This window comes from Trachypithecus francoisi, unplaced genomic scaffold (assembly GCF_009764315.1).
Source record: "Trachypithecus francoisi isolate TF-2019V2 unplaced genomic scaffold, Tfra_2.0 Lachesis_group16, whole genome shotgun sequence".
Lineage (NCBI taxonomy): Eukaryota > Metazoa > Chordata > Mammalia > Primates > Cercopithecidae > Trachypithecus > Trachypithecus francoisi.
The window spans coordinates 89800214-90005893 of NW_022681461.1; the positions used below are offsets into that span (position 1 = coordinate 89800214).

At 43.4% G+C, this 205680-nt stretch overlaps 4 protein-coding genes across 13 annotated transcripts; 2 read left to right on the forward strand and 2 right to left on the reverse strand.

Moving 5' to 3' along the window:
* The first annotated feature begins 370 nt into the window (after positions 1-370).
* On the forward strand, positions 371-21453 carry EXOSC3 (exosome component 3). Of its 3 annotated transcripts, none has more exons than XM_033238059.1 (5): positions 389-694; positions 752-1172; positions 1855-2004; positions 3798-3949; positions 5368-5814. In XM_033238059.1, exons 2-5 carry the CDS (start codon positions 849-851, stop codon positions 5567-5569), a joined length of 828 nt encoding a protein of 275 aa, XP_033093950.1. In that variant the 5' UTR covers positions 389-694; positions 752-848; the 3' UTR covers positions 5570-5814. The 3 variants fall into 3 exon arrangements, with proteins under 3 accessions (XP_033093953.1, XP_033093950.1, XP_033093952.1); XM_033238061.1 differs by lacking the exon at positions 389-694 and adding an exon at positions 21282-21453 and having other exon boundaries at positions 842-1172; positions 5368-5590; XM_033238062.1 differs by lacking the exon at positions 3798-3949 and having other exon boundaries at positions 371-1172.
* Positions 1688-30964, reverse strand: TRMT10B (tRNA methyltransferase 10B). 8 transcript variants are annotated; one of them, XR_004443662.1, is made up of 11 exons: positions 30869-30962; positions 23087-23301; positions 22501-22609; positions 21448-21572; positions 18517-18669; positions 16741-16819; positions 16010-16077; positions 10002-10125; positions 8616-8739; positions 3526-3719; positions 1688-1978 (listed from the first exon to the last, which is right to left on the reverse strand). XR_004443662.1 is itself a non-coding variant. In XM_033238047.1 (10 exons), the coding sequence occupies exons 1-9, from the start codon at positions 30942-30944 to the stop codon at positions 8633-8635; spliced, it is 1056 nt and encodes a 351-aa protein (XP_033093938.1). In that variant the 5' UTR covers positions 30945-30962; the 3' UTR covers positions 1688-1978; positions 8616-8632. The 8 variants fall into 8 exon arrangements, 7 of the variants coding, with proteins under 7 accessions (XP_033093938.1, XP_033093939.1, XP_033093940.1 ...); XM_033238047.1 differs by lacking the exon at positions 3526-3719; XM_033238048.1 differs by lacking the exons at positions 1688-1978; positions 3526-3719 and adding an exon at positions 28888-29004 and having other exon boundaries at positions 7374-8739; positions 30869-30930.
* A 5372-nt stretch (positions 30965-36336) lies between these two features.
* Positions 36337-180905, reverse strand: FRMPD1 (FERM and PDZ domain containing 1). The gene is made up of 16 exons (XM_033238063.1): positions 180438-180905; positions 88207-88311; positions 72766-72923; positions 71841-71943; positions 68925-68970; positions 60829-60936; positions 56549-56644; positions 52460-52585; positions 51212-51331; positions 49881-50017; positions 48724-48850; positions 48488-48583; positions 46576-46758; positions 45083-45230; positions 42363-43169; positions 36337-38852 (listed from the first exon to the last, which is right to left on the reverse strand). Exons 2-16 carry the CDS (start codon positions 88305-88307, stop codon positions 36472-36474), a joined length of 4737 nt encoding a protein of 1578 aa, XP_033093954.1. The 5' UTR covers positions 88308-88311; positions 180438-180905; the 3' UTR covers positions 36337-36471.
* An 11549-nt stretch (positions 180906-192454) lies between these two features.
* On the forward strand, positions 192455-196667 carry TOMM5 (translocase of outer mitochondrial membrane 5). Its single transcript, XM_033238064.1, has 2 exons — positions 192455-192680; positions 196154-196667. The coding sequence occupies exons 1-2, from the start codon at positions 192560-192562 to the stop codon at positions 196186-196188; spliced, it is 156 nt and encodes a 51-aa protein (XP_033093955.1). The 5' UTR covers positions 192455-192559; the 3' UTR covers positions 196189-196667.
* Positions 196668-205680: the final 9013 nt, after the last annotated feature.

Here is a 205680-nt window from a genome sequence, read left to right on the forward strand (position 1 = left end):
TTATTTTATTTTTGTCTGTTTTCTAAATGTGACTAGATCTCTAACAACTAAGAAGGTTTTATTTATTTTTTAAAAAGTACTTTCCCTGTTAAAAGGTGAGCCACTCTTCTGAGGGCAGAGTCGGAAAGAAGGGTGCATAAGCCCACCTAGCATCCGATTTCCTTTTTTCTTTCTTTTTTGTTTGTTTAACAGGGTCTCACTCTGTCCTCCATACTGGAGTGCAGTGGCGCCACCTTGGCTCACCGCAACCTCCGCCTCCTAGGTTCAAGTGATTCTCCTGCCTCAGCCTCCCGAGTAGCTGGGATTACAGGTGCATGCCATCACGCCCGGCTAATTTTTGTATTTTTAGTAGAGACAGGGTTTCACCATGGTGGCCAGGCTGGTCTTGAACTCCTGACCTCAAATGATCCACCCGCCTCGGCCTCCCAAACTGCTGGGATTACAGGCGTGAGCCACCGCGCCCGGCCCCAGCATCCAGTTTTCAAAGGCCCTCTGCTCAGCTTCCAGAGATCCCAGGAAACTCTAAGTGGGAGCATCTCGTATCCCCACGATGCGACCGGTCACAAAACACGCGACCCGAGACACTGAAAGTGGAGGCTTCTTGATGGATCAAGTTGCGCAGTTCTCATACCGACCGGCGGCCAGGCTGTAAGATAGGTGGTCGGCTACAGACACAATCACAGCCACCTTGGACAAGGACCCGTGAGCTGACGGCCATTAAGCTTCATAAACTGGTCCAAATCCAATGGATCGCTACTGCCGGAAACGGAAAGTCCTCAAGGGCGGGTGTTGGAAGCAGAGCGGAAGCGGAAGGAGGGTACCGGAAACGGTGTTTGGTGGCGCCCGCGATGGCCGAACTTGTGTCTGTTGCAGCTGACTATCTCGCGGGCAGCAGGGCGCGCGCTGCACGCACTGTACTAGGTCAGGTGGTGCTCCCGGGTGAGGAGCTGCTCCTGCCGGAGCAGGAGGACGCGGAAGGCCCTGGCGGTGTGGGAGAGCGACCGTTGAGCCTGAATGCTGGAGCGCGCTCGCGGGTGCGCGTTGTATGCGGCCCGGGCTTGCGGCGCTGTGGGGACCGCCTGCTGGTCACCAAGTGCGGCCGCCTCCGTCACAAGGAGCCCGGCAGTGGCAGCGGCGGCGGTGTTTACTGGGTGGACTCTCAGCAGAAGCGGGTGAGCTAGGACTCCGGAGGGGTGGTGCGGCCGTGAGAGTGATAGCCCTGGTTTGAGAAGACCTCCCAAAAGAAGAAGGGATGGGATCCTGAGGCCCTCTGTTGTTCAGGCAAACCTAGAGCCACCGTAGTCTTGTGCCCACTTCTGCATGTCCGTTAGAGGGACCGTGAACAATAGGAACATAGCCTGAGAAGGGCGACCAGGAGAGAAAAACGTTTGGAGACCGTGAGTCATGATTATAGTCTTCAAAACCCCAAACGTCAGGGAGCAGCAGGCTTGCCCATTGAAGTCTCAGAGGGCAGGACCAGGCTCAATGAGTGGATGTCATAGGGAGTTAATTTCTCCTAGAACAGGTAAGAACTTTCGTATAGAAAAAATTGTCTAACTATGGAATGGGCTTCCTTGGTTGTAAGGATTCCTTTGCCACTGAACTTATGCCACAAAGCTAGGGACTTACTGGTTGGGGTGCCGAAGAGATAATGGGGTTTGGACTCAATTAACAGACTACCAGAAGCTGCACACCTGACACTTTATGATGTGATTTTCTTTTACCGAAAGTGGCATATGATCAGATTTCTTTCTCTTTAATGACAATAAAGTAACCACGAAGGACTTGCTGAAGGTATCTTCCAATGATATCTTGTCATTTATGGCTGTTTTCTCATTCTATTTCCTTTTGTAGTATGTTCCAGTGAAAGGAGACCATGTGATTGGCATAGTGACAGCTAAATCTGGAGATATATTCAAAGTTGATGTTGGAGGGAGTGAGCCAGCTTCTTTGTCTTACTTGTCATTTGAAGGTGCAACTAAAAGAAACAGACCAAATGTGCAGGTAATTATGGGAGCCTTTGGTTTCAAAGTAAGAAACATCCATTCCCTAGAACACTCAGATATCCAGAAGGCTACCTGAATTGTCTCCAAAGCATGACCTAGATCTTTGAGCATGTATATAATTGCCCCAGGCTCCAAGAGTTTCTTCAGATGGTGCAGGATCAGAGCCACAATTTTTTTTTTTTTTTTAACATTTACAATTTATTTTACATTGGCTACATTTGTTCTTGGGATGTTTCATTTCTACTGAGTTGAAAGGTTGTATCTGTCATCACCATAATTCGTTATGTCCATATCCTTGGGACAAGGATGTCAGCTGTAGGCTTAGAGGAGGGACAGGTGGTGCAAATTGACATTATCAGCTATCCATCCCTCCTGGCTGTAGGTCCTAGGAGCTGATAGAGGAGTAATACTGTTACCTTAGGTTTTCAGGTTGGGCTTTTCAGGTAGCATAGCCACATACTTCTTGTCTATCCAGCCCGAAATTTAGTGATTTCTTTGCCTCTTCTCATTTACTTCTCATGCAAATTTATTTGCTTAATCCTATTTTATCCTATTTGATTCTGTCTCTGATTTTTGGCATGTCCATCCCTTTATCTCCACTTTGCAAGTTCAGGCTTTAGCTCCCTCTTGACTGGACTCAGTCACTTCTTCATTAATCCTTGCCTCCATGCTTTTACCTCACCATCCAGGGTTTTGAGAGCTGACATCCTAACACGGTTACTTTCTCGAAAAGGAAAAACAAGATTCTCCAAAATCCACAGAATTCCTTGGCATTACACTCCAGGTGTCTTTCCTCATCCCTAATTATATCCTTCATACAGCCACACTCGAATCACACCAAACGCCATTAGACTCAATTCCCTGCCCTTATTCCTTTGCACATGCTGTTCCCTCTGTCTTGATTGCACTATCCCTTCACAGCCTGTGGAACACATTCTCATCCTTTGAGACCTAGGCTAAACACGACCACCTCTGTAAAGCCATCCCCAGTTGTGACTTTTCTCATATTTTTGCTCTAGCACTTACTGGATTTAGCCTCGACTGAGGTTTGTTTATATGTACCTCCCCACTGCCCTCCAAGACCAAATGCTTCTGAAAAGCAGAGAATGTTTTGTTCCTCTCTAGTTTACATAGTCACCAACAAACAGTGGGTACTTAATATGTTTTGTTGAGTGAACAGAATTGAGTTCACTCTCCATTGCCTCAGTTTCATCCCTTTGAAGTTTAGCTCTGAGGTTTTTAAGTAAATCTTGCAGGGAGAAGTGTTAGTGAATTATTGTTTTGCTTTGCTTTGAATAATTTGCATGCCGGAGTTCCTCTCTCTGTAAATCTATAATTCTCTAGGGTAGTGCCACCTAACATAACTTTCTACAGTGATGCTGTTTTGTATCTGCACTGATTAGTATGGTAGCCACTAGCTGTTGAGCACTTGAAATGTGGCTAACGCAACTCAGGAAATTAATTTTAAATATCTAATTTTAATTAATTTAAATGTAAGTTTAAACAATTGGCTACCTACCATATTGGACAGTGCAATCCTAGAGGTGTTCTCTGGCCTTGAGATGGCTCCTCGTCTGTGATTTCCTGGTTGGTGAAAGGGAATGATACATGTGTTCCTTTTTTTCCCCAAGACTCAACTTCAAAGTGACTGTGGGAATCCTGTAGTACAGTCAGTCCCTTAGCCACAGAACTGTAGGTGGCTGGCATTGATGCCTGTGAGAAAGAACCAATAGCAGCACCTGTAGAGTAGTTTGCTGAGAGGAAATGAACTGGTTTTTAATATCATTGTAGGTTGGAGATCTCATCTATGGCCAATTTGTGGTTGCTAATAAAGACATGGAACCAGAGATGGTCTGTATTGACAGCTGTGGACGAGCCAATGGAATGGGTGTCATTGGACAGGATGGTCTGCTTTTTAAAGTGACTCTGGGCTTAATTAGAAAGTAAGTCCTGATGTCTGCTGCCTTGCCTGCCTTCTTTTATAATTATACATTCTTGGAAAGTTGGTTAATCTCCAGGATTCAGATTATTTGTAACATTTAAATTTCTCCTCAAAGTTAAAAATCAATATCCATTGTAACACATTTGGAAACTCATTAATTTAATCCTATCTTCTTGGAAACATCAGATTCAGATGTGTTTGGCTGTGTAGCTTCTGGTGGGCTAATACTTCATGCTTTAAGCTCTTACTCTGTATTCATGTCTTCCCTCCCAGGCCTGTTCCTTAGTTGACTCAGCCCAAATGTGAAAACTGGCCTTTCCCCTGTTCTGAGTCACTTGAATATAGATGCAGTCTGCAGTTGTACAGAATTATCAAATTTTTCTAATTATGGGGGTCACACGCAGCTTAGATGGTGATGTTCAAGGTTATGTAGCCATTCACAGAAGGCTTCTGACACTTGGTCCTGGTAAGTTTAATAGTTCCCACTGAGGCAGATTCTCTTTTTGGTGTTTAGAAATTTACCCACCCAAAGCTGTGCCATATTCAGGGGCTTTACTCCTAGAGCCTGTGAAGTTCAGAGCTATCTTGTATGCCTCTCCTTGCTACATATCCTAAAGATCTGGAGAATTAAGTTTGGACATCAGAGAAGCATGCTATTAACCAAGAAACATGTTATTAACTAAGCACCACCCTTATGGTTTGAAAGAGCCAATGTTCCTCTCCAAGTACTGAATTTAATGCAAGAGAATAATATGGTCAGGAAAGTAAGTTTAAAGGCCGGGCGCGGTGGCTCAAGCCTAATCCCAGCACTTTGGGAGGCCGAGACGGGCGGATCACGAGGTCAGGAGATCGAGACCATCCTGGCTAACACGGTGAAACCCCGTCTCTACTAAAAATACAAAAAGCTAGCCGGGCGAGGTGGCGGGCGCCTGTAGTCCCAGCTACTCGGGAGGCTGAGGCAGGAGAATGGCGTAAACCCGGGAGGCGGAGCTTGCAGTGAGCTGAGATCCGGCCACTGCACTCCAGCCTGGGAGACAGAGCCAGACTCCATCTCAAAAAAAAAAAAAAAAAAGAAAGTAAGTTTAAAGTGTCTTTTAGCACTGTAGGTAACAAAAAAGTTATGATTCTCAGTCTAGAATTAAAGTGCTCTAACAATCTAGTGGAATGACTTTCACATTTTTTGCAAAGTTGGTAACCTAGAGAGTTTGACTTCTTCGTAAGGGATAGCCCACCTCTGTGATCTCTGATATACCTTTGAACATTGTAAAGTTTCTTGGAAGGAGGCAGCAAATGTCATCATGTGCCTTGTTCTTGTTGAACAACTATGGAGAACTCAGAAAAGGAATCACATTCTAAAGGAGACCCCGGACACACTTTCGCCGCTTTATTAAATTTCATTTCCTTTTCTCTTCCCACTAGGCTATTAGCTCCAGACTGTGAAATCATACAGGAAGTGGGAAAACTCTATCCACTGGAGATAGTATTTGGAATGAATGGAAGAATATGGGTTAAGGCAAAAACCATCCAGCAGACTTTAATTTTGGCAAACATTTTAGAAGCTTGTGAACACATGACGTCAGATCAAAGAAAACAGATCTTCTCCAGATTGGCAGAAAGTTGATATAGGTGGACTTTTTTACAGGTCAGTTGATGCAAAAAACTATGGGTTTCCTGGGGAATACTTTTTTCAGGTGAACCTCTCCCCATTTAAATACTCAGAAGATAAGGTGTGAATGTATGTATTATCAGAGTCCTAAAGTATTTTTATAAAAGTAAGTTACTGGTTTTCACCCACGCTTTAAAGAGAAAATCATTGCAAAATCATATTTTTTGTTTCTGTACAATAAAGTTTACTAAAAAACAGTATTATGGTTTAGTTGGAGTTAACTCCCTTAGTATTGCTACAGCTTCCATAATTAACTGGAAGTCAGCAGTAAAATAATTTTCTGATTATAATAGTAAGCCAGGTTCACCAAAGGAAATGCAGACTACATGAAAAGTATAAAGCAGCAAAATGTCACCTGTAGTCCCATTATTCAGGGGGTGAGTATATAACAATGAAATACTGTGTGTTTTCCATTTACCAAGTATTGTGTTTTGCATGGATTAACTCCTTTATTCTTACTAACTGCAGAAGACACTTATCCTCATAATTGAAACGGAGGCACAGAATTTAACTTGGCCTACATTCTCTGTATGTTCATCAAATTGAAATTATATTATAGCTTATATACTACTTTGTAATATACTTTTGTCTACTTCAAACAGCGTGATACATTTCACAACTTCCATTAAAAATTCATTAGTCACATATTTCATGTTATAGGATATTTTTGATGTAGTATATTTGATGTATTTTGATACAGTTTATTATTATATAAATAATGAGGATTTCTGAATCTGGCCAAGTCCTATTTTGCTAAAATCATTTCCTAGGAGCTAAGCATAGAAAACTCTTCTATGCTATTTAGTATATTAACCAAAACCTTTAAAGGTAAAAAGATTGCCGGGCGATCCACATCAGTGATTCTTGGTTTCTAGACCTCTTTGAGAATATGTGAGATACAGATCCCCTGAAGCCTATCCATAGAAAGTCCTTTTTGGATGAAAGAGATTATAGAACTCATTGTTTATATGTTGATGAAGACCAAGGAGCTTTATGTGTTCCTAATGATGTTTTCTGAGGACTAGGCAGTTTTTTTTACTTCAATAGCTTTTAGGGCTACAAGTGGTTTTGGGTTACGTGGATGAATTGTATAGTGGTGAAGTCTGAGGGGTACCAATCACCTGAGTACTATATATTGTACCCAATATGTCGTTTTTTTTATCCTTCCCCTTCCCCCTTCTGGGTCTCTCTGTGTGCTGACCTGTAGCTTAGCTCCCACTTACAAGTGAGAACATTTGGTATTTGGTTTTCCATTCCTGAGTTACTTCACTAAGAACAGCTTCTAATACTATCCACAAGTTGCTGCAAAAGACACTGGTTCTTTTTTATAGCTGAGTAATATTCCATAGGAGATATATATATATATATATATATACCACATTTTATCCATTCATTGGTTGATAGGTACTTAGGTTGGTCGCATATCTTTTATGATGAACTGTCTGGCCAGTTTTTAAATAAAGATACTGGTGTAATTTATTAGGTGATCACAGTTCCTTAGGAATTAAATTGTGAAGGGGAGGGGACAGAGCAGAGAAGTAATCTTTTGGTTCTTTTGAGTTATTGAATGCATTTCCTGAATTTGCTAGCTGCTTAACTAGCAAGTTAACTAACCCAAACTGTCAGAGTAACTGAAGCAAATATGTCCAACTGGGACATAAGGAACATGAGATTTGTGTAATAAGCAGGTTATCTAACATGCTCATGTGTCAAAATGTAACACTTTCTAGCCATTTTCAAGACAGACTTTTATCAATACTGTGTTTGCTTTACAATTTAATCTGTTACAAATAGATATGAAGAATCTAGTTGGTACCAGGCTCAGAGAGGATAGAAAGATAGGTACACAGATCTGTCCTGTTAGGATCCTGCCATTAGGAAGAGAAGTCCTCCATGTACATACTCCACAGGGTAAGAGCCACAGGAGGGAACAAAATGCTATGGGGACTCAGTAGGGATAGGTCAGAACAGGCTGGATCCTGCAAAGCTTATTACAGAGCTGGGAGATGATGAGCATGATCAGACAAGGCTGGAGAAAGTCATCCAATTTTATGATGCCAGTTTACTGAATATTAAACTCTTGATATAACCATTTAAACAATTTCAAGAGGTCTCTCACAAATAGATACACAACAGTTCAATTAGCACATCCAAAGCCATGTGGTTTTGAGGCTAATTCCTTGTTACATAAAATTTTTTTTTCTTCTTGAGACAGAGTCTTGCTCTGTCGCCCAGGCTGGAGTGCAGTGGCACGATCTCGGCTCACTGCAACCTCTGCCTCGCAGGTTCAAGTGATTCTCCTGCCTCAGCCTCCCGAGTAGCTAAGACTACAGGCACGTGCCACCGTGCCCAGCTAATTTTTACATTTTTAGTAGAGACGGTAGTTTCACCACATTGGCCAGGCTGGTCTGGAACTCCTGACCTTGTGATCTGCCCGCCTTAGCCTCCCAAAGTGCTGGGATTACAGGCCTGAGCCACTGCGCTCACCACATTAACTTGTTATTACTTATCTGGACACTTGTTGTGAGCCAGGCACTATGGGAAATTAAAAAGCATTAAATGTGGTCCTGGACATTAGCTTACTGTGAAGCTCTGAGAAGATGTCATGCAAAGGCAATTATGTGCCACTGCCACCCTCTGCCCCGCTCTTTGGTCAAAGTAACTCCAGCACCTCACTCCTGCAGCTGCAATTTTTTTTTTTTTTTTGAAATGGAGTCTTGCTCTGTCACTCTTGTCACCCAGGCTGGAATGTAGTGGTGAAATCTTGGCTCACTGCAACCTCCACCTCCCGAGTTCAAGTGATTCTCCCACCTCAGCCTCCCAAGTAGCTGGGACTACAGGTGCATGCCATCACACCTGACTACTTTTTGTATTTCCAGTAGAGACAGGTTTCACCATGTTAGCCATGCTGGTCTTGAACTCCTGACCTCAGGTGATCTGCCCACCTCGGTCTACCAAAGTGTTGGCATTAAGGCGTGAGCCACCACGCCTGGCCACGCACCTGCAATCTTAGGCCCATCATTCCACTGAATTCCGAAGAACATAGCCTTTTCCTGAAGTAACTCCTTTCTTCAATGCTTCAGGCCAGTTGCGAGTCTCTAAGTAAGTCGACAGGATATCAAACACTGTTAGAGAGTAAACAGAAAACACAGTGACCACACAGAGGAAAAAAAGGATGAGTAAATGAAATGAAAAGGATGTTCTGTAATATTTCATTGAACCTATTCTGCACCATAGGTGGTACTAAGGTCCTGCGGAGAGAGAGGCAAGGACACAAGCTCTGCTTACTCTCAAGGACCTCAACCTACTCAGAAAGATACAGGCCTGTAGGGAGTAACAGAAAGGAACACAGTAAAATGGGAACACAGAAGGGCCCTGCCATGGCCTGGAATGGGGAAGGAAGCCAAGATGTTCCTGAACTGAACCCTGAAGATCAAACAGGAATTCAATGGTCAGTGAGAGGTTAAAAGCAGGTCATTCTAGGTCAAGGGGACAATTTCTTTCTTTTCTTCGTCTCCTCCTCCTCGTCCTCCTTCTTCTTCTTACTCTCTGTCTCTCTCTCCCTCCCACCCCTTCCCTTTCTCTCTCCTTTTTTGAGGCGGAGTTGTGCTCTTTTTGCTCAGGCTGGAGTGCAATGGCACGATCTCAGCTCACCACAACCTCCGCCTCCCAGGTTCAAGCACTTCTCCTGCCTCAGCCTCCCAAGTAGCTGGGATTACAGGCATGTGCCATTACACCTGGCTAATTTTGTATTTTTAGTAGAGACGGGGTTTCTCCACATTGGTCAGGCTGGTCTCGACCTCCCAACCTCAGGTGAACCGCCTGCCTCAGCCTCCCAAAGTGCTGGGATCACAGGCATCAGCCACCACACCCAGCTTTTTTTGTTTTTGTTTTTGAGACAGTATCACTCTGTCACCCAGGCTGGAGTGCAGTGGCGTTATCTTGGCTCACTGCAACCTCCACCTCCCAGGTTCAAGCGGTTCTTATGCCTCAGCCTCCAGAGTAGCTGGGATTACAGGCGCGTGCCACCATGCCTGACTAATTTTTGTATTTTAGTAGAGATGGGATTTCACCATGCTGGCCAGGCTGGTTTCAAACTCCTAACCTCAGGTGATCCGCCCACCTCAGCCTCCCGAAGTGCTAGGATTAAAGGCCTGAGCCACTGCGCCTGGCCAAGGGGACAATTTCAACTATCTTTAACATAGTTGGTGACAAGGAAGAAAACAAAGAATGCCTCTTGGTGGCCAGAATATGTGTCATGAAGTGCATGGAATAAAGTCCAAGCACATCAGTCACAGAGGAGACTGACACAAAGGCCACTTAAACACAGTGCAAAGCAGCAGCACCAGAACTCACACATGCTGGATGGGGGCCGTGTAAGAAGTACCTTGATTGATGGCCAGGATCTCTGAATGATAGTTTTTCCCATTCTGGTTTCTGACCATGTATTCCTGGATTGGCAAGCGTGCGGTCTTGACAGAGTACTCCCAGGCCTTTTGAAATGTCACCTTCTGTAAATACAGTTAAATCTTTTTCTTATAAAAATTATCCATGAGTATATTCTCAATGTAATACAGCTTTAAAAATAAGTACGCTATTGTGGAATGGAAGAAACTGCAGATAATGAGTTAACTGTCTCAAGAGCTTATGTGACAATATCTTACTTTTGGGGGGTCACTTATCCACAGTCCTCCACTCACTACCACTTAGAACCAAGAGGGAAATAAGCAAAAGAGGCACATCTGCAGCTACAGCAGACATCAAAAGGCCCAAGAAGTCAAATCAATCAGAGCCCATTCTGAGCCCTAACTCAGTAAGACCCAATTCTGGATGTCTGGAACTTCCAGCTCATTGCCAAAAGGCAGCATCAAGAGAAAAGGTAGACAAGATTCAAGACAGGTGCACCACTGCAACAAGTGGCATTAAGGTGTGAGAACAGACAGCCCAATTAAAAGAAAGGGGCCAGGTGCAGTGGCTCACACAACACTTTGAGGCCAAGGCCAGAGGACTGCTTGAGCCCAGGAGTTCAAGACCAGCCAGGGCAACATAGGGAGACCCTGTCTCTACAAAAAAAAAACATTAACAGTGTGCTGGTGTGTGCCTGTAGTCCCAGCTACTCTGGAGGCTGAAGTTGGACAATCACTTGAGCCTGGGACATGTCAAGGCTGCAATGAGCTGTGATTACACCACTGCACTCCAGCCTGGGTGACAGAGGAGACCCTGTCTCAAAAGGAAGGGCTCTGAAAACTGCAAAAAGGAGTCACAAAAAGTCCATCAACTTGAGGCCATTTAGTGGCAAAATACAGAAACTGATGTCCCTTTATAACATGTTCCTCAGTCATGAAGTCCCTCAGACTGAGTCTTGACTCAGTCAAATTACATTGCTGCCTTGTAAGAAGCACAGGAAAGATTTTCCACCTAAGATTTCAGGATTAAAGAGAAAGGTTCAGATTACTGGGATAATTAACATGCCAAGGCTTGGAAGCGGTCTCAATAGTGAACTATCTTACTTTAACCACCCATCCAATGTCTGTCTATTCTCTATGACTTCTCCTCCAAGAGGCCATGTGGCCACTCAATGAACAGCTCTTGTGACAGGGAGTTCATGAATCCTGGGACAACCCACTCAACTTTGATAGTACCAGCTGATAAGAAATTCTTATTGATCTTGAGCCAAATTCTCTGTTTTCTCTGAGACTTCCACTCATTCATCCTAGGTCTATTCCCCCAAGGCCAGACTATGCAAGTAAGATGGCCATTCACAAACCTGAAGGCAGTAATCATGCCCCTAGGAATCCTCTGGTCTCCAGATTGTAGCCTCAGTTCTGTCAACTCTTCTTTGACTATGACTTAGTTTCAAGTCCCTTCATCATTCAGGGCAAGTTCTTCTGAACTTGTTCTAAGCTAGTCAATATCATTTTGTTTACAGTCCCATAACTGACTGGCCATTATGAGTGTGGTCTAACCAGGTGGAATACAGTGAAGTGGACCTAATACCTTTTTGGTGCTGACACCTGCCTCTCACTCACATGAAACAAAATTTTAAGAGAGAACTTCCAAAAATGTTTTAAGAGATGCAACTCTGATAAGACAAGGACTTAACTGAAAGGATAAAACTCCTTTGCATATATGAGCTATGATACGTTTTATAAAAAGTCATTCCTTTTTTTTTTTTTTTTTTTTTGAGACAGAGTCTCGCTCTGTCGCCCAGGCTGGAGTGCAGTGGCCGGATCTCAGCTCACTACAAGCTCAGCCTCCCGAGTAGCTGGGACTACAGGCGCCCGCCACCTCGCCTGGCTAGTTTTTTGTAATTTTTAGTAGAGACGGGGTTTCACCATGTTAGCCAGGATGGTCTCGATCTCCTGACCTCGTGATCCGCCCGTCTCGGCCTCCCAAAGTGCTGGGATTACAGGCTTGAGCCACCGCACCCGGCCAGAAAGTCATTCCTTTATCATCACTTTGAACTAGAGTACAGAATTCAAAATTAGTAGGATATTTGGGTGTTGCCCTAGAAGAGCTTACAATTTAGTTTATGTTCTTTGCACAATGATTCATAATAAAATGAATCTCCTTGAAGAAATGTTGTTCTTAGCTTATTTCTGTGAAGAAGCCAAACTCCAATAACAACCAAAAAGTTCTAAACATCTCACGAATCTTCCAGTTATTTTTCAGTTTACAGGTGGACAGATAACACAACATGTTAAAACTGCACATCTATAAGTCATGCACTTCTCACTGACCCTCTGAACTTAACTGCCTCAAAAAAGGGACTGTTGGCCAGGCACCGTGGCTCGTGCCTGCAATCTCAGCACTTTGGGAGGTTGAGGCAGGTGGGTAACTTGAGTCCAGGAGTTTGACACCAGCATGGGCCATATGGTGAAACCCCAACTCAACAAAAAATTAGCTGGGCTTGGTAGCACCCACCTGTGGTCCCTGCTACTTGGGAAGCTGAGGTAGGGGGATCAATTGAGCCTGGGAGGTTGAGGCTGGAGTGAGCTGTGATTGTGCCACTGCACTCCAGCCTAGGCAGCAGAGCAAGGCCCTGTCTCAAAAAAAGAAGGGGGGGCTGTCACCCTGCTGCAGGTAAGGCTAATAAACTTTTAATTAACTATTATTATTATTTTTTAGAGACAGGGTCTCACTGTGTTGCATCACCCAGGCTGGAGTGCAGTAGTGTGATCACAGTTCTCTGCAGCCTCTAACTCCTGGGTTCAAGTAGTCCTCCAGCCCTCCAAGACTTTTTTTTTTTTTTTTTTTGAGACAGAGTCTTGTTTTGTCATCGGGCTGGAGTGCAGTGATGCAATTTCAGCTCACTGCAACCTCCGCCTCCCCGGTTCAAGAGATTCTCCTGCCTCAGCCTCCCGAGTAGCTGGGATTACAGGCACACACCACCATGCCTGGCTCATTTTTATATTTTTAGTAGAGAGAGGGTTTCACCATGTTGGCCAGTATGGTCTCGATCTCTTGACCTTGTGATCTGCCCGACTTGGCCTCCCAAAGGGCTGAGATTATAGCGTGAGCCACCATGCCCGGCCCAAACTTTTTACTTTGAAATATTTCAAACCTAAGAAAAGTTCAAAACAATAATACAATCAATATTCATTCCTGTAATCTGGACTCACCAGTTGTTAATATTTTGCATTTTTTCTCTCTGTATATAAATACGTATTTTGGGCTGGACAAGGTGGTTCATGCCTGCAATCCCAGTGTTTTGGGAGGCTGAGGCAGAAGGATTGCTTGCAGCCTGGAGTTCAAGACCAGCCTGAGCAACATCAAGAGACTTCGTCTCTAACAAAAATACAAAAAAAAAAAAAAAAAACATAGCTGGCCATGGTAGCATGCGCCTATAGTCCTAGGTACTCAGGAGGCTGAGACGGGAGGATTGCTTGAGACCAGAAGTTCGAGGTTGCAGTGAGCTATGATCGCACCACCTCACTCAGCCTGGATGACAGAGCAAGACCTTGTCTCAATAAAAAATAATTTGCCGAACCATTTGAAAGTAAGCTGCAGACATCACAATGCTTCTTCACTAAATACTTAAGCATGCATCTAAGAACAATGACATTCTCCTACCTTACCACAATACCATTTTCACTTCAAAGAAACTTTTTAATAAATCTCTAATTTCACTTAATACACAATCTATATTAAAATCTGCTCAACTCTCCCCAAACTGTCTTTTATAAAGCTTTCCTCTCAATACAGAATTCAGACAGGCTCACATGCTGCATTTGGCCATTACGGTTTTTTAACCATTTTTTCTTTTCCTAATTGTTTTGTAGAGATAGGTTCTCACTATGTTGCCCAGGCTGGTCCCAAACTCCTGGCCTCAAGTGATGCTCCTGCCTTGGCCTCCCTAACTGCTGGCATTACAGACATGAGCCACTGCCTGGACGAACCTCTTTTAATCTAGAACAGCCTCCTGCCTCAGTTAAGTCCAGTCCAATTGTTTTGCAGAATGTCCCACATTCTGATTTGTCTGTTTCCTCATGATTAAATTCAGCTTAACCATTTTCTGGGCCAGGTGAGAGGGTTCACACCTATAATCCCAGCACTCTGGGAGGCTGAGATGGGAGATTGCTTAAGTCCAAGAGTTTGAGGCTGGACACAGTGAGACGCTGTCTCTACAAAAAAATTTAAAAATGAGGTTGGGCACAGTGATTCACACCTGTATCCCAGCAATTTGGGAGGCTGAGGCAGGAGGATTCCTTGAGTCCAGGAGTTTGAGACCAGTATTGGCAATGAAGTGAGACCCTGTCTCTACAAAAAAATTCAAAAACTAGGCCAGGCACAGTGACTCATGCCTGTAATCCCAGCACTTTGGGAGGCTGAGTAGATTGCTTGAGTCCAGGAGTTCAAGACCAGCCTGGGAAACATGGCGAGACCCTGTCTCCACAAAAAATATAAAAATTAGCTGGGCATGGTGGCACATACCTGTAGTCTCAGCTACCCAGGAGGCTGAGGCAGGTGGTTCGAATGAGCCCATGAGATTGAGGCTGCAGTGAGCCATGATCACACCACTCCAGCCTGGGCAACAGAGTGAGACCATGTCTCAAAAAAATAAATTAAAAACTAGCTAGGTGTGGTGGCATGGGCCTGTAGTCCTAGCTACTCAGGAGGCTGAGGTGGTGGGAGGATTGCTTGAACCCAGGAGTTCGAGGTTGCAGTGAGCCATGATCACTCCACTGCACTCTAGCCTGGGCAACAGAGCAAGGCCCTGTTTCAAAAGGAAAAAAGAAAAAACATTTTCTGGCAAGAATACTTCACCTCAGGAGGCAGAGATTGTACCTCTATGGGTGATACTAAGTTTGGTCAAGTTTGGATAAGATAGTGACCACCAGAATGCTTTATTGTAATGGTAAATCTTTGCCTTTGTTATCTGTAGGGTGATACTTTGAGACCATGTAAATAGCCAGTTCCTCCACAACCTTTCTTTCAACTGTCTGAGTCAATGGTTATATTAGGAGTGACAAAATGATGATTTTCTAATTCTATTATGCATTTCTTATTAGCTGGCATTCTTCTGTAAGCAGCCCCTGCTCGTTTTTTAGATGATCACTATGGAGTCATGGAACACTAATGTTTTTAAAATAAATTTAATTAAATTAACCTATCATCTGTGCTAAATATATGTACATCTCATACATACAGGAACAAATAGATAGCACACATCTACATATATATAAAATATACCCACACGTATTTTGTGATCATATAATGTCTCAAGAAGGATACACAAGAAAACTTGACATTGGTTGCCTCAGAGGAATGGAATTGGAAGACACAGGTAGGAAAAAGACTTATTTTTCATTCTACTCTTTTATATTTATATATTAATCTTTATTATTTAACTTATCTATGTAATATGTTAATTAGTAAATATAAACAAACATCTTGACAAATAGCTATATAAAAGAAACATATTTCAAAATTCCAGTGACACCCCAATTATTCCTCTAAAACTCCAACAGAAAAAAATGTGGATAATTCTAGGAGTTTGAAGTTTTGGGATAAGACTATTTCAGCAGAGAGGTCAACGTGAGAAGGAGCAAACTACTCTCTCAAAGAACAAACTGCCAGTAAGAATGTTGAGTCGATGCTTACTTGTCAAGATCAGAGTTATCCTTGCAGAACTGTAGAGAGAAGCTCAACAATGGCTATTTATGTAATTACCAAACAGTGCCCAGTCCAGTTCCCAAGTCTTGATTTTGCTGACATTGCTCATGAGGAGAGAGGGAACTTCACCAGCTAGAGGGCCAACCTCCTGGGGATGGCTTTCTTCCTATTCCCTCTGAGTTCTTAGATCCTCTAGATGAGATTATGACAGAGCACATGCCTCTAAAAGTAAGCACTGCTTTTTAAAACACAGATGTTGGGGCTGAAATGTATACTTACCTTCTGAATGCTTTCATCCACAAGCCCACCGAGGATGTAAACTTTGTTTAGATCAACATCTTCAAGAGCTAATGAAAAAATGAAGCCAATGAGATCAAATCTGTTTTATAATTTCTAAATCCAAAGAAAGCAAAATGAAAGAATTATTAACAATAAAAGTAGAAATTCAATAGAAAACAAAAAGAAACTTGCTCAATAAAACCAAAAGCTAATTTTCTAAAATGGCCAATAAAACAGACAAACTGTTGGCATAGCTAATCACGAAAAAGGGTAGCAGACCCAAATAAACATTAGATTCAGAAAGGAAACAAAATTAAAACTACAGAAGAATGTGAAATAATTATATGAGAATACTGTGATCAACTGAATACCAATATATTTAAAAATTACGTGAAATGAATGATGTTCTAGGAAAAAGTAGATCTAACGTTGATCCAAGAAGGGCTAGTGGGACAGCTGACCAAGGATACTGGGAAAGACTGGCAGGCAGTACACAAGGCCCGGATGAGGATGGAAACCCTAAGTCTGTGTAGCTGTGAGCCACAGTAAGACATATCAAAGCATCCAGCAAGGCACCTGCCCACAAGAGGAGCGCAGCTCATGTGCATTACTTTTTTTGGGGGGGAAGAGGTGTCCTTCTTGAGGGGCTTTAATAAATTCTGCCACAGGGAATAATAAAACACAGTGTTAGGAACAATGGGCTATACGAATCCATGCATTCAACTACATACCATGTTCTGAGTCAGGAGTCAGGTACACAAGGGTTTCCAGAGGAAATAAACTAAAGCAGTCTTCTTCTTTTATATCTAGCTGAAAACGCAAACAGTCCAATGTTAAAACAGCTCACGGCCGGGTGGGGTGGCTCACACCTATAATCCCAACACTTTGGGAGGCTGAGGCAGGAGGATCACTTGAGCTCACAAGTTCAAGACCAGCCTGGGCAACATGGTGAAACCCAGTCTCTACTAAAAATACAAGACAATTAGCCAGGCATGGTGGCATGTGCCTGTACTCCCAGTTATAATACATAGGAGTCTGAGATGCAAGGATGGCTTGAGCCCAGGAGGCGAAGGTTGCAGAGAGCCAAGATCATGCCACTGCACTCTAGCCTGTCTAAAAAAAAAATGCTCAAAGTTCAACAACTAGTTACTGGGCTTCAAGTTTCTATCAGGCACAGCTCTAGGTTTATCAAGGAACTGCATGTGTGACAGATTGACAGCTGCTTCTCAGAAAGTACTTAGTTAGGAGGGAAAGTAGACACAGACATTCAAACCTATTTGAAATGAGATAGCGATGTGGGGTTCTGACAGAGGTACGGGGAGCATGCTCCAGGACTACCGATGAGGGAGTAACAACATCAGGATGACCTTCTGGGGAAGGAAATGCTGGAACTGGGTTTCTGAAAGGAGATTTTTTTTTTTTTTTTTTTTTTTTAAAAAAAAACAGGGTCTGGCTCTGTCACCCAGGCTGGAGTGCCATGGCACATCTAGGCTCACTGCCACCTCTGCCTCTCAGGTTCAAGTGATCCTCCAGCCTCAGCCTCCTGAGTAGCTGGGACTACAGGCACGCACCACTGCACCCAGCTAATGTTTGTATTTTTAGTAGAGGTGGGGTTTTGCCATATCGAACTCCTGAGCTCAATCCACCTACCTCGGCCTCCCAAAGTGCTAGGATTACAGGCGTAAGCCACCGTGCCCGGCCTCAAAAGAGATAATACTAACATACACAAAAGGAGAACTCAAAACTGAGGGAATCACCTAAGAAAGGCAAGAAGACAGGAAAGTAAGGGAACTATGTGGACCTGTAAAAGGAACTGTTTGGCTTCTGTAAAATAATCATTTAAAAAAGTATATAGAAGAAAACTGGAACTAGCTGCACTGCAAGAGAGACTGTGAAGACAGTAACAGCAAAACAGCTGGCTGTGCAGCCCTGCGCAACGCACCCTTCACATTCATCTTCCATGGACCTTCCTGGGGAAGGCCACAACTGCTCAGTCTCAGCTACACAATGCAAACACACTGGGCATTTTCAGTGACATTTCTGAGAAACTCATCTGGATTCTTGCATGTATATGTATCACTAAATATATGAGATCCTAAAGAGAGGTGAAAAGTACCCTAGTACTCCCTAAAACTTACCTTAAATTTGCATTACTTCTAAAAGGATTCCTTCTCTTCCCCCAAAACTCATGTTTCCCAATTCACCATTAATGAGAACAAGAAAGGAGTCATGGCATTTCCCAAAAATATTCCTGGAGTATACAGTCTAGCATAAAATATACAGGATACAAAATATAGTCCTAGACTCTGGTAATAGTACTTTGCCAATGCAGTATAGGAAGATGAGAAAAAATTTTAAATGTAAGACCTAATGAGAGGTTCTGAACTTTTTAGACTTCAATACTGAAAATATAATATCATATATATGAAAAAGTAAAAAAAAAAAATACTATTACCCACAGAAACTTTTCAGACAACAATTGAAATAATATGCAAAAAGAGACTTACCAGGTAACTAGAAAATCCATCATTCATCCTCACACACTCTTCATAAAGGGGACTGTCTATTGTGAATCCAGTGAGGCAGATCCAAAATGGCCTGTCAGCTTGTTTGTTTGAACCATACAACCTTCGAATCTGTCCAGCCAGTCTACTCAATTCCTTCAAAGAAGTAAGAACAACTCAGGGCGAAAACATGGCAACTCACTCTAAATTAGCTATCAAGAAATGGCTACAGTAAGTTCACTGAACGCTACTCCAGAAAACCCCATGAACTAGGAGTACATGTGTGCGTATGTTATACCTTATGGTATCACATCTTACAAACAAAAGATAATGATACGAGTCCGGAAACAGTGAGGTAGTGGAAAACTAAGAATTCGCCCTCCTGCTGGCCCTGCTGTTTAATATATGAAAATCTTATTTTAGCTTTTATCTAAAATCTTATCTAATACTATTTAAGTTATTAAAGAGGTTTGATTAATATATAGAAATGTTTATAGAACATCAGATAAATTTGGTACCTTCTTCCTAACTTCAGGAGATGCAATAGGATTGGAAGTTTTAACTTTTACCCTGAATCACAGACAATGCTCTTACATAAAAGCAGTTTCACAATTTAGCTTGATTTGTTGGATAGGAGAAAAAGACTCTGGGTTTGATTTAATCCACTATCTTAACTAAACAGTATGGAATTTTTTTTTTTTTTTTTTTTTTGAGACAGGGTCTGGCTCTGTTACCCAGGCTGGAGTGCAGTGGTACAATCATAGCTCACTGCAGCCTCAAATTCCTGGGCTCAAGTGATCCTCCTACCTCAGCCTCCTGAGTAACTGGGACTACAGGTACAGACCACCATACCTGGCTAATTTTTAATTTTTTAGAGACAGGTTCTTGCTATATTGCCTAGGCTAATCTCAAACTCCTGGCCTCAAGTGATCCTCTTGCCTCAGCCTCCCAAGATGCTGCGATTATAGGCAGGAGCCACTGTGCCCAGCCTAATAGTAGGGAATTCTTGGTTAACATTTTTAGAGGGCTAGAGTTAGAAGTTTCAGGTAAGAACCTCAGATCTGCAGTTTTCCTAACTTATTTGAAAAATATGCAAACACTAGCACATACAATAGATGTCTGAAAAGAGAGTTTAAAATTTACATACTGTGATATAAGGCCTAAATTTAAGGCCCAATATTATGTGCTGCCTTGACATCTGTCAAAACTGGGAATACTTCAAATAGCCTAATAGTAAGCTCCCCTCCCAACTCTGCTCCCGTAGATAAGGTCTCCTAGCTTTAAAAAAAAAAATCCTGGCCGGGCGCGGTGGCTCAAGCCTGTAATCCCAGCACTTTGGGAGGCCGAGACGGGCGGATCACGAGGTCAGGAGATCGAGACCATCCTGGCTAACATGATGAAACCCCGTCTCTACTAAAAAATACAAAAAACTAGCCGGCGACGTGGCGGGCGCCTGTAGTCCCAGCTGCTTGGGAGGCTGAGGCAGGAGAATGGCGTAAACCCAGGAGGCGGAGCTTGCAGTGAGCTGAGATCCGGCCACTGCACTCCAGCCTGGGCGGCAGAGCGAGACTCCGTCTCAAAAAAAAAAAAATCCTTTTTCTCAAGGGTCCAAGGCATAGTCTCTGTTTATCCCTGAGGAGTGAGTTTTAGTTCCCTGCCAGCCCACGGAATTCTCCAAACAAGCCAATCACATCCTATAGTAACCAGGGGGCACCTCACCCCCTAGATACTACAAAGCCCACCTCGCACAGCCCCTTGTTGTTCATTCTGTTCTTGATTACAATCCCCACTTGGCCCTGTATGGTATACAGTATCTTCCTCCCCTGGGTTGTAAGTATATGAGACTCATGAACTGCTGTGAATCGCATCTGTCCAGTGTCAGGTGTCATGCATTCTGCCATTCCCAGAACTCTAGCGTGGGAATCCTTCCCTCATCAATGTGGTGAATGAGCATCAATTAAAACACATACATTGAGGCTGGGCACGGTGGCTCACGCCTGTAATCCCAGCACTTTGGGAGGCAGAAGCGGGCAGATCACCTGAGGTCAGGAGTTTGAGACCACCCTGGTCAACATGGCAAAACCCCATCTCTACTAAAAATACAAAAAAGTTAGCTAGGCATGCCAGGCACGGTGGCTCACAAGGTCAGGAGATTGAGACCATCCTGGCTAACATGGTGAAACCCCATCTCTACCAAAAATACAAAAAATTAGCCGGGCATGGTGGCAGGCGCCTGTAGTCCCAGCTACTCGGGAGACTAAGGCACGAGAATGGCGTGAACCCAGGAGGCAGAGCTTGCAGTGAGCCAACATCGCATCACTGCACTCCAGTCCAGGCCACAGAGTGAGACTCCGTCTCAATAAAAAAGAAAAAAAAATTAGTCGGGTACGGTGGTGGGTGCCTATAATCCCAGCTGCTCAGAAGGCTGAGGCAGAAGAATCGCTTAAACCCGGGAGGCAGAGGTTACAGTAAGCTGAGATTGTGCCATTGCACTCCAGCCTGGGTGACGAGAGCAAGACTCCATCTCAAAAAAACAAAAACAAAAAAAACACACAGTTGCAAAAAGTTCTTCCACCAGCTAATCTTCCCACAACGTGCTACCAAGCAAATACTCCTCTTCCCAAAGATTCAGTGTCTGGAAAACTGAACCTGAAAGGTTCCATCCAGACCGAGGACATCATGAACAAAGAGGCAAAGATGTTGGGCCTGAAACAAAAGACAAGGTAAAAATTTGCAGACTAAACCAAACTACAAATATTCTCTTCCAGATTCTTTACAACAGCCACCTTGGAACTTAGTAATCCAGTATAGGAAATCAAACACTTTCCTAGTTTACTAAGGAATCCCAGAAGCTGGAGTTGGCCATATTCTTCGTGAAAGCTGCACCCTTCTGGGCCTCCCTCATGCGAGCAGGAATTCCAGTGGATGTTCTACCTTCTTTGACATGTGGTGGGTCATACTCAAATCGATACACAGTCTTGGTCCTGAGTGTTTGGCTTCCAAAAGTTTCTCTTTGGTTAGAGCTCTCAGGAAACGTTTGCTGTGCTGGGGACAGATGCCTAAAGCAGAAATATCAGAAAGAAATAAAAGGGGAAAACCAGAGGAATAATACTATATAAGAAACAAATCTCCCTAGCCAGGTGAGTTTTGTTTTTGTTTTTGTTTTTTTTTGCATATAAAGAGAAACTTGATAGTCGTATAAGGTATTCGTTCATTAGGAGATTTACACATAGCAGAGCAGGGAGGAGTATGGGCTCTGGAGCACACAGCAGGGTTTAAATCCAAATTCAGTTTGTTCACTGATTAGCTAAATTATCTTGGGCATAATTATGTTACTTAATTTCTCAAAGACTCAGTCTCTTCACCTACAAAATGGCTCCTCTCCACTGAGGTAATCCATGTAAAATTCTTAGAACTGAACCTAGCACAGAGTACTGAATAAATGATACTGTTGCTGGTATCATTCCATCTATTCTGAGCTTATAAACACATACGCTAATTAGACAGCCTATATTTGAAAAGCAACCTTAAATTTTGCTTTTTTTTTTTTTTTTTGAGATGAGAGTCTCACTCTGTCACCCAGGCTGGAGTGCAGTGGCTCAATCTCGGCTCACTGCAACCTCCACCTCCCGGGTTCGAGATTCTCTTGCCTCAGCCTCCTGAGTAGCTGGGACTACAGGCAACTGCCACCACACCTGGCTAATTTTTTGTGTTTTTAGGAGAGATGGGGTTTCACCATGTTAGCCAGGACGGTCGTGATCCACCCACCTTGGCCTCCCAAAGTGCTGGGATTACAGACGTGAGCCACCCCGCCCGGCTGCAAATTTTGCTTTCTTTGATGTTTTGATTTCCAAGAAAATAGGACAGTGGGTCCCACATCCCAGATGCTTCTTTTTACTCAAACAAAATTCCTACTCTCCTTGGAACATGCAGACACGTTTGCTAAAAAATAAATATGATTATACCAGCAGTCTCATTTATTGTCACCTGGATTTTCTGCACGATTGGCTTTTCTTCGTTCTTTTTCTTGCTTTCTTTTGCTCTTCTTTGCTGCAACTATCTTTTCCCAGTGTCTCTGTTTTCTCTGGACATTTTTCTTATATTATCCAGAAAACAAAATTGTTTGAGAACTTCATAAGCACCAAAAAAGGAAAATGAACATTAGAAACATTTACTTATTTTTTCTCATTTATATATAAAGTTTGGCGAGAAAAAGGAAATTACTCACAAAAACAAACCTAGACTGGATCGTGTTTAGAGAAAACAGAGCCCCAGAAAAAGAGATGTGATCTGGTCAAGGTCACAGAACATTCATTAGTGACAGGGCCTAGAGTTTAGATTTCCTGATCCTTCAGAGGTGTATCAAAAATTCCTTTTGAACTTTATTTGCTTTTCCTATGACTCAAATGAAACTAAAACTTTAAACCAGTTAGCAGAACATTAATTCATCACTTAGAATACACAAAACTCATTCCCAGTCTCTCTTTTCACTACCAGTATCCATCCTTAAAACAGGGGTGTCTGAGACAGTCCATCGTTCAAGGTCTATGGCCAGGCAATTCACTACACTCACCGAGCACCATGCTGTACTGCCTGTGGCCAGGGTCTCTCCCTCCTGGCACTCGCCTTCCGCATCAATCTGCAGAAGCTGGAAGCCTTCAGGAAGTCCATCTTCACCTGTCTCCTCTAGGACGCCTTCTTCCCCCTGCAGCACAGGTGACTCCACTCTCTGAGTACTCCCTTCCAATAGCCAGTCCATGTGCTTAGTCCTCTGTTCTTTCAACCAGACTGGAAAAAGGCACAATTATGTGAGCTATTACATTATTTCACTAACATAGGTATCTCCCTGCATCCAAATAACAAAGTGTTATTGTGTTACCAAAAGATCAGAACTGTGTAAAATACTGAACCAGATTTACTGGACTGAGAAAAACTTGTGTCTTCCAGAGAAATGATTCAGCAAAGAAACAGTTCAGTAGTAAGGAAGCCAAATACACTTTTTTTTTTTTTTGAGACAGAGTTTCGATCTTGTTACTCAGGCTGGAGTGCAATGGCGTGATCTCTGCTCACTGCAAACTCTGCCACCCGAGGGCAAGTGATTCTCCTGCCTCAGCCTCCTGAGTAGCTGGGATTACAGGCATCTGCCACCAAGCCCGGCTAATTTTTGTATTTTTAGTAGAGATGGGGTTTCACCATGTTGGCCAGGCTGGTCTCAGACTCCTGACTTCAAGTGATCCACCCACTTCAGCCTCCCAAAGTGTAGGGACTACAGGCATGAGCCACTGTGCCCAGCCCCAGATACACTTCTTAGAGGACATGCACAACACCTGACATCTCCAAGCAGTCAATGATTATCTACTGCTGCAATGATACAGATAACCAAGTTATTTATTGTGTACTTTAAAATGCATTATATGATTTGAGGGTAGGACAGAGATTGCAAAAGCCACTTCACCTCCCCCATTATGTTTCAACCAGTTTATTTTCAAAATCCTTCCTTTAGCAAATATTTACTGAACACCTACTATAAGTAAGGTACTATACTAGAGACATTCTGGGAGGATGAACCAAAATATACGGTAGAGTGACATGAAACCAAGAATTCTTTTAGGTAGTTGGTATGTATCAGACTTAGTTTTTTAAAACTATGTATTCCCTCCAACTCAGCTAAGTACCACTGCAGTAGAAAGCCACAGTCACCAATGAAAATGTTTAATATCCCTCAGAAGTGCTGAGATTGAAAACTATGGACAAGCACTGTTACAGAACACTTAACAAATGATGTCATAATTTCAAAGTGGAGTTCAAAATCTAAGAACGGTATGAGTCAGAAATGCTTTAGTCAGCCGGGTGCGGTGGCTCACGCCTGTAATCCCAGCACTTTGGAAGGCCGAGGCGGGTGGATCACCTGAGGTCAGGAGTTCGAGACCAACCTGACCAACATGGAGAAACCCTGTCTTTACTAAAAATACAAAATTGGCCAGGCATGGTGGCACATGCCTATAATCCCAGCTACTAGGGAGGCTGAGGCACGAGAATTCCTTGAACCTGGGAGGCGGAGGTTGCGGTGAGCCGAGATCGTGCCATTGCACTCCAGCCTGGGCAACAAGAGTGAAACTCCGTCTCAAAAAAAAAGAAATGCTTTAGTAAATGGTCAAGTGTCATAGACCAAGAATGATGTGACCATTACCTATGGCTGGTCCTCTGAGTGTAGTCACACAACCACTATTTTATGAAAAATACATCTTAAAAAGTGTAAGTCTATGCAGTATGATTCATGTACATGGTAAAAAGACCTATTTATAATGAAAAGTAATAATCCACACTCCTATCCCCTCCACCTCTAGTGGCAACCCTTGTTAACCAGTTGTTTTTCGTTCTTTTGTTAATTAACTCCTTAACCTGAACTCATATGCTTACATCATTATTTCATGATTCATCAGCTTTGAATGTATTGACTCGCTATGAAACCTAAGAATTCAAATCGCTTAAATCAGTCCCTACTATTATTATTACTATTTTTGAGACAGGGTCTCACTGTTACCCAAGCTTGAGTACAGTGGTACAATCATGGTTCACTACAGCCTCAACCTGCTGGGCTCAAGCAATCCTCCCATCTCAGCCTCCCATGTAGCTAGGACTACAGGCATGCATCACAATGCTTGGCTAATTTTTAAATTTTCTGCAGAGATGGGGAAAATGTTGCCCAGGCTGGTCTCCAACTCCTGAGCTCCCACCTCGGCCTCCCAAAGTGTTGGAATTACAGGTGTGAGCCACGGCACCCAATCAACCCCTATTATTTTTATTTGAGACGGATTCTCACTCTGTTGCCCAGACTGGAGTGCAGTGTTGCGATCTCAGCTCACTGCAACCTCCGCCTCCCAGGTTCAAGCAATTCTCCTGCTTCAGCCTCCCCAGTAGCTGGGATTACCAGGCCCGCCTAATTTTTGTATTTTTAGTAGAGATGGGGTTTCACCATGTTGGTCAGGCTGGTCTCAAATTCCTGACCTCAGGTGATCCACCACCTTGGCCTCCCAAAGTGCTGGGATTACAGGCGTGAGCCACTGCGCCTGGCCTCACCTCAGAAAGTTTAACTTTCTTCTCCACTTTCCAAATCAGTCTTCATCCCATTCCTACAACTTGCCAAAGGCAACCACTGTTCTGTTTGCTATAACCATGAATTATCTGTATCTATTATGCAACTTCATATAAATAGACGCAAACATTATGTACTCTTTAGCACTTGACTTTTTTCCCCTTAAAATATTTGAGACTTACACATGTATGTATCAGTAGTTGCTTTTTTATTGCTGAATAGCATTCCACTGTATGACTGTATCACAATTCATTTATTCTGTTGATGGGTATGTGAGATTTTTTCCAGCTTGGGGAATAAATCTGCTATGAACATTTTCATAGATGTGTTTTTGTGGACATATGTTTTCACATCCATTGACTAAGTTTTAAGAGTAGAATTGCTAGGTCATAGGATAGGTGTGTATTTAACTCATAAGAAACTACCATCCATTTCCCAAAGTATTATACCATTTTACACTGCCTGTCAGCAATGTATGAGCATTCCAAATGTTCCACAGCATCAACATCTGGGGACCCCTATGCAGATTTCTGGAGTTCCTTTGCTACACAGCTCCCTCCTTGCCAGTACCCTGCTGTATGCAGCCATCTCAGCAGCCCTAAATTCAACTGTTTCCTCCATCCAATGACACCGATGCACTCTGTATGGGCTCCGTGTCACTACGCACCCTCAGGTAGAAAGCCAGGGTGACTGTGGGGCTTCACTTGTGTGTTTCTTCTTCCTCAAGGATTACAGTCTTGTCCTGACTACTGCCCAATACCTGAAAACAATTTCTTCATATCCTTTGTCCAGTTTTATAGTTTATTGTAGGAAGGGAAATCCAATACCCATTCCTTCTGTCATAACAATTACCAGAAGTCTTTAACACTTTTAAGAATATTTTTAAACTTCTATTTCTTGTTCAAGACATAGTATTTCTGACTCCCCAATATCTTTAGGCTATGAACATAAACACCCTTATATTTCTATCTCTGTTCCTCCTTTAATTTTCCAACTGAGCCTTTAATTTTATATGGTCAAGGTAGGTTTTACATTTTGCCCTGACAAAACAATTAAGTGCTTTGTCTATCCCTGTGGTATTTTCTAAAATTTGTAAACCAAATTTGTAAACTATTTTTTGAGATAGGGTCTCACTCTGTTGCCCAGGCTGGGGTGCAGTAGTGCAATCACGGCTCACTGCAGCCTTGACCTCCCATGCTCAGGTGATCCTCCCACCTCAGCCTCATGAGTAGCTGGGACAACAGGTATGCACCACCATACCCAGCTAATTTTTGTATTTTTAGTGGAGACAGGGTTTCACCATGTTATCCAAGCTGGTCTGGAATTCCTGGGCTCAAGAAATCCACCTGCGTCAGCCTCCCAAAATGCTGGGATTACAGGTGTGAGCCACTGCACCCGGCTGTAAGCTGCATTTATATTATTATAACTCCATAAATATCATTCACTGTAGAGATGGCTAGTGTCCTAGAATTATATTTTCTTTTCCATTTTGACTCCTGTGTTTGGAAAACATTTCTAGTGTTGAGTTCATATTGCCTTTTTTCTTGTACTCCATCAAATGCTCAAAAGTGGGCCAAATGTAGTTGTTTTCAGTTCAGACACACTTAAATAGGTTTAGGTGGAAAAATAGCATTCTTAGAATTCAGACACACTTCCTAGCTTGCCACTTGTGAGTGATGAGACAATATCTAGAAGATTTAAGTCTCTGCCATAGAGTCTCTCCACGAAATGGGATAAAACCACCTCACAGGATTGTTGCAAGAATTAGATACCTTTCACTTACTGATATAAAACAAGCACTCATGAAATACTTGCTGTTGTTAACTACTATTCACAACCCCTTCAGTGTTGTTCTTACAGTTGTTCTTAACAGGTAAATCTTCTGAGTAGTTTTGGTTATTTGTGACATATCATGTGAACATGTGACCACCAGATACATTCCTGAAGATGACCAAGTAAATTACCTTCCAGATTTTCAAAATTATAGATTTGAAATTTGTGTCCATTTGTCTGCCTAGGCTAAAGTTTATTTCTGCTTAGAAATCCTTTAAAACCCAGTACAAATTAATTTTTAAACGTATTTACAACAGACTCTATCACAAAGAATTAGTGGCATGTATAAAATTTCATAATGTATGTAGTATTTCCAGAGAAATGAGGAAAATACCAAGCTGGCTGGGCGCAGAAGCTCATGCCTGTAATCGCAGCACTTTGGAAGGCTAAGGAGGGAGGATCAATTGAGCCTAGGGGTTCAAGACCAGCCTGGGGAACAAAGTGAGACCCCATCTCCATACAAAATAATTAGATGGGCATGGTGATGCACACCTGTAGTCCCAGCTATTGGGAGGCTGAAGCCAGAAGATCGCTTCAGCCCAGGAGATCGAGGCTGCAGCGGGCTACAATGAAGTGCCACTGCACTTCAACCTAGGTAACAGAGCAAACCATGTTTCAAAAACAAAACAAAAAATCCAAGCTATTAAACATTTCAGAAGCACTCCACATGAATGAACAGTGAAGTTGATTATATATATATATTTATATATATATTTTTTTAAAGATATAGGTCTTGCTATGTTGCCCAGGCCAGTATTGAACTCCTAGCCTCAGGTCATCCTCACACCTCAGCTTCCCAGTCACTGGGTAGAGGTGTGAGCCACTGTGCTGGCATATATATACACACACACACACACACACACATATACATTTTTTTTTTGAGATAGTCTTGCTCTGTCACCCAGGCTGGAGTGCAGTGACATGATCTCGACTCATTGCAACCTCCACCACTCAGGTTCAAGCGACTCTCATGTCTCAGCCTCCCTAGTACCTGGGACTACAGGAATGCACCACCACACCAGGCTAATTTTTTGGTATTTTTAGTAAAGACCAAGTTTTGCCAAGTTGGCCAGGCTGGTCTCGAACTCCTGACCTCAAGTGATCTGCCCACCTCAGCCTCCCAAAGTGCTGGGATTACAGGAGTGAGCCACTGCACCCAGCCCATAAATATGTATGTTTAACAAAAGATATCTAGACCCCTGTTATGACAGTTTTTTAGATGACTGAACAGACTTTGTTATGCCAACCATCAGTCACCTGCATTTTTCTGCATATAGGCATTCAGAAAAGAATAAATGAAAAGATAAAGATAAACTAATCCTTAACTGACAACTTCATTTTATTAGGGTAAGAAAACCAACACCAATTTGTTAAATAAATGCTAATTTGTTAATAGCCATGTGATCTCTTCCTCCTTTAAACTTCAAAGCATTTTGTATTTTTACCTGTGTTGACCATTCATTAGTTCATAAACATTCCACTGAGCTCCTCCTGTATGCCGGGGCCTGTTGGGGAATGACTGCGAGGCAACGGATCTAGAGCTCTCTCTGCAGGTAGTCTCGCTGAGGAGGAGAAAAGAGATCAAGGATGGGAGATCCTAGGAGCTACAGACTTCCACTGTTGTTTTTAAACACTGGAAAGTCTGTGCTGGTATTTTCTCTCCTATCAAACTGAATTCCTTTGTAGGAGGGCTTATATCTACATTTACCTAAACACTGAAGAGTTCACATTATAGTTCCTTGAAAACAGCAATGTTTATTTTTTGTTGAATTGAACTGAAATTTACCGCCACCACTCCCACTCCCTTCCTTTCTTTTCCCCTCGTTTTACCTCATGCTTCTCCAAATCTCTGTAGTCCCTGAGAATGTTTCTTAGACCAGGAACTTGGGATGCAATAATCTTGAAAATCAAATAAAAACAACTCCAACCACCACCAGAAGAGTAATAAAACAAGCTAACACTCCTGAAGGCAGAGCCCAACTCTTTTGTATCTTTGTATCTCTGTTAACTGGCATAAGGCCTGGAACAGAATGGAAGCTCAGTAAATACTAATTAGGTGATTGCCACCTAGGGATCCTCAGAGCAAAGTTGAAGTTGGATATCACAGAAGCAGAGATCTGCTCAATCTGTGTGGGACATTATCTACGCCCAGATTTAGCTTTTTTTTTTTGACATAGGAATTACCATTTTAACCATTTGTAAATGTGCAGCTAAAAACACACTAAGAGCTTCCACATTGTTTGCCACCATCACCACCGTCCATCTCCAGAGCTTGTTCATCTTCCTAAAGTGAAACTCTGTGACCTTTATGTAACTCTCCATTACCCAATCCTGGCAGCACCTTTACATTTCCTATCTGTATGAATCTGACTGCTGCTCTGGTTTGAATGTTTGTCCCCCTCTCACATTCAGGTTGAAATTTAATTGCCATTGTAACAGTATTAAGAAGTGAGATTTCATTTATTTCCCGTTTCTTCATTCAAAATCTTTTCTGAGCCTCCATTATGGGTCCAGTGCTGAATACTGGGACTATTCCTTACTTTCATTCAACAAAGTTACTAAGCACCTGACAGAACAGTACATCCTGGGGACTTGGGGATGACATTCGTTCAGCTTTCATGGGGCTCCAATTATCTGACCCAGCCTTGCATGACAGCTGCCTGTTTCCCCACTAGATTATAAACCCAGGAAGAATTCACCTGTACACACTTAGTGCTGAGCCTGTTAGCATCCTAAATATTTGATAATCAGCTCTTCTGCTTCGAATCCTGCAGTACTCTCCATTTCACTTAAGGTAAATAGCCCAAATCCATACAATGACCTATGCAGATCATTAAGGTCTACCTCCCAGTTTCCCCTGCACTCTCTGGTTTGCTGTTCCTCAAACATACCCTTCAGGGCCTTTGCATTCGCCGTTCTCTTTACCCTCAATGCTCTTCCCTCAAACACTTATAGACTACCTTCCTCCCCTCATTCAGATTTGTACTATACAACATAACTTATTTTATTTATTTTTTGTCGGAACCTCCTCCATCCCTACAATGTAGGCAAGTGCTGTTTGCTTATAGACGCTCAATAAATACTTGCTGAGTTCATAAATACTCCACTCCGCACCCCCACCCTAGGTTGGCAGAGGCCTCAGACCTTTGCTAGCCCAAGTCCCACCTGATGGGCATCTACGCTGCCGCTAAATGATGGCACATCGACTCCAGCCCGAGAGCACCCCGCCTGCGGGTGCCTCCCGGCCCACAAGCTGCGGCGCGTGCGAGTAGAGGCAGGAAGAGAAAGCCCAGGAAGATAGTGTACCACAGGCCACATGACTGCTAAACGCTGCTTTCCCAGCGTCCGACCCCCGCGAGGGAGGCGGCTGTCCCAGGCTGAACCCCGCAGCCCCCAGTCAGCCCCCTAAACCAGCAGACAGCGTACCTGAGCAGCGGCGGCGGTGCCTTCGGATTTCGCCTCCGGCCTCGCTTCCGCTTCCTAACCCCGCTCCGAATGGCATCCTGGGAATTGTAGTTTTTCATCTGCCGGCCGCTCGTGGGGCCGGGCCGGAGCGGAGGGTGTGGCTTCTGCTCCCAGCCCCGGCTCTGGGGAGCTGCGTCCAGCTGTGGGGCCGGGCCGGAGCGGAGGCTAAGGCTTCTACTCCCAGCCTTGACGCTGGGGAGCTGCGTCCCGCCGTGGGGGTTGCCCACCTTCTCTGAGCCCCGGTTTCCCCGTCTGTTAGACGGCGATCACAACCCCAACCCCTTGCCAACTTCACAGGGCTCCTGCAGGTGACCAGGTGCTATGTTGGTTGTCAAGGGCTGGACATTATGGATATTGCGAAACTGGGGTGTGTGAAACAAAAAGAAAAACAAAATTCTAAGCCCCGCAGCCGACTGAATGGAACTCCCTCTCAGCCAAGGGGATTTCAAAGAAACATTAAAAACTAGTTAAGGCCATGTTGGGAAGCGGGAGCGGAGCGGGGCGGTTGGGCATGTCTGATATTATATCCCGTCCCTTTCGGAGTTTAGACCCAACTGGGACTGGCAGAACAGAATCTTTGTAGCAATAAGATACCAAATTCCAACCTGACATCACATGACAGAAAAAGAAACCAAAAACTTTTACCCCAAAATATGTTTCATTGCCATAATTTGAAATGGCCCTGCAAAGCTGTTTTGTGTTGGGGGTGCGGGAGGGATTTGCACCTGTAAAAAATCTCTATTACCATAACTAGATCTTTCCCTTCCCAGGCCCTCCCAATTCTGAAGAGATTAGCTGAGTCTAGCACCTTTTTTCCCTTCGTTAACAGGTGAAACCAAATTTGGATCGCCCATCATTCCACAGCCTTGCCCTTCCCCAGGTTTTGCCACAGTCAGCAGAGCCCTCGAGCTGACACAGCCCTTTCCTGAGCTCACAACCTCCCTCTCCACTGCCCCAGCGCACAACAGAGATGTCAGGACTTTGATCAGGATGATTCCAGCCCCTGGGCACTCTTCCTCCATGAAAGACACGAAGCGGCTTGCCCAAGACTTGGCCTCCTTATCAGCCACTCTTCCTTCATTCCTGCAGTCCTAGGGGTCTCACCCATTCAGAGACACTCCAAACGGAATGAGCCCGAACTCCCGTTCAAGAAACTACAGCCTGGTTGGATTCCTCCTTGGCCCAACTTTCCCTCTCTGGACTTTTCTTTCCACTGCTCCTCCAGCACCTATCACCCATCCCCAATCCATGCTCCAATCAATCCTTTATCAGCTTCCAGGGCGATTTCTTTCTTTTCTTTTCTTCTTTTTTTTTTACAAATTTTTCTTTTTTTAATTCTTATTTTTATTTTTATTTTTTTAATAGAGATGGGGTTTCACCATGTTGCCCAGGCTGGTCTTGAATTCCTGGGCTCAAGCGATCTGCTTGCCTCGGCCTCTCAAATTGCTGCGATTACAGGTGTGAGCCACTGTGCCTGGCTGTGATTTTTAAATACTAACACTAAACATTCATTCCCGACCCCCTCCCCCGCCCCCATAAGGCTTTTTCTAAAGCCCAGCTTTAACATCTCTGCTCTGCTCAGAGACGGCCCTGGCTTCCCACTGTCTGCTGAAATGCCCCAGTGGGACTTGCACAGTGGCTTAAATGATCTTCAATGACGCCTTCAGGTTTTAGCTCACACCACACCTACCAGTCCCTGCACCTCACACTGAGCCATGCTGAACACTTTCCCCCACTCCCTGCCACCACTCTTGTGTCCTTTGCCTCTGAATAAGCTCACGGCCACTTTCCAGTGGGAGGAAAAGACCTTCTAGCTGGTCTCATTGCTTTCCCCAAACCCCACTCCATCCCTTTGCCATATGATTATGTGTCTCTCCTGATGTAAAATCTAACCCCCTTTCCGAGGTCTTGTATTATACAACCCAGCTCCTGCATGCACCTCCCAGCTTCATCTCCTATCACTCCTCTCCAGCTTGCTATGTTCCAGTTGTACTGATCCTGAAATGCTTCAAATGCCCTGTGAGCCTTTGCAAATACTGTTCCCTTTCCTCTCACTTTTCCATGGCTGGCTTCTTATACTTTAGGCCCCAGCTTCAGCATTCCCTCTTCAGAAAGGCCTTTCCTGAGGACCACTCTGGCAAGATTGGTTCATTGTATCCCTGTCTTGGCATCTTTTTTCTTTGTTACCTCTCAGTCGGTAATGGATTTTTTTTCTGTGTCTTTCCTACAATTATAAGTTCCTTGAGGAGACTATGTCTGCCATGTTCATGGTTGTATTCCCAGTGCCACTACATAGTAAATATTTGTTGACAGAGTAAATGAATGATTTTTCTCTACGTTCTTGACATATCCAAATTCTATCTGTCAAATCCAGGACCTGACACACAGTAGACACTCAATAAATACTTCTTGACATGCTGGTTTTAATGCTGCCTTCTGCAGGAACGCTGCCTTCCCTGATTACTACTCTGCCCCTTACCCAAAATGACTTCTCTCTCGTTAGACCCCTCACAGCACCTTATCTGTTCTCTTTGGAGGCCTTGAGTGAACCGTGCCTTATGTTGTAAGCCTCTATCTCCACGTATCACCCAATCTCTATCAGGAACTTTTCAAAATATAATGATTCTTCCCCAATTAGTTACATTCATAATGCTGCATCAGGCATCACCTGGCATGGGCATCCCACGAATGTTTGTTGAAAGAAATGAATCAGCCAATGTGACGGTGGGTGGGAAAAGGAAGGAAAGGTGTAAATGTCCCATCGTTTCTTAGTCACTAAACAACTGACTCTTGCATTTCAGAGTAGCAAGTCCCCGTTCTGCCTATCTCATGTTGGAGGCTGCGTGACTCCAAAGAAAGTGCTAAACGGTACAATTTCCCCTGCTTCTTTAGCTTTTCAACAAACAGTGAAGGGTTTCCCAGCAATTGTGGAACTTAGTTCTCCTCATGGGAACTGTGGAGAAAAATAGCAGCTCCATACAGTAGCAACTCAAGACAGTTAATGAATTCGAGGGGAGGAGAAGCAAAGAAAAAGGAAACAAACACTTATTGAGTGCTGAGCTGGAAGCTTCAGTCTTCTTCCTGCCTTCCATGATTATGTATTCTTCACAATAATGCTGAATATATGTTATTCAATAATCTCTAGGGTGTTGGCCATATTAGAAAAATGCATTCAAGGTATCTAAATAAGGCATCTGCCACATCGTAGGCCCTCATTAAATGAAAAGTATTATTTCCTTTATCCAGATGGGGAAACTGAGGCCCAGAGAAACGCCTAATAACACAGGCCAAAGCCAGGATTCAAATCCTCATTGAGGCCAGGTGCAGTGGCTCACCCCTGTAATCCTAGCACTTTGAGAGGCCAAGGTGGGCAGATCACCTGGGTGCAGGGGTTCAAAACCAGCCTGGGTAACATGGTGAAACCCCTCTCTACTAAAAAAATACAAAAATTAGCTGGACATGGCAGCAGATGCCTGTAATCCCAGCTACTCAGGAGGCTGAGGCAGGAGAATCGCTTGAACCTGGGAGGCAGAGGTTGCAGTGAGCCAAGATCACACCATTGCACTCCATCCTGGGCAACAAGAGTGAAACTCCATCTAAAAAAAAAAAAAATTCTTGTTGAGTGAAGTCCCGAGCTCCTCCCCTAAACTTGTGAACACATAGGTTGTGTTCACATAAATGAGTGATTTACCTCTTCATAGCTTTCTGCTGGCAAAAGTTTCAAGTCCTGTTTAACATTAGGCAATTTTTATTATTTTGGTGTCCTGTAGTTCCTATTTTTCATTGCCATGAAACTGCTTCCAATCTGTGTTCAAGAGCCTCATTTAAATTGTATTCAAAGTATTCTAAGAAACAGGCCTCAAGAAAATATGTCTTTTCCTGGCACAAGTACTGGTTAACTGGTTTCTAGTTATTAATAACAAGTCATCGGTAACAGGAGATGGGAAGGATGCCTTTTCACATCTTCTCTCAGGTATTGTTTTCCTTCTGACTGGAGAGAGTTGAGGTGTGTGACTTGACACTCTCCTCTCTGTTCCTGCTTTTGCTGGATGGAGAAGAGGAGCCCTAGGGAGAAGCCACGGGAGCAGCACTGAGCCCACAACTGGCCAGGAGCACCAGACGGACAAGGGACTCCTTTAATGAACTCTAATAGCCTAAGGTGAGTGACTAAACCACCTTTGGCCTGGACAGAGAAGCCAGGCAAAGAGGCATCCCAAGGGAGGCTTAAAATCAGTTTCCCTGGGGTCTAAAAACAAAATGCAGGGTATGGTTTCGGACTAGAATAGACATCCATAAGAGCCGACAGTCATAACTAGCATTTTTCATTTACTAGATTGAGTACTTGCTGGATTTCTATCCCATAAAATGGGCACTATTAGTATCCCAATTTGCAGAAAAGAAAGCCAAAGCACTGAGAGGTGAAGTGGCTTGTCTAAGGTCCACGGGGATGAACTGGGATTAACTGGCTCAACTGGGGTAAGAAAGGTATCCAATATATTTCTTTTGCTTTAATATTCTTAAAAAGGCAAATCTAATTCAAGGCTTTAATGTTCAACTTTTTATTTTTATTTATTATTATTATTAATTTTTTTTTAGATGGACTCTCGCTCTGTCACCCAGGCTGGAGTGCAGTGGCACAATCTCGGCTCACTGCAAGCTCCGCTTCCCGGCTTCAAGCGATTCTCCTGCCTCAGCCTCCTGAGTAGCTGGGATTACAGGTGCCCGCCACCATGCCCGGCTAGTTTTTTGTATTTTTAGTAGAGACAGGGTTTCACCATGTTAGCCAGGATGGTCTCCATCTCCTGACCTCGTGATCCGCCCGCCTCGGCCTCCCAAAGTACTGGGATTACAGGTGTGAGCCACCGCTCCTGGTCAATGTTCGACTTTTTATATATTTAAAACAGGAATAAGGTGCAAGATTCAGGGATGCAATAAATTTCAGATAAAGCACATGTGTGGCCTTGCAAGTAAAGAACTTCCTGCCACCTAGCGGCAATCTATGCTTGCTGCAGCGGGGCAGCCAAGAATCCCAGGCCTCCTGGTGCAGGCGCTGCAAAAAACTTGTGAAGGTCGAATCTATCAAATATCACCAGTATTCACTCCTATTTGCAAAGGTTATTGCCAAATAAGTGTGATATGAGAAGTCAAGACTGTTTTTCAATGACCCCCACCTTTCTCCCTCACCCCTGCCTTCTTGAGTATTCCTTTTGCTTCTACACTCCTTGGGTATGCTCCTTTTATGATAAATGCTTTGCTAATAGTGAGCTAAATAATCTGTGCCCTTGAGAGTCTATAAGCATCCTGACCAGGGGTAGAGACTTGTCTTACTCATCTGTAAATCCCAAGGCCTGGCACAAAGGCAGTACCCAGTGAATGTTTGTTGAACGAATATAAGTGAATGCTTTTGACTCAAACTCTATGACTCAGGCCAAGATTAAGCAGCAGTTTATTTGAATACTCTATATAGTAAACATTTGAAGAGGGTGGGTGGGAAAGTGGAAGGGGCTTCTCAGGGAAGTGTCCAAGGCAAGAAAGGGCAGGAGGCCCTTGGGCCATTGACCTGCTTACAGGGCCGTGGATGCCCGGAACTTCTGGGTCAAACAGAACACGGCGGCTGTGAGGGCCGTGCACTGACGGGCCAGGAGTTTCACACTCAGGTCATGGTAGCCCCTCTCGCAGGTCGATTTAGCGGCCTCTACAAACTGATGGTAGGTGTACACCACATCCCTCAGGTTCCCCGCCGCCTCCCTGTGCCGGGTGGAGCAGCGGCTACAGTCCGTGAACTGAAAGCACAGGCCAGCCAGTTGGACCAGGTGCTGGAAGGTGTCACGCACGGCCCCCTGCATCTCTTCGGGGGACTGGTCCATTCTGATCACATGCTGACAGCTCGACAGGAGCTTCTGGGAGCCCATGCAGAGGCGGCTCCGGCTTTCGGTAAAGTGCCAGGTGCACTTCTCTGGGGGATGTTTGTTTCCAGTCCCCCAGGAAGTTTCTAAAATGTCTTGTAGCTCCAGCAAGCTCTCCATAAGCTGGAGGAAGCCCTCAGGGGTGCTGGCGGGGGTGGCTTTCAGCTGTCTCAGTGCCCTGGAGCAGTACTCTGGCCAGATGTGGCTTTTCCTCCACAGGGATGCAGTGCTGCAGCTGTGGGTTCGGGCAGGCCTCCAGGGCAGAACCACGGGGCTTCCCGCAGAGGGCGGTGAAGTGAGGGGGGCCGCGGGGTGTGCTTCCAAGTCCCTGTCTTCTTCCTCTGTCTCAGGCTGTGGGCCACGGAAGCATGTGGCATAGGAGAACTGACAGCTGCACTGCTCCATCCCTATCCTGGGAGCCACCATCTCATTCATGCCTGCAAAACCCAAAGATGTAGCCATCCTGAGACTGGCAGAGACTTCAGGACGGCTTTCTGGGGCAAAGCACAGAAAAGACTTCTCAGCAGGAAGGCAGATGCTAGAGCTGTCACTTTTGCCTTCTGAGAGAAAGCAATGGTTTGAAGTTTCTAAGTGAGGATCCTCTTGTGGACGTGGTAGTGGCTCTGGCAAGGAAGGCCCAGGATTAAAACAGACCCACTCAGGGCTGTCCCTACGGGCTTTATCTTCCCCTGTCACATGGTTAGGTGTCTCTGCCTTGATCCCCTCTGGAGGGAGGGCTGATGAAATTGTCTGCTTCCCAAGAAAGAAATCAGGGTCTAAATCCAACTCTATGAAGAGTTTTTGTTCTTGAGCCTGGCAGGCTTGCCCTGGGGGTTCTCTGCTCTGTCCTTGAGGGTCTCTAGGGCCATGTGGTGGGATCTGCTCAGTCCCTGTTACAGGAGCATCTAAAGAAAGGGAGGGTACTATTTTACCAGCTGGAGAACGACTATCAAGAGTCTGTGAAACATTATTTGACACATCACCCAGGGAGTCACCTGAATCCTTCCTAGATTCCTCCTGAAATATCTTGGTGCCATTTTTGTTTGTAACTTCTCTGTCTCTTTCCAAAGATAGTTGTCCTTGTTGCTCTTCCTTTGTAGGGATAGAAGCCATCTTCTCTACTGGATTTATTCCACATTCATCACTTCTAGGCTCATCTCCAGGAGACAACAAAGGCTCTGTGTATTTGGGGGCAGTTTCTTGCATATGATTTGTACAAAAAGATTCCAATCCCATTTCCAACTGGACATGGGGCTCCAACTGGAGCTCTAGTGTATCTCCTTGAGAGACATTATGTAGCCCTGGGTTGCTGGCCAGGCAGACTCTGTCTGGGTTAGGGTCGCCACTGGAGAGGGAGAAGGAGCTGTCCCCATGCTCTATGGCAGGTTCTTTGGGGGCAGTGCCATCCAGGTCTTGAGATAGAGGTAAGATTTGGGAAGGCCTTGCCTGAGCACTATCTGGGCCAGATGAACCTGGGTTAGAACAGTGAGGAGTGCTTGCTGAGGAGCTGGCAACAGGGACAACACCAGAATTCTCTTTATTGTTGGGGTCAATCCGGAAGCGAATGGCAGAAATAGAAGACACTCGAGAGTCGATGACTGATTTGGTTTCCATGGTCTCGGGCTCCATCTCCATGACCCTGGAGGCTGGGTTTGTGCTCTTGGTCTCCCTCAGGGGAGCTAGCAGCCCCAGGGCCTTTGTCTCCAGAAGGCCAGGCTCACCCTGCATGTCCTGCAGAGAGGACACAGTTGGGGAGGGTGCACCAAGGGCCAGGTAGGGCTCCCTGTCATAGTAGTACACGTCGTCTACACTCTCCAGGGAGGCTGATGGCACCAGGGGAAATGAGACCTGAGAGGTGTAGTCGGTCTGTAGGAAAGACCTTCTTTTCCTCAGGGTCTTGGCATACTTCTTGACTCCTCCCCTCCTGCTTGGCTCTCTTCCATCTGGCCCACAAGGCAGGCTGTTCTCAGGGCTACAAGTGCTGGCCTTATTCTGCAAGCTTGTGGCACTGGGTTCTGCAGCAGAAACATCTCTGGGCCCTGTGAGTCCGGAAACAAAAAATATATTAAAAAGTAGAAAACCAAAGAGGTTTATAGAGCTCGGGACTCGGGCCTTGGGCTTGCCTGGGTTCAAATTCTGGCCAGGCTGTGTAACCCTGAGCAAGTTCAATCCTGATCTCCTCAACTTCCTCATCTGAAAGATGGGTATAATAATAATGACAGACTTTTTTTATTTTTTTGAGACAGAGACTCGTTCTGTTACCCAGGCTGGAGTGCAATGGCACGATCTCAGCTCACTGCAACCTCTGCCTCCCAGGTTCAAACAATTCTCCCGCCGCATCCCCCTGAGTAGCTGAGAGTACAGGCATCTGCCATCATGCCAGGCTAATTTTTGTATTTTTAGTAGAGATGGGGTTTCACTACGTTGGTCGGGGTGGTCTCAAACTCCTGACCTCAAAGGATCCACCTGCTTAGGCCTGGGATTACAGGTGTGAGCCACCGTGCCTGGCTGACACTTTTTTTTTTTTTTTTTGAGACAGGGTCTCACTCTGTCCCCTAGGCTGTAGTGCAGTGGTGCGATCACGGCTCACGGCAGCCTTGAACTCCTGAGTTCAAGCAATCCTCCCACCTCGGCCTCCCAAAGTGCTTGGATTATAGGATTGAGCCACTGCACCCCCAGCTGTGATAGACATTTTTAAATTTTTGGCTGCCTAAAATCCATTTAATTTTCTTTTGGTCACAGCACCTCAACTTCGATTTCGGGAATGACATCACCCCAGTGGTTAGAACCTGCTGGAAGTGTTCATGAAGACGCTCTGTCCACGCCAGCCAAGTAACTCAGCCAATCAGCTACAAATTCCCCACAAGTCCAAACTCAAAGACATTGATTAAAAAAAAAAAAAAAAAAAGCAGAGCCATTCTTTCCAGCCACAATATCTTGATAATACAAGTAGGGAATCCTGTTACTAGACTCTTAGCCTGGTTGCTGTCTATTTCTGATTCCACAGTTCTTTAGGTTTGCCAGCAATTCTATAAACAATCTTACTTCCTAACACTTTTTCTTTGTGCTGATGTTAACCCAAGTCTTTTAGTGCCAATCAGTGCTGCCGTGCAGGTTAAATTAATCAGCGCATTTTTATAAAGCACCCAGCACAAGGCCTCTACTTCATTAGGTATTCACTAAAAGGAAGCTATTCTTGTTATTGCCATTTCATGTCTGAATGCAAAGGGGCCACGACTCTGTCACAGACATCGAGTTTTGTGTGTCCCAGGATGGATCTTTCTGGGAGGAGAGGCAGTATTGTGAAGAACCCTTGGGAATCAGCCAGAAGGAATTAGGATCAGAGCCTAGCACTTGAGAATCAGCTTGTGTAGTCAGACCAGTCATTTCTAACCTGGCTGCAGGCTATTAGAAACCCTATCAAGTCCTATGCTGCTCCTCAGAATCTCTGAGGAGTCAGAATCTCTGAGGCTAGGGCCTAGGAATCTACAAGGTCTAGGTTGTTGTTGTTGTTGTTGTTTTTATTTATTTATTTTTTTTTCAGACAGAGTCTTGCTCTGTTGGCCAGGCTAGAGTTCAGTGGCGTGATCTCGGCTCATCGCAACCTCCACCTCCTGGGTTCAAGCAACTTTCCGACCTCAGCCTCCCAAGTAGCTGGGATTACAGGCATGCACCGCCACACCCAGCTAATTTTTGTATTTTTTGTAGAGACAGGGTTTCATCATGTTGGCCAAGCTAGTTTCAAACTCCCGACCTCAGGTGATCCACCTGCCTCGGCCTCCCAAAGTGCTGGGATTACAGGCGTGAGCCACTGCGCGGCCGAATCGATGATTTTCAAACAAGGTTCCTCAGGTGATTCTGATGCCCAGCCACGTTTGACTGCCCTAGGCTACTGACAGCCACTGACCAAGGAGTTTCTAAGTCCCAAAGACAGAGAGGCTCCAATAGTGAGTCAGGGACCAGATCAGAACCCAGGCTGAGGAATCCTAGTTCTGGCTCTCTTCTCAGCAACACACTGGCTCCCTAAAAACAACAACAACAACAACAATGTCCAGTATGAACCGCGTATGTCCCTGACTAGACTCCCATAAAAGGGCCCTGACTGATGGTTTCTGCCACACTTCCATCCTGCCCCCAGCACAACGGCTGGCCCTGCAGGGCAAGGCTGGGGGCACGGAAAGTGGTTGTCTGGGTTCTTTGGGGAGCAGTAAGCAGTCTGGCCATGGTTTCTCCTTTCCTTACAGGCACAGTCAGTTGAACTCAGTGTAGATGGTGGAGACTACATTCATTCATTTAGCAACAATTGCTAGACACTGTGTGCTGGGGACATAGTGAGAAACACACAGTTCTAACACTCAAAGGAGTTCTCGGTCTAGTGATGGACAGAAACATCAACACAGAATCATACAAGTAAATATGTAATTTACAGGCTATGCTAGGTGCCAGGCAGGGAGAGCCTCAGGTGCTGCAAGAACATGTGACAGGGATGGGGAGACCTGCCTTGGGCTGGGAAGCCTGGGAAGCCTGGGAAATGTTCTCTGAGGAAGTGAATTCCAACTGGAATCTGATAGATGGATGGCACCAGCAGCCACGATCAGGGGAGGGGTGTTTCAGGCAGAAAGAGCAGCATGTGCAAAGGCTGGAGGAGGGAAAAAACAGGCACTTGTAGAAAGTGGCAAGGAGGGCTGTATGGCAGGAATGCAGGAGAAGGGAGAGACACAGGCAGAGGCCATGTCACAGAGGGCCTCAAAGGGCCTGACAGGGCTCCCAGAGGAGCTGGCCTTTCTCTCCAGAACAGTAGGAGAGCACAGGAGGGCAGGGAATAGAGGATCAGAGAGCAGCAGGAAAGCGCCGAGACAGGAACAAGGGCTGCAGATCTCCTAGCTCCTGGCAGGTCACCTTCGACATCCACGTGCTCGTTTCCAGTATGTTTCCTTCAGAATGCAGTGTGTGTGTGTGTGTGTGTGTGTGTGTGTGTGTGTGTCCTGCCCGGATCTCAGTTCTGCTTGGGAAGTCATCCTACACGGAAAGACCCTCCACACTCGTGCTGGAGGAATGCATGAGGAACCTGATTGAAGCACAGCCACCAGATCCCCCACCTTCTGATGTCAGAGTCCCTTGGACCCCAGACGGCCTGTCCATCTGGTTCTTCTTGCTTCACGGCCTCCTTTAATGCAGCCTCACGATCAGTGATGACATAGCCACTTCACGCTGCTGGGCACTCCTGTCAAGCCCTTTTCTTTTGTGTAAATTCTGTCCCTCCCACAAGGCCTAGCCCATTTGCCCCCTCTTCTGGGAGGCCTTCCCTGATTCCCACTGTTGGACGAATCCCTTCCATCTCTGCTTGCCACCGTTCTCTGAACCTCCCTTGCAGCCCTGCCATGATGCCTAAAATTTCATCCACGGAATCTGTATCTACCTCCTCAGAAGTGGACAGGGACCCTGTTTCACTCATGTGTCTTCCTCTCAAGCTTGGCCCCGGGCCTTCGCCCCCAGGAGGCACTCGGGAGCTGCCTGCTGTGTCTGCAGGCCTGCAAGGGAGGGCTCACCTGAGGGGGGGCCTGGGGGAGTGAGCTTATCAGCCGCGTCATAGTATTCCTCATCTGAGCTGCCATCCTCAAAGGCCAATGGTGGGTGCAGGGCCAGGGATTCCAGCATGGAACTGGGCTGGGCCTCAGTCCAGCCCTGCTGACCCCAGGCTGGCGGGGCTCCCCCTTGCCGGGAAGCTGTGCTGTCGGAACTGTCACTCAGGTAGCTGGCCGGGGAGACACTGGAGCACAGGCTGTAGTAGTCGGCGCGGCTGCCTTCATACAGCCTGGGGTCCAACCTGACTGTGCTCAGTTCTGGTGCCCAGCCAAATGTCTCCAAAGCGGCACTCTCAGAAAACTCGGTCTTCTGGCACTGGGGGTTGGCTCTCTGGGCCAGGTCCAGGAGACAGAGGAAGCCACTGGTTTCAACACCGCTTCTGTCCTCCTGGCTGTCAGAGTCAATGCTCTCTGGGAGGCTTGACGAACCGAAGTGGAAGAAAGCGGACCTGATGGAGGAGCAGGTATCTAAGTCATCCTCTTCCAGAGCGTCCATGGATTCGCTCGAGCCGCTGGTCCTGTAGCCGCGGCTCTCAGTGTTGGCTGAGTCGGACGCCTCAGACTCGGCACTGTCTGTCGTGCTGCTGGCCCCGCAGGTGCTGGGGCCCCTCCTAGCCACCTCAGGTGTGGGGCTGTTCCCAGGAGGCTGCTCCTCCTTTATGAGTGATCTGCAGGGTGCCAGCTTTACCAGGCGCCTGTCAGAGAGAGGTTCGAGTACGCAGTCCACTTCAGAGGACTCCTCGGAGTCACTGCAGGCCCTGGACTCATAGCCTGCAACACAGGGTACACCCACAGTTACACAACAGAACTCTCCTGCCTGTGTGTCCTTCTAGCCGCCCCGACCCCCACACAAATCGGCCAGATGAGAAAACTGAGGGCCAGAAGGTGGCTGGCCTAAGACCGTGCTATACTGACCAACATGGGATCTGAGGGACTCCAACTTCCATGTTCTCCCCACAGTATCAGACCGCCTGTCCCACATCTCTCTGAGCTAAAGGAGGCTGGATTAACTCCATCCCCACCTCCAAGAAGAACTGTCTGTTCATAGAAATGTGGTATTTACTTTGATTCCTCTTTGCAGGGGCAGCACTGCCCAGGTTTGCTAAGCCCCTCCCCAGACCTCAGTTCTGTCCTGTCTGGGCATCAAAGTCAGATGGGGAATCATATTTTAAAAATACAACAGATCCTTGGCCCTACCCCTGAAGTACTGAGTCAAATCTCTAGAAGTGGGGCCTGAGAATCTACATTTTTAGCAATTTTATGGGGAGTATGAGGCTGCTAGGCTGGCACCATTCTAAAGCCTGGCCTTCTGGATCCATGGGTGCTACGGGCTTTGTAGGACAGTGAAAACTCATCCAGCTGCAGGTTCTCAGGAAGGATTAATGGTAGGAGGGTGGGGAGCACTGAGCCAGGTTGCAATCTTTTTATTCCTGTAAGCCTCCAGAATGATCTTTCTCAAACTTCTCTCTGACCTCATCACACCCTGCTTACACCTTCTGATGGCTGCCCTGCCTATGGGGAAGAGCCTGACCACCCCCACAACAGTTACAGACTCTCACAATATGGCCTTGTTACCCTTCTCACAGGATGGCCATGGCGCCTCATGCACAGTCTAGTCCTCCCTTCCCTCAAAGGATGGCCCTAAGGCCTCCTCTGCAGGCTCTTCCCCCTCTCCCAGGATGGCCTTGAACCCTCCTCCATAGTCTAGTCCCCCCGCTCTGTCTCGCTCTGTCGCCCAGGCTGGAGTGCAGTGGCCGGATCTCAGCTCACTGCAAGCTCCGCCTCCCGGGTTCACGCCATTCTCCTGCCTCAGCCTCCCGAGTAGCTGGGACTACAGGCGCCCGCCACCTCGCCCAGCTAATTTTTTTTGTATTTTTTAGTAGAGACGGGGTTTCACCGTGTAGACCAGGATGGTCTCGATCTCCTGACCTCGTGATCCACCCGTCTCGGCCTCCCAGATGTTCTTTTATACTTCAAGAGATTGCAAAAGAGTGCGTAGGTATGGAAGAGAAGCCAGGTCATATACTTCCTGAACAAATAAGTGACATCGCTTTTTGATGAGAAATAATGATAATCTTTCTTTTCTTTTTTTTTTTTTTTTTTTTTGAGATGGAGTTTCACTCTTGTTGCCCAGGCTGCAGTGCAATGTCACAATCTCGGCTCACTGCAACCGCCACCTCCCGGGTTCAAGTGATTCTCTTGCCTCAGCCTCCCAAGTAGCTGGGATTATAGGTGTGTGCCACCATGCCCGGCTAATTTTGTGTTTTTAGTAGAGATGGGGTTTCACCATGTTGGCCAGACTGGTCTCAAACTCCTGGCCTCAGGTGATCCACCCGCCTCAGCTTCACAAAGTGCTGGGATTACAGGTGTGAGCCACCATGCCTGGCTGAGAAATAATGATAAAATGCAGTGGATCTGAGACGATCGTAGGAAATACTGCAGGGAACTAGAGCTCTTCCACAGCATTCTTTGGTTTCAGGAAAATTTCAGATACAAAGAAAGCTTCTTTGTTTAGTATTTATGAAAGATCAATTGTTTACTAGGAAATAAACAGAGAAATAGCTCTCATCCACTTGAGCTGAAGCCTCGGCTCAATTCAATTCACCACCTCCCTTTAGGCTGCCCTTACCTACAAGGCCAGTGAAAGGGGCCTGTCCTTACTGGGGCAAGACTCAGCGCCTCACCTTCCTCTGTGGATACACGGTGCGCTTGTTGTTTGTTTCCAGGCCAGAGGAAAATGGAGGTAACTGGGTCAACCAACAGCCTGTAGTACCCAGCAATCAGGCAGGCTAGGTCTTTTGCACTGTTGGATTCCAGCAGCAAAGTCAGAACCTTGGAAAGCAAATAGAAATCTCATGTTTATCAAGGACCAAGGGACAGTCTGAAGACTGACAACAAAGCCATGTGGGACCAACAAGAGATTCCAAGTAAATCCAGCCATGGTCCACAGATAGATCTCCTGGTGCCCCATATCCTCACCTGCAAGGCTTTAAATGAGGATCTGCATGTACTCATACACGGACACCATCGCACATGCATGCACGTGTACACACACACGCGCGCGCACACACACACACACACACAGTGGGCTCTTCCCACCCAATCTGTACAGTGTCTTCTGGCTCCTCATCCTCTACCCCAGCGCCATATCCAAACTGCCCCATCCCACCCTGTTCATTCCTGCAAGAGGGACCTTGCAAGACTAAACATAGAAAAGAAAAAGGAGCAAGAACATGTGGAGAACGAGGGAGAGGGTGATAAGAAGAATAAAGCACCACTGTGGAGTATGTTGGGATTAAATCAAAGGAGGGCAGAATAAAAGTAAGACCTTCGAGAGAGGCTCAGGAGGTACCCTGCACTAGTGACCTTTTTTTTTTAAGACAGAGTTTCGCTCTTGTTGCCCAGGTTGGAGTGCAGTGGTGCAATCTTTTGCTCACTGCAACCTCTGCCTCCTGGATTTAAGTGATTCTCCTGCCTCAGACTCCCAAGAAGCTGGGATTACAAGTGTGAGCCACCACACCTGGCCCACTATTTACCCATTTTAATGCTCACCACTCAAAGCTTTTGGGCAGCAATCTGGTCCCATGCATGTCATAAAATCCTCTAGTGGGCTGGGCGTGGTGGCTCATGCCTGTAATCCCAGCACTTTGGGAGGCTGAGGCAGGTGGATCACGAGGTCAGGAGATCAAGACCATCCTGGCTAACACGGTGAAACCCCGTCTCTACTAAAAAATGCAAAAAATTAGCCAGGTGTGGTGGCGGACGCCTATAGTCCCAGCTACTTGGGAGGCTGAGGCAGGAGAATGACATGAACCCAGGAGGCGGAGCTTGCAGTGAGCCGAGATGGCGCCACCGCACTCCAGTCTGAGCGACAGAGGGAGATTCTGTCTCAAAAAAAAAAAAAAAAATCCTCTGGTGTTCTCCATCTACGTTTCTAAACCTGACAGGAAAGCACATGGTCCATCTCAGTTTGTACAAAAACACCTTTTAGGACCTCTTCAGGAAAATGTACCATTTACCACTTTCCCTTTGACAGAACAGGATGGACAATTCATCCTCTTAAGCAGATATTGGACATTAGACTTTATTATTATTTAAAATTCATATAAACTAGCCTGGCCCCCATTTGGCCCCAGATTCCAGCAGTTGAATTCAGAATCTCTCCCCATTGTGTTACCTTGACGTCCTGAAGATACACTTTGACCACGCTCACTTTCTCAGATTCTTCTGTTAGCTCTACACGGCTAATGTTTGCAAACTCTGCCAACGTGGACATGATGTTGAGTTTGCTATTGATAATTTGGCTAATCCCATACTTGGCTCCAACTAGAAGGGCAATGTAGGATTCTCTATCCTGTAACTGCAGAGGGTGGAAGGGGAATTAGTTTCCATTCGCAAGCTAGTGAAAATACATTTCACATGTAAGCAAAAATACCTCTTGCTGCAAACTCCTTGATTCCTGCTTTAGGTCCTAACCACCAATCCTCCAGACGATTGCCTAATTGAGCCCCATCAAGAGCTAAATCAAAGTGTAAATTTATCTCCCCAAACTCTTCCCAACACAGCCCTGAGCCACAGCCATAAACACATCTGTATTTTCACATCTATGTACCTATCTTCCTGCTCTATGAATCCCTTCCCTGCCATCATTTCCCATTTAAATCCTGATCCTTCTTTAAAAGCTTACATCAAAACCTACTGCCTATGGAAAGCATCTGCCTGATCTCAGCCTCCTTAAGCCAGAAATGTCCCTTTCCTCTCTGTTGTTCCTGTGCCACTTCCTCTTACTTCTCTACTAGCACTGAACACTTATGACTTCTTATTTTAATTATTTGTATTAAGTCTCATTTTCCTTGTTAAGTTTCTCAATAACAGAGTCTGTATTTATCTCTATTTGTAACCCGCAGTGCCTGGCAAGCACCCTGAACCGGTTCCATGTAGCTGGTTGCTTCTCCCACTACCAGTTCTTTCCTTAGACAAGAAAGGTAAAGCGAGATTGGGGACTGGAACTGGACAGCTGGGAGAGGGCAGAATTAGCCCTTGGAAAAATTGGGAAGTTTTTCTTGTACCTTCAAAACTGTCCTTTCTGTGATCTAGTCTCTTTTCCACCTTTTGGGTCTTCTACTTAAACAAAGAATCCATCTGTGTCTCCCCTTCCCCTAACTATCTGACACTCTTCCTTTCTTTCAAAACACTGATTCTCTTCTTCCATCTACATTGTTAGGTTAGCAATCTGATTACATTGGCCCATCACTGTAAATGACTGAGGTGCACACCAAATCTTTTGAAAGGACTTTGGTTAATATTTTTTTTTAAATGCCACTCTACTTGGTAAATTGGTTTTGTGCTGCAGGGTCCTGGGGCCAACAGTGCTGGAGGAACGCTCTCTGAAACCACACTCCCGAGACACTGACTGCCGAAAAGCACATGCTCTAGGCCTAGGCTGAGAAAAGCAGCAGGCGGGAGAATGGGAAGAGAGCCCAGGGTTTTCCTGCTTCTATTCTTCCTTCTCAGGCCCACCCCTCATTCCTCCCTCCTTCTGAACAATCAGAGACTCAGCTTGGCAGTCAAACACTCTTATTTTTCTTTCATGATTTCCAGTTTTTCTCTTCACCTTCATATACCCAAAGCTCCAGAGTGAAATGCTTACCATCCCCTTCTGACCCAGAAGGCCTTTTCCTCTCTACTGAAGTCTGGCCAAATTCAGCCTTCCTCTTGTCTCTTTCCTGAACCCCTTCTCCTTCCTATACTATACTGAAGCAAGTAGTGCTACCTTCTGTCTCCAAACTCCACAGCAATAGGCCGGAACCTGTCTCATGGCTTTGCTTCTTTTTGTTGGGTAGCTTGTTTCATCCTTCAAGGATGGAAATCACGTCTTATTCAGCCCTGCTTCCCCTAGCATCTATCACAAGGGTAGCACCAAGCAAGGGCGTGATAAATATTTTCCAGTGGTATACTATTTAGTTTCCCAAACAAATTTTAGTACATGACAGAGTCCTCAGGAATTTTAGGCTAAAAGATATATTGATTTTCAGAGGATCTCTAAGGTTCCTTACGTGAGTAGGATTTCATAGTTCTCTAATACATACCATTAAAGTAGCATTAAAGATTCTTCCACTATATGTCTTGAGTTCTCCGAGGATCTGTAGATAATTTAAACGTAGCTGGGCAGCAGAAATAAGTTGCTTAAATAGAAAAAAAAAAAAAAAAAAAAACCTTGAAGTCAGTGTTATTCATTGGTCTAAAATCCAGGCGATATTGAAAATGTTTTCCCTAAAGTTTCACAGCAGACTGCTGGGTGGGTCGGCAGAGGCACCTTCATTACCTTCTGTCGGGGTTCCAGCAAATTCTGGTTCCTCTTCATGTGGAAGCTAATGGCTTTCTTGATGTCTTTGCCTTTCATGTTTCGGAGTAAAGTTGGAGATATAAAGTTCTCTATTCCCCAGTCTTTCCTGCCATGAGACATTGGAGACAAGGAGGCCCTTTTCTACAGGGTACTTGGCTCTAATGAAGAGCATAATTACATTTGATTCAGTACTTAGTATTCCCGTAATACAGCAATTACGAGCCACTTTCTCCTCCTCTCTTTTTCTTTCTCACACACACATACACACACTCTCCACAAAAATCCCCACAGGCATTCAGGAACTACACCCCACTGATCATTCTGGGAGCTCATCACTCTTGGCGTGGTGTGACATTCTATCAGTCAGAGCAGGAACTCTGAATCTTTTTCACTACAAAATATGTGGCAAATAATGACAGCATATGTACAAGACACTCTCATGGGGCAACGCAGAGCTCCTGTGAATCCCTCAGGCCAAGCTTCAGCGTGATGCCAGCCTAGCAGCCTCAGAATCCCCCAGAAACTTGCTAAAACTACCGATGCTCAGGCCCTGCTGCTAGAGATTGGACTCAGTACATCAGGGATAGGGCCAAGGATCTGCTGTATTTTTAAAAATATGATTCCCCAAATGATTCCGATGCTCAGGCAGGACAGAGCTGAGATCTGGGGAGGGGCTTAGCAAACCTGAGTGATGCTGTCCAGAACAATTCTAAGCTAGGAATCAGAAGGTGCTGAAATTGTAGGACTTGAAACTGCCCTAGTGGAGACATAATGCAATAGGAACTGGTTCATATCCACGGGAAAAATTAATTTCCAAGGCATTCCCACCCCTAGAGAAGCTTAACACTGATGCTGGCAACTGATTTCCCAAAACATCTTCCCAGGAACTGGGAATTTACAAGGGGATCCTGTGTCGTTCCATCTGGAGTTGGCTTCTGTCCCAGAGAAAGCAGCCAGGTTCAGACATCTGGGGGAGCCAGGTCGGATTAGAAAAGATACAGAGGGAAATGGATGGAAAGACAACAGACAGATACATGGGTAGGTGGGTGACTATCAGCTTTCTGTGGTATCTGGCCCTCCTGGCCAGGGGCCAACAAGTTATAAATGCAATGCAGCTGCCATCCCCTGCCACTCACTCTATATACTTTAAAGAGATCTTCTGTGGCTGGGCACAGGCGTAGATCCGCTCCTGGATATGCAGAGCCGCGAGTCGGAGTGCAGAGCTACATTTCATTTCTACAGCAAAGCGCTCCTGGAGCACATCGCTGCAGCTCTAGAAGAGATTAAATAGAGCAGATGGGAAACAAAAGCAGACGTATTGTGTACCCTCGTTTTCTCAGGTGAAAGGCAGCAGGACCAGGAGCTCCGCTTTGAGAGCTGGCTCTCACAGTTCTTTGCTGTGTGACCTTGGTTAAGTTACCAAGACTCTCTGAGCATTTGGTATCTAGTAAATGAGGATAGTAAAATCTACCTTAAGTGGTTTCTGTGAGACGTAAATTAGATAACGTATGTGAAAGCAGGTACAAGGCACACAGTGTTATACAAATACAAAATATTGATGCATTGTTATTGCTATTATTATTATTTTCTGCCATTGTTTCTGTAAGACTTGGGGCAGTCCAATCCACCTAGTCTGAGTTATCTCATCTGTAAAATACTGATATCTGCTAAATGATTCTTTTTCTTTTTTCTTTTTTGGAGACAGAATCTTGCTCTGTCACTCAGGCTGGAGCGCAGTGGCATGATCTCGGCTCACTGCAACCACCACCTCCCAGGTTCAAGTGATTCTCCCACCGCAGCCTCTCAAGCACCTGGAACTATAGGTGTGCACCACCATGCCTGGCTAATTTTTTGTATTATCAGTAGAGACGGGGTTTCACTGTGTTGGTGAGGCTGTTCTCAAACTCCTGACCTCAAGTGGTCCATCTGCCTTGGCCTCCTGAAGTGCTGACATTACAGGCATGAGCCACTGCACCTGGCTCCAAATGATTATTTTTCATCAGAATAAAAATGACATAATTACTCTCATCTAAGGAGGTAGAATAGGAGGAGCACCAGGCCACAGATCAAGAACTAGATTTTGGCTCTGCCACTAAGTGGGTGACCCAGACAAATCACATGACCTTCCCAAGACTCAGTGTCATCATTCTAAAATGAAGTTTTGAAGCACTAAGGCCCCTTTTAGCAATAAAAACTGTAATTCTAAAGATCCTAAAATGGTATTACAAAATGTATCATCTACATTGAGGACTGAGCCTGAATTTCATTCTGATATTGCACATCTGCTAAAACAGCAACTTAGTGACAGAAAAGGCAATTCTGAGTGATGATCAGGCCCATTCTCCTTCAGATAAAGACAATCCCTACCAGGGAGTTGTTTAATGGCCTCAAGCTCACATTCAAAATCACCCAGTGCACCATCTTTGAGAACAACCACTGTTATTTTAGGAAGCACAGACCCAGTCACCTGCAGATAGAGGTATTCAAAGGCCACAGGGTCTTCTTTCAGGAGGTCCAGGGGGTCCTTGGGAACAAAACAGACCCTGAAGAGGCAGCGGTAGTCATGTGACTCCTCCCTTTCTACCACCTGCGATGGGTAAGGGAGAGATTATTAATCTCCTAACTGCCTTTGTCCTTGCAGTCATTCCACAAAACTACTCTATAAAACACAGACAGTGAAAGACAGTCCCCAGAGATTTCAATTCTAGTGCTTCCCAAGACAGCCATAGACTTTTGCTCCTAATTTGACTTTCTTTTTCATGGGTACAAAATGTAAAAGGTTCAAAAGGGCAGCATTTCCCACTCACCCATCTTCCAGTTTCCCTTTCCAGAGGAAACTCCTGTTTTCAGTTTCTTGTGTGCCCCTTCCAGAGACAGTTTATGTATATTCGTACTTCAGTATAAGTTTATTCTTTTATCTTCCACAAATAATAATATAGTATATATACCATTCTACAACTTACCTTATTTCACTTAAACTATCTTAGCAATTTAATTTGATTTTCTTTCCCAATGCAAATGGAATAAAAGTAATTAAAAAGTCTACAAGCAGTAAACCTTCTAATCGGTGAGTGCATTGGGTAAGAATTCATCTGCAAAGAGGAATGTTCAGGGTGGCTTTTATGAGGTTATGTCTTACTCATTTCCAACTGTTAAAATCCTCCTCATCTTTGTAACAGACTCACAAAGATTTGTTGAACTAACCTGTGTTTAGCTTTAAAAAGTTGGTACAACATATTATTGAATGGTTGGGAGATTGAGTGGTATAGACTGTTTGGCTATGTTTACCCTATTTTGCCATCAGGAACCATATCAGGGGGTAAGTCCCACAAGAAGGGCTTAGACACAGCCACAAATGCTTCCCTAATGGCTCAAAGGCAGCAGGTGCAAGGGAAGATCATCAGAACTAGAAGCAAAAGATCAGGGTTCTATCAGCTATGTTACCTTGAGAAAATCACCTTACCTCTCTAAGCCTTTGTCTCCACATCTGCAAAATGGGGAGGACCTTAAATCTGTGTCCTGCCTACCTCATACTAGCAGATGAAAATCAGGCTTGTCCCATAACCCCCAGGCTGAGTGAGCTCTGTGCCTTCTGGGGCAAGAGAAAGTGCATCAAACCTGCAGATGTGCTGAGCCCTGTCTCCAGAGGTTCTGGTTGAGGCATGCAGCCAGCCCAGCCCATGCCTCCCAGGAACAGGCAGTCAGTCCTCCCTACCTGCTGGATGAGTTCCTCTTCGTGTAGCAGGTGCAGCCGGGAGATGCTGTACTGCTCTTCCAGGGCCAGTGCAAAGTACTCAATACTTCGGATGGACAGCTTCTCCTTCACAGTGAGGATGATGTCCTAGCAGGCACAGAGGTGGAGGGGTTACTCAAGGAACAGGGAGGACTTCCCTGGCTTTCCTGCCATTCCTTAGTGGAGCTAGGGAGAGAAAAGCCTGCAATGACAGGCCCAATGCTGACTTAGGCAGGGGTCTGGTCCCACTCATCAGGCCCCTTACAGCCCTGCAGCCACAGCTCCCCTCTCCTCAAGCTCCATCACCATCCATACAGCCACCCTGTCTTGCTTTACTTGGAAAGCTGAGGCCATCCAGTGGAGGCTTCTGCCTCTCTCCTATGTCTCTAGACTTATTCTCCCTCTGGAGTTCCCAATCTCTCTCTTTTTTTTTTTTTTTTTTGAGAGAGTCTTCCAGGCTGTCACCCAAGCTGGAGTGCAGCTCGCCACAACCCTTGCCTCCTGGGTTCAAGCAATTCTCCTACTTCAGCCTCTTGAGTAGCTGGGATTACAGGCACATGCCACCATGCCTGGCTCATTTTTGTATTTGTATTTTTAGTAGAGACAGGGTTTTGGCATGTTGGCCAGGCTGGTCTTGAACTCCTGACCTCAAGTGATCTGCCTGCCTCAGCCTCCAAAAGAGCTGGAATTACAGGTGTACACCACCACACCCAACTAATTTTTTTGTATTTTTAGTAGAGACAGGGTTTTGCCACATTGGCCAGGCTCCCAGTCTGTATCTTTGACTGCTTACTAGATAAAATCCCACCACACACTCACTATGTTACTGAGGGAAACTTCTTTTTTTTGGAGACGGAATCTCACTCTGTTGCCCAGGCTGGCGTGCAATGGCGCAATCTCAGCTCACTGCAACTGCCGCCTCCTGGGTTCAAGCGATTCTCGTGCCTCAGCCACCCAAGTAGCTGGGATTACAGGCGTGTGCCACCATGCCCAGCTAATTTTTTGTATTTTTTGTAGAGATGCAGTTTCACCATGTTGACCAGACTGGTCTCAAACTCCCGACCTCAGGTGATCTGCCAGTCTCAGCCTCCCAAAGTGCTGGGATTACAGGCATGAGCCACCACATTCGGCCACAACTGAGGGACACTTCTGAACCTCGGTTCCTTCCTCTCCAAATAGAGGACAATAATGCCTACTTCCGACTTCCGAGAGTGGCTGACAGGACAGAGTGGTCGTGAGTGCTGCGCTGAGGCATTGTGGTTGCCACGCCACTCTTCTTGCTCACTAGAGAAGCCCTCTGTGACCACAAGGTCTTTGCTGCCTCGAAGCATTCACACACGCTGTTCCCTCTGCCCAGTATACTTTCCCCATTACTCTTTCCAGGTCTGTTTCTTTCTCTCCCTTCGAGTTTCAGCTCAAATGTCACCTCTTAGGGAGGCCTTCTCTGGCCAGCGTACATAAATGTAATCATCCCTATTATTCTCTGTCCCAGTGTCCTGTTTATTTCCCTCACCATTATTTAATATTCTTTTCTTCAATTAACAGCCATTGTAAAGTTAAGTGAATGGGTTCTAGACCTCCACTCCCAATTCCTAGCTGTAATTGCTTCTTCTCTCTATGCCTCAGTGTTTTCACCTGTAGAATGGGAATAATATTAACACCTATCTCATAGGGTTGTTGTGTACATTGAATTGATTTCCCCTTAGAAGGCACTTAGAACAACACCTGGCAGATGGTATGTATTCAACGCATGCCAACTGCTAATCTCTGTTTTCTTGCTTGTCTTCCACCTCACTAGATGGTAAACTCTCTGAGGATGTGGGCCTTGCCTGTGCTGTGCTCCAATATGCAGTATATCCCATGCTTGGCACACAGTAGAGACGGGGTTTCATCATGTTGGTCAGGCTGGTCTCAAACTCCTGACCTCAGGTGATCCACCCACCTTGGCTTCCCAAATTGCTGGGATTACGGGCATGAGCCACTGCACCTGGCCCCTGGGTAATTTGTTGTTGGTGATACAGAAATGCCTGGCACATAAAAAGTGTCAATAAATTTTTACTGGGTCAAATGACATATTCTTTTTCTTGATTTAGAGAAAAAGGGTTTTCTAATACAAGAACTTTTCTTCCCTTAGTAAGGGAAAGGGGAAGATAAGTCACTGATGAGCTGACAGTAATTTTTCCTTTTTTCACTCAAGATTTATTTTTATCCACCTCTCTCTGTGTGGATAAAGGCTTTGCTTTAAAAAATTTGGCTACTACAGATAAATAAGATTAACCAGTATTATACTGGCTAAGTCCTTGTTCATTTCCCCAACTCTCTCTATCATCTTAAGTTTAATTCCCCTGTAATGTGGGCCTTTATTGTAAATTACCTCAAAGTCCTTTTGGCCACCAAAGGGGGACTTGCTTTAAAAAAATCAACCCTTCTATGTCAATCCACTTTGATCAAAGATGATGAAAGTAGAACTCTTGTCTAATCCATTTGCAGAGCTTCCCTTTTCTGCAGAATGGCAGAGTGACAAGATCCAGCACAAGGTTCAAAAACAGAACAAGTTTGAAGCCAGTTATGAGCTAGCTGACCTTGACAACTTTTGGACCTCTTGGGCCTGTTTTCTCACCTGCAAAGTGGGGATAACACTAGTTACTTCACAAGGTTGCTAGGGCATTAAATGAGATCGTACACAAGAAAGTGGCCAGGAAGAGTGCCTGGCATGTAGTAAACACTTAACATCTATTTCTCCCTTGCCTTCCTCCTCTGGACTTGGAGTTCCCCAGGTTCAGAAAGCCCTTCTCCAGCTTCTTCTAAGTCACATTTAGGAAGAAATAGAATAGAGCATTTGGAGCAGCTGTAAGAACTGCCAAATGAAGGTGCCAGAGAGAAACACTAGATGTGTGCGTGCAGGTGTATGTACATTGTACATATGTGTGCATGCATACGCATGTGTGTGAATGTGCTGTGCAGATGTATGTGTGTGCATGTGTCTTGGCTACTGTTTGTCACCTACAGATGCATGGGCCCTCCTGAACCTGCTCTCCTCCTTGTACCAGAAGAGCTGGGCTCAATGTTTCCTCTTACATGGTTTTTAATGTTTGAACAACTTTGCTTATTCACTGCAGCCTCACTCTAACACTATTTACTCCCTTGTTTAAGAACTGTTAGCACCATACATCATTGCCTGCGGATAAAACTCAAGCTCTGTTGTTGCCTGGCATTTGAGGCCCTCCACAGCCACTCCTTCCACAAGAAAACAGCCTGTACCCCAGTCCTGCTGAATGGTTTGCTATCTTCTGGGTAATTCCCATTTTTCTGGCTGTGTTAGTTCACGTGACTCTTTGATTGATATGTACCCTACCCTCAACTGCCCTGTCCCTACCAGCCCTTGTTGAAATCTCAGTTGTCCTCCAAAGCTCAGCACAGGTCCAGCTTCTTTTCCAAGCCTTGTCTGATGTCCAGGCAGGCTGGAACAGATGGTACTCTTCCCCTTGCACATGGCCTTCATTTCATCCTGCCTTGGACAACTGAGCATTCCCTGAATGTCCGCCCTCCCTCAACTAGACTGCAAGCTCCTGAAGACAGAGACCACCCTTGACTAAGCTCAGTAACCCCTCTTAGACCATCTCATATGGGGAAACTTGTGAAGTATAAGTGCAATTGACTTTAACAAAGAACAGAATAGGTAGCGCCTGGGCCTTTGGCTCATCTCACCTGGGTTTTTGGCTGCTCTAGTGTTTGGGGTAGCAGGTAGAGTCACAGACAAATGGCAGGGAAGTCTGGGAGTTATGGGTGAAGGCTTAGGAGTTCTAATCTGACCTTTGGGCAAGTCACTTCATCTCTGTAAGTCCTGATTCCCACCTCCTAACCCCCACTCGGTTAAGATGGTGGTAAAATTCCATCTTTCTGGGTGGTTGTGCAACTAAATGAGATAACATTGGTACTTGGCTTATTATTACAGGGTCTCAGACCATGGTGTTTGTGAGATCACCAAGGCAGATGCAGGACAAGATGCCTGGGGGTCCTAGCAGCCAGAACATTCTCTTGGGAAAAGAAGTTCAAGTATATTCTTAATACCTTCACGGTTGTGTTTGCCTCAAACTTGAAAGCTTTGGTCTGTCCATTCTCCAAATATAGCTTGAGCACGTTGGGCATGCACAGCAGAGAATTACCCTGGAAAACACAAGAGTATTGTTGTATCCCCGTCTTTTTTTATTCCTTGTGGAGACAGGGTCTGATCTGTCACCCAGGCTGGAGTGCAGTGGTGCGATCTCGGCTCACTGCAACTTCCGCCTCCCAGGTTCAAGCAAATCTCCTGTCTCAGCCTCCCGAGTAGCTGAGACTACAGGCACACACCACCATGCCCAGCTAATTTTTGGTTTTTTTGTTTTTTTTTTTTTTTTAGTAGAGATGGGGTTTCACCATGTTGGCCAGGCTGGTCTTGAACTCCTGACCTCAGGTGATCCACCTGCCTCAGCCTCCCAAAGTGCTGGGATTACAGGCCTAAGCCACTGTGCCAGCCTAATTTTTATATTTTTAGTAGAGACAGGGTTTCTCCATGTTGGTCAGCTGGGCTTGAACTCCTGGCCTCAAGTGATCTGCCTGACTTGGCCTCCCAAAACACTGGGATTACAGGCTTGAGCCACCGTGCCTGGCGTGTTGTATCCCAGTCACAGCTTTCCTGCCCCTGGGTATGACAAATCCTTGGCTGTCTGGACCTGCCTGGTTTCGAGAGTAGGATCTTCCCTAACCTCCTCACCATGTCAGAGGTTCCTTCTTGGCACTTGGGAATTTCTCCAATGCACAGGCATGCTTTGTCAAGGGATATCCATGAGGACTGTTAGATATGACAAATGGTGGAGAAGAGTGAGCCCTTCCACGAGCGTACTGATAGCACTGTGCGAGCCTGTGCAATGTCTCATGACCATCAGCTCGCATTTTACTGCTGGCTCTACCCTTATGGGATCCAATTTGGCAAGCCAGATGACCAACATGCACACTGTTCAACATGGGCCTTTCAGAGATTCTTAGACTCTACCTTATAGGATTGGGGTGGGATGGGGAGGGTAGGAAAGCCTCTCCTACCCTCATTTTATTGCTGCATTCCCTGTAATGAAATATCACCAAAGGCGGAGGGATGCTCTCCACTACATTCACCCCAATTATCACCCTTGATGCATGAGGTCCCCTAAGGGACTCTGCCACTCTCGTAGGGCTATTTGGGGAAAAGGCACAGGACTGGTCTGTGTATGGTGGCCCCATGCCAGCTAGAACTCCTGGGATAGAGCAGGAGAGGGTTTTGGAGAATCTCCCAGTTCTCCTAAGAAGTGAATTCTGAGTGTTTGGTTGCAAATACAAAGGGCCCGTGGGGCTGGTGTCCTCCAGAAGCACAGAGAGATTTTAGAGTTCCCAAGATCTGAGCTAGAATTGCCCCCCTGCACTCATCTCTATAAAGAGTTTGGGTATAAAGCCCACATATGGTGAAACCTCATCTCTACTAAAAATACAAAAATTAGCTGGGCGTGGTGGCATGCGCCCGTAGTCCCAGCTACTCTGGAGGCTGAGGCAGAAGAATTGCTTGAACCCGGAAGGCGGAGGTTGCAGTGAGCCAAGATCACACCACTGCACTCCAGCCTGGGCGACAAGAGCAAAACTCCATCTTAAACAAACAAACAAACTGCCAGTTTTTTCAGATGAGAATATTGAATCTTCTAAATATAAAGGTGCTTATATCTTCTAAGCAAGATTCACAGTCATCACTTTTTTTTTTTTTTTTTGACAGAGTCTCACCCTGTTGCCCAGGCTGGAGTGCAGTGGCGCCATCTCGGTTCACTGCAGCCTCTGTCTCCCGGGTCTATAACTTTTTTTAAAAAAAACCACAGTATTTTTATGGAAGAAAAAGGAAGATGTTCATATTCCAGTGCCATTTCACACTACATCAGGATGAGGGATTTCAGACCGCTTACTCTGCTGCCATCTTACTTCTCTGGCTTGGAGTCTTGAGAAATCTGAATTTTGGGGTGTCCCAAGTGGGAAATTTTTTCCTTAGTACTTTCTTTGTGATTTAAAAGGTTCACAAAGAGTGTATTCATAGCAACATTACATAACTACCACCACTTACTTTTCCCTAAGGCTTCTTCCAATTTTTATCTATATCTGTGAATAGTTTTTAGAGAGCTGCAATAATTTAATATGCATGATTCTACATTCATTTTCTACCCAATATGCATTTCATATACAATTTTTAGGTGGGTTTAATGTTCATAATTTTAATGCTTTTATAATATTCTATTGAGTTGAAATACCAGAACTGATTTCACAATTCCTCTGCCCTAGACAACTGAGCATGTTTTTCCATTTTGGGAGCTATTTAAAATGTTGATACTACAGATATCTTTAAATATATGGATTTTCACATTTAAATTATTGTATAGACTAATAGGAATGCAATCTCTGGGTCACTTTTTATGGCAGTCATTAAATTTTGTTTTTCCACTCAAAAACGTTTGAGCCAATTTATAAAGCCATCAGTAGTGCATGACTATAGTTGCTTTCTCAGCACTGGGGCTTACAGTTTTTCTCTATTTGTGCTTGTTTGCTAAGTATAAAGTTTTACTTTTTTTTTTTTTTTTTGAGACGGAGTCTTGCTCTGCCGCCCAGGCTGGAGTGCAGTGGCCGGATCTCAGCTCACTGCAAGCTCCGCCTCCTGGGTTCACGCCATTCTCCTGCCTCAGCCTCCTGAGTAGCTGGGACTACAGGCGCCCGCCACGTCGCCCGGCTAGTTTTTTGTATTTTTAGTAGAGACAGGGTTTCACCATGTTAGCCAGGATGGTCTCGATCTCTTGACCTCGTGATCCGCCCACCTCGGCCTCCCAAAGTGCTGGGATTACAGGCGTGAGCCACCAAGCCTGGCAGAATCTAAACTTAATTTTCTAAAGAGACGCAATCCAATTTCACAAACATGACTCAAATATTGCCAACTGACAGGTGTTTTCTGAGTCATGCATTAGGCCTCCCACTGGCCCCTTCCTGAACAAGTCCACCTTTCTCACTCAAGTCTATCTGAAGGTATGCTCTATTAAGTAGCAGGGCAGGTAGAAAATAAGTGCTCTGTAGATGTGCACCAGGTCACCTGGATCCTTTGTTAAAATGGCCATAGCCTCCACCCCCTCTGACTCCCCCGGCCTTTGCTGGTCTCTATGGTGAGAAGACAAGATAAGGACAAGTTTTGACTTTAAAGTTTCAAAGTCTAATATTAAGAAATTCAGAATGGTGGCTGGGCGCGGTGGCTCAAGCCTGTAATCCCAGCACTTTGGGAGGCCGAGACGGGCGCATCACGAGATCAGGAGATTGAGACCATCTTGGCTAACACGGGGAAACTCCATCTCTACTAAAAAATACAAAAAACTAGCCGGGCGAGGTGGCGGGGGGGGCCTGTGGTCCCAGCTACTCAGGAAGCTGAGGTGGGAGAATGGCGAGAACCCGGGAGGTGGAGCTTGCAGTGAGCTGAGATCCGGCCACCGCACTCCAGCATGGGTGACAGAGCAAGACTCCGTCTCAAAAAAAAAAAAAAAAGAAATTCAGAATGGTAATAGTTATAGACTACTAGGGGAAAATGTATAAATTATGAATAAATGCGCCTTTTATCCAGCACTCTACATTAAAATCAAACTCTAGCCAACATTTTCCCTTTACAAATGTGTCTTCTGAACCCCCAATCCTGGGTCTCTCCATATCAAAAAGGACTAGACAGCACGTCACAGTGAAAAACCAAAGAATCAAAGTCACATGGACCTGGGCTCCTGCATTTTCTCGCCATGTGATCTTAGAGTTAAGTCTCTTAACCTCTCTAGGCCTCTGCTTCCTCTTTTGTTAAAACATCTCCCTTGCAGGGTATTGTGATGACTAAGGACTGTGTACATATAAAGTTTAGGTCACATAATAGAGGTTCAACAAATGATGGGCTCTTAAAAATAAAAAGCAATCCCATCACCACCCGCACGATTATCAATAGATCACCTTCAGAGGGGATAACACATTTGAAGATGCACAATGAGAAATTAACTTTTGGAATCTGTTGAAATTTCATTGGCAGAGGAATGGAGTCACAGAACAACAGAGGGCCAGACCCAGTGCTCTTCTTCCCAGTCCCACCCATGGCCCAGAGCTCCCACCAGCTCTCTCAGTCCAGGGGCTGCAGGCGTCTGGGAAAGTGCACAAAGGCTCTTGCAAACGCACTGCACTTCCTCTGCATCCTCTCTGTGCTGTGGAATTCCAGAGGTTCAGGGAGTTATGTGCCAGAAGGCAGCTCGCCAGCTTCATAAGGAGTAATTTCAATCACTTGACTAGTGACACACCTGGCTGTGTCCACTGATGAGCACTTCTTCAGCAAAGTGCACCTTCACAGGGTTGGTCTTCAGCCTGGCTCTCTTCTCCTCGGTCAGGAAGGATGATTTAGGGACTCCCTGGAAAACATGAATGTGATACATTTTGGAACAGTGCTTTCATAAAAGCCAGGTATATCTATCTTCTCATTTCTTAAAAGCAGAAACTTTGATAGCTGTTGCAGATTCAATTTAAACCCACAGGAAAGGAGGATATCCCATTATAGGTATTTTCATAAAATCTAGGGATCCCAAACCAGATAACGTTCTCATGTACCTGAGAATAGTTGGACATTCAGCATGGTAGCAAAATAGCTGTGATATGATGAAGACAAAGAGTTCTGGCCTGTGAACGGGATGATCTGAATTCCAACTCATGTTTTACTGCTCAATAGTTGTGAGAACTATCTCAAACTCAAATTCTTATGAAAGAAAACCAGGTAGGTGTGTAAAGCACAACAAAATAACTCTGTGTGACTTTGGTCCAGTTCTTGCCCCTCTCTGGCCTTCAGAGTCTTCCCATCTGTACAATATAGGAGTTAGTTGGGGTTCCCTGAAACTCTGACCCTTATGACTTACCCTTGGCCCCACTTTGCTCTTATCTTTTGGGAGGTACCCTCTTTTCCCAAAGAAGTGAAGAGAGTCATCACAGGTTGGTATGAGTATATGGTGAAATGTTTGGACTAGAATGTATCAGGCCAAATTGTGACACTCGCTGAATAGCATCTTACATGATCTTCTAGACCAACAGGCTGTGACCTTCCTGGATGAAATCATGATATACTATTTTCCAGCCTAACATCCTATGTTCCCTTGGTGTGGACAGTCCTTTAGGCCAGCCTCTAGAATGTTTCCATGTGTAAGAGTACCAAGATGAAACTCTGGGCCACATTCTGTGAAGATGGGAGAAGAGATACATAACAACAATCAGGGAAACTCTTAGAAACAATGTTCGTAGACTCAAATACCAACAGACCAAAGCCATGAAGTACATGAAGTGAACAAGTAGCCCTGAAATTTTAATGCAAAAAGGTAAATGTGATTCTCATGGATAACTGGAACCTTGGCAGGACAGGATTCATGACTATGACTCAACATCTCAAATATATAATTTGCTTTAAAACAAAAAACATTAGTAGAAAAGCAAGGAAATAGTAATGTTTGCAGAGAAGAAGTACACCTGTAGAAATTAGAGAAGGGATAGAAGGAATAAGAGAAAGAAAAGCTACAACCCAAAATTAGTGATAAGACTATCAGATTGCTTCGAATGAACTCAAGACTCCCATACCACTTGAATCTAACGGGCTTGTGGACCTATAACATGTAACAGCTCATATCATCCATGGAACAGAGAATGGAAGAAATGTTAGGAGACTAAAGATGGTCAAATATCAAGTTTTCCAGAAAATGAATATGGAGGATTTAGGAAAACACATATTGGTAAGTTTGTCGTTAATTCTTGGCAAAATCAGGCCTGGTGCGGTGGCTCCTGCCTGTAATCCCAACACTTTGGGAGGCTGAGGCAGGCAGATTACCTGAGGCCAGGAGTTTGAGACTAGCCTGGCCAACATGGCGAAACCCTGTCTCTACTAAAAATACAAAAATTAGCTGAGCATGGTGGCACATGCCTTTAGTTCTAGCTACTCGGGGGGCTAAGGCAGGAGAATTGCTTGAATCCAGGAGGTGGAGGTTGCAGTGAGCCAAGATTGCACCACTGCACTCCAGCCTGGATGACAGAGCAAGACTATATCTCAAAATATATATATATATATATATATATATATATATTTTTTTTTTTTTTTTTCTTGGCAAAATCCAAGATAAGAGACAGAGAGCTTTTAGACAGTGATCACTAATAGCCAATATGGAGTTACCAAGAACAAGTCAGAGCCAACCAAGTTCATTTTTCCTTTGAAGATAGAAGTCCATATTGGTAGACCAGGGTTCTGTAGATATAGTAGTATTCCTTCATTCTTGCAAAGCATTTGATAAGGTCTCCTATAATCCCCCTGTGGAAAAGGCCAGATGCAGTGCCATTAGGTGGATTCATAAACTAGTTGACATATACTCAAAATAGTTCTGATTTCTAACTAAGTAACTTAGTCTAAATCCTCAACAGTGATGTTTAGCAATGCCTTGGTTGAAGCCAGAGAGAGTGAACTTGCCAAACCTGTGAAGGACAGAGCTGCAAGGTGTCATCAGATATCAGGCAGCAAGAATTTTGGGGGCAAGGTCAAGGAACTGGGAATCTATAAGAGGGTGCATGGGAAACTTAAGGACCAGAGATAGCTATGGGTCAAAGGCCAGGAAATCACTAAAAACAAATATAAGAGGGTATAAGGAGCTGGACTGTCAAGAGCTGCAAGGAATAAGATAAAGTGAGTGGTCAACCGGTATAACCACCATCATCCCAAAGACTCAAAGGAATAAGAAATCAGGGGCAGAACAGAGGAGAGATGCAGAGAGAAAAGGAATCTGCAGGAACACTGTTGTCTCTCACCTTTGGGAGATAAATCCTGGAAGAATTGGGCCCAGAACTGGATCATGCTTAAGAAAATCAGTTGGCAGGAAACTGAAGGAACTGGCGTAGACTTAGGCAGAGGAGGTTCCCTGACAGGAAGTCATTGAAGAATGACTACAGCTCTCAACTGTACAGATAAACCTTTCAGCCCCACAATTCCCTGACTGTAAAATCTCAGCATGCCAGAACACTGGGCAAAAGCAACATGACAGGGATTAATGTGAAGTGTGGCACTGAGCATCCAAAAAATCAATTGCACAGAATTCAATTCAATTGCACAAGCATGGAATTGAAGGGACGTGGCTTGGAAGCTATTCCTTTGAAAATCAGCTCAGGATTTAGTTGGTCACCAGTTTCACCCAAGCCGACAGTGTGATTGAGCCTGCGAAAATGTTAACCCAATTTTGGGCTTTACTAGCATTCCTGGTGCATGTCCATTCCCCATGGTACTCAGCATTGGTGGAACTGTGTTCCTTTCTGGGTGCCACTATTTAGGAGGGTCATCATGAAATTGGACTCTGTCCAGAAAGCTCTCAGAGAAGTGAGAATTCAGAGAAACCCATCTATGAGGAATGGTCAATGGAACAGCTGTTTAGCCTGGAGGTCACTCTTCCAAAACTTTGCCATTTCATACAAAGTGGACTTGCTCGGGACTAGTTGGTGGGAGTCACAGGGAAGAAGGGCCATTCTTACATTTGGAACCACCCAACCATGAAACTGGCTGCTTTGAGAAAAAAACATGCTGACATGAAAATGCCCAACACACAGGCCCCACAGTGGCTCCTGTACTTTTATACCTGAATATCTTGGCATCTAGAACATATTATAAATCACCTACTTATATCCACTTCAGCCATCTAATATTTTAAAGAGACAATTCAAAGAATATGAGTTACTCATTATTCTAGAACTTCTAAGCTCTCCCAAGATTCTAAATTAATTCATCAGAAAGCAGCAGACCTCAGCTGATAAAATCTTTTTGTGCATGTTTTTGTGCTGAACTAAGAGTTAATGTTTAAAAGGGCACTGAAAGGGACATGTTGGAAAACGTTCCTATATCTTTTGGCAGTACCCTCTGTCCTGGGCTACACGCTGTCACTCATGAAGGCAGCAGGGATTACAAAGGTACAATAGCATAATACTAAGGAATGTGGGTTCTGGAGTCTACCTGGAAAACAACACAGCTTCACTGATTTCTGCATGTGAGACCATGGGCGTGTGAGGCCCATGGCATCCTCATCTGTAAAAGGGGGATAATGAGTGTATCTTCCTCGTAGCATTTCCTTTTGGTGCAAATTAAATAAGACATTAAATACTGGCATTAATATTATTACAAATAATTAATGTATTATAGACAATGAATATAGACAATACAGATATACAAATTTAAATCAGAACCTTTCTCATAAAATTCTGTGTTCTAGAGAAGCAGTCATTAATGTTGCAACTGTGGATTTTAACATTCCTAATCAGTTTCAAGTAATTTGAGGACTCCAAGAATCGACCACAACAACGAGGCTCCTTGCTAAAGCAAGATATATATGGTCATTTGGCAATGTTTGTAAAATTCTTCGGGGCCAGGCGCAGTGGCTCACACCTGTAATCCCAGCACTTTGGGAGGCTGAGGCAGACGGACCCCTTGAGGTCAGGTGTTCGAGACCAGCCTGGCCAATATGGTGAAACCCCGCCTCTACCAAAAAATATAAAAATTAGCTGGGCATGGTGGTGCATGCCTGTAATGCCAGCTACTCAAGGCTGAGGTGGGAGAATCACTTGAACCCAGGAGGCGGAGGTTGCAGTGAGCCAAGATCATGCCACTGCACTCCAGCCTGGGTGACAGAGCAAGACTTCATCTCAAAAAATAGATAAGATAAGATAAGATAAGATGAAATTATTCGGAGCAGTTCTGGTGAGAGGCCCAGGAGCAGGCTAGCCAATATTTAGGGCATTTCTCAGAGGTACTGATGGCCACAGACTGGACTAATGGCAATTCTCCCTGAGAGACCTCCAGAGCACAATATTTACGTTCTTCTCTTCCTGGAAATCTTGTAGGAGTCTCAGGAGTGGTACTGGACACATACCAATTTTCACCTTCCCATACTTTTTATTATTTAAAGGATTCACCTCTGTGCTGTTTCCCTCGCTCCCTGCATTAAGTATTTTCTTTTGCTCATTTCTTGGAAACAGATCAGGAAAAAACCTGCCTGATTAAGATTAAAATACTGGGCTGGGCGCGGTGGCTCAAGCCTGTAATCCCAGCACTTTGGGAGGCCGAGACGGGCGAATCACGAGGTCAGGAGTTTGAGACCATCCTGGCTAACACGGTGAAACCCCGTCTCTACTAAAAAATACAAAAAGCTAGCTGGGCGAGGTGGCTGGCGCCTGTAGTCCCAGCTATTTGGGAGGCTGAGGCAGGAGAATGGCGTAAACCCGGGAGGCGGAGCTTGCAGTGAGCTGAGATCAGGCCACTGCACTCCAGGCCGGGCGACAGAGCGAGACTCCGTCTCAAAAAAAAAAAAAAAAAAAAAAGATTAAAATACTGTCCAATGAGAGATAACCAGCTAAATAAAAAGGACATCCTAACACCTGCACTATCATTTAAACTGATTAGATTTCCCTTTTTCCATATTGGTTTCATATTATTTAACAGACAAATTCTGTTAAGAATAGAAGAACTTCCATTTATCAATACATAAAATACTTGGTCTGACATATTTATGGCAAACATCTTCTTTCTAATTAGGTGGGTTTTTTCCTACTCTATTTCCAAGAAATAAAAACAAAAGATAACACTTGTCAAATACAGAGAGGAGACAACAATTTCTCTGCTTTCTAGTGTTATGAAGTGTTTGGACCACAGAAGGTTTACATTTTCATGTAATCAAATCACCTTTGTTCCACTGTGCTTCCTTCCATGCCCTACATGCGTAGGCAACCTTTCTACAGCCTGTGGTCAGACTGACATCCATCCATATTGTTTGCATTTTTAGAGTTGAGATCCGATTTTTTCCAAATACTTAAACAAATGTCCAAGTCTGATTTCTTGAATAATTGCCTTTTCTCCCACACATTTGGAATGCTATGTTTTTCACAAACTATACACACACACACACACACACACACATATAGTTTTATATATATATATATATGGTCTCTCTATAGATGTGGTCTTTCTCTCTCTATATATATATATAATATGTGGTCTCTCTCTCTCTCTCTATATATATATATGGTCTCTCTCTCTCTATATATATATATGTGGTCTCTCTCTCTCTATATATATATATATGGTCTCTCTCTCTCTCTCTCTATATATATATATACAGTCGCAGTCACCCAGGCTGGAGTGCAGGGGTGCGATCTCAGCTCACTGCAACCTCGACTTCCTGGGCTCAAGTAATTCTCTCACCTAAGCCCCTGCCAGTTATAATCATTTTGTTTTTGTTTTTGTGTTTGTAGAGACGGAATTTTGCCATGTTGCCCAGGCTGGTCTTGAACTCCTCAGCTCAAGCTATCCACCATCCTCTGCCTCCCAAAATACTGGGATGACAGGCACGAGCCACCGCACCTGGCCTCACATACTATGTTCTTATACTAGCATCTACTCTTGAACTTTTTATCTGATTACATTGATATGTTCAACATTTCACCAATATAATACTGTTTAAATAATTGTAGCTTTGTTCGTTTTTAAATCTGCCTATCAAGGCCATCCTCGTTATCCTTTTTAAAAAAGGTTTTCTTGATAAGTCTCACTTTGATAAACTTTGTTAAATCCAAATGAAAGTCCCGTAAGAGTTTGCTTGAATTTGTGTTAAGTATATATATTAATATAACTGATATATTAATAATACTTAGTCTTCCCATCAAGGAACATAGTATGTATCTCCTTTTACGTTAATTTTTTTGTATATGTCAGTAATATTCTAGTTTCCTCCACATGAGGCTCACCTATCTCTTTCCCTTAAGGTTTCTGCATTTCATATAACCTTTGCCTTAAAGAAATAGCTCTTGGACTTAACAACATTACAATCTTTCTGTTTTCCGGAGGATCATTTATATTTTAATTTTTATTACTTTATTCTGTTTTATGTTTGTTTTATTAATCTTTTCTTCTAGCTTCTTGCACTGAATATTTAATTGATTTACTTCTGTATTAAATGATAAAACCACTTAAGGCTATGAATTTTACTCTGAGTATAGCTTCAACTGCACAAAATTAGTTTTAAGAAGTACAGTTCTGGCCGGGCATGGTGGCTCACGCCTGTAATCCCAGCACTTTGAGAAGCTGAGGCAAGTGGATCACCTGAGGTCAGGAGTTCAAGACCAGCCTGGCCAACATGGAGAAACCTGTCTCTACCAAAAATACAAAAATTAGCCTGGCATGGTGGCGGGTGCTTGTAATCCCAGCTACTTGGGAGGCTGAGGCAGGAGAATCACTTGAACCCAGGAGGTGGCGGTTGCAGTGAGCTGATATCACGACATTGTACTCCAGCCTGAGTGACAGGAGCGAGAGTCCATCTCAAGAAAAAATAAAAGAAGTACAGTTTTAATTTTCAATTATTTTCTAAATAGTCTATAATGACAATTTTGCTTTTTCTATTTGACTCCATCTTTACTTAGGAAATTACATTTTTATTTCCGAATGGCTGAATGGTTTTTAATTAAATTTTTAATAGTTATTAGCTTCTATTTTATTATATTCAGAAAAAGGGACCGGCACAGTTTTTCATTTGGGGAATTTATTGAGTTTTCTTGGTAGCTTGGTATGTGGTCAATTAAATTAGGTTATTACATGCATTATTAAAATTCCCTATGCTCCTCTTTTTTTAATTTGGTCTATTTGTGGCCAAGGCTAAGAAGTACATATTAAAGTTTCTCACAATGAAAATTTTCTATCAACTTTTGAAAAACTATCTCCTTAGTAGCTTTTCCTTTGAAAATTTGATTATATACGTTCCCTAAATAATACATGAGGAGCTTCTCAGCCTGTGGTGGTTTAGGATTGCCGCTTCCTTCCTGTGCATCATCGATGCCACACCTTGCTGTGTGGTGAAACTTGGAGCAGATAAAATACTTTCATATCCAACATCTCATCTGGTCCTCCTAACAACCCATTAGACAGACAAGGCAGTTACCGTCATGACTCCTAACAACCCATTAGACAGACAAGGCAGTTACTGTCATGACCACTATTTTACAAAAGTGAAACTGAGACTAAATGATTTTCCCAAAGTCATGCCACTCAAACCTGTCTTAAAAGTCCAGTTTGGTGCCCTTACCATCATCCTACTGTATATAGTCATAGGTCTATCTCCTCAGCTGGGCCAGACATTCTGGAGGCCTGCACCATATCTGTTTCCTCCACAGTACTTGCATGGAGGAGGTCTTCAGATAACACGGACTGACTGGACACCCACTGCCGGGCAGCTGTCACCCTCCACCGTCTGTCTTCCCTGCTTACTTTATGAGGGATATCCTCTGGGGGAACAGGGTCTTAGGGCCAAGAATGGTGAAACTAACACACAGGACATAGAAAGAGATTTACCGACGTGCAGCGAACAACTGTGATTGAAAGAGACTCTTCCGCTTCCCTGAAAAAAGAAAGAATAAAGAAAAAAATTTAGTCATTCTGTGTGATGGATGCACATGCATGTACACACGTGTGAGCGTGTGTGTTAGGGTCAAAAAGACTGGCAGAATGAGTATAAAGCAGCCTCCTTTGCCTTAGTTTTTTTGGTTCAGCAAAACTGAGAAAGATATTGGGAAATGCAGTAACCTACAAAGGAACTTAAGCTGACCCAGAAAGCTCCTCCCACCTGGAGGGAATCTTCATATGGCCACCTCCACCATCTAGTCTATATCTACAGCCACAACATTAATTAAGACACTTAGCCTTAATTTAGTCCCATACAATGAAGAACTCATCCAGTGACTACTAGTTAGATTTATGTCCCCCAATTTTTTTTTTCTTTTTTTTTTTTTGGAGACAGAGTATTGCCCTATTGCCCAGGCTGGAATGCAATGGCACAATCTTGGCTCACTTCAACCCCTGCCTTCCCAGTTCAAACAATTCTCCTGCCTCAGCCTCCTGAGTAGCTGAGACTACAGGTGCCCACCACCATACCCAGCTAATTTTTGTATTTTTAGTAGAGATGGGATTTCATCATGTTGGTCAGGCTGGTCTCAGACTCCTGACCTCGTGATCTGCCTGCCTCAGCCTCCCAAAGTGCTGTGATTACAGGTGTGAGCCACTGCTCCTGACCCTAAACGATTTTAAAGAGAAAATATGGCAATAACACAGATAAGTTAGGTTGCTATTTCAGAAAACTCATGCTAAACATTTCACTAAATGGAATGAATGTCTGTGGATAACATTTATCAGATAAAAGCCAAAGGGTTTATGGTGTTTGGGCACACAAAGTGTAATGAGCCCAATCATATAATCAAGATAGTGGACATCTCTGTCTTGCATTATCTCTTAGATTTCAAAAGTGATCAAATCAAGCAGATAACTGCCGAACCTCTACTTCATATTAGCGGGCAGAACAGAGAAAATCGATTCATATTTTCCTTTCTCTTTGCCACTGCTATCATGGAGAAGCAGTTTGCAAAATAATTTCATTTGACTTCTTGCAATATGAACATTTAGGCCAATTGCTGCTGGTATGTTATTTCCTCAAATGGATAAACTCAACCCAAGATGTCTAAGTATCTGGGGACTTCCTCTTTTCCATTTTAAAAGAGAACAGGCCTTTTCTGAGATAAATCACAATAAACCAAAGTGCAAAGGCTCTAAAAGGACATATCGGCCTCGGAGCTATTTGGAGGAATTTGAGATGTTTTCTTGGCATTGTTGTATCATTTTGTTTTGCTTTGTGTTTTACCTTTACATGTGACACTGAATAATACATGCTGTTTTTAGACACTGGGAGCTAAGCTAAAAAAAATTAAGGCGTCCTGGGATTCTCACAAGCAAAACACAGCAGAGGTCACAAATGCACAGCACACCTCAAGTCACGCACCCCTGCTCAGAAGCCTTCAACTGCTCGCCCTTCCAGGAGGAGAATCACACTGAAACGTGCTGTGCTGGCATTCAAGACCCTCTGTCACCTGGACTTCACTCCCTAGAATGTTTCTTCAGGCAAACTGAACTGCTCAGCAGCCCCTACTTCCCACCCTGTTGCTTCTGCTTACCCCTTTGCCTGAATCACCCTTCACCTCTATCTTTTGGACCAAATTTTACCCAGCATTAAAGACACAACTGAAATATTCCTGCGCCCTTCTCTGTTTTGTCAACTTACAACTTCTGCCCAAGTTGGAGGACTCTCCAGCATTTACAGTGTATTTCCTCGGTTTTTCTTTTTCTTTTTTTTTTTTGAGATGGAGTCTTGCTCTGTCGCCCAGGCTGGAGTGCAGTGGTACAATCGTGGCTCATTGCAACCTCTGCCTCCCGGGTTCAAGTGATTCTCCTACCTCAGCCACCCGAGTAGCTGGGATGGGGAGACCACTTGAGCCCAAGAGTTCGAGACCAGCCTGGGCAACATAGCAAGACCCCATCTCAAAAAAAGGGGAAAAAAAAAAAAACAAATTAATACCACCCCAAAGCCAGATCAGCCATTCATAAAAAAGCACAAACTGAATTGTATATATATCTTCAAGTTAGCTTTCACCTACCTCTGCTTCTCATCTCTCTTTATATTATCTCTCTATATATAATGTTGAATTTCATTCAACATTAGAACAATGCTGAATTAAAAACTTAAAATCCAAAGCTTGCATGTGTCCTTAAAATGTCTGCTTGTCCTCTTCACTCCTATTAATGGCACTCCTCCACCTTAAAGTCTAGGTTGCCAATTCCCAGCGCTAACCATATTCACTCATTTAACTGAGCACCCACTGAGTCCTGGTCTCAGGAAACCATTGTCTAGGTAGAAAGTGAGGCATTTCCATGTCACAATGACACCAGGCAGAAAGTTTGGAGGTGCTACATCAATGAAACTACATATATGCCAACCAAGATGCACCTGCAATTATATTTAAGAAGAGATATCAAGAGGGATAAAGAAGAACAGATTTGGTATCAATTTAGTTCAATCTTTGGCATATGTCACAATGTGTCTATAAATCCTGAGAGGGTAGGGCCTATGGGTTATTTATGATCATTGCATTCCCTGCAGTGCTTAGCACGGTGTCTTGGGCATGGCAGGGCTTTGACAAATACAGCACTCTGTGCCTCCCAAGCTCTTTTGTAGGCAAGTGAGAGAGACTGGACTACAACAGCCACTAACAAGAAGCCGTTTTAATAGATAAAAACAGCCGTTCTAAAACAAGGCTGTTTTTGCTGCTTTAAAGGATACTTAGCCTTATTAAAATCAGGGGATCAGTTATGCCATTCCTGTTGCCCATCTTTGTTCTTTGATAATCTGTGCAATTCTGTATATGATGGAAGACCATTTAGTACCTGAGAATATCGACTGCTCGTTCCCAGGAAAGGTCTTCGGCAGGCTCATTGTTCATTTGGAGGATCTGATCACCAGGGAAAAGCTTGCCATGTGCAGAGCCTCCTGTTGGACAGAAAATAAGTAATTGGTGCTCACACCGGGAGGACCCAGGCTCCATGTGTAATAGCAGCACAGCTAAATGGCAGCCTGATCCAGTCCCCAGGGGCACTGGCTCACTACCCCACCTTCAGTCAGGCTTGGGCTCATGTGGGTCTTAATTTTCCTGTTTATAAACCATGGATAAGATACCATCTATCACCAACTTCCGGGGATGTTAGACGACTGTCCTGAGAAAGAAAACTAGCAGGAACCTTCTAAATCAACAGAGTTGGCCGGTAAATCTACTCCATTCATCTCTTAAAAACTCTGGTGTGTGTGTGTGTGTAAATAGAAATTAATACATTTTAACGAATCCCAGATTAACACACCTCAAGGATGAAGACAAGCACTGGACTTTCCCCACCTGCTCCTCTCCACCCTGGTACAGCCTATATTTCACAAGGTTCAAGTGAAAACAAATCAATAGTTTCTATTACTGTCTGACCAGAAAGTATCCCCAGCTAGGAGCAGGTGGGGTTCAAAGAGGAGGGCTAGCTTAGCCAAATACTTTCACTGCCCCTGAGACCAGCCAAGGAGCCACGGGTGGGCAAAGCCCTAGCCAAGGCCAGTGGAAGCCTGGGGTTTGGAGCGGCAAGTGCGCTTGAGGCTGCTCCCTCCCAGCATCAAAGTAAGGTGCAAAGCCCAAGACAGAATTAGGTGTGCCTTTTCTAACTTCCCAGGGTAGGATTTTCTGCATTTTGTTGTAGGATAGAGAGATCAGGGAGATTTGGGGCTATTTCCCCTTAAGAAACCAAACTTCTTTCTCATTTCCCAGTCATCTCCTACCTGCTGTGACAGCCACCACTGTAAGGGGAAGACTCTCAGAAATGTGAAATCCGTAGTCCTGGAGGAGGGTGTCTTTGTCTATCTTTACTGTGTGCCGCACAGGGATGAGGGTCTGAGTTGGGTTCCTGGCGGGCTCATCAGCTGCAGCAACTTTAGCCCTGGAAGAGAACGAGTATGTAAAAAACAGAAAGAGAAGACTCTAGTTGTTGGTCATGAACTGGGTCAGCCCTAAGCATCATGGAGAAAGATGCAAGCTGAGCAGACACCATCTCTCCTCTTGAGATAAATAAGACACAAATGCCACTAGCAGAACTTAGGACTGTCCTCTAAAAGAGAAGTCATATAGACAGGCATTCTTTTTTTTTTTTTTTTTTTTTTTTTTTTTTTTTTTTTTTTTTTTTTTTTTTTTTGAGGCAGAGTCTCGCTCTGTTGCCCGGACTGGAGTGCAGTGGCCGGATCTCAGCTCACTGCAAGCTCCGCCTCCCGGGTTTACGCCATTCTCCTGCCTCAGCCTCCCGAGTAGCTGGGACTACAGGCGCCCGCCACCTCGCCCGGCTAGTTTTTGTATTTTTAGTAGAGACGGGGTTTCACTGTGTTAGCCAGGATGGTCTCGATCTCTTGACCTCGTGATCCGCCCGTCTCGGCCTCCCAAAGTGCTGGGATTACAGGCTTGAGCCACCGCGCCCGGCCTAGACAGGCATTCTTAATGAGCTAATGTTAAATATCTAGAAAGCGCCCATGAAGTGCTATGGACACACAGAGAATGGGGAGAGCAGTTTCAACTTTGTAGGGCAGGGAATACGGAATCAGGGACACATCTGGTACTTGGAAGAGGTGGCATTTGAGCTGCACTCTGAGACATGTCTAGGGTATGCCTATATAGCCCAGATCCTGGCACACAGAAGATATTCAGTAACTGCTGCTGAGTGAATCGATGGATGGATGGATGGATGGATGGATGGATGGATGGACTGACAGAAGGACAGGCAGACAGGCATCCCAGGCAGGACGTACTGCTGGAGTCAGAGGTATAGCAGAGGAAAAACATGGACGGTGAACAGAAACAAGGAGTTGTCAGGTTCAGATGTTTGATGATGGATAATTTTATAGCAAGATTTTGTCTTTGGTGATTTTTTCTTTGTTTCTTTATGATGAATTTTGCTTCCCTTTAAGCTTTGTAACTGCAAGGATTCCAATATAAAATCTCGGATAGCAAGGACTCCCTCATATCAATCTTTAAAACATGTATGTTCTTTAAAAGCAGGAAAGTTATATTTTCTCTCTCTCAAATAATTTTAGGGAGTGACACTTTTAGGGAGTGACAAAGCGAGTCACAAGTTATTCTTCATTTGTCTGTGGCAAATGATTTTTCCCTCTAACAGTCAGTGGTTCTTTCTGAGGAAGATCAAGGTGATAGAATGAGGTGTTTATTGTCATTATAAACAACAGAAATGTGAAGGAGTAACAGCTGTCTTGGGGCTCTGCAGTTAAGGTCTATCATTTATTCTCATCCATTTACCAAACACTGTCAGGAACCCTGCCTAATGCAATAGGCCCTCCCTTATCTGAAAATCATCTCTCTCTTTTATAACGATCTCCAGTTTCAGCAAGGATCCGGAAATATGAAAAAGTGTCTCACAGAGCCAAAATGTAAGTGACAAGCACAAGTCCAAAGTCTTGTGTACATGATCCAGCAAGGATCCCCCCAGGCCATGAGTTAGAGCAAAGTTAGGCTATGTATGAATAGATGACCCAGCCCACACAACCTAGAAGCAGAGAGTCTTTCTTCCAGGCCAGCATGCAGGTAATACCGAGCTGGAGCACCAGAGAGACCTAACGAGAGGGAAGAAACAGAAAACTGAACATTCACACTGAATAAAGCCCATAGCTCTTCTTGACTTTTTTTCATTCTTTCTTTTTCTTTTTTTTCTTTTTTATTTTTTTGAGACAGGGTTTTACTCTGTCACTCAGGCTAGAGTGCAGTGGCATGATCTCAGCCCACTGAAGCCCCCAACTCCTGGGTTCAAGTGGTTCTCATGCCTCAGTCTCCCAAGTAGCTGGGACTACAGGCTCGTGCTACCACACTCGGTTAATTTTTTGTATTTTTAGTAGAGATGGGGTTTCACCATGTCATCCAGGATGGTCTCAATCTTCTGAGCTCAAGTGATCTGCCCTTCGTCCTCCCAAAGTGCCGGAATTACAGGCATGAGCCACCACACCCAGCCTATACCTGATTTTTTAAAAACTTTTAAAGCTATAAAAAGGTTTTTCTAAATGCAATAAACAATACTCTACACTAAAAGTCACAAATCAACATTTGACATTACAGGTGCAGTGCCTCATGCCTGTAATCCCAGCATTTTGGGAGGCTGAGGCTAATCACTTGAGTCCGGGAGTTCAAGACCAGCCTGGGCAACATGGCAAAACCCTGTCTCTACTAAAAATACAAAAAAATAGCTGGACGTGGTGGTGTACACCTGTGGTCCCAGCTACTCAGGAGGCTGAGGTTGCAGTGAGCTGAGATCACGCCACTGCTCTCCGGCCTGGGTGACAGAGTGAGACTATCTCAAAAACAAACAAACAAACAAACAATTTGGTGTTAAATTTTTTTAACAACAGGATAAGGATACCCTAGACTTACTTCTATTTAATGTAGTAGGTTAAATGCTAACAACAGTTATCAGGGAAGGAAAAATGAAAAGAGGAATAATGAGCATAGGAATGGAAAAGTACCACCTTATTTTTTGTTTTGTAGCAGATGACATTCACACAGAAAATGATGAACAAAGAAAATTTCTAGTGCCAAAAGATAAGTTTAGTGGAGATGCAGGATAGAAACACAAAACACAGCCACAAAAAGCATTAAACAATTCATTAAAAGCAGATTAGCTGAATGTACATTCGTTGTTAGGCATTCTTAATGAGTGAATGCTAAATATCTAGAAAATGCCAAGAAAGGATTCAAGTAACAAAACTAGTGAGGTGTACTAATGTAATGCAGGGGAAGAAGGATTTATTTAAAGTAAATAATATAACTTTCCTTAAAGCAATAAAGGAAGACACAATAATTGGGTTAAAGTTATGCTGGGTTCCTGGATGGAAACACTAAGTATCAAAAAAAAAAAAAAGTTCTAAATTAAACAGAGATTTAATGTAATATCAATAAAAAACCCTTCCAGATTAAAAAACAACTTGACAAATTGATGGTAATCACAGCAATAACAACAATAATAATAACATTTATGAATACTAACTACATTTTAGGGAGTGATTTAACATATATATATATATCAGTCAACCCTCAAAATAGACTTGTGAGGTGGGTACAATTATTATTCCTGTTTTATAGGTAAAAAGACTAAATCTTGCTCTGAGAGATTTTAACTTGCTTAAAGACACACAGCTGGGAAGCAGGTGTCAAATTGGGGCTACTTTCTTCAATAGGCACACTAGCGCAACTTCTAGAGCAGTGCGGTCCAAATGAAATACACACACTGCACACGTAAATTTAAGTCTTCTAATAGCTACATAAAAACAGGAAAAAAAATAAGTGAAATAAATTTTAATAACATGTATTTTATTTAACTCAATATATCCAAAATAGTATCATCATTTCAACTTGTAATACACAAAATTATTGATGATTTTGCATTCTTTCATATTAAGTCTTTGAAATCCAGCATCTATTTCACACTTACAGCACATATCAATTTGAACTCTAAATTTCTATCAGAAATACTTAGATTTCAGAAAAGTTACAGTTGAAAAGCAAGCACTCCTTTCAGACAAAGGCAATAATCGAAACTGCATGGTGTGGCTTTCACCAATGAAATTGAATAGAAATTCTAGAAAGTCCTTTAAGTGTCTGGAAGTTTCCTAAAAGACTAAACATGGTGTACAACATGATCCAGCAATTCCACTCCTGGGTATGTACTGGAGAGAAATGAAAATACATGTCCACACAAAAACTTGCACATGAATATTTATAGCAGCATTTTCTATAAATATCCAAAAGTGAAAACAACTCAAATGTCCATCAACTAATGACATGGATAAATAAAATACAGTATTCCACAACAGAATATTTGGCAATGAAAAGGAATGAAACATGGATGAATCTGGCTAAGTGGAAGCCAGTCACAAATGGCCACATATTGTATGATTCCATTAATGTGAAATATCTAGAATAGACTAATCTATAGAGACAGAAAGTAGATTAGTAGTTGTCCAAGGCTTCAGGGAGGGAGGTTTGGGAAGTTTGGGAGTCACTGCTAATAGGTATGGGTTTCTTTTGTGGGGGATGAAAACCTTCCAAAATGGACTCGTGACAGTTGCAGATCTCTTGTGAATACACTAAGAACCATTGAACTGTACACTTCAAATGGGTGAATTGTATGGTATCTAAATTATCTATCAATAAAGCAGTTGAAAATAAGTAAATAAAAAAATCCTGAAGTGGGGAAAGCCTATAATACAAATATATGAAGAATGGGCTTAAATACATATAGCAGATACCCACATCTCACATGCTCAAAGCAAGTGAATTGACAACTCTCACATGAAGAAAGCAAGCTGGAAATTAACACAGAAAATGTACAACCTTATTAAAGAAGTACACCTGAAAGGGCTATGGAGTACTATTATGTGTCATACCAAATATGAATAAAAATAATAAGGCCCAACACGTACTAGTCCTGAGATTAAAGCATGACAATACAAACTGGCAATTCAATCTCTCTAGGAAATCACTGGTGAAACTGTAACATTAATTTAAACTTTAAATTTGATCTTCTGTTTCCATGTTGATTGGTATTCCTTGAAGTGATGATCACAAAGGAAAAAATACCATATTGTTTATCCTGGACCATGAGTTCCTAGAAGACAAGGGTGGCACCCATTCATCTCCGTGTCTCCCATGCCTAGTAAAGTTCTAGAACAGAGTATGAGCTCAATAAACCCTGGCTCTTGAGTATTGAAAAATATCAATTTCAGCTTTATTTAGAATAGTGGGAAAACTCAAAACAACCTGACAGGGAATAGATAAACCAAACACAACAAAGAATGACCTCGAAGACCCTACATCAAAAAGTATTATGGGCCTACAAGCTTCAGACATACAAAGAAACACAACCTAGAAAATACCCTTCCATAGCACTGTGTAAGCTATTGTTTACCTTTCCTAAGTGAGAGCTGGAATTATTCTCCTCCTAATAATTCCCAACCACCCACAGAACGAAAGCCAAACTCCTCAACCTTGCCCTCATGGACTTGTGTCCTGAGGCTTCAGTCCCTAGCCAGCATCCACCCACCACTCCCCTTCCCAGGCCTTCACTCCAGACTGATCTTATCTACTACACCAGTTTTACCCCTGGGACTCAGCTCACACAACTATCTCTGCAGAAAGTGTGAGGCCAAGTCAAGGTCCAGCTCAAAGGTCACATCTTTCTTATCTGATTTCCTAGCCAGATGTAAATTTTCTCATCTTGGAGCTCTGACCCTCTCTTATGGCCCCGAGTACCCAAACCTTTATTTAGTTATCTAACTCCATATATTGTTACCATTAACAGATTGTTTATTCCTTGGAAACAGGAATCACATTTTATCCACCTCTGCATTTCTCACATTGTCAAGTGAAGATCTTTGCTCACAGGAAGCAACAGTGCTTATTGGGCAAATAAACGAGCAAAATACTGTACACATCTAATATGGTACTGCTAATATAGTTGTACCTCTAATATAATTAGCAAAAGGTGAAAATGCATATACAACAAGTAATAAACAGCAATTTGAATATAAGTAACAGAGATGAAAGTTTGTCATTTTCCTTTTGTTTGCTCAACCCTATGACCATTGCCCTAATCAGAACTTATCTTCTCCAGGTCTCAGAGCTCAGTAAATGGTATCATAGGGATAATGACAATTGCTCAAGCCAGAATCCCAGAGTCATCCTTGACTTTCCCTGACTCTCATCCTTCAAATCACTCACAACACGAGAAGATCTCAAAAAGGGTCACTTTCTTTCCGTCTCCACAGCCACCATTCTGTTTCAGGCTCCCCATCACCAGCCCCTATTGACAGGTTTCTACTAGGCTACTAACTGGTCTCCCCACTTTCCATTCTCGTCTCTCCTGAATGATTCTCCATCTAGCCGCCAGACTGATTTTATAAACACAATTCTGTTCCTGTGTCTCCCTTGACTGAACGGCCTAATCCAAAATCCTGAATATGGCTTAATACAGCTCCTGCCCATCACTCCAGGCTCCAGGACCAAACCATTCATTCTCTTTGATATTTTTGTTCCAGCCAAACTAGTCTCCTCTAAGTTCCTCAAACACATTGGCCTTTGGACAAGCTCTTCCCTCTGTCTAGAATAACTCACCTGCCTCCAAAACACACACAGACACACACACACACACACACACACACACACACACACACACAACTTCCCCAACATATCCAATCATGCTCTCTACCTGCCCAACTCCTATTCAGTCTTCGGATTTTGGTGGAAATATCTCCTTCTACTAAATGCACCTACAGACCAGTGCAAAGTCTCTTGTTCTCTCTGGACTAGTTTGTGTAGCAAGAACCACATATTTCTTGTCTCATGTGCTAAACTCAGTACCAGTCATAGAGTAGGGCTTAATAATTGTTTGGAGAACAAAAGAAAGAACAAACCTTACTACAGGGTTTCAACAGAATCCATTTTGATGCTTTTCAAATGGGCAGGCTCCGTTATCTTCCATTTAGAAGAGTGCGGTCCTCCATAATGGTGGACAAATGACATTGCACTGTATTGACTAATCCCTGGACAGTGTCAGTGGCTTTGGCCCAAAGTCTGGATTTGACATTTTCCCCAAAGGCCATGTTCTAGCTTTTGTTTGGAAAGGGATTAACCTAAGTACATGACCAAACCGTGGCCTCTCCTCATAGAGAACATTTAATATTGACAGTAAGCTAAAGGAAATGATCTCTGTAACAAAATTTCCTCCTCTGAAGCATCTTATAAATATCAAACTAAGCACTGATCTCAAAACATATTTCTGCTGCCTTTGTAATCGTTTCAAACCATAAATGTGAGGTCATTTCTGTGATCTTACACTGGAAGAACAGAAGCCCTATAGTTACACTAATGAAATTCCTGCCAGATAACTGGATCTCCCCTAAGGTAGAACCAGAACAAACATGTCACATTTATCATGAAAACAGTCTCATGTAGATGAACTCTACTTTTCATAGCTCATAAGTTTATATTGAGCTGGTTAATAACACTGAAAAGGAAAACTACCAGATGAATACTGATGGCACTTCAAATATTCTCTGGCTTTCTCTCTGTTCTCTGATATGTTGGAAAACATACTCTACCTCTATCCTGTAACAACAAAGAATTCACCTCTGAGTTCCAGCAGGATGTGGAGAAACAATTTTGAATCTATGTTTAAACACTTTATTATGTTCAGCTTGAGTGATTTTAAAAGCTAAATCTGGTATAAACTGGATTTCATCATGTAAAGACTATTCAGAGAAAGCAGAAATAGAGGCAGCAGTCTGTACCAGAAGGAAATGTAGCATATAATCACAATCATAGGAATGTGCTTGTGGTTGTAACAATTTCTAGGGGGCCATTCACGGTGGAGATTGTGAGGGCAGTGCTCCTACAGCGGAAAGGAGAAATTCTTCCACTATTACTTTAAAAACAGGATTGAGGAAATAATAGCAACTCCGCAGATGTAGTCCAGGAGCCTTCCAGACTATCCTCAAATCTTTCTACTTTTGCCTAAGGGTCAAGACATAATAAAAAAAATTGATGGCTGAAAGGGTCTTTCTACACCATTAATAATATTAGAAAGGTCAATAATATTAGAAAGGTTTTAACCAAACCATTTTTTTTTTTTTTTTGAGACGGAGTCTCGCTCTGCCACCCAGGCTGGAGTGAGTGGCCGGATCTCAGCTCACTGCAAGCTCCGCCTCCTGGGTTTACGCCATTCTCCTGCCTCAGCCTCCCAAGCAGCTGGGACTACAGGCGCCCGCCACGTCGCCCGGCTAGTTTTTTGTATTTTTTAGTAGAGACGGGGTTTCATCATGTTAGCCAGGATGGTCTCGATCTCCTGACCTCGTGATCCGCCCGTCTCAGCCTCCCAAAGTGCTGGGATTACAGGCTTGAGCCACCGCGCCCGGCCAAACCAAACCATTTTTAAAATTAGTACATAGGCTACTTATAGTTGTAATAACCAAGTAAGTTTGGAAAGTGTGTAAAACCAGCAGCAAGGGCTTCTGAAACTAACATGCCAAAATGTGTGTATATGTGTGTGTGTGTACATATGTGTGCATTGTGTGCCTATGTGCACACATGCGTGGGTGTGTACACATGTATGCATGTATGTGCCTTGTGTCATTGTGTGTGTAGACATGCATGTATGTTCATTAGTATTAACATTCAAGATAAATTCAAAGAAATCATCTTTTCAAGATACAACCAAGCAGTGAAGAAAGCACAAAGTCGCATAAAGTTCTTTATGCTTCTTTAGATCTTGCTCTATAAAGCCAACATTTCTAGATTAAGCATAAGAGAATTTAGTAAATCTTGGTGGGATGCGGTGGCTCATGCCTGTAATCCTAGCACTTTGGGAGTGTGAGGTGGGCAGATCACTTCAGATCAGGAGTTCAAGACCAGCCTGGGCAACATGGTGAAACCCCATCTCTTCCAAAAATACAAAAATTAGCTGGGTGTGGTGGCGCACGCCTGTAATCCCAGCTACTCAGGAGGCTGAGGCACGAGAATCACTTGAACCCGGGAGGTGCCAGTTGCAGTGAGCCAAGATCGCAACACTGTACTCCAGCCTGGGCAACAGAGCAAGACCCTATCTCAAAAAAAAAAGAAAAAGAAAAAAAGAGACAGAGTGAATTCAGTAAATCTCATGCTTATTTGTTTTAATAGCATAATAAAATGATTCTAAAGTTCATATGACAGAATAGATGGGTAAGAATAAAAGCATTGAAAATGAAGAGTAATAAAAGCTTAGTTTAATAGGTAATGAGGCTGGTCACGGTGGCTCATGCCTGTAATCTCAGCATTTTGGGAGGCTGAGGCCAATGGATCACTTGAAGTCAGGAGTTCGAGACCAGCCTGGCCAACATGATGAAACACTGCCTCTACTAAAAACACAAAAATTAGGCTGGGCAGGTGGCTCACGCCTATAATCCTAGCACTTTGGAAGGTCAAGGCTGGCGGATCACCTGAGGTCAGGAGTTTGAGACCAGTCTGACCAACATGGAGAAACCCCGTCTCTACTAAAAATACAAAAATTAGCCGGGTGTGGTGGCACATGCCTGTAACTCCAGCTACTCGGGAGGCTGAGGCAGGAGAATCACTTGAACCCACGAGGCGGAGGTAGTGGTGAGCCGAGGTCACGCTGTTGCACCCTAGCCCTGGCAACAAGAGTGAAACCCATCTCAAAAATAAATAAATAAATAAATACAAAAATTAGCCGGGTGTGGTGGTGCATGCCTGTAATCCCAGCTACGTGGGTGGCTGAAGCAGGAGAATCGCTTGAACCCAGGAGGTGCAGGTTGCAGTGAGCCAAGATCACACCACTGCACTCCAGACTGGGCTACAGAGGGAAACTGTATCTCAAAAAATAAAAAAAAAAAAAAAGGGATAATGAGATGCATAATACCATTATAATGTAAGTAATTTTAATACAGCTGTGTAAAAGTAGGCAGTTAGATCAATGAAACAGAATAGCCAGCCCACAAACAGGTCCAATCTCCCACTCACAGACGCCAGAACTTCACATACAATAAAGGAGGGGTCAGTAAAGAATGAATCAAGAAGGCAAAGATCACTCACAGTTAATGGTGATATGAATGACTACTTACTATTTTGGGAAAAAAAACCAGTTAGATCATCATCTCCTAGCATATACTAAAATAAACTCCAACTTAAATAATTAAACATAAACATTTTAAGCTGTTAAATTGAATTGAAAATTAAACTTTTATTGGATGAAGATTTTTGTAAGCTTAGAAGCAATGAAAGAAATTGTGAAGGAAAAGAATCCCATTTAACTATGTAAAAATGGAAACTTCTGGAAAGAAAAAATTGGTATTATTAGTAGTAGTAGTAGTAGTTTTGAGACGGAGTCTCACTTTGTTGCCCAGGCTGGAGTGCAGTGGCTCACACAACCTCCGCCTCCTGGGTTCAAGAGATTTTCCTGCCTCAGCCTTCTGAGTAGCTGGGACTAGAGATGCGCGCCACCATGCCTGGCTAATTTTTGTATTTTTAGTAGAGATGGGGTTTCACTATGTTGGCCAGGCTGGTCTCGAACTCCTGACCTTGCCCACCTCGGCCCCCCAAAGTGCTGGGATTACAGGCTTGAGCCACCACGCCCAGCCGAAAAATTGGTATTATTAAGTGGAAAAATATATTATCTTCAAGTCTTTGTCATTTTATCACTTCTGTAGTCACACAAAGCTATAAAGAAGACAACAATTTGATTGAAAGCAAATGGTTAAAAATTAGTTTATGATGTAATGTCACTGTGTTGCAGCTTTTGTTAAGCAGTTGGCATTGCATTATTTACATAGAAATTCAAAACATGTCACAGAGACCATTTGGGAGGTTAGCTATTTCTAAAAGAACACCGATACTGTAAATGTTATTTTCCTGTTGGAAAACGAAATCGAGTGGTAACAGAGGACTCATCCTTATCATATCTGCACAGTTTCCCATTCCTATAATTATAGGTCTCACCAGTTCACTCCTACCCAACCATGGACACTCATTTAAACTAAGGGCTACCAACTGAATTTGACTAATGAATGTAACAATAACCACCTACTGAAAATTAATTTAAAATGTAAGAAATCACAGGGACTTTGAAAGTTGATACCACTCCTCAGTAAAATACCTGTTTAAGAGTCTCTATAAAGCTCTAACATTACCCTGTGTGTATAAAAGTTATCAATTTGTTTAGTAATGCCTGGAAATGGAAATGGTTATTGTTGACTAATTTACTCCTAGACAACTCACTTAGAGCCACAGATAAAGTTTAAATTTTATGGGGAAAAAATGCCAATGACAAGTAAAGCAAGTATAACTGGCTGAAATGACTGAGTTTTTAAAAGTCAGAAAAAAACAGAATCGCTAAAATATGCATGTAAAATTTTGTGACTACAGATGCATATCTGTGTTTCTTCTTTCTGCACTATAGAAGTCATTTCAATACACTTCCTTGATTTCTTGCCCCAGCTACCAGGAAATTCAGGGCTAATGTTAGTATTCAAATGCTAAATCCTTAAGTCTGATTGGTTTGCAATCTATTTCTAACATTTCTTATTTTAATTTTCCCATGTTTTAAAAATGTAATCATTAAAAATTCCTTTTGGAAGAAGGAGGGATGGGCATTTAAAAAATATTTCAATGAATAATACAGTCCCCTACTGTGAAAGCCCTTAATCAGTAAAAATTTATTGAATGTCTGTTACATACTATGGACTCTGTTAGGGCTGAGGATACCTTGTGAAATAAAACAGTCAGGGTCCCTTGTCTCATACATGACAGGAAGGTTGGGGGAGATAAGCCATATGATGGCAGAGGTGATAATGAACAGGTAAATAAATATATACATAATTATAAAGTGTGATGAGCAGGTAAGTATCCTGGAGGAAACAATCAAGAGAATGGACTCCCTGTGCCTTGGGTGGTCAGGAAAGGCCTCTTAAAGAAGGTGATGTTTAAATTTAACCTGATGAAGAAGGACCTGCCATAAAAAGAGGAAGTAAAAGAACTTTCCAGGCCAACTGAACAGCAAGTGCAAAATCCCTGAGACAGGAAAGACCTCGATGAGTTCTAGATACTTTTTAAAAAGCAAAACAATGGAGAATGGTGAGCAAGGAAGGAAGAGGAACAAGGTTAGGCTGGACAGTTGGGCTGGGGACAGACTGTGAAGAGACTTGTAGGTTATGGCAAAATGGTAGGTGGGCCACTGAATGGTTCGGGGTGGGGTAGGGTGGGGTAGAGCTGGGAGCTAGCATGGGACAGGAACATTTTACATTTTGAAAAATCCACTAGGCTGGGCGCGGTGGCTCAAGCCTGTAATCCCAGCACTTTGGGAGGCCGAGACGGGTGGATCACAAGGTCAGGAGATCGAGACCATCCTGGCTAACCCGGTGAAACCCCACCTCTACTAAAAAATACAAAAAACTAGCCAGGCGAGGTAGCAGGCGCCTGTAGTCCCAGCTACTCAGGAGGCTGAGGCAGCAGAATGGCGTAAACCCGGGAGGTGGAGCTTGCAGTGAGCTGAGATCCGGCCACTGCACTTCAGCCTGGGTGACAGAGCAAGACTCCGTCTCAAAAAAAAAAAAAAAAGTCCACTATAGCTGCAGACTAGAGAATCAGCTAGAACAGGGAAAAAGCAAGTGAGTGATCCTTGCAGGGCTCCCAGGGACAGAGAGGTGGACAGTTCTGAAGGCAAACTGACAGGAGCTGCTGATGGGGTGGGTGCAGGGGATTCAAGGAGTCAGGATGATGCTCAGGTTTCTTGACTAGGCAACAAGGTGGTACCATTTAGTCTATCCCTAGGAAATGAAATTATTTACCCCACACTCAGCTTTTTCAGTTATTGATCATTTTCTAGTAATCTAAGGACACCAAGGATTAAGAGATGAGAAGAAATTCACGCAAGGCTACAAATGATTTATCCTAGAAACATGGAAATTATGTCTTCCATGGGCACTGACAGGAAACTTTCTCTCTTTGTTTTTCTCTTTCTCAAGCACTTGGAAAGCAAAACTCCCTAGACACAAGGGAAGATGTTTAATATCATTAACCACCAGGGAAATGCAGACAAAAACCACAGTGGGACACCACTCCACACCCACTAGAATGGCTACAATAAAAGAGATAACAGCAAGTGTTGGCAAAGATGTAGAGGCACTGGAACTCTCATATACTGCTGGTGGAAATGTAGAATTGTATGGCCACTCTGGGAAACAGTCTGGCAGTTTCTCAAAAGACTAAACACAGATTTGTTATGTGGCCCAACTATTCCACTCCTAAGTATATACTCAGGAGAAATGAAAATATATGTTCAAACAAAAACTTTTACACAAATGTTCATAGCAGCATTATTCATAATGGTCCAAAAGTGGACAATGACTCAAATGTTCATATCACATACATGCTCTATCTATCTATCTATTCTTATTTGACTTTATATATCAACCCAAATTCTTATGTTAAATCAACTGATGAATGAACAAAGAAAATATTCCATAATGGAATATTATTTGACAATAAAACAGAATAAAATACCAATCTACACTATGACATGTCATACTGATCCATGTCAGTATGATAAGCAAAAGAAGAACACATTATGCTAAGTAAAATAATATATTATGCTAAGCGAAAGAAGCCAGTCACAAAAGAACACATACTGTATAATTCCATTTATGTGAAATATCCAAGACAGGAAATCTATAGAGATAGAAAGTAGCATGGTGGCACGCGCCTGCAGTCCCAGCTACATGGGAGGCTGAGACACGAGAATTGCTTGAACCTGGGAGGCGGAGGCTGCAGTAGCTGAGATCGCACCACTGCACTCCACCCTGGGCAACAGAGTGAGACTCTGTCTCAAAAAAGAATAAAAGAAAGTAAATTAGTGGTTACCTGGGACTGACAGAGGGGAGAATAGGAAGTGACCACTAAGGGGCACAGGGTTTCTTTTTATAGTATTGAAAATGTTCTAAAATTAGATAGGGGTGATGGTTGTCACCTTTCATTTATGGTCTGTGAGAAGGCAAGATGTTAAGAGGGTTCCAAGGTTAAATATCTAGGCAACGTCAAGTTAAACAGGTCTCTTTTTCTGCGGGACTTCTCAGAGCCTTTAATCTGTATTATGTGCATAATGTGTATAATAAATCACCAAGTCGGGGGAGGCAGAAGTAGGAAATAAGATGCATCATTTCTCAAACATGTATGGTCACAGAATCTCTTTTAATGGAGCAGCATCACACAGGACTAGGTTTTGCAGACCCCACTGTGGGAAACAATGTGCTTAGCAGTTTTTCCATTCATTCATCAAGCACTACCTAACCACCTACAACACTCATGCAAGACAATCACTTTTGGGCTATAGAGATGAGGCCAGTCCTTCCCTGACCTCACAGAAGGCAGGTCTAGAAAGGAAATGAATGGGCTCCAATAAGTTGAAGGCACCAGGGGGAGCACAATGCCAGTGCTACAAATAAAATACTATGGGGTCCCATGGAGAAATTCATCCTGACTCTAGACTGAGGAACACTTCATGGAAGACCCAGCACTTCAGCCAGGCCTTCAGCTATGGGGGGTTCTGGCCACATGGAGATGGGAGGAAGGGATCTGGCCCAGGAGCCCAGGTCCGAGGGGTGAAAGAGAAGACAGGGTGCTTGTAGTAGAACAATAAATGTTCCCTTTAGCTGGAGCACACTGTGAAGGAAGCAGAAGACAAATAGCTGGAAAGGATTGCAGCTTCAAATGTCAGACCAAAAGTGTTTAAGCTTCCTCCTATAATAAATGGGGACCCATCCAAGCTTTCTGAGCATGCGGTAAGAGTGGTCCTAAACAAGTCACTCTTTGAGCCTGAGGTGTTTCATCTGTAAAATGGAGCTAATTCTACCAGCCCCATTTTATCTGACTTGGGTGAGTGAGGATCACAGAACTTGGCCACAAGGCAGTGGAGCCCTGAGCAAAGTTTATGACTCAGCAGCAGAACAGCTGTTTCCAGTTCCTTTGGAAGAATGTGTGTCTCAGAAACACCTGACACGTGGTATTTCATCTCTGTGGCAGGGCCAGATGGGAAATCCAAGCAAAAACGAACGCTTTGAAACAGATCATATCTGAAAGTTCTCCTGTAGCAGACAAATCAGATCGGTATTTGATTTCATTTTATTTTCTTTAGAATGACATAGGGACTGCAAGGAAGGAACAGCCGCTGGAAATGAAGACATGGAAAGAATATAAACAGCAGATTGCCTGACTTTCATGTCAAGTACTAAGACAAGAGGTGTGTGTGTGTGTGTGTGTGTGTGTGTGTGACAGAGAGATCAAAAGAGTGTATGTGTGTGCTCCAGAGAGTGTATATGCATGTGTGTACGAGTATGTATGAGTGTATTTCTGTGTGTATGTCTGTGTATGAGTGTGTTTGTAAATGTTGTAAATGTGTATGAGAGTTGGGGTAAGTGTGTCTCTGTGTGTGTAGGTGCATGTTCGGGGTAGGGTACAGGGAAAAGCACTCCAGCAAAATTGCTGACTTGTTTACACTGCTCCCACCATATGGTGTAAGAACAAAGCAAGCCGGAGACAGCGATCCCAAGGTGCGGCCAGGACCGGCACAAGCTCCTCCCCCTGAGACTCCAAACCTTTATAGATAGAAATCTCTGCAAACCCAGGAGCCTTACCGGGCCGAGCTGTCCCGGGAGCGCCGAAGCCATCTTGCCACCATTTGTTCTATTCTATGTGCTTTCCGTGTCTGGAATAAACTGGTCTCCAGCTCTTCCATTTACCTAAAAGGAAGAAGAGTGTTCTTAAGATGCTAACCAAAATATTATAAAGAGGATTTTGATGAATCAGGATGATGCTTCTTTTATTTGCCCATTGTAAGACATGCTGATCACATAACTAGTGTTCTTCTTTTGTCTAAAATCAACATAAACAGGTGCTCAGTGTCCACAGAGTGAACAACTTGAGTAACCCTCAATCTTGCAGCAAACAGACTGGGTTTGTGTCTTAAACAGTTAAACATAAGGGTAAGAGAGTAAAATAGATAACATTTCTCAAACTCTGTGACTGTGACCCATAGGAAGAGATATACCTTACCATGTGACACTGTCCTTCCCTCTCCCAACTATGTGTGCAACCCTGGACAATGCGGTTCAGTTTTGCCTGCATCAGAACCCCATGGACATGGAAGCATTCTTCATCACGTTGTGCAGATTCCTCTGAGCGCTGCTGCTTTTGTTCAATCTTTTATATTTAATTTTTGAATAAGTATTTCACTTACATAATTCAACTCTAGCTTATAAAAAAGATATACAGTTACTGTATTGTGTGCTTAAAAATGTAAGAGGGTAGATCTCAAGTTAAGTGTTCTTATCACAATAAAAAATATGTAGACAGTGAAAAGTCTGTCTTATACCCTTCCTTGCTCCCACCCACCCAGTTCCCATGCCCATACGTAATCACTGCTCTTGTTCTCCATTCGTCCTTCCAGAGTTTCTTTTCTTTCTTTCTTTCTTTTTCTTTCTTTTTTTTTTTTTTTTGAGATGGAGTCTCGCTCTGTCACCCAGGCTGGAGTACAGTGGCACAATCTTGGCTCACAGCAACCTCCACCTCCTGGGTTCAAGTTATTCTCCTGCCTCAGCCTCCCAAGTAGCTGGGACCACAGGCACATGCCTTTGCATCTGCCTAATTTTTATATTTTTAGTAGAGATGGGGTTTCACCATGTTGGCCAGGCTGGTCTTGAACTCCTGACCTCAAGTGATCTGCCCTCCTCGGTCTCCCAAAGTGCTGGGATTACAGGCATGAGCCACCGCACCCAGCCTGTCTTATTCTTTTAAAAAAATTATCTTGGAACACTGTTAGATGTATAAAAAGGTTGAAAGATAATACAGGGTTCCCATATCCCTTCATTCAGCTTTCCCTAATATTAACATCTTACAAAATTATTGTACCTTTGTAAAAATTAAGAAATTAACATTGGGACAATATTATTAACTGAACTACAGACTACGTTCAAATTTTACCAGTTTTTCACTAATGTGCTTTTTCTGTACCATGATCCAATCTAGGATACCATGTTGCATTTAGCCAGCTTTGTTAATTTTCCCCCAATGCCATTTCATCTGCTCTAGAGCAGCAGTCTCCAACTTTTTGGCACCAGGAATCAGTTTTGCAGAAGACAATTTTTCCCCAGACGGTGGGGGGGGGGTGGGATGAAACTGGCATCATCCCAGATTATCAGGCATCAGATTCTTATAAGGAGCATGCAACCTAGATCCTTCCCATGTGCATTTCACAATAGGGTTCAGGCTCCTATTAGAATCGAATGAGCTGCTGATCTGACAGAAGGCAGAGCTCAGGCAGTAATGCTCACTCCTGCTGTGGGTCCTGGTTCCTAATAGGCTGCGGACCAGTACTGGTCCACGGCCCGGGGGTTGGAGAACCCTGCTCTAGAGCATGAAAAAGGTAAGATTCCTACATCTTTTTAAGGTGCCAGTATAACACTGATACAAATTCTGATAAAAACAATATAATAGGATAAAAAGACAATCTCCCTTATGAAAATAAAAGTAAATATACCACATAAAATATTAGCACAGAGAACCCAACAACAATCAACAGAGGAATCATGGGATCTATACCAGGGATACAACGAAAGAGAACTAACCAGGTTATAAGAATGAAAACACCCTAACTGATCACTTTGAAAACCTGGAGACACACTTTTCAGGCAAATGGAAGCCAAATACAAATTAGTGGGTAAAAAGGCTAACATGAACATAGGCTGTAACCAAAAACAAATTCGATTTAGATCAATGATAGTCAGTCTAGCTTTACTCTACAATGGGGACATGAGACCTGAACACTGTCTTCAGTTCTAGGCATCTCACTTTTTAAAAAATATAAAAAGAATAACAGAAAGTAGATTTCTGATTAAACACTGTGAATTGAGACAAGGTCTTAATTTCTTCTTCCTAAATCCTATAAATCACAGTAAAGAAACAAAAAACATATAAACCGATAGGATAATGAATACAGAAGAGAGGACAACAATAGATGACAGATGTCAATGATGTTTGGAAGAAAGTGTTTCGAAGAGAGCCATCTGAAATAGAAGGAGTAAGTAAAACTCTTCTGTTTTCAAAACAAAGAAAACAGAAAGCTATGTGCCTTCAGAGGGGGATTCTGATGAAAAATGAGCTGGTAGCTGTGCGTGGTAGCTCAGGCCTATAATCCCAGCACTTTGGGAGGCTGAGGGGGAAGATTGCTTGAGTCCAGAAGTTCAAGACCAGCCTGGGTGACATGACGAAACCCCATCTCTACCAAAAATACAAAAATTAGCCAGGCATGGTGGCGCACACCTGTAGTCCTAGCTACTTGGGAGACTGAGGTGGAACGATTGTTTGAGTCTGGGAGGTGGAGGTTGCAGTAAGCTGAGATCATATCACTGCACTCCAGCCTGGGCAGCAGAGTGAGACCCTATCTCAAGAAAGAGAAAAAGGAAGGGAAGGGAAGGGAAGGAAAGGGGAGGGGAGGGGAGGGGAGGGGAGGGGAGGAGAAGGGAGGGGAGGGAGGGAAAGAAGTGCTGACTTGCCCAGTGGCTCAGGAATTAGGGGCAGTAAGTACAGGAGAAAGAAGGATGAGCATAAGGCTGAAAATATGGAAATACCCACCTAGACAACTATCTCTTTCCCATCCTGCTGAAGACAAGAGGCTTATTTTTTGGAGAAAACGAACAAGAGAAGCTTGGGGAGACTAGGCACAATAGACGGTATAGGAATGAAAATAGAAGAAGTAAGTAAAACTATTCTAACTGAATGACAAGACCTCTAGCCCCTTCCTGTGCCCAGTTCTTTGAATACTGTCAGCGAGTACTTTATATCCTGCTATGGTTTGAATGTGTCCCTGAAGTTTATGTGTTGAAAACTTAATTTCCATTGCAACAGGGTTGAGAGGTGGCACTTGTAAGAGGTGATTAGGTCATGAAGGCTGTGTCCTCATGAATGGATTAATGCCATTACTGTGGGAGTCAGTTCCTGATAAAAGGATAACTTTGGCCTCTTTCCACGCTCTCTTGTGTGCTCTTTTGCCCTTCCACCTTCTTCCATGGAATGATACAGTAAGAAGGCCCTTACCCGATGCCAGCACCTCAATATTAGACTTTCCAGCCTCCAGAACTGTCAGAAATAAATTTCTTTTCTTTATAAATTACCCAGTCTGTAGTATTATATAGCAACACAAAACAGACTAAGACATGTCCCAAGCAAAAGATTAAAGAATCCTTCTCTGGAGGACTGAATAGCACCAGAGAAAAGACCTTCAGATACTGACATTTTCAGGATCCCTGCAGGGAAAAGGTAACTTGCTGCCAGATCATCTTGCATTGAAATGTATTAATCACTGAGCCAGACCCATCATACAAAGTTTCCAATTATTTGTTTTACTGCTTTATTCTTACTTATGAATAAATATTTAAGGAAAGTATGCATTATAAAAAACAGACCAAAACAAACAGAAAAATTCAGAAGAAACAGAGACAATGTAGAAAACAGATGAAAAAAATTTCAATCTATAACTTAAATCTTCAAAAAGATAAAGTATTACATTCATGAAACAAGAAGAGGATTTTTAAAAAATAAACCATCAGAGAATAAGAATGAACACTTGGAAATTAAAAATAAGACAGCTAGAGTAAAACATTCAATTATTAATAAAAACAGAAAAAATATAGTCAATGAAAGACTGTAGGAAGAGTAACCAAAGCCAAAGACAGAGAAAACATAAAAGACAATAAATGTATAGTATCTGTCCAGGAAGTGTAATATTCATCTAATAAAGTTCCAGAAGTAGAAAATAAAGGAAATGGAGATAAGGAAACTGCCAAATAATTCGATAAAAATTTCCCAAAGAACTTAAATTTTCAGATTAAGAATATATACTAATTGCCCACCTTAGTGAATGAAAAAAGACCCACATCAAGTAACAACATTGTAAAATTTCAGAAACTAGAAACAGAAAATATCTTCTAAACTTCCAGAGAGAGAAAAAAAAAAGATCACATACAAAAAATTGAAATTAAAAACGGCACTAAACTTCTCAGTAATAACAATGGAAGCTGGGAGCCATTGGAGTTCTCACATTTTTGAGGGAAAAGTATTCTCAATCTAGAATTCAATACCCTGTCAAACTACCAATCAAGTACAAAAGACATTTTTAGATTTTAGATATTCAGGTCTCTAAATTTTACCTTTCATACATCCTTTCTCAGGACGCTGACAGAGGATGTGCTCCTGCAAAACAAGGAAGTAAGGAAAAAAGAAATGAGATCCAGGATATTAGGGATGGAACATAGATAAGAGGCAAAAGAAGCATCCCGGATGACTTTGAAGGGATGCATTAAGGTAACACCTGTATAAAAGACCCAGAGAGTAACTATTGAGATGCATGAAGACAGAGGTCTTAGGGAAAAGAAATAGAAATGAATAAGTTGTCTGATGTGTTTGTGTAGAAAATTTCACTGAGAGGCTGTTGGAGGGTATGGGAGAATTAGCAATAAGTACATGAAAAACTAAGCAGATCAAAAGCAGAGGGAATTATGAAATCCATGGAAAATAAAAAGTTGTATAAGAAAATAAAATTATTGGCCGGGCGCGGTGGCTCAAGCCTGTAATCCCAGCACTTTGGGAGGCCGAGATGGGTGGATCACGAGGTCAGGAGATCGAGACCATCCTGGCTAACACGGTGAAACCCCGTCTCTACTAAAATACAAAAACTAGCTGGGCGAGGTGGCGGGCGCCTGTAGTCCCAGCTACTCGGAGGCTGAGGCAGGAGAATGGCGTAAACCCGGGAGGCGGAGCTTGCAGTGAGCTGAGATCCGGCCACTGCACTCCAGTCGGGAGACAGAGCGAGACTCCGCCTCAAAAAAAAAAAAAAAAAAAAAAAAAAAAAAAGAAAATAAAATTATAGTTCACTGCTTGGCTCAGCAATTAACAATATTTACATTGTCATGATAATGCAAACACTGAAAAATGGTTTCTCAAGAACAGTGAGGTAATGATATTGGAATGACATGGTGAAGGGAAGCAAGGGTAGTAGCCTAAGAGCTAAATCCTCATTTATCATAATAATTAGATAATGTCCAAAATTAATAAATTAGAAAATAAGAATGCAAGCATATTTCTTAGAAATACGCAGGAAAATACCAGAAGAAATGACTAGAAGAGTTGAAAGAGCTTCTAAGAAGAGAAATTAAAGGGTGAGGAGGAGTGGGGCAGGAAATGCTGATTTCTATTATAAATCCTTAATACTATTTTATTAAATGATTTTTAATAATTTTTAACTTAGTTTTAAAAACTGAAGTAATATATGCTTCTAGTAATATACACAGAAAAATATAATGAAAATAAAATCACTTACAATTAGCTACAATCACTACCTCCCAATTAGTAAGTTAATTTTTCGTTTTTCATGCTTACACATGTATATATGTTTCTTAATTAAAATGATATATTATACCTTCCCACTTATGATTTCATAAACATCATTCCATGTTAATATTTAAGCATTTACACCATCGTTTAAAATGGTTATATGGTATTATTTTCTCTGACCATATCATAATTTATTTAATAAATCTATCATTGGACATTTATGTTGTTTCCAATTTTTCACTATTATGAAAGCTTTACAATAAAAATCCTTATTCGTGGCAAATGGCTACTTCCCAGATATTTTGGGGGGGATAAATTCCTAGAAGTGAAATTACTGGACATGAACATATGTTCACTTTTAAGAATTTGGATGTATATTGTTGAATTGCCTCCAAGAAGTTACCAATTTGCACTCCTGCCAGGACAGACTTTTTGAATACTATCACTTAAAAAAATTTTGCCAGTAGGATGGAAATTATTTACTTAAATATTTATATTTTGAAAAACACAGAAGACAAAAGTAAATTATCCTCTATATTATAAAAACTAGACATTGTCATTTTTTAAAATATTTGCTAATGGGATTGAAAGTAGCATTCAATTATTGGTTTAAATATATATTTATATATAATTAAATATATATTTATATATAGGAAATGTATATACTTATATATGTTTCCCATATAAAAATATATTTCTTGTATATATAGGAACATATTTTAAAAATTAAATATCACACATAAATCCATCACATTGAAAATTATACAAAATAAGCATCCTACTTCAAGTATCCAACCCATTCCCCTGGAGGTTAACACAGTTAACAATTTGGTATGTATTCATACTATCTTTGTCCTGAATTAACAGAGACCTATATTATGTATATTAACACATCTGTTCTACAAAAATAGTGTTATACTCAGTAGTCTGTACTTTGTATTTTTTAACCTGCAATTATATCCTGTATATCTTTCCGGATCAGAACTATGGACAGCTGTGTTTGGAGGTTATTTGATTACTAGCGCAGCTCAACATTTTTCATGTGCTCCTGGCCATTTGTGTTTATTTCTTATTACTTTACTGTTTCTGATTTTTCCTTATTTTTCTGCTGGAATGTTTGCCTTCTTGTCGCCAATTTGTAAAAGCTCTTTTATATAATAAGGATTATTTAATGTTCCTTTGCCAAGGATACAAAATAACATCATATTTCTTTGAGACTTACCATGGAGGATCAAGAATGTAGGTTATAGTGTCCTGACAAAACAGAGACTAAACACAGAAGACAGAAGAATAACTGTCTAGCAAAACCCATGGGATATTGTTTTCAAATATCAACTGCCCCAGTCAGGGCCCCTCTAGGATCAAGTCCATTGGAAATTCTGCGATATTGATATTAACTTGGTCTGTCTTACGTCTGAGCATCACGCTTTCCTATGGGGTCTAGGAAAGGAGATTTAAAAGCAAGTCATATGAAAACACATTGAAAAATCAAAGAATGTTTATTAAATAAAAACTTGGGGGTGGCCCACATGATCATGGTTCACAAAGAGCCCAAGAGCCACCATGTGGAAGACACATATTCCCCATGATTCTAGAATTTAGAGACAGGATTAATGGGGAAATGCCACAGTGCATGGGACTCCAGCTCAGACTAAGGCAAGAAATTCGTGTTCCTGGTAGATCCAAGCATGGAATGAGTTTCCTCAAGAATTGTTAAGATCTTCGACACTGAAGGTATTCCAGGGAAGGCTGCATACACTGCATGAATATAGCAGAAGGGACACAAGGATGGTGTAGAGGGACACATCCATGGAATACAGGGAGCAGATGACGCCTACAGTTCCCTCCATTCATGCAATCTGAGGTCTCCACTAGATCTAAGAGCCAGGCAAGATGGTATCTGTTGCAGTCTGTCTCAAAAGCCAAAGCCCCACATTACCCAGAGTAGTCGGAAATCCTGAAGTAAGCACAGCACTGGAAGAAGCACGATGTCTGACCTCTACATTCTTATAGTTTCCACATGATTGCAGAGTTGTCAGGGATCTCAAACATATCCATCAGACTGAAGGCCATCGAGCCTTTCCATTCCTTTTGAAGGTCTTCACACTACAGTGGTTACTTTTTAAGTAACTGCTGCCAAATACAATTTAGCTAATCGGTTTCTATAAACATACATGGTTCTAATTAAGAGAATTAATTTGCGTTATATATCTGGACTGTGGGTAGGCAGGTACCTTCATCCAGGGATCCCCAAAGACTAAACAAATGCCTACAACAACCAAGCCATTAAAAGTGCTCTTGACTCAGCAAGGTCTGAGCAGGAGAGTTTAAAGTCAAGAGAATGACCTGCTAATGGTTTTAATGTTAGCTTCTGGATTGCTGGGCTAATGGAAGGAAGTAAATGTCCATATCATCTAAAACGTTTGAATCTTCTCTACAGTCCCACTGCCAAGAAGTTATCTGGCCTCTTACGTTCTGTCATTCCCTGTTGGACCCATCTTACTGTTAGAAAGTTTCTTTACATAAAGCTGAATTCCATTCGTCTGCAGTTTCAGTCCTCCACACCAGTGCTGCCCTCTGGCCACTCCTACCACCACTGCCCCGAATAAATCAGCTCCCTTTCTGGATTTGAACATAGAAATCTTTCAGCCTTTCAGTCTCCTTTGTCCCAAATTAAACATCCTCAGCTCCTTCAACAGTTCCTTGTAATACAAGTTCTTTTTAGAGCACACATCAACTTGTAAAAAATACCTTAAAAGGCATGAACCCTCAAACTGAACACAATTCTGGTTGCCTGGAACAATGTGAATATAAAAAGGCAAACTCTCTCAAAATATTTTGTAAATGGGGAAGAAGACTAAATATGTCAAAGTGATAGCTATTTTAAATGCAAACAGACAATTAAAAGGGATACAAAAAGGTGATAATAAAAGACTTCAGGAAACTAGCACAAGATATTGAGAAATGAAAACATCAGTGGAGGCAGCAAAAGATAAAAGAGAAACTGAAGTGCCCAAAATCACTTGCACTAAATTGAAATTGTAACTAAAACTAGATAGCACTTCAAGAAAAACTGTCAGGCATAGAATCAGATTGAGGATCTCAACTTACAAATAATAGGGCCAGCAGAGAACATGGAAAAGGAACACACAAAATTGTAATCAAAGAAATAATGAAATGCAAATTTATTAAGCTGAAAAATATGTTTCAAAAATAAAGAACACAAAATACAACTCTCAGATATGCCTCAAGGAAGACTCTTCACGTATCAACTCAAATTTTTAAACTGCAAAGATTAAAGAATCATGCTTAAAACCTGTTTTTAAAAAGGAAAAGAGAATGATCATTTGAAAAAGAAAGACTATGTTCATATATTGTGCAGCCTATTATTCAGGTATTGACTCAAGTTCATTATCTTTCTCTCTGGGAGATGTGAAAGTTTTATAAGTGCTACTTGAGACACTGTTCTTGAAAGACATTTTGGCTGGGCACGGTGGCTCATGCCTGTAATCCAAGCATTTTGGGAGGCTGAGCAGGGAGGATTGCTTCAGCCCAGGAGTTTGAGACCAGCCTGGGAAACATAGTGAAATCCTGTCTGTACTGAAAATAAAAAGTTAGCTGAACGTGGTGGTGCACACCTGTAATCCCAGCTAATTGGGAGCCTGACGTAGGAGGATCGCCTGAGCCCAGGAGGTTGAGGCTGCAGTGAGCCATGGTCGTGCCACTGCACTCCAGCCTGGGTGACAGAGTAAGACCCTGTTTCTAAATAAATAAATAAATAAATATTGGGGAATCATGCTTGACTCTTTTCCTGTTTTGTGTCCCACATTGATTCAGTCACCAAATTCTGTTGATCTTGGTCCCAATTGTCTTAATCTGTCACCTCCTCTCCTTTCTCAGTGCTACTGCCTGAGTTCAAACTTTCATTCTATCTGAAGTACTACAATAACCCCCAGCCAGTCTCCTTACTCTTCATCAATCTGTCCTCCATGTGACTGCCAGATTAATATAAAATGTAAGTCTAATCACATCACTTTTATTTTCAAAATCCTCCAGTGGTTCCCCTTCATCTTTAGGATAAAGTCTGAGCTCAAGAATTATAGTAATATCAATAGCACAACTATGCCAACAACATTACCACTTACTATGTGCCAGGCACTAGGCTAAGCAATGTACACAGGTTATCTTATTTAATGCTTTTAATAATTCGCATTTACAAAAAAAAAAGAAACTGAGGCATGAAGAAGTTAAGTAACGTGGCTAAGAGCACACAGCAAAGAAGTGGCAGAACTGGAATTAAAAATCAGATTAGCTTGCTTGTCTCTGAAGCTGGACTCAGCCACTCCATCCCACTGCCTCCCCTCTGGCCTTGGGATGGCAGCCAAAGCCCTTTGTGATCTGGCCCTGCCTACCTGACAACTTCATCTCCCTCACACAACACTCTGCAGAACTGTATTACCTGTTGTTCCCCCGAAAGGCCTTGGTTTCTCATGCCCTCATGTCTCTGCAGATACTGTTTCTTTGCCTCGTCCATATCCTCTGCCTGCACACCCATCAAATTCCTACTCACACTTCAGTGAACAGGCACAGTAGTGGACTGGATTAGCACAGAACACTCCCCTCTCCAGCTTGTTTTCTCATCTGTAAAAACAATGATAATGATCCCTGCCCAGTTATCCATCAGGGTTGGTGTAAGGCTTACATTCCGTTATGCTGTGACAATGCTTTGAAACTATAAAGTTCTATGGAAACGTGCCCAAGAAACATCTCTTTTTCTGAGGTAGTGTAAGCTCAGTTGTGTGACCAAATTTGTGTGTGGCAAAAGTTTGAAGTAGAAGAAGTCGATTTCTGCCACAAAAAGGAATTAGGTCCTGATGCATGGTACAGCATGGATGAACCTTGAAAGCATTATGCTAAGTGAAAGAAGCCAGACACAAAAGGCTACATAATTTCATATAAATGTCAGACTCCATTTATATGAAATGTCCAGAACAGGCAAATGTATAGAGATAGATAGAAAATTGATTAGTGGTTGTGAAGGCAGTGAAGAAGGGAAATGGGAACTGACTGCCAATGGGTAAGAGATGTCTTTTTAAGGTGATAAAAATGTCCTAGAATTAGACAGTGGTGATAGCTGCACAATTTTGTGAATACTCTAAAAACCAATAATTGTATAATTTAAAGGGTCAATTTGATGGTATGTGAATTGTATCTTAATTTTAAAAATAGGCCGGGCGCGGTGGCTCAAGCCTGTAATCCCAGCACTTTGGGAGGCCGAGACGGGCGGATCACGAGGTCAGGAGATCGAGACCATCCTGGCTAATACGCTGAAACCCCGTCTCTACTAAAAATACAAAAACTAGCCGGGCGAGGTGGCTGGCGCCTGTAGTCCCAGCTACTCGGGAGGCTGAGGCAGGAGAATGGCGTAAACCCAGGAGGCAGAGCTTGCAGTGAGCTGAGATCTGGCCACTGCACTCCAGTCCGGGCGACAGAGCGAGACTCCGTCTCAAAAAAAATAAAATAAAATAAAATAAAATAAAATAAAATAAAAGAAAAAATGCTTATTTCTGGTGCCCAGCTTCACCCTTCTATCCTCCTTTCCTTGCCAGTAAGTAATAACCCCAACTCTGTAAGGAATCTGGTTTTTCTCACCTTTCCCCCATTTCTTCTTAGTAAAACCCTACAAGCATTAGAAGCACCAGGAAGACTGGTTAAAGCATAGATGTCTGAGCCACAGAGTTTCTGGTTCAGGAGGGCTAGGGTAGGGCCCAAGAATTTGCATTTCTAACGTCCCTCCAGATAAAACCTAGGGAATGCTGAAAAGAGCACTGAACTAGACATCAGGACACCTGGTTTCCTTCCTGGCTTTGCCATTAATTAAGCCTAGAATTGCACAAGTTGCCAAGCCTCTGGTTATCCCTTTATCTCAACATTGCATTTCTCTAAGTATGTGCCGATTGTAAAATTGTATTATGTTGTCACTGAAGTCTTCCAGGAATCCCCATCCCTAAAATCCAACATCTTCCTAGATGTCCAACTCCGTCTCCCACCACTGCCCCCAAAAGACTGCTCTCTTGGCCAATTTGGGGAAGGAAGGAAACTAACATTTTCACCTGTAGATGTCACTCCTCATGACAACCCCACATAGTAGGAATCCATAACTCCATTTGGAAGACAAGACATTGAGGCTTGGAGAGGTTAAAAAACTTCCTCAAAGTGGCCTAGGGGAACCCAAGGCCCATCCTTCTCCCGTCATGTAATTCTCTGTTTCGAAGCTTCTCTGTCTCTCAAAAAAAGCCCCTAGGTAGCCCCTCTTGTGTCTTTGTTCTGATCTCTTCCACTTTCCAGGACTTATTCAAATCCTGTGTAACTGTCAACAGTTAGCTCAAAGCCACCACATTTAGGACGGGTTCCTGGCCACCCACCCACCATGTTTCACCAGGTGACCCAATCACAGAGCTGCTGTGTGTAGTCTTGCTCTTCCAACAGCCTGTGACCATCTCCTTTATGCTCTTGTCTTGTGTTTTCTAACTTCATATGGATTCAGATCTTGTTTTCTGTCCCTCAGACTATAAACTCCTTGAGGGTAGGGGAGAAAAGTACCCTGCTTCTTTACAATCCCTGCAGAGCCTAGCAGGATGCCTTCAGCTCAATCAAGATTTGTTGAATTAATAACGGCAGGTTACAGATGTCTGAAATGCTATGCTAAGACGAGAACCCCAGAACAGTAAGCAGCTATAACTACTGAATCTTCTAAGTCCAAAGAAAAGCTATTGGCAGATATTTTTGGGAAGTTCACATTACATTTCTAATGTCAATCATTTGATGTTGCCTTGGTTCATTACCATGATCACAGCTTAGTGAGAGATAATGGGCTCACACATCTCCACAAATTTCTTAAAAAGAACTCAGATTACGATGATGCTTCATCAGAAAAACGACATTCTTAGAAAGGAAGGAAGGGGGACTTATCTATTAGACCACATGATTATTCCTCGAAGTGCAGTTACAACCAGGACCCCAGGAAGGAGTTTCAAACCCCTTTTCCCTACTCAGGGATCTCAGCCAAGTCTTTCACAGTATCACAGGCACTGATAGTTTAACCTCATAAGTCATTTCACCTGTGGCCATAAGAAACTGAGGTAAAGTCAATTGTTTCTTTTCTTTTCTTTTCTTTTTTTCTTTTTTGAGACAAAGTCTGGCTTTGTCTCCCAGGCTGGAATGCAGTGGCCCCATCTTGGCTCACTGAAGCCTCTGCCTCCTGGGTTCAAGTGATTCTCTCACCTCAGCCTCCAGAGTAGCTGGGATTACAGGCACGTGCCACCACACTCGGCTAGTTTTCTTGTATTTTTAGTAGAGACAGGGGTCTTGTTATATTGCCCCAGCTGGTCTCAAATTCCTGGCCTCCAGTGATCCACCTGCCTTGGCTTCCCAAAGTGCTGGGATTACAGGCATGAGCCACCGTGCCCAGCCCAAATTGTTTATTTTCATTTCTTATTTTGGTATGGCACTACATATCATTCTTGTTCCTCCTCCATCTTCCCTTCCCTCCTTTAAGCCTCTCTCTTCCACAGGAACCCCTCCCCTCTTTTTATTATAGAAAAGGGCATTGAATACCTGTAAGGGGGTTTATTATGGACCAGAGAAAAAACAATGCTCACAGCTGGTTCTCTAGGTTTCCTGAGCCCTTCATTCATGTCAACAAGTTCTGGCTGCCTGCATCCTCTGCCATCTCACCTTGCCTTGCACACCAGATGAAAAGGAGACGCAGGAGGTGGGAAAGCACCCTGGACCCCTTTCACCCCAGGGCGGCATTCCCCAAATGACAATTGACCTCAAACTGCCCTCCTGGCTTTTGCCATGTTAGCAAACTGCCAGAACACCACACCTGCAAAACACGGTCTGCGTAAAACAGATTCTATAATACAGTGCCTCCCGTTTTAGCTTCATCCTAGACAATAGTACTTATTCAACCACAGGTTTGATCATGCTGGATATGTTTTTTTCTTGGTGCACATTAAAATAAATATATAGCGATTTAACAAAAAGCACTCATTCACATATCCACTAAAATAGTCTTGAGTGTCGTGTGGTACAAAGACAAGCCTTTGGGAACACTAGTTCAGGGCATCGTCATGCCCCTCAGATTTCCCATCTGCCTAACAGGATTAGACGTCTCTTAGAAAGGGCTTAGCCTCTTATCTAGCTCAGTACAGATGGCCTCTGCATGGCCCTTTGAGAGCTACAGGGTGGCAACAGGAACAGACAGCTCTAATGGGGATCCAGGCTGTGCCTTTCTCTTGCTAGGGATCTGAGAGTATGGGGACCCAGACCACTCCTAGTAGAAGACTGGAAGTTGGTCACACAAGTCATCCACTTTGCCAGATGAACAGTATCCCTAGAAAGGATGTGGGAAAGGGGTGAAATGAACACCAATGCCAACATTGGTGTTGTTGATGTGACCTGCAAGGCCTCACCTCACCATGTTTGTCTTACTGCTTACCCTCAAGCAGCCTCAATGATGGATTGCAAATAACATTGCTGAGTCAGCTGCAGCTGCTGAACCCCTTGTCTCCACCCTGGTGCAGGGAAAGAGCACTGTGCAGGGAGACAAGAGACCAGCAATCAGGTTCCTGCTCTACTCCCAGCTCGACACGTGACTCAAGTCACATCCCTTCCCTCTGTGTCTGTTTTCCTACCTGTAAAGGTAAGAGTTACACACGGATAAAATTTGAAAATACTGTGCTTCATGAACGGAGCCAGTCACAAAAGATCACATATTCTATGATCCCATTCATATGAAAGTCCAGTAGGGAACTCTGTAGAGACAGAAGAGAGATTAGCAGTTGCTTAGGGTTGGGGAAACAGGGCATGGAGGAGTGATAGTGAAACAGTAAAAGGTTTCTTTTAGAGGTGATGAAAATGTCCTTAAGTTGACCATGCTGATGGTAGTACATATCTGTGAAGATACCAAAACCTCTGAATTGTATGCTTTGAATGAGTAAATTTCATGGTATATGAATTAGATCTCAATAAAGGTGTTTTACAAAAACAAATGCCATAAAAGGAGAAAAAGAAAAGTGATGGGGTTAGAAACATGACCTCAAAGCCCTTTCAAATCAGAAGTTTCTGACTCTCTTTAAACAAACTACAGTTCCCCAAATGCTTCTGGCCACCAGACTTCTCATCAGTTTTGGACAGACTGCTGCTCTCTCAAAAGATGTTTGTCACCCAACAAATATCTGGCCCTATGCCAATGTCTGTGGGGAGCAGGAAGATGCATCGGCTGCAGTGTCTGCCCACCAGGAGCTCTAACACACGGTAGATGGCAAGACCATGAGAGAGGGTTGCATGGAGGGGAGGGGCTCAGAAGGGGATCACCTCTAGGTCAGGGGAGCACCAAGATTGGAGGCTTCTCCATGCCAGAAGCACCTGTGCTGGGCCCTAAAAGGCTGATGAGGACCATGGGGCCTGAGTAGCCTACTTGGAAAAGCTAAGGACCCAGGCTGAGTGCAGTCTATCTGGGGCTATTCTGGGCCCTGCCCTGACTTGGGAGGCTCACACAGAACATTAGGTTCCTGGAAAGTGCTTTGATGGCAGAGGTGCAGCTGACTCTGCAGTGACTCCAGGTCTTGCGATACCTTCACTTCCTTCATTTATTCCATGGATATTTATTCGGTATCCTCTACGTGCCTGGCACTGTTCTAGGTCTTGGGAGTCATTAGGAACAAAAAAGATGAGAGTCACTACCCTCGTTGAGCTTACATTCTAATACAGGTTCTCATTAGACAAGAAACAATGAACAAAAAAGGAAATTAATTAAGACTGTCAGAAAGTGGTAAGTACGCCGGGTGTGGTGGCTTGTGCCTGTAATCACAGCACTTTGGGAGGCCGAGGTGGGTGGATCACTTGAGGTCGGGAGTTCGAGACCAGCTTGGCCAACATGGTGAAACCGCATCTCTACTAAAAATACAAAAATTAGCCAGATGTGATGGCATACGCCTGTAATCCCAGCTACTTGGGAGGCTGAGGAAGAGAATCACTTGAACTTGGAGGTGGAGGTTGCAGTGAGCCAAGAATGCACCACTGCACTCCAGCCTGGGCAACAGATTGAGACTCCATCTAAAAAAAAAAGAAAGTGGTAAGTACTAGAGGGGAAAAGAGATAGAATTAGCATCAATGCCTTGAAGCTGGAGGTCAGGGGTAGGCGGAATTTTATTCACTCTGAGATCTCCCACACATATCTCCAGAGAGCTCTAGGGTTCTGCCCTTTTTTTCCAATTCTCTGAGTTAAATCTCTAGCCAAGGGCTTAGCCATGACACATCTGGACAAATGTCACCATGGGTCCTGTTTCCATTTCTTCCTCTCTGAATCAATGCTAATATCCACAGATTCAAGAAACATTCAATGATCATCAACAATGTGCCAAGTACAGGGGCTGTGGGGGACACTGAGATAAGCAGGCACAATTCTCACCCTCGAGGAGTCTGCAGTTCACCAGGGAAGTCAGACACACACCTAACCAGAATTCAAAGCAAAAGAAAGGAAGTGATCTGCTAGCAACATGAGCAAAGGCTACAAGGTTTTTGAACCACGGTCTATAGTTTACAAAGCACTCTCACGGGCAGATGATCTTGTTTGGTGGTCACATCATGGTATTCCTCCTTCAAAGCTTTCACAGCACACTACTGGACTCACAGTTCTTCCCCAGTGACCTTTCATGTCAACAGTACAGGCCTTGTCATGCCCTGGTTCCAACCCTGACTCTCACTAACCTTGTGCTAACCTTGCATCCTTGGACAAGTTACCTTAGCCTCCCTGAACCTGCACTGTCATCTGTGAAATGGGGCTGACTTCACCTGCCCCACAGTAAATTAGATAATATATGTGAAGTTCTACCAGAATGCATGGCACAAAGGAAGTCCTCAATGACAGCAGCTATGATGTTATTCTTCACTTCAGAAGGCTATCCTCTTGAAGCTTAACTGTTTCATCTGTCTTTTTTGTCTTCCTAACTCAATTCCTAAACTGCATTTCTCTCCAATTGCCCTCAGTCCTAACCACTGGGTAATGAGTTACTGAATGAATGAATCAACCAACCAACCAACTGGAAATTGGAAAGAGGGAGAGAGAAAAGGCATGGACAACTCTCAGGTTTCTGGTTTGGATGACTGGGGATGGCGGTCCCTTTCACCAGGAAAGAAAACACTAGGAGAAGGGTGGGTTTGAGGAGTAAGATGAAGAGTTTGGTTGGGAAATGCTGAATTTGCAGTACTGAAGGACAGTCATCATGTCCAGTAGATAGTTTGAGCTAAAAATAATAATCTGACAGTCATCAGGTTGTAACTATGAGAATGAATAATTATCCTAAGAGATGTTGCATATCAAAACTGGGGCCCTTTACATAAGACTAATGCCCAGGTTCCACCCACCCACCCCCAGATGCTGATTCAACTCAACTGGGGTGGGGCCTGGGCAGGGTTTGTTACAGGAGCCCTCGGTAATTGTAATGTACAGCTAGTGTTGAGAACCATTAGGGTAGGATGAGCAGAGCTGAGGAAGGAATGACGGTGACACCATTATTTTAGGGGCTGCAGAACCAAGGAAGCCATGAAAGGCAACTGAGAATGAATGATTAGAGAGACCTAATAAAAATCAAAGAAGCCTGGGGAGAAAAAAGGTTCAGAAGACTATGTAGGCAGTTTGGTGGCACCTCAATAACTTACACGTAGAATAACCTTGACCTAGCAATTCCACTTCTTGGTATCTACCCAAAAGAACTGAAAACAGACGCTCAAACAAAAACTTGTACACTAATGTTCACAGCAGCACTATTCACAATAGCCAAAAGGTGGAAACAAACCAAACATCCATCAACAGATGAATGGATAAACTCCTTGTGATATATCCATACAATTGAATGTTATTGTATTGTATGGAATTTATGCAGCCATAAAGTGCTGCATATGGAATTTATGCAGCCATAAAGTGCAAGGAAATACTGATACATGCTACAACATGGACGAACCTCGAAAACATCTATGTTGAGTGACAGAAGCCAGACACAGAAGGTCACATGTTATATGATTCCATTTAGATGAAATATCAAGAATACACAAGTTTATATAAAGACAGAAAGCAGATTCGTGGTTGCCAGGGATTGGAGGAGAAGGAAATGGAGAATGACTGATGAATGGATTTGGGACTACTTTTTGGGGTGATGAAAAATTTCAGAACCAGGTAGTGGTAATAGTTGTATAATATTGTGAATGTACTTTATGCTGCTGATCTGTACCCTTTCACATGGTTTTAAAATGGTAAATCTAATGTTATATGTATTTTACCACAAAAAAGTACATAACCAACCATGTCAAATACAGCCAAGACAGCCAAAAGATCCATCGGAAAAGGGTCCACAGACTTGGCAATTAGGACCTTCAGATAACACATTCTCCTTGGTGCCTCCTGTTACTGTACAGCCACACAAAGTAGCTGGGAGCAGGGCTAGAAGCCTGCTAGGGCCTTTCCAGCTAAGAGGTTATAAAATTTGGTGGTCTTTAGTGTTCCTTTGCCATTCAATGTGAAGTTCTTTACCTCTCCATAGGCTTTTTCATTATTACAAATGCCCTGAATCTGTTAAAATTCTCTCGACAACCATCTGGGCATAATTCAACAAAATTGTGGAATGTGAATTCAAAGTCTAGATTTGTTTTTTTTACTATCAAATGATTCATCAATTGTCATTACACACCAACTAATTTTTAACAGCCTCTGGGCATGTTTGATACCACACACACCAAAAACAAAACCCACAGCAACTACAGTACTTGGGAAATTCAGACTAAGGACTCCCAGAGTCCTAGCCCATATGAAGCTGCTTGCCACGCTGGTGGGCTGAGATTTGACTCCACATTTCTGTGTCTGGGGAAGGAAGGCAGGATTACAAACCTATCACACTAGTAAACAGTAACCACCAGCACCACAGCACAAGCAACCAAGAATGGCTTGCAGGGCTGGGCCCAAGACATGCCTCACAGAGCTCTTGCCCATTACTACGACATCAAGACTGTCTTGACTTTGAGGTTCTTTCCCTGAAAGTCCTCACCCTTTTCATAGACCTACTGCTGGCTATGGGTTTGCAGGCATTTTTCAATTCCAGTCCCTGGACTCTAGACTCCACTTTACAGGTCTGCAGCCATCTCAAATCAAGGGATTTGGTCCAAAAGTAAATGCAATTCGTTCCATTAGATCCTCTTTCCACTGGGATCTGGGCTGGGTGTGGTAGAGGAGATCGAGGTTAAGCAGACACAGCCCTTGCCCTTGGGGTGTTCATCGTGTTATAGAGAAGACAAGCCACATAGAAAACTCCTAACCAATATAAGGCAGAGAGTGAGCCCCCTAAGAACGGGCTGTCTAAAATGCTGTAGGGAGTCTAGGAAGAGCTCCTGCCAACAGCAGGGCAGTGTGTGTCTTGCTCATCTCTGCACGGGGCTTAGGAACGGCTGATTGCTGTCAGGCGGCCAAGAACGCCAGGTGCCGCCTGCCAATCAGGACCCTATGCAAGGGTTCAGGCCAACGGGCCACTCTGGCTGTCTTAATTAAGCCTTAATTAAGCATTCTACCCGGAAACCTCTTCTCCCTCCTGTAGAGCTGCCCAGTTTACAGCAAACAATTCAGGGAGCCCGGTCAGCTGTTAGGAGGTGGCAGCCAGTAGGAGCGGCACCAACAGCTGTGAATGAATGCCGACTCGATTCAGAGATCGCCGAAAACCGCAGGACCCAGGAACTCAGAAATTCAGCCCTAATTAAGCATTCTGCCCTCTGTCCCTAACCTCAGTAGAGAAAAGTGTCCAGTTTGGGTCACCCCACTTTAAAAGTACACAGAGATGATCAGGGCTGGGAGTTCTGCCTAAGGAAAACAGGAAAACAGGAAAACACTATGCAGTAAGATACTCCCCAAGACACAAGCTCTAGGAATGAAAAGCAGAACAACTGGCCACAGAAGCATGTTTAGGTACGTTACAGCATGTCTTCTTTCTTGAATTTCCAAAAAAGGAGAACCAGAAACCATGTAACGTTCCAGAAAAAGCCTTTGATTTAATGTAGAGTATAAACCATAGGCCATAAAGCCGTATTTATGCTCTGGGTACAACTGTAAAAGTGATACGGGGCACAGACAGGCAAAAACACAAAACAAGCTTGATCTGATGGATGCTGGGTTTAGGCTGCCAATTCTTTTTGTTTCTATTTTAATTCCCATTGTTACTGTTTGTGCAGCAATGATACCTCGTTTAAGGATCAGAGAGATGATCTCTCAGAAGAGAATCAAAGCTTTACAGGTTGAAGCAAAGGTTCCCCAGGGAGTGGCAACAGGACAGACCAACACACACCAGTTCGAGCAGCAGCAGGTGCACGCCTCGTTTTGCCCTGGCACTGCACCCTGTGTGGTTCTCAGCAAGTCTCTTCTTCTAATACCTCCATTTCCACCTCTAGATCTAGAAGTATTCTAAGGCCCCTGCCACCTCCAAATTCATGATTCTGACTGGTGGAGAGGTCAGATCAGAGATCTATTCTCTCATGTGCAGGCACTGACCAGCCCATGCTGGGTCACACCTGTGGCACCTACACCATGAGCACCATTAAACACCCTACTCTCCCCACTTCCCAAGCCCAGAACCCAGGCACCCACCTGAGAGTCTGTGTACCCTCCCCCGATGTCCAACCACTTTCCACCTCCTGTAAATGTGACCTCCTTAACCTCTCTCAAGTTTCCACTTCTTTCCATCTCCACCACCATCACACACACATTCAGGCCGGCATGCTTTTTTTTTTTTTTAGACAATCTCACTCTGTCACTCAGGCTGGAGTGCAGTGGCATGATCTCGCCTCTCTGCAACCTCCATCTCCCGGTTTCAACTGATTCTTGTGCCTCAGCCACCCGAGTAGCTGGATTACAGGTGTGCGCCACTCCCCCGATTCATTTTTATATTTTTAGTGGAGATGGAGTTTCACTATGTTGGCCAAGCTGGTCTCAAACTCCTGACCTAGAGTGATCCACTAGCCTCAGCATCCCAAAGTGCTCAGATTATAGGCGTGAGCCACCATGCCTCACCATGATCTCTTTCTTATGTGGATCATTGTAGCACCTGGTCTCCCTGCCTTGCTCCTCTTCCAGTCTATTCCACACACCACAGAGTAATCTTTCTCAAAGAGGAAAGTCTGACCTTGTCACTTTCCTGTATATAACTCTATAATGTCACCCCATAACTTTTAGGATCATTTTTTAGGGCCCATGGTGTGAATTCTAAAGCCAGATCTCTTGGGCTCTGATATGGTTTGGTTTGGCTGGGTCCTCATTTAAATCTCAACTTGAATTGTATCTCCCAGAATTCCCACATGTTCTGGGAGGGACCCAGGGAGAGGTAATTGAATCATGGGGGCCAGTCTTTCCTGTGCTATTCTCATGATAGTGAATATGTCTCACAAGATCTGATGGGTTTATCAGGGGTTTCCACTTTTGCTTCTTCCTCATTTGCTCTTGCCGCCATGATGTAAGAAGTGCCTTTCACCTCCCACCGTGATTCTGAGGCCTCACTAGCCATGTGGAACTGTAAGTCCAATTAAACCTCTTTTTCTTCCCAGTCTCAGGTATGTCTTTATCAGCAGCATGAAAACAGACTAATACAGTAAATTGGTACCAGTAGAGTGGGGTGTTGCTGAAAAGATACCCCAAAATGTGGAAGCGACTTTAGAACTGGGTAACAGGCAGAGGTTGAAACAGTTTGGAGGCGCAGGAAAATGTGGGAAAGTCTGGAATCTCCCAGAGACTTGTTGAATGGCTTTAACAAAAATGTTGATAGCAATATAAACAATAAGGTACAGGCTGAGGTGTTCTCAGATGGAGATGAGGAACTTATTGGGAACTGGAACAAAGGTGACTCTTGTTATGTTTTAGCAAAGAGACTGGCAGCATTTTGCCCCTGCCCTAGAGATCTGTGGAACTCTGAACTTGAGAGGGATGATTTAGGGTATCTGGCAGAAGAAATTTTTAAGCAGCAAAGCATTCAAAATGTGACTTGGGTACTGTTAAAGGCATTCCATTTTAAAAGGGAAACAGAGCATAAAAGTTCAGAAAATTTGCAGCCTGATGATGCAATAGAAAAGAAAAACCCATTTTCTGGAAGAAATTCAAGCCAACTTCAGAAATCTGCATAAGTAGCAAGCAGCCTAATGTTAGTCCCCAAGACAACGGGAAAAATGTCTCCAGGCCATGTCAGAGACCTTCATGGCAGCACCTTCCATCACAGGCACAGAGGCTCAGAAGAAAAATTGGTTTCATGGGTCGGGCACAGGGTCCATGTGCTGTGTACAGCCTAGGGACTTGGTGTCCTGTGTCCCAGATGCTCCAGGCATGGCTGAAAGGGTCCAATGTACAGCTTGGGCTGTAGCTTCAGAGGGTGGAAACCCCAAACCTTGCCAGCTTCCACGTGGTGTTGAGACTGCAGGTGCACAGAAGTCAAGAATTGAGGTTTGGGAACCTTTGCCTAGATTTCAGAAGATGTATGGAAATGCCTGGATGCCCAGGCAAAAGTTTGCTGCAGGGGTGGGGCCCTCATGGTGAACTTCTGCCAGGGCAGTGTGGAAGGAAAATGTGGGGTGGGAGCCTCCACACAGAGTCCCTACTGGGGCACTGCCTACTGGAGCTATGAGAAGAGGGCCACCATCCTCCAGACCCCAGAATGGTAGATCCACCAACAGCTTGCACCAGGAGCCTGGAAAAGCCACAGACACACAACGCCAGCCCATGAAAGCAGCCAGGAGGGAGGCTACAAGCCACAGGGGCGGAGCTGCCCAAGACCATGGGAACCCACCTCTTGTATCAGTTTGACCTGCATGTGAGACCTGGAGTCAAAGGAGATCATTTTGGAGCTTTATAATTTGACTGCTCCACTAGATTTCAGACTTACATGGGACCTGTAACCCCTTCGTTTTGGCAAATTTCTCCCATTTGGAATGGCTGTATTTACCCAATACGTGTACCCCCATTGTATCTAGGAAGTAACTAGCTTGCTTTTGATTTTACAGGCTCATAGGCAGAAGGGACTTGCCTTGTCTCAGATGAAACTTTGGACTGTGGACCTTTGGGTTAACGTTGAAATGAATTAAGACTTTGGGGAACTGTTGGGAAGGCATGATGGTTTTGAAATGTGAGGATATGAGATCTGGAGGGGCCAAGGGCAGAATGATATGGTTTGGTTGCGTCCCCATTCAAATCTCAACTTGAATTTTATCTCCCAGAATTCCCACATGTTCTGGGAGGGACCTAGGGGGAGGTAATTGAATCATGGGGGCTAGGCTCGTGATAGTGAGTAAGTCTCATGAGATCTGATGGGTTTACTGGAGGCTTCCGCTTCTGCTTCCTCCTTATTTTCTCTTGCCTCTTGCCTCCTGCCATGATTCTGAGGCCTCCCCAGCCTGTGGAACTATAAGTCCAATTAAACTTCTTTTTCTTCCCAGTCTCAGGTATGTCTTTATCAGCAGAGTGAAAACAAGACTCATACAGGCTCATATCTCAGCCATGCCACTTGCTAGATCTGTGACTATGGGCAGGTTACTTCACAATTTTGTGCTTTGGTTTTCCCACTTATAAGATGCAATAACAATAGTACCTGCCTCAAAAGGTGGTTGTGAGAATTAATGAGGTAATGCATGTAAACAGCTTAGAACAGTACCGGGCATTTGATAAGCCCTTCGTAAGTGGTAGCTGCTGTTATAATTTACAGGACTTCAAGGACCTACCTGTGCAGGCCCCAGGAGAGAGGGGACTCTCTAGCCTCTTCACTTTCCTCTGTCTTACTGCTCTCCACTTCCCAAGCGGTTCCAGACCTAGTGAATCTCTTCCTTTTTTGTTCATGGCACGGAGCCTTTGCATGCGCTGTTTCATTGCCAGGTACACCCTTCCTGCTGCTGGCTTCCCTAGTTGACTTTTTAAACAGGTTTATTGAGATATGATTCACATAGCATACAATTCAATTTAAAATACACAATTCAATTTAAAGTACACAAGTCAATGGTTTTTAGTATATTTATGGAGCTGTGCAACCATCACCACAATCCATTCTGAAGCATTTTCATCACTCCAAAAAGAAACCTCATACTCATTAGCAGTCCATTTTCCCCCAGTTGTCTCCCCACAAGCCTAGGCTAACTAACCTACCCCAATTGTTTTGTTTTTTTGTTTTGGTTTGGTTTTTGTTGTTGTTGTTTTGCGACGGAGTCTTGCTCTGTCACCCAGGCTGGAGTGCAGTGGCACGATCTTGGATCACTACAACCTCTGCCTCCCAGGTTCAAGCGATTCTCCTGCCTCAGCCTCCCAAGTAGCTGGGATTACAGGTGCCTGCCACCACGCCCGGCTAACTTTTGTATTTTTAGTAGAGATGGGGTTTCATCATGTTGGCCAGGATGGTCTCAAACTCCTGACCTCAGGTGATCCACCCACCTCAGCCTTCCAAATTGCTGGAATTACAGGAGTGAGCCACCATGCCAGCCCCCAGTTAGTTTTCAGGTCTCAGTTTATACCAAACTTGTGAAGTTTTCTCTGACCTCTACTCTGGGTCGATGCTTTCACAGTACCTAGTATCTTCCCTCTCTCAGACTATATTTGACTATTTCCTTGTATATATCCCCTGCTAGAATATAAGTTCCACATTGAGCAGGGTTGTGGTTGTCTGATTCACCATGATTTTTCAGTGCCTAATAGATGTTCACTAAATACTGGTTGAATGACTAAAATCAATGGGGCGAATAAGCCAAAGCCAAGGCCCTATAAAGACAGCCCTACTGAAAAAATCAACAGTAACAGAGCCTTCTCTATACTACAAATACTAGAAGTCACAACATATTTAAAAATTCATGACATTCAAGTTTCCTACAACTATTCCCATTACAGCCACCGCTGAAATAAATAAGGCAGATCCTTGCAAAATGAGTTTGATTTAGGCACTTGAACAAAGTAAGTTCTTGAGTGAGAGGGAAAACAGCTCTGGAGGCTGAGTAGGAAAAGGCAAGAAAGAGCCTTTAGGTGTTCAATAGCCTTTAAGTGTTCAATACTGGTAGATTTTATGTGATCTAGCATTACCAGATCATTACTGGATAAAATGAATACGAATACATTTTGTTTAAAAGAAAATGTTCATAAGAAAAGAAGGAAGGAAGAAGTTAGTTCTGGAAGTTTCCTATAAAGCCATTCTGTTAAGCGATTCTTATTTTCCTACAGATTCCCCATTTTAACGTTACAGCTGCATTCCCCAGACAATAAACTATGCCCTGGATGCTTATTTCAAAATCCAGTGATCACAAGAAGAAAGGCAATTACCTCCCAATTAATCATTAAGACAACTTTTCAATCTATCAACAAATTGCTGCAAAACAGTTACAAAATAAAAACAACGAAAGTCTCCCTCTCACGTACTTTAATCTACTTCATAGGCTGATGGCAGATAAACTTTACTGAAAGCACAGCTTGGTCATATCTCCCCCTTATTCAAAATCCTTCAATGGCTCCCCATTGCCTTCAGGATAAAGAACAAACTCCTAAGTGAGTATTTGAAGATCCTTCTCCTGACACTGACCTACTTACATGGCCTCATTTCTTTCTAATCATTTTCACATAACCCCCATCCTAACAAATTGCACTGAGCCTCCCGCCATGCTTTGATCTTTTTGCACCTTTGCCTAGAATGTTATTTACCCACATCCAAACTCTCAGTGTCAAATTCCACCTCCTTTTAAGCTTCGTCTAAATGCTGCTGTCTTCATGAAGTCCTCCCTGATGTCCCCCTCCCTCACACATGCTCTCTACCATCTCTAGGCTTCCGTAGCCCTTTTACTAAAGATGATTCTCCTGTATTTATCACTGGCTAGCTTGGATTATAGTTACTTTTGAACATGCTGTCTACCTCCTGAAAAATTCGAATACATCTCCCCCAGCACTTAACATGTGCCATGCAAATACAAGGTACAAAAAATCTGCAGAATGAATGAATAAAATAACAAATAAATGATAGAAAACTCAGTATAATTACAGTTAGACACAGTCTAATTTATCAGTGTACTTAGAGAAGTAGCAAGTTTTAAACACAGAAAACATACCTCAGTGGTTGAGACATTTTTTTCTATCTGTAAACCTGTTTTTGTTGAAATTCCCTATTTACTTTCTTTTTTTTTTTTTTACGATGATGTTTTGCTCTTGTTGCCCAGGGTGGAGTGCAATGGCGTGATCTCGGCTCACCGCAACATCTGCCTTCGGCGTTCAAGCGATTCTCCTGCCTCAGCCTCCCAAGTAGCTGGGATTACAGGCATGCACCACCACGCTCGGCTAATTTTGTATTTTTAGTGGAGTTGGGGTTTCTCCATGTTGGTCAGGCTGGTCTCGAACTCCCGAACCCAGGTGTTCCACCCGCCTCAGCCTCTCAAAGTGCTGGGACTACAGGAGTGAGCCACCGCGCGCCCAGCCTGTTTACTTCCATTTTTGGCCCACCTATCTTTCAATCCTGCTAGGTGTGTGTGTATAGTAGTAATGCAGAGAAGCAGAGTAGAGAAAGGGGATCATTATTCAAAGCTGGCAGCAGCAACAGAGAAACTCTCTCTTCGGTAAAGAAAACTCAGAATCCACTAAAGAGACAAAGTGAGTCACTGCCCTGGGTGTCAAACACATGGAGAGGATGACTTAAGCCATGGCAGGCAGTGATTCTGTAACTTCACTGCCTATCAGATCACCTGGAGGACTTGTTAAAACACAGGTTGCTGGGCCCCACCCCCAGAGTTTCTCTAGGTCTGGGGTGGGGCTGAGAGTTCGCATTTCTCACAAGCTCTTGACAGGTGGAGACCACACTTGAAGAATCCTCAATGCAGACCATCAAAGGAATCAAGCCAGTCAAGGTCAAGGGATCAGCTGTGGCATAGGCATTTCTAAAACTAGAAGATTCATTTTAATTAAATTAAGACATATGGAGAAGTTAAATTAGGTAGTGATTTTTTTTCCCCCTTTCCACTCACTTGTAATTCAGAGGCTAAATTCTACAGAGCTGACCAGAGAGGCATGAACAAGGAAGACAGGGGACCTGGATCCAAGTCCTGATTCGGTCACTAGTTATCTGTGTAACCAAAGATCACTCATTACCCTCTCAGGACATCATTGCACCCATCTGAAACAGAGACTTATTCAATGTGAAAGTCTCTAGTCTGGGGTCTCACATCCTATGATCCCCCAATTTTGAAAACCTGTTGGCAAGTTAGTTCCAAAAGTATTTAATGATTATCCTATTTATATATATAATGGTTAAGGATGCTGCCTTTTGAAAACACAAAACAAATGTGAGAAATAATTACCAGTTAAATTTGAGAAGAACCCATAATAAATAAATTGCAGTTATGAAGACTGAAAGAATCTTACTCAAACAGGTTTCATAAAGGGTAAGTGCTCAAGAACAAATATACCATGGAAACAGATTTTTTTAAGATATGGAGAAGATACCACAATTGAAAAGAACCAAAACAATTCCCTTTCCAAGAACAGTCTAGAGAAAGCAACACACATTACAGAATGAGCAAACACCAACTTACCAGTGGCGCAGAGCTGAAGGGACTCTTCCACGGACAGAAATCCACACCTCTTCCCACTGCTGATACCTCCCCTCCATCCCAGGACACTGCTCCCGGGCCTCCCAGCACACAGCTATTTTTAAAGATAAAAGGCCACATTCCCAACATTGCGGCCACAAGAATGTGAATATCAAATGACCTTTCCATAGCTCATCGATAAGCCCAAGTAAAACTGACTGCCAGGCCATGTGGGCAAAGTTGGGTGGTATCTCTGTGGCACAGGCCCCCTCCTCACAGGACCGTGACCCTCCTCATCTGCGGATACTGGGCAGCTGCAGCTATGCCTCTCAACAAGTCTGGCTTCTCCTTTCAGCATGACAGGCACAGAAGTCCTGCAGATGCCATTCTCATCCTCAAGACCTCAACCACTTGAGCCAGTTGAGAGAGGAAATCCTAGAAGTCCTTGACTGGCAAACTGGCTTCCTCTGTGCCAAGCGCAACACAGAAGATGACACCCAAGGTCTCAGGATGCATCCATTTTATAGTTGTAGAGTTTATTCTGTGCCACATAATACTTGGTCTCCTGCTAGTTCTGCCCAGTCGTGTTCAGTTAAAGTTAATAGCAATGGCATTAGCTCACTAAGCCTCACAGCAACCCAGGGAGGTAGGTCACCCCCAAGCACATTATCCCCCCTTAACAGATGGGGAAATGACGCCACAGGAAGATTAAATAACCTGCCCAGCCTCACACAGCCTGCCACAGGTGGAGCACAGGATGATCTCAGCCCCCGTGCCAGCTCATGGACAAAGAACACTCTGGAAAAAGCCCTTTGCAATTTTAGGATCCCATGCAGTGTGGGTGGTGTGCATTACAAAGGTTGAAAAAGAAATAAGCACAAGGGTAACCTTCTTTTTTTCTTCTTCTTCTTCTTTTTTTGAGACAGAGTCTCCCTCTGTCACCCAGGTTGTAGTGCAGTGGCGCGATCTCATCTCATTGCAACCTCTGCCTCTGCCTCCTGGGTTCAAGCAATTCTTGTTCTTCAGTCTCCCAAGCAGCTGAGATTACAGGTGTATGTCACCACACCTGGCTAAGTTTTTTTTTTTAATTTTTAGTAGAGATGGGGTCTCACCATGTTGGCCAGGTTGGTCCTGAACTCTTGACCTCAAGCAATCCGCCTGCTTCAGCCTCCCAAAGTGCTGCGATTACAGGAGTGAGCCATCATGGCCAGTCCAGGGGTAACCTTAAAACTGCTTCAGGCCAGGCACAGTGGCTCACGTCTGTAATCCCAGCACTTTGGGAGGCTGAGGTGGGCAGATCGCTTGAGGTCAGGAGTTCTAGACCAGCCTGGCCAACATAGTGAGACCCTGTCTCTACTAAAAATACAAGAAAACAGCTGGGCTTGGTGGTGCGCACCTGTGGTCCCAGCTACTTGGGAAGCTGAGGTGGCAGGATCGCTTGAGCTCAGGGGAGTGGCAGTTGCAGTAAGCCAAGGTCACGCCACTGCACTCCAGTCTGGGTGACACAGCAAGACCCTGTCGCAAAAAAAAAAAAAAAAAAAAAAAAAAAATGCTCCAATTGTCTCTCTTTTCCCATGTCTCCCCAAAATACCATAAGAGAGGAATACTTTTCAATACACAGCTATGAACTGAAAGATGGTATGGGCACTGATGCAAGGCAAGGACAGAACTGACTGGGAGGCAGCAAAGGGCCTCAGTGAAGAAGGATCAAAGGAGAGGGGAGGCCAAGTAGGGTTCTATCAGTGACTCTGTACCTCAGAAGGCTAGGCACAAACTGGTGACTGCCAGCCTGAAATTATGCCCATTTCATTCCTTTATGCATTGAGTACTTGCACATCTCTTCAGTCAAGAAGCTTGAAAAGTCATCAAGGAGTGCACGTAAATCACTAAAATACAAGTAAAAAAGAGTAAGGACCAGTGCAGAGAGGCTAGTAGAATGCCTGGGAGTTTGATGGTAAGAGATCCCATCCAGCTGTGGATAAAGTAGAGTGAGCTATCAGAGAAAGCTTTGTGCAGGAGGTGAGCAGGGCATGAGGACAGGAAAGTAAGACCTGCAGGGGGAGGGAGAAAGACAATGGGAGCAGCACCTGGGGAAGGGCATAAAGTGCACAGAAGGGAGATGGCACTGGGCTACCCTGAAGACCAGAGGTTCAGCTTAGGATGAAGACGATGAGGCATAAAAGGTATGTGAAGTAGGGCGGAGGTATTGGGGTACAAGTGGCAGGTGGAAGAAGCCAGATCACCAAAGGCCCCAAGTGTGGGACTAAGGACATTTACATTTCGCTCCTAGCCGCAGTAGTCAGCATTGTGCCTTGCTCACAGTAGACACTCGGTAAGTGTTAGTGGGGCAAAATGCAGGAAGGCAATTTAATTTCTGAGTAACACAGAACAACTGTGAAGAAGATGCTCAAAAAATGCCCCCATTTTCTTTTAGCAATTGATATCTAGTCAGGAGAACTACTACTACTTACCTAAAATTTGCTATGTTCTGCCCCACACGGAGACCAGGGAATACTTGCCATCAGCTTCTCACCCAAGAACACTGTGAAAATTAACGATGAGGTAATGTCTGAAACGCTCAGAGCTCTTTGGAGATGTGTGGCAAAAGGCATCACTATCTTTAATATTTAAAGAGATTCTACCCAGCTCTGATCTCTTTTTCTGCAGACTAATGTTACGTCCACAGGATAAGGTGATGCCAGATTGGCCCCTAAATAAACCTCTCCAACAGACAGTGCCAACACAGGTGCATACTCCTGAGCCCCTCACATGTGGCTGATGGGGTTCAGAACCATAAGGCAGGAGTGGTTTCTGACCACCCCAACGTTGCCAAAGAATTCAGGAGCCAAGTGCATTAGGTAGAAAGTGATCTTCTGTGGGACCCCACTTTTAAGCATGAGAAAGCCCAGTGAAGACTTCAAGGGGAATCATTTTAGCAAAACCCACATCCTAAGCCAGTTAACATTTTTAGGTCTAACGCAGTGCCCAAGAAAGGAAGAAATAAGAATAGCTCCCTGGGCTCAATTACAAATGGAGTGGAAAAAATAATTTCAAAAGTTCAAGGGGAAAAAAAATCAATCTATTTCCTTTCCCCAAAGCTTTCACTTCTATAAATATACTCACACAAATGGACCTAGGACCACTCTTCCTTCTGAAAACACTACCTGTCTGGAATTTGCAAGATAAATGATGTGCCCATTTAGTTTCCACCTAGTGATGCTCAAACAATGCTCTCCAAAAGCTTCTCTCTTTTTCTTAATTGGCACTTGCTTCCCCTCTCTTATAAATGTAATACATGTGGCTGGTAGAAAATTTTGAAAGTTTTCTTTTTTAGAGAGAAGATAATAAAAATTGTCCACTAAAAGCTATAAGTTGCTAATTACTCTTCTAGTCTTTTTGTGTGAAAAGACACATTTTCAACATAATTGGGAACTTACCATATATGCTGGTTTCTGAACTGAAAAACACACTGTAAACACTTCCCTGTGTCTTTATTATTCTACAACATTATTTTTTATTTGCCATAGATAAGAGTGCCATTTTGAAAGCTGAGTCCCTATTGCTGGATATTTGGTTGATTTTCGATGTCTGCATTACAAATATGTTGAGATAAACATCTCTGATAGTACATCTGTAATTATTTTCTTAGGATACATTTCTAGGAATGGCACTGCTGGGTGAAAGACTATACAAGTTTTTAATGATTTTGATATAGCCAAATTGCCCCCCACAAGGCTATCCCAATTATGCTCCCTCAGTCAGTAGAAAATTACTTCCCCCAATTATTCAGTCACCCCTAATTTATTAGATTTATAAGGGGGCTTCTGTTTGCAGTTCTTTTCCTTGCTTTCATTGCTGATTTTATTTGTAGTTCTTTGATTATTCCAGAGTCAGGTTTTTCCCCGAATGTTTAATGTCTGTAGTATATCTTAGAGAGTATTTTTACTGTGTGCTTCCATTCATCAAAAAGTCGATGTCCTCAGATGAAGCTGGAAGCCATCCTCCAGAAAACTAACACAGGAAAAGAAAACCAAACACCGCATGTTCTCACTCATAAGTGGGAGTTAAACAATGAGAACACATGGACACAGGGAGGAGAACATCACACACCAGGGCCCATGGGGGGTGGGGCGAGGGGAGGGAGAGCATCGGAACAAATAGCTAATGCATGTGGGGCTTACAACCTAGGTGATGGGTGGATAGGTGCAGCAAACCACTATGGCACACGTATACCTATGTAACAAACTCGCACATTCTCCACATGTATCCCGGAACTTAAAGTAAAAATAAATAATAATAAAAGTCGATGTCCTACACCCCCTCCAGAGGGTATCTTCCCCACCCCACCACCAAGGGCAGCCCAGTGGTCTCCCTGCTCTGAATCTGTCACCCACATTTTCATCTCGGTGCCCTCCACTCCTCTCCCAGGAAACATTTCACAGTTCCAGCAGGTGAGTCAGACACAGAACTTAATAATCAGTCATTTATTCAGTTATTCATTTATTCAGGTGATATCTCTTGGGCGTCTGTCATGCTCCAGGTACCAAACTAAAACAGAAGTACAGTCAGCCCTTCCTATCTGTGGCTTCCACATCCGTGGATTCAACCAACCTTGAACAGAAAATATTTGGGGAAAAGATGTATGGATGTGCCTCTACTGAACATGTACAGACTTTTTCTTGTCATTATTCCCTAAACAATGCAGTATAACAACTATTTACATAGCATTTACACTCTATTAAGTATTATAAGTAACCTGCAGATAATTTGAAGCATACAAGAGGATATGCATAGGTTATATGCAAACATCACACCATTTTATATAAAGGACTTGAGCATCCATGGATTTTGTTATCTGCAGTGGGGTCCTGGAACCAATCGCCTGTGGGATTCTGAAGGATGACTATATAAACAAAACACTATGAGAAGCCAGGAGAGGCAAAGTCATGAGGTCAAAACAGCAGAAGAACACCAGAATTGAAAAATAACTAAGAGTTTTACTGGTAGATGGAGTGGGGCAGTGGAGAAGCTAAGCAAAGGAAATAGCACAAGCAAAAACCCAGAGGCCTGCTAGAGCCTTGCGCATTGAATAAATGTTTTCATTACTAAGGCACGAGAACAACGCGTTGAGGATGAGACTGGAAAGTTAGCTCAAGCTGAATACCCATGCTAAGTTCACCTGCTGATCGGCCCTCTCCCCCTGCATCTCCACTCTGGCACGCAATGCCCACCTGACGCATCTCCAATGCAGACTCCTCCAAAAGACTTCCTGGAGAATCATCTTCAGCATCCATCTATCCAGATCTCTCAGCCTGGGGCAGAAATCCTGGCACTCACACCAATTTACTCAGCAATCCCCAATGAACAGATCATTCTGTTCACTGACTCTTGGGTATCAGACTTATTAGTCCAGCTAGACAAGAAATTTCTGGCTAATGATGTCTCTTATACCCCTAGGCTGTCCACATTAGGCTAAACTTCTAAGGGAAAATCAATAAAAGCCTATGGAATCTAAACAAATTAAATTGGGCAGACTAAATACAAAAGAGGGATGAGTGTGCACAGGTTGTACGCATCTAACTGTCACCCAGACAGCTAGGAAAATTGAGACTGTCTTTGAAAATCAGCTTCTGAACACAATCATGGCAAAAGATAGATCAATTCTCTTTACACATGTGATTCTGCATCTTCCCAGACATTTCTCAGGCACACAAACAGTACTTGTTAAACTGAGCTGCGTGTCCCAAGAGCTTCTGTACATAAAGGTCAATCTATTCTGAAGACTTGGATATTTTTTTTTTTTCTTTCCAGGAAGGCAGGAGACTAAGAGAGGAAAGAAGGTCCTTCACATAGGTCATCTCTGCTGGGATTTTCCATACTGATAATTCCAATTCAAAGCAAAAAATCCTAGTGCCACCTAGGAGGCCCTGGTCTCCATCATTCATGTTTTTATGCAGTGACAAACATTTCTAGACAGCTCCTCCCTGAGGGCAATGGGCCCATACATTGATCAAGTGGCTAGGCTCTCCCTGTTCCAGTTCAGATCACTCAGCCCTGTATTCATCCCCTACCATAGCATTCATGATGCTGACTTCTTATTTGTCCCTACACTAGGTTGTGACCTTTATAAGGCCAAGGACTGTAACTCCATCTGTATTTGCTCCAGGGCCTAGAACATCACTTTTCAAATAATGAATGGCCATGGTTTGAATATATCCCCCAAAGTTCATGTGCTGAAACCATGATCCCCAAAATGGCAGTGATGGGAGGTGGGGCCTAATAGGGGATGTTTGGAACATGGGAGCACCACCCTCATGAACAGAATAATGCTGTTATTGCAGGAATGGGTTTATTATTGTGGGATTGGGTTCACTCCTCTTGCCCTCTCTTTGCCCTTCTGCCATGGAATGACACAGCAAGAAGGCTCACGAAAGATACAGGCCTCTTGATTTGGACTTCCCTGCCTCCAGAACCACAACCAATAAATCTTTATTTATTATAAATGCCCAGTCTGTGGTATTCTGTTATAGCAAAATGGAAGTGAGGGCAATCTGGCTGTGACATCTGTCACCCCACTGGTCACCAGGGTTGATTTGGCTGATCTGGCTGGCTAGGCAGGTGTCCCCTTCCTCCCTCACCACTCCATGTGCATCCCTCCCAAAGCTGCATGCTTGGGCAAAGAGGACGACCATCCCTGATAAAGGAGGACTGGTCTTCAGTCAAGGGTATACCAGTAGCTGTGCTCCCCTGCTAGAACCTCCAAACAAGCTGTTATAGCAACACAAAACAGTCTAAGACATGGATTATCTATCTATGTTGTGAAATTAAATGTAGTGTCGAAGCTGTAGAGGACCTTGGATATAACCTAGTCCACAGATAGGAAACTGAGGCCCAGACAAGGGGAAGCAACCTTCAAATTCACACAGAGAGGTGGTGGTAGTTTGCAGGGGGAAGAGAATAAGAAACACAGATGTCAGGAATGCTGTAAGCTTGAGGAATTAGGACACTGGGGGGTTTTATGAAATTTGGAAAGGATGATAACTTGAGGCAAAATTAAACTTTGTTCCAGACAGCCTCTAACACATAGAACCAGTTTTATCCCTCTTCTCCATGACAGCCCTTCAGATAATATAAAAAGAATATTAACATTTATTGAATATTTACCGTGTGTAAGTGGAAAACAGGGACCATCATATCTTCCCTGTATCTTCTTTTCTGTAAGTTTAACATGCACAGATAATCAATTAAGAAAGCAAGTAAACAACGGGCCTCAGATCATGCAGCTGGTAAACTCAGGCCTGATGGAGTCACCTGGGCACTTCCCCCTGCACTCTCGTGCCTCTGTGGCTCTAGTACTAAGACTACAAGGCACCAAGAAGAGCCAGCTGGCCCGAGAAAGCAAGTTCCCAGGTCAGTCTGGCCATGTCCCAGAACAACAGGCAGCAGTTTCAGGGGCTGGACATTAGGTCCACAGCCTCCCCATCGTTTCAAAGTGCAGAGAGAGGGCACCACCCCTCTGAGTCTCTGCTAGCACTTGGCTGATACAGCAAACCAACTCCAGGAGAGAATATAAGATGGAGAAACACAGAGGCCCACATATGCTCTTGACTTAGCCAGGACACTACTGATGACCGTAGAGACCAATGAAGACACCTGGGAGCCAGATGCAGCTAAGGAAGTTATCATAGTCATGCATTCATTCATTTCATCAGTCAACACTGTACCCCTCAAGCCTCATTCTGGGCTCTGTATTGAATGAGCAGCAAGGCTCAGTCCCTGCCCAGGAAGCTCATAGTCAAGTGCGGAAGGTTACACAGCAACACCCCATGACCACACAGTCTGGGGAGTATTGCCTTGCAGAAATGAGGGGGCAGGAGGGAAGGCTCCCTCAGTCTGGAAAAGATATCCCAGACAAAGCGTTATATTTTGGTGTGGGGATATTTTGAAGTGGCTACACCAAGCAAGCCTTGTCAAAATGGAAAATCACTGTTCTTTAAACCCAGCAAGAGAAATGAGAAGTGGAGATCTCTAAGCAATGCAGTCTGAATATCTTCCTTACTCGACGGTCCTTAAGGTCCCTGTCACACCTGAGCTTCTTCTAGTGCAGCTCCATTGGATAATGACCAGGAAGGGGGCCACCTGAGGTCAACTTTGGATATACTGTTCTATCCATCTTTCTCTTCTTTATCTCTTAGTCACCCATTAGGGCTCGGTTCAAATGCCAGTCCCTCCCAGAAGCCCTCCTAGATCTCCCTGCAAGGCATGGCCAGCCCTTGCTAGGTTCCCAAGGGTCTCTGCAAAGCGCAGTACCCTGCCCAACACTGACTTACTTCCAGCCGCGGGCGGGGCAGGGGCTGTCTGATTCATCTCTCTCCTCCCTCCCCACCTCTCCTCCCCATCCCCCATCCCCACACGGGCCTTTCTTAGCAAAGCACATTGAAATGAGTGGAGCAGCCATCTAGGAGGATGCCGTCAGACAGGAATCCTGGAGGCAGCAATGGGCAGAGAGTCTGAAGCTGCTCAGTGTCCAGACCCCCCCAGGCCACTACCCTCCCCCTGCTTTCCCTCAGCTCCACTACCAGCTTCACCAGACCGAGCTCTTCTGCTTGCCCCTCGGCACTTTTTTTCTTTTTCCCCAGTGCTAGAAAAGTCAACGGCAAAGAAAGCAGCACACTCCCTTTGTGGAGAAAAGCACGTGTTAGTGGGAGCTGCATTTGGAGAGCCCAGAAGCCAGCAGCAGATTGGAGATCACACTTAAAGGACCATGGAACTTCTGAAACAGGCTAGTTGTAGGGCAAGACGATGATACTACTACGCTCTTACAGCATTGCCAAGGAGCATTTCCTGATTTTTTACAGAGTATTTGGGCACTGAGAATATAAATAATTTCCCTCAATTAGGGGGAAAATGTGTCCCTTCTTTGTCCAGAGCACATTCACTGTGGGATCTTCCCTAAGTCTAAGAACCAGCAATGAATATTTTAACAGCCACAGCTTCTCCTTCCCACTGATAAAGCCTCCACTGACTAGCCACAGCATGCTGGTGGAAATGAGGGTATGCAGCAGGAAGACCTGAGCTTTCTCCTAGGCAGCCTAATCCCTGAGGGCCCCACTCACATCTGTACAACAGGAGTGATCGGAAAAGCCCTGGCACCCTTCAGAGCAGCAGCCAGGATGCTGAAGGAAGGAGGAGACAGAAGACATGTGGCCTGAGGATCTGAGGCCAGTGACCCTGGAGAGCTGGGTTCAAATACAATGGAAACAAAAGGGAGTTGCAAAAGTAGAGGCAGTAGAGAGCCAATGGCTGAATGGCGGCCACCCTAAAGATATCCAAGTCTTGGCTGGATGTAGTAGCTCACACCTGTAATCCCAGCACTTTGGGAGGCTGGCGCAGGAGGATTGCTTAAGCTCAGGAGTTCCAGATCAGTCTGAGAAACATAGCAAGGCCTCATCTCTACTAAAAATAAAATTAAAAAATTAGCCAGTTGGTGTGCGCCTATAGTCCCAGCAATTTAGAAGGCTGAGGTGAGAGGATCACTTGAGCCCAGGAGATCAGCACTGCAGTGAGCTTGATCATGCCACTGAACTCCAGCCTGGGTGACAGAGCGAGATCCAGTCTCAAAAAAAAAAAAAAAAAAAAAAAAAAAAAAAAAATTCCAAGTCCCAATCCCAGGAACCTATAAATGTTAGCTTATTTGAAAAAAGGATTTTTACACCTGTAATTAAATTAATGATCTTTAGATGAGGTGCTTATTCTTGGATTATCCAGATGGACCCTAAATCTCGACAAGTGTCCTTATAAGAGTGAAACAAGGATTTGAAACAGACAGGAGGAGACAATGTGACCAGGGAGGCAGAGACTGGAGTGATGCAGCCACAAGAAATGCCAGTGGCCACCAGAAGCTGGAAGTGACAAAGGAAGGACTCCCGTTAGAGACTCCAGTGGGAGCGCAGCACTACCAACATCTCAATTTTGTACTTCTGGCCTCCAGAACTGTTAAAGGACACAGTTCTGCTGTTTCAAGCCAAGATGGTGATGATTTGTTACAGCATCCACAGGAAAAAATACAGCACCCAAGAAGTAGTCAGACAGATGAGGGGTCTGAGTCCCAGAGAGGGGGCTACCCCTGGGGCCTCACCTGGGGCCACCCCACATCAACCACTGGGCCAGGACACTCGGGGCTCTCTGACACCAAAGTGCATGCAGTTCCCTAGTGGCCCAGTGCAGAGCCCAGTAGGAGGACCCATCGGGCGCTAACAGGCCTCAGGCTGTGCTAACGCAAATACAGATTCTGAAGTGAGGCTGCAGTGGGCTTGCTCCTCTCTGGGAGGATCAGACCCCCACCAGCACAGCTGTGTCCCATTCTTAGCTTTCCAGGGGGCCAGAGAAAGTGGGCATTCTGCCTGAAGAAGTGAAGATGTGGGCGCCTGATCCCTGTCTTTGAAGGTCCAAGTGGCCTAACTAGCTGTCATAGGGAGGAAGAAATGGATTTTTTGTGTGGGGCTTCAAAGGGCAGGATCAGGGCCAATGGGGCAAACATTGCCGAGAGGAAGATTTTTGGCTTGAAATAATGAAGAACTTTGTAATAACCAGAGCCAACTGAGGATGGAATAGGAGGGTGGTGGGGGTTGGCAGGTCCAAGCAGAGGGAGGCTGGGTATGCTAGGGGAATTCCTGCACCACACAAAGGCTGTACTTGATCATCTCCAGAGCTGGCGGTCTTGTTTGAGGGTCTGTGACTGGTAGCTAAAATATCTGGAAACATATGTGTGAATCTAGGTTTTCAGCACATAAACAAGGCACACTCTCACTAAGACACTTATTACGCAGCTTTTGCAAAGAGCTAAGTACTGAAAATAACCAGGAATGAGTTTGAGAAAGAGACCATCTATTCTTCCATCTCCTATACACAAAATGTCCCTCACCCCAGGGGGAAAGAAAGAGGCCAAGTATATATCTCCACAGAGACATCATCTTCTAACCAGACCAGGAACTAACAGCACATTCACAGGTGCCAGGGGAGCCCTGGACAGTCTGGACTGGTGTCTTTTTCCAGAGAAAGCCAGAGAGAACAGAGACTGCAGCTACCAAATAAATTATTTTTATAAGAACAAATACATGCCATCCTCATTTTTAATAACTGCTTTTCCTTTTGCATCCTTCTGAATTCTACATTGGAGCAAAGAAAACAACAAAGCAGCAACTCAGAAGCTTCACATGTGAAGAACCACAAGTCAGCATCAGACAGGGGTTTCAATTGGTAGGGGAGGTGGGATTGTTATCGTTGGTTTTAATACAAACTGTAGCCTACACCCTATATTCTAGACACTCAGAGAACAGGAAGCACAGCATTTCTCAGCTGCCTGCACATCTGTCTTCTCTTAAGTCAAAAATCTCAGGGAATGATGCACTGTTGCATCCAGATGAATTCCTCTGAAGCTCTTTCCATTCAGGATTTTGAAATTTTGCCATATCACCCTTTTACTGAAGCAGCTGAGGTTCTCAGATCATTCCTTGAAAGAAGTCAAAAGAACTTTTAAATTTACCATCTTATCTTTTCCAACTTGTAATTAGTGTTTTTTTTTTCTTTTTCACCAAAACAACTAATATTAAGGGCACATATCATTTAGCAGCCAGCTTGAGAAATGATTGGTGGCCTGAACCACTTCTAACTGCTGGCAAAAAGGTCTCTAAACATCAGGTGAGTTCCTGAAAACACTGTGTCACTTAATGAAAATAATGGCTTTTGTCCTCATATCAATCTGCCAAGCACCAAGTCTGGCTTCCCACTGTCCTTCAGGCAGATAGTTAACTAAAAAAAAAAAAGTCTCAGATTTGCAAACCTGCATAATGTAATCTGTAGTTACCAAAACAAATTTAAGCCACTGTTAGTACTGCTTCCACGAACATATATTAAGTTTAGTGTATATCTCAGGATACAGTAAAAGTACAACTACAATCACTGTGGATAAATCAAAATTTTATACATTGAATGGTATTAAGTGCATAGGTATATTTGGTGTTTGAAAGCTTTCGCTACTGATCTTTTTTACAGTTCAAGAATGCTTTTGTAATATAAACAATGATTGTCAAAAGCTTCAAGGTTCAAATTTTACATGGTATATTCCTTTAAAATAGGCACACTGAAAGACTAAATTCGAAACTCAGATTCATCTTGGAGGTTGCATCAACCCATCATCAAATGAAGGATCTACATCTTGAGGGATCAGAATGGCATGAGTGAGTTCAGCTGAGAACCATATGCAACACCCCACCGCCCGCCCCCCCCCCCCCCGCCCCAAGCATCAGCCTCATGCTTCTGGCTTGACTCAGATCATTTCAGATCTCGGGAAAATCATAGGCTTTTGTCAATCCAGTAAAGACCTGCATTAGGGCTAGGCTCTGTGAAAAGGGCTGTGGGGTATAAAGAAGAAGGACATTGCGCCGGCCCTCCCAAGGGCTTTCTGTGAGCTGTGGCCACATACACAAGTAACCGCACACAAAATCCTTCAAGGCTGACAGCAATGATTTCTCCATGAAAGGTACCAAGTATCAGGGGATAGTGAAATCCCTGGGATGAGAGGATCTGGAAGACAGCTTCCTCGGCGTGGTAGGATTTGAGCTTAGCCTTCAGGCATAGGCAGGACCACCAAGGCTAAAGCACACGCTAGACAGAGGGGCTAGACGGGGGAGCAAAGGCCTAGAGACCTGAGGCCAGGGGTATTAAGAGCGGGGGGGCTGGGCACGGGGGCTCATGCCTGTAATCCCAGCACTTTGAGAGGCTGAGGTAGGCAGATCACAAGGTCAGGAGTTCGAGACCAGCCTGGTCAATATGGTGAAACACTGTCTCTATGAAAAAATACAAAAATTAGCCAGGCATGGTGGCAGGTGCCTGTAGTCCCAGCTACTGAGGAGGTTGAGGCAGAAGAATTGCTTGAACCCGGGAGGCGGAGCTTGCAGTGAGCCAAGATCACACCACTGCACTCCAGCCTGGGCAACAGAGCAAGACTCCATCTCAGAAAAAACAAAAAAGAAAAGAAAAAAAAAAGAGTGGGGACAAGGTGCAGAGGAGGGGGTGTGACAGAAAGGATGGAGGTAGCCCACCATGCCTGCTGGGCTGAGGACTCGGGACTTCAGTATCCATACAGGGAAGACTCACTGAAAGGCTCTGAGGAGGAGCATGATGAGATCAGAGCCACACTTTACAGTACAGAGCACCGAAGCCTGATGCTCAGAGAGAATGGAAAGATGGGGGCATATTTGAGAGAGATTTTGGAAGTAAAAATAACAGGGCTTGGTCGCTGTTACTTTACAAGGCAAGGTCACTTGGTTCTTACTGAGTAGATTTCAGTAAGGAGGGAACAAGGGAGATGGCACAGATGATTAGCCTCCCCTGCTGTAGTTTCCAGCTTGGGAGGAGGAGGGGATGATGGCTGAATGGTACCCCACAGCAAGCAGACAGAGCCAGTACTTTCGTACCAGGGCTGGTGACACCAGGGGCTCAGCTCCACTCCTGCTTTCCCTTTATGCATCAATGAGCACCTCCAGGGTCAGGGAAGGAGAGAGGGAAAGAGATCCTAAAGAAGGATCTACTGTGCAATGTCCCCAGAGCAGTAGCAGCAGCAGCAGCAGCAGCAGCAGCAGCAGCAGCAGCAGCTCACCACACCATTCGGCCTGATCCTGCAAGTGAAAGTGCTGTGGGTGGTCATTTCTTCAAAATTCCTAAAATATATAATTCTGTATTGAAGGGGCAGAGAGCCTGCTCAGGAGTCTCCCTAATAACTGTGAGGATAATACCTGCACACACAGCCCGTCTAGTCATATATGCACCAAGCCCCTTCAGGCCTCCAGGCCTTAGCATTTGCTGTTCCTTCTGCCTGGAATAGTTTCCTCCTTCTCTCACCCTCAATTGAACTTTTATTTGGTGCTTACTATATAACTGGCACTATTCTAAGTACTTTACATGTATCGACTCATTCAGTCCTCCAACAACCCTCTCAAGGAGGTACTGTTATTACCCCTAGTTTACAGATGAAAAAACTGAAGCTCAGTTTAAAGATTAAATAACTTGATAGTGGAATACATTTAGTTAGCCAAGGGGCAAGTATTCAATTCCAGGTGGTGTGGCCCCAGAGTCTGCATTCTCATACACAGAACTACCCTACCCTACCTCTTACAGATACAGAGCTGCACTGACCCTCACCCAGCTCCAGGCAAGACTGGCTCCCTCTCTCCTGTGGCTCTCACTGGCTCAGATAGGCCTGCCCTGACCACCCCACAATGGAGTCCCACTCCTACTACTTTCTCTCACATTTCCCCGCTTATTTTCTTCCCAGCCTTTGGCACACCTTGTAATTACCTTATTTATGTAATGACTTGTTCATTATTTTCTCCAACTAGAATATAAACTCCAGGAAGGCAGAGACCTTGCCTTTTGTTTCAATGTATTCTCGAGGCACCTAGAACAATTTTCTGGCAGACAGCAGGTGTTCTATGAATAACCATTGATTGAAAAAAATGAAGGACTGTACCATAGATGCTACATGGTACTACACAGGGTCATAAGGTATTGCAATGTTATTCTTCACCTTCCTGTCCTCTTTTTTTTTTTTTTAGAGATGGAGTCTCACTCTTCTGCCCAGGCTGGAGTGCAGTGGCATGATCATAGCTCACTGCAGTCTGAGTGAGGCTCAAGTGATCCTCCCACCTCAGCACCTCAGTCTCCCAAGTAGCTGGGACCATAGGTGCACACCCACTACACCCAGCTAACTTGTAAATTTTTTGTAGAGATGGGGGTCTCACTATGCTGCCCAGGTTGTGTCCTATTCTTTGAAACCACTGCAAATATAAGACAGAAGGGAGCCATTACCCCGCTCCCAGCTATATGGACAAAGCTGATATATTTAGAGCTGTGTCTGACTGTCAAATCTGCACCCCCCACCCAACCAACCTGGGTTCTTGAGCACATAGTGATAAGCTTGTGTGAGGCAGGGATTGAGCCTTCTGATTAGCCTTCTGTGACCTCCCACCACCTAACAGTATTTACAGGGCATTGTCTGTTGTTGATGTTAGTATCTGATCTGAACACCCTCCAAATAACAAAAAGCCTCTGCCCCTTGAATCAGGAGGCACCTCGAGTACACATCACATTGTCACAAGAACTCTCTGCTGGTGGTGAGGTTCAAAATCAATGCACATGCTTAAACAAAAAGCACTATTTACTCCAACGGTGGCTTCAAACACTTATTCAGCTTGCCTATGAACCCTCTGATAAAAAGAATTTACTTTTATCCAACACCTATCACATGCAAACACCCTGTTAGACACTTTTACACATGACCTCATTTAATCTTGTGAGTTTGGAATTATTATTATTCCCCTTTCACAAATAAAAAAAGTGAGGCTCGGAGGCCCAATACTCCACAGCCAGCAAGGATTCCAGCCCAGGTTCCGAGTCTCCAGAGCCTCTTCCTGCTGCCCTTTCTCTGAAGTGCTCTGCCTTCTCTGTGCTTCCACCTGGCTCACTGTTCTCATCTGTCTCATGCTTTCCCAGCTCTCACCAGTTCCTTGCTCGTACCAGCTCCTTGACCTACACATGGCCTTTCTATTCCTCACCACCTGTTGAAATCCTCTTCTTCCACCTTCCACTGTAAAGCCTTCTCCAATATCTCCAGTTGGAATTCACCCTCCTTAGTGTTCACAGGGATCCCAGGCCATAAAGCCCAGAATGAAGATCCTGTGGCACAAGCCTCTTTATTCCTCACCAGAACCTGAGCTCCTTGAGGGTAGGGCCTGTTGGTAATTTTCATGTTTGTGCCTCCCGAATGAGTAGTGAGAAAGTGCTTGCTGAACCAATGGAGAATGAAGAGGGAAAAGACTGGTGGCATTTGAATGCATCAGAGAGATAAAAGGCTCTGGACAAATTAGCTTCGAGGATGGGGTCTCATTCAGGAAAGGCAAACTTAAGTACCACAACTCTGCTTTGGTCACCAGGCACACCCTCACCAGCTCTCTGATTTCATAATACTTGAAACTTAAAACCAGGATGTCGAGGAAGGACATAAAATCATAAAATTACTTCTGCGAGAATCCTTTCATGGTAACGCGTTTCACCCACACACTGGGAACACACTAATTACAGCACAAGGGGAACAAGATATCGGGCTAAAAGAATAAAGTTCTCCTTCTAGCATCTCACAGTTAACTACCTCGTGCTGGTTTTGCTGTGGCTGCGCCAGAATGCGCCGGTCCTGGAAAATATGAACTTGGCTCCTTAACCGTACACACACTCAACACCGACCAAAGGATGCCCGAAATTGTCTTGATTGGAAATCATCTCAACCATCATCTTAGACTAGAAACAAGTAGATGCTGGCCTCTAGGTCAGGACCCCTAGAACAGTGCATTTTTTTTTTTTACCCCCAAACAACCATTCTGAGGTTTTTACAAAAATAACCAACTCACAAACAGAAACGCTTCCTGATCTATAAGCCACTTTGAAAACAAATCATTATGTCGTTGAATATTTCATGATGGTCCAAAGCACTGAAGAAGGCGAGCTGAGCGTTCACCAATCCTCCCCATGCCTATTTTGGGACTTCCAAAGCAAACTGCAAATGCCTCCTTTATTTTCTAAACGCTCATTTGCAAGTGCTAGATGGATTCTTGGTGAAATATTGCCTCCACCCAAACTGACTAAATGCAGAGAACCGGAGGTTCCGCTTCTCCAGAGTTTACAGCTGAAAGAGACAGCGAACATCTAGTGAACACGACTTCCACCCTATTTCATAGGTGGCAAAAGCAGGGGGCACTTGCCCAAGGTCACACAGACGGTGGGTGGACGGCAGAGGAGCCACCAGAGCCAGAGTCCTGACTCCTAACCCTAGGAGCATCCCCTGCTCCCCGAGGCTGACTCAACGCCCCTCCTAAAGCTCAGCCAAAGCTGCTGCAAGTTAGCGAAGCGACCCCAGAGACTCACTTTCGTGGGTTATTCCTCTCCACCTGCAATGAGTTCTGGAGCTGAGACACTCAGGGACGCCCCTCTACTCAAAAAATGACAACATAGGCATTGGCACTGCAGCTGATCGTCCCTGGCGAACCCCTTCTGGTTCAGGTGTGGCCATCGAGGACGGGCAGGGAGGGGTGGCCTGAGGTCACTCAGAAAGTTGGCACTGGCCGCGGTCGCACCTGAACCCAGGTCTCTCCCCCTCCCGCGTTGCCGCTCTTTCCACTCACTACACCATGCAGATCTCGGAAACTTAAACACACATCGCTACTGTGCAAGCAGTTCACGGTGGCAGGTCCTTAGGTAGCCTACGGACGCGCCCCCGAGCCGGGCTTGGGGACACGAGGACCGGAGGCGGGCGCGGGTCACCCGGGACTGGTGGTGCAGGCGGAGGGCGGCGCAGAGGAAGCCTAGGCGCAGGCCCGGGGTGTGGGGACAGGCAGTCTCCCCAAAACTTTGCGGTGCCGGGACGCCTCCCTTACCTGCAGAGGCGGTGCCGCCCGCGCGGACAAGGACCTAGCGGGCTGACGCTCTCGGAGAGGGGCGGCCCCGCCCAGCGGCGGGCACAGTAGCGGCCAAGGCTCGGGCAGCAGCGCTGCTCCGGCTCGGCTCGGGCTCCGCCTCCCGCGCCGCGGCTGCAGCCGGAGGGGGTGGCCGGGCCGGGCCGCGCCCGCGCCGTCTGGCGGCGGCAGGTGCTGAGGCTGCAGCTGCGCGGCCGCCAGCTGCCGGCGCCGCGACCCCCGCCCCGGGGGAGGAGCCCCGCGCACAGCCTCCGCGGGCTCCGAGGTCCCGGCCCGCCGCAGTGGGCGGTCCTGCTCCCACCCTGGCCCTGCCTCCGCCGCCTGCCTCAGCTCACCGCCGGGGCACGCAGCGTCCGCTGAGTACCCAGGGGGAGACTGAGGCTGGGAGAGGAAAGGGACTCCCCAAGGTCACCCAGACCCGTGGGGTTGGGCCAGAACTGGAACCCCGAAGAGTTCCCAAAACGACCCCCTTCTCACGCCTTGTTTCCGCCAGGAAAAGCCCCAGCTACGGGGAACCCTGGGGGACGCAGATGACTCTGACTGCCCCCCGACCCCCATGCCCCGCAGGTGTTCGGCTGAAGGGAGAGGGAAAGCGTGGGCCCACGTTAGGCACTGTGGACCACCTCCCCGGTCTCTGTAAACTCCTTCCCGCGCTGGGAAACTGTTCTCCCAGCTTTCCTCGGCCCTCTCCAGTCACTTTCTAGGTCTCCTTGAGGGTTCCTCAAACCAGAAACTCTAAAATGCCAGAACGCCCTGGGACTCTGCACTCAGCCCTTTTCTGACCCCCTGAGCCATCTCACCCACTTCCCTGGTTCTGGTCCTACCCTACCACCTCTCTGACCATTATACCCAAATGCGTGTGTCTATGCACGAACTATTTTCTGTGCTGAACTCTACTGAACACCTACTAGGTGCATATCCTGCATTAGACACTGGAGATACAATACACCTTTAATAAAGCAGTCCCTGTCCTCACGGAATGTACCGTCTAGGACTATTAAAATACAGTCCAGTTCCTGTAACAATAGCCCGATCCCATAGGGCCAAGGGCACCACACAGGCCTGCACTGACAGACTGAAGGCCTCCTGGAGGGGACATGCTCTAAATGGAAACCTGAAAGGCCAGTGGAATTGGCCAATGAAAGGGAGGAGTGTGGAGAGAGCCTTTCAGGTTGAAACCACAGGAACAAGGACCCCAAGATGAGAGAGATCCCACAGAGGGAGTGGCAGGAGTTGAGACATAAAGCAGGGGAGTGAGCAGGGGCCAATTCCTGGTCAAGGAGTTTGCACCGTGTTCTCAGTGCACTGGCAGGTTCATGGGAGCAGTTCTAAGTAGGGATGAGGCCCCACCAGATTGGGATGTTAAATCATTCTGGGGATGGTGCACAGGCAGATGTTAACAAGTGCATCCTTCATCCAAGGGCAGTAGGGGGAGACTAGCAGCACTTTGGAGACAAGGTCTGGATGAAGGCAGGTGCTCCTCCTCTGTGACCTTCATTTCCAAATCCAGGAGTCTATCCAGAAACTCCTGAGTGGCTCCATCGCTGAAAGACCTCCTACGTAACTGCACCCAAAGCTCCCTTTTCTCTCAGTGCCCCAGCCCTCTGCCACCCAGATCCACGGGCTGAGTGAGCCTTTTGCTTTCCTTAGGGGTCTTTGCACTAGATGTAGTATACAAAGTTCTGCCCCAGGAGACAGAAGCGCCGTGAGGGTGGAAGAATCTGAAGCCATAGTGGAAATAAAGAAAACTTTTTAAAAATCAAGTATTCTGTCTCTCTGAATTATTTCTTACAATTGCATGTGAATCTACAATTTTCTCAAAATAAAGTTTAATTTTAAAAATTAGTTTGTAGATAAATATTAATCATCAAATTACTCTCTCCAAGGCAGTTAAACACCAAAAAGCATAGCACTTGTCAGAAAGTAAGATAAGAACTATTCTCCTGTCCAGTGAGCACAAATGTTCCCCATGGAATTTTGCCCTGTCCCCCTCCATTTCCTAAATACCTGCGTCAGTGTCAGCCTCTCTAGGTGCTGGACCCAGGCCCTGACCCCGCTCTCCTCAGATTCTCATTCAGGTCCCTCTTGCCCCTCAGCCTCTTTTGCCATTGCCCTCATGCCCCTCCTTGGCCTCTTTTCTCCCTTCACTCTCACAGAGCAATTCTATCAGCTGCATGGTTTCAGCCAAACCTTCTGTCTTCCAAACCCAGAAACACAACTGCCTGCTGGACATCGCCTAAATGTCCCTTAGGTGCCCCAGTCTCAACAGAGCCAAAACCAAATCCACATCTTTCCTCCAAATTACTCCTTCTGCATTACTTCTCTATCTCAACTGGTAGCAGCACCTCCTTCCTCTGGGCACCTAAACTAAAAACCAAAGGGACAGTCTAGACTCTTCCCTCTTCCTGGCCTTCATACTCTACTGGCCACTAAGTCCAACCAGCTCTGTCTCCTTAACTTCTCTTACACATGTCTCCTCCCCCTCATCCTGCTGCCCTTGCCTTCGTTGGAGCCTCACCATTTCTTGCCAAGGCTGTAGTAACCGCCTCCAGTCTTTCCTATTTTCATCCTCCACATACTGCCAGTGATCTTTTTCAACCACAGACCTGACCAGTGACTCTCCTGCTGAAGACACCTCCATTGTTCCTTCTTGATCATGCAGCAAAGTCTTAACTCCTTAGCATCACATGAGTCCACAGTGATCCTATTACCCCTGTGGCCCCGTCTCTCCTCACCCCACACCTGCACACCAAACACCTTATGTTCCTAGGGTACCTTATGTAATAAGAGACACATAACATAGTGTTAAAAAAAAATGTAGTCTTGAGTAAAACTGCCTAGGTTCAAATCCCAGTGCTGCTGCTTTTTAACCTAGGTAATTTTGGAAAAGTTCCATTACCTCTCAGTTCTCGGTTTTTTTCCTTTGCAAAGGGAGCATAATAACAATGCCTGCAACCTAGGAGTGTTCTAAAAACTGAGAGTTCCTGGAGATGAAACAGCATTCATTACTCACTACCCAGCACTATTAAGAATGCTTCTAATCATTGTATGCATGAGGATTACTCTACTTATTTTACAGAGAAGGAAACTGAGGCTCCAAGAAGTAAAGTCGCTTGGCCAAGATTCCACATCTTTAAAATAGCTGCACCGGGCTTCATATGAAATTCTAAATCCTATACTGCTAAATACTTTACATAAGCTATTATTGCCCTCTGGGAGGCTTCCTTGTTTTTCTAGCCTTTTACCCAACCTGCTGGACAAACTTTTCTTCTTCCTTTAAATCCTGGTCAAAAATATCTTGTCCTCCATGAGCTCTTCTCAGTCCTTGCTTTGAGCCTCTGCTATATTTATGTACAGCATACAGCAAGTTAAGCACTCAGCATACCCATTACAATGATTTGTTTACACGTCTGTCTTCTTGAGACCTTCTTGAGAAAGACAATGTCTTATTTATTTTTGCCTTCCCATAATTCCATAAATATTTATTGAATGAATGAATAAATCAACAAATAAAATATATATGTTTCTCAAGTTTTACCCTAACAGCTGTCATTTGGATATAGATTACTTTTAATCTGTTTTTGTCACTCTGAAGAGTCATTTTTGGTGAAAGGATAGCATCAAATGATCTAATATTAATATAGAACAAGATATAGCAAGAATGAAATTTCTCATATTGCTATGTGGTTGTGCCTTGTCCCTCTCTCATGTCTCTCCTTTTTTTAGTGACACTATGTCATAGCCCATAATGACAAGCTGTGTTGCATCCTAATGAGACTTCCTGACTCAAACATCTGAGATTCGAATTTATTTCCCATAAGTACCATTTCAGCTAAAAGTTTGCTTTCTCTATGGCAATGAGTATGCCATTTGTCATCTGCTAAGTGCCCATACCTTCCCCTTACCTGTATTAATCTCCTTTGCCCTCAAATACTTCTGAGAGCTGACTTAATAGTTAGCTTTTCTATACAACTTCCTTCTTAGAATGCCTAACTCTTCCTGACTTCAGATCTATTGTTCCCAAAATAGAATCATTTACTGCTTCAAATTTCAGCTTTACTGTCTGCAGTGATTTAAGACAAGTTTCTGTTCTTCTTCAGAACGATCAAATTCCATACGGTTAAAAAAAAAAAAAAAAAAACCCTGATCCTGTCATTTTCTATGGAGTAGTGTTTTTAAGTGTTAAGTGTTTTAGATGTTAGAAATATTTATTTTGTTTACCAGAACACAAGTAAATTGGCAATTTTAATGTTTCCAGATCAAATTGATGAGAAGCAGTATGGGTGAAAGAAAGAACACTGTATGGGAAGCAGAGGGGAAAAGAGCTATAGGAGTGCTCTGCCACCGTGCCCGAGTCCTCTCACTCTTCAAGTCTCAGCAGAATGGAGGAAGGGGACCAGAATGACCTTCCAGGTCTCTTTCAGATCTAAAACGACATGATTCCTTAATGGGCCTCTAAGTGGTTATTCATTCATTCAGTCAACATTGTTGAGTGCCTACTACAGACTTAAGACTTCTGAAGTGAATCCACATTGGATAGGAGATGAAATGGTTTGGTGAAGAGTGTTATTACACCACATAAACTGATTGTATGTTCTTAATATTCAAGGTCTTATGCAGAAATATAATGAGACAGTTACATCAAGGCTTTGGTGAGCCACGACTCAGGGACTATAGAAGTACTAGGGTTATTAAAAACAGCCCTATCTGATATCTATGCCAGTACTTCTGCTGAGCTACTTGTAGAAAAGCAGTGCCCTAGAGTTCTGGACCCTAGTTCTGACCCTCTCTTGCTATGTAGCTATGGGAAAGTCGCATCACCTCTCTGAGCTACGCTTTACTCCTCTATAAGAAGAGGCAATTATACCTGATGACAACCAATGTACCCTGAGCTCTAAACCAAATGATTCTTTGAGATTAAGGAAGCTGAAGTGTTATCAGTCACGAAGAGAGGTACTGCTCTTGGCAAAAGAAATTGGGTGATTATCATGAGGATTATATTACCTCTTAAGGACAATTAGATTGTTGCTCTACAGAGAGAAAATTTGACATAAAAACAATATGTTCTTACTCCCAAGATTCGAGGACACCAAAGCAGACATTCACTGCTCACTTCTTAAAAACGAATTGTCCAATTCACTGCATAATACTAAGAATAGGGAGTTGAGCTAGCAAGTTCATTATCTGTGTACTGGTGAAGAGAGATAAGTCTCCCAACACCCTCCAAATCTTGCTTGACTGCTTATCACAGTCATTCTCCCAAAAATGATCTATTTTTACCTTTTTTTAAATGGTAGGGCAGGAGGATGGAAAACACGTCTCATTTCTGGATTGCTTCCTTAGCTCTCATCTAAGCCTCGTCTGCTTATATTTCTTTTCCTGTTCCTAATTGCATTCTCTGCTCCTTGATAAAACTGGTATTCGAATCTATTGCTAATGTAATGGACATAATGACTCAGTCAGAAACAGAGGATGGCAATAAGATTTTTGTATAGAATTGGGAATGATTATCACAAGTTTTAAAAAATATTCAAGCTCTTTATGTCTCTTGTCAGATGAATTTTTATCTCATTCCTCAAGTGATAAATCTTTCAGTGTTTTGAAAGACAGCTTTGAAAAGATAGGACTGGGTTCAGCATCCATTACTCTTGCCTTTTTATCTCTTTTTAAAATTCTCTCTCTCTCTCTCTCTCTTTTTTTTTTTTCCTGCTGGCTCAGCTCCTGGGAGATCAGCTCCCCAGAAGAAGGCACGTCTTGAGGTTGTGGTCAGCGTCGAGTGTGGCCCTACCCTGGTCTTGACAACTACATCTGGCCACTTTCCATAGGCTTCATTCTGCTTTGCATCTGCTGGGTGACTGCAAGTCCCCAGTGCCACTGTGCTCCCCACAGCCCCCAGGGGCAGATGCCACCCTCTCTAGTACTATTCTTTTCATCTCTTTACTTTTGCATAGCACTTTTCAGTTTGCAAAACACCAAAGACAGCAATCATCTCATTTGATTCTCTCAACAGCTCCTTGAGTTATGCAAGACACACATGACAATCCCCACTTTACAGATGAAACTGAGGCAAGCTCAGAGAATTCAAGTGACTGGTATGAGGTCACAGAACTGGCAAATGGGATTCAGATTCAGGTTTATCTGGGAAACAAAGCTCTATTGTTGGGGAGGAAAGATGGCTGCAGTAGAACTGTGTTATAGAGAAACTTCCTAAATCACCTTATCATGCCTACCCAGGGGCTTCTCTGAAGATGGGGGGCCTGCCTCCTGAGCCCCTCTCTCACCCAGCTCCCTGCTGAGGGAACCCAAATTGTGAGCCATCCAGTGAATGGGGCATAGGACACTGTTGCCTATAGCTGGAGCCCAAAGGAGATTCCACACATACAATCCCAGTGCAGGACTGGCAAAGGGCGATGTCGCTGCCACACTGTCCGATTGCAAGAAGGACAAAGGCCCAGGAGCCTGGGAAGTAGTTGGCCTCGCTAGTGAGTCTGCAGTAAAGGCTTTCAATCCTGGGCTACCTGAGGGGCCCAGCTGACCCCAGCTGAGCAGGGCCCCTCAACAGGTGAGGAAGAACTGTCCCTGCCCTCTTCCTGCACATAGGTCTGCAGGAAGACCTCTGACTCTGTCAAGACCTGCCGCTATAGAACGGAATGTCACAGGAGGGCCAAATTATCCCCTGAGAGTCACGCCTAGCCCGCACAGCATCTTTATGTGGGTTGGAAAAAAGCTTCCCCTCTCAGATACCTTTGTGAAAATGAGAAAATATGCTTCCTTCCTTCGGGCCAATGTAGCTCCACACCAGAGTACACAGCTCAGCAAGTGGACGTTAGCCCCTGTTAATCCTCTCCACCAGATGCCCTTGCAATAAACAAACTACACAATGGCACACAGCAGCCCAACCCCACCCTATTAATTCTAGGAGTGTCCAAAGATCCTAAAAGCCTCTTCCACCTCACCTCAGCCTGGTGGACCCAGCCAGGTAGTTTTGTTCACCACCAGGCCACTGGAGAAGCATCCTTCTTTCCTTTCATGATCGCTGAACTATTGTACCCAAGAGGCCACAAAAGTCCAACTTGCCCAGGTGTTGATGTAAGTAGCCAAAGCAGATCAGAGATTATTTAAGGGGAGTCAATAGCTTGAAGGAGCACAATCAAGATGAATAACTAAAAGAGATGAATCACATTGAGATCAATTTAATAGAAGAAAAACTAACTTTTTAAAACCAAAAATGTAAGGAGATTCAAGCAGAGGTTAGACAGAAATGATCAAAATGAGGAAAAATGGTTTTTGAAAGTTAGACACAGAATTTTTTAAATTTTCAATTGTGGAAATGAAAAATGTAATGAACACCACTGAAAACTGATTTAATGATGAGTACCAAGCCAAAAATAAAAAGAAATAGAAATTATGAGTCAGAGGATTTTCAAACACTGATGAAATATCTAGAAGATATGCAAATAATAGTACCAAAAGGAGCAGAAGAAAAATAACAAAGGAACAAAGCAATAACCAAAAAATAATAGAAAAAAAGACTAAGCCCATAGTCTTGAATTATCAGATCAAATTTATGCACTTGAATTACCTATACATTAAATGTATGGACTTGAGTTATCAGGTAAAAAAGACTCTAATTTCTACACTGTATTAATTTTAAAACACACACCTAGAACTTCCAGTCCTAGGCATTTCACTGAAAGGGGTAAAATGTCAGGAGCAGTAGACTGGAGTAAGATATTTATGTATGGTTTAATACCTGAACAACAACTTTAAAAACTATACAGAGAGATACAAGCAAAATTACTTTAGATAAATCAAAGTAGCATTCTTAAAAAGGCCCAAGTAGTCCACAGGGAGACAGGAAAAAGAAAAACGAGGAGTGAGAAATGGGGAACAAACAGACAGGAGAGAAGACTTCCAAGAGTTTCCCCTGTGCAGAAAGAAAACAAATAACAACATAGCAGAGTTAAGTTCTAACATTTTAATAATTATATTAAATGTAAATAATCTAAATACACCAATTAAAAGACAAAGATTGGCAAAATGGATATTTAAAAATATATCCTGGTGAAATTTCTGAACTCCAAGAATAAGGAGTAAATGTCATGAGCTTCCAGGCAATGTGAGTAGCTTACCAAAGGAGGAAAAAGAGCCCTCTGGAATTACGGATCCCACAAATAGTCCTTGCCACATTTTATTGAGACCTAATATTTGTTAGGCACTGTTCTAAGCAGTTTATGTCATTTTAATAACCCTATGAGTTATATATTAATACACCCCCTTTATAAATGAGAAAACCAAGGCTAAATGTTCCCCTGGTCACTCAACTAGTAAGAGCTTGGATTCAAATCCAAGAAATCTAGTGAAAGAAACATTTAAATAATAAGTCCAAGTCAGCTACCTGAAGGGGAGAAGGATGATAGAGCTTCCAGGCAGAGAGAACAGCCTATGGGAAGGCTCTAAGGATGGAAAGGAACACCTATTAGACGCTATGTATTTTTAATATACTAACACAAAAACTCCAACAAGCAAGTATCATGTGTCTTTTTTGCAGATGAAGAGACTCTGCATGGTTAAGTAACTTGCTCAAGATCATCCAGATAGCTGGTGTTGGTGATGGAGTCAGAATTTAAATCTAGTTCTGCTACCCTCCTCTGTTCTGTCAACAGGTGAAAACAGTTTTTGGAGCATATTTCCCGTGGTGATTGTCTTTCTCACCCCAATAGTTTCGCTGTAGTGATCCAGAGATTAAAAATTCAAAGAGCAAAGGACCTGTCCTACCTTTCTAGGTTATTTTGGTCAAGCCTGCTCTGGGTCTGAGAGAGCTTCACCTATAAAACATAGAATTGGACTATGTCAGTGTTTTTCCAACTTTGGTAGAAAGGAGACCAGTAGAATCCTTTATTTAACTCAAATCCTACTAAACAGAAGCCTCTTGTAGAGGACAGGTATAAGCAGAGTACACCTGAATGAAAGTAACTGGGGGATGTCGGGGAGGCACTAGACTAATCTGGACCCCCTCCAGCTAACACATTCCCTAAATTCTGGAAACAGTGCATGGACAGTTTCCAGACACAGGGGAAAGTCTTGGAAGTTTTCTCTCCTATCTTCGGTGCGGCATAGGGAGAGGGAGGGATGATCTAGATTTTCTTAAAAACAAGGCTTTATTCATGTTTTGTTACTATGTACTGTGTACTGCAACACTGTGTTTCAGCCTATTCTTTGAATCAGAGGGGGATGTCCTGGAAAGGATCTGGGCTATGGAGTCAGACATAGCTTGAATGCCAGCTCTTGTTAGCTTTATGACCTTGGACAACTAATGTAACCTCTTGGTTTTCTCATCCTAACTCACAGATAATACTGACCTTGAAGGGTGTTGTGATAATTAAATTAACCAGTAAGGATAAAGCACCTAGCACAGGATCTGGGGTGTTTCAGGCATTCAATAAATGGCAGCTATTGTTATACATTTTGAAACTCCCAGCTCTTGACAGTTTAAGTCTGCCTTTTCTTTTGCAATTGGTGGAGTCTGGGTCTTTCTTTCATCCTTTTTTCCTTTCATTCTTTTTCATGCAAACTGACTGGTATTAAGGGAGATGATACTTCTTGCAAAGGAAGTTTCCATAAAAATCACATGGTCTGTAATCCCAGCACTTTGGGAGGCTGTGGTGGCAGATCACGTCAGCTCAAGAGTCCAAGATCAGTCTGGGTAACATGGCAAAACCCAGTCTCTACAAAAAATACAAAAACAAGCTAGGCCTGGTAGTGCGTTCCTGTAGTCCCAGTTACTTGGGTGGCTGAGGTGAGAGGATGGCTTGAGCCCAGGAGGTCAAGGCTGCAGTGAGCCCAGATTTTACTGGGCTCCATTGCGCTCCATCCAGGTAACAGAGCAAGACCCTGTCTCTATATAAATAAATAAATAAATAAATAAATAAATAAATAAATAACATGGTGACTTATGAAAAACCATGTACTTATTAATGCCACTAAAGACATTACGTATTATTATCAAAATCTGGATCCTGATTAATGACCAGTACACAAGCTGATTAACCTGAAACCAAAGAGCAAATACTCACAAAATAATTCATTGTTAAAACGTATTTTTTTTCCAAAATAAAGGATGCTTTTATGAGTCTACTATTGACAAAGATAACCTTACTTCACAGACTTCCTGTCTTAAAATAAGTAATGTCTTGTGCATCATTATGTAGTTGAAGGCAAAGCCTGAACTTCCAGAGCCTAGGAGGCCTAGGAGTACACTTTACTGAAGGCTAAAATCATGGCAGATTTCCTATAATGGACCATGAATTCCTGCCACCTCCCATGAAGCCTAATGGGAGAATATTTCAGAGCATATGGTACTTTGTCAACTGATACTAATGTGTTCATTAGTGCAGCTCCAGAGGGAATTTCAGTCTGTGCCTAGAGAATGGTCACTTGGGGAAAAGAAACAGCTACTTATAACCCCTTCTTCTCCCATAACTCTGTCCTCAGTTCAGCCACCCCTCCTCCTTCAGCCCTACCAGGAAGAGGCATAGAATAGGGGTATGCCATTAATGGTATTTGTGTTACCTACACTGAACCATAATCCCTTAACACGCACCACCTTGATGTCCTTTGGAGCCCTTATGCAGACAATATCTCATTTGACCTTCATAATACTCCTGAGTGAAGTATCATTATCCAATTTCACAGTTGAGGAAAACAGGAACACACAGCAATTAGACCATTTGCTTGAGGCCAGAGGTAAATGACAGAGCTATGCTTAGCCCCAGTGCTATGCCCCAAACTCATGCTGGCTGTATAGAGGCATCTACTTGGCCTGAATGGGTTCTATGAATTGTTTTGCAAGGTGTGGTCCAAATTAAGTATATGCAATTCTATTCAATCATTCAAGTAAAATTGACTGGGAGCTTATGGGTAAGGCACTGTGCTAAGTGAGGTGGGATAGTGTCCTGGGAAGTGCATGGACTCTAGAGTCATCCAGCCCATGGATGTATGGACATCCTGGCCTTAGTAAGTGCTCATAAAATGCTAGTTACTTTTACTGAGAGGTGTTATGGAGGATACAGAGATGAATCAGACATGGTCCTGATCTTCAAAAAGCTCTACTAGGAGACATAATGTATGTCTTCAAATAACTGTGATAGGAGGAGAATGTGCTTTTTATCATGAGAGGTACAGAAAACTTCTAGGGCCAAACTATGGGTTGAGGTGTCCTGCAGAGCCACAGCAAATTCCCAGGGTTACAATGGGATATTTAATTTTTCAAGGGAAACATGGCGACACCCAGAATCTACTGGACATGTGCAAACTACTGGCTCCAGGCAGTTCTCAGATCATGTTACATTCCTATGACATCATATCTTTGCAAAGCTGAGTTTTCATTAGTTGCTGTGATAAAAAGCAAGCACATTTTTTTTGCACAAAACCCAACATGGAACAGGAAATGTGTCCAACCTGATCCAAGGTTTGAGAAGTTGTACAGCATCCAACAGGCACACACATCCCTTTAGTAACTTACTGTGTTTATTTTAAAATTAAATAAAAATATAATATTTAAAATGTATGTGCACTTTTTTTCAAACAACTACTGAATTATTAGAACTTCGATGCTTTTTTTTTTTTTATTTTTTATTTTTTTTTTGAGGCGGAGTCTGGCTCTGTCGCCCAGGCTGGAGTGCACTGGCAGGATCTCAGCTCACTGCAAGCTCCGCCTCCCGGGTTTACGCCATTCTCCTGCCTCAGCCTCCCGAGTAGCTGGGACTACAGGCGCCCACCACCTCACCCAGCTAGTTTTTTGTATTTTTTTTTAGTAGAGACGGGGTTTCAACGTGTTAGCCAGGATGGTCTCGATCTCCTGACCTCGTGATCCGCCATCTCGGCTTCCCAAAGTGCTAGGATTACAGGCTTGAGCCACCGCGCCCGGCCTCAATGCTTATTAAGTTGTTTGGATCTAACTACTTAATATATGGAACTGTTACACATTTATTTTTACCTGGGGGTGCTATGAAAAATTACTGTGGGCACCATGAAACGAGAAAGCTGGGGAACCTCTGCTCTCAGCGGTTTCACAGCAGGAAGTCACTTTGAGAGGGGAGAGCTGGAACTGTGAAGATCAGGATAGACTTTGAGGAGGAAGTACAGCCAACATTTGAAGCAGGTGCTTTACCAAAGTAGAGGTGCTAGAACACATTATAACAGTTTGTAATGGCTCTCCCCTGGGAGCACCCAAGATCTTACTAAGTGGGGAACTTGAAGAATTTTTAGTAAGTCCATCAGTTGAAAAGACCTTATTTTCTTATCAATTTTGAAGAGTAAAGGATTTAGAAAATAACTCCCATGAGGTTGCAAGCATGAGACATCCTTGACTTTTTGCACCATGGTCCCAAGATAAGACCCCCTCTCTCTGTGATGATATACAAACAAAAGTTGTTTAAGACATCAAAGATTTACTAAAATGGAATCAGTTCCGGAAAGTCTGTGGGCAGAGTTTTATAATCAGGTGGGCAGCCACCTCCCTGACACTATCAGGCTGCTCTCCGGGCCACAGAGACATGGACTGCTCATAACACAAGTCCTTTCATTAAAAACCATAAACCAGGCCGGGCTCGGTGGCTCAAGCCTGTAATCCCAGCACTTTGGGAGGCCGAGACGGGCGGATCACAAGGTCAGGAGATCGAGACCATCCTGGCTAATACGGTGAAACCCCGTCTCTACTAAAGAACACAAAAAACTAGCCGGGCGACGAGGCGGGCGCCTGTAGTCCCAGCTGCTTGGGAGGCGGAGGCAGGAGAATGGCGTGAACCCGGGAGGCGGAGCTTGCAGTGAGCTGAGATCCGGCCACCGCACTCCAGCCTGGGCGACAGAGCCAGACTCCGTCTCAAAAAAAAAAAAAAAAAAAAAACCATAAACCAGGCTGGACGCAGTGGCTCACACCTGTAATCCCAGCACTTTGGGAGGCGGAAGCGGGCAGATCACCTGAGATCAGGAGTTCAAGATCAGCCTGGCCAACATAGTGAAACCTGTCTCTACTAAAAATACAAAAATTATCCAGGCGTGGTAGCAGGTGCCTGTTATCCCAGCTACTTGGGAAACTGAGGCAGAAGAATTGCTTGAACCTGGGAGGCAGAGGTTGCACTGTGCCGAGATCACGCCAATGCACTCCAGGCTGGATGACAGAGCAAGACTCTGTCTCCAAAAAAAAAAAAAAAAAAAGAAAGAAAGAAAGAAAGAGAAAGAAAAGCATACACCATTTTCCTTTGAAATCAGAATTAAAATCCCACAGTTGTGGTGAGTTATTCAAAAGGTAACACCCAATGATCTCTTTTCTCTCTTGGCACACCTTTTTTACTCACTATCAGCACAACCATTTGTCCTTGTGTAGCATTTTGCACTTCTCAATGCACCTTCCCACCTAGCATGTCCTTCTACCCTCACAATCATTCTGAAAGGCAGAGAGGACAGATGATATAGCTCCTGTCTTACAGATGAGCAATGCTGGGCCTGGAGAGATTAAGTGATGGCCCTGCAACTTTTCTAGTCTAAGTTTATGCTAAGTGAAAGAAGCCAGACTCAAAAACTACATTCTCTATGATTCCATTTATTTAACAAAGGCAAAACAATAGGGACAGAAAACAGATCGGTGCTTGCTTGCCAGGGTATAGGGGTTAGGGGAAAGGTTGACCACGAAGAAGAAGGGGGAATTTGGGGGACTGATGGAATTATTCTGTATCTCTATAGTGGTGGTGGTTACACAACTGTATATATTTATCAAAAGTCACAGAACTGTGTACTAAAAAGGGTGAATTTTATTAAATGCAGTTTCAATTTCTAAAATTGAAAAAACATCAAACCAGTTCAAAAAAGGGGGAGTCAGAATGTTTACTGAGGAATTAAATTGAATGCCAACTTCTGGGCAATACTAATCTCCACCTCTGTTTCCGCTAGAAAATATCGACTAAATTCTATGTTGAACATTAATGGTATATAAAATGACTCTCTTTAGAGGGGACTTACAAAGAAATTTTGAGTGCTTTCTTCAAGGTTGGTGCAAGCTTAAAAGAGAGGCTACCCATAGGGGACAGCCAATACATGGACAATGCAGTTCATTTTCAATGCAAATTGAAATGGATTCTCATTTCTCCACTGTCATAATGGCAATTTCAATGGTATCTGAAGAGTGAGAATGAGTCAAAAGACAATGGATCAGTGTCTTCAAAATTCTGAGGGAACTTCTTTTCCACCTAAAATTTCATAGCCAGCCAAACAATTGGTCAAGTGGAGGACATAATAAAGATATTTTCATACTTTAAAAATCTCCAGAACAATAAGAACACATGGACACAGAGAGGGGAACAACACACACCACGGCCTGTTGGGGGGTTGGGGGTGAGGGGAGGGAACTTAGAGGGTGGGTCAATAGGTGCAGCAAACCACCGTGGCACACGTATACCTATGTAACACACCTGCATGTTCTGCACGTGGATCTCTTTTTTTAAAACAAAAAGAAGAAAAAAAAGCCTCCAAAATTTTACCTTCCATGTATCTTGTCTTAGGAAACAACTGCAAGAGCTTCTGTAAAAAATTGAGAGTAAACCAAGAAGGAAAAAAGACATGGGTTTCAGAAAACAGAAGTGCAAAATAGAGGAGAGTTGGAGGGAAGTGGGAAGCGGCAGGACAAGAGCTGCGTATTGCAGCAGGGCTGGAAAACAACCATTCCAGATTAGCACAGGAAGGACAAGGACTATGAGAAGGAAGTTTGCAGGGTGGGGGCGGGAAAGAACCACTGGTGTGTTTAAGCAGAAATCCAAATGTTGATAGGTACATGACATATATTTTGGGACACTTTGGGAAAACTAGCAATAAATACAGAGAAAATTAAACAAATGAGAAAAACACGCTAGAGAAATTACACCAAGAAAAGCTAAGGATTGTAAAAGAAAAGTTAAGGGTTGTATAAGACATGTACTTCTTGGCATAGCATGAAGGAAATGTGCAAAGTCATAACAAGTAAACACTGGCTATCAACTGAACAACAACAACAACAAAAGCAGTTAAATCTGGGGATTGATAAAGGTGGAAACTGGGGAGACAGTATAAGAACTAAGAGCTCATCCTACCATAGTAGGAAATACATTTCTATTATTTCTATAGGTAATGTTTAAAATTGATAAATTAATATATAATAGTATAAGCATATGATTTAGAAATGTGGAGGCAAATAAAATAGAAAAGAGAATAATTGAGTGTGGTTCCCTCTGGGGAGAAGAACAAGGTGTTAGAGAGAGATGGGGCAGGAGACTGCCATTTCTTTTTAAACACTGTTGTTAAACACCTCTATTATGGTGGGAACATTTATACTACAGAAATGTGTAAAAATTCCAAATCAGGGCTTCTTCTTTTATTTATTTGTTTATTTAGAGACAGGGTCTCACTTGTACAATGATGTGATTATGACTCACTGCAGCCTCAACCTCCCAAGCTCAAGTGATCCTTCCACCTCAGTCTCCCAAGCAGCTGCGACTACAGGTGCATGCCACCATGCCCAGCTAATTTGTTTGTTTGTTTGGTTGTAGAGACGGGGTCCTGCTATGTTACCCAGGCTGGTCTTGAACTCCTGGACTCAAGCAATCCTCTTGCCTTGGCCTCCCACAGTGCTGGGAATACAGGTGTGAGCCACTGCACCAGGCTGCCTTTTTTTCTTTCCCAGGGACCTAGTTTACAGCACACCACTGGTTCTCACTGGTTTCTTTTATAGAAGTATTGGATACAAATAAAACTATTTTAAAAATAGGATGGGCTGGGCGCGGTGGCTCACGCCTATAATCCCAGCACTTTGGGAGGCTGAGGCAGGCGGATCACGAGGTCAGGAGATCGAGACTATCCTGGCTAACACAGTGAAACCCCGTCTCTACTAAAAATACAAAAAAAAAAAAAAATTAGCCAGGTGTGGTGGCGGGTGCCTGTAGTCCCAGCTACTCGGGAGGCTGAGGCAGGAGAATGGCGTGAACCCAGGAGGTGGAGCTTGCAGTGAGCTAAGATCGCGCCACTGAACTCCAGCCTGGGCGACGAGCAAGACTCTGTCTCAAAAATAAATAGATAGATAGATAGATAGATAGATAGATAGATAAACAAATATAAAAATAGGATGGTATTGCCCAGTTGTTATGAGGGCTTAAGAAAAAGAACTTTCTAATACATTGCAAATGAAAGTGAAAGTTGTTACACATTTCTGGAAAGAAATTTAACTATATGCATTAGAAGCATTTTAAAAACAGGCCAGGAGCAGTAGCTCACGCCTGTAATCCCAGCACTTTGGAAGACTGAAGCAGGCACATTACTTGAGCTCAAGAGTTCGAGACCAGCCTGGCCAACATGGTAAAACCACCATCTCTACTAAAAACACAAAAATTAGCCAGGCATGGTGGCAGGTGTCTGTAATCCCAGCTACTTGGGAGGCTGAGGCAGGAGAATTGCTTGAATCCAGGAGCAGAGGTTGCAGTGAGCCAAGATCATGATCATGCCACTGCACTCCTGCCTGGGAGACAGAGTGAGACTCCATCTAAGAAAAAAAGAAAAGAAAAGAAAAGAATATATATATATATATATACACATATATATATAGAAATATATGTATATATTTATATATATAAAATAAAATACATATACATTACACATTAGAAATTTATCTTCAGGAAAGTTGTGGGGATTTTTTTAACCTGTCTAGCATCCTTCCCTTTGAGAATTCATCCCTTTCTTACTCAATACTAATCATGCTTATCTATGTGATTTTAGGGTAGCTGACCCCACCCACAAGGTGCACTAAGGACTCAGTCTTGGCTAATTACAGTACTCCAGCCCTGGCTATAATGGTTGGTTCAAGGATGGCATGTGACCCAGGCTGGGCCAATCAGTGTTTCCCTGAGACTTTTGCAGGAGCTGTCACAAAAAGTGTTTTTTTCTCTAGAATGGTGAGTTATGAAAACTACATAAGCTTGCAGCTGCCAGTGACGACCTTTACCACTTTGTGGAGAGAGAGCCTGCCTGCGAATAAAGCCTACACAGAAGAGAGGAAAACTGAGATAGAGAAGGAGAAAGCTATAGCACTTGATGGTATTGCTTGAGCACTTGAATCCAGCCATCTCTGAAGCCAATGTATTCCTGAATTTTTCAAGTATTATCACAGTAAATTCCATTTCTGTTTAAAATAGTTTAACTTGGTTTTCTGATACGAACAGCCTAAAGAGTTCTAATACAGAAAACACTATGAATAGGTCCAGTGATTTGTTAACAAGAATGTTCATCAACATATTGAACAGAATATCAGGAAATTGAATACAGGTTCAACAATAGGATACTGTTAAATTATGGTACATCCATTAAGTGGCACAATAAATGCCTTATTGTAGAAGAATAACTAATGACATGGAAAAATGTTCCCAATATATTTTTGATTAAAAAAATGTAGGTTTAAATAGATGTGTTAAATAATCCCATTATTGTACATACCGTTTAGCCCATCCATGTAAATAAAGACATTAGATACTGGCATGACCAGTAATTTTTCTTCTTTTCATGACCAGTATATGTATTGTAATGAACATGTATTACTTCTGTTGTCAGGGAAAAAATCATTAAAATTATTATCTTAACTTTACTCGAGTTAGTATAAAGGAACATGGAGGCCAGGCACAGTGGCTCATGTCTATAATCCCAATACTTTTGAGAGGTTGAGATAGGAGGATCACTTGAGGCCAGGAATTTGAGACCAGCCTGGGTGACATAGCAAGACCCTATTTCTGCAAATAATTTAAGTATTAGCTGGGTCTGGTGGCATGCACCTGCAGTCCCAGCTGCTCAGGAGGCTAAGGCAGTAGGATTGCTTGAGCCCAGGAGGTCGAGGCTGCAATGAGCTATGATCATGCCACTGTACTCTAGTCTGAGTGACAGAGCAAGGCCTTGTCTCTGAAAAAAGAAAAAGAAGAAAGAAATATGGAATTTGTGAATGTGTTATTCTAAACTGTATTGTTCAGTGACTCTAATATCAAGGCACACATTGGAAACACTTTAGAGTTTACTGCTAAGAAAATTATTTGTCTCTTTCGACAAACCTCCATGCTTTCCTTAATCAGTTAATAAAAGCTATTTAACTCATCACACATTTCTTTTCGACCAGGCTGCCAAGAAAATCAGAGTTACTTTCAATGCTAAGCAATGGCAAGTGTTTCGCTGATAACAACAAATCCCATAGCTTCACAGCCTAACCTGCTGGTTTCCAGATCTGTATTTACATACCATGCCATTTACCCATTGTAGGGATACTCTAAGTGCTTTTTTGCTTTTTTATTGTTTTTAGCTTGTTATTTTGTTTTTAACTTTCTTGCTTTTAACCATTTTTTCAACATCGAAGTGCTTTTTAACATGCTGTTCTTCCCTTCCTTTTCCATTCAGTGATCTCTTCTTCTTCAAGACCCAGGTGACGTCACCTCATCTGTGAAGTGACACCAAACAAGTGCAGACAGACCTAATTTTTCCCTTCTTCTGTAGGACTTTCTATTTACCTCTATTACAGCATTACAGCACTTAGCACATTACATTATAATTGTTGACTTTTGTGTCACTAGAATGTGAGCTCCTTGAGGTCACGGTATGAGTCTAAGGCCTTTTCTAACCATGACACTGTCCAGAACATTAATCATTGCCCGGAAAAAGTCAAGTTATCTAAAGGAAGCTATTCATCCCTGCACTGAATAACAGGAGCTCTACACCAAAATCATGGGAGCTCTACAAAGAACCAACTAAATACCTTCTGGATGAGTTTGTCAGAATGCCTAAACCAGGATGCACACTGTCCATGGTGAACTCTAATTCCAGACACAGGGATCATAAGAAAGTTTTAGACTTCTGAAAAAGCTATGGGTGAAATCTGGCCTCAAGCAATCTCACCACCTCAGCACATTGGGAGGCCGAGGTGGGTGGATCACCTGAGGTCAGGAGTTCAAGACCAGCCTGATCAACACGGTAGAACTCCATCTCTACTAAAAATACAAAAAATAGCCAGGACTGGTGGCCCACGCCTATAATCCCAGCTACTGTGGAGCCTGAGGCAGGAGAATCACTTGAACCAGGAGGTGGAGGTTGCAGTGAGCTGAGATTAGGCCTCTGTACTCCAACTTGGGTGACGGAGCAAAACCCTGTCTCAAATAAAGAAACCCTGTCTCAAAATAAAATAAAATAGAAAAGAAAAGAAAAAAGAAAGAAAGCCTGACATAGAATAGCTTCTAGGGAACATCAACAGTGCCAACATTTCATTGGACCTAAGGCACTATCAATTGTAAGACATATTCCAATCTCAGAAGTTAAAAAGGTATGCTTCTTAAAGAGTCAATAAGGTATGGCAAGTGCTAGGGACCGAATGATGGTGTCCCCCCAAAATTCATACATTGAAATCTAAAATCCAATGTGATGGGGATTTAGAAGGTGGGGCCTTTGGCAGGTGATTAGGTAATGAGGGTGAAGCCCTCACAAATAGGCTTAGTGCCCTTATGAAGAGGCTGAGGAGATTGGAATTATCACCTTCCACTCCATGAGGATACAGCAAGATGTTAGCAGTCTGCAACCCAGAAAAACGTCCTCACCAGAACCCAACCATGATGACACCCTGATATTGAACTTCCAGCTTCCCGAGCTGTCAGGAATATATTTCCATTGTTGATAAGCCACTCAGTCTGCAATGTTTTGTTATAGGAGCCCCAAAAAACTAAGTCAGTGGGTTGCTTAATACATGCCTCAAAGAGAAGCCAGGAGAAAGGCAGGGCAGGCTGGAGAACTCTAAATACTCTAAACACTCTAAACTCTGAAAAGGTTATACAGGCCCACCAGGTCCGCATTCCTGCCCAGAGAATTTCAACATTTTTTTCAAAAGCACTGAACTATAAACTAAATATAAAGAGGTCCAATAAAGTTCTGATATTTCCTATGAGGATTACTTTAATGTTTTTAGGAAAGCATCAGGTATCAAATGTTTTCCAGACAAAATGATGTTGGTGGGTGGCCCTGCATTGCTAGTGTCCTGAGCATGCAATTGGTGTGCCTACAATGGGTCATCTAGTACTGGAGGAAGGGAAGGATGGGGACTGCAACTCAGTCCACTCCATATAGAGCAGCCCCCACTCCACTCCATGACCAAGCAGCTGTGAGTGAGTGGCCTCCAGCACCAACATCTGCCTCAATTGCCTACATCTGCTTTGTGTGGGCTTCAATTACTTCATTTATAGAAATGTAGACTGACTAGTCCAGTGGGTCTCAAACTTGAGTGTGCATCAGAATTATCAGCAGGGTTTGTTAAAAGTCAGATTGCTGGGCTCTACCCCAGAGTTTCTCATGTAGTAGAATTTCTTTTTCTTGGAGACAGAGTCTTGCTCTATCGCCCAAGCTGGAGTGCAATGGCACAACCTCGGCTCACTGCAACCTCCACCTCCCAGGTTCAAGCAATCCTCCTGCCTCAGCCTCCAAGTAGCTGGGACCACAGGCATGTGCCACCACACCTGGCTAATTTTTGTATTTTTAGTGGAGACAGGGTTTCACCATATTGGCCAGGCTGGTCTTGAATTGCTGACCTCAGTTGATCCATCTGCCTTGGCCTCCCAAAGTGCTGGGATTACAGGTGTGAGCCACCGTGCCCGGCCTGATATAGTAGAATTTCTAACAAGTTCCTAGATAAAGCTGATGTTGCTGGTTCAGGGACCACACACTTAGAATCACTGACCTGATCTCCATTATTTATTTTATAGGGAAGACGCTGGAGCACCAGGAAGGGAAGGAGCTTGCGAAAGATCACACACTAAAATTTTGGTAAAGTCAGGCCTAAGTCCCTTCTCCTCATTGTGCTACATCAAGCGGCCATCCCTCAGGTAGGCAGATTCCCTTAGCTGCCAACCAAGAGGGGCATGGTTAGGGGCTGATAAGCACTTTGCATCTACAAAATTTGTTTTATATTTAAATTTTAAATCCAGTTGCTAATAATCAAATGAGACTCCTGGGATCATCAGGCTTATTAAGAAAACAAATCCATCCCATCAAAACTATTATTTCTTTTTGCTTTTAAAACTTGACTTCTCTTTCCTCCTCCTCCTCCTCTCTTTTTCTCTGTTTTTCTTTTTTCTCTCTGTCTACATTCTTCAGAGCAATTTGCAGTAAGATTTCCCCAAAGACTAATATGTTTACAAGTTCTCTTTTGTCCTGAGTCCAAGTGTTTCCTTCACATTTTCCAGTAAAACTCCATCCTGCTACTGCCTCATGCATTATCACAGGAGCAGAGGAAAGACACCTCGGGCTGGAAGTTTTGGTGCACACAGCCTTGCAGCATAAAGCACTACACAAAGCCTTCTGCAGAAATCCAAATTCACAGCAATTAGGTGAAAAGGCACCCCCAAGCAAAGGCTTGTTAGTCTGAAAATTAATTTTACCATTTAACACAGATTTTCTTAAGTATCTATTATGTGTAAAACAGCATGCCTCACTAGTAACTGGGGTCTGCCAGTACTGGGTTTTCCTTTTTGTCTGAGTCTTATTCTGCTTTTAAATGTGCCATTATAAGTCACGGTCCTATTCCTGAGCATCTAATACATGTCCTATGCATTGTATAGGAGCTCAATAAATGTCTGTTAAATTGAGTTGAATTTAAGCCTGGGTGGGCCCTGCTAATTCTTAAGTACCTCCCATTTTCCCCATTACTTGGTAGCCTGAACAGGCTATATATTTTCCCAACCAAAGTCTGGCAACTTTATCACAGTACCTAAGTAAGAATCCTCCACCACCAAACATCCCAAAACTAAAGAGATTAAGTGCAACCCACTTGGGAGAAGGCATAATAAAATAAAATTGAGCTGTTTAAAATGAAAACTATAGCCTGGGCAACAAAGTGAGACCTTGTCGCTACAAAAAAATTAAAAATTAGCTGGGCATGGTGTGGCATGGGCCTGTAGCCCAGCTACTCGGCAGGCTGAGGCAGGAGGATCCCTTAAGCCCAGTAGTTGGAGGTTACAGTGAGCTGATTGTGCCACTACACTCTAGCCTGGGTGACAGAGTAGAGACCCTGTCTCAAAAATAAATAAAATAAAATAATACAATAATCTCAACAATGACTGGAGATGAACGGAGAGGACTCTAACTCTTAAGACTCACTTGCACAGTGATGCAGGAAGGTGCCAGAGATATAAAGAGTAACAAATAAAATTTTGTCAGGAGAGCTATTATTTCAGAAATTGAAGAAGGTAGAGGATTAAAAAGTAAACATGAAACTTATGGGGAAGCAAAGAGGTGTCTTGGGGATTTAACATGGCCCTTGAACCAGGAAGGAGGAAGATGAGAGAAATGTTGCAACTTGGGAAATTGAGGTAAGGGGCTAAAGTTGGAAGGCAGAGGACTTTAAACTGGAGCTGAAAGAGTGGAGCATGAAAAGATTATGCTTCTGCAGGACCACGGGAGCCTAAAGAAAAGGCTCTGGGGAAATGCAGGAAAACCTGAGTCAGCAAAGATCGCCTCAAAGGTGGAGTAACTGGCAATGATTACAAAAGCCCAATTATGTGTGGAACTTAGTTACATTAAAGGGAATGAAGACACACTTATGATCACCTGCAAAGCAGGTGTACTCTAAACCAGGACTGCTCCAACTTCAAAGTGCACACAAATCCCCTACAGGCCTGCTAAAAAAGAGATTTCAGGGCCCCACACCCCAAAGATTCTGATTCAGTAGGTATGTGGTAAAGCCCATAATTTATTTATTTTTTCTCTCTCTCTCTTTTGAGACAGGGCTCACTCTGTTGCCCAGGCTGGAATGCAGTGGCCCGATCACAGCTCAATGCAACCTCTATCACCCAGGCTCAGGTGATCCTCTCACCTCAGCATCCCAAGTAGCTAGGACTATAGGTGAATGCCACCACCTCCAGCTTTTTTTTTTTTTTTTTTCCCCAGATACTGGGTCTGGCTATGTTGCTCAGGCTGGTCTCAAACTCCTGAGCTCAAGTGATCTGCCTTCTTGGCCTCCCAAAGTGCCCAGTCCTTCATTTAAAAATTTTTTTTTTTTTTTTTGAGACTGAGTCTCTGTCGTCCAGGCTGGAGTGCAGTGGTACAATCTCAGCTCACTGCAACCTCTGCTTCCCAGGTTAAAGCGATTCTCATACCTCAGCCTCCCAAGTAGCTGGGACTACAGGCGTGTGCCACCACACCTGGCTAATTTTTGTATTTTTAGTTTGTTTTTTTGAGATGGAGTCTCGCTGTGTTGCCGAGGCTGGAGTGCAGTGACACAATCTCGGCTCACTGCAACCTCCACCTCTGGGGTTCAAGCAATTCTCCCTGCCTCAGCCTCTCGAGTAGCTGGGATTACAGGTGCCTGCCACCATGCCTGGCTAATTTTTGTATTTTTTAGTAGAGACGGGGTTTCACCATGTTGGCCAGGCTGGTCTTGAACTCCTAACCTCAGGTGATCCACCTGCCTCGGGCTCCTAAAGTGCTGGGATTACAGGCATGAATCACCGCGCCCGGCCATTTTTGTATTGTTAATAGATACAGGGTTTCACCATGTTGGCCAGGTTAGTATAGTGGTCTCTCAAAGTGCTGGGATTACAGGTGTGAGCCACCGCTCCCTCCCTCATTTACATTTTTAACAAGCTTCCTGGTAATACAGCTGCTGCTGATCTGCAGACCCCTCTTTGAGAGGCACTGCGGACAGCCACCCAGGTGGGAAGGAGTGCCCTGGGCCTGGAGGGGCAAAGCTGTGGACACGAGGAGGGCTCCTCTTTGGAAGAGATGCACCACTCCACCCCCTGAAATAGCTGCAGGGTGAAAACTGCATCCTGCCCCACACCCACCCCAGTTCTCTCTTCTCCATGCTCTTCACCTGTAGTTTCCTTCAGCTCCTTACCTATTTTCTCCAGATCCTTTGGCTTTGGAAGCAATTTAAAGCAATTATATCAACAGGACCCTGGGACAGGTCCATGACCAGATGACCCTCTAAGCACTTAGGAACTGTCCAGGGTCCCAGAGTCATTTAGTTGGCTTCATTTATTTGTGCTGATGTCTGGGACCAGCAAACGGGGAACACTCCTGTGCGTCCACCTATGCTTGAGGAAGTAAGCAATACAGAAGACTTCCCTCAGATGACTTCCTGGCAGGGAGCTCTCTGCCTGCACTTCATCTAACGCACTTCAGAAAACCAAGGACCTGAATTCTGAGGCAAAATCATCAGTATTAGAGATGGAACAACCCTAATATCTCATTTAGGGCCTATCTCTGAGGATTAGACAAAGAAAAGCAATTACAGTGCAAGAACTGAGTCTTTTCACGCATGGGATTTAGCGATTTCAAACAGCTTTGAAGGGTTTTTCATCTTTCAAACTGCTACCTCCTCCAAATCACAGTGTGTGCAGCTGTTGAAAGCTGTGAAAGGAAACTAGTGCATTCAGATGAGAAATCCCGTGTTCAGACTTGGGATACTTAGTCAAAGCTACTAATGATGTCTCACTCCAAGAATATCTGAAGAAATTTTTCTTTGATGGAAGAAGTCAAATATTTCTCAACTACTTTAACCCTGAGTGGTCTTCATTTTTTCTGACATATTGTTAGAGGGTATAGTATGTTAAGGGAGGTAAAAAGTTTCACAGTAAGAAAACTGATTGAAAGCCATCGTGCCTGGATTATGAGAGAAAGGGTGTATGTGTTCAGAATTCATTTCAAGTTAATTCAATGCCATCGCCATTGATTGAACAGCCCTTTGGGTAGGCACTGTGCTGATAGGGTGGAAAGTACCAAAGCAAAAAGTGGAATGATCCCAGATGATGATAACAATCCCTCACATCCTTTCAGTGACTTACACCAAAAATTAATTTTAAAAAGTTTTACTCCTGTATCTCATTTTCTTTTCATAATAATCATAGAGAGTAGGTGTAGCAGGAATTAATATAATCAATCTACAGATAAACTGAGATTCTAAAGTTAAATTATGTCCCCTCACCCTTCATTATTTAGATTTTTTTACTAGCTTTTATTTTCAAGAGTGTGAACTGGAATCAGGTTTTCAGGGAAACCCCTTTGTTTGAAATCCTTAGGATTTAAGAAGCTCCAAGACATGAAATATAAAAGCAAAAATATGGCAGAATGTAGCACCCTATGTTCGTTAGTCTCCATTTGCTCCCCCTCCCCCTCTCCCTCATGTATATTTCTGCCCACCGTCTCCTGTCTCCTGCTCTGTGCCCTGAGAGGCCCACTGCATTATGCAGTCACATTTCAGGTGAGTCTGACCAATGACAGGAACCAGCAGGAGAATAAAGGGCAGTAACTAAGAGACATGGGGCTAGTTCTTTTCCCACTCCCTTATTTGTCCTTCCTAGACTATAGCACCTGCTGGGTGGCCCTTGCTCTATGGCTCCAGCTCTCACTAGAAACTGATACTACTCCTTCCTTGCCTTTCCCCTTAGGGATGTTAACAGCTTCCTACTTTCGGTTCCCTTGACTTGGCCCACACCTCTGCAAGCAGTGCCTTCATTACCATCTCTTGAATCACCTCAGCTAGATCCTGTCTTCCCGCTGGGGCCCCAAACCATATGCACCTCTCCCACATCACCCTAATCTGCAAAAATAATTCTAATACCCCGAGGAACATAGTGAGCCTAAAATGTCCACAGTCATAAATTCATTGATTTTTTTCCCTTTTAATAATTAATGTTTGTTTCTCCAGTGCTTATCTGTCATAATCCTACCTTGGGCCCTTCTTTATCCCTGGCCTGAACTTTTACGATGGTCTTAGTAGACTCCCGTCTCTAAAGCCTCCTACCTTCAATCAATTCTGTCTATAGCCTGCTACAGGATTAAGCTTCTTGGTGCACAATTTTAATCATATCATTTCTGCAATGGCTCTCGAATGAATAAGGTATAGGGTTCAAACTCCTTGGCCCAGCATGCAGGGCTGTCACTGGTGTGTCCAGCCATATCTATGACTCCACTCTGTCTTCTGTGCTGTCTAGTCCCCAGCCCCTTGCCAAAATGTATAATCTTCATTTTTGTTCACACAGTTACCTTAGTCTAGAAGGGCCTTTACCTTGAAACTCTTCACAGACTTCAAGGGTCAGTATAAAGGCTGCCCCCTGCCTGAAGAATGTCTGTTTCCTTAAAGAGATAAACAACTGCTTTTTCTTCTACACTCCGATGAGTCTCTTTGTGTTTCTTTCTTATGGCACTTAGCACGTTGAACTTCTCAATACATACAGTTATCTTTGTTCATCTTCTTTCATATCCCATTCCAGACACCTTTCCCAACCAGAGGCTGTCTCATTCATGGTGAGACATAACAATGAGAACAGGACACAGCATACAGTGGTCTCAGCACACACACCTTCCACGAATGACTGCATCAATGAATGCAACATCCCCTCATCACCCAACACAGTGTCTACCATGTGGTCAGACTTTAAAATATTCCAATGATCTACTGAACAGCAGGTTAATCTATACTGAATGTTGTATGTGAGATCTGCATATCTGCCTATTTTATGTGATTATCCCTTCATATGAATATATATTATTTTATCATATGTCATTTTTAAAAAGATCACTCTTTGGAGAAAGTATTACCACATACATAAGCATCTCTTTTTTTTTTTTTTTTCTTTTCTAACTAAATGTGCTAAAGCTGAACAAGGGCCTAGATGAGGTTTCTGAAGGGCAATTGGCTGCTTGCAGCTTTGAAATATCCTACTTCTTTCTCATTTCCTATCAGTCAGTCCCATCCTCTCCTTGCATCCAATTTTGTTTAATGAGACTACTGCAATGTATTTATTTTGGGGTGATTGGATTTAGAAAGACATTCATCTAACACGCAATTGCTGCCACAAGCTGAATGGCTGAATCATAACAGAGATGATGGCATTAATCCGAGGACAGCTGTTTCTTATCATTTCTAACACAAAAAAAGCTCAGGCCAGGCTGGAGTTTCTGCCTCAGTTGCAAGGTGGGACTGATAGGATCTGAAGCAGAAATGCTTCCGGACAGGTGGCAGCAGACAGGGAAAAAGAAGAAATGCCCTGTGAGGGACTAAACATTCGGTTTTTAGAACTTTGTCTCTCTGATGTGTGAAGGTTGCTTCTGACCCTCTGGGACGTCCGGCTAGTTTTTTGTATTTTTTAGTAGAGATGGGGTTTCACAGTGTTAGCCAGGATGGTCTCGATCTCCTGACCTCGTGATCCGCCCGTCTCGGCCTCCCAAAGTGCTGGGATTACAGGCTTGAGCCACCGCGCCCGGCCCTCTGTTGGTAATTCTTTGCAGCTATTAAAGCAAAATGATAACAATGCTGGCTTACATTTGCACAGCATCTTATAGTTTACAACATGCATTCATATTCACCGTCTCAGGCAAGATAAGCAGCCGCCACCCATGTGCCCAGAACTCAGGGGCATACCCAATATGGCTCCCAGGGAGCTGGGCAGCTCCTTCTAAGGAAATCTCCCGTGGCATTTGCCTGTTTCAGATACCCACAATCCACTATGAAAGCATTACTCCTTTGAACTTAGGCACTTTTAGTGTTAAAGCAAAAACGTCCCTGGAAGCAAGCATATAGCCAACTCTGCAACTGATTTACACCTGAGTATGAATGCATTCTCAGCAGAACAACTGGCTGAGGTTTTGAGCAGTTGTGTTAAACTGACTTCCTCTTATGTGGTACTATTGTGAGCTCTCGCTTGAGGACCCCTCAACCTGAGCAAAAGTATCCTGTTCAGAAGGTTTCTCCCCAGGCCCTACAAATCCCAGCAGCCCTCACCCAGCTTCTCATCTGCTGGAGCCTATTCACTCCCTCGTAAATGCATCTAAGGTGCTTCCCACACTGGCTCTCCCCTACTGGGGCCCATATCTGCTTCCTGAAGCATTCTTTGCCTGAACAAATCCTGGGAGTGTTGGCCAATCCCGAAGCAGCTGCTACTCCTTGCTCCACAGCCAAAGCGTTAGCCAGCCCTGCTCTTTTCCTGTAAATTTCCAGAGCGGGAGTCAGACCCAGTCCCCTGGGGCCCCAACTGCAGGAGACACAGCTCAAGCTGTGAGTGGTCCTGCTGAAGTGAGGTGAGATAGGCACCCACACACCCCTTCCTTATCCCCCTGGGCCCACGAGCAGCACTTAGCACAAGCACATAGGGGAGTAGAAGGAGCAGTGGCTTGGCATTGCTGAGAACAAAAAATAATGAGCAGTTTCACCACTGACAAGGCATACAACTTGAGGCAGGTGCCTTCATTACTAAGGCTCATTTTCCTCATCTATAAAATGGGAATAAATAGCATATTCTTCACAGGGCTGCTGTGAGAATTAAATAACATGCACCATAAATCACTTAGTCCAGCACCGTGCATAGAGAAGGCCCTAAGTAAATGGTTGCTATTGATCATCATGATTTTTTTTTTTTTAAAGCTATTTGGGGTAATGTTCAAGGGCTTAGCATAGTAGACAGCTGTTATATGATATCCAAAGAAATCCTCTTCAGAAGCCTCCAGTCATTCTATCCTCCGACCCTTGGTGAGGATGACGGTGCAAGAGTCATGTAACCACTTTCTGCTAAATCCTGTTTTAACCACTCTGGGTGGTCTGTCCCATTACTTTGGGTATCTGATAGCTGTGTCTGAATTCTCTGTGGAAATTTCTAGTCTAAAACCCTGTTACAATTCACTCCTTTATTCAGTGAACAATTAATGAAGGTCTACCCTAGGGCAGGCCTTTCCTGTCCCCTGCCTCCTTTATCCTCCTCACTTACTCATTCTTTGCCTTCCTGATATGAAATATTGTGATGAAGAATCAGTCAGTCACTCCTTCTCTCTTTATCCCTTCTTCCCACTCCACCAATTTCTCGCTATCATTTTGGATACATGTGAGAAAATGTTTTTATTTTCTAAACAAAAATAGGTAACATGCAAACTGAAAAGAATTAAATTAAAACTACAATAAATAATGAAAATATTGGATGTCAAGTCATCTTATGAGCCTAGCACTTTTTTTAACAGAAAGCATTGAAGGCTGACTCTTGGGAATTAGGTTCTTCAAAATGCTGTTGCAAATACACACGACTAAAATATTACAGTAAAGAAGGTGCTTCATCATCTCTTCCTAGTACACAGTGTCTGGAATAGTAGGAAACAAGATGAAAATAAACAAGGGCCAGAAGATATTTCATTACTGCTTAAAAAAAAACAAAACTGTGCCATACTTTCTATAGCATATAAATACAGACACATGAAAAGGATACAATGAAAACAGGAGTTGAAAGGAAGACCCAGTGCTCCAAGACTGCTCCATCAGACAGCTGGGACATCAAACAGGCTTTCTGAAATATCATATAACAGCTGTCTACTATGCTAAGCCCTTGAACATTACCCCAAATAGTTTTTTTAAAAAAAGAAATCATGATGATCAATAGCAACCATTTACTTAGGGCCTTCTCTATGCACGGTGCTGGACTAAGTGATTTACGGTGCATGTTATTTAATTCTCACAGCAGCCCTGTGAAGAATATGCTATTTATTCCCATTTTATAGATGAGGTAATGAAGGCACCTCATCTATAAAATGGTGCCTTCATTACCTGCCTTGGTAATGAAGGCACCTGCCTCAAGTTGTATGCCTTGTCAGTGGCGAAACTGCTCATTATTTTTTGTTCTCAGCAATCCCAAGCCACTGCTCCTTCTACTCCACTATGATGCTCTGACCTGGAGGCAGATAAACACGAGTGTTCCACTTCTAATTTTGCCTATTTGTGTAGAAGTGAAGGGCAAAATGGAATTCTAGCCTCATCTGGAAGCCTTTGGTTTTTGTGTTTTTAAGAGCTACCTTGACTTAAGCGGGCCTTGGACTGTTCTTTGTGTTAGTGAAACTTCTAGCGATCACAGTGACCCTCTGTTACAGTGTAAGGATGGAATGCAGCTGCCAACTGCCTCCCAGTAATCTCCTATTGAGGAATGTATCACAGCACCAACTCCAGGATGTGGGGGAGGATGGGGACAAATGAATCTGAGAATACAGAGTTTTTTTTCCCCATCTACTCACTGTCAATTGGCACCTATGAAAAGCAGTATGTAGCTAGTAAGCACCTTCACTATATCAAGCGAACCCACCAAGACTACATGGCAGGTCCCAAGTAATATATGACTAAACCTTTTTAGGTTTAATTTCTTTTTTTGTTGTTTTGTTTTTTCTGAGATGGGAGTATCACTCTGTCGCCCAGGCTGGAGTTCAGTGGCACAATCTCAGCTCACCGCAACCTCCAACTCCCGGGTTCAACTGATTCTTCTGCCTCAGCCTCCCAAGTAGCTGGGATTATAGGCGCCTGCCACCACACCTTTCTAATTTTTGTACTTTTAGTAGAGATGGGGTTTTGCTCTGTTGGCCAGGCTAGTCTCAAACTCCTGACCTCAGGTGATCCACCCACTTTGGCCTCCCAAAGTGCTGGGATTTCAGGCATGAGCCACTGCACCAACCTTGATTCAATTTCCCTGCAGCTTTTGCCCTCCTCCATTTCTGCATGAATACAGCTCTCTTTTTCTCCCTCTGACCTTCTTTACCTTTCTCCCACAAACATTTATTGAGCATTTGCTATATGCCAACCCCTGAACTAGGTACAAGGAAATAACAAAGATCTCTGACCTCAAGGATTTTCCAGTTATAGTCCTGGGTTGTGAATATCACAATAGGGGACAGGTACTTGAGGCACGCATGTCACAGAGGAGATGTCAGGAAAGGTTTACATGGAAAAAAAAATGGAAACGTTCCCGAGTCTTCCCTGCTTGGAAAAAATTTTATACCCGCTGCAACCTAAATTCTATTCCACTTTAGAGCTCTGTCATAGAACCCTATGGCATGTCGGCTTACATTAGTCACTTGGGGCTGGGTTTATCTCCTCCATTCCATTCAGTATAATTCACTCCACATAAATCCTGTGCTAGGCTGTGCTGTGGGAGAGGAAAATGATAAAGTCAATCCCAGGACTGGCTCAGCAGGGAGCTCACAGGAGGAAAACTACGCAACAGAAGGATAAACCAAGTGCAACAGAGGATGACATGGACACAGGTTTGCCTCCTCCCACTAAAGGAGGCAAATGCCATGGAGTGCTTTAGGGAAGAAGTGGCATTTGAGAGGAGCTTTGAAAGGTGAGCAAGATTTCTCTAGTCAGAGACCGAAAGACAGACGATGCTTTGTAACAGATTCAGAGAAGGCAAGAAGAAGGGGAAAGAAAGAGACAGTGTGTTTGAAGGAACTGCAGTAAACCAGTGAGGCTGGCATATAGGGTATATGGTCAGGGAGAGGTATATGATTGGAAGAAAAAAACCTGGAAAGGTTAATTTGGACCAATCTGTGGGGGCTTTCAATACTTGTAAGGTATTGACACTTAATATGTAGGCTATTTCCCACTCAAAAATGCTTCCCATTTGGGGAAGTGGCAGTGGACATGCTGGTGAGAAGTAGCAGTGGAGATGGAGAAGTGCCACTTTTGGGTCAGGGGCTGAGTGTCACCTATTCATGTGTCCCCTGTAATAGCCAGCACTGTTCCCCCCTGTTTCATACATATTTGTGAGACTGAACTGTATTAAAGATTCAATTTGAAAGCATGAATTTATGTCTTGCAGATGTCTTGTCCTTTTTGTTTTAATCCTGTCAGAAAAGTCATTCAATTCCAAGTCACAGTACGTCCCTGCCGAAGGCTATCATTATCTGGCAGTTATGTGGCACCTCAGAGCAGTTGCACCTCATTTGCAGTCCTTAATTACCTCATGCGCCATTTTAATTGGTCTGTGATTGTCTGTGTGGACAGACTTCGTATCCTTTCTGGAGTCAGCTGGGGCTGCCCCACCCTTTCCTACAAGCTCAGTCATCTGAACATCACTAACTGAGAAGACTCAGGAAGCCTGCTGAGCTCCAAAGCATGCAAAGAATGGGCCCTCATGGGGAGTTCTAATGACCAGAGGGCTGCTGGGACCCACCAAAGGGCAGCTGTCCAGTGAAGTCAAGAGTCACTTTAGGCAGGCCTTGTTAGGAAAGTAGGGAGGAAAGCACAACAGGGGCAAACTGTAGGGACCACCCAGAGTGTGACACAAGAATTCCAGATGAGGTTTGATAATTACATCAGTAGGGATCTTTAAAAATGCTTAAGATGACCCATTTAGAAAGCAATCCACTGCAAGAGATGGCTTAGAATTATGGAATTAATGAGGACACAGTGTCTCCCGAATCCAGTCAAGTGGTCAGATTGGATTGGGATCATGATCTCAATTTAATCAAAAGATAATAATGGCTAATTTTACTGAGCATTTACTATGTGCCAGATAGTTTTCTAAGCACTGGACCTACATTAGCATATTTAATCCTCACAATAATTCTATCAAGTGAATGCTATCATTTCTCCATTTTACAAGTGAGGAAACAGGCACAGAGCCAGTAAGACTTATCCTAAGTCACACAGTGGGCAAGTGGTAGAGCCTGAATTTGAAACCAGGCAGTCTGGCTCTGGCATGTACTGAATGCAACACTCTCCCACCTTTCTGAGGTCAGAGTGTCTCTTGTTCTCATCACTCCGGCCAGCAGAACTGGAGGACAGAAGAGGCCTGAATTGTAACATCTCATTCTGAGATATGAAGGTTTGTCATCACGGCATAAAGGGAAAAGCTTAGTTCTGCAGCCGAACAGAACTTCTTAGAAACCAATTTCCATCATATTAGTGATCTTGGGCAACTTACTTAGCCTCTAAAGGTTACAGTTTCTTGGGCGTAGGATAGAGATTAAGAGCAAAATCACATACCTAGGGCTGAGCCTGGCATAGTGTGGGTGCTCAATAATGACTCTTATCGTGGTCTGTGTGCAGTCTGCAGAAAGCAAGCAATGCATACGAATGGGTCCTTCTACATCCAGCAGTGTTTACAGGAAAAGACTTCTAAGTCTAAGAGGGATCGTTCAACCCTATGTTTCCTGTAGCTTGGTGGTAATATCCCCCAGGAACACCAGCCCCCTTTATTCTAACTCTAGGATCACTGTTGTGCCTTCCAGTCTATGATTTGGTCTTTGCTCTTGCCAACGCTGCCCTGAGGAGTCTGTCTAATCCTGCTGTTCTATCTCCTAGAGATACAGAGGGACCAGACCCATCTACAGTACTGCGAATCAAGCCCTACTTCTGATACTAGAATTTTCAATCATGGTTTCATGCTAAACCTCAACATCTGACTTCTGTGCTTGACCTTCAAGTTGGTAAATCTAACAATAGTATTATCTGTTATTTCTTCTCAGTGCAGGTGGAATTTATAAGAAAACTCTGTTCTTTTTCATGGTGCAACAGCAGGATGCAATAGAAAGTGGCCTGGGCTCTGAGCTCTGTCTCTACCTCTTATTAACTGTGTGACCATGAGCAACTCCAATCCCTGCCCTTTCCCTCAAGAGTTCTTAGGATGATGGAATAAAAGAACAGACGTGGGCTGGGCGCGGTGGCTCACACCTATAATCCCAGCACTTTGGGAGGCCAAGGTGGGTGGATCACTTGAGGTCAGGAGTTTGAGACCAGCCTGGCCAACATGGTGAAACCCTGTCTTTACTAAAAATACAAAAATTAGCCTGGTATGGTGGTGCACACCTGAAACGCCAGCTACTCAGGAGGGTGAAGCAGGAGAATAACTAGAACTCGGAGGCGGAGGTTGCAGTGAGCCGAGATTGCACCACTGCACTCCAGCCTGGGCAACAGAGTAAGACTCTGTCAAAAAAAAAAAAAAAAAAAAAAAAAGAGCCGAGCACAGTGGCTCACACCTGTAATCCCAGCACTTTGGGAGGCCAAGGCCGATGAATCACTTGAGGTCAGGAGTTCGAGACCAGCCTGACCAACACGGTGAAAGCCCGTCTCTACTAAAAATACACACACAGAAAAACTAGCTGGGCATGATGGTGGGTGCCTGTAATCTCAGCTACTTGGGAGGCTCAGGCACAAGAATCACTTGAACCTGGGAGATGGAGTTTGCAGTGAGCCGAGATCGTACCATTGTACTCTAGCCTGGGCAACAGAGGGAGACTCTTGTCTCAAAAAAAAAAAGAACAGATGTGTTCATGTGTTTTGATGACAAAGAAACACATGAATGGAATGGAAGGAGGGAGTTATTATCACTGAGGTTTTATCTAGTTTGGGAAATCCTGGCAATGTTAAATAAAATTGCTCTAAGCCACCTGGGGCTTGGGGTGCCCTAGAATCTTGAGGCTGTAGTGTTGTCAGTACTACGGGCAACAGTGAGTGATCCTGAAAGAATTAGAAATGAGATTGTCCTCTGAGAATTAAAGTAGGACATCAACACATAATGCATTAGAGTAGAGATTTGCTAAGTCACCTTAAAGAAACAGAATGGTCCTCAGACCAGGAAAGCTTGAAGAAATCTCATTGAAAATAGTAATACAGATAAAAAATAAAAGCTCAATCAGAAGGGAGGTTGATGAGCTAAGAAAACGCTAGAAACCGGTGCAGTGGTTCACGCCTGTAATCCCAGCACTTTGGAAGGCCGAGGTGGATAGATCACCTGAGCTCAGGAGTTCGAGACCAGCCTGGGCAACACAACTAAACCCCATCTCTACCAAAAAATACAAAAAAATTAGCCAGGCATGGTATGCCTGTAGTCCCAGCTACTGAGAAGGCTGAGATGGGAGGATCAGTTGAGCCTGGGAAGCCGAGGTTGCAGAGAGCCGAGATCACGCCACTGCACTCCAACCTGGGTGACACAGTGAGACCCTGTGTCACAAAGAAAGAAAGAAAGAAAGAAAGAAGAAAGAAAGAAAAAGAAAGAAAGAAAGAACAGAGAAGGAAGGAAAGAAAGGAAGAAAGGAAGAAAGAAAGAAAGAAAGAAAGAAGAAAGAAAGAAAGGAAGAAAGAAAGAAAGAAAGGGAAAAGACAAGACTAGAAAAGGTAGCAACCCTGCAAGGTCAGACAAGCAAGTCTTGGCAATGTTCACCTAATACCATCCAGGGCAGAGGGGCTCTGGTTAAGAAGGAGATTTGGGTAATTCTAATGACAAGTATCTCCCTACTATAGAGGTCTAGGCCAGATGCCTCTAAACATTCTTTTAATTTTTTCCCCTTATTTTAATTCCAAACTTATCAACCAATCTAATTATAGTTTAGCTTCTCATGTAGATCCACCTACAAGAAATAAATTCATTAGCCATTGGACTTAGGCATCCCTTGGCAATTGTATTTCTTACCATGAGTTAATAAACTGACACCTGATTATAATATGACTTCTCATGTGGCCTACTTAATTGGCTAGATTGCTCTAGTCATAGGCCTTGAACATTTGAAACCTTCAGCAATTCTAGTTTTCCTTGTAAATTAATAAGCTAGCATCCTGGTTATGTACAGTAGCCTTGTGAGCCTAGACACCCTTGAGTGCTGACAAATTAGACTTCTTAACCTCAGGGGCAAAGGGCCAGTACCTGGACCCTGCAAGTTCATTAAGGTAATGCCCCACTGTGAAGGTTTTTTGGGAAATGTTTCAGCTGGCCTTTCCCTGGAGTCATTCAGTCAATTTCATTGCCCACACCATTCCTTTTGAAACACTACAGAAGGAACTGACTCCCCCGTGCAATGCAGGGATTCCCTCTATGGCAAAGCCTACCAACAGATGAATACGAATAAGTCCATATTCTTCATCCTGCCTGTCTCATTGGGATCCCAGCCTGCCTTCCCCATGTTATTTCCCAATTCTTCTCCATATGCACTCTGAATTCCAGACTTGGTATCTTTGCCTGTGTTGTCTATTTCTGCCTAGAATAATCTTTTTCCCTCTACCCCTTAGTCCCACATGCCAAATCCTATCTTTGATTCAAGACTTGGGCTAGGTGTCCACTCTCCACAACCACTTCCATGATTGCTACCCCATCTCTGAAGTCCTATAGATCATTCCTGTTCACTTGCATTTTCTACCTATGTTAGAGTGATGCCATAAGAGGTCTCTAAGAATCTCAGAAATAAAGTCCCCTCTCTGCTGACAGCATTTTTCCCTTGTAAGAAAATCTTCTTGGGAAGTCAGATTCATTCAGTCTTTCATTTATTTATTTAGTCATTTGACAAATATTTCCTGAGTGCCTCTATGTGCCAAGCAGTAGGAGGCAAGGGTGGATAAGATGGACAGGGCTTCTGCCCTCATTGCAGCTTCCAGTCTAGTGAGAGATAACAGACACTAGATAAACAAACAGTTAATAAATTATGGCTGTAGTAAGTGCCATGAAGCAGTACATGGTACACAGTTCTCTGAGAGTACAGAAGAGGCTTTCCAGAAAAGTTACCTGTAAGTTAAACCTGCAGGTACATGGAAGCCAAGAGAAGAAGAGAAGGTGCTTGAAAGAGTGTGAGTTGAATGATCTCAGTGGCCAGCATCACTGAGCTGTGGCAGCCTGATGTTTTCAGTTGACTGGTTGACTACCCTGTCTTCAGATAATGCTAGGAACAAATTTAAAAATATTTTTCCTCTGCCCTTCTGTTTTCTAGCTCCAAGCAGACTATCCCCTTTACACAAAGAGCCAGCAAAGTATCATATGATTTGTTGTATTTAAGCTCTCTGAGTTATAACTACATTCCTATTAGCCAATTGATTTTGTTGGTTTGTTTCACATTAATTTTTCCTAATTTCATTCTCAAAGGGTAACATTAACTTCATGCTTTAGGGAATCTTATTGTCAATCTCATCTACCATCTGTAAGGTACAAAAATCTTTGTTTTGTTATCTGTTGCATCTGCAGTGCTATGATGCCTGTCACATACATAGTAGGTGCTCAGTATATATTCACCGAGTGAATGGACGGATGGATAGATGAATTTTATCTTCCCTCTTACACTAGGAGCACACTACTTGCCTAGTTCACATTTGGGCTCCTCTAGCACTTAGGACAATGTCCTCCACATGGTAGGTAATCAATCAATAAGTTATTTGAAAATGAAAAATCACCTTGCCTTTGCTTGAACGTTTTCATGACTGGAAAGAACTTCTTGCTTTTTCAGGCAGTTGGTGCTAGTTGAACTGCTCTAGCTATTAAAGTTCCTCCCATTCTCAGGTTAACATCTACCTCCCTACTGGTCCTAGTTCTGTCCTCTGGACCCATGAAGGACAACTCCTCATCCTCTGCCCCATGGCAGCCCTTCTGATATTGGGACAGTGACCAGGTTCTCGTAGTCACTTAAAAACAGGACATCTCTCCAGTGTGAACTCAAATCCTTTAAAATATTTTGAAACAGGCTGGGCACAGTGGCTTCCGCCTATAATCCCAACACTTTGGGAGGCCAAGGCACATGGATCACCTGAGGTCAGGAGTTCGAGACCAGCCTGGCCAATGCAGTGAAACTTCGTCTCTACTAAAAATACAAAAATTATCCCAGCTACTTGGGAGGCTGAGGCAGGGGAATCGCTTGAACCCGGGAGGCAGAGGTTGCAGTGAGCTGAGATCGTGCTACTGCACTCCAGCCTGGTGACAGAGCAAGACTAAGTCTCAAAAAAGAAAAAGAAAAAAAAAATTAGCTGGGCATGGGGGCACATGCCTGTAATCTCAGCTACTCAGGAGGCTGAGGCAGGAGAACTGCTGGAACCCAGGAAGCAGAGGTTGCAGTGAGCTGAGATCACGCCACCGCACTCCAGCCTGGGCAGTAGAGCAAGACTCCGTCTCAAAAAAACAAAACAAAACAAAAAAATTTTTGAAGTACTCCTAGCATACTTCAAAGGAGGACACAGCCCTCATAGGTTTGTGGGTGTTCTGAACTCTCACAGAGAGCCACTGGGCAAGCAGGTTCTCTCTCCAGGTCAGGAACCCAGACTGGAAACAGTGCTAACAATAATGAATGTTTACTTCACAATTAATAATGGTTTACTGGTCAATCCACATCACACCCCTGGGATATAGGTCAGGGTTTCCAGGCCTATAAATGGTCGAGGAAATGAAGCAGAAGACAAGGGTTTATGTGTATTTTGCATACGTGCTGGGGCCTGAGTGGAGGACAGAACTGAGCTGAGGGCTCAGGAAATCAAGAGCCTATATCCAGGCTGATCCATTGGGAATCGCCACTGGCCTCTCTCCTAGGCTGAGAGAATCACTGTAGGTCCAATGTCACTATAACCAGATCTGTGAAATGCTGCACATTCTAAGATAAGGAGTAAAGGGAAAAAAGAAAACAGAAGATAGACATTGAAGGCTTACTGTGTGCCAAGCTCTGCATTAAGCTCTGTGTACTAACGTATGTCAAAAATGTTTCCAAATACAGCACCTTAAACATAACAGACCCAAAGCTATGCATACAGGTTTAATACTATTTGAAATAAAGGGTGTATTACCTGGAGGCTCAAATATCTTTTTGTTACACATAGCTTTTATTGTAGTGGGATTTGCTCCAAATCCTCCTAGAACCAATATACTTGGGCAAAAAAAGAGTCTACCAAATAAAATAAGTGCACATATTTGATTTCATCAATTTCATTGTATTGTAAATGCACAAGACATTTTTAGTGATTCCCTCTGAAAATCAGAATCCTTTCAAAATCATTTTATAATTTGAAGAAATCCCTTCTTTATATTAGATCTTCAAGAGTAAGGCTTCCTGCAAGCAATGATTCTTAACCTGTTGGGAGATTTTGAGTCCTTTGAGAATCTGGTGACAGCCCCATGGGCTGTCCCCAGAAGAACACGTAGATTCACATAAGCACAAAAAAACTGCTTATACAATTTCAGGGTCTGTGAACTCAAGGTTAAGAACCTCTAATCTCTCACATACACTGCTGATGAGAATACAAATTTTTACAAAGGTCAAGAAGGGAAATTTGGCAATAGCTATCAAAATTACAAATGCTAGATCGGAGGGCATTTGTTCATCAGTAGGGGACTGGTTAAATACATTTTAGTTAAATAAATTTTAGAATGTCTATACATAGAATACAATGTACCTTTGTTTTAAAAAAAGAATGTAAGGCCGGGCCGCGGTGGCTCACGCCTGTAATCCCAGCACTTCAGGAAGCTGAGGACAGATCACCTGAGGTCGGGAGTTCGAGACCAGTCTGACCAACATGGAGAAACCCCGTCTCTGCTCAAACAAAAATACAAAATTAGCCAGGTGTGATGGTGCATGCCTGTAATCCCAGCTACTCAGGAGGCTGACGCAGGAGGATCTCTTGAACCCAGGAGGTGGAGGTTGCAGTGAGCTGAGATCACACCATTGCACTCCAGCCTGGGCAACAAGAGAGAAACACTGTTTCAAAAAAAAAAAGAATATGAAAGTTATTTATGTACTGATATAACATAATCTCTAACATATATGATATGATAAATGAAAAAAGAGAGATATAGGACAGTGTAAACAGTATACCATTTGTTGTTGTTGTTGTTTTGACACAGTGAAACTCAGTCTCTAAAAAAATAAAATAAAGTCAAGCAAGTCCTAAACCTCACTTTCCTCATTTATTCAGTTATTCAACAAATGGAGTGTCTCTTATGTGCTAGACATTGTTCTGGCCACTAAAGATACTGCAGTTAAAAAAAAAAAAAAGAGACAAAAATCTCTGCCCTTGCTTGAGGGATGGATATCCCAATGACTCTGATTTGATCATTATACACTGTATGCTTGCATCAAAATATCACACGTACCCCGTAACTATGTACAACTATTATGTATCCATAATGATTTAAAACTCAAAAAAAATCTCCACATTCAAGGAGCTGACATTTTGTTGTGGGGAGAGAGACAACAAATTAAGAAAACTATGTAGCATGTTCAGTGGTGGCAAGTGCTGGGAAGAAACTAAAGTTGGGAAGAAACATGAGGACTCCTGGCCGGGGGGAGTTGTAAATTAAATGGGGCTTCAGGGCAGGCCTTTCTGGGAAAGTGACATTGGACCTGAAAGAGAGGCAGCTCCAAACCCCGTGGATAGGGTGGTGGGGAAAGCAGTCCAGGCAGAGGGAAGAATCAGGGCCAAGACTCTGGGGCCCTGAGTGGGCTTGGCTTTCCTGAGGAAGAGCAAGGAGGCTGGAGCCCAGAGCAAGGAGCTGAAGCTAATGAGGAAGGCTGAGGGAAGGACAGCCAGTGAGAGAAGACATGGGCCCCTGTGGAGCCTTTATAGCCACTGTAAGGGCTTTGATTTCCACTCTGAGTCAGATGGGAAGCCGTTGAAAGGTTTTGAACTTGCATTTTAACAGGAGCACTTTAGCTACCGTGATGAGAACAGACTTGAAGGGGGTGAGGGTGGAAGGTTACTGCAATCATCCAGGTGAAAGGGGATGGTGGTTTGAAGCAGGGAAGTAACAGTGGAGGAGTGAGAAGTACTCTGATTCTGGATATGCTTTATGAAGGTGCAGCAACAGGATTTGCTGACCAGATTGGATGTAGGGTGTGACAGAAAGAAATGAGTCAAAGATGACTCCAAAGTTTTGGACCTCAGCAACCTGAAGGCTGGAATTGCCACTACCTGGGATGAGGAAAACTGAAGGGGAGGAAGTTTCTTGGGGGCAGAGGAACGAGAAGGAAATATTAGGAGTCAAGTTTTAGACGTTTTAAACTTGAGATGCCTTTTTTTCTTTTTTTTTTTCTTTTTTTTTTTTGACGGAGTTTCGCTCTTGTTGCCCAGGCTGGAGTACAATGGCGTGATCTCAGCTCTCCGCAAATTGCGCCCACGGGTTCAAGCCATTCTCCTGCCTCAGCCTCCCAAGTAGCTGGGATTACAGGCATACACCACCATGCCTGGCTAATTTTTTGTATTTTTAGTAGAGATGGGGTTTCTCCATGTTGGTCAGGCTGGTCTCAAACTCCCGACCTCAGGTGATCTGCCCGCCTCGGCCTCCCAAAGTGCTGGGATTACAGGCATTGAGCCACCGCCCCTGGCCTGAGATGCCTATTAAACATCCAAACAGAGATGTTGAGTGGACAGTTGGATGTTTGGTCAGGAATTCAGGAGCATGGTTGGACTGTAATAATATTCATCTGTAAAACTGGGATAATATAATAACATCTACATAATAATACTTATTTTTTTTTTTTTTTTTGAGACTGAGTTTCGCTCTGTCGCCCAGGCTGGAGTGCAGTGGCCGGATCTCAGCTCACTGCAAGCTCCGCCTCCCGGGTTTACGCCATTCTCCTGCCTCAGCCTCCCGAGCAGCTGGGACTACAGGCGCCCGTCACCTCGCCCGGCTAGTTTTTTGTATTTTTTAGTAGAGACGGGGTTTCACCGTGTTAGCCAGGATGGTCTCGATCTCCTGACCTCGTGATCCGCCCGTCTCGGCCTCCCAAAGTGCTGGGATTACAGGCTTGAGCCACCACGCCCGGCCCATAATAATACTTATTATTGGGAGGATTAAACAAGACAATCCATGTAAAACTTTCAGTGTACACAGGGCCTAGCACACAATATGCCCCCAATACATTTCAGCTATTATTCTTATTGAAATGTAAATACTGTCAGTATTTTTATCATTACTATGAAGTTATGAATACGGTTGCTTTTAAGATTAATAAGTTGTTTCTGTGTCAATTCCCAGGAATGATTTGCAAAAGAAAACTAAGTCTTGCCAGGCACAGTGGCAAGTGCCTATAGTTCCAGCTACTTGAGAGGCTGAGATAGGAGGATCACTTGAACCCAGGAGTCCAAGTCCAGCCTGGGCAACATAGTGAGACCAACTACCCTCCCCCCATCTCAGGAAGGAAGAAATATAGTGGAAGAAAAGGAGGGAGGGAGGGAGGGAGGGAGGAAGGAAGGAAGGGAGGGAGGGAGGGAGGCAGGCAGGCAGGGAGAGAGGGAGGGAGGGAGGGAGGGAAAGAAAGAAAAAAAGAAAGAGAAAGAAAGAACAAAGAGAGAAAGAGAAAGGAAAGAAAGAAAGAAAGAAAGAAAGAAAGAAAAGAAAAGAAAAGAAAAGAAAAGAAAAAAAGAAAAGAAAAGAAAAGGAAGGGAGAAAGAAAGTAAAAGAAAGAAACAGGAGAAAGAAAGAAAGTAGGCAGTGCCTTTGGAATTGGTTTCTAGGCTCCAGAGTTTAAAACTCTGAAGAGTTGGGCATGCATCCTAGTCCTTTTAAGTTATGCCATGTTTCTTCAATAATCAGTATGTTACTTCATCAACCCAGAATTTATGTCAAGCTTTGAAAAGGGTTTGACATGGAGGATGAGGCAGTTTATCAGGAGAAATTGAATACCAGCAAGGACCCTGTGGGGAAGACATTCCTAGCCTGTTCATGTAGCCTTGGTGACACAGGGTTTAAACGGAATGAAGCATGAGAACTGACTACCCCATCTCGCCTTCAATAGCTGTAGATGTTATCTCTGGCCACAAGTTTATCTGGCTCCTTTTAAAATTGATTCACAAAAGCCACGACCCATGTCTTCCTGAAATAGCAAGCTTCTCAGAGGAACTTCCCTTGAAGAAGCACACCCTTGCTATTGTCTATTAATTTCTTCAGTGTTCTTCAGCTGTTTTATGTTGGGGAAGTAGAAACGAGAGCTGGTATGGTTTTATTACACATTTCTGTATCTTTGAAGCAGCGAGCTTCTAACATCAAAACCTAAACAATGAGGTTTCTCATTATTTTCACTTCTCTTCGAATTTTGACTATAAATCCCTGACTCTGTAATTCTCCTTAATATCTATGACAGGCTTGATGCTCAATAACTACCTATTAAGAATCCTCCTAATCTCCATTTATATGCAAAGGAAAGAGATGTTGAAGTGGTTCAAATAGTCCAAAAATGCTTGTGTAACAAATAGATGACGAAGGTCACATATAATCACAGATCTTGTTTGATGAATTTAGCAATGGTAACACTAGCACATGGATACAGATGGATGTACCAGTGAGAGAGAGAAGGAACAGTAACACGAAGGAGGGGCTTTTCCCCCTAATTCTTGTTTTTTTTTCTGTCTTTAAATGAGGCCACGTAAACTGAACTGACTACTGCTAATGAGGAGGTCATTGCTCAATTAAACCTCATGAAACACCACTTTCATTCCTTTCCCCTGATTTTTTTGTTTCTAATGATTTTCTTTTTCTTTTTTTTTTTTTAGATGGAGTCTCATTTTGTCACCCAGGCTGGAGTGCAATGGTACAATCCTGGCTCCCTGCAACCTCCGCCTCCCAGGTTCAAGTGATTCTCCTGCCTTAGCCTCCCGAGCAGCTGGGATTACGGCACGTGCCACCATGCTTGGCTAATTTTGGTATTTATAATAGAGACGGGATTTCACCATGTTGGCCAGGCTGGTCTCAAACTCCTGACCTCAAGTGATCCACCTGCCTCGGCCTCCCAAAGTGCTGGGATTATAGGCATCAGCCACTGTGCCCAGCCATGTTTCTAATGATTTCTATATTCACGGTTACTATGCTTCAAGCAGTGGCTTCATGTGAAAAAAAAAACAAAACCCTTCTTCCTTCTCCCAGGAGTCAAGCACTAACCCGTCAGGGTCTCATAGCCCAGAAGGACATGTGAGGGGCCAAGGGCTCCCTTACATCTATGGTTCTGTGCGGACACCCCTACTCTCTCTGGCTGTGTGTCCCAGAACTCTGGGTGGAGGAGAGCTAAACAATCCAAGAACTGATCATTCTGAACTGAGCCAGTCAAGCTGATTTGTGGCAAGAATTTAATAAATTCCTATCCTGTATCTGTTTTTCTGTTTTAAAGGGAATCATTTTTGTTTTCTATTAATTTTAAAGTAAATTTTAGTTTTATATTTCCAACCAAGCTAAGAAGGAAAAGGAAAGAGTTTTATGCATATTCAGCATCGTGGTGACAGAAGAAAATGCTATTTAGCAAGCGGTGCTTTATACACCAATCTCCCTTTGGCTTTAAAATTTGAACTCAGGACCACCAGAAATATACAGGTGTCTTTTTTTCCATGGGCAGTGTGGCCATAAAGTTTGTCATCCAACCCAGAATACTGCTAAGAGTGAAACAAAGCAATATAAAGAATGCCACCAGGCCGGGCGCGGTGGCTCAAGCCTGTAATCCCAGCACTTTGGGAGGCCGAGACGGGCGGATCACGAGGTCAGGAGATTGAGGACCATCCTGGCTAACACGGTGAAACCCCGTCTCTACTAAAAATACAAAAAAAACTAGCCGGGCGAGGTGGCGGGCGCCTGTAGTCCCAGCTACTCCAGAGGCTGAGGCAGAAGAATGGTGTAAACCCGGGAGGCGGAGCTTGCAGTGAGCTGAGATGCGGCCACTGCACTCCAGCCTGGGAGACAGAGCCAGACTCCGTCTCAAAAAAAAAAAAAAAAAAAAAAAAAAAAAAAAAAAATGCCACCAGTACAACAAGCAAATCAGACATCACTTTCATCACCAAATAAGTCCCTAGTCTACAACAATTTTTTCATTGCTCAAGAGGCTTGATCCAATAGATGGTTCCACGGCTAGCACACAGAATAAATGCCCTCTTCCACTGGGATAAATATGCCCTACTGTTTTAAGAATACAACAGCAGGTTTCTTTCCTTCTCCCTTCTCTTATCCAACCATCTCTACTGCCATTTTAATTACAGAGTCCTGTTGCAGATTCTGTCTAAGCAGACCTGCCATAACCTTAGCTCCTACATCCTTGCTCCAAAAAGTTCATCCAGGGGTCTAAAGATTATACAACCCATCTCCTGAATTCAGTTAGTGGGCAGTGAGCTGAATATTTAAAATTCCATAAGGCTGAGTGTAGCGGTTCATGCCTGCAATCCCAGCTACGTGGGAGGCTGAGGTGGAAGGATCATTTGAGCCCAGGAGTTCAAGACCAGCCTGGGCAACAAAGTGAGACCCTGCTTCTACATAAAATTTAACAACTAGCTAGGCATGCACCTGTAGTCCCAGCTAATCAGGAGGCTGAGATGGGAGGATCCCTTCAGCCCAAGAATTTGAGGTTGTGGTGAGCTATGATCATGCTACTGCACTTCAGCCTGGGTGACAGAGTAAGACCTTGTCTCAGTAAGTAAGTAAGTAAGTAAGTAAATAAATAAATAAATGAAATTCCACCAGAGTGACAATATGATTTAGAATCAGTCTTATCTGCTGTATAAACCAGGACAGAGGTCTAAGGCAATTTCCAAAGTCCTATCAGATAGGTGGCCTTTCTCGCCATTAGCAGAGGGCTCCTCTAAGGCACAGAATATGCACAATCTAATTCTATATTCACGGTGGCTAGTGCCCAGAGCGGGGGCTGGTGTAGAGTGAGTTCTCAGTATGTGCTATGGAATGACCAGGCTGCTTTCTCATCTCCACATCTCCATCAGCTCTGGGTTCTTGAGTGCCCATGTTTTTCCTCCCCCTTTCAATGTAGTGAAGGAGAGTCCTGCCATGATCTGTCAGTTGGCTGGGGTGGGCTTTGTTGCCAGCCCTTAGGGACTGGCTAGCATTCTGCTTCTCCCAAGGATTGTGCTGAGCCAAAGAGAGCCTCTCACAGACTCCAGGTACCAGGTTTGGGCACAGGCTGAGTCTGCTGCGTTCCATTCAGTTCAGAAACATCCAAAAAAGTCCATTACCTTCCCAGCCCCAGGCTGGGTACTGGAAGCACAGCCTGAAAGTCATATACAACATTGAAAGGTTATATATGCACTGAAGCACAGTGACTAACAGCAACAACTCCACAGTGGGTTTGTATTCCAGCTCCACAATGTACTATCTGATTATCCCTGGGTGAATATTTAACCTCTCTATGCCTGACTTTTCCATTTGTAAAGTAGAAATAATAGAGCCTGCCTCAGAGGGTTGATGTGAGAATTACATTCAATGATTTAGAACCATGCTTGGCACAGCAGAGATGCTCAATAATGCTAACTATTACTATTTTGGGGTTTTGGCTCCTCTTCCTGCGGTCCTAATGCTTGGCCCACTTCCCTTCATTCTCCCTGGTTCTGGCTGGTTCCCCCATTTTTCAGGAGGGTCTTTTCTTTGCTCCTGGCCCACTTCAGTGCTGAGGACCAAGGACACACATCTTCACGCTAACATTTGGCTGGTGCCTTGTCCATCAGGATTTAAATCTGAAACCTTTATGAGGTTAAGCAATTATCTACCATCCCTGAACACAAGTGAATCATTACATAATTATTTTTCTAAGAAGGAAAGAAAACTTGGTCCACACAGAAGGAGGACCAGATTTGGAAGGAGTTGCTCTGAGCCAGAAGCCCTGTTTCTAAGCATACCTTGTGACTACATATTTCCAGTTCTTTCAGGGACAAAAGTGGGAGTTTCCACCCACCTCTCAGAAATTCTGATACCAGTGAACAAAAAGAATCTTCTTAGGATTTTTAACAATCAGGCTGTTATTTCTTCTTTACCCACCCTAAGTTCTCTACCAGGTACTAGATCATCTTAACTAGCAATGATTGGTTATATTTATTCGATTAGGCAAATGGATACTTTTCTTTGTGCTTCCCAAGAAATCTTTAATATAATCAAGAAATCTTCAATATAATCACCAAAGCCACTACTACCTAGTCAAGAAAGGTAAACTTTGAAATAAACTGGATTTTTTTCACTTAGATTAGGAAAATTCTGAATTTTTATAATTTTATAGTTCATATCCTCAAACTCCAAATAATTTTAATTCACACACTTAACAGTTGCATTCAAAAACACTGCATTGCTGCTATGCTTGCCCTAGCCAAGTTCCAGGTGGTACTCTTTGCATCATCTCCAACACTTAAATTATAGATAATTTCAGTGAAAAGCAAATAATAAAAACTATTAGGCCAGGCACAGTGGCTCACTCCTGTAACCCCAGCACTTTGGGAGGCCGAGGTGGGCAGATCACCTGAGTTCAGGAGTTCAAGACCAACCTGGCCAAAATGGAGAAACCCCGTCTCTACTAAAAATACAAAAAATTAGCCGGGCGTGGTGGCATGCACCTGTAAGCCCAGCTACATGGGAGGCTGAGGAAGGAGAATCATTTGAACCCAGGAGGCAGAGGTTGCAGTGAGCTGAGATCACGCCATTGTACCCCTGCCTAGACGACAACAGCAAAACTCTGTCTCAAAAACAAAACAAAAGAAAAAACCTATTAGCCAATAAACATAAAAACCTCCCGAAATATGATCATTCTATTAAGTATAAATCACCACTGCTCTGCCACCCACCTCCCCTACTCCAGTCCTTAGGAATGTTTCCTTCTGATGGATCTGGGTTAAATACTTAAGACACAACAGTTGAACTATTGTGTCCCAGAAGTCTGTACTTCCAGGATGACTTAAACACATCTCTGACCTAGCTCGTTTTTTGTTTGGTTTTGTTTGTTTTTTTGCTAACGATGTCTGCTGACCTGAACCAATGGTCAGTTGCCGTATGCTCCTAACACACACTTACCTCCTTCCTTCCACCAGTGTCCACAGTCTTCACACTGATCACCAAATCCCAGCATCAATCCTGGAAGAGACTGTAGAGACTGGCCAATCCAAGCCCTCATTTTACAGATATGGACTCTGGAGCAACTAAGAGATAGACACTTGGCCAGAGTCACGCAGCTCATTAATGCAAGAGCTGAGACTAGAATTGCTTAACTGGAGATTCATCTCCCTGTGGTGTCATTCTTCTTCCAACTGGTTCTTTTGCCCTCTGCCCTAGTTGGCTTTCCTGCACTCACACACAGTCCACACCCTCCTGGGATGTGGCAGCAGCCTGTGAGGCTCACCTGGAGTGAACTAACCCAGCTCAGCTGGCCTGGGACTCTACCTGCAGAGGAACAAGGATCATGTGGCTCTCCCGGAAACATAAACATTGTGTGGGGATGCACAGGATGTTCAAGTATATCCATCACCACAGGTCTGCCAAGTCTGCCATGCTGGGAAGCAAACAGAGCTTACAAGTCATTTCTAATATCTGAGACTGTTAAGTTCTTTCTTCCTATAATTTCAGGTTATCCTGCAATAAGAGCAATAGTGCCCCCTAAAATAAACTTATTTACAATAAGCATTTACTTAGGAGATAACCAAACAGCTGTCATTTGCTAGGCACTGTGTTAGCATCAGAGATAAAAAAATGAGAAGACGTGATTCCCACCCTTATTTTGGTGGAAGAGAAAGACGCATAGACAATGGTAAGATGTTAAGCTAAGTGTTTTGACGCTTGGACAAGAGTAGGCACAGGTCTCACAGACATGCAGAAGCAGCAGATGAGCCAGCACAGGAGGGCTAGTGGAATTTTTTAATGACCTTTTTATTTAGAATAACTTAAGATTTATAGCAAAGTTGCAAAGATAATGCAGAGAATTCCATATACTTCTCACCCTGGTCTCCCCAGTATTAACATCCTATATTACAGTGGTACCATTGTTACAACTAAGGAACCAGCACTGGCATGTAACCATTAACTAAACTAGTAAAGACTTTTTGGAAAAGGTGATATCTAAGGTGATTTCTTTCTTTCTTTTATTTATTTATTTATTTATTTATTTATTTTCGAGACGGAGTTTCGCTCTTGTTACCCAGACTGGAGGGCAGTGGCCTCAATCTTGGCTCACTGCAACTTCCGCCTCCAGGGTTCAAGCAATTCTCCTGCCTCAGCCTCCCAGTAGCTGGAATTACAAGCTTCTGCTATGACTCCCGGCTATTTTTTTCTATTTCTACTAGGAGCAGGGTTTCACCATGTTGGCCAGGCTGGTCTCGAACTCCTAACCTCAGGTGATCCACCCGCCTCGGCCTCCTAAAGCTGAGATCACAGGCGTGAGCCACTACACCTGGCCAGGAAAAGGAATTTTAATCAGAAAGAATTCATGTACAAAGACCTATCTTCCTTAGCAACATCATCCCTTTTTACTCTCTTCTTCAACCTGTTGCCTCTTCTTCACTCTTCCTCTTTTCTTCTCTTTTCCCGCTCAATCTCCCACCTCTATTTCCACATACTGATCTGCTGGATGTTCCCTGAACTCACCAAACTCTCTGCTTTGGGTCTTTGCACTATAAAATGTATATTTAGAAAGATCACTCAAGTTGCAGGGTAGAAAATGCACTAGCGAGGATAAGACAGAATAAAGAAGACCAATTAATGGGTGGCCTGAACAAAAGTGGTAGTAGTGGGAACAGAAAGAATATAATGACTTTTAGAGATATTAAGGAGATAGAATCAACGAAACTTCGTGGTTAATTCAAGGTAGGGCCTACGGGTGGGGCAAGAGTCAAGTTGACTCCCAGATTTCTGGCTTTAACAACCAGAGGGAATGGATGGTAGTGCCAGTCATTGGGCTAGACAGCACAAGAGTTAAGATTGATTAAAAGAGTGCTATGGTTTGAATATGTCACCAAAAATTCTTGTGTTGAAAATTTAATCCCCAATGCAACAGTATTAGGAGGTGGAATCTAATGGGAGATTTAGGTCATGAGGGCTCCACTCTCTCGAATGGATTAATGCTCTTATGAAAGGGCTTTCAGGAGTGGGTATTCTCTTCCCCTCCCACCTTTTGCCATGTGAGCATACAGCAAGAAGGCCCTCACCGGACCAGATGCCACCACCTTGATCCTGGACTTCCCAGTCTCTATAACTGAAAGAAAATAAACTTCTGCTCTTCATAAATTACCTAGTCTCAGATATTCTGTAACAGCAGCCCCAAATGCATTAAGAGAGATGGGAAGAGGATTGGTTCTGCCTTGAACAGGTGAAGTGTGTACCCACGGGACATCCTAGAAGACAGTGAAGTTAGGAGGTTGGTTGGATATACAACTCTGTGTTTCTGGAGAGAAGTGAGCTGGAGATATATGTGGTAAATCATTAGCCTAAATACGGCATTTGAGGCCAGGCGAGATTACGCATGAGTACAGAAGAGAAGGGGATCCAGGAGAGGTCCTTAAAGAATGTTGCCATTGGCCGGGCGCGGTGGCTCAAGCCTGTAATCCCAGCACTTTGGGAGGCCGAGACGGGCGGATCACGAGGTCAGGAGATCGAGACCATCCTGGCTAACACGGTGAAACCCTGTCTCTACTAAAAATACAAAAACTAGCCGGGCGAGGTGGCGGGCGCCTGTAGTCCCACCTACTCGGGAGGCTGAGGCAGGAGAATGGCGTAAACCCGGGAGGCGGAGCTTGCAGTGAGCTGAGATCCGGCCACTGCATTCCAGGCCCGGCGACAGAGCGAGACTCCGCCTCAGAAAAAAAAAAAAGAATGTTGCCATTTAAGTGTGACCCAAGGAAGAGTGTGGAAGGAGGCTATGGAGCATCTAGAGAGGTGAAAAGAAAGCTAGAAGAATGTGGTATCCCTGACGCTAAGAGGGGAGGCCTTTCCTGAAAAGGCCACGTGGCCAATAGTGTCAAATGCTGCAGAGGGTTTGAGGCCCACAAGAATCTCCTGGATTTGGCAATAAGGACTTCTCTCAAAGGAGGAGTTTCAGAGAACAGATGGGGCCAGAAGCCCAATCTGTCCTTAGACTGCAGAATAAATAGGAGGTGGCTGGGCATAGTGGCTCACGTCTGTAATCCCAGCACTTTGGGAGGCTGAGGCGGGCGGATTACTTGAGGTCAGGAGTTTGAGACCAGCCTGGTCAACATGACGAAACCCCGTCTCTACTAAGAAAAAAAAAAAAAATTAGACAGGCATGGTGGCATGCACCTGTAGTCCTAGCTACTCAGGAGACTGAAGCAAGAGAATCACCTGAACCCAGGAAGTGGAGGCTGCAGTGAGCTGAGATCGTGCTACTGCACTCCAGCCTAGACAACAGAGAGAGTCTCCATCTCAATGAAAAGAAAAGAATAAATAGGAGGTGAGGAAAAGAGGACTGTGGGTGCTCTGCAAATTTTTAAAGAAGATTTACTGTGAATCAGAGGCCAGAGATAATTGAAATGGGACTGACAAATGATAGTAGATACTGGGAGTTTTTTGGTTTGGGTTTGGGTTTGGTTTGGGTTTGCTTTGTCACTCAGGCTGGCATGTGGTGGCATGATCATGGCTCACTGCAGCCTGTATCTCCCAGGCTCACATGATCCTCCCACCGCAGCCTCTGGAATAGCTGGAACCACAGGTGTGTACCACCACCATGACCAACTAATCTTTTTTTTTTTTTTTGAGTAGAGATGGCATCTCACTTTGTTGCTCAGGCTGGTCTCAAACTCCTGAGCTCAGGTGATCCTCCCGCCTCAGCCTCCCAAAGTGCTGGGATTACGGGCATGAGTCACCATGCCTGGCCTTTTAGATACTGTTGTGGTAAATAAATAAATAAATAAAATAAAATAAAAATAAAAAACACCTTCTCCATTTAGAGTATGCTTAATTCATAATCTTTCTATTGAAAAATTATGTCTTGTTGTTAGTAGTAGCTACCATTTATAAAGTGTCCACCGTAAGCCAGGTATGTTATGTACATTGTTTTATTTCACTCTTTAAACAACACTTTGAAGTAGCTACTATACCCTTCTGTTACAGTTGAAGAAACTAAAGCTCAGAAAAGTTAAGCATATGGCACAAGGTCTCAAAACAACCTCATAGAGGAGCTGGAACTTAAACCTAACCTTCACTCCAAAGCCCATGCTTTTTCTACTGCAACTGCATTACCTCTCCTAAATACTTCCTACAGCTGGCCTTCATTTCACAGTGCAAAACACAAGCACTAAGCAGTGGCCAGGAATTTCACCCACCACTGTGAGAGACCTGACCGAAGAGATGGACAACCCAGACACACACTTCTTGTTCAAGGACAATCTCTGAGTAAGGAATAAACAGTCTCTGGCTTTGAATCCCAGAGCTCCTTGCGGGGGACCCAATATGTCCCTTTGGGGTGTGTGTGTGTGTGTGTGTGTGTGTGGGCTTGCGCATGTACATGAGAGGAGGTAGGGCCAGAGAGCTCAGAGTAAATCAATCATTGTTAACTAGAAAAGTGGAGGTGTGAGTATGGGAAAATTGCAAAATTTTATGAGAATTTTGCAAAAATTGTTTTTCACCTGGAGAAAACAAGTGTCAAGGAAGACCCAAGCTGCCATGAGGAAGAATGATAAGCCTTGCATTTGAAACTCTAGAGGACATAACTGGGGCCAGTGGGGATGTGGTATGGAAAGGCAGGTTTGACTCTAACAAGAAGGGTTGCCCATTTAAGGGTGGACAGAATTGCACCACAAAGTGGTGTTTCCTGTGACTAGAGACAGTCAAATCGAAGCAGGGGTGTGGAAGTTAGGGGCCAAGCATTAAAGAAGGCTTGGATGGCATTTTAGACTATCCTGGATCTGAGGTTTTGAGAGGCCCTCTGAAGAAAATGGTTAAGACAAGGTTTCACATATGAAGGCCTGGCCTTTATTCTCCCCAAATGAATTCTAAATATTATGTAATGGGAAGATTGGCAAGTTCCTTTATTCACAATCTGTACAAACAATGTATAGCAATTTAACTTTGATAAGAAAGAAAAAATGTCTTCCTACCTTTAGGAAGCTCTGTATCTTTTCTAAGATGAGATGAGTGGTTATCTATTGGTATTTTTAGCCAGTAGATAACCTTGTCATCCTGATAATGTCAGGGACAGAGAGTGGACAATGGATACTGGTAGCCTTACCCTTGTTTCTCGTGGAGATTAGAAATAAGGAGTTCATTTCCTACTTTCTCAAAGGGCTCTTGACAGGGGGTTACAGCACGCCTAACAGAATAAGAGGAAGATCTATAATCACTGTATCAATAAAAGATTCTTTTCTTCTGTCTCTTTCTTTCACTTGATAAATATTGAGTACCCACTATATTACAGGCACTGCATTTTTATGAAAAGGCAAGGAACTATACCCAGCTGTATAAGCACATTTTCATAACATATGCACGTATCTTTTGTGTAATAGGGATGGGATGGAAATGATGGCAAAATCAGCTCTAACTTCTGCAGGGAGATGGCTATAAATTAGTATGTGCTCTAAATGATGTCAATGCAAACTAAGCCCTCAGTACATTTTACTTTTCCTGCTGCAAAATAACTTCTAGCACAAGAAAGCAAACCTCTTCTAAAAACAAAATCTCCCATTCCCTTGTTTGTAGTTCTAAAGGCCTGGAGACCTGACATCTACACCCTTGGTCCAGAAAAAACAGGGTCACTAGGAAACACTGAGAACTCTTAATTTAAGGTAGTAATTCTAATGATCAGGGAAATTTTTAAGTTTGCACAAAATTAGTGCTACAAGGATGTTCACTGAAGTATTATTTATAGAGAAAATATGGAAGCAACTGAATACCCAAAGGAAGAGATTTAGTAAATAAATTATGGTAAATCCATATACTGGAATGCCATATAGCCATCATTAATAATGTTTAGAGGAATATTTAAAGATATAGGAAGATAGTCAATATCACTTAATGAAAAATGCAAGTAAAAATAGCATATACTAAATGTTCTATTTTTGTAAAAATACACAGATACAAATGGGTATGGATATATATATATGTATTATATATATGTGTATATATATATGCCTGCACACACACACACACACACACACACACAAGAAAGAGCAAGAGCTATACATGTATATGATAGAAGAAAGGCCAAAAGAATTACCACCAATGTGAGTGGTTGTAGTATCATGGGGAATTACTTTTTCTTTAATTCTGTATTGTCTAAATTTTATTATAGTAAACGCACTTTTTTTGTAAAAAAAAAAAAAAGCAAGTTATTTGAAGTTTGATAAGGGTTTTATATAATTATATTGCTATAAATAAATACAAGCAAATACATTTTAAAGTTCATTCTATAACTCTGCCTATGACAGACTAAAATTATTTAATTGATTTTTATTTAGTCAAACAAAAACAACCTGTTCTAAAAGAGTGAGAAATAAGTAACTATATAAAAATAATATGTAAGGTCGGGTATAGAGGCTCACGCCTATAATCCCAGCACTTTGGGAGGCCAAGGTAGGTGGATCACTTGAGGTCAGGTGTTCGAGACCAGCCTGGCCAACATGGTGAAGCCCCATCTCTCCTAAAAATACAAAAATTAGCAAGGCGTGGTGGTGCACACTTGTAATCCCAGCTACTCAGGAGGCTAAGGCAGGATAATTGCTTGAACGCAGAAGGCAGAGGTTGCAGTGAGCCAAGATTATGCCACTGCACTCCAACCTGGGCAACAGAACAAGACTCTGTCTCAAAATAATAATAATAATACTAGTAGGATTTGGGGGAAATTTCTTTTGGGGACAATTTCCTTTCAATCTAATACACAAAGCCACCAATTTTTAAATTCTAAACACTAGTAGATATGAAATGCATTCATTTACTCATTCACTTGGGGGTAGTTACTGAGTTTCTACCATGTAATCTCTATTTATCCTTGGTTGCTTGGAGGATGACAGAATGAGCGATGACATGTTCCTTGTACTTGAGGTGCTTACAGTCTAGATGGCAAGAGGTCAAATATTCATGTATTATCTAGACAACAAAGCCCTAAAGGTTAGAACTGAGAACGGGGTGTCATAGAAAGCAAATGCCAGTGAGGTGAAGGTTATCAATATTCTACCTCTCCTTTAAGGTTCAAAGGGCCCCTCTTCCTGAAGAGGCATCTGTCTCTTAGTGAGCAGTAATTTCTAGAAGTAAGTTATCCTCTCTGCTAGGTGAGGACTCTGGTTAGCATCTATCACAAAACAACCCTTACTGAGAGCCCAAGGGTCCTTTCTTTGTCCTGACCCTTATTTCATTCATCTTGGGTCCAGAGAGAACTTTAAAGTCAAGTTTATTTTAGGAATTTCAGGCCATGTTCACCTCCTGAAGGAATGAGGAAGGAGAGGTGTGGGGCTGGATAATAACACAGTCCAGATTAACAACTGGTGATGGGTGAGGTAATGTGGAAAGAAGGGCTGCCTTTAGTCTGTTGATGAGTAACAGCCACCTCTTATCCTGTCCCTCCCAAGCCGGGGTTTAACAACACTCCATTCTTTTCATCGTTACCTCTGAGGGGAGGATTGTCAATGAGAATATTCACAGTTAAAGTATCGAAACCAACAAGGTGCAATGGGGAAAGGTGCTAAACTGGGAGCCCAGAGACCTATCCCAGTCCAAGTCAGTTCTAACTAGCATCTCTTTGGGTCTCAGTTTCCCCATCTGCCAAATGAAGGGGTTGAATTGTTCAATACTCAAAGCCTATATAGCTCCCTATAAATTAGGAATCACAAGCTTCCTGTGATTTTATGTTGGATTTATTTCGCAATCATGAGTCATCAGTCAATCTCTGACTTTGCAAATACAAATTCCTCACCAATGATGGAAATTAAAGCACTTAATTCTCTTATGAGTAGGTTGCACACTCTGAATGGTGCGTACTGTACTGTCTGGGAAGTTGAGGCAAAGGAAATGGCTCTTTAATCCCTCCTGGGATCTAAATGGAAAACAAGACAGGCTGTGACATCAGCTCCCATTTCCTCTGTGATCAGACTAAATAATACAAATATCAATATTAAATTATGCGTGCATACTTTTTATTTTTGCCTTCCACGGCAAATCACAGTGAATCCTTTGCTCTTAGCTTTTAGTTCAAGGTTATGTAGGAAGAACAGGAAAAATGAACACAGAATTACAGCATTTTTAGAGCTGCGGGCAACTTTAAAGATTAGTTCCAACCTCTCATCGTCCCATCATTGAGGAAAAATGCGGGGTCCAAGACGTGAAATAGCTCCATCCAATGTTGACTTTCTGAAGCATATTTTCTCAATTTGCCTCACCTAAACCCACTGTCATTGGACAATACCACCACCTACATGCCAAATAAATAAGCACTTTTTTAAAAAGCTGAAAAAGAGAAGCGAATCTCTTTTCATGAGTTTCCTTCATTACAACTAGATGAACCATGTAAGTGGAAAACTGAATTCACCAGGAGGAATGTATCTGAGACAGGAATGGGTCATCCTCTTAGACTGTATCCAACACCAATTCTTCACTCCAAGACCTAGCTACTCCATATCTCTATCCCCTACCTACTTCTGTCTCTACAGGTACGCAAGCACCATACCTAAGGAAATTGTTATGAAAATAATATGCCCTTTAACAGGCTAGCCATTTGCTACCATATCACCTACGTGGTGTAAAGGTGCTGCTTTAGCTGGGCATGGTGGCGGTTGCCTGTACCCTAGCTTCTTGGGAGGCTGAGGCAAGAGGATCCCTCAAGCCCAGGAGTTTGAGATTAGCCTGGGCAACATAGCAAGACCCTGTCTCAAAAAATTAATTTAAGAAAGTACTGCTTTAATTTAGGAAATAAAATTCAAATGCTTAAAATCTGTTCTTTTCACCAAGAAGCATGATTTCTGCTAATTTATCCCATCTTTCATTTCCTGTGAAAGTTACTCAAAAGCATCTCTGCAGAGAAAATAAATTAATTGATAGTTTCATATGTAAGCTATTTTTCTAAACTTGGTCAGCATTAGGGGTTGAAGTTACTGGAACCACGTAACAAGATCTCATCCCTTCCCAATCACTTTGCCTCACTATTCGGATGGATGAGATATGCCTTATTGTTACATCCATCCTATTGTGGAACACACACTCGTATTTTTTGAGAGATGAAGTTTTGCTCTGCCACCCAGGTTGGAGTGTAGTGCTGTGATCATAGCGCACGGCAGCCTCACACTCCTGGGCTCAAGCAGACCTCTTCCTGCCTTAGCTTCCTCAGTAGTTGGGACTACAGGCACGTGTCACTACACCTGGTTATTTTTTTCTATTTTGTTAGAAATAGAAATATTTCTGACCACATTCGATGACATTTTCATAGTCAGGCGCTCCATACCAGAAAGTTCTAGATGACAATAAAATTCAAGATGCATAGGTTGTTTTAAAAAATGCATAGACTGTTAGAACTGGAAGAAACTTTCAAAAGCGTCTCAATACATGCCTTCCCTTTCCAACTAAAGAAATGGAAGAACTGGGTGCAGTGGCTCATGCTTCCGTCAGGAGACTGAGGCAAGAGGATTGCTTGAGCCCAGGAGTTTGAGACCAGCCTGGACAACAGAGCAAGACCTTATTTCTAACAAAATAGAAAAAAATAACCAGGTGTAGTGGCACGTGCCTATAGTCCCAACCACTCAGGAAGCTAAGGCAGGAGGAGGACTGCTTGAGCCCAGGAGTGTGAGGCTGCTGTGAGCTATGATCACACCACTGCACTCCAACCTGGGTGGCAGAGCAAAACTTCATCTCTTACAAAATGAAAAAGAAAATTAGCCAGGCCTGGTGGCACATGCCTGTAGTCCCAGCTACTCGGGAGACTGAGGCAGGAGAATCATTTGAACCTGGGAGGCAGAGGTTGTAGTGAGCCAAGATCGCGCCACTGCACTCCAGCCTGGGCGACAGAGCAAGACTCAGTCTAAAATAAATAAATAAATAAATAAATAAATAAGAAGAAAGAAATGGAGTTGCAGTGAAATCAGATACTCATCCCTCATCACACCACTAGTTGGCAGCAGTGCCAGATCTAGTGTCCATGTCTCCAGTGTTCATGTTCCTTCCACAGTCCTTGCTGCTTTCAGCATCACTGTAGGCTTTCTAAACACTCATGAAGGGTTGGCTGGAGGCTATTCCTTGGGAGTCAGCCACTCCCATTCCAGAGCTGCCTCTGCTATTCCATTGCATGAATTACAGATGCAAAAGGTTGCTAAAGCTGGAATAAGCAGATGAGTTCCCTTTCTTGCCCCAGTGTCTTACATTCTGTCAACCAGAAAGGTGACCACGCTTATAGCTATTAGTTGCTCTCATAGTAAATTATTGTCCTGATTTATCCAAAGTCCATTGCTGCTATGCAATATGCAATCAAGAAGGAACATTCTGGTTTTGAATTATGTGAGCAATTCAGTCATCTGGCTTGTGTGTAAGAAGTAGATATGGCTAGTTGGCTTGTGTAACTTGGGGCAGCAGCCTACTCACTCGGTTTGGATGCTTCTGTGACAGGAAATCTGGTTGCATCAAACTCCTAACTCCAGCGATGTCCATTCATGTGGGCACTGTTAAAGACTAACAGATGAGCAGTAGGGTGCAGGGGAAAGATAATTCAACTTGACATGATAATTTTCTGCATTAGAACCCTGTCCTGTGCATCACCAGCAGAATGACTTCAGACTTTAGTGCACTTTAGACTTCAACTGCGATGTTCCAGATCAAGGGGCTCACACCAAAGCTGGACTTGGTTTCTGAGCCTCCTTCTACTCATCTGTAAAATGCTGATCAGATTTGAACTTGCTTTATACATATTGTGTTACCTGGCTAACAGTATTTTAAAGACTTCTGTGCTTCAATAATCTGTCAAAAGGCCAGGTGCGGTGGCTCATGCCTGTAATCACGGCACTTTTGGAGGCAGAGGTGGGCAGATCACCTGAGGTCAGGAGTTTAAGACCAGCCTGGCCAACATGGTGAAACCCCGTCTCTACAAAAACTACAAAATTTAGCCAGGCATGGTGGTGCGCACCTGTAATCCCAGCTACTCAGGAGGCTGAGGCAGGAGAATCACTTGAACCTGGGAAGCAGAGGTTGCAGTGAGCTGAAATTGCGCCACTGCACTCCGGCCTGGGTGGCAGAGCAGGACTCTGTATCAAAAAAAAAAAAAAAAAGTTTCATCTTTGTCTCTTTGTTTTAACTTACGTAAAATTTCAAACATAGTCAAGAAAGACTAGAATAATTAACTAATATGAAGTCACCAGTTTTTAATATTTTGCTGACATCATTTATCTCTCTCAATACTTTTTTCCCCTCTGAGGTATTTTTAAGCATGTTTGGGGGCCGGGCGCGGTAGCTCACGCCTGTAATCCCAGCACTTTGGGAGGCGGGGGCGGGAGGATCGCTTGGATCCTGGAACCCAAGAGATCCAGATCAGTCTCAACAACAACAATTAGCAATAAAAAATAAATAAAAATCAAAGCACATTTGAGCAAGTTGTTTTAAAGATCTCTGTGCTTCAATTTTCTAATCTAGGAAATGACGATTATAATATCGAATTCACAGGCGACAATTATATTGAATATTCAATAAATGTTAGTTATCACTGTTTACAGTGGTACCTTATGTGCACAGCCCCCTCCAGGGCGTAAAAGCACTTTGCCGCGCAGCGCTCCAGGCTCAAGACAGATGTTATTGTTGTTGTTGTTGTTATTATTATTATTTTGAGACGGAGTCTCGCTATGTCGCCCAGGCTGGAGTGCAGTGGCGCGATCTCGGCTCACTGCAACCTCCGCCTCCTGGGTTCAAGCGATTTTCCTGCCTCAGCCTCCCGAGTAGCTGGGATTATAGGCACGCGCCACTGAGTCGGGCCGATTTTTGTATAAGACACATGTTATTAAAGACAGCGTGGAGAAACCCAAGTCTGCATTGCTGAGATTGCTGCCGCCCGCCTCAGACCGCACTTCAGATCCGCCGGGTCAGGACGTGGAATGTCCCTTGCAGGCATCCATCGTCCAGTGTGGCAACGAGGGGGCGGGAACAGGAAGTGGGGATAGGCGGAGTTCCGGGCGCGAGGCGCCCACTGGGAAGAGGAGAGCGCGGCATCTGGAAACTGCAAAGTCAGAGCCGCGATGTTCCGGATTGAGGGCCTCGCGCCGAAGCTGGACCCGGAGGAGATGAAACGGAAGATGCGCGAGGATGTGATCTCCTCCATACGGAACTTTCTCATCTACGTGGCCCTGCTGCGAGTCAGTGAGTGTCTCTCAGGCTGTGACTGTGAGACTAGCGGGGAGCTCACCGGCGGGCACCCCTTAACTCTAATCCTACAGGCCATCGGGGCCCTTGAACTGAGCTGAACGGTAGCGGGGAGCAAGGAGGGTACGCGTTGAGGGCGACGGGCATATGCGCGGTTTGAGGTCTGCGGGTCAGGGTCGGGGCACTGAAGTGCACGTGGTGGCCCAGCGCGCTTGGTTAATCATCCTGGTTCTCCCAGCTTTAAGGATGGTTGAGCTGCCGGGCGCGTTGGCTTACGCCTGTAATCCTACCCAGCACTTTGTGAGGCCGAGGCGGGCGGATCATTTGGGTCAGGAGTTCGTGGTGGCGGGCTTCTGTAATCCCAACTCCTCGGGAGGCTAACGTGGGAGGATTGCTTGAACCCAGGAGGCGGAGGTTGCAGTGAGCCAAGATCGCGACACTGCACTCCAGCTTGGGTGACAGAACAAGACTCCATCTCAAAAAAAAAAAAGAATGTTTGAGCTGAAAGAGCTTAAGTAAGGATCCCTAGAGGAACTCCCTCGTTTTGCAGACAGAGAAACGGAACCAGAGTAGGGAAGGTCACTCAGCTATTCAGTGAATGATCTTGACCTAAAATCCAGAACTCTTAACTCAGTATCAGGTTCCTTGCCTCTCTTTTCTTTTATTTATTTATTTATTTATTTATTTTTCTCGAGACAGTCTCGCCCTGTTGCCCAGGCTGGAGTGCAGTGGCGCAATCTCGGCCCAGTGCATCCTCTGCCTCTCGAGTTCAAGTCATTCTACTACCTCAACCTCCCGAGTAGCTGAGATTATAGGCGTGTGCCACCATACCCGGCTAATTTTTTTATTTTTAGTAGAGATGGGTGTTTCACCATGTTGGCCAGGCTGGTCTCGAACTCTTGACCTCAGGTCATCCACCTGCCTGGGCCTCCCAAAGTGCAGGGATTACAGGCGTGAACCAGCGGCCAGGTTCCTTCCCATTCAAAAGTGCTGACCTTTGAAATCCAAAAAGTTTTGCTTCATTTCTGTTTCTTTGTATAGAGGGTGAAGTAAATGATTACTTTTTTGGAAGAAATGGGAAAAAAGAATATGAATCTATAGGATTAATGCAAATATTTGAGGGTTTTTTTTTTCTATATTTTACAATTGACAGGAAGTTACTCCAATTATATGGTCTTGACAGTGGACCTTTGAGGGAGGCAGGGCCTGAGATTCTTTATGTCATTTTACAAATGAAAACTTGATTTTCAGAGGGGACTTAGCAAGGAAGGACGGTATCAGAGTTTTAGGAACACTGAACATAAGAACTGGAAGCAGCTTTATGATCAGTTCTCGAATGCCCTGCCTTCTCGTTCTCAATTCAGTATCCTTTCCATTGTTCTTTGCTGTATATTATTGGCCAGCCAGTCTGGATGGAGTGGCAGGGATGGTTCAAATAAATGAAGGCCATACCACGGTCATCCTATTGAAGGCTCATTTTGGGCCTAGGCCAGAGCTCACTGATACCGAGATCTCCCTTATTGTGTGTCTCTTTCACTCTCTGTGGTATTACTCTGCTTCCACAGGAGATCAAGTCTTGGGGAACAGAAACACCCATATCATCCTACTTCAACAGCTTCTTGCAACTCCCAAATTTACTTATTTCCTGCCTCCTGCCTTTTTCATTGATCTAGCTGCCAGTAAAGTATTTGCTGCTTCTCAGTGATCTTTGTATTTGATATGAATTGTTTATTTTCACTTTTAAGTTGAAATATAATTTGTACATTATACAATATACCCATTTAAAGTGTACAATTCAGTGGTTTTTAGCAAAGTCAGTTGTGCAGCCATCACAATTTGACAGTATTTTCTTTCCCCCTAGAGGAAACACCATATGCATTCATTGTTACCCCATTTTCCCTTTTCTACAGCCTTTCACAACTACTAATCTACTTTTTCTCTATGGATTTGTCTATTCTGGATTTTTTTTTTTTTTTTTTTTGGGACAGGGTCTTGCTCTGTTGCCCAAGCTAGAGGGCAGAGGTGGAGGCTGCGGTGATCGTGGCTCACAGCAACCTCGACCTCCTGGGCTCAAGTGATCCTCCTCCTTTCAGCCTCCTGAGTAACTAAAACTGCAGGCACACGCCAGCACGCCCTGCTAATTTTTTATGTTTTGTAGACGTGAGGTTTCATTATGTTGCCCAGGTCAGTCTTGAACTACTGGGCTCGATCAATCCTTCTCATTTCCATGTGTTGGGATTACAGGTATGGGCCACCACACCTGGCCTTAGATATTTCATTTAAATGAAATCGTCAAATGCATGGCCTTTTGTGTCTGGCTTATTTCACTTAGCATAATGTTTTCAAAATTCATCCATGTTGTAGCATGTGTCAGAACTTCATTTTGGTGGCTAAATGTTTCCATTGGAAGGATATATCACATTTTGCTTATCCATTGATTATTTCATGGATTTTTTCTGTCATTAAGAATTAGTAGAAAAGGTTGGATATACTGCTGACTTTATCAGCTTCTGACAGATCTCAGTGTCTTCAGTTTAATATTAACAAATTGAGCTGGGTGCAGTGGCTCATGCCTGTAATTTCAGCACTTTGCGGGGCTGAGGAGGGCAGGTTGCTTGAGCTCAGGAGTTCAAGACCAGCCTTGGCAACATGGCGACCCCATCTTTTAAAAAATACAAAAATTAGCCAGGCATGGTGGCATGTGCCTATAGTCCCAACTACTCAGGAGGCTGAAAAAACAATAATAATAATAACAAAGTGTTCTATTTGTATGAGTATTGAGAAAGAAGGTGATTTGGGTAACTTTTTTTGGTCACAACACTTTTACACCGAACAGTAATTATCACTTCTTTAGATCTATATGTCGACACTTTTCTAGACATTTCTATGTACATGATCTTATTAGACCCTCTTAATGACTGAGGTAGGACTGTATCAGATGTGATTAGAGTATGTAAGTGATACATAGCTAATCAGTAAGAGACCCAAAATATATTTTCCTCCTTTTTTCTCTAGCAGTGTCCAGCTCTTCTGGTTCTCTAGTCCAGTGTTTTCCCATAACTTCTGCCTTTCAAATGAATTTTAAAGGTGAAAAATACCCATTTGTTTCCTCTAGAGTTTTGTTCCTTTTACAGTTAAAATACATCGCCAGAGTAAAGGATTGTCATTTGAAAGAGAATTGGATTTATACTTTATCGTCCTAAGGGGCAGCCTATCTGGAGAAAAGGTTTTACGTAGTATAAGAATGAAATTTACAGTAATAGCTGAATGACACTAGAATGGGCTGCTTTGGAAGGCAATGAGTCCCTTTTGCTGGGTTGTACAGGCAGATGTTTGACCATCACTTGGAGTTATTTTCAAAAACACGTTGAATAAACCTATAAGGTTTCCTTCCCCAGTCCTATAATTCTATAGTGTAGCCTATGGACTAATAGATTTGAAAACTAATTTTAGATTTATTTTTCTTTCAGCTCCATTTATATTAAAGAAATTGGACAGCATATGAAGACTGGACATCTCATATGAATGCACAATATGAAGAGCCTGGTTACAGTTTCGACTCCTCTCTGCAAGTGAATAGGCCCAGAAAGGTGTAAGAGACTCTTTGAATGGACATAAAATTCTGCTTGTTAAGAACAAGTTTGGGTCTGGTAACTGACGTTCAAAGCTAAAATTTAAAACTATTTGGGAAGTAGGAAACGATATCATGATCTGGTGTACCCTTATTCCTGTGACATTTCGCCTCTGACAATACTGGTATAATTGTAAATAATGTCAAACTCCATTTTCTAGCAAGTATTGAGGGAGCTGTGTCTGAAATGGCACTGTCTTGTCAGTCATTTCTGTTTACCTTTTCTGCCCAGAGTGTATTTGTGAAGAGTCTCTTAATAGTTATGTTTTGTGGAAATCAACACACAACCACAACGACTTTTAAGCACAGGATCATTAGTCTATGTTTTTAATAAACATATCGATTAAGAAAAATTGGGTTTCTATTTTTCTTATTCTACTTTTTGCTGCAATCACTAGTGAGACTGTTATAATATTGAGATTATTGCAAGCTTCAGTAAGTTCGTCTTGTTTTGGACTAGGGCATTTGCCAATCCTGATGAAACGTCATTGTGTTTTATTGCCAGGCAGTCTTAATGAAAGGTAGCTAGCATTACTGCTTGATGCTGAGTATATGAAATATTATTACCACCAAAGGAAAAAAGTACTGTACTTTTAAGCCAAATAGTTCTCCAAGTTTGTTGGGTCGGCGGGGGGATAGTCCTTAACCTTCTCCCCAGGAGCAACTACATACACCTCTTTTTAGCTGATTTTATTGGTATTTACCTTTTTGTCTCTAAATAATGTGATGGTCGTGATTGGGATTTAGATCTGTTTCCTCTCCTTCGCTCCATCACTCACATATCTTGTCATCTCTTCCTTTCAAAGGATAACTGTGGGGAAAAGAGAGATCAGACTGTTACTGTGTCTATATAGAAAGAAGTAGACATAAGAGACTCCATTTTGTTCTGTATTTGAGATGCTGTTAATCTGTGACCCTACCCCCAACCTTGTCCTTGCAAGAGACATATGCTGTGGTGACTCAAGGTTTAAAGGATTTTGGGCTGGGCAGGGTGTGCTTTGTTAAAAAGGTGCCTGAAGGCAGCTTGCTGGTTAAAAGTCATCACCATTCTCTTAATCTCAAGTACCCAGGGACACGAACACTGCCAAAGGAAGGCCAAAGGAAGGTCGTACACTGCCAAAGGAAGGTCGCAGGGACCTCTGCCTAGGAAAGCTAGGTATTGTCCAAGGTTTCTCCCCATGTGATAGTCTGAAATAAGGCCTGGTGGGAAGGGAAAGACCTGATCGTCCCCCAGCCTGACACCTGTGAAGGGTCTGTGCTGAGGAGGACTAGTGTAAGAGGAAAGAAGCCTCTTGGCAGTTGAGATAGAGAAAAGCATCTGTCTCCTGCTGGTCCCTGGGCAATGGAACATCTCCGTGTATGTTCTGTTTACTGAGAAAGGAGAAAACCGCCTTAGGGCGAAAGGTGGGACTTGCTAGCACAATGCTGCTCTTTGTGCACTAAAAAGGTTTATGGAGATGTTTCCATATGCATATCAAGGCACAGCACTTTTCCTTAAACTTAAGTCACAGAGATCTTTATTCACATGTCTTACTGCTGACCTTCTCCCTACGATGATCCTATTATCCTGCCACTTCCCTTTTTCTAAGATGGTAAAGATAATGATCAATAAATACTGAGGGAACTCAGAGACCGGTGCCGTCGTGGGTCCTCTGTATGCTGAGCACGGGTCCCCTGGGCCCACTTTTTCTTTCTCTATACTTTGTCTCTGTGTCTCATTTCTTTTTTCAAGTCTCTCATTCCACCTAAGCAGAAATGCCCACAGGTGTGGAGGGGCAGGCCACCCCTTCAGATAACAGTGTGATTTGAGTAGGTCAGTATCATTAGAAATGATTCTGAGTATAGTGCCTGGTTTTCTTTTGCTGTATATCCTTTTGTTTTTTTTCTAGGCTTGGTTTTTCTATGGAATCTCCACTAAATCAACTAAACTTTTTGCCATTTATCTAAACCATTCACAGCAATCAGCTTTATTAGGTACTCTGTTTCATTTTCGTGAGTAAGCCTTTCCTGGAGTCTTCTGACCTGCCCCTGACTGGACTGATAGCCTTCTATGCCTGATGTGTGGCTGTATTCTGGGAACTCCCTTTACTATTGTCCGGGAATTCTTTTTCTTCTCTCTTATTGTATCTCATGTTTTCTCTTATCTAGTGTTTTGGTTTACTCCATTTTTTTCTCTAGCAGTGTCTTCCTGAGAAAGGTGACATAGGAAGTGAATGACCTTGCTGGTCTAAAAATGTCTCTATTTCTTTTTTGACACAGAGTCTTGATCTGTCAACCAGGCTGGAGTACAGTGGCGTGATCTTGGCTCACTGCAACCTCCACCTCCCAGGTCAGTTCAAGCGATTTTCCTGCCTCAGCCTCCCAAGTAGCTGGGATTACAGACACGTGCCACCACACCTGGCTAATTTTTTGTATTTTTAGTAGAGACAGGGTTTTGCCATGTTGACTAGGCTGGTCTCGAATTCCTGACCTCAGGTAATCTGCCCACCTCAGCTTCCCAAAGTGCTGGGATTACAGGCGTGAGCCACCATGCCTGGCCTTAAAAATGTCTTTATTCTATAGTTTGCTGAATATAGGGTTCTAGATTAGCAATCATTTTCCTTGAGAATTTTAAAGCAAAACCTCTAGCTTTCAGTGTTGCTGCTGAGAAATCTGAAATCATTCTGATTCCTGATTTTTTTGTGGGACTAAATTTTTCTTCCTGAGAAACAAGGATCTTTGTTCCTAGTATGCTTGTGTGCCATGATGACATCGCTTAGTGTGTGTTTATTTTAATTCACTGTGGTGGGCGCTTGGTGAACCTATTTAAACTTGAGACTTGTATCTTTTAGTTCTCAAATTTTGTAGGTTTTAACATAATTTTATTATTTTTTATGGGTACATAAGTATATATGGGGTGCATGAGATATTTTGATACAGGCATATAATGCGTAATAATCACATCAGGATAAAGGGATTATCTGTCACCTCATTTATAATTTATTTGTATTACAAACATTCCAGTTATACTTTTAGTTATTTTCAGATGTACAGTAATTATTGACTGTAATCACCCATTATGCTATCAAATACTAGAACTTATTCATTACATCTAACTATATTTTTGCACCCATTAGCCATCTGTGTTCCTCCCCTAACCTTTCCCAGCCTCTAGTAACCATCATTCTACTCTATCTCCATGAATTGAGTAGCTCCAACCAATGAATGCGTATAGGTTTTTACTGATTTCCTCTCCTCCTTTTTCCTTCTGCTCTCTTTTTAGAATGATAGTACTTTTAATGTTTTCTTTTTCCTTTATAGTCTATTTTATCTATGATTGCTTTTCTTTTTTTTTTGTTTGTTTGTTTCATATTAGATGCTTCCCTTGGTTGTCTGCTCACATTAAAAAATTGGGAACCAACATGGATTAAAGGCTCGGAGTAGAGCTTGTTGATGTTGAACTTTGCTAAAGGGCCCTCTATTGGGCCATTTTTGTTGAGAAAACTCTTTGTGTCTGTATCTTTAGTTATTCCCTATTGAGCTGGTCATTCCTCAGAGAACAAAGACTATTCCCATCTCCCAAGTGCTGAATGAGGCCCTGCCAATGTTCTGGGATTCAAAGGAATAGGGCTGTGGTGAGGCTCACGAGAGAGAGGTGTGTGTATGTGTTTCAGTATCCAGTATGCATTTGCTCACTGTGTCTCTATTTTGAGTATAATACCTCTGCCTAAACTACCTGGCATCCCATAATCTAGAGACCTTCTATTTTACCCTTTTCAGAAAATAAACTTTTTATTTTTTGGAGACAGAGTTTTGCTCCAGGCTGGAGTGCGGTGCATGATCTCGGCTCACTGCAACCTCTGCCTCCCTGACTCAAACGATTCTTGTGCCTTAGCCACCTGAGTAGCTGGGATTACAGGCGCACACCACCATGCCTGGCTAATTTTTGTATTTTTAATAGAGACCATGTTTCATCATGTTGGCCAGGCTGGTCTTGAACTGCTGGCCTCAGGTGATCCGCCCATCTCAGCTTCCCAAAGTGCTGGGATTACAGGCGTGAGCCACTGCCTGGCCAGAAAAAAAACTTGTAATTTTGAGAGGGCACTGTGTAATGGAGGCTGTTTAGCTGCATAGAGTTGCAGAGAGCATCTGATTGCTCTCTTAAACCTTGCACCAATTATTATTTTAATGTGTACCTTTCTACTCCTTATTTCTAGAGGCACCTGAAGCCACCAGTTTCTGAGCCTTTTAGGGATTCCATGATATAAATTAGGTTGTGAGTTTTTTGTTGTTTGCGGGTTCTTGTGGGTTTTTTTTTCTTTTCCTACTGCTGGCTCAGAATTCAGTTTTTCAGTCTACTACATTATTTACTGTTGATCTACCTGTTTTCCAGCTTCTAACATTTTATTCCTGTTTCCGCTTTTTTTCCATCCTTTTAGGTTTATATCTTAAGACAAAACTTTTACTGTCATTTAATGGGATTTTTGGGAGCGAGTGGAGGTAGATACATGTGCTTAATCTACCATCTTTACCTGGAAAGCATGTATTTTAATTCTGTGGTTCTGCATTTCTTAAATTAAGAAGGTGTAGTGTATGGCACTATGGTCATATGAATACTGGCTCTAAAGACAGGCAGACTTGATTTTGAGTGTTGGCTCCAATACTTACGAGATGGGTGATTTGCAGCAAGTGAGCCTCTCTGAATCTCATTTTCTTTAACTATAAAAGTAGGATAATAGAAATCTCTACTTCAAAGTGTCATAAGGATTAAGTGAAAAAAATGCAAGTAGAGCAGTTGGCACAATTGCTTGACATTTGGTAAATGTTATTAATGGCTAGTCTTTGGTATAAGGCATTTAGAAGTGATTTGTGCTGGCATTCATGGCATAGATAGATCTCATTGCTATTTACAGATGCTCTGAGATAGCATACTCATCCTCTAATTGTGTACAAACTTCAAACTTACCAAACACTTAAGTTCATTATCTAAAAATAGCCTTAACCAATCAATATTAATGCCATTTTACAAATGGAGAGGTTGAGACTGGAAGTTTCAGTGGCCAATGAGTAGCAGCTGGCCAAGGCTTAGGGGACTTTTTTTTTTTTTTTCATTTTAAAAAATTATTTCTAGTCAGTCTCTGCTTATCCAGGGGACTTTTAATGTTTATTTATTCCTTGTACCCCATCCTTACATACTTTTCTTGAAGGAAAATAGTGTAATTGTTACCCTGGATTCCAGTGTATGTTCAGGCTAAAGTAAGAGAAGATGTGATGGTTCAGTTTTTATGGCCAACTTTTTAACATTTAGGCCATCAACTCCACAGAGGGGTTCAATACTTGGAATAAACAGTTCTGAAATACTACAGTAAGAAACAGTTGGAGACATATATACAGTTTGTTTGAATATGTAATGGGAAATAAGAAAGAACCATAGCAAATCTGAATTTGGTAAACTCTTGAAAGGGTTGCATTGAAAGAAATGGGGATAGTGAAAAATGTTTATTCTCCACAAACAGGTTACCAGCTTAGTAGGAATGTTGCTCCTAAATTAAGGTAGTGTTCTTCCTGCTGTCAGTGCAACATTAAAAAAAAACAAAAACTGCTTTATCATTGCTCTTTATAGTTCTTCTGTGAAGTAAGTTAGCATTACAATTAACAATGTGTTCAGCAGTTCACAGGCTGGAAAATGTGGGCTTACATTTGGAATGAAGAACAAGTACAGGAATCAGGACTTCTTTTTCTCTTCCCCCTCTTTGCTTGAGCTAAGCTTGTCTCATAAGATCCAGGCACCAGTCCCAGTCTTTTTACTCTATTTTGCTTTTATAGCTTGATCGTCTCATAAATTCTGTATGTAGCTGTCATCAAGCCACTAAAGCAGGGGTTGGCAAGCTTTTTGTTAGGGTCAAATGGTAAATATTTTAGGCTTTGCGGGCTCTTACGATCTCTTAACTCTGCCAACTGCCGTTGGTAGTATGAAAGCAGCCACGGACAATATGTAAATGAGTGGGTGTGGCTGTGTCCCAGTAAAACTTTATTTACAGAAAAGATGGCTGACCAGATTTGTCCTACAGTACACCTTCTAAAGTAAAGAGCAAAATTTGGCTAAGTGTGAAATGGTCACCAAATCACTGTTTTATTACTTTAAAGATTACATTCTATCATAGATCAAAGCGCTGAGATTACAAATTCATTCATCAGCGTTATTGAGTTCCTGCTATGTGCCAGGCACTGTGCTAAGAGTTGAGGATATGGATGGGCAGGGGGACTGCCTTTTTGAGGTCTATAATATGCCATAAGATGCCATGTGAGTAAATATCTCAAAGACCTGAAAACCTTGCTGGAGGCTCAGAGAGAATTTCCCTGAAAACATGACATTTAAAGGAACCTGAAGGGTTAAATTCAGGTTATCTAGGGGGAATAGGTAAAGGGAGAGTCAGGCAAAGATCATGTTGATCAAGGTGGGGAGTTCAGAATTGTCCACTTAAAACAATATTGGATGCAATATGGGTACTGTATTAGAAGGAGAGGTCAGAGGGGTTAAATGAACAGCTCAGCATTTATTTAGATATGTATAGTGAGGAAAGAAAGGCATCAAAGAAGACTCCCTGATTTCTAGTTTAAGCAGCGGGGTTGATGGTGCCATTTGCTGAAGTAAGGAACAAGTTTCAAGGGGAAAATAATGGGTTCAATTTTGAGCCTGGGAGGCAGTAGGGAGGACTTCCTTAGGAAGAGACATAAAGTAAGGTTTGGGTGAAGAGGAATTGGCCAGATAGAGTGGGGAGTCTTTGAAAAAGTGTTAAAGCAGATATATTTGAGGAAGAAAGACCAGTGTGACTGAAGTGTGTTGTGCACAGCGCAAGAAAGCCTCAGTCCTTCCAGAAACTCCTGTTATTTACTGTGTTTTCATACTTGAGTCTTAAGAGATTCCATTCTGACATCTGCTGGCTATTTTATATACTGCAGTTCCAAATTCCACTACACAAGAACAACCTTTAATAACGTATTTCTTGAAATTTGTCATAATAAATTTGAGATAAAACACAAGACCTTTTCCTTACTCCATGTTATAGACATCACCCAGGAGACAGTGAACAGTTGTTACTTACGTGCTACTTGTGTGCGCTCAGTATTACAGATATGCATATGTGGTGCCAGTTGCCTACTTTAGTATAAGTACACAAAACATACAAATCACATATATAAAAGTTGAATGTACTTGTTACTGAAATGTAAAACATTACAAAATCATTTGTGCACTTTGTCTTTTAAACATGAAATATTTTCAGCGTTATGAAATGTGTTCTTAAATTGTTTCTTTCCTTCAGAAATAAAACATAGCTGGTTTTAGTCCAACAGTCATTATAAGGCTAAAAAGATCTACTTTAAGCATGTCTAATAGTTTTTCATCTTTTTCTCAGTCACATTAGTAATAGTAGAGTTGACCCTCGAACGACACTGATTTGAAGTGCACAGGTCCACTTACATGCAGATTTTTTTCAATAAATACATTGAAAAATTGGGGATTTGCAATAATTTGAAAAAAAGCACACATATGTAGCCTAGCAATATTGAAAAAAATTAAGAAACAGTATGTCATGAATGCATAAAAATATGTAGATCATAGTCTATTACTGCCATAAAATGCACACGTTATAAAAAGTTAAGATTTATCAAAACTTATGTACACAAACAGACCATATATAGCATGATCTGAGGTCAAGAGAAAGATGCAGTATTAAATCATAACTGCATAAAATTTTCTTTTGTAATAGTGTACTACAGTAAATCCATAGCCACCTCTTGTTGCCGCTGCAGGGAGCTCAAGTGTTGTAGGTGTCCACTTAAAATGCCATGTGACGCTCATCTCTGCATGAGCAGTTCCTCTCTCCAGTAAATTCCGAATCAAAGTAAAAGTGATCCCTCTCTGTTCTTGCGTATTTTTTGTGTTTAATTCCATACCATAAAACCTTGAATAACTCCATGGGATCCATACAGAGTGCCGCTAGTGATGCTGGAAGTGCTCCCAGGAAGCAGAGAAAAGTCATTACATTACAGGAAAAAGTTGAATTCTTGATATGTACTATAGATTGAGGTCTGTAGCAGTAGTTGCTCCGAATTCAGACAAGACTAATCTTGTAAACAGACAACCTAAACTTACAATCTAAATAAATACAGTATAGTACTGTCAATGCTTTTTCTCTTTGTAATTTTAACATTTTCTCTAGCTTACTGTGTTGTAAGAATACAGTATATAATAGTGATACAAAATATGTATTAATCTATTTTTTATGTTATTGGTAAGGTTTCTGTAAGTTTTTGGGGAGTCAAAGTTACATGCAGATTTGTGACTGTGCAGGTGTCGGGGCCCCTAACTCCCACGTTTGTTCAAGTACAGTGTATTTTCATTTCCACTTAAGTCTATAGAGGCCAAAAATGCGAAAAAGAAAGAAACTATTAGATAAGCAGATGTACAAAGATACTACTGCAATTGGAACTAAATGTTCCACAGGCAGCTGCCTCACCCACCATACAGTCACTTGAAATGTTCACTAATCGGATTACATATCCAAGTATAAATTCAGTGAACAAAATGATTTAGGGACATCAATATGTAACATAGAAATTGTGGGTTGCGGGCAAGTAGAGATCTGTCTACATGGAAAGAACACTAGAATTAGGATTTCAAAGTCCTAGATTATAGTTTCAGCTCTGCTATTTTTTTATGTGACTGTGTGAGTCAGATTTTTTAGTTGCAAACACCAAAATCCAATTTTGACAAAAAAAGAAAAGTATTTTATTAAAAGGATAATAGGGAGTTCAGCATCACCAGGAGGCCTAAAGAATCAGGCTTGGAGAGTAGGCAACTGGAACATCACCCTTTGTTCCTTGGTCATACTCCACAGAGCTGGGGCAGTGAGGACACCATTTCTGCTGAACATTAGGTGCCACCACTTACTTTGCCAAAGCCACATGCACAGAACCCTGGATCATGGCAGCCAGTGTTGCTCTAAGAACTTGCCGCACTTGCCATGGTCCCAGAGAAAATTGTTCCAGAGACTTTACTGTGTCTCTAGTTGCTAATTCAAAATCGAGAGTAATTTGTAGCATTATAGGATCACAAGGAGAAGCACAGAAAATATGCGGAATTTCCACTTCTATAGTGAAAGGCACGTTCTGCTTCCCAGCAAACTCATAAACAAGGAATTCCCAAGTGTAGGAAGGGACCTCAGATCCTGGGCAGCCAAAAAGCATGGCATGTCCACTGTGTTGACCATGGACACCACTCTGTGTGAGCCTACTTTTTCTGGAAAGCAAAGTAATTAAAGCTCCCATGGCTGAGGAGATTGTGTGTGTTCACTTACTCATTTGCCAGTAAACACCAACCAG

Bases quoted from the DNA above. Each gene is read 5' to 3' on its own strand.
- FRMPD1 (XM_033238063.1), bottom strand. From the start codon at position 88,307: ATGGAAGAGCTGGAGACCAGTTTATTCCAGACACGGAAAGCACATAGA. The intron at 51,332-52,459 runs GTAGGGAGGACT...TACCCATCGCAG, and splicing joins AAGAGGAACTCATCCAGCAG to GTGGTAGAAAGGGAGGAGTC. The intron at 38,853-42,362 runs GTGAGCCCTCCC...CCGGACTCACAG, and splicing joins TCCCCCAGGCCCCCCCTCAG to GGCCCAGAGATGTTTCTGCT.
- EXOSC3 (XM_033238059.1), top strand. From the start codon at position 849: ATGGCCGAACTTGTGTCTGTTGCAGCTGACTATCTCGCGGGCAGCAGG. The intron at 2,005-3,797 runs GTAATTATGGGA...ATATCATTGTAG, and splicing joins GAAACAGACCAAATGTGCAG to GTTGGAGATCTCATCTATGG. The intron at 3,950-5,367 runs GTAAGTCCTGAT...TCTTCCCACTAG, and splicing joins ACTCTGGGCTTAATTAGAAA to GCTATTAGCTCCAGACTGTG.
- TOMM5 (XM_033238064.1), top strand. From the start codon at position 192,560: ATGTTCCGGATTGAGGGCCTCGCGCCGAAGCTGGACCCGGAGGAGATG. The intron at 192,681-196,153 runs GTGAGTGTCTCT...TTTTTCTTTCAG, and splicing joins CGTGGCCCTGCTGCGAGTCA to CTCCATTTATATTAAAGAAA.
- TRMT10B (XM_033238047.1), bottom strand. From the start codon at position 30,944: ATGCCATTCGGAGCGGGGTTAGGAAGCGGAAGCGAGGCCGGAGGCGAA. The intron at 21,573-22,500 runs GTGACAATAAAT...TTTCTGCTTTAG, and splicing joins CAATCGTGCAGAAAATCCAG to GCATCTGTCCCCAGCACAGC. The intron at 10,126-16,009 runs GTAAGTATACAT...CTGTATTTACAG, and splicing joins TGGATGAAAGCATTCAGAAG to AAGGTGACATTTCAAAAGGC.